A 268510-nucleotide genomic window follows, 5' to 3' on the forward strand; every position below is an offset into this window, starting at 1 on the left:
AGCTATTTAAATTTAATCAAATTATTGCAATACCATATACATTTTAAGATATTTTTTTTTTAAATGAGGATCCTATGACACATCTAAGCATATTATTGCAGTACCAAATTAATATATTTTTTTCTTTTCTATTAATTTAACTAAAATCTACGGTTGCCAAAAAAAAATTAAAATGAAAATTAACGTTTTGTTAACAATCGTTGGAAAATTAGGAGTTGGAACATTAAATTTAAACGGAAACATCAAAAAGAATAAAACTTGTGTGCAACAAATAAGTTGCACAAAGATGCATACTTTTTAATGTGCTATATATAGTAATTTACGAAACAAGGCGTGAGTAAAACAGGTGATATATTACCTTCAAGATGTTAGATATCTATGTGCAGAACAGAGCTTTAGCACTTAAAAATAATTATCTAAATGGGAATCGCACATCTTATAAATTAAACCTGGTTTAATGGCTAATCTATCTTTATGATGCATGAACAATCCAGTCTACTAGTAAAGGCTCATTCACACTATCTTCACCTCTTTTGAAAATTTTTCTTACTCCATCTGTTTTAAATATAAGTCGTTTTACAATTTTTTTTTATTTTAGAATAATATTATTCGTTTTTGTTTTCAGTTTCCAATGCAAAAGTTGATAATTTTCCAGTTTTATTTCTACTCTTTTATTAATTAGTACGTATGATCATAGTATATTAATGTAAGATAAAATAAAAATAAAATTATTTTCTTAATGTGTGAAAAAATTTGAATAAAACGATGAAGTAATATTTTGAAAATTATTTTGGGAATGCCAAAATACTCATTCATAACGTGGTTTGCTATTTAAAATGTCTCTTTACACATGTCAGAACCTACAGCTAAAGACACATTCAATCATGTTTGTTGTACAGTGAAACTGGTTAAGTCGAAAGATCACTTATTTTTCGATTGTCTTTATACTTACACAATATGGCTTAATAGTAGCCAACCCGACACCTTGCATCGCCTGGCCTTGCTATGACAATGTCTTTTTCATTTTCCTTCGGTTGGCTTTTCGAGCTATATATAATTAACTATGTTAGGGGATAGAGGCAGAGCATATCATTCGTACCATTGATAAGTTAGTTAGAAACAGTCTCTTTCTTGTTGTACCAGGACTCGCCTCAACTCGCGGGAATGCTCCGTGTGTGGTTTCAAGCCCGCATTAAGGGTTTAGTTCTTCGTCATTAGAATTTTTTTTTTTTGCGTTATTTCAATATTGAATTTATGCTATTATTGATTAAATTTATCTAAATTTATTATATATACACACATATAGAGTCGGTCTATGTTTGACCTAGTCATGTTGACTCATTCGTTTTGATTTTAAATTCATACCTCCGAGAAGAGGTGTATCCTACTCCTGGAGTCCTACCATACATCGATCGAAATAGCATATCACCGATTAAATAACTCGGTTAATATGGTTGACAAAACCAAAACCAATTTTGTTTCTCACTTATTAGTATTTTAGGCTGTGTTTGTATTTTGATGTAAAAACTAAGCTACTTGAAATCAAAGCCATATTCTATTCTATATATATATATATATATATTATATATATTAAGTGAACGAGATATGAGTTTCATTTGGTTCATATACGTACTTATATAAAAGGAATAACCTCAAAATACAATAAAAAATGAACGGAAGTTATATTGAACTCACATACATGTGATAATTCAACAAATTCTAACTACTTGTGTAGAGAAGATATTGTGAGAGTTTTGGTTTGGAAATTATTGTTACTGTTAAATTCCACAGTGAACCCTTTGACATCAAATCATAGCAATTGGTGAACTAGTCCTAACTTCTGGGTAAAGTTCTAGACAAACAACTCGGTTTGACTGACTTTTTTAAATTGTGATTGGCTGATTGTATAAGGAATGTGCGTAAAAAGATATTATTTTGCAATATTTATAAGGATTATCATTAGAAAATTGATAAGCTGTGTCATACATGATTCACTCCTGAGTTCTAAAAAACGAGTTATTGAAAGTGAGTAGGTCTAATGTAAAATTTAAATATACGATTCAATACGAAGTGGCATAAGACCATCCACAACTCTGAACTCCATGATGAGGTTCATCAGCATTTTTTAATAATTTTTGGAGGAGAGAGAATGTGAAAAAACCTTGGATGAACTTGGGTGAAAAATGGGCGTCCAACCCTGATATCCAATTAGGGGTTCAACAGAATAAAATAATAATATTTTTTGAAAGTTTTTTTTTAACTTGTTTAAACATTTGAATTATTTAAAATGAAAAGATTTATTAAGTACATATAATTTAAAACTAAACATAGAAATTGAAAAAACAAAAGTAAAATCGCCTTTGGAAGTTTTTTAAAACGAAGGTTAGGATTCGATCGAAGGGAAGACTTGTGTCGAAGTCGCGATATCGCAAATCGCTTTTGGGAGTTTTTTTTTTGATAAAAACAGAATGCAAAATAAACCCTAACCTTCGACCCCGACTCTAAAAAATTTCCCCCAAACTACACTTAATCACTGCTTGCCACGTAACCCGTTGAACTTCGACGATACGGGCTCGTCAGGCTCATCCCAATGAGACGGTATTAGCGAGTTTTTGGGCCTAATCGATTAAAAAAAAAAAATAATGGTATTGGGCCCCACAGATGAACCCCGCCCATCCCGCGTTGTGGATAGTCTAAGCACGTCCTTGACCATAAAATTTTGATGGGTCAACTCATTAGATAAGGACAAGAATCAACCAATTGTCGTCGTCCAATATTACGCAGATTTTTTTTCTTTTTTTAAATATTAACCTTAAATGGAAGTGAGGGGAGATGAATTTCAATGAAAGAGCAAAGACTATTAGCAAGTTTCCGAACATTTGCTGCGATTGAAGTTGTAGTGTTCGGGGGCGATTGTTAATAATATCGCGCTGGAAAAATGTAAAGCATCTTTCAAACTACTCTAAGATAACTTTGATGAGGTTCACATTATTTCTTGTTTTTTTTTTCTGTTTTGTTTTGTAAGCTTTTGGCTTGTATACATTCTTTAGTTTAATCGAAAATTGTTATTATGCGTTCATGAAAACTTTTTTTTTATGTATATTACCATTTTCAAGTTGAATCGAATTTAGCGTTCATGAAAACTTTTAGAAGCAATCGACTAAATTTATGCATACTCTTGAGCTCTTTAGAATGTATAAATATTTGAAGCACCTGATATTGTTGTTGGAGGTGAAAACCGTACCCCGGTTTTCTCCGGTACAAACCGAGATTGGCAAACAATAAGCCCGGTTTACGAAGGGACGTACCGAGAAAAGATGGGCCGAACAAAGATGGGCCGAATACGGCCCATCGGGCCGAGGTCGGTAAGAAACCTCTCGAAGAAATAGAGAGTTTCCATGAGCTCGGTCGAAACAGGAAAGTTTCCTAATGGAAAAAGGAAACTTGGGAGAGAAAAGGAAAGGAACCGAGAGAAAAGGAAACTCATCTCGGTCCCATATCGTCTAAGGCAGGCTTGAAGACCGACTTAGGAGATATATATAAAGGGAGACGAATCGACACCAGAGAACACAAGTTAGTTCCCGAGAAGACTTAAAGACTGAGAATTCATGACAATAGCTTTTTAATCGCATTAAGTCTTAGTTCGTTATTACCTATCAAAATAACTGAACTCAGTTGTATTTTGCTTGATTCGATCTAATAAAACCGAGCTTCCGATCTAAATTACTGTTTAGTCCCTTGTCGATATTTGCATATCAACAATTGGCACGCCAGGTAGGGGGACTTAGACAGATTTCTCAGATTTTAGATCGGACTTCGGAAAGATTGAATCAACGATGACGGATCAAACCAACATCCACGAAGAAGGAAATCCTCTCAGAGGAGAGAATGCCAACGCCCCAACCGGGCAAGGAGGAGGAACTTCTGGAGGAAATGCTGGAACTGCGGCCGGCCAGACTCCCCCAGGAGGTTATGGAACCGAACTGCTACTTCAAGTATTTAATGCCCAATTCGAGGCCATCAACAAAAGAAGCGAAGAACGTTTTAGTCAGATGGCGGCGCAAATCGCCGAACTCAGTCAAACACGAACTCCTCTCCGAGTTCGGAACATCATTGACGATCTCAATACCGACGGAGATCCAGCCGGAACTATGAGGTCAGCCGCAGCCGGGTCAGCGAACGCACCAGCATCAGATTTAAGCCGAGATGCCGAGTTCAAAGCAATGAAGGCGCAGCTTCGCGATATCACCTCAAAGATACATCAAGCCACAAGCGCGGCTCCGGAAATCGAGCGCGTCATACAGGAAACACAGAAGACTCCCTTCACATCGCGCGTAGCAGGAACGCCGGTCAAACACATGGAGAAACTAAAGATAAAAGTCTATGAAGGCAACTCTGACCCCGACACTTCTTGACATCGTTCGGCATCTGCATGAACCGATACCAATTCAGGTCCGCCGAGGAAAGAGACGCGGTTCAGTGCCAACTGTTTGTGGAAAGTCTGGGAGGAGTAGCCCTCGACTGGTTCTCACGGCTCGAAGCCAATTCGATCGACAACTACAAGGAGTTAACAACGGCTTTCGTCAAACACTTCTCCATGTTCTTTGGACAGAACACCAAGAACTCCGAACTCTGGCAAATAGCTCAAGGACCAAGCGAGAGCCTTCGCGACTTCATCCAGCGCTTCAAGACGATCGTCGCCAATTGTACGATTAGCGACGAAGCTGCTCTCTTATGTCTTCAGAAAGGAGCTCGGATAAAGACTAGCTTCCGAAGCGTGATCACGCATAACCCTCCGCAGACGTTAGAAGATGCGTTGCACCGAGCTAATACTTACATTGCTGAAGAAGAACAAGAAGCTGCATACGAGCAAAGTTATTCAACGAAGCAACCCGAACGTCCGAAAGCCGCGACTAATGAGCCGCAGTCAGGATACGGTCGAGGATACGAGAATCGCAAGAAGTTCTACACAAACGCAATCCAACAACCGAACAAACAATGGAACAATAAGTGGGTCCATGGCGAAGAAGACCAAGACGAATCATTGTTCTGCGAGTTCCATAACCGTAGAGACCACAGCACCGAAGAAGGCAGACATCTGTGAGAATACCTACTCGGCCTATATCGAAAGGAACCAATCTCGGTCGATGATCTCCGACGTTCGAACGTGTCTAAGAGCGGCGGACAACTTTCAATTGACGATCTCCGTCGTTCACATATGCCTCGACCAAACAATGAACAGCTTGAGAAAGCACCCACCAAAGATCTACCAACTCCACCGGCTTTACCGACACTACCACCGCCACCACCAAATCCACCTGTTTTGCCTGAGCAACAGAAACGAAATTGTGATGACCGAGCACCAGAGAACCACGCTCCTAAGGCGCGGAAACGCGTCAACATGATAATGGGGGCCATCGAAGCTTGCAGTTATTCGGTCCGAGCCATCAAAGAGTACAGCAGACAGGCCGCCAGCACGCCCCATGCCCCGCATGATCCGCCGAAGGGAACGCCCTTGGTATTTACCGAGGCCGATACAATCGGGCTGCATAAACCACATAACGACGCCCTCGTCGTCGAGCTGCTCCTCGACGATGTCGAAGTTAGCCGCATTCTGGTCGATACGGGCAGCTCGGTTAACGTTATCTTCAAGGAAGCACTTGACCAACTCGAGTTAGCATCAGATAGGATTGAACCGTTAATCGAACCACTTACCGGATTCGATGGGGAACGTTGTATGACGGTCGGCATGGTCAACATTCCGATCTACGTCGGCGGAGTCGCAAAGATTATCAAGTTCCTTAACCTCGATAAACCGGCGATCTACAACGCTATTCTCGGAACACCTTGGCTACACGCAATGAAAGCAGTCGCCTCAACGTACCATCAATGCCTAAAGTTCCCGACTCCCGACGGTGTTTACACTCTCCGAGGAAACCAAGCCGTTGCTCGATCGTGCTACATAAACGAATGCAGACTTCATTCGGCCAACCAAGCTTGTGTTATTAGCTCGTTAGGACCGACTGAGAAGCTCATCGTCCCGAATACAAAACCTAAACAGGAGTCGATCGTTCAAGTTTGCATCGACGAACTAAGGCCAGAGCGTCAAGTCAGAATCGGCGCCGAGCTCGACCCAGTCATCCGCGAGCCAGTCATTCACTTTCTGAAACAGCATTCATCGACCTTCGCTTGGTCGGAAGAAGATATGCCCGGGATTGATCCACAGATCGCGTGTCACGAGCTCAACAATGATCCAACGTATAAGCCAATCAAGCAGAAACGCTGAAAGCTCGGACCAGAGAAAGCACAAGCCGTGAACGATGAGGTCGAGCGTTTACTCAAAGCCGGATCCATCACCGAAGTCAAATACCCAGATTGGTTAGCAAACCCCGTGGTCGTAAAGAAGAAGAACGGTAAATGGAGGATCTGCGTCGACTTTACCGACCTCAATAAGGCGTGTCCGAAAGATAGCTTTTCGTTGCCTCATATCGATCGCCTCGTGGAAGCGACTGCCGGGAACGAGCTACTCTCGTTTATGGATGCGTTCTCCGGGTACAATCAGATTCTTATGCACCCGCAAGATCGGGAGAAGACATCGTTCATCACGGATCGTGGCATCTACTGCTACAAGGTCATGCCCTTTGGCCTGAAAAACGCTGGAGCAACGTATCAACGACTGGTAAACCGGATGTTCGCGAGCCAGCTCGGGCGAACTATGGAAGTTTACATCGATGATATGCTCGTAAAGTCACTCGTCGCCTCCGATCACGTCGGCCATGTTCGCACATGTTTTGATATCTTGGATCAGTATGGTATGAAGCTAAATCCAACTAAGTGTACGTTCGGCGTGACATCTGGAGAGTTCCTCGAATACATTGTTACACGGCGAGGCATTGAAGCTAATCCAAAGCAGATCGCCGCTATTCTCGGGCTCCCGTCACCAACAACCAAACGTGAAGTTCAGCGACTTACCGGACGGATCGCAGCACTTAATCGGTTCATATCCAGATCGACGGATAAGTGCTTACCTTTCTACCAACTTCTTCGCGGTAACAAGCATCTCGAATGGAATGAGAAGTGTGAGGAAGCCTTCGCCGAGCTAAAGAAATACTTGTCCACTCCTCCAGTTTTATCCAAACCAGAAACCGGCGAGACACTTTATCTTTACATCGCGATTTCAGAATGCACAGTCAGCAGTGTTCTCGTTCGAGAAGATCGCGGCGAACAGAAGCCAATTTTCTACACAAGCAAGTCCCTCGATGGATCGGAGTATCGCAATCCGACTTTGGAGAAATTCGCCTTTGCCATTGTCATTTCTTCACGGAAGCTACGCCCGTACTTCCAGTCTCACGCGATCGTGGTCCTAACCGATTACCCTCTTTGTACCTTCCTTCATAACCCAAGTCAGTCCGGACGACTCGCTAAGTGGGCTATCGAACTCAGTGAATATGACATCAAATACCGCGACAGAACAGCAACGAAGTCTCAAGTCCTAGCAGATTTCTTGGTCGAACTCCCACCGGAGCTCGTCAAAGATAAGCCGGTCGTACAACCCTGGATTCTTCACGCCGATGGTTCATCGTCCCATAAAGGATCCGGAGTCGGAATTCGTCTAAAATCACCCGAAGGAGAAGTTATCGAGCAGTCGTTTCGTCTCGGCTTCCCAGCATCCAACAACGAAGCCGAGTACGAAGCATTGATTGCCGGACTACGACTCGCCAAAGGCATCGGCGCCGAGCACGTACACGCCTACTGCGACTCTCAACTCGTGGCTAACCAGTTTCACGGCGAATACGAGGCCAAGAACGACCGCATGGACGCATATCTCAAAGTCCTTAAGGATGTCGCTTTGGAGTTCTCTACCCTCGAGCTTACAAAGATACCTCGAGATGAGAATGCAACCGCCGACGCCTTAGCTGCTCTCGCGACTAATTCCGATCCTGACCTTCGGCGAACCATCCCAATTGCGGCAATTGAGCGACCAAGTATCGAGCCCGCTCCGAACTGCAACATCATTACAAGACGACGTGACTACGAAAACCAACCCAATCTCGCCCCACCACTCACCCGGAAGACGAAACCCAAAGGGGTCATTCCCGATCACGACAACAATCCCGAAGACGAATCTGAAGGACAACACGTTCCAATCGATATCGAGGCCGAAGGCGAGGACGAACCCGAAGATTGGACCTTAGAAATCGTGGGATACATCGGAGACGGAACAGTCCCTGCGGATAAATGGGCAGCTCGGTGCCTTAAAGCTCGCGCAGCTCGATATGTGGTCATTAAAGGTACTCTTCTCAGATGAGATGCTTCCGGTGTACGTTTGACTTGTGTTCGCGGCAACGACATCATGGAAGTAATGCAGAAGGTTCACGAAGGCGAAGGAGGCAATCATTCCGGAGCTCGGTCTTTGGCATTCAAGATCAAAAAAGCTGGCTATTACTGGCCCACTATGCTTTCTGATTGCGAGAAGTATACGGCATGCTGCGAGAAGTGCCAACGTCATGGTCTGATGATCAATCTTCCTACCGAGCTCCTGATGACCTCGACCGCACCATATCCTTTCATGCGCTGGGCAATGGACATCATCGGTCCCTTTCGCCGATCTACAACCCAGAAGCAGTATGTTCTGGTCGCCACGGATTACTTCACCAAATGGGTCGAAGCTGAAGCATACCTTGAGATCCATGGAATTGATGTCAAGAAGTTCGTCTGGAAGTTCATCATCTGCCGACACGGAGTCCCGTACGAGATCGTTACGGACAACGGAACCCAGTTCACTTCGATCATTTTCCAAGATTTTTGCGCCAAGTGGAAAATCCGACTAAGTTTCTCTACCCCGCGGTACCCGCAAGGAAACGGACAAGCCGAAGCCACAAACAAGACCATCATTGACGGACTAAAGAAACGACTCGATACCGCTAAGGGAACCTGGGCGGACGAACTTGACGGCGTCTTATGGTCTCACCGAACTACACCACGACGTTCAACCGGTCAATCACCATTCTTCCTTGCATATGGCGCAGAAGCTATGTGTCCAGCCAAACTCAACGTCCCAAGTATTCGCCGAACTATGCTTACCAAGCAACCCGACGCGAATAACAACATGATGATCGACGCACTCGACTTAGTCGAAGAACATCGCGAACTACCAAACAGCTTGCAGCTCGTTACTACAACAAAAAAGTTAAGGGCCGTCACTTTGAAGATGGCGATCTCGTACTTCGCAAAGTCTATCAAAACACAGAAGAAAAGAACGCAGGAAAACTTGGCGCGAACTGGGAAGGACCATATCAGATTATGAAGGTTGTTAAGCCCAGTGTTTATCAACTCATGAAGTAAGATGGAACTCCGATCCCGCGATCTTGGAACTCAATGCATCTCAAACGATACTACTACTAGTTCGTTTCGAGCATTGGAAAAAAAAAAAAAAAAAAAGCCTCCGAACTACTTAGTCGGAGCAAAAACCCCTTTTGTACTTAGAACTACGAATGGCTTGATCCCTTTAAAGGGTACGTAGGAAACTCGTTACCGAGTCCAGCTATAACATCAATAAAATTTTATTAAGTCAAATATGACTAAGTTTTAGTTCGGAACTCACAAGGGACCGAACTCCTTGTCTTTACATCGACTTCATGGCCAGTTGTTCGATAGCATTCCACATGAATACAAACTTAAAAGCCGAGATCCGTCTCGCGAGCACCCACATGGTGTCGTGGTTAAGCCACATATCAAAAGCCGGGCCCAGTCCCGCAGTTGAATTTCTAAGTCACCAAGAACAATAAGCCGAGCACATCTCGCATACTTAGGTTCGACTTAGAAAAACCTTGAACTCGTTTCGTGCGTTTACAGGAGTTCAAACTAGTTCACTCTTCCAGTACGAAACGATTCACTTGGGTTCCCCAGGCCGAGCTTAAACGCTCGCACAATAAGCCGAACTCCTCAGATTCGCAGCATAAGCCGAGTTCACAACACTCGCAAAACGTAAGCCGAATTATCGCAATTCGCTATCGAAAAATAAAAGTTGATTCAAATAGCATCTACGATATGCTGCTCTAGTACTTTAGCATTAATCACAAATCGTTACCGACGTAAGAGGGTCGAAAGCTAAGTTAGATACCGATCTACTACTTTAAGAAAACAAGAAAAAAGACGGAAGATCATATAATTAAAAACCTCCCGAGAGGCAAATAAAGTCAAAACCCACCAAGGGCTCGGAATAAGAGTTACAAAAGGAAAACCCATGCAAGGGCAGTTAAGTTCGAGAATAAAATAAGAACAGGAAAAGATTAAACGGTCTTCGAAGCAGCAGCGTTAAGTATGTCCTCGTTTGAGCCGAACTGCTCACCCCTCGCAGGATCCTGCACGCTCTGGGTCACGTTCGCAACCGGAATATCATCTTCCTCCACGAACGGAGACATCCTCTTGTCCTCCTCGGTGAGAACGCAAGCATCGATTGCATGGAAGTCCTCCAGCGCCTTGGCGTGTTTTGCTTCAATATCGGCAACCATTTCTGGCGGGACCTCGTACAAGCCCTTCTTCCGCAACTGCTTGATGAAACCGAGAACTCCCGTAAGTTGGTTGACCACCAAATACGGCTTGCGAGCACGGTCCGTGTCGTCCAAACTATGGATAACTTTTTCCAGGCGTTCGCAAGCCGTGTCATGGACTTTTCTCGCTCGGCCCTTCCAACGTGCAACCAATTCTCGTAGCCTCTCTCGGTCTTTCTCGAACTCCCTCGCCAGCATATTTTGAGCCTCAGTCATTTCGGCTCTCACCGCCTTTAGCTCCGCACTCTCCTGTTTTAATAACTCCATCGAAGAGTGCAAGGTTTCATTGATTTGGGGCTCGGTCGCAAGACGTTCCTCCGCTCTCGTAACCCTTTCCTCGAGCTCGGTGACCCTCACTTGCTCGTCAAACAGTGCCACCTCGTAAGCGGCAACTAGATTGTTGGTTTGGCTAGCAAGCTGCGGAAAAGAAATCTCGAATCAGAATTCACACTTAAGATAATTAAATAAAGAGAGTAGAATCAGAAGGTTACCACAGCAGTTGTACGTGCGATTCCCTTGTACATGTTAGGGAACCGGAGCTCGGGGACCGATGGGAGACTCGGGACCTCGGTCGAGATTTTATGGTATAGTTCGGCACAAGCATCAACGTTCTCCTCGAAGGGGGTTTCTTCGTCGTAGTCAAAGAAAACCTTGGCCCTTTTAGCTGGCTCTGAGCCTGGAGATCCTTCGGTCTGGTCCCTTTCCTGTCTTTTTCTGGACCGAGAGGCTTCACCTCGATCCTGAGGTAGTGCAAGATCCGACGTTACGGCTGTGGGTGGCTCGGCTTCAGCAGGAGCATCTTGTGCTCGGGAGGAATCTTCAGTCCTCTTAGTCTTCTTCGAAGACTTCTTCTTTTTCAGCTTTCTCTGACCAGCATGGTCAGGGGAGTTCGCGGCGAGCTGCGGATCCTCAGGTTGCACCTGGACCACGTCGGTGGCAGCGATAGGGTTCAGAACCGTTTCAGTCGGTTCTTCCTCGTCAAAAAGAGTGGGAATTTCATCCAAGGAAAGCATTCTGGCAGCTCGGGATCGTTTAGCTTGCGGCTTCGGTGTCCTACGTCTAGAAGGGGCTCGGGGCCTATTAGCTCGCGCCTTTGGTTTTCGTGGCTTTGGTTCTCGGGCGGAACCTGAAAGGAAAATATATTAAGGAGGAGTTCGGAGTAAATTCAAAATCAGAGAAGTAAAAAGAAAGAACTCAAGAGACAAACCTGCTTTCTTAGCTCGACGATCGAGAATTTCCTCCCAAACTTCAGGCCAGCGATGCTTGCCGGCTTCGCTGAAGGTTGCTTCGAACTCGGAGGTGAGTCCGGAATTGAGGATGAGACTTGGGAGATGACGACCTGCGAAGACCCGAGAAAGAATTAGTCAGATACAGAAATGAAAAATTAACAAAGTACAAGTTCGTCTAGAGCTACCAATCGGAATCTTCCACTCCGATTGAACTGGGATGTCAGAGTTGCTGACAGTGAGATCGTTCATCTCTAGGAAAAAGTATAAGGACTCCCAGTCGTTGAATTTACTGGGTTTGGGACCGGTCACTATGTTCTTCTTCGGCTTAGCATTAGCAGCGAAGAACCATTCCTTGGACTTATGGATGTTCACCGAGAAGAGATCTTCGAACAATCGGCTGGAAGGAAGTTGGCCGAGTTCGTCGCACAAAGTAACAAACCCCACATAGTTCGTCACTGAGGCTGGCATCACTTGTGAGAGAGCTACACCATGCCAATTACAATACCCGAGAAGATGAGAGGGGATTGGAAGTGTGAGTCTGCACTGCGTGAAATAATTTAGATAGACGCAGAGAAAGCCTTCGGGCACGTCCCACCGCTGATCCCCGGCTTCGGGGATTATGAAGGCGACCTGACCTAAGAGCCCATTTTCCTCGAGCACGGCCTGGATAGCGCCCGAAGAAACCGAGGAGGACAGTACGTTGTTGGGGCGAACGACCCTTCGTCTCGGAAGAGGCGGTGAAGCATGGTTCACCGCTTCAAGGTTGTCCTCGGCGATTTCTGCTTCATTGGCGTCAGCTTCCTGACCCTCTCCTTCAGGTTCTTCGACCTCCTCGATCTCGTGGTCGATACTGCCAGCGTTCGGTCAAACGCGAGCTCCTGTCTCGCGAGTTTCTGCTGTCAACCGTTCGGTAGCCTCGACTCTAGGTCTAGCACGGCTACTGCTCGCCTCCACTGACTTGGAATTCTTACGAACTAACTGTGGAAGGTTGCTTTCTTCCTGAGACGAGTTCGATTGATGAGGATTCGAAGAGGAGGAGCTCGGTTCAGAAGATTCGCGTCGATCTTCTGGAAGGATTTGATTGGAAGATGAGTTAATGGAAGAACTGGAAGACATTTTGAGTTCGGAAGAACAGATTTAAAGGAGACCTAAGAAGAATGAAGAACAGCTTGAAAATCAACCGGAAAAGATTGAAGATCGAACGGAAAGTTTGAAGATAGCTCGGAAAAATCAAGGGTTCGCGGCGGCGAGCGTTGAAGAGACGAGAGGAAACAAAGAACAAAAGCTAGAGAGAGAAATGAAATCTAGAGAGAAGGGAGAGCAGCGTACCTTATACATGCTTGAGGCGAGAATAATGAATGCGAGAAGAAGTTTGCCTTTATACACAGTGGGAATCGTGGGTTCCTCGATTTTCGCAAAGATCCCGTAATTCACGCGCCTCATTGAAGACAGGGGCGAAACGTCCGGGAATGCGAATCGATGGCAGTTGCCGAGCTCGGTTCGTGATCCATTAACTAAGAAATGAGTTCGACTGAAAGTCATCCCCTTTCACCGAACTGAAGGGGGGGGGGCTAACTGTTGGAGGTGAAAACCGCACCCCGGTTTTCTCCGGTACAAACCGAGATCGGCAAACCATAAGCCTGGTTTACGAAGGGACGTACCGAGAAAAGATGGGCCGAACAAAGATGGGCCGAATACGGCCCATCGGGCCGAGGTCGGTAAGAAACCTCTCGAAGAAATAGAGAGTTTCCATGAGCTCGGTCGAAACAGGAAAGTTTACTAATGGAAAAAAGAAACTTGGGAGAGAAAAAGAAAGGAACCGAGAGAAAAGGAAACTCCTCTCGGTCCCATATCGTCTAAGGCAGGCTTGAAGACCGACTTAGGAGATATATATAAAGGGAGACGAATCGACACCAGAGAACACAAGTTATTTCCCGAGAAGACTTAAAGACTGAGAACTCATTACAATAGCTTCTTAATCGCATTAAGTCTTAGTTCGTTATTACCTATCAAAATAACCGAACTCAGTTGTATTTTGCTTGATTCGATCTAATAAAACCGAGCTTCCGATCTAAATTACTGTTTAGTCCCTTGTCGATATTTGCATATCAACAATTGTTATTAATTATGTGCATCTAGTAATATTAATATTAATACTTAAACATGCTAGTATATATTTATTTGTGATATTATGAGTTTACACTCAATGACGATATATAAAATATATATACAGATTTTTCTCAACTTACATGATATAATAGATGTACAAACCACTAAGCCAGTTTGGAGTATACATAAGAAAAATTACTTTCATATAATCTAGCAGTCCGAGCCAAACAGCGACATAACTATTAAAAATAGGAGAACTGAATGAAATATGAAGTTCAAACTTGAATTTAGAAGGGGAAAGAATGTCGACCATTAATTTGATTGGTGCATACGTCATATTCATCAGATTCATATAGTTAGTCTTGAAATGAGAAACGTTGAGTTGATGAACTGGTTAAGTCCGTCTGAGAGCTTCAAACTCCGAGTATATGTTGGAGGTGAAAACCGCACCCCGGTTTTCTCCGGTACAAACCGAGATCGGCAAACCATAAGCCCGGTTTACGAAGGGACGTACCAAGAAAAGATGGGCCGAACAAAGATGGGCCGAATACGACCCATCGGGCCGAGGTCGGTGAGAAACCTCTCGAAGAAATAGAGAGTTTCCATGAGCTCGGTCGAAACAGGAAAGTTTCCTAATGGAAAAAGGAAATTTGGGAGAGAAAAGGAAAGGAACCGAGAGAAAAGGAAATTCCTCTCGGTCCCATATCGTCTAAGGCAGGCTTGAAGACCGACTTAGGAGATATATATAAAGGGAGACGAATCGACACCAGAGAACACAAGTTATTTCCCGAGAAGACTTAAAGACTGAGAACTCATTACAATAGCTTCTTAATCGCATTAAGTCTTAGTTCGTTATTACCTATCAAAATAACCGAACTCAATTGTATTTTGCTTGATTCGATCTAATAAAACCGAGCTTCCGATCTAAATTACTGTTTAGTTCATTGTTGATATTTGCATATCAACAATATAGGGCTCAAAACCGCTGGTATCGCAGACTTGGAAGAATTTTCTTGCGATCTTGATCTCACCATGTAAATTAAAATAAACATGTATTTATGTAAATTAAAATGATAAATTACACTGAATCCAATAAAAAAAATTGATAATTAGATGATAAACGCGGCCGAGAATCGTCAATGGCGCTTAGAACCGCGTAAATAACTAAACATCTAAATTCAATGCACAAAAGATTTTTTTTTTTCTTTTCATAGCAAAAAAAAAGATTTACTATGGTAGATTGCCGTCTGATGTCTATTCAAACTAGTGGGTTTATTCAAATTTAATGAGACTGCAATTATTTCACCATTATGACTCGAATAATTAGTACGTACGATGACATTTAACTTAGTCATCATGCGACCCATTATCTATACCGTAACATGGGTCCGGCCGCCCATGCTCCATGCTCTATACTCCATGCCATGTACGTTTGACCGATATGAAGTTCTCTGAACCAACATACCATGACAAGATTGGAGTTATGTCGCCAGCTACAAAAGTCGTGTAATGCGCTAGTTAATATGATGTAGCCCTTATGCGTCACGTGTCTAATTGTCTATGGATATATATGGGGTCTAATTTTGTCCATATTAAAAAAAATTGTAGCTCTATGTAATTTTGTTTTTCAAAAAAAAAAAAAAAAAAAAGAGAACTGTTTTCTAAGTAGAAGATATAATTTTATAGAGGAAAGAAGAACAACTATAAGAAGACTAACAAGGATTGGAATACATAGAATTATTGTTGGAAACGGAATTATGTTACTAGTATTAATTTTCTTTAAGAATTATATAATTTATTAGGATATATTTAAGATATTTTAAATCATTAAAATATTATATTTAAAATTTATTATTATGATTGAAAAAATAAATTTATCATCATATTTTGTTTGAGACCTCGAAAGTATTAAGACTGATATATGTAGTTGGTTGTTTTTTTTTTCTCATTTCAGCTATTGATGAGTTACTAAGATTTCCAACCAATCACCACTTTCATATGCTTATAACGGTTTCAGTTAGATAATAAATCACGGTTAGATGTTTGTTAGTTACCATGGTTGAATAAAATTTTGGCTCTCGTTCAATTTGAAGGAGAACACTATTTGTCTTTCTTTTGTTTGAAAGTCTTAGTGGAATATACAGAGAATCTTTGTAAGTCTACGGTAGATGAAATAAGAACCAACTATTAGAAGAGTAACAAGGATTGGATTACATTATATTATTTTTTCTTAATTCCTAAATTATTGTTGGAAACAAAATTATTGTTACCTTTTATAAGATGTATTCTCCAGTTTTCCAATTTTCTCTTCAAATCTGCCCAATGTTGCGATTAAAATTTTACCTGGTTACTTGATTATTCCCAACAAGAGTACCAACATATGTAAATATGTAAAAAATACACACACGGATAATCGGCTGGTAGCACAAAATTATTGCTTGAAATATTGTGTAATGCGCTCATTAATATGATGTCGTCTAAAAAAAACATTATTTATATATCTTTTGTTCAAAGTTTTAATGGATATGCAGAGAATCTGTAAAGTCTGCTGTCCCTAATAACTATAAATATACCAAAGAGTTCAATCAAGTTTATTGTCTCTCTATCTTTGGTAATTTCCAAGAAAAAACAAACCTTTTCTAACTAATGGCTTACATAGGCTTACTTGAAGTCTTTATAGCTATCCTTATCTACATTTTTTTCCATTTCTTGATCCACAAGAAACCCCACAAAATCTTACCTAGAAACTGGCCTCTTCTTGGGATGCTTCCTGGTGTGGTCGTCATGCTTCACAGGATTAATGGCTATCTCGCAGAGATTCTCGAAGTCTCCAACTTGACTTTTGTATTCAAAGGCCCATGGTTCTCTGGAATGAACATGTTGATCACTGCAGATCCTGCAAACGTTCAACACGTTTTCAGTTCCAACTTCTCTAATTATGACAAAGGATCGGAGTTCAAAGAGATGTTTGATTTTCTAGGAGAAGGCATCTTCACTGCTGACTCGAAACTCTGGGAGGAAATGAGGAGATCCTCTCTGGTCATGCTAAGCCATCAAGGGTTTCAAAGCTTCTCACTGAAGACCATTGCGAGTAAAATCAAGAACGGGCTTGCGCCAGTTCTTGATCATTTTGCTGAGGCGAATACAGTTTTCGATTTACAAGACGTGTTCCAGAGGTTAGCATTCGATGTAACCCTTACGCTGGTAACGGGTTACGATTCTAATTCTCTTTCCATTGAAATGCCGAAGAACGACTATGCGAAAGCTATGGATGATGCTGAAGAAGTGGTTGTAGTTAGGCATGTTAAGCCTATGATATTGTGGAAGATGCAAAACTGGATTGGACTGGGAGGAGAGAAGAAGATGACAAAAGCTAATGCTACTTTTGACAGATCTTGTGCGGAGTATATATCTGCAAAGAGAGAGGAGATAATAAGTCAGAGGATTCATCAACACTCCACAATTGAAGAGAAAGCTCATGATGTGGATTTATTAAGCTTCTATATGAATCTAGATACTTCCAAGTACGAACTTTTGAACCCTAAAGACGATAACTTCCTCAAAGACATCATCAAGAGTTTCATGCTTGCCGGAAGAGACGCCATTGCCACAACTCTCACTTGGTTCTTCTGGCTTCTCTCCAAGAACCCTGAAGCTGTGACAAAGATCCGTGAAGAGATAAAAAATAATCAACCAAGATCCGGCAAGAGTTTCGATCCAGACAAGATAAGCAAGATGGTGTATTTACATGGTGCATTGTGTGAAGCATTAAGGCTCTACGCTCCAATCCCGTTCGAGCGAAAGTCTCCCATAAAGCAAGATGTGCTTCCGAGTGGACACAAAGTAGATGCAAACTGGAAGATTTTATTTTCTGTCTATGCGTTGGGGAGAATGAAAGCCGTGTGGGGAGAGGACGCGTCTGAATTCAAACCAGAGAGATGGGTCTCTGAGAGAAATGGAGGCTTAAAACATGAACCTTCTTTCAAGTTCTTCGTGTTTAATTCTGGCCCAAGAAACTGCTTGGGGAAAAAATTGTCTTTCTTGCAGATGAAGATAGTAGCTGCTGAGATCATACAAAACTATGATATCAAGGTCGCTGAAGGGCACACAATCGAGCCAGCTTCTTCCATAGTTCTTCACATGAAACATGGCCTCAAAGTCACAGTTGCTAAGAGATGCTTGGTTTAATAAACTCAAAGGACCATATTATCATAGTCCTACTTGTAATAAATCATCCCCTATATATTTTATAATTTGAAAATTAATTATGTATCAATCTCAGGTCCTTTTATAAAGATCTTCGCATATTAGGTTGTGTAATTCTCACTTATGAAATAAACGATATTTCTATATACTAAAACCATGTCTTAGTTCATATCGAAATGTAATGGAGAGTCTAACGCTAGGATTGTATCGCTTTTAAACAACATCTTTAGATATGGCTAATTAGAGTTCAAAGGCTCTGACAACAGCCTTAGAGGGTTTTGAAGACTCTGATATGATGGAGTATCTTAATGAAACATATGAAGACAGAGTTCAACAAACGAGCCATCACTCCGGTGGTTCGAACTTGTAAAATCTTTGTCTTTTTTCAATTCTTGCTCAACTGATATTGTGTGTGTAATTCAAGAGTGAATATAAGTTCAATTTGGTATCAGAGTAGGTTATAAGATCTAAAGGCTCTTTCATCAACAAGATAGCATGGGGAAGGATAGATATGGAGAAGTTTGATGGGAAAGTGTATGGATAAAGAACTCATACATAATGAAACTATTAGCTTTTGGTCCGTCTTTATTTTCATGTGCCAAAGCTATTGTAAAATTTTATTCGTTCATCTTGAGCCCAAAATGAAATGAATGAGTAGTTGATCAATAAAAAAAATAATAATAATGAAATTAGAGATCTCCTTAAACGTCGTCACAATTAGGATCAAAAAAATTTTACTAAAAGAAAGGAGATTACATCATTCAGTAATCACTGATTAAGCCATTCGCAAAATTAAGAACAATGAATTTGTAATTTAAGTAATCCCAATATAGTTTGATAACTTTACCTGCTTTGAGGTCTAAATGTTGCCTAATAGCACTCCATCTAGATTCGAGAAAATAATTTTCTGTGTCAGTGTATCTTAGGGCAAAAAAGTATGTAATGTTCTTAACAATGTCTAAGACTTCGACTTCAATACCATTTCGTAAACTCTCTTTTGTAACATTTATCATCTTTCTTAAGACAGAGAGCATTTGGTTTTTCGGTATTAACATACGACAATGTTTGTTAATATCACTATTTGTCTATTGGGCGGACCAATGTTCAATGTGTCCAATCCATTTTGTTCATAGGAAAAATTGGACAAAGCCTATATCAATTCGTTTCAAAAATAGATTTGTCCATGACCGATCCAAAATGTGTTGGACACAGAAAGACTATAGATCGTCCACCCATTTTGATAGCTCTAGAATTACTTAGCGAGGAAGTCTTAAGGAAGCTCACAACACTATCATGACAAACATACATATTTATTAAAAAAAAAGTATAATCTTAAAACAAGCCAAAACCACATAGATAATACAACTATCCAACACACTATCCATAGAACACATAGTTCCTTATATTCAACTGCCAAACACCCGAGATGACCAGCGGTCACACAGACAGGCTGCAGTCACTCAGACGGATATATCCAACGGGCACACAGACAGCTACTCCACGAGCTACAACTCGACCATACTTGAAGGTAGTCTATGTCCCGAAGACACTTTATATTCTATACCCGAAGATAATTTATATCCCGAAGACACTTTACATTCCATACCCAAAGTAATCTATGTCCCGAAGACACTTCACATTCCATATCTGAAGATAATTTATGTCCCGAAGACACTTCACGAGGGCTCGCCGAAACCCTCCTAGCGGTGAGACAGTTGGCCCCTATAGGCACCACCCTGCCCCAACAATCAAATCTGACCCACAAGGGTCTTTTGTGGCGGATACCTAACAATTCTATTATATTAAACATCCTTTTACAAGTACAACCAACACTAGTTTTAATATACTCTTTTCGTTTCTTAAGTGCACATTCGATGATGAGTTATGATATGTTTCCAGAGAAAACAAGTTAACAAACAAGGTTCATATTTAGGGTCTATAGATTAAAGTCTAATTCAGATTACTTCTATATCATTCCGCCAGCAACCATCAATCATCAATAATCAATTAACATAGATTAGGTCATATCAGTTCTATCAACCCTAAAAAACAGATCTAAGTTTTGGTTTAAGAAAAGACTAACTACAGATAAATATGAATGAAAGAGAGGGTGAAGCAGGAAATCCTCACAGATGCCTTTATAGAAGAAGATACACTTTTTACTCCTCTTTGGACAGATCCGGACATCCGGTACGAAAACGGTAATATCTCCTAGCTCAGATCTCCGATCGGGACGAACTCGGTCTTCTTAGAAAGCTGGCACTCGGGGCTTCATTTTGATGGGTATATCGTCACTTGGCTACTTACGGTTCGCCGGGAAATCGTCCTGTAAGGAGGCAGCGGCAGCTAAAGTTTTAGAGAGAAGAAAAGAGAAGCAGGTGAAATAGGAGAGAGAAGTGGCCAAACGAGAGATGAAGAGAAAGAGAGCCACGGTGAGATAGAGAGAAGGATTATGGTGTGGCTGAGAGAATGAGGAAAGAATAGAGAATCTGGCTAGGGTTTCTAAAAGTGAGACTGAGAGATTAGAGAGGTAGTTATAGTTAGAGTTAATTTAGATGGACTGGACTTAAATGAGCTTTTGAAAGAGATTAGAAAATTTTTTAATAAAAAGAAATAAGAAAGGAATGGTGTATTCAAATTAAACCGAATTTTAGAAACTGGTAACAACCGGCATTTGGCGTATTGAAAGTCTGATTGTTACAATTTAATAGCTTTTTTTATATGATCATATCAGGGTTTAGTCGGAAGTCATCCATCTTAAACTTTTAACTAATAATAATATATGAGAAAGACTGAGAGAGAGAGAGGCAAAGAGATTGGAAACCTGATTTGCAAAATAAATATGTTTTATATACAGTTCTTGCCTAAAGTAATGTTATTTTTCTTTTTATAACTTTTATTAATTTTACTTTTATATATAACTTTGATCATATCAGGCTCTGCATTTTTATAGTTCTTATTTTCTTAAAATTTAACTATAAGGACAAATAGCTCCTTAAAGAGCTTTTGTAAATTTAGTATTATAACTAATCTGTATATCAAACTAGTTAATTTTTTTATTACTCTTTTTCGTAATCTTAATAGGTGAGAAATATTTAAATTACTTCATATATTATATATAATTAAACTTTGAATTTCTAGACACCACAAATGCAAGATAAATACAAGTGTAAAAACCAAAATAGCACCAAGGCATGACATAGACTGAAAAAAGTTTTATTAATAGCACTATTTACAAAATTAATTAACTACATAACAAAAAAAAAATGAGTGAAAATTTTCAAAATAACAATGATCATGTGACATATTGACTAAGTTACTATTTATGTCATTAGCAACTTTTCTGTTTAAATCTTTTAGAGTAATTGCATATTGGTAAGATCCCTTATCAAATTTTTGTTTGCATTCATTAGTGAGATATCTCATAAATATAATTTTTTTTGTAAATTTTAGTAGTTAATTTTAAAAAACTTATGATAAAATTTATCATTAGTTCACTAATCATCCTTATATTAAATCTGTTGTGAATCAAGAACGAAAAAAGCAATAAACTATAGAAAGAAATCGCAATTGAGGTAAACATCCTTTTAGGTTTTCTTTATTGATTGTGCGAATGATCAATTACAAATCCCTAAGTCTGTATTTATAACCTCAAAAAACCGACTACCAAATCCACCAGAAAAAAGAAATCCTAAGTCTAGCCTTCGGCTCGTTACATTTCTTAGCTCACTTTAGCAGGACCCCTTAAAAATATTTTTGTCACCAAGAAACAACAAAATCTTAAGTATATTTATTTATATTAATCATTTTTATTTATTTATAACATCTATAATAGTAAATAGTTTCATATTCATAACAATATTTTCATATATATGTCAATACTTTCGTATTCATGTTAAATATTTTCATATTCATTTAATATTATTACATTAACCTTAAATAATATTAGTTAAACATCATTTTAATATATTAGCATATATAAAATAATGTGATAGTTAGATAATTTTAATTTATGATTCATAAAAAGAAAATTTAACCTATTTAATTGATATCTTAAACTATTGGGTATATATATATAGTTGACTAAAAACCTTATTTGGTATATGATTTGCAACAAAAAAAAAAATCTAAAAACTAGTAAAGAGACATGTGTCTCTATGTGAGAAATTCTCAAGAGGTTCTCAAAACATCTTATTCGGTTTTAAGGTTTTTGCATTAGTTTTTTTTTAAATTTTTATTAGATTAAGTTAAAACATTCATTAAAACCCTTAATGGAGATGCTCTTAATTTAATTTAGTATACGTTGACAAAATTATGAGATTCATTTTTAATGATTCTAGATACGTATAAATATTATACTTACAAGCTATATTGAAAATACATATCTATACATATAGATACGAGTATACTAAACATGTAAAATGGCTTTGACATTGGGAAAGCGGACTAAAATATTATAAATGAATTAAAAGATCTATTATGTAAGAAATATTTACTAAGATTTAGGAAAGGTTCCCAAAAAAAATTACATTTTTTGAAGAATTTTTTTGAAAAAAGAAACATTTTTTTATAAAGAATGTCTTCCTTATTTTATTTTAATATATGTAGGTTTATTAAATTATAATATTTTGTCGTAAGTCAGTGTTTTAATCATTTATTTTGAGTTAATATGAGAAAAAAAAACTAATGGTGCGATTTTTAGAAGAAAACAAAAATGTGTTATTTTAGACTACGAAGTTTTTATATCAACTATCAATCTGATCCAAACACATGCATGCCTACTGTCTTTGATGTGTTTCAAAAGTAATTCAAACAAAAACCACTAACTTAATGTGAAGGTCAAGCTTTTAGTTTTAAGCCTAAAAGGCAGATGAGAAATGTAACAACCCGACCTTTGGTACGCCAAATGTCGGTTGTTACTTGTTACCAGTTTCTAATTTCAGTTTACTTTGATTAAACTATTTTTTTTTTTAATTAATCTTTTTCTAATTTTTTTATTTCTTGCCAAACCCATTAGTCCAGCCCAGTCCAACTAAACTAAAGTCTAACTATATATACTTTTTTAATTTCTCATTCTCATTTTTGGAAATCCTAGCCACATTCTTCTCCTCTCTTCTCCTTCTCTAAGCCACGCTATCCTCCCTCTCTCTATCTCACCATGGCTCTCTTCCTCTCTTTCTCCTTCGCCTGCCTCTCTCTTTTCCCTCACTTGCTTCTCTCTTCCAATTTCTAAAACCCTAGCCGCCGCCGTCTCTTTCCATGACGATTTTTCGGCGAACTGTGATGAGCCACGTGATAAATTACCTATCAAATTGAAATTAACCCCGAGTGTTAGCTTTCTAAGACGACCAAGTTCACCCCGATCGGAGATCTGTGTCAGGAGTTATCTCCATTTTCGTGCCGGGTATCCATATCTGCCCAAAGAGAAGGAAAAGTGTATCTTCTTCCAGAAAGATATCGGGGAGGACTTCTTGTTTCACCCTCTCTTTCACACTCATGTTTATGGTAGTTAGTCTCTTCTTAAACCAAGTACTAGATCTGCTTGCTAGGGTTTTAGATTATTAGGACATGGATCTCTATTGACTGTGTGTTTATGATTGCTGGTTGCTAGTAGAATGTTAAATAATGAATCTGAATATGGATCTGAATCTATGGAACCCTAAAATATGAATTGATTGTGTTTGATATGGATCTACTCTGTTTGAGATAAACTAGGTTGTGTGATATAAAACTGTTAGATCCCCGACTTATATGTTGTGATCTGTCGGTGTTGTTTGCTGAGTTAGTGCTGTCTGTGTGACCGTGGCACTAGCCCAACGGTGGGAGAAGGTACGCCGATCCTTCCAAACCAGTCTGTGTGACCTGAGGCCTGTCAGTTGTGACTGCCTGTGCCATGTCTGTGGTGACATGAGATCCTTTTCTGTGGTGACATGAGATCCTTTTCTGTGGTGACATGAGATCCTTTTATGTGGTGATTGAGGGGTGGAGTGTCTTGGCTTAGTGAGATCCCTTTTTGTGGTGATTGAGTGACCTTTTCTGTGGTGATTAGGGGGTGGAGGGACCTTGTTGATGAAACATTGATGCTCCCCTTAATGGGTCAAGGCTCTTCTGCTATTGTGGTAGTTGTTTGTAGGGTTACCCTTGTTTGCTAGCTTGTTTTTAGGATTAGTTTCACTGCTATATTCATGTTTTTAGATGGTGTTGTGGATCTTCTTAAGGCCCATTCTCGCTGAGTAATCCCAAATTACTCACCCCTCTTCCCTTCCTGTTTTATTTTCAGATAGATTAGCTATGTCTATGTTGTTGATTGTTACCTGGGCGTTGTCAATCTTGGCAGACCTGAGGCTCACCAACTGGACCAAACCATGCATCTTACCAAATGCGGTTAGATGGCCAACCTAACATGTCTGATTCCTGATTTTCTAGGAAGCCAAGATAGGGATGTTACAACTTGGTATCAGAGCCCATGCAGATCTCTTAGCTCTGTTAACATTCCTATCCTGACTTTCTAGAAAACCGGGAATCGGACATGTTAGGTTGTCTATCTAACCGCATTCGGTAAAACGCCTGGTTTGGTCCAGTTGGCGAGCTTCAGGTCTACCAAGATCGAAAACGCCCAAGTAACAATCAACAACATAAACATAGCTGATCTACCTGAAAACAAAACAAGAAGGAATGAGGGGTGAGTAATTTGGGATTACTCAGCGAGAATGGGCCTTAAGGAGACCCACAACACTATCTAAAAAATATGAATATAGCAGTGAGCCTAATCCTAAAAACAAGCTAGCAAACAAGGGTAATCCTACAAACAACTACCACAATAGCGGAAGAAGCCGAATGGGGTGAGGGAACATCAATGTTTCATCATCAAGGTCACTCCACCCACTAATCACCACAGAAAGGGATCTCACTAAGCCAAGACACTCCGGCTCCAATCACCACAGAAAATGATCTCATGTCACCACATACATGGCACAGGCGGTCACAACTGACAGGCCTCAGATCACACAGACTGGTTAGTAAGGATCAGCGTACTTTCCCCCACCTTTGGGCTAGTGCCACGGTCACATAGACGGCATTAACTCAGCAAACAACACCGACAGATCACAACAGATAAGTCGGGGACCTAACAGTTCTATATCACATAACCTAGTTTATCTCAAACAGATTAGATCCAGATCAAACACAATCAATCCATATTTTAGGGTTCCATAGATTTACATCCATATTCAGATTCATTATTTAACATTGCACCAGCAACCAGTAATCATCAACACACAGTCAACAGAGATCCAGGTCCTAATAATCTAAAACCCTAGCAAGCAGATCTAGTACTTGGTTTAAGAAGATACTAACTACCATAAACATGAGTGAAAGAGAGGGTGAAGCAAGAAGTCCTCACTGATGCCTTTTTGGAAGAAAATACATTTTTCCTTCTCTTTGGGTAGATCTGGATATCTGCCACGAAAACAGCGATAACTCCTGACAAAGATTTCCGATCGGGACGAACTTGGTCTTCTTAGAAAACTGACACTCAGGGCTTGAATCTGATAGGTAAATCGTTGCGTGGCTCATCACGGTTCGTCGGAAAATCTTCATGGATGGAGGCGGCGACGGCTAGGGTTTTAGAAAGTGGAAGAGAGAAGCAAGTGAGGGAGAAAAGAGAGGCATCCGAAGGCGAAAGTGAGGAAGAGAGCCACGGTGAGATAGAGAGAAGGAGGATGGTGTGGCTTAGAGAAGGAGAATAGAGAAGAAGAATGTGGATAGAGTTTCTAAAAGTGAGAATGAGAGATTAAAGAGATATTTATAGCTAGGTTTTAGTTTTGTTGGGTTAGACTGGTCTAATGGGCTTCGCAGGAATTAAAAAGAGATTAGAGAAAGATTAATTAGAAAGAAATAAGAAAAGAATGGCTTAATCAAATTAAATTGGGATTAGAAACTGGTAACAACAGATATCTGGTGTACCGAAGGTTGTTACATGAAATCTAATAGATTACAAAGTAAGAAAGCAAAGTTAAAGTATCAACCATAGATAACCGTACGTAGATTAATATTAACAGAAACAAAATGTTGCCAATAAAGACAAGGATCACGAAACCGTTTAAGTAACTACAACTGAAGAACAACAAAAAACGGTTTTAGGTTACATTTCATGAAAGATGAGCTTCAAGGCGGAAATATCTAACTGACATTGAAGATGACGACGAGAGTATCATCTTGTTGTCTACTGATTCTTCAAAGAAACATGAGACTCTCAAACTGACTAAAGTATAGAGAATATAATATGGTGGAGGAATTAATATACCAAAGATAGTTATAGTGTTCCAATACCTTATGCTTGATGTCGGTGGCACCTTCTATCTCAACTTTTCTCACACTATTTGTTTTCTGATTGTTTGACCATCTGGTTGTCCTTCTGTCTAGTTTTCTGGCTTTAGAATATTATCCTTTCATTTTGTTTGTTCTTTTCAAATAACGTGATACGAGAACGAATTCAATAATGCAGCCTCGCCATGGTTGTTACAAGTTTGTTTGCCCATTCATTCCCTGATTTGATTCGCATATGACAGTGTACGTGGCCATATTGCCATGTAACGAGAGATGAAGGTCATGTAGCTTTACTATCAAGTCATTCATGCCATTATAGCGCATACCTAAATATTGTTAGGATCAGTCATTACTGTCATTAGTAAGAAAATAATGCTTAAAGATTCGTCTAAACTAATTACACATGGTGCTAAATTTTTGCTTAAATTAAGACATAATATTTATCCTCAACAACAGATATGATAGTTTTTTTTATAGTTTTACTAAATTCATCTTCCAAAATTATTTCGAAAGAGTAGAACCAACACATTTGGACCAAAGTCAAAGAAACCTCTGTTTGCGGCAGATCATTTCAAATATATTTTCTGATCTTCAATTTCCCAAAGTGGTCACTGGTGGTAAAGTTACAATTGGCCAGTTTTATTCCTCATGTTCTTGCACTAGATAACCTCGTTATTGTTCAAACTTTGCAGGAAAAGAAAAAATCACTTTTTTAAACCTCTACATATTTCAATGGCACTTTTACCCCTACTACTCTATTGCCCCTAGACGATTATGCACGTTATTGAGAATATCTAGCAAAATTATCTCTTTTTTCTTTACCTTCTCATCTTTAAAAATCTTAGAGCCACTCTGCTAAATATTAAGAAAATCATAGATTAACAACTAAAAGCTATCTAACTATTAATATGCGCATAAATATGATTAAAGTCAAATGAAATCTATTCCATATTTTAGTGACATACTCAAATATAGAATCTAGTACATCTATATCCATAGAGAAAGGCAAAACCACGTGAGAGACCGAGAATGCCATACGTACAACCTACAATGAAGATGGTAACATCAACCACCAACTTCCATAGTGCTTATAAGTTTGATGGGGTAGATAGCCACCAACCTCTTCTAATTCTTTTCTATGAGTAATAAATAAATTCATATAAATCCGCATCACCATATATATTTTTGATTACAAAAACTTATATAAAACTGGTATTAGTTAGAAGCTAAATTCCATATTAATCCCAAATCCATAAAAGTTTAGTTGCTTTTATCATTTAACGTGTTTACGAATGATCTAATGAAACATTCAAATAATATCACTTTTGAGGAGATTCGTAGTAAATCTTTAATTTGAAAAAACTGCTAGCTCATTCACTAACACGTGATTATAAATTTCTGATTTGCGATTCCTAGCACGTTATTTCGATGTGTGAAATTTTATCGATTATTTTTTAATTGAATCACATTTTTGAATCGGCATAACCATATCATACAATATATATTTACAATGAGTCAGCTATATTTTGATAAGTGAGTTGATTTATATTTTTATTTATTTATTAATTTCTGTAGCAATCTTATTTCAAATATCTGATTTTTAATTAAATTTAGTTAAATATATGTAATTAAATGGTTAAAATTATATAAAAGTATATATATGATGAAGACATCAAATCATGTAAACATTTCTCTTCTAAGATCTTGTATATTCACAATTCATAATCTACAAATTCACAATTCATAATCTTCAAGGCCATTAAGGTTTCAGCCTCACCAACCACACTTTATTTGTTCTCTTTTAAGTATTAGACCAGCCAAATGAATTAGTCACTTGTTTAATAATTAAAAAAAAAATCTTAAATCTGAGAGATTACGGATATAGAGAAGTTGAGACCCAAAAAAACAAAAAATAGGTTTGTCCTCTCTGCCGGCGGGAGAAAACTTCAGGTGAAACCCTTTTGATTCTCTGTAGAATTTGTTCTTTCTTCTCAGTTCTCCAGGTCGTAATTTCGTTTCTTATCGGAGTTTCTTACCGCTGATTTAGTTGTGATTTTTTTGTTTTTATATGTTGTTTTTCAGGAAAGTGTCATTCTTTTTATAACAAAAATTACTCCCCTTTTGCGATTCAATTTGATTTGGATAATCATTGTTTTTTTCCCGGAAAGTTCGAATTTTCTGTTTTTTTCCCACTGGGTAATCATTTTTTTTTTGTTTCTCCATTGATTTCGCCACAGCTTTATCAACCCTTTATTTATTTATTTATTTTGCTATATACCTGCTTTTCAAAAAAAAAGTATCATCATTTGATCGAAGCTGAGATTCCTTGTTGAAAGTGGGTCAATTTTGATTTTTGTGTGAACTTTGATGAAAAAAAAAATCGATTTTTGAATTCCGTTGTTCTATGGTTTGATGTGGTTCATAAGGTTTATTCGTCGATGTTGACTACTATCTAACGAGGGTTTTGTGAGATTGATGTCTATGGAGCAATAGTTTTCCCTTAATTATTGTCAAATTCTCCTCTGTTAGACAAGTTTGTATTGATTATATGGAAGTACTTGTCACAATGGTTTTGGCAGTTGCTAAGTAAGCTGAATCTAGTTGAAATTTGCTTTTGCAGGGACTTTGAATTTTGTGTACTGAAGATTGTCTAATTGGTTTTCATATGGAAGCAGCTATTGTTCAGAGGTTTCAGTTACCATCATGGTTTGATTGTAGAAATTTTGAGGGGAAGCCGCATGGTTCGTTGCGGTATACTCAGCGAGCTAAGGATGAGAAAAGGTTCAAAGGTCTTGCTTTGGCTCATTTGCAACCTGAGAGAACAAATTATCGACGTGGATCAGTTTCTTCAGAGGTTTCATGTTCTGATAACAAAACTTCAGGTTAATGTAAATTCATTTGGATGCTTTGATGTTTCAGGAGTATTAAATTGATGAAGGACATGAACATCTGATTCAATCTTTGATTTTTTTTGTAGCATTGCTGCAGGCGGGAAGTGTTCATCCATTTGATGATGAAGATCTAATTCTGAAGGCAAGAAATGATCCCCTTTTATAACATCTTAATCGTATGGATTTGTTTTAGATTTTACTGTTTCGTCTGTAAAATCTTACCGGAAAATGGATACATGAGATTTGCAGAGAAAAGCAGAAGAGGTTAAACCGTATTTGAATGGACGATCTATGTACCTTGTTGGTCAGTTTCTTTGTTTGCTCCTTTGTTTGCATATGGTTAGTTCTAAATACTTCCTTGTAATTTGATGATCCCGTTGTGACCATACAGGAATGATGGGTTCCGGTAAAACAACCGTGGGAAAGTTAATGTCTAAGGTGCTCGGATATTCGTTCTTTGACTGGTATGTATGTGCTACTTTTAAGCTCTGTTAATAAGTGATTGGTTCTGATATAGGATTAGGATAAACAAGTCTAATAATATTAAGAACAGACACTGATAGTAAAGCCTTATTGGTTTTATCTTCCAAAACTCAATGGAAGTCTCCTGCACGAGTTGTTACCTTGATTTGGAGTGAGTTATGAATGTGGTTTGATATTCTGGATGTGTAACCTTCTATATGTTTTGTGAATGTGTCAGCGACACTTTGATTGAGCAGTCAATGAATGGAACTTCTGTTGCAGAGATATTTGTGAATCACGGAGAGAGTTTCTTTAGAGGAAAGGAGGTTAATTTGTGATCCTTGTGATTTAGTTTCTGGTTCTTGTTTCAAGCCTACTCGTTGTGAACTAAATTTCTTTCTTCCTTTTAGACCGATGCACTAAAGAAGCTCTCTTCAATGTATCAAGTTGTTGTTTCCACTGGTGGAGGTGCAGTGATAAGACCCATCAACTGGTGAGTTCTTTTCATCCTGTCCAAAGTAAAATGTATGAAACTTTGTGTCTCTGTTAAATTCATTTGGTAATCTGACGATATTATCAGGAAGTATATGCATAACGGCATCAGCATTTGGCTAGATGTGCCTCTAGAAGCCTTAGCCCATAGAATTGCTGCTGTTGGAACTAATTCACGGCCACTGCTACACGATGAATCAGGAGATGCATACACAGTGGTACTCATCTGACTATTGTACAATCAAAAGCCTTGGATGCTTATAAAAGAAAATAACCTTTTTATTTCGGGTTTGTCATCATGAATGAATTACACGCAGGCTTTTAAGCGTCTTTCTACTATTTGGGATGAGCGTGGTGAAGCATACGCAAACGCAAATGCCAGAGTCTCCTTAGAAAGTATGTCTTCTTCATTCATATGCTATAAGCCTTTGTTAAATCTCTGTGAGTTTTCTTGAATATATGCAACACTCGAGAGACTTTTTCTCTCGCAACTTCTGGTAGTAACATAGCTTTTCTTCCTTGTACTCCAATTGTCAGATATTGCAGTCAAGCGTGGCTATAAAGCTGTCTCAGATCTCACACCAGCTGAAATCGCCATCGAGGTATGTCAGGCCCTTTCTCTGTCGCTCCGTACATTAATCTGTTCAATTAACTCAACTAATCAAATCACTCATCACCAGGCGTTTGAGCAAGTTCAGAGCTTTCTAGAAAAAGAAGAAACTATGGACAACATCCCGGACGGCGACCTCTAGTTCTCTGTCTCTTCATTTATCTGTTCGATCAACTTAACAAAGCAATCATTCATCACCAGGCAGTGAGCATGTCTAGAGCTCTCTAAAGCAATTACAAGAGTCCAATTTTGACTGTGGAAAAACCACAAACACTGCTTTATTTGAAGAAGATGCAATACATGCATATAACTTAATAATACACTTTTTTTGTTTTATCATCATTCTTCTTCTCTTTGTCCCTTTGAACAAGAGAAAGTATCCATATTGGTTTTGTTAAGATGATCATGGAGCAAGACAAGTACAGAAATTTATTAATGGTATTATTAAAATCTGAAAGTAGCTTTCACATGGAATGCAACAAAAGCAATGAACAACAACATACAAAAGACAGTTGATTTATCCCCAAAGTACAGAAGCAAAAATCTATAAATTTCACTACACTGGCCAGTTATTTCATCTTGTCTCACAGCCTCGTGCTATACTCTTTGTCAATCCACCATTCCTGACAAAGCAGTCTAAATCACGACGCTCATCACAATGATAGCTACTCACAGCCGAACATAACAGAATCAATCACAGTGAATCAAAAGCAGACCTGTGTGGGTGGCATGGATGATGATTCAGATTCAGAGATGGTGAACATGTTTTGTTAAAATCTAAAAGATGATCATGTATATAAACAAGTATCCATATTGGTTTTGTTAAGATGATCATGGAGCAAGACAAGTACAGAAATTTATTAATGGTATTGTTAAAATCTGAAAGTAGCTTTCACATGGAATGCAACAAAAGCAATGAACAACAACATGCTAAAGAGTAAAGACAGTTGATTTATCCCCAAAGTACAGAAGCAAAAATCTATAAACTTCATTACACTGGCCAGTTATTTCATCTTGTCTCAGCGCCTCGTGCAATACTCTTTTTCAATCCACCATTCCTGACAAAGCAGCCTAAATCACGACGCTCCTCACAATGATAGCTACTCACAGCCACACATAACAGAACCAATCACAGTGAATCAGAAGCAGACCTGTGTGGGAGGCATGGATGATAATGATAATGATGATGATGATTCAGATTCAGAGACAGTGAACATGTATGTAGTAGTATCATCATCAAACTGTAGCTGCCAAGCAATTCACTATGGCGGATTCATTAGGAACCGTAAGCACGGTATCGGTCCATTCAATCTTGCCCCAAATGTCTCCTTCCCCGGACCTTTCAATATCAATCTCTGCACACCAAATCTCCATTCTCCTAGAACCGCCACTACCCGCTTTTCCTTCCCACAAAACCGCAAGCTTTCCACCACGATTCGCCATCGTAGCACCACAGAGAAACTTTGGAAGTGTTTCCACACCTCTGAGCTCTCTCCAAATCCTATCTTTCGGATCATACCCTCTAATCTTCCCCAAGTAATCATAGCAATACAGTATGTTCTCAATCACACATGCTCTTCCTCTCCATCCCAAATCAAGCCTCTTCTCTGGCATATCCCATTTCCTTTCCTTGGGCTCGTAAACGACACCGTTCCGATCAGCCATTGCGTAGACTTTCCCTTCCATCACCGCACTTGCGTGCATCCATTTCTCACGCACCTCCATCCCTGGGCTAGCCACTGGCTCCCAAGTTTGAGTCTTTATGTCGAACATCTCTGCCCAGTTAATCGAACGAGCCCAATTATCAACCACACATCCTCCGATCACATAAATCTTCCCGTCGATTACACCAGCTGCTGCGAATTCGCGACCGACCCTCATGTTAGAGACTCGTCGCCAAGTATGAAGCCGGCAATCGAGAACCCACACGCTCGAGGAAGGCACGTCTCTGATGGATCCACCGATTACGTAAATCTCCGAATCCACCACGGCGTAAGCAGACCCGACAAGAGACGGTGATGGACAAGACGCGATGGGAACGAGGAGACTCGAATTCGTTGAGCTCGATACGGTTCGATTTCGATTGGGTTTATGGAGGAGAGTGAACCAACACGCACCAGATTCAGGAGGTAAGCGGATTGCGACATAGAGGATGTTTTCGGTGGCGCCGACGAGAGATCGTGTGGCGTAGAGCAAAGGCGATTTGGGGAGTGACTGGAAAGCCTTGGAGACGAGGGAGAGGATCGGATGTTGACATCTAGAGATTCGGGCAAGACAATTCAGAGCAACGTCATCTGATAGTGACGGAATCAATTGCGCCGGCGTTTCCGTTCCCGGTGGCTCGTCGCCGGAGCTCGTTGTAGCCGCCATGGACCTGATCTGATTAGTAGTTACTCACTCCAACGACATTTCTTTCTTCTCAATTTAAACATTACTCTTTCTTCTCGGTTCGATTTGATCTGAGCCGAAAAAGTATATAATTTAGAAACTTAACCGGAGGTAAACCGATAAACCGCCGTTATCTATAACTGATGACGTGGCGGAAAGCATGGTCCGTGGTTTGAAAGACGCCACGAGCTTTTCTCGCCTTCCTTTCGTCCTCCGACGTTTCCTCAGAAGAAGAAGAAGACGACGATAAAGCGTTATTTAACTCAGGTTTCGTAAAAGTCAAACGCGAAGAATCCATTGAAGCGATTAATAAGAATCATGATTGCATTAGCTGTATCTTCGTCGGGTATTTCTCCGATGGCTTCGTTTCACCGGCATTGTAGATTCCGGGAAACTCCATGGAGCTTCCGATTGCATCCACGAAACCCTCCGACTCAGTTAGCAGTTTCACCTTCGTCTTCTTCGTCTACTACTGCTTCCCCTGGGTTTGATTTGAGTGCCCTCGAATCCGCAATCAACAAGGTCTTTTCTTTACTTCAAGCTTTCCTTTTTCGTCAGTGAACTCTACTTAAAGCGTAATTCTTAAAAATGGGTTTTATGTATTGACGCAGAAAGATAGCAATGGTGTTAAGGAAGCTCTTGATCGATTGAGCGAAGAAGGTTGGGCTAAGAAATGGAGTTCTCAGCCTTATCTTTCGCGCCGTACGGTGTATATCGATCTCTCTATCTAAGCTTAACCTTTAAAACTGTGAAAACAATCGTGTTCGTTCGATGGATGAGTGAATTTGTGATGTGTGTTTTTTGAATCAGACATCGCTTCGGGAGCTGACAACTCTTGGAATCAAGAATGCAGAGGCTCTCGCGATCCCTAGTGTCAGGAACGATGTAAGTTATGTTTTCTTGTAAGATTTGGACTCAAATAGAGTTCTTGAGGCTACAGTGTATATGTTAATGGAGGTTCTTTTGATTGAGTATGAGTAATGCTGCAGGCGGCTTTTCTTTTCACGGTGGTTGGAACAACTGGGTTCATAGCTGTAATTGCCGGCCAACTTCCCGGGGTAAACCTTCAAAACTCTTCTTCTCTGATGTTACAAGACACGAAAAATCTCTAGTATAGGTAGAAGACGCCTAGCAGTCTTGTGGAATGTTGTTAATATACCAACATCTATGTCCTGCAGATCGTGTATCCATGTCGAAAACCATATGAAAATGTCTCGGTTTCTGTTGATTTTGTTTAGGTTCTATGTGTGTAAGAGAGATGAATAACTGTTGAAATCTGGACAGGACTGGGGATTCTTTGTGCCTTACTTAGTTGGGAGCATTTCATTGGTAGTTTTGGCCGTGGGAAGCGTTTCACCAGGGTAAGAAAAGAACTAAAACCACTGCGTGTTTGTTAACATTATGTTCTCTGGGTTACAGATTGATATCTTCTCCTCTTTTGTTCTCCTCTTAGGCTTCTTCAAGCTGCGATTTCAGGGTTTTCGACATTCTTCCCTGATTATCAAGAACGTATTGCTCGACATGAAGCAGCCCACTTCTTAGGTACTCTTTTATAAGTTTAAACCCTTTGTTGTAGAAGTGCGATTTTCTGATTGTGTTTAAACTTGCAACTTCCAGTGGCTTACTTAATCGGACTCCCAATCCTCGGGTACTCGTTAGACATCGGTAAAGAACACGTCAATCTCATCGACGAGAGACTAGCTAAACTAATATACAGCGGCCAACTTGACTCAAAGGAGCTCGATAGGTAAGAGTTTTTATCGATCTCGGAAAAGAGAAACAAAGGATCAAATCTCAACCCATTGAATCTTCTTTGGTTTCTCAGGTTAGCCGCTGTGGCAATGGCTGGACTTGCCGCCGAGGGTCTGAAGTATGACAAAGTGATTGGCCAATCTGCGGATCTGTTCTCTCTTCAGGTCCTCTAATTCTTCTTTACATCATCACTCACTTTCAACTCACACATTCACAAACATCGAGTTATAACAGCTTTTTTAACTTCGTACAGAGGTTCATAAACAGAAGCCAACCCAAAATCAGAAATGAACAGCAGCAAAATCTAACAAGATGGGCTGTAAGTTTCTCTTACATAACAGACTTTAATCTCTCATACACATGTTTCTTCCTAAAGTATTCAATGAATCTTTTGTTTTTGTTATGCAGGTTCTCTACTCTGCTTCTCTTCTGAAGAACAACAAAACCATCCATGAAGCTCTAATGGCTGCAATGTCCAACAATGCATCTGTTCTTGAGTGCATTAAAACCATTGAGACAGCTTCCTAGACTCCACATCTCCCGAATTCTTCAAATACAATCTGAACAATGTATATTGTCTCTTCTGATCGATCCAATTTCAACAACACTAAATTGATTCACAGAAAATTCCATACCTTTTATATATATAGATGCAAAAGTTACAGACTTTCAATATCATCTTCAAGCACCATGAAGAAACGATGGTTGAAGATCAAAACTATATAATAACTATTATAGACCGTGTACAGTGGTTATTATACAAACATTTATATAATTTATGAAATCTAAAGATCATCGGACCAATCACTAGGCTCAGTGTCGTAGAACAAACCATCGACGATCTGATCAACCAACGAGTCAATGAACGAGTTGCAACTCACTGTGAAGATCCGTCCGACTCGGTTCCGAGAAATCGTTAACCAGGCGAATATGGCTGCGAATCCCATCGCTCCAAGACCCGCTCCAATGGCTTCACTCAATCCCTCCACGTCCAGCTTCTTGAACAACGAGTTCCCAGTAACAACCTCCTCCGCCACAGTCGCCGCAAACACAATCTGCAGAATTTACGAAATCACCTCCGAATTAAGAAGGAAATCGAGATCGGAGTTTCGAATTTCAAGGGTCTTTTTTACCATGGCGAGTCGGCCGGAGATTGTTTCAAAGTCCTGACTCTTCTTCGAGCTCTCTATGTAATCATTGAGCGTTTCGAAAAACGGCGTCGCTAACTCCGCCTCAGATCCTCCTCCTCCTCCTCCGCCGCCATCTCCGCCGTCTTTTCTGGCGACGACCATCGCACCTGGCTCAGATCCATAAGATCTCAGCGTGCAGAGCCTCGGCTGAAGCACGATCTTCCCGTTCTCGGCCAAATCGCCTCCTCTCGGTCGCTGCTGGATCTGGATCTGCTTAATCGGTTCCGATGACTGGCATCTAGTAACAAGTGACGGTAACTGGAATCGAATCGTACGCGTCGCCATAGCCATTTCCGATGAATGATCCGAGGAATCTTTGAGAGAGAATTTGAGTGAATTAGAAAAGGAGGAGGAATCTACATGGTGACTAAAGAGTACACGTCGTGTCGTTTTTTGTGAGGTGGCAAAATATAGTTCGACGTGGTTTACTTTTGGCTCAGTAACGTGCTTTTCAATCCAAAGTAGATTCAACATTTGAAACTACTTGTCGTTTTGCTTTTATCCACTCGAAGCTGAGTGAACCAGATTCAACTCGACCCACTCTTTGGTCTATTGACTCTATTTGAAGTTCTCTAAATATCTTTTTTCATCGATGTTTAGGTTTAGGTCGGCCCATTTGGAATTATAGACATGATACTGTAATTTGAGTATTTGAAATTGATAACTGAATTCCCATTAGATCAGATAAAGACAATCTTTGAGCTTTGAAACCTCAAAAAAGACAAGTCACACTTGGTCACTTCCTCGAGCTAGAGCCTCTAAACAATATAATGTACCTTGTTAGATTATTATGCAACTTCCGAAGATATTAGTTACTTTTGACTCAGTTCAACAAGATTTCAATTTTATATTTGACACTTTAATTGTTAGTAAATTCTATTAGAAAAGTTTGATAGGATCTATAAGCCAATTATTCACTCATTGTTTAATTCTCTATGAGACTTAACTTAAAATCATTACATTGTTGCAGAACGACTTGTGTTTGTTCTTTTTTATATTATCTGATTCATAGATTGACTATCAGTTTAAGAAAGATTATACATCTAAAATCTAGTTAAGAAAAAATCATAATCATGAAGCTTTAGCATATTTGATCTTGCAACCACAAAGACAGTTACACAAAAAAAAAAAAGAGATGAAAAAAACATGCAGATTCGTTTTTAGTAAACATTGTGTTATAGTAAACATTGTCAAATTTCAAATTATGGGATTTATAACGAAGAAAATTCCCTATTGCACTAGATTAACTTATTCGTTTTTGGTCATTTTTCCATAGATTATTAGTCGTCGTTCCCCAATAATATCAATCATAAGCTAAATCTAAAACACTTGTTAATGTATAAAAGAAAGAAAAGAAAAACTAAACCTGAATAAATCTTCATGTATTAACCTCAAATACTTTCTTATAAATCATCCTAATCAAACAATACATCACCTCCAAATCCATCCTCACATTCCTCACTGCTCATCACCAAAACGACGTCCCATATGCACACATCACATATATCATCATGATACTATATTCACACATATCAATCCACAATCCCATTTCGATCTCCATTCCGGCCACCGTCTGATCATATACAATCAAGAACGTTCCCATATCTGTCTCCGACCATTACATCAAATATTAAATATCATACTCTTACAAAGAAGATACTAAGCTCTGGTCCATTATTCCCTTCAGGGCTCAACATATAGAAAGTCTCTGAATCTTTAGACCCAACGACTCGTTCGAAGTAAGCCCTCATGTAAGCCATCTCCGAGTCAGGTCCTTCGACCTCCGAGTTCCCCGGCAAAACTCCGGCACCCATCGAAACCGGTCTTAACAACTCCATAACGTTAAGATCTTCCTCACTCGCGTCACGTTTCACACCATAACCCGTTTTCTTACCGTTGCAATACATTGTCCACAACGGCTCGTCCATTATCCTGATCTTTTCTTTATCAGCTCGTTTCTCCGTTTCTAAAGCGATCCTAACCATTCCTCCGCTTAGTTCCTTTTGTAACACCATCGTTTGCATTGCGAGCTCGACCACGAGAGATGGTAAACATCTAGGGTTTTCTTGAATTGAGAGGCTTACACGGCCTTTTCTGTATCCGAATAACGTTCCGGTAACTCTTGACCCGCTTGACCCGCCTCTATGCGGGTCGGGTAAGCTACCTCCGGGAAGGACCGGGATTTTGCAAGCCGCCGGTGTGATGATAGGAAATGAACGAAAAACGGAGCGGAAGACTCGAAAGACTTTCTTGCTTTTTTTCTTGTGTTGATGAGATGGTTCGAGTAACGTCACGTGATGACGTGGCGCCGGAGACGGTGAAGGACACGGTGACGGAGAAGGGGTTGAATATGAGTCCGTGGAGGAAGAAGCACCGCTTACCCTTGCCCGTGGCTCCCCCATTAACGACGGAGACGTCGACGAAGATACGACGACGTTTGTTAATCGAATATTTCCTCTTTCTATTTTAGATCAAAGATTAATAATTTACACTGTTTTCTTTGGCTTTTTCCCTTCCACCACACCTTTGAGTTTTAGGATTTTGGCTTTCTAATTTTGTTTTTGTTTAGAAATTAGAATGGTTTACATAAAAGTTCTAAATTTTTGTGTTCGCATTGGTTATAGTTTATATATAGTTGTTGTTTTTATTTTGAAGTGTGACCAGCCAGCTCTATGCTCTATTTTAAGAGTAGGAGCCAAAGCTGTTAATTTCAAACATGTGAAAACAAATAAACCGATAATTACTGAAAATAGAGATATGTAAATCAAGTCTTCGTTGTTTGTCTGTATAGGTCAACGTTTAAGTGTAATCGGCTGTAAACAGTCCAAGTCCAACTTGGTGTATAGTGGATGTTGTAAAGTTTGTAAGTTGTAACCATAATTTAACCCAAACATGGTTAATTGATTTATTATAGTAAAAAAAAATAAGCAATCAAATTTTGAGCTGACAAGTATGAATTAATGGATAAAACTTTTCTGCTGCTGATTTAATCAAATGCAATAGAAGATAATACCAAACATTCTGAACTTTTTCTATTAATAAAAGAGAGAAGGTTAATTACTGTCTGGTCTTGTCCAATTTAAAATAATATGGTGTTAGACTATGGGAGATGCGTATATAGATGATAAATATTTTGAACATTATATTAGTCTCGTTTTCATGTATTATCAATGGTAAATAAAAACTTACTAAACTATTGATCCGGAGTATAATGAAAATAATAGCTTAGCCTATAAATAGAGTATGATGATGATTTCTGGTCTTGCATGTAAAATATTTTTTTCATATATTAATACTAATTAATATTACGCACGTATATGTCTGACTGGACATGTTTGCGTGTGAATGTGAACAAGTTCCAAGATGAAATTCGAAATTTTGATTTATAAATCTCGCGACAACAAAGATAATAAAATGAACGAAAAATAAAAGAAAATTACATACAAACATTCACCAAACGGTCCATACCATTATCGTTTAAAACCCCCGAAATTCCACGGGTCCATACTCCATACCATATGTTTACAAATTTCTTTTTGCTAAATCATGGACGTCCCAAGCCAAAATTAGATTAAATTCTACGAGCTGTCCATAGAATTACAGTATGTTTTTTTGTCACTAAAAATGTTAACGAATTATTTGGCAACAAAAAAAATGTTAACTAATGGCCAATTATGATTAAAATAACTCTGACCAAAACTCATAAGACGAATCCTAATAACCACTAAATCATCAGATGGTTATTTGTTTACAACCATCGCAACTACTCCTCACCGTACTTCAATAGTTAAATGATAAAAGTATCGATTAATTTAGCATTTATTTTAGAATGCGGTAGAATTTGTCAACAATCTAACCTTGCATCATCCTTTGAACTAAACTAATTAATATCAATGTATTTGGTTCCGGAGAGAATAAAAGACAAGTGAATAAAGACAGATCGAGAATAGTATTTTTTTAAAACCCAATTACCAATAATTTAATAGTTGTAACGTTAGATAAAAAAGAATATAACAAGACTTAGATGAGTAATTCAATATATTGAAAATAGAATATAACAAAAAAAGTTATTATTTTAGGTTAGGCTGTAACAAAAGAAGACAAAATAAAAGGCTGAGAGAATAATAAATACGAACATTTATTTATGTTTTCGTAAGAGTGGACTCTCTATTGCAAAAGGAACTTGGTCCAAAGAGGTAAAGAGGACGCCAAAAATAAAGAGCCATAAGCAAAATTGTGAACAGTAAGAAACAAAGCTCTCTGAGTTGGCCAACACATCTATTTCAGATCAAATCAACTATATGTATTTAATCTAATTAATCCATACTTTTATTGTTATCTTTAGAATGCACTATAATCCAGTTTTCTGTTTGATTTTTGGGTACCGATATTCTTCCTTTTCAATATAAGAACTGAATTGTTTTTGGTTTGATATGATAAGATTTCAATTTATAAGCCAAATGTCATAAATGTAAATACTCTTTTAGTAAAATACGTTTTACTTGCTTTTCTATTCCATATGGTTGAAATGATGTTACGATTATTCCTAGTATAGAAAAATGACCTTAGTTTTCTATCCGTTTGACTGAATGTATAAATTATGAATACGAAGTTAAATAAGAATGAAAATATTTTTTTTTTCTTAAATAATTTTATTCCATAAAAATGAAAAGATGTATAAATAATGAATAAATAGTTAAAAAATAAAAGGTATTAAATGCAAGGTAGGGTGTGTAAGAACACAGAGAAGCAGGTAAGGTCAAATGAGACACAATAGTTATTGCACTGAGCAGAAGAAGAAGAGTTAGGAAGAGAAAAGAAAATGGAAGTTAATGGAGAAGAAGAGAGAAGTAGAAGAGAAGATGAAGAAAAGGAAGTTTATTATCACTCTCTTCTCAACTCTCCATGTTCTGCCTTTCACAAAACTGTTCAAGCCATATTGAAGTGTCTTGGTCTTGAGTCATCATCAACTTCTTCATCTTCATCATCATCATCACCATCAGAAGAAGAAGACCCGGGAACTGAAATCGTAAGCTCTTCTTGTTTTAACTCTGGTCAGCTCTTATTATTTTTCTTCTTAATAACAACATTAAGAGGGATTAGCGAGACAATCCTGAGCAGAAGTATCTCGAAAGGAAAAAAAAACAAATAATTAGGAATTAAACGTGGAGAAAAAAATAAGTTAATTTAAGAATCTAGGAACTAAACCCTAATAATAATTTGATGTCATGTCAGAAAAGTCATAATATTTGTAGTAAAAGCTATATTTATGTTTGATAATATAGGTTCAAGAAACAGGATTTATGGCGATGGTTACAAGATTGGCAAGAAGGAGACCAAGACCACCTTATAGCTCAGGAAGTCCTGGTCAAATCAACTGATTCTGATTAACACTCTTAAAGATTTGTGTCTGTGTTTATGTGCGTCTTTCTTCATGTTTACTTATGGTCTTAAATTCCTTACTTACATTTTTTGTGTGTGTGTGTGAGTGGTTTGCTTTTATTTTATATTTACATGCTTATTAAATTAAACAAAATTTTGTAAACTTCATATATTTCATGTTTACTCTCTAAAATACGGGATTTACTGATCGTTATATCGTAAGTAGATTCATGATCATCATATATACATATATATATATATATATCTTATGTTGTTATGACCTGATTGTCGTTTTTATATAAATCGGATCTAGTTTTATTACAGTGAGGTTGATAATGAATTTGAATTAAACAGTAATTATCTATAAAAAAAAACAGTATCGTTAAACGGATTGGCAGCATGAACCGCAAATTCTTTCGGATCACTAGATCGTTTTGATAATTTTTTTACAACAAATAAATTTAACTAACAGCATTCCAATCAAAATAAACCTAAGCGAACTGAATGAAAACATATTTTCAAACTCGAGTATATAAGAGACCTCCATTTCGAAGTCCTAGAAAAGATAGAAATGAATTGAAAGAATATTTTTTTTTGAATTTCATTGGTTTCATTAAATAAAAAACCCGACCAGATCACAGGTTTGCCGGTCCAAGCCACCGGGTAAGCTGCTCAACAAGTAAGAAACCAGTCGAACATTGCGCCTTTAAATATTTTATTCATTCTCATATATACAAGAAGAAGAAAAAAAGAAAGAAGCCTAGAGACCATCAATACCAGGTCCTAACAAAATTATCAGACCTTTGTTTTATCTTTTCTTATTTATCCTAAATATACTATAATCTTTCTTCCTTTGTTCCCCAACTAAGATCCTTCCTTGTGTATCTCCTACATCAACTTGCTGCTACAACTAACCTGAGCTTCAAGTGCTTCTCCTGAGATCATCATCCTCGTCTTCTTCTTTATCTCTTACAATGTCAATAACCGTAGCGTTGCAGAAGAAACATCTCTGACAATTGAGAAGATGTCTAGTTATGCAGCCATAACATGATCGATGTGAACACGGAACAATCATCGCATTAGCGTCACCCGCGTAGCAGATACAGCATGTGTTGTCTTCTAACTCCGTCGTGTATTCTTCTTTTCTTTCAAGTTCGTGCGATGAAGCCCGGTTTATGAGATGGTTCAAGAAACTCTCAAGTTGTCCAAGTTTCTTCACATAAGCATCATCCCCGCTTACACAACCGTCCTGTAAAATGTTCAGAAGGCTGTGTCGGTAACAGAAGCAAACGAGCTTAAAACTAGATTTAAGAGCTTACGTACCCAATTATATTCCAAGAGATATTGAAACCCGTAATAGACTGTATCGGGACAGTCCATGCTTGCAAAAAGACCAATAACATCATGTTGTTGCTTCTGTTTTGAGTCTTCGCTAGCCTCCAAGAGATTCAAGATTATGCCAACCAAAGGAGCTAATAAGATCCCTCGACTAATTTTCTCTGATGGCTGTCCTTGCCGTCTAAGTGACCTGCCAGAGCTCAAAACCGGAAGAAGGAAAAAATCTATTAATCTGAGCGATTTTTCAACCGTTTTAGAGCTGTTTGGAACATGTTAAAGAACTTACAGTTCAAAGAACTCGTCATCTACTGGTGAGGTCATGTGATTCAAGATGAAAAGGATCAACTCAGTGAGCCTACGAAGATTTGTGTCGGTCCCAGCAAGAAATGCTTGCGGTATTGCGTATGTGCAGAACTCTAAGACTCTTGCGAGATTGCTTGAAAGCTCAAATATCACACAACATTTCCTTTGCTGAAACTCCATTACCTGCATAAAGACAAGCCGAATCACAAACCGGTCAAAGAAAAGAACGAAGCAGACCACAAATACTTGCAAGGGTGTTGCAGATTATACAACACAAGCATTCTGAGAGAACTAATCAATTACAACGGAAAGGATCCAAGCTTATAATCTAACCTGATCCTTTTCTTGCATTTCTCGCACCGAGACAGAAAATTCAGTGATGGTCCAGCTCAGCGTGTTGAATAGTCGGTTAAGAAAAGTAGAGAGTAATTCACCATCAGTGATACAAGCATCTCGTATAAGAGCCTAAACAAAAACAAAAAAAAACAAAAAAGAAAATCAAAATCCAATATGTAGGCTGAGGATCAAATATGCAAACAGTTAAATCAATCAAACCAACCTGGAAAACTGGAGATGAAAACGAAGACTCCCCATTCTTTAAGGAACTAAACCCGGAACCTTTGCAAAGACGAAGAAATATATTTGTGACAGGGATCCAAGATCTGTTGTCAAACGCTGACAAGAGTGCTGCAGGCATGTGCCGAGTAGCTGCCTCGTTGTTCTCAAAAGCTTCCAAATACTCTTTGTATTGTACCAAGACAGATATTGACTGCAGAAGGAGATCTCTAAGATCTATGTTCGATATCCTTGAATCGTTGAAGTGCGTAACTACGAAAGTGATCTGAAAACCCAAGAATTTGCGATGACCATGTTAGAGCCATTGCAACCTACCTAAAGCTAATTAACTGAACTCAGCCATGATAGAAAAAAAAAAAAGTGTGATAAGAGATTAAGGCATACGAATGACGACAATCCTTGTTTGATGAATGTCGTTGATGGGACAAACGGAGGATCACTCTTGCGAAGCACATGAAAACAGTCTACCTGAGGAAAATATCATAGAGATTGTTAACTTAAAAATCTAAAAAACAGAGATAACATGTTCATATTAAGTAGAGACCTTGAACATAATAAGTTCTTGGAAATCATATTAATTGGAGACTTTAAACAAAGAGCAATTGAAACATATTCCACTACTATCAAGAAGTACCTAAACGGGAAAAAGCTATTTACCAAAGATTCAAGGTAGAACTCTGGAATATAAACAAACACAGAATCCATTTTGCTGAGAACCAGAAGTAACTGTACAACCCACATGCACAATGCATACATTCCCCTTTGCTTCCAACGAGAGAACAATGAGATGCGGAACCTGTAAAAATGATTCAGAGTGAGGAAAGGCGGAAACATAGAGATATAAGCACTGTAACATTGCCTCACATGAATCATGATTAGAATCTTCACTACACCCTCCTTAAACGTTACCGCAATCCAAGAGTTAAAAGTGAAACTTACCATGCGGAATGTCTAACACACTCCATCACTTCTTCCTTGTAGTTTTTGCGAGCTTCCTTCAAGCGCTTTAATTGGTCAATAGAAGTCCGTTCTCTTATCTGTTTATCCGTTTCCTCGAGAAGTGTTATTGATTGCGATTGGTGGGACATGTAATATGATGCCTAAGCAAAAGGACAACCTATCAGCCTTTCAAGCTTATTTGGGTTGCGGCATGTATCATACAAACAGTACATCATCATCTAAACAAAAAAGAAAAACTAAACTTACCTGCTTAAAATTTGGAGCGACAGCAATATGGTATAACAGCAATAGAGCATCCAATAGTTCTTCTTCGCTTAGTATAGCCGATGATATTCTACTCTCTTGTAATGCAGTCCTCATAAATCTTACCGGACGATAACCAAAGTCGGGGTCAGACTGATTACTTGTGCTAGGCTTATCCTCGATTTCTTCACTGAAACTTCCAGTACTACAATCTGCAGCAACATGAGAGGATCTCTCAGGGATGGAGCTGCATTGACCACGAGAACTTTTAGCAGTATTTTTTCCTCGATCCTTCAAGGATTTAGTAAGATCAGTATCATAGGCTAAGCAACAGCATGGCTTCCGCTCAGTTGCGTGAGTTACTCTATTCTGTTCATCATCCATACAACCTTCTTCCCACCGCATTATTTCTTCTTCTTGATCATCTGTGGGGTAGGACTTCGATATATGGCTAAACAGCCCCCCAAGCCTAGTGATATCAGCTCGATGAGGATCATTTTTAAGAAACAAACTCAATGGAAACTTCTGCTGACCACCTCTGTGAAGAAAACCAACATTGTGATTGACGGCTTCACTACTCTTCAGCATTGCGAAACCTTCTGACAAAAAATGGAGTATAACCGAGAACAGAGAGACAAGAACTGAATTGCGTGTAACTCCAGGAGGGGCCAGATTCCTGTCTGCGCCTCTGTTCTTCAGTAAAAGGTTCTGTAGGAATCCCCTGAACGCTGAACCGGGAAGCTGGGGCGGCGATACGGGTGGTATGAATTGTATGACCAAGAGACAGAGATTCCTCTGCTTCTCCTCAATCTAAATTCCAATAAAAAAGACTTAATTAATCATGTTCCAGACAGCTATATCTAGAGCAGATTTATGCCTGTAATGTTTATAGCAAAAGAAAATCAGTCAGAAAGATTCTAACATACCTTGTTAATGGCTTCGGAGAGAGCAGAGATCGTAAATCCCATGCTACTCTCGTAGGATATATCTTCACAGGATCCAGGCCACCAAACAACAGGCATTAACTGATGTAGGTCATGCTTGTTCGAACTCCTGCATGACAAGAAACCTTCGAACAAAAACTCGAAATGCAAAGATCTCCACCACTGTATCATCAATTCTTCCCGTCTTAACAAATGACAAGCCAGTGCAAGATACGGATAAGGTCCTGAGTATGGACATTCGGTTAAATTCAGTGTCGCTGTTTTGCAGCCACAAGCAAGAGCGTTCACTATATGCTCAAAGATCAAATGAGATTGTGGAAACTCAAGAAGCACATCAAGAACTTTGTCTAAACTTGAACAATCATGTGGTGCTTGAGTTCTGAAGATCTCCAAGAGAAATGACAGAAATGCACCGCGTCCTACGTACTCAGGCAACATAGGGTCTTGCTCGAGTATGTAGAAGAACTCATCACATATGGCATGGGAAACAGGGGAGAAGAGTTCTTCAACAGAGGCAAACCTCCTCAGTCTACTTAACGTATCAGCCAACGAGCGGTCCGGTCTATCCAGCAACCTTGAGAAGCATCTTAGTAGCTCTGTAGCAAAAGCACTTCGAGATGGAGCTTCTTGAAGAGGTTGGAAACCCTCTACAGGGTACTTAAACGGGTAAGCACCAAAATTTAACTCACATCTCTCACCTTGGGAGAGAGAAACAGCAGGGTAATAACCGAATCCAGGTCCAAGTTTTCTGATACCAGAAAATGCAGTCCCGAGGGAAACGCCATTTCTGTAGAAAGATATCTCATCACCGTTCAAATCTATGCAGCAGCCGATAACATCACCAGCTACCCATGATTGCCCATAAGGTTCAGCTTCCTTGTTCCATTTGCTTACTCTTCGACCATCAAAAGCATATGAATCATCAGCATCACCAACACCTTTCTGGTCTGTGAATGGACAAGCAATGGTTGCCCATCCTAGTTGTTGAATTCCAGAGGTCTCTAAAGCTACTTCGTACATCCATTTTCCTTTCCAGATACAAGCATTAGCCCTGGCGCTGCTGAAGAGCGCCAAGCTCTCCAAAACAAGAGGCGGCTTTACAAACCTGATATCACCACATATGCTATACTCTTCAAGGCCAACAACAGGAGGTCCAACACCGTGATGAACTACAGAGATTCCTTCTCTCTGACTAACTGAAGCATCTGATTCACAATGAAGCTTGGAAAATTGATTCTTGATTATTGATCGAATCAAGCTACAGTCTACTTTTCCATCCAATGGACCAATAGACTTTTCTGCTAGACCAAATATGAATTCGATAGTCCTTTCTAGAGGCCGGTGTCCAGAATAATCAAAATGAGGAACAATACGAGCTTTTGATGAATTTTCCTTGGCCTCTTCACCATTCAGTAAAACAGCCAAACCTGAAGACATCATACCAACCCGTAGGCTGTCTTCAGCCATATGGCAGTGACAGGTTTCAAAACTCTGTCACAATACCGCGCAAAGATTCCCAAATGATTCCCAGGAGCCGTAACTCAAATGCTCTTTAACAAAACCACAGTATGAAAAATCAGAATCTTCGACAAAAGCTCATCAGATACAATTGGAAATGATTCAGGAAAGCTGTGTATAGAAGAACAAAAGCAGCATAAGTTTCCAAATCTAACAAAAGTGTAGAAGAAGTGAATCAATACTCGAAACCAAGCTTTCAATTTATTTATTTTTTACCATAAATGGTGAACGAACAGCGATTAACACAAACTAAAACCAAACATAAAGCTATTCAATTTCAACAAATTCGAAAAACACCGACGCTTCCCATTACCAAAAAAAAAAAATTCAAGCTCTCCAAAACCAATAAAACAACAAAATCAGAACCGAATCCCGAACTCACCGGAGAAACTGATATCAAACGATTAACCCAGAAAATGAAACACACCAAATCTGCCGCGAAACCAAACCCAAAACTCTGAACCTCGTCCTCAATAAGATGCAAACCAAAGACGGCGGACTCGTGCTAGGGTTTTTTAATTGCTATTCATGAAAAAGGAGGAGACTTTTCCCTTTTTTCTTCTGGAAGAGAGAGATTCTCCGCCCAATTTTTTTGGGAAAGAGAGAGAAGGTGGAAGAAGAAAAGAGAGAGAGAGAGAGAGGAAAGCGAAACAGCGCGAAGGAATCAGAGACCGGAGGCTAACACCGAACGAGCCAATGGATCGTGTGGCGTGTGGGCCTTTGACTGACACGTGTCGGTGTAGATGACGTACCCAACGGTCCGTCTCCTCGGGCGTTTTCTCTTTTTTTTTTTTATGTGCCTGTGATCGCTGTAACTTTTCAAACGACAGGAGGAAAGTTAATTTGGACACGTGTCTATATAACTCCAAGCTCAACTTTACCCAAAAAAATAAAAACATGGTGACATTTTTGAGTAAGTATGAGTCAGGTTTTTATAACTTAATCTAAACCATCTTAATCTATATTAATTAAGCCAATTTTTTTTCCTTTTTAACACTCAAAAAAGCTTTTTGGTAATTAATAATATGTGGAATTATGGACTTGTATTTTTAAAACATGATTTCGCAAAAATCTTGTCAATCAACAAAAATTAACGCGGTGTGTTGCGACATGCCAGATTCTCACTTACCGTTATATGGGTTCCGACAAACGTTGTCCCCGCTGTGGGGATCCTGAGGAAACCATAAATCATCTACTGTTTTTATGTCCTCCGGCCTTACAAGTTTGGGGGTTATCGGATTTTTCGTCCCTTCCGGGTCTCTTCCCGAGTACTTCTATTTATCAAAATATGAGCTTTCTTTTTTGGAAAACAAAAGAGATAGGCATGTCATATCCCCAAAATGATGTGTATCCTTGGATCCTATGGTTTATTTGGAAGGCAAGGAACGAGAAAATCTTCAACAGGAAAGAAATTTCCCCGCAAGATACCTTGATCCACGCAAAAGTGGAAGCAGAATGTTGGAGATTAGCAAACCAACCTGATGTTGACGATGTCGCTCAGGTTGAGGTGTTGGCTCCCCCTCTACCCCTGTTAGCGCCTCCCGTTGATCTGCATATCCCTATATGCCGGATTGATGCATCTTGGACCAACCACGGACATATTAGTGGCCTGGGCTGGAGTTTGGAGGATGGCAGAGGGAATGAAATGTTCGGACTACAGGGATGCCGTAGAAGCCTTTTGGCTCTTCACGCCGAGATGGATTGTCTCTTATGGGCTATGTCATACTTGAGAGATAAACAGATGTCATTTGTGCATTTCCAGACCGATTGTTCGGACCTCGTGAGCATGTCTGGATCTCCGGAGGATTGGCCGTCTTTTAAGACAGAGCTGGATTCCTTCCGTTCCCTTCGCAATAGCTTCTCAGAGTTCACTTTATCCCATATTCCGAGAAGTTTAAATGTCCGGGCGGATAGTCTTGCAAAAGGAGCTCGAGCTAAAGGAGTTATCTTTTCCCAAATCGATCATAACGAGCCAGTCTTAGATGGTTCTCGGACCACTCTGCGGATTGGCCAAATGTGATTGAAGTAATTGGGTAGATGAAAAAAAAAAAAAATTAACGGAATAAAAAATACAAAATGTATTCTGTGTTTTTGCTTAAAAGAATACAAAGAAAAATTCATTAAACAGAAAAATTTTTTTTTCTACCCAACTATTACATCACATATGACTAGTTGGAAAAAATGATGTGAGAATCATCTTCGACCAATTCACTATGATTGATTTGGGAAAAAAAATAATCATCTTGTTCGAGCTCATTTTGCAAGACTATCCGCCAGACATTTAGACTTCTGGGGATATGAGATAAAGTGAATTTTGAATAGCTCTCTCAAAGGATATGGAAGAATTCCAGCTCGGTCAAAAAGGACGGCCAATCTCCTAAAGATTTAGACATGTTCACAAAGTCCAAATAATCGGTTTGAAATGAACCGAAATCATTTGTCTTTCTCTCAAGCATGACATAGCTCATGAGAGGCAATCCATCTTGACGTGAAGAGCCGAGAAGCTTCTGCGACATTCCTGTAGTCCAAAATCTCATTTCCCTTGTCACCCTTCAAGTTTCACTGAGGCTGCTAACTGGTCTGTGATTGATCCAAGAAGTATCAATCGGCATATCGGGACTGTAGGTCATCGCTTAGGGATATCGTTAGGTGGAGGGGAGACCACCATCCCAACGTCGTCTTCGGTTTGGTTCGCGATTCTCCAACTTTCTGCTTCCATCTTTGCATGGAGTAAGGTATCTTTCCAAGGAGATGTTTTTCATGTCGAAGATTTTGTCGTTCTTTGCTTTCCAAATAAAACATAAGATCCAAGGATGTATATATCTTTTTTAGGATCTGTCATGCCTAACTCTTTCGTTTTCCAAAAGATGAAGTTCACTGATAAGTTTTAAATTTTAAGTCTATTTCATATTAACAAATTAAACTATTGATGGATTCTAAGTAGGTTATATAATGATAAGTTTTAAATCGCTTATTTTATTATGTAAGATATTTTGATCATTCTGCGGTTATGCATTCTACAAAATTGTTACCAATCCCTTCATTTATGAGTTATTCTATTGCAACTCTATTTCATATTAACAAATTAAACTATTGATGGATTATATTACATAATTAAGTTGACTACGCAAAATTATAAATGAAAAACATTTGTCAAAGCCGATATATTCTTAATAGTTAATACATCATTAGAAGAGTGTTTATTATGTATATTCACGATAACTATTCAACTTGATGTAAAGACGATAGAAGTCGGCGGAACGGGACGGGGCCACCGTTGACGAGTCATCGGAGCTTTTGCAAACTTCCGATAGACACACGACCATGTCCACCTGAGAGTATATATATACATTAAACTGTCTACTCGCTCTTGATTGTCACCACGTGGCAACCGGTGAGGCCACTGTCGGCTAGTGTCTAATGAAAAAAGTTTCGTCCACGAGTTCCACGTTGATTCTGGCTGCTGTCTCTGTTGTTCAGAAAATGACCTGAAAAAACTATTTTTGTGATGATTTAAACGGTGCGTTTTTGTGTTTAATATTTCCGGCATACATTTTTTTTTAATTATTTCCTTTAGTATAGAATTTGGACTAGGGCTCGTGAAGTTTCTCCACCAAGCCAAAGATAGAAACTAAACCCTAAAATTTCAAGATGATGTCTACCACCGTCGCTTTAAAGGAATTTATTTTAATTCAACCTACCATTGGTTCACTCTCACAGTCTCACTGATGAGAATCGTTTAATTTGGTATCGGTCTCCGCCTGATCTATGCTCTGCTGCTCTCATGGTTGGTCCGGAGATCTACCTCTTCAGCTCCGGTTATTACAACCATTATACAAGCAGGATGTGGATCCTAGATTCCAGGTTCCTAGCCGTGGGACTTGTTGATGGGAAGATCTACACGTTTGGATATTCCAAAGACAAAGAAGAAGATATCCAAGCGGATGTGTTTGACACAAAGATGCAAACTTAGGTTGTTGCTCCAAATCCCAATTTGAAAAGGGAATTGATACTCGGTGGCAAGTCCATCATCAGACAGAAAAATTTATGCGAGTAATATTGCTGGACAAGTCATAGTTTATGATCCTAGAGATGGTATATGAGAGAAAACTGATACACCAAATTATTTTCCTAATCACAGTGAAGATGTGTGTGTGATTGATAATGTGCTCTACATTTACAAGTCTAGATTTGGGTTAATGTAGTATGACTCTAAGGAGAAGGAATGGAGAGTGGTTAATGGCTTGCACAAAGTAGCTTTTGCCAACAAAGTTGTAATGTCTGAATACTATGGAAAGTTGGCGATTATGCTGGAAAGTTGGTGAGAAAAGAAGAACAAGGAGATTAGGTATGCAATGATCGTGTTTTATGAGAAGTGGAGTATAGATTACAGATGGTTGAGTTTTTTTGATGACATACTTCTATCCTTTATGAAAATGTGATTATGTTGATAAGAAAACAAATCACTAGGAGAAAAATCGCAATTTGAAACGAACATCCATTTAGGGTTTTTTTGTTAATCGTGTAATTTATTATTATAAATCTTAAGTCTTGTATTTATACCAAAAAAACTCGACACCTAATCTCATTTTGGTAAAAAATTCATTTACCAAGCCCAATAAGAAACCTTTAACAATCTTTGTCACCTAGAAACAACATATTAAACATTGTTTAGGTCGTATAGATTAGTCTTAGATAAAGGTATGTACTGAGTTGTAGTAATGATAATGATAACGATAATGATGATGGTGCAACACATGTTCTAGAAGTTTTAATAGTATGTCATAATCAAAATTTAGATTACAAGCATTGGTTGCATACGGAACCAATGAGACCACTTAATTTCCCTATCTAGAAATAAGAAAATAATGTTCACTACAAGAAAGATCGGGTTTTACGTCGGCAGATATCGATGTAAAATCGACGTAAAAGAGCATTTACGTCGAATTAACGACGAAAAAAAAATCGTCGTAAACCAATCGTCGTAAAACAGAAATCGTCGTAAAATCGTCGTAAAATTACCAACCCACGAAAATCGTCGTAATATCGTCGGAAACTATTCGTCGTAAACGCGACGTAAATTTTCCAACGAAAGTACAATGAAATAAGTCCATCATAAGAACGACTTAAAATCGATGTAAAATTACATCGATTCAACAACGATTAGGAGACGAATAATTTCAATTAAGGGAAACTAATTTTTTAATTGTCGATGTTAATTCGTCGTAAAGTTTCGACGTAAATCCGACGTAAACATATTCGACGTAAATCCGTCGTTAAATATTCGACGTTAGATCGACGTAAATTTACGACGAATTTACGTTGATATATAAATTAATTATTTAATTCGATTTTAATTTAATTAATGAATTTTTAAAATAATCAAAAAATTAAAAATAGAAAAAAACAATTTAAATTGAAATTTAAATTCGAAAATAATTTATAAAAAAAAGAAAAAATTTAATACAAATTGTTTTTTACAAAAAATCTAATCTACAATGTGATTTCGTAATCGTCGAGATTGAGATCGACGTCACGAGGAGGCTCTCCGTCTTGGCCGCCCGTCGCTGCTGGACCGTCGTTTCCCGTCTGCACTACCGGAGCCGAAGACTGACCCTGCGTCTGCTGGTCCGATGGTCCAGTACCGGAAGTACCACCGGTCTCAAAGACCCCTCGTGCTCGCTGTTGCCTCGCTCGGATTGCAGTGGCCAACTGCGGAACCGCTTCCGCAATGATGTCGAAGAGACCGTGCATCTCGGTGAGCTCCTGCTTCTGGGCTACTTGCTCATGCCTGAGAGTGGTGATCTCAGCATTGGCCGTAGCAAGCTCCTGGCGAAGATGACTCGGATCCTCCTGCGTGCGAAATCCGGAAGCCGAGGCGGCAGGACAGTCTCTAATAGAGCCTATCCCTAAGGTTCGGCCCTTCTTCTTCGGAGCAACCTACAAATGGAAAATAAAAACGTTAATTATTTATTAAGTAATAAATATAATAAATTTTAAAAAAATTGAAATAGATCATACCTCCTCGAAAATCTGGCCTTGCTCAGCGACGGTCAACGGTACTTAGATAGTACCGTCAGGTGTGGCATGGGTCTCCCGTTCGGTGATCCGCTGCATAGCGGCATTGTAGATCTCCTCTGACCGAGCGTCGACAAAGCTCCCGTCCCTCTTCCGGTGAGTGGTCTCGAAGAGCTTCGTCATTGGAGGTAGTTCTCCTCGGCCTACCAATTAATAAACATTAGTCAAAAATATTTAATAAATTATAACAATAATTAAAAATGAAATAATAATGAAATAATTTATATTTAATTACTTACCATCATGAGACGTCTTCCCGCAAAAGATATTTGGCCAGAAGTGTGCGGGGTCACTAACTTCTGACCGTTAGGACCGACCCGGTTTCTGACGGCCGAACACTTAGCCGCAGTGGTTTGGGCATGCGGGTCCAGCCAATACGCCTTCAACCCGTTCCAACAGAAAGTGGACATGGAGCTCGGCTTTGCGTCGTCTCCATCGGTCTCCCACTTCCGCTTCCAATCGGAAACGGTGTTGACTAGGCGTTTCTGCGCCTTCAGCCGGAAAGCTTCGCGGACCGTCTCGTTGATCCCGATGTCCCAGTTCCACCGTTGCTGCAAAAGAAAACAAAAAATTATATAAACAATATAAAAGTAAGATTAATTAAATTTAAAATAATTTAAAATGATATAAATAAGCTTTAAAAAACATTACCGCGAAGCACTTGTACCAGGTGTCGAACGTCTCTTGCGACACCTTGCTCCAGTTGTAGTGCGGCTCAACGAAATGACTCTTAATTGTGTCGGAAACGCTCCGACCGACACAATTATCCAAGTAAAACCTATGAAACAAAAAAAAAACATTACATTAATATTTAAGAAAATTAAAGCATTAATTTAAAACAATATAAAAAACAAAAAAATTTACTTACCAATAAGAGCCTGGTTCCGCTTTTCCGGGAACCAGACGTCGTAAAGCCCCCCGTCCCTGTAGGGCTAGTAAGTCTTCAACCGTAAATTGGGCATACGGATGAGGAGGGTGGGCCACCGGTTCGGGAGCCGGCGGTGGAGGTGGTGGTGGAGGTGGTGGTGGAGGCGGTGGTGGTGACTGCTCCGCTACGGTATTCGGAACCTGAGAGGCTCCGGAAGATGAAGGGACATCGGTCCCGGTGTTTCCCGAGGCAGACGCCTGGGAAGAGTGTCCGTCCGCCATAAAGTTGATGTAGTGCGTCCTCCATCGAGTCATCGTCTGCAAAACCGGAAAATTTTTATTTTTGAAATTACAAATTAATTTTAAATTATGATCCTAAATCTAACAAACACCCTAAATTCTTAATCTAACAAATTCTGATCCTAAATCTAACAAATTCTGAGCCTAAACTAATTTCCGACCTAAACCGTTTGTATTTCTAAACTAATTAAAAATAAAAATTAGATTTTAAGTAAAAAAAAAAAATTACCTGATTTTTTGGGTTTGCAGGGAAGCAACGAAGTGAGGAGGAAGCAGGGAGAGGAAGAAGTTGAATGAGCGACGAAATGAGGAAGGGGTGCTTCCATATATATAGAATTTTTATTCGTCGTAAATCCGACGTAAACATTACGACGAATTTACGACGAAATCGTCGTAAATCCGTCGTAAAGCTGCAACCGTACAACAAAGCGAATAAGACACACACACGTGGCTGTATCTGGACTTTGCGACAAATTTACGACGATCGGAGTTATTCGTCGTAAAATCATCGTAAAATTACGACGAATTTACGACAAATCCTTATAAATCATAAAAATTATAACGGCTATGTATTTACATATCGTCGTAAAATCGTCGTAATATTACGACGATTTTACGATGGTATGTACAAAAATGATGAATTACAAAAATTGAAACACCCATAAGCACATACAAGCATGCCTATACATGCTAAATGTGGTCTGTATAAGTTTCTAGCATGTTTACATAACATAATGAAGAAATTTGGTTTGATCTAAGATAAATTCTTACATCTTCTCTAAATGTATATAACACCTTAAGATTACTTGATAAACACATATATGTCAAATATTGAAATTTTTTTTTTGTTTAGAAAGTTGTTTTACCTTATGAGATAGTAAGCCATATCATTATCTTCATCTAAATCCCCCCGAACCCCAGAAAAGATTGATTATAAGATTTAGGGGTTACATTTCGTCGTAAACTCGATGGTATTTTACGACGAATTTACGACGAATTGGTGTGATTCGTCGTAAATTCGTCGTAACATAAACCACATATCTACAAGTTCTTTAATCTTATACTACAAAACCTTATATAATACATTAGTTTACTCAGGAAAATGCACCCAAAAACCATTCTGTGAGTTGGGAAAGCTAAACCCTATAGGGTTTAGCGTTTACATTTTACGACGAATTTACGACGATTTATAAATAATCGTTGTAAATTCGTCGTAATAGTCAACATATGTCCAAGTCAACACTTAAGCAAATTTTGAAATTTGTGTCTTTATATGTTTTTTTGGGTTGATGGAATAATGAGAGAAAAAAGGGTATATATAGAATTTTTTGTTTGGTTACCAATATATTACCATTGCATATTTACATTAAATTTACGTCAAAATAAAATTTACATCACATTTACATTGATTTTACGTCAATTACAAGATAGAGGACAATTAGTCGTATTATCGATGTAAATATTACGACAATATTACGACGAAATAAAATTCGTTCTTCATTCGTCGTAATATCGTCGTAACATTACGACGATTTTACGAGGGTCATTTTTTACGTCGAATTTACGACGAAATTTTTGATCGTCGTAAACTTACGACGACTAAAAATCGTCGTAAATAATTCGACGGAAAAGCCCCTCATTCTTGTAGTGGTTATTACTAGTTAATTTGCCTACGGCTCCCGTGGACTATATATATATTTATCATGTGTAATTTTATAAATAAATAGTTTTAAAAATATTAATTTTTTTTATCTCTATTATAAGTTAGATGAATCCAAAATTTATAAATAAACTTTTGATTTTAACAAAAAGGTAAAAAATCTTTCTCAAGTATGTAGATAAAAAATCAAAAATCATAATCTAAATATCATAATTAACGACATTTTTCATTAGACATATAGATTTCATTTTTTTAAACATTTTTTTAGATTTTTACTAAATTTTGGTTTTATAAAATTATAGAAATCGAAAACCCTATAAACATAAAAAATCGTAAACATTATAATAATTAGCGATATTCTAGCATAAATTTTATTTTTTTTTGTTTTGAAACGACATTCTAAATTTTATTCCAATTTTTGTTTCTTTTAAATTTTAGTTAGATGTTTTTCTAAATTTCAGAAACATAAGAAATGGTAAATTTCTATTTTTTGTGTTTTTTTTTAAAAAACATTTTTGTCTAATTTTACTTATGAACATTTTGGTTTGATATAAATTTAAAAACGGTTTGATTGACTACAAAATTAAGCATTAAACCATAATAATTTAGACCGGTTTATTTTAATTTTTTTCTTACACATCATGAGATAAGAACCAATTAAAAAATGACATGTAATTGTAAAATGGGGCTAAACGGTTTTTTTGCAGCCGAAACTCATTTTATAACTGACACGTAAGCGAAAAACCTTTGAAACTTGCTGTGAGTGCGACACCTAAACAAATCACTAAATAAATAAGTATATAGATGTTTGATGTGACAGCTAACCATGTTGGTAGATATCTACCGATTGATTTAGCAACAGCAAAATGAGGTTCCATATGTTCAGAGCTTACTTGTGTTTCAAGGTTCTTAGAAACTGCTAGTTTCTTCTTTGCAATGGAGTAGGTTTAAGAAACTGAATTTGCTCACACGAGCTTACATGAGCCTCTCATATGTTTCTTGACAGCTTACATATGCTTTTTGTCGTTTAATTGCAGAGAGAAATGTTTAATCACGATGAGATCAGACCCGTAATAAGAACGGTTCCGGTTGAAATGTACAAGAGTTTTCTAAAACACAAACAACAGTTACAACACAATCATGATTTGCTCATAGTTTCAATCTGCTTGATTATTAATCAGGATTTAATTAAAAATCACGGAGTGCACAACACACAGTGGCTTTGTGATGACCTTGGAACACTCTCACGTCTTTTCCCGTTTTCATGGACCACAATCTAGCTGTCATGTCCGATGATGCTGTCCATAGTACGCAGAATCAAAACTAATGACTCTAAGTCTCGGACAAATTTTAAAGTGTATAGATAGATTAGTACCGGTTACAAGAAATTCTGCATCCGCTGAGAAGGCGCAGTCCCAGACCCATCTTTGATGTCCTATTTTATTAGATTTGATGATAGAGTATAAGTAAAGTCCAACGAATATTTATACACTGTACTTTCAAAAACATATGGAAACCATACCTGTTAAGACTTTCTCTAGCTTGAAATTATCGACGTTCCATATTTTGACAGTTTTGTCTGATGATGCGGTCGCTAGATATTTAATTAACAAATATATAAAAGAGCTTTGAAGGGCCGGAGAAAAAGAAGAAAACGGATTAAGAGAAAGAGTAAGAAACACATTAACTATACTTTTTTTCAGGAGCTAGAAGACATTTTAGGATGGGCTCATCATGAGCTTGTAGCTTATGAAGGGGCTCAAACTCGGTCATCATCTGAAAAATATTGAAAGTTTAAATGGCATAGACAGTTACATCATCATTTCAAAAATAATAATAATAAGAATAACTAATTCTGGGCACTGGTGGTACTATTGTTCATTATATCTCTCATCAAAAGAGGTTATACGATAATGTTTATCTAGCAGACTTTCCGCTAAAGTGAAAGGAACAAGGCGTAAACTCGCTCTTTCCCGGTTCGGTCACGGCTAGAAACAAAATACATGGGCTAAATGGCAAACCCTAAAGGGTGGAACATGGTAATCGTGGCCGTGGTAAACAAGGTGGCCACGGTTGTGTGTTTTAAGAGATGGTATGTAACTTATCTGAAGCAGAAGAGTCAGGTAATATCTTTATCAAGCTTTAGTATTCTAAATTTCTAATCCTTACATCTTATGTATAATCTCTAAAAAGAACTGTATGGCCTCGAGCCACGGTTTGTAATCGGTTTCAATTAATAAAAGATGTATAGATAAAAAAAAAAACCCACTTGTTCGACTAGCTAGTTGGCTTTGTGTTTCGTCCCGGATAAGTCATGTGTCTTTGTATTTAACGAGTTTGTTTGTATACCCTAGGTTTGGTAGGGTTCGGGCTCGGATTCCATATAAAGAAAATATTTTACGACAAGATCAAAAGAGAAAGATTTGCATATGAGTAGAGTACCTGATTTCCACGCAACATGCTCCATACGTAACATGTGCCACGGTCATTAGCAGCAACCAACATTGTTCCATCCGACATAACGCTTAAAGACCGTACAGGTATAGCACCTTCTGGTATCTATATATATATATATATATATATAGTTACGTACACACCCGAGTGATTGTCATTGCATTCTCATAAATGTAAGTATAAGATAAGGATATGTACCAGTTCAAGCCTCCACGAATCTGCTCTGAGATCCCATACACTTATAGCTCCGTTTTGGTCTCCAGTTATCAATTCATTCTGTTAAAAAAAAAAAAAAGAACAAGGACGACCAATTAGCAAATAGTGATATCAAGTGATGCAAGTGTAACAAATAAACGAAAGAAACACTAATAGATGAAGTGGCTATATAGTATATACCTGATTTGGGTGTAAAACAATTGAGTTAACTGCGCAATCATTTTCATAATCATTTATGCAACAATTCGCTTCATACTCCCTTACGAAATTGGGAGCCCTGCATTTCGGCTTTTAAGAGTCAACAAAGTGTTGCTAAAGATCATGCAAATCAACTTATTGAATGAATCTATTAAATAACATTGGTTACACATCAGCTAAAAGAATTATTGTATTTGTACCTCATGTCCCACGTCTTAACTGTGCCATCTTCTGATCCTGAATACATCACTCTGCCATCACGTTGAAATTCAAGTGCCATAACATTGCTGGTGTGTGAAGCAAAAGTCCTCACCTAATGCGTAGGCACGTAAATAAGAAGACTCCATATATATATACCAAGATCATTTTACAAGAAAACGGAGACCACAACAACATGCATTGAAAACAAATAAAAAGGATATATATATATTTACATGTAGATTACTGAAATTGAGATCAAAGAGTCGAATGTAAGGATTGCAAGCTGCTGCTAGGTAACGCTTATCTGGGCTTATCTCGAGCCTATTTACATGCCGAGGCTTTCCTCGGCCTTCCGCGAGCTCGTTTTTAGGCTAAGGGAACAAAAACAAGTTTCAGATAAAATATTGAAATGTTATAAATTTCATTACCGATCAAGAGAGAGAGAGAGAGAGAGAGAGAGAGAGAGAGAGAGAGAGAGAGAGAGAGAGAGAGAGAGAGAGAGAGAGAGAGAGAGAGAGAGAGAGAGAGAGAGACCAAAGCAGCATAGAGAATGGTCCGGTAACAGCGACCGGTTTGGGCTTCCCAGAATCGGATGGTACGATCGTAGCTAGCCGTTGCGAGAATCACGGAAGGATGACACATTCTTGAATTGATGGGAATTAGTTTGATAATTTGATCCGAGAAGATCTACAGAAGATTACAGATCCCAACAAGAATCTACGAGCTAGGGTTTTCGCTAGTGAAGAGGAAACAGGAAAACCAAAAGACTAAAGAGTTTTATCTGTGTTGTCCGAAGAATTGACCTAATCCCTTCTAATCAGATAAGATATTACAAAGCTTTGTTAATCACTCATGACTTATCTGCTGAATTTCAGGCAGAAACATCTTATCCTATATTAAGTGAAAAAGTATTTAAAAAATGACATTTACAGTGTTAAATATTATTACAAAATCTAAAAAAAAAAACTAAAAAAGCTTTGAGGGGGAGATAGCATATATATCAAAAAAAAATCTGTAAGTTTTAAAAATGAACTAGGAGAGAACTCCGCGCATATGCGCGGTTTTATTTTAATTTATATTTTAAATTATACATTTTCAAAACTTCTATTAAATTTTATTTTTATTATCAATTTTTTGCCTTGAAAATATTTATATTTTCTTTGATTTTTTTTATAACATATTATTTGTAACTATTCTACACCAGTTGTACGAAATAGTCCAAAATTTCTCCCATTATAATAAAGAATTAAAAACCTACTATTTAATTTCTGTATAAAAATGTAATAGTTCACATAAAAATATAAGTTGAATACCAAAGAGAAATATTTATTTGTTCTTCCATCTTCATATTCTTTTTATTGTTGTAAATCTTACTAATATAATATTTGTCAACTTTCTCAATATACAATTTTGAGTTTTTTTGTTATATATATTTGATTGATTCCTGGTTTTTTTTACAAAAAAACAATTTATGACATTTTTATATATCCACTCTTCTTTTTACTATTATTTTTTATAATTTTTTTTATCTCTTTAATCATTATTTTTATGTTTTATAAATTTATTAGTTAGAGTTTTATATAAGATTATTTGAAACTTTTTAATATATTCAGTTTCATAATTTTTTTCACTTGCATTAAAATTTAATTATTTTCTTAGTTTAAAAATGAAATTTAAATTTGAAAAAAGAAAATAGAATGGTGCATTTAAAAGGTTTTGTATTATATAATATTTATAAGTTGTAGTATATTTAAATTAAATTTTAATTCGTTTGTTATATAAATTTATTTATATACATATTATTTATTTATATTATTTAATGTGTTTCTTTAAATTTCATTAATTATTTTTTAATTAAGATTGTAAATGGACATGTGTCACTCACTCCAATTCTGATGTGGCATTCAGCTGGAGAAAGTTGATTGTCTTTTATATATAAAATGCCATAAAATCTGTAAGTTTTAAAAATCTGTAACACTTTCCTAAATAATATATTTTTTCATATTTTGCAAAGATATTAAGGAAAATTTTAGTGAGCATTTTAAGCACACAACCTTTCTTATCCAGCAATTCATCCGAAGAATTCTTACACATGCATATGCAAATTTTTACAAATGTGGTTATTTACCTCGATTCCTATTGGTGATTTTTCCTGGTTCTAATACAGCTTTTGATTTTTGATTTTCTTCATAAGCTATTATTCAGCTTTAAAAAAAATACAAATTTTCATTTTTTTTTGTCATGTGACAAGTGAACAAGAATAAACTCTGAAAAGATTCACGTAACGTTGCTAGCTCGTTTGTTGTGAATAAGAATTATGGCAATGTCTCTGGACTTAGCACCATATAAGTCAGTTGCGTAGGATTTGTTACAAAAAATGAACAAAAACACGGTTCTTCAGTTTTCAACTGGCCATGCATGGTCCATATCAGACCACGAAATTGCATGTGGAGAGGAGATATGCCTGGATACTATCCCGCGGCCGCATCCCTAAAAGATCCATTGTACATTTGTAGCATCATGTAATTCCAAAACTCAGCCTCTCCACCATTAATTAGTTTGTTCTTCAACTTCTCAAGAACCGTCCATAAAACATGTTGAAGTTGCTGTCTTCAAATATAGGGGGTTCTCAATCATTGGCTCACTTAAGGATTTGTCTTGCAAGTTATTACCCAAGATACAAGAGTGCAATAACCGCCAACGAAATAGATCTCGATCGGGATCATTGACCAACCATGATAGCAGCAGAGTATATATCGCTCAAGCTGAGAAGGGAATGAGATTAAGTCCTATGATTTAGCAGAAATTAAAAGAATTAATTAACAAGAAATTGTATCTCACTACTGTCTTCAAATATAGGGGGTTCTCATTCATTGGTTCACGTAAGGATTTTTTCTTGCAAGTATGAAGTATTACCAAGGATACTTGAGTGCAATAACGGGATCTCGGGACCAACCATGAGAGCAGCAGAGTATCGCTCTGGCTGAGAAGGAATGGGATCGAGACCAAACGATTCTCAGTGAGAGTGAACCAATAAAATTAAAGGTTGTGTAAGGAACATAATCATCATATTCTCTAAAGCAGACGTAAAATGAATTTTTGCGGAGGCGTGAAAGAGTCTCGTGAAACGCAGAGGAACGCACGAGAGAGATCAGAAGTTCAAAACGAGATCGTTTGGCAACAAGGGAGAATAATGACGGCGGTGGAAATGGCAGACATCGTCTTCAAATTTTAGGGTTATTCTATTTTAATTGGCTTTGGCATTATGGCATGGCAGAGAAAATTCATGCATGGAGCCCTAATCCGAATATTTATACATAATTTTTTTATAAGAAATTACCATTATTGTGCTACAATATAGTAGATGTACGCTCAAGTCTAATTTTGTTTTTTTTGGTTAACTGAAGTCTATTAGAACGAAAAACCAAGAAAACAAACCAAGTCACGTTTGGAAAAAGCGTCAAGAACCTTCTCGGATATTTTAGAAAATTACATTTTACAAGCCTTTAGCTGTAATGTATGTATAGACGAATTAAACTGACCAAAGCAGAGATTTTTTTTTAAAAAGGTTTATTTAGCTGCTCTCAAAACAGAGTGCTTAGAACAGAATGATATTATCGATGGAGAACTGACAACGTAATTTCCCTTTGTCACAGTGATCCATAATCGATGGCTTAGATCAACAAAAAACTTAACCAATTTTTGTGCGGTTCTGCATAAATAGTCAAACCATTGCCAAATGCAGAAGCTAGCATTATATTTTTAGAAACTCGTAACACAAGTTATCTCTGAACATCCTAAACCATCTATCGCATGTTTCTCTTTTTAGATACGTACATGCGCTGATATGGAATTAACTTCACGCCTACGTTTTGTTGTGTTAACTTTCTTTGTTAAACATCAAAACAATCATCATCATGAATAAACTTATCTTTCTAATTCCAACAAGGAACATGTTGGTGCATGGTAACCAAGCCATAGTAAAATGAAATGGTCCTTAATTAAATATAAGCTAAATGTTGCATCAAGTTTCAGAATTTTTCAAATTGTTTGATTTTTTAAATTCAAAACGCTGAAGCATTCTTTGTAAATGAGGTTTTTTTTGATGAATAAAATTTTACATTCATTCAAAAAAAAAAAACAAAAAATATAAGCTAAATGTGCAATAATGACCAAATATAAGCTAAACGCTTGCTTCCTCTTCACTAAGAAAGTGGAAAAAGCGTCAACAAGCTTCTCGGAAATTTTAAACAGTTACATTTTACAAGCTTAACAACCCTTTAGCTGTAATGTCTGTATCGACGAATTAAACTGACCAAAGCAGAGTTTTTTTTTTTTTTTAAAGGGTTTATTTAGCTGCTCTGAAAACAGAGAGATTAGAACAGAATGAATTTGTCGATGGAGAACTAACAACGTAATTTCCCTTTGTCACAGAGTGATCGATAAATCGTTGGCTTATGTTCAAACCACTGCCAAAGCCCAAAATGCAGAAGCTAGCATTATATTTTTCAAACGTGTAACACAAGTTAGCTCTGAACATACTATACCATCTATCGCATGTTTCTCTTTTTAGATACATGCGCTGATAAGGAATTAACTTCACGCCTACATTTCGTTGTGTTGATTATCCTGTGTTAAACATCAAACATGAATACAGCTTATCTTTCTAATTCCAACAAGGAATATGTTGGTGGTAACCGAGCCATAGTAAAATGAAATGGTCCTTACACTACAAGAAAACATTACATATTCATACCATATATTTTATCAGAAAATCGTAGGAAACCGGCTTTTCCTACCAAATATTTTTGTAGGTTCTATGCCGTCGGAAATTTTAAAAGGTAGAAAAATCGTAGGAAATTTTCTACGAAAATTTTGGTAGGAAAATTTTCGCGGTAGGATATTCGTAGGAAAGTACCTACCAAATTACTTCCATCTTCCTTCAGTTTCATTCTTTCTAATTTCAAATATTCCTACCATTTTCCTACCATTTGCCAGATTTTGTAAAAAAAAAAATTATTTTTTAAAATTAAAAATTAAATTAAATTTAAACTAAAAGATGAATTAATTATTAATTCAATTATTACTATATATAGAGATACTATATATAAAGATATTATATATTAAAAAAAACAAAGTAATTAAAAGGAAGATGAAGCTCTTATTTATAGAGCAGCTTCCTCATGTAAATTATCTCAGATCATCGATGTGGGACAAATCAAAAGTTGAAATTTTCCTATCAAATTCCTACGATATTCTTACACATAATTTTTTGTCAAAAATTGGTAGGAAATTTCCTACGAAATATTTACCAGCCATTGGCCCTACCACTTTCCTTTCAAATTTTGATCGCGTGATAGGTTATTGGTAGGAAATATCTTTTGAAATTTTAACAAAATATTTGGTAGGAAATTTCCTACCAATTTCCCATCACTTTTACTTTTCGTCAAAATTGCATAGAAAATTGGTCATAAAAATTTCCTACCAAATATTTTGTCAAAATTCTTGTAGGAATACAAGATGTTTTCTTGTAGTGTTAGATTAAATCTTTATGAACAGAACAACGGTAGATTGAATTGAATCACAAACAAAATATCCAATCGAGACAGAGGAATTAAAGAGAAAATACAGCAACCCTTATGGAAAGACACAGAAGAAAAAAAACAGACCATAATCCAATTCAAGTCTTTGCAAAAATCACTGAGTGAGGGAATCTACCAATATATATATATATATATATATATATATATATATATATATATATATATATATATATATATAGTGAATAAATCGAGGGTTCAAGAATCAAAGGCAGAACTTTCCCTTGTAAACAAATTGTATTGATGACTCAAAAAGTATTAAACATCACCAAAAGCAAACATCATTGATTAGCCTCAATAAATTTATGCTCTTTAATCTGAGAGAGATAGACAATGCTCATGAAATTTATAGCCACGAGGGACACTCCCCATAAGTTTAGACGCTTCTGCAGTCCCATGAATCCCTACTTCACTCCTATTCAAAGCAATCATTCTACACCAAATCTCCTTGGTTTCACTCCTAATATCTCTAGATTCTTCCCATAAAAACGCCATCTTTCCATAGTATTCCGCCATTGCAACAGATCGAACCTTCTTGAGATCATTCAAACCATAAACCACTCTCCATAGCATCAGCTTAGTGTCGTACCACATCAACCCAAATCTAGCGTAATAAACGTAGAGCACATTGTCTTTCACACACACTCCTGTATCCCACCATTTATCCTTAGGCAACTCAAAACTCTCACAAGAACCATCTCTAGTATCGTAGCAAACAGCGATGCCTTTAAGAACATCCAACACACAAACCTTCCTGTCTATTGAAACAGAGGCAGCCCAAAACCACGATCCTTGTTCCTCAGGGACCGGTGCTTGTTCCCAAGTTCGCATCTTTAAGTCAAAAGATTCCACTTGAATCACACCGTCTATGTATCCTCCGATCGCATATATCTTATTGCCGATGAATCCGACGGTATTGGAAGATCGATGCAGTTTCAAACTAGGTCCTTGTCGTAACTTTCCAGATCGGGAATCAAAGATGTACAACCTCGATGAGGGAATGAATGATCCGCAGATAAAGAAGATCTCTGGACCAGCTGCGATTATGGAAGGGTTGGGCTCGTAATCATAAGGAAACACGAGATCGACGGAGACGACGAGCTGATTCTCTGTTGGATGATTCTCAACCCTGCGGAGAGTAAACCAGTTACGGGTCTGTGCTCGATTTGTTTCGTCGATAAAGCAGATAAAGATAGAATCTTTGCCGAGTAGAGACCGAATCCTGTGAATCTCCGGCGAATTTACAAGATAACGAAAGTTCTTGGAGACGCAAGAGAGTGTTGGGTAATAGCGTTTCGGTACGTGGGCTAAGATTTTCCAGACGATTTCTATCGGCAGCGAGGAAAACCATGACGGCGAACGTAGCGGCGGTGGAATGATTTTTCGCGGTGGCTCGTTGGCGTCAGAGGCCGCGACTGAATCCGCCATTAGAATCGAATTAGGAGAATGAAATTAGGCTTTTTTTTAGTAAGTGAAGTTCCCTTTTATATGGATTTAGGCTTTAAATAGGTGAGTTCGTTAAAATTTCCCTCTTTGTCAATTATAAAAATAAAAAATTATAAAAGCAGTATATTGTCCCACATCGACAACAAATGTGAAAGAAGAATCTGAGATCTCATTATAAATACGGTATTTTGCTCGTTCTATCAATTCTTATGTGGGCCTCTATAACAAGCCCAGTTAGGAGCTGTCAATATAATTTATAAGAGCCAATAAGTAAAATTTACGGGTCAACCGGTTCTATCAATACGTCGGGCGATTAGTCGGGTCCGATTCGGCTTTAATGGCAGTTTGCTTTAAAGAACACATCATTTGAAATTGGAAGCTATAAAGAACACATCTTTTAGCCTACAGCTCCCAATGGATGCTCCTATTCCACATTCGTCACATACTCTGTTGGAACTCTGCACCAATCTCTTGCAAAAATCTCTTAACTCCAATGGTCGTTTTACAGCGCAATTGGTTCATTGTCGTGTTATCAAATCGGGTCTTATGTTAAGCGTTTACCTGATGAATAATCTAATGAACGTCTACTCAAAGACTGGTTACGCTTTTCATGCACGTAAGTTGTTCGACGAAATGCCTCTAAGAACGACTTTCTCATGGAACACGGTTCTCTCGGCCTATGCAAAACGAGGAGACATGAATTCCACATGTGAGTTCTTTGATCAGCTGCCTCAAAAGGATTCAGTTTCTTGGACCACGATGATTGTTGGGTTTAAGAACATTGGTCAGTATCAAAAGGCTATAAGAACTATGCGGGAAATGATGAGCGAAGGGATTGAGCCGACACAGTTCACGCTTACAAATGTGCTTGCCTCGGTTGCTGCAACTCGCTGTTTGGATACAGGTAAAAAGGTTCATTCTTTCATCGTTAAGCTTGGCCTTCGCAGTAACGTTTCCGTGTCAAACTCCCTTCTTAGTATGTACGCAAAATGTGGTGATCCGATGATGGCAAAAGTTGTTTTTGATACAATGGTGGTTAGAGACATCTCAAGCTCGAATGCTATGATTGCGTTACACATGCAGGTTGGTCGGATCGATCTTGCTATGGCACAATTCGAGCAAATGGCTGAGCGAGATATCATCACTTGGAATTCTATGGTTTCAGGCTATAATCAGTGCGGGTATGATCTCAGAGCTCTAGATATGTTTTCTAAGATGCTGATGGAGTCTCTGTTATCACCAGATAGATTCACTTGGGCGAGTGTGTTATCTGCTTGCGCTAATCTCGAGAAGCTTAGTGTTGGGAAACAGATTCATTCGCATATCATTACAACAGGATTTGATATCTCTGGAATTGTGTTAAACACCCTGATATCGATGTATTCCAGGTGTGGAGGGGTCGAGACTGCCCGGAGACTCATTCAACAGAGAGGAACCACTAATCTCAAGATTGAAGGTTTCACAGCTTTACTTGATGGGTATATTAAGCTTGGAGATATGAACCAAGCTAAAAATTTATTTGGTTCATTGAAAGATCGTGATGTAGTTGTATGGACCGCCATGATTGTTGGATACGAGCAACACGGTTTATATGGGGAAGCTATGGACCTTTTCAGATCAATGGTTGCAGAAGGGCAGAGACCAAACAGTTACACACTTGCAGCAATGTTAAGTGTAGCTTCAAACTTAGCATCATTAGGTCATGGCAAGCAAATCCATGGGAGTGCTGTAAAGTCAGGGGAAATTTATTCAGTTTCTGTCAGCAATGCATTGATAACAATGTATGCAAAGGCGGGTAATATTACATCGGCAAAGCGGGCATTTGATTTAATACGCTGCGAAAGGGATACAATATCTTGGACGTCCATGATTATGGCGTTGGGACAGCACGGTCACGCAGAAGAAGCACTTGAGCTGTTTGAGAGTATGCTGATGGAAAAACTAAGACCTGATCACATAACATATGTTGGTGTTTTCTCTGCTTGTACTCATGCGGGTTTGGTCAATCAAGGCCGTCAATACTTCGACAGGATGAAGAACGTGGATAAGATTGAACCTACTCTTAGCCACTACGCTTGTATGGTGGACCTGTTTGGACGTGCTGGTTTATTGCAAGAAGCACATGAGTTCACCGAAAATATGCCGATTGAGCCAGATGTAGTGACATGGGGTTCACTGCTCTCTGCTTGCAGGGTTCACAAGAACGTCGAGCTTGGAAAAATTGCAGCAGAGAAATTGCTTCTTATCGAGCCAGAGAACAGCGGAGCGTACTCAGCCTTGGCTAACCTATACTCAGCTTGTGGGAAATGGGGAGAAGCAGCTAAGGTCAGAAAATCCATGAAAGATGGGAGAGTGAAGAAGGAACAAGGTATTAGCTGGATTGAAGTGAAGCACAAAGTCCATGTCTTTGGAGTCGAGGATGGGACTCATTTACAGAAAGACGAAATCTACGTAACCATGAAGAAGATTTGGGACGAGATTAAGAAAATGGGTTATGTTCCAGACACTGCGTCTGTACTACACGACCTCGAAGAAGAGGTTAAGGAGCAGATTCTAAGGCACCACAGCGAGAAACTAGCAATCGCTTTTGGGTTAATTAGCACTCCGGATAAAACCACATTGAGGATCATGAAGAATCTCAGAGTGTGCAATGATTGCCATACAGCCATAAAGTTCATCTCCAAGCTTGTTGGAAGGGAGATAATAGTGAGGGACACTACAAGGTTTCACCATTTTAAAGATGGATTTTGTTCTTGCCGGGATTATTGGTGAGAAAATCAAGTCGTAATTGAAATGGAAGAACTAATAATTCTCAATTGGCCTAATTCTCATAGATTCATATATGGCTTCTTTTGGGGAAAACCATCATTATTGAGCATTGGAATATGAGGACATGGCATTTGAACTTTTAGTACGAGAGATCATGGTGTTTAAAGGAGACGGATATTATGAACAATGGAAATATTTTTGGAAATTCATAAAGAGAGAGGGTTTAGGGAGGGAGGGACACAATAAAGATTGTGTTTACAGGAGGAACAGAGTTGAAGCGGATGGTTCTTGTCATATGAAGCTGGAAAGATTTAAAAGCTAACTGTGTGAAAGGTGAATCTGTTGGAGTTGTACGAGAAAATAATGCAAGTTGTGTTCTTAAGTATGCTCGAAGGTGAATCTAGATGCCAAATGAAATTGTTTATGGTTTTACTATTTCAGCTTTTGTAAATTCCAAAGACGAACTAGAATGAATCAATGTTTGGTAACAAATTGTAACAAAACACCTTATAGTGGAAACGTGTACCCTCTGGTCTGAAGTTAGCGGTTCACTACTTGCACATTGCCTAACACTGGACTGGACAGATACACTCTCAACCATTGCCGCTTTCTCAATGGATCCTCTGCAATTCATCGTTAAACTTTCTAATCGACAGTTTAGTTTGCTTGGAGAGAGAGAGGAATGATTGGATCCACGGCAAGCCTCAACGTCAAATAAATCAGCTCGCACGTCACATAAACAAAACGATCCTCCGTTACTTGGATCAGCCACGCCTCCAACCGTTGTGACAGCTCTGCTTTGCATTCACTCACCATTAGCTGAGTTCTGAGAGCAATCCAAAAAGCTCTGTTTTTCTGAAATTGTCCTCTGTACTTTAACTTTATCAGGCGCTCTGTTTCTTTTGCTCTTTCTTCTTTTCCTTTTATTTTTTCTTATTCTTTTGTAAAATAGCACTTTTGTTTGAAGCAGTAAATTAACTTTCCAACCAAAAAAATAAAACAAGTAGACTATAATTTCTAGCCAATTTAAACAAGGTCATTACGTCTAAGAAGAATGAGAGCAAGTTTGATTTAACGAAACAAAGAAACTGATACAGTAACTTACATTAGCTTAACATCTAGTAACCTTTGATATTTACACAGTATGTGATAACTAACAGTAGGTAAGTTAAACTATTGAACCTGTTGATACTGATTATCACACAAAGAGTTTTTATTAATGTTATAGCTGAATTCAAGATGAGCTGTCTACGTACTCTTGAGAAGGGATCAATGGATCAATCCATTTGTAGTTCTGTTATCAAAATCGTGAATCTTTCCTTGAATGAACAAAGAGCTCTATAAATATAGAGGTTGAAACCGGTCGATTTTCCTTTTCTTTCTTGACTTGATAATACAAATTTCCTTATTTTTCAGAGTAGATAAGAATAATTTTCTTTTTTCTCAGAGAATTATATTTTAGAAATATTTTCTTTTTTCAAATAAGATTAGGAAATATTCCGCAAAGTCCGGATATATAACCGACATTGTAAATCAGTTAATGGATCGAATGTCCTTCAAATATGAACCATCGTAAATCGAGATCAATTGGGCCGATCTCGGTTCGTACCGGACTAAACCAAAGGTGTGGAGTACACCACCAGCAGAACCCATATTTTTCATACACTAAATTGATTTCTAAAATCAAACAAAGCCTTCTAAAAAAGAAAAAAAAAGAAGAAAAAACCATATTAATTTGTCAACTTTCTCGTTACAGATATTTCCTAATTTGGAGTAATTTGACAGATTTCTTGAAAAAATAATGGATGATTTTTGGCAAAATTATTGACAAAGTAATTGTAGAGTTATGGAAGATCGGTTACTTCTGGCAGACGCATACTCGAGTAAGAATACAACGATAAAAATGTTTAGTTATATATTTTTTTCTGAATTATATTATTAATTTAAAAACAGGATCCCTTTGTACAATTTTACTAAAATTTTGCCTGTTCACGAATATACACAGAAGCGTAAACAAAATATCAAATGACTTTTGACCATCCCTAAAAGATCCATTATAAATTTGTTGCATCATGTAATTCCAAAACTCAGCCTCTCCACCATTAGTTTGTTCTTCACCTTCTCAAGAACCGTCCATAATACATGGGGTTCTCAATCATTGGTTCACTTAAGGATGGGATGTGTCTTGCAAGTATTACCCAAGATGCATGAGTGCAATAACCGGATCTTGGGAGCAACCATGAGAGCAGAAGAGTACCGCTCAGGCTGAGAAGGGAATGGGATCGTGACCAAACTTCTCAGTGAGAGTGAACCAATGCAATGATAGGTTATTAGGTTGTGTAAGGAACATAATCATCAATTCGTCATATTCTCTAAAGCAGACGTAAAAGGATTCTTTGCCGAGGCGTGGAACAGTCTCGTGAAACGCAGTGGAACGCGCGAGAGATGGGAAGTTCTTGGAGACGTAAGAGAGAATTGGGAGACAGTGAACTCGGACTAAGACGTTCAAAACGAGGTCGTGTGGTAACGAGGGAAACAAGGACGGTCGCTCTCGGTGTTGGAACCGGCGTTGGAAATGGTAGGCCGTAGGCATCGTCTTGAAATTTTAGGGTTATTCTATTTTAATTGGCTTTGGCTTGGCAGAGAAATTTTAGAGAATTAATTACCATTATTGTGCTACAATATAGTAGATGTACTCTCAAGTCTAATTTTTTTTTTTTTTTTGGGTCAATTGAGATTCATTAGAACGAAAAACCAAGAAAACAGACTAAGTCACGTAAAAAATATGGGGAAGCTCCAAAAAACGAGCAAATCAAATATATAAGCTAAACGCTTGCTTCCTCTTCATTAAGAAAGTGGAAAAAGCATCAAGAAGCTTCTCGGAAATTTTATACAGTTACATTTTACAAGCCTAACAACCCTTAAGCTGCAAGGTATGTATCTTATTGCCGATGAACCCGACGGTATTGGAAGATCGATGCAGTTTCATACTAGTCCTTGTCGTAACTTTCCAGATCGGGAATCAAAGATGTACAACCTTGATAAGGGAATGAATGATCATTCAGACGATTTCTGTCGGGGCGAGGAAAACCATGACGGCGGTGGAATGATTTTTCCCGGTGGCTCGTTGGCGACTGAATCCGCCATCAGAATCAGATTTAGGCTTTAAATAGGCGAGTTCGTTAAATTTCCCTTTTTGTCGATGTTGATGTTTGTCCTTAATTCGAGTGGTTAATGATGATTTAAAAAAAAAAACTCTTAAAATATTAATGGGCTTATTTAGAGTCCATAATGGATTGAGATTTTGCTGTAATCATACTTAGATTTATGTAACCAACGGTTATAAATAACACTTGTGTTAATTAGGGTTCTTACATTTTTTTTTTTTTATCTTTTCTCCTCCTAAAAAACAAAAATCTGATATGTCTACCCCAGCCGCCACCAACGCCGACAACCCACCGCAAGAAAGTAATCATCGAGCGTCGTGGTTGTTGTCGTTACTAAAAAGAATTTTTAATGTTTTACATAGTTTTTATCTCCTCCAATGTCAACTCATACGACGTGTTGTAAACTTACACTATGGAAACCCTAATCCATACTTGTCTTCCACCACAGCCTTATCCGCCGACCAATCTTCTTTGATGTTGTCGTCATTACCAAAGGATGTCCTTTTGAACTGCTTAGCCCGTGTCCCTAAACGCTACGACCCAATCCTCGCTCGTGTTTCCATAAGCTTCCGGTCCCTTGTGCTTTCACCTGAGCTTGCAAAGATGCGGTCTTTGATGGGCACAAAAGATTACCCTCTCTTGAATGTATGGTTTAAGACTGAAACCATTCCCGAGGAGTTTCATTGGTTCACTTTTAACCTAAACGTGATGAAAACAGGTGATGAGAGCTCAATCCCGTTTCTTTCTCAACGGACGCTGTATTTTTCCTCCGTCTCTATAGGTTCCAAGATCTATTTCATTGGTGGATCCATGTATCATTCTTCCCCGGAGCTATTGGAGTTCGACTCCTTGTCCAGCGAGTTGTGCATGTGTCCTAGTATGAGGGTGGCCCGCATGTTACCTGGCGTGGCAGTTTTGGATGGGAAAATATACGTAATGGGAGGGTGTCCCAAAGACCAGATTCAGGTTGAAGTTTTTGAACCAAAGACTCAAACTTGGGAAGTTGGGCCATTAAGCTCTCAAGGAGGAATCCAATACAGAGAAAGATTTATGGAACATGGAGCAATTGTGGCTGAAGCTGTGGCTGCGGATGGGAAGGTTTATGGTATGACTTACAGAGAAGGGTGTCACATAATCTACAATGCAAAAGATGGTACATGTGAGACTTTTGAGATGGCAAATGAAGATACATGGAGGAGAGGTGGGGTGTGTGTGATAGCCAATGTGATCTATGCTTATTACTCGAATTTTGGGTTAATGTGGTATGACTCTAAGGAGAAGGTATGGAGAGTGGTTCAAGGTTTGAAGCTTGATGAGTCAATTGACATACCGGTTGGAATGGTGGATTGCAATGGACAACTTGCGTTTCTGTGGGAAGATTGTAGCAATATTAGTGATACAACTAAAAAGAAGATTTGGTGTACGATGGTCGTGTTGGAGAGGAGTGTATTAGCGATTCATGGAAAGGTCGAGTGGTCTGATACAGTTGGATGTGTCCCTCGTGACTACAGCATTTGTCGTTGTCTAGGTGTTTATGATTAAATCCTAATTAGATTTATGATGTAATAATAATACAGTGTGATGATGTTATGATATGTTTTTAAACTTTGTGAATCATAATATATATATATATATATATATGTCCCATTCGCTGAACAGTTAGCATCACCAATGCACCATGAATTGCATCTTTGTTTGCTTTTCATTTGCATATATAGCACGATGAATATGTTTTCTTAGATGTAGTATTTCCTCTCTCACGAGTTCGATCAGAAAAAAAGGAATTATAATCAAAGGAGAATAATGTTTACTTGTTAAATTCAGAATTTTCTAAATTATGATCCTATATGAAACAATTTCAAAACTTTATTATAGGGAAATTATATTTTACCAAATGGTGGATCAGAACTCTGAAGCAATTACCAAGTTTGTTGTCCGTAACTAAACCATGAATCAAAAGGTTGAAAATATATGAATGATAAGCAACTTGATCAGCGATTATTTTGTTACATTATCTTCGCTAAAGTTCTATTTTGAATCCTTTGAAATCCATGGCAAAAGTTGACCAAAAAAAAAAAATCCATGGCAAACCTGAAGATGTCTTGTTGATATAGGGTGGGCGGCCACACTTTTAAAGCTTAACAGACCTGGTATAACATCTTTAGCATCACACATAAAGATAACCTTTCGGTATCTCGGATTTCAAATGCAGAAGAAGGAGATGAGGTGTACATATATACTTTTTGAAGATTACGTTTATCTTTTTCTTTCTAGTCTACAGTTTCCAATGGATGCTCCGGTTTCATCTTCTTTGTATATTCTGTTGGAACTTTGCACCAATCCCTTGCGAAAATCTCTCAAGTCTAATTGGTCTGTAATGGACACGTACGCTCATACTGTATATATGTTCAAGTTTCTCGTAGCCATACTTATGGGCATACTCCAATGTGTATTTCTATGTTTCTTTGAATTTCTTATGTTCTTGCTCTCTCTCTCATTATGCATGCACCTGAAGAACGAACCGCTGGTTTTTTATAAGCCAAAGCTTGGAGCCAAACTAATTAATCCATGTAGTATTGGTGTTATTATATTGAAGATCGTCTTTGCCAAATTAAACATCAAAATGATATTGTAGGGAAACAAAAACAAATTTACTTGCACCAAATTAAACATCAAAAATGATTTCCTTTCTAACCTAAAGAAGCTCTGTTTAATACATTTTCTGGCGTTTAAGTTTTTTAAAATTTGTATAGACGGAAGATAATTTCTCGTCACGTATAAATTATAAAAGTTGACAGTTTAAAAATATACGAAGTAATCTTAGTATATATTTTATTATGAACTAGGTCAAAGTTAAGGGAATTAATTATTCATTAAATTTCCCTAAAACATGCTGCTGCTATATAAGACAGTGGTACTAGGTTAATTACGGTCATTCGCTTTGGTTTCTTCTTCTCCACGATACAATGTCTACACCTAGCGCCTCCAACGCCGACGAGCAACAAGATAATAAACATCATGAGCCGTCATCGATTTCTTCATTGCCTGAGGAAATCGTTTTAAGCTGCTTAGCCCGTGTCCCAAGAAACCATTACCTAAACATCTCTTGCGTCTCTAAAACCCTAAGGTCTCTTGTCCGCTCGCCTGAGCTCCACCGATTGCGATCCCTCCTCCACAAGAGTTTCCTTTATTTATATTTCTGCGAAGAGTACGATACAACCTACCAATGGCTAGCTCTCCGTCCGATTAATGAGAAAACAGCTAATGAGTATCGATTGGTTCCTATCGATTGGATTATTGTGGTTTGACACAAAGCTCAACGTTTGGAGAAGACTGGTTAGTCGTGATGGGAAGCAACTGTCTCTCTTACGTGTGCAGGCTATGGGGGAATACGAGGGAAAGCTAGCGGTTTTTAAACCCCTCGATAATCTTGACCAAATTAATGAAACAAAGAGTGTTAATGTTAGTATGTTCTTGGTCACGTTGGATATGGTTGGAGAAAAGATTTGTGGGACGATCGAATGGTCTGGTGTTGTAGCGACAATACCGTATTCATCATATTGGTGTCTGCATTGTTTAGCTGTTTCCGATTGATCTCACAGCTCATATGATTAATATGTTTCAAAGAAACATAAGGAAGATATAGTTTGTTTAAGGAAGCATATGTTTGAAAATTTCCGAGCTGTATTTATGTTTCTTTGAATTTCATATGTTCTTGCTTGCTCTTTATTAAAACTATATCTTCCTTTTTTTGAACATTTGTAAACTACATTCCTTAGTTTTTAGCCTCTTTTATTTTTATGACGACAAAACCTTAAAACACACGGAAAAAAAACCGTTCACTTTTACCTGAAAGTCAACATTTCAACGCTCTCCTTTTTCCTTTATCCCGCAAATTTGTCATCTTTAGAGATTTTTCACTGAAATTGCAAACTTGCTTTAAAGAACACACCTTTTGAATTTGTACGTTTATCTCTGTTAGCCTACAGTTCCCAATGGATGCTCTTGTTCCACATTGTCACATACTCTGTTGGAACTCTGCACCAATCTCCTGCAAAAATCTATCAACTCCAATGGTCGTTTCACAGCGTAATTGGTCCATTGTTGCGGGTCTTGTGTTCAGCGTTTACCTGATGAATAATCTAATGAACGTCTGCTCAAAGACTGGTTACGCTCTTCACGCACGCAAATACAAAATTGTTGTAATACTCTCTTTTGACAGGTTTGTTTTGCTCTCTCTCTCTCTCTCTTTTAGAAGTTGTTTTTCTTAACTCTCTTTTTCATTTATTTCTCTTCATCCATCTTTCTTACAACCTTACATTCTTCTTCTCTCATACATATAGAGTTGTCGCCAACTACTACTTTCTTTTCCTTACTGTTCTAACACCTTAACTCTAAGACTTAGACTCTCTTACACAAGCCACACTGCATTTCATTAAACTCTAACTACTAACTTTACCAACTCTTTTAGACTTAATCATCACTTGGTTACTCACACACATTTCCACTTGTTGTTCGCTTGGGCTGGACAGATTCGCAGGCCCATTTACTCTTTTACACAAAAGGGTTATTAAGCCCATACTCCTTCCTTTGACTCTTCTTTCCTTTGGTTGACTTTCTTCTTCTTCTTTCTTTCCAAAGACACGATCTTCTTCTTCTTCAGTTCTTCTTCTGATTCTTGATTACCAATTTATGCTTCTTGTCTTCTTCTCCTTTTGTAGGGTTGCTCAAAGGATCAACTCTCAACAAAAATGCCTCTAAGAACGGTTTTCTCATGGAACACGGTTCTCTCGGCCAATGCGAAACGAGGAGACATGGATTCCACATGTGAGTTCTTTGATCAGCTGCCTCAAAGGGATTTGGTTTCTTGGACCACGATAAATGTTGGGTCTAAGAACATTGGTCAGTATCAAAAGGCTATAAGAACTATGGGAAATAGTGAGGGAAGGGATTGAGCCGACACAGTTCATGCTGACAACTGTTCTTGCCTCGGTTGCTGCAACTCGCTGTTTGGATACAGGTAAAAAGATTTATTCTTTCATCATTAAGCTTGGCCTTCGCGGCAACGTAGGTTTCAAACTCACTTCTTAGTATGTACGCAAAATGTAGTGATCTGATGATGGAAAATTTTGTTTTTGATTAATGGTGGTTAGAGACATCTCAAGCTCGAATGCTATGATTGCGTTACACATGCAGGTTGGTCGGATCGATCTTGCTATGGTTTAATTTGAGCAAATGGCGGAGCGAGATATCATCACTTGCAATTCTATGATTTCTGGTTATAATCAGTACGGGTATGATCTCAGAGCTCTAAATATGTTTTCCAAGATGCTGATGGATTCTCTGTTGTCGCCAGATAGATTCACTTGGGCGAGTGTGTTATCTGCTTGCGCCAATCTCGAAAAGCTTAGTGTCGGGAAGCAGATTCATTTGCATATCATTACGAGAGGATTTGATATCTCTGGAATTGTGTTAAACACCTTAATATTGATGTATTCTAGGTGTGGAGGGGTCGAGACTGCCCGAAGACTCATTGAACAAAGAGGAACCACTGATCTTAAGACCGAAGGTTTACAGCTTTACTTGATGGGTATATCAAGCTTGGAGATATGAACCAAGCTAAAACTATATTTGATTTGTTGAAAGATCGGGATGTAGTCGTATGGACCGCCATTATTGTTGGATACGAGCAACACGGTTTGTATGGCGAAGCTATGAACCTTTTCAGATCAATGGTTGCAGAAGGGCAGATACCAAACATGTACACACTTGCAGCAATGTTAAGTGTAGCTTCAAGCTTAGCATCATTGGAATCCATGGGTATGCTGTAAAGTCAGGGGAAGTTTATTCGGTTTCTGCAGCAATGCGCTGATAACAATGTATGCAAAGGCGGGTAATATTATTTTAATACGCTGCAAAAGTGTTGTGAATCACTCAGGTTTGTTTTCTCTCTTTGAGTTTTTGTTTTCTTCATTTCTCATTCTCATAAATCTTCTTTTTCATACATGATTTTCTCTTACTTCTTGCATTCTTCTTTTCTAATGGATATATAGCATTGTCGCCAACTACTACTCTCTTCTTCTTACTATTATAACACCTTAACTCTAGGACTTAGACTCTCTTACACAAGCCACACTACACTTGATTAGACTCTAACTACTTACTTTACCAACTATCTTAGACTTCATCATCACTTGGTTTCTTACACACATTTCCACTTGTTGTTCGCATGGGCTGGACAGATTCGCAGGCCCATTTACTCTATTACACAAAAAGGTCATTAAGCCCATACTCATTCCTTTGACTCTTCTTTTCTTTGGTTGACTTTCTTCTTCTTCTTTCTTTCCAAAGACACGATCTTCTTCTTCTTCAGTTCTTCTTCTGATTCTTCTATCACCAATTGATGCTTCTTGTCTTCCTTTTATCTTGCATGCATCCTCAAAGGATCAACTCTCAACAGAAAGGGATACAATATCTTGGACATCCATGATGATTATCGCGTTGGGACAGCACGGTAACGCAGAAGAAACACTTTAGCTCTTTGAAAGAATGGTAATGAAAAGACTAAGACCAGATCACATAACATATGTTGGTGTCTTCTCTGCTTGTACTCATGCAGGTTTGGTCAATCAAGGCCGATAGGATGAAGAACATGGATAATATTGAACCTACTCTTAGCCACTACGCCTGTATGGTGAACATGTTTGGGCATGCTGGTTTATTGCAGGAAGCACATGAGTTCATCGAAAAGATGCTGATTATGCCTGATGTAGTGACATGGGGTTCACTGCTCTCTGCTTATAGGGTTCACAAGAATGTAGAGTTTGGAAAAGTTGCAGCAGAGAGATTGCTTCTTATCGAGCCAGGGAACAGCGTAGCGTACTCAGCCTTGGCTACTCAGCTTGTGGAAAATGGGGAGAATCAGCTAAGATCAGAAAATCCATGAAAGATGGGAGAGTGAAGAAGGTACAAGGGTTTAGCTGGATTGAAGTGAAGCACAAAGTCCATATCTTTGGAGTCGAAGACGGGACTCATCTACATAACCATGAAGAAGATTTGGGACGAGATCAAGAAAATGAGTTATGTTTTTGACGCTGCGTCTGTACTACACGACCTCGAAGAAGAGGTTAAGGAGCAAATTCTAAGGCACCACAGCGAAAAACTAGCTATCGCTTACGGTTAATTAGCACTCTGGATCAAACCACACTGAGAATCATGGAGAATCTCAGAGTGTGCAATGATTGCCATACAGCAATAAAGTTCATCTTCAAGCTTGTTAGAAAGGGAGATAATAGTGAGAGACACTACAAGGTTTCATCATTTCAAAGATAGGTTCGATTCTTGCCGGAATTACTAGTACGAAAATCAAGACCAAGAGGTAATCGAAATGGAAGATCCAACAATTCTCAAATGGTCTGACTCAAGCCATTATACAATAGATTCAAATATGGCTGCTTCTTTTCATGGAAACCAACAAATAAATTCCTCTTTATTGCTTTATTTGTTATATTGCTGTGTAAGTTGTATCATCATTATTGAGTATTAGAATATGACGACATGGTATTTGACTCTTTAGTACTAGAGATCATTGTGCTTTTATGAACGATGGATATAAATCTTGGGAAAGCAGAGAGAGAGAGAGTTAATGGAATTGGAACAATTAAAAAGAAAAAAAGTATATGAAGAAGAAGAAGAAGAGAATATGTTCCCTTTGTTACCAAAGGTTTTCTTTTCTTAACCATTTTCTACATAATACATAGATAGATACATACATACATACATATATAAAGAAATGGGAAGATCTTGGTCGGCATAATATGTATGACTTAGCAGAGAGAGCCCACACTTGTTTGGCTTACGTGGCAGGTCCGGGCAGGTCAATTTGAGATGATCACATATAAGAGTCACTGCCCGTTCTGCCCGGAGGATTCGTAGTAACAACTACGGGCAGCTTCACACACTCTCTCTGTCTCTCTCATCTCTCTTCTCTCTATATCTCAGTTTCTAAACAACTCTTCTTTGATCACAAATCTCAGAACGGTTCCATTCATGAACAGAGCTCATAGCTTGTAGTTTCTTTCTTCTTCTTTTTTTTTCCCAACAATTTCAGAGCTCTTTCTCTTGTACGTTCTTCTTCTTTTCTTTTGAGCAAAAACGTTCTTCTTTGTATTCTCTCTGTTTCTTGTTTTAATTAAATTAATGTTTCTTTTTCTGCCTACATAATCATATGTTGTAAAAATTTCAGACCTTGTTTTTCCTCTGTTTTCTACTTGTTTTCTAGTTTATAGATTTTTCCATATCTGTTATTGTTATTGCAGATCTAACGGTTTCCACAACTATTAACTACAGAGTTAACAGAGAAGTGAAACAATGGAGTGGGAAAAAGAAGGTTTGAGGTTGTCCCTGGCGCTTGGAAACGCCTCACTGCTAAAGTGTGCCGCTTCAGCTTTAACGGCTACTGTGCTTTCCTCTTTGCTAGAGCTCTTCGCTCAGGCAAGTCTCTCTACTTCTCTCTGTTTTCCGAACTTTAAATCTTGCTTTTTGTCTCCTATTAACACGTTTTTAAGCATTCACGGTCGCAATGAACAACCTTTTTCCGATAAATCATACATTAGAAAATGATTTACTGAAAACGATGAATACATGTATTTATGGTCTTTGTACAAAGGAAATTTGTACAAAACTATCTTGACCGACTTGAAGCGTTACTTCTTTAAAATGGGTGGTTGGACAAAATAAATAAATTTTAAGTTTTGGTGAAAAATATCGTGTGTGTGTACAATAATATTAGTTGAGGAGGGTTGCTTTAATGAGAGAATATGAAGATAAAATATTATAAATGGTGGGGTCTAAGAAATATCAAAAAGGTATATTCCATATATTATGCTTCTCTCTTTAGTGCTAGATAGAAGAAGAAGCCCATGACCCAGTTCAGCATTTTCTGGCCCAGTTCAGAATTGTAGGATCGTTAAACATAATATTTCGTGGGTAGTTAGTTGATCGAATGAAATATGAAATTGCAGGTGGCTATCTTGGAGGGTGATGTTAAAGAGAATGGAAACGAGGTGGTTGATGCAGAGGAAGGCAATGGAAACAATGAAAACGGTGATGATGATGATGATGATGACGATGATGGAGGGGAAGATGAAGAAGGTGGTGCGGATGATGCAGAAGGAAAGGAGACCAAGAAAGGACCGGTAAGTGGTCCTGATGGGAATGATGGACTTGGAGATGATGATGAACCTGAGGGGGATGACAACAACAATGATGATGATGATGATGATGATGATGATGATGATGATGACCATGAGAATGGTGATGATGAGGATGATGGAGACGAAGAGGAAGATGGTGGTGAAGAAGATGAAGACGAGGAGGCAGAGGCAGAGGAGGAAGAAGAGGAAGAAGAAGATGAGGAGGAGGCACTACAGCCGCCAAAGAAGAGGAAGAAGTGAAAACAACCGCTTTGATCTTCTAACATTTTAGATTCAAAAAATCAAAACTTGATGTGGGTTTATATCTGAGGAGAATCTTAAGCCATCATCAGCTTTACTGTGTCTTTGTTGTTCCATAAACCAAAACGACTTTGTTTACTGTGTACCATTCTGAGATCCCAAGGTAACAGCAATTGCAACTTCTTGTTTCAGTCGATCATAGATAAATGATGAGGTCATCAAATGTGATCAAATATACATAACAACTTAAAGGGTCAAATCTAGACATCATAAAGAAAATTAAATCTATGGAGTCATCTCACTTTGATTGAACAACGGAGACAAAGCAAAAAAGCTTGGTCATCTGAGAATCCATATGATATGACCCAAAATAAACTCCATGAACTCCTCAGGAAGACAAAGGCATACACATCAGTTTCAAACAAGACAATAAACCTCTTAAATAAAAACTTTTTCATAGATTGCACAGAGGTCGTCAACCAATAATCACAATGATCTTACTAGACTAAGACTGGGAATTATATGAGCAATAGACACGTCTCTGTCTGAAGTGTTTCGGACAAAAGTGAAACTAATGGGGAGAAAACCGAAAAAGAAAACATCCGAAAAAAACCTAAAAACACTGACTTGATATGAATATCAGAAATACAAAGTGAAACAGAAGAGAACGGAGATGGGGAAGAAATGTTAAAAAAGAAATCCCAGAAACTGCATGTGTTTATCTTTCTGATGCTCAGCTCACACCATCTGCAAAGTTGGAGTTCAAGAAAACAAACCAAACATAACTTTATCAAAAGCTTAAGACAAATAAAAACATATCAAAACAAGACCAATATCCAATCCTCCTGGTCATATAACCCCGAAAAAGTGAAAACAAAAGAAATCAAATGGACATATAGCAAAACGATAATAAGACTTAAATTCGACAGACTAAAACCATAAATGAAACAGCAAAAACAGCTGAATGAAAACTGTAACTGTCCATTTTAAGAAGTAAGCACCAAAACCAGATGAGAGGGAGATGGTGAACGATCAGATTATAAAACTCAGTGCAGTACTAAAACCAAATAAGCAAAGAAATGAATCAAAATGTTCATCCAAAAACTAAGCTCAATAACATTCGCCCCACCATTACCAACATTACAAACAAACAAGAGAAAATAACTATGATAAAACAAATGACACTAAGAAAACTGTAAAACCAAGAGACTGCAAGGAAATAAATGTAAACAAAACCAAGGAAAACAAAACAAAACAAAACAAAAAGAGACTAAGTGAAGGAAACTAAAGAAAACAAAAGCTTGGTTTGACACTTCATGTCTTCATCCGTCATCTAATCTTGTAAAGACTCCAAGCAAGATTCATGAATGATTAAGGCCGTAGATGACATGCTAACCTCCCTCATGAACCTAATTTAGATAATTAAAGCCTGTAGCTTTCAACCTAGAATATCTTTATTTCGGCATTACAGCCAACACATTAAGTAGTAAACATACTGAGAGTCATCACGCCAGCTCATATTCCGATTACTACCACAAAGCCTTAACCTATTTTATCTACATTAAGCCAAAGATCCACGCAATACTATGAATCATGCAACACGTGCTTATCCAAAGACATATAAACCACAATATGGGCACAAGCATTGCTATAAAACACAAGAGATTACAGCGAGAGCGTACCAGGAATAGTTTGAGTAGCCATGAAACGAGCCGCCAGCATCCGAATCTTTACCATTCCCTCTTTTCCCGGTATCCGAATCAGGGTAAGCATTAGGCAGATTCTGACCTCTAAAGTAAGATCCCAGAGCTGATAGACCAGCACCAACGCCTGGCTCACCAATACCACCCATTTGGCTCGATTGCAACAAATCATGGCTCAGCCCACCATGAGTCAGAGCACTCGCCAACATCGGATACATGTAACTTCCTCCGGCGGCTGCTGCCAAAGCTGGATTCCCCAACATTCCGTTTCCATAAACCGGATGGTATTGGTTCCCTAGCATAAACGGCGATGCAGCCATTCCACCACCGTTAAATACATGTTGCCCTTGTTGCTGCGTCTGACCCTGATTAGCCATCGAACCTAAACTGATCTTCACCGGACCCGTCTGGTCATGCCCCTTTCCCGACCCCGCAGGCCCCATCGAAGCAAGCTGGCATGTCGCTGTTCGATTAAGAATCCTCTTCTTCGGCTCCTTAAGCGCCTCTCTTGCTCCTTTCCTCGTCTTGAACATAACAAATCCAAAACCTTTAGCCTTGCCCGTGACCTTATCTATAACGACGGTGCACTCTTCGATCTCGCCATAGCCTTGGAAGACTCCGAAAAGAGTCTCGCGCGTGGTCTCCCATGGAAGACCATAAACGAAGATTTTCCTGTGGGTGACGTCACGGTCGGCGGCTTCTACGACGGCTGAATAGATCGAGGAACCGATCTGCGCGGCGGAACAAACGAGGTCGACGAGCTGCTCCTTGGAGTAGGGTTGCAGAAGCTCCCGGAGCTCTTCCGGGTCGAATTCTTTCTCCGGTTCAGAACCGCTAGAATCCGAGTCTGAGCTGGAACTCGAATACGGCGTCGAGGATTCAGGTTGTTGCTGTTGATGATGAGCAGATTTATTGATAATCTTCTGCTTCTTATCGATTTTCTTGGAATTGGATTTCACTAGTTTGCGCTTCTTAGATTTGTCTAGGGTTTTCGCCATTGCAGAAGAGGATAAACGAGTCAAGTTTCCGGATTTTGATTTTTGATTTTTGATTTTAGGTTTCTTTATCGGGGTCATCCCATTTATCCTCTATATAGTATATATATATATATGACGTCGTTAGAAACCTCTGTCGCGCGTTTGAGTTCAATTTCGCGTTTCAATATTGAATCCTTACCATCTAATCGCGATTTGTGACCGCTAAATTATGTCTTCACTTATTTTCAGAACCTCACAATCTATCGAAACGCATTTGTAAAAGAAAAAAACTCAATTTCCAGGGCGTGGCGGCAACCACACAAAACCATGTCAAGATCAGTGACGAGCTTAAAAAGACATGTCTGTATAAAAAACAAATCTTTTTGGACCCGAAAGTTTAAGGAAGGTTTTTTGTTCTGTTCTTAGATCCTCACAGCACCAACAGAAAGAAAAACAAAGCCGTCTCACAAAGAAAGATAACAAATGATCAAAACCAAACCAAAGCTGATTCAGCTGAAGCATACCATAGACCAGTATGAATGGATTCATATGGATAGCTGCAGAGAAACATTGGAGAGGAAGAAAAAAAATCAAAAACCGAATAACTGATAACAAGAATGATCCTATAAGAAAACAATGATTGGCAACGGTAATTAATGTCCAGTTTTAAAGAAAAAACGCAAAGTCTAGGTATCGATGCTCGGCCAGAGCTATACTCTCTACTGTTCATGGAGAATGAACAGAGAGCGTGTAAACCAAAGGGCAATCCAAAACATATATAAACAGGTGAAAACAAACTGGGTAGAAGAGCCAAGGAACCAAAAACATTATGAATCTTAAGCAAGGAAACTTGGCAACTGGGATCAAAACACAGATACATTAGAAAAAGTGTCAGACAAAGGAAAAAATGAATGTGATCAAGAAAGTGAGAAGTGTATAAAACCTTTGCTAGCTAGGAAAAAAAAAAAAAAAATCAGTGTTTGATAGATAGAAAACTACACCTCATTCCAAGGAAAGCAAGAAGCTATCGAAAGGGTCTTAAAAAAGAAACATTTGGCAGTAAAGGAAGAAACGATTTTAAAACAAGAACGTTATACCATTACGCCTGATCCTACAACTGCAGCTGAAGATACATACTTTTAGCAGTTATGACATATAGTGGACAAAACTATAAATGTCTTGACCTTCTTTCGCAGCTATAGAGACCAGACGTTTGATGGTATAACGGGAAAAAACAGAAGAGAAAACTCCCATACGCAAAGCCACAGAAGAAAACTTGATAGTAGAAAGGATACAGAAGAACCATAATGTGGAAAACCTCTCTCTCTCTCTCTCTAAATTTAGTAAAACAGCACAAGACAAAGAAAACTAACTTCACAGTAGTCTTATTTTGCAAGAAGAACAAAGAGTTAAACTTCCAGAGAGAAAGAGAAATAGGAAGTTAAGCACACAACTCCCTTAGAAGGAGTCATTTGGGGCAAAACACCTTGTTAAAAGACAGAACATACTGAAACTAAAATAATAGGCTTGAAACAGTAATGTAGAAGATAAAAGAACGCAAAGAACTCCGGCAATTCCCAAGATATCAATTTCCAGCTACCAGATTAGTCATTACCCTAACCTAGAATTGAAAGTCTAATCAAAGAAGACAGCATAAATATCAGAGAACAGAGTCATACTCATACCAATTGGTCTATCCTTATCTCAGATACCAAGCACGTTCACCATCAAAACCAGGACCAACACCATTAACTTCACCACTATATTGACCCGCCATGCCCATATGGTTCGGTGGCCCCTGGTTCATCATACCCGGGCCAAACATACGATAGTTCGGTAAACCAGCAACCATCTGATTACCCATTAGTGCACTTTGATTACCCATTAAACCACCATACATCGGGTTATAACCAGGAGGCTGTCCGTGTCCGTAAAAGGGCATGTTTTGTCCAGCATACATTGGCATGTTCTGCGGCTGGTGTCCCTTATCGAAACCATGTGCATGTCCATGAGCCAAATCGAGCCCAGGCAAGGCTACTTCACTCTGATTAGCCGTATGAGTTAGATCAATCTTCACAGATTCAACCGGTTCCCGCGGCTTTCCAGCCCCAGACGGCTTAGCCTGAGATAGATTACAGCTCACGGTGCGATTGTACATCCTCTTCTCTGGATTTCTCAGAGCTTCTCTTGCTCCTTTACGCGTCTTGAAGAGCACAAACCCGTACCCTTTGGCTCTTCCCGTGTCCTTATCCATAACCACCGAGCACTCCTCTATCTCCCCGTAGACCTCAAAAGCCGTCTTGAGATTCTCGTGCGTCGTGTCCCATCCAAGTCCACGCACGAATATGTTGCGCTGAGCGGTGTCTCGATCCGCCGATTCAAGCACGGTGGAGATCAAACGGGAACCTTTCTCGGCGGTTTTGTAAATGAGGTTCACAAGCTCTTCCTTGGAGTAAGATTCAAGCAGATTCTTTATGTCTTCCTTGTCGAACTCGAAATCCGAATCGGAAACGTTGGTGGTGGTGGTGGTGGTGGTAGCAATCGGGACCGTGAAGGGATGCGAATTACCGGAAAGGACGGGTTTTTGGGTCTCTGGCTCATCTTCGTATTTGTCTGGCTTCTCGCGTTTCTTCTTGCTTTCCTTTGACTTGTTATGTGGATTCTCATCGACTTCGGATTTCTTCGATTTCTTCTTTGATTTCTCAGATTTCTCGGGCTTTTCGGATTCGGATTTACGCTTCTTAGAGATTTTCTTCTCCCTCACCTCCAGTGCTTCCGCCTCGCGTCGCTTCTTCTCCTTTTTCTCCTTTTTCTCTTTCTTCTCCTTCTTCCGATCTTCTCTATCTTTCGCCATTGTTGACGGCAGTCTCGACAAAAACCCAGAAACGAGAGAGACAGAAACTCCGACTAAATAGGTTACCAAGATAACACTAGAATTTTAAGTATATATAAAACAAAATATCAATTCTAACAAAAACGTCTGGGTGGTGTAGTCGGTTATCACGCTAGTCTCACACACTAGAGGTCCCCGGTTCGAACCCGGGCTCAGACACTTTTTATTTTATTTAATTTACGTGATTTTCAATGATCTATAAGGGTAAAAAGGTCATTGTGTATTTTTTCTCGGCCGGCGAAGAACCGGTGCCGAGTCGTTTCACAATGACTTGTTTAACGGCAACAAACACCTAACCAAAACAAAACTCGAAAAAGAGATTTAACTAAATCGGATCGAAGCTCGACGAACTATCTCTTTTCTCTCTCTCTGGGTATTCGTGGGTTTTACCCAGATTTAGGAATTCGATGGCGGACGAACTGGAATTGTCGCCGATGTTGGAACCTTCCGAGATCGATCTCGAAGCGGGTCATGGTGAACAGATTCAGTGCCGAATCTGCCTTGAGACTGATGGTAATTTCTTGAAAAAGGACCCTATATTCGCATCTCTTTTGCGTTGCTTTTTGCTAGTGACCATTGGTTGGTCAAGATCGAGTTCAGTGATCGGAATGATGAAAATTCTTACAGTTGGTAGATCATAAATGGTTCTGATGTGATTTAGATTAGTCTTACCGATAAACTCTCGTCAAAGACTACTGATTTATAACTGTGACATAGAGAAAGAGTGTGTTTTTGTTCGAAGGTCTAGCTCATTTATTGATCCATGGTCCTGAATTGTTTGTATGTCAGGTAGGGATTTCATTGCCCCATGCAAATGCAAAGGAACATCAAAGTATGTACATCGTGATTGCTTGGATCATTGGAGAGCTATAAAGGTACATAAATTTTATGCATTTTAATCCCAACTTTGGTCCATGCTTGGAAAGCCATTAGTGTTACTGGAAAGCTGCTCCTTTTCACTCTCCGAAGAGATATTTGCTTCTTCTTCTTTTCTTCATCCATTGCATTCCAAGTATTAGTGGTAGATGGTCAAGCTAACTCAAAAAGGATTTTCCTGTAGATGTAAATTTTCTGTTTCTGTTGAATAAAACCATTTAAAGGCTTAAGAAGTATGGTTTTGGAAAAAAAAAAAACTCAGACTTGACATATCTTGTATGAATGATGATTAGAGAGAGTGGTGTTGTTTAGTCAGTATCAGGGTAAACTAATGAATAGCAGATGACAGATGTTAACGCATAGTAACCTCATTTGATTTCAGGAAGGTTTTGCGTTTGCACACTGCACAACTTGCAAGGCTCCATATTATCTTAGAGTTCATGGTGCTGGAGATAGGAAATGGAGGACACTGAAGTTTCGCTTCTTTGTTACACGAGACATTTTATCCATATTTCTTGCTGTTCAGCTTGTAAGCATTCGATTTTCATCTGTGCTTCCTCTTCTTAAAGTAATTTTTCTTTCATTTGGTAATATATGTAACTCAGGTTATCTAAATGACTTCATCTTCTGACAGGTAATTGCTGCATTAGCCTACATGGTTTATTTCATAGATAGCTACCAGCAATCATGGCTTCGTCATATTTGGGGTTTTGACAGTGAGATCACGTTTTATTACATGTGTGGTATGATACCAAACAATGATATCTAAATGCTCCTCTATATGATATAGTATTTCAGTAAAGTGTCTGCTAGATGCCAGTGGTCGGTGCATCCGTCTTCAGCTATTAACACGCCTAGAAATGCTAAGCCTGCTGTTGTATTTAAGTCCTAAATAACGCTTCCCATCAATCAGAATATGAGATTCCAATATAATGAGTTCTGTACTGGATGAGTTCATCGTTCATATTCCTCTCTTATGGAGTCTCTACGTAGTCGGAAGTGAAGCAAGGTTTTGTCGTACTTAATACTTAGATCTAGTTTAAGGGGTTGCCAAGGTTAGACATGTACTGTTAGATCTCTGGACTTCGTAGAGTTTTGAACTAAATGACAATTGTCAAAGTAATTTTGTTTGGTCCTCCTGGAATCTTTTATATAGAAATTTGTGCCAAAGTCATTGTTGAATTTACGCATATTAAAGTACATGAGGATGTTTACTTTGCTCAGGAGCTTTACTATTCTTCGCTCTTCTGGGTCTATCTGGATGCTTCATAACTTGCTACGATCGAAGAGTTCGCAATGACTTAGCTCAGCCTTGTCGTGAACTTTGTCTCTGTTGCTGTCAACCTGGGTACAACCTTTAATCATATACTGTCTTTATTTTTTCAGTTATATCTTGTTTAAAAGCAAAATTATCGGCGTTTTCATGTTTAGAAGTTAGAAGTCTCCTCCTTTAGTCACGTGACTGAAGTAGTGTAAGAAATTACCTACCTGTAGTTGTGGTACTTTGCCTTCTTGATTATGGACAAGCCATATCAGAAGATATATTTTGTAGGCAAACTAGAGGAACCTAGTTACACAGACGTTAGATGAATTATAAAAATAGGAAATAGACTACTCAGTTTCTCCTCTTCTTTTGTTTGCTAAGATGCAAGTTTCGAGATCTTACGTAGAAACTAGATATCCATATAGAGGGTTTACTATCTTGCAGCTACTTACACTTTCATTCCACTCTTTTGTAATTCTTACATCCAAACTAGAAAACCACAAGTAGAATCATCCCGCCTTCTCTTTCTTTGTCAGATAAGACCTCTTAATACAGTGTTTCACGCAATGAGAAGATATATAAATTTGTCTCTAATTCAGTTGGCAGAGACATATATTATAGATAATCTTTTGGCTCGAGTTGACTTTATCCGTTTGGTGAAACATTTATATGAATATGCAGGATATGCACAGACTGCCATCTACCGGGAACTATATGTATGTGGGCAGATTGCACGGCATGTACTGAAGGCTGTGCAAGTGCAGTTAGTGAATGTGGTGGTTGCCTTGGAGGTGCAGGGGAAGCCGGATTGCCATTGCTCTTCATAATGGCATTAGTAGTTCTCGGTTTATTTACGGTTATAGGTATTTTCTACAGCGTATTGGTTGCAACCATGGTTGGACAACGCATTTGGCAGCGCCATTACCACATTCTCGCTAAAAGAATGCTAACAAAGGTGAGATTTTTATTACCTTTCTTTTGCGGTTTCTGTTAGTGTGTTTTGTATCATTCGCTGTTATTATCTTTCTCTCTTTTTATTAGGAGTACGTGGTTGAAGATGTAGATGGGGAAATGATGGGATCTGAGTGGTCGCCACCGGCTTTACCGTCTGAGCATGTCCAGCAGCTCAAGACGCTTGGCCTTCTATGATTGGAACTATGGAAGATTTTTCAGCTGCTCACAGGGAAATTCATCTGACCAAGTGGTAAGAGAGAGAGAGAGAACTCAAGAGTTTAAAGATTATGAATGTTAAAAATCTTAGAGATGCTTCGTATTTGTAAAGAAAGACTCGAACTTTTGAGTCAGAGACCTCTCCCATTGACGAATTGAGAGCTTTTGTGTTGTCTGTTCTTAACGTTTTTTATATTGGTAAATATCCACAAGTGTTGGTTCAAAAAGGTCGCGTCTTCTAGCAGTTATACCGCCATCGGCCCAACTTGTTTGCTCAGTGCTGCACATTTATGATTCGAACTCCAGAAAAAAATGAATTAAGTAACGATAAGTTTACGCTTTTTCTTCAGCCTAACGATCAATAAATCACAACGTACTAGCCTAAGTAATGGTGTTTCTTGTTTTACTTGTATTACGCTACGCGTGGATATTTTGTTAATAAAAATTATATATAATTAATTATATTTATTATGATATAAATTTTATATATTAGTATTTTGATAATATATTAAAAATATTATGATGTTAATATAATAATTTTAATGTAAATTATGATATTTTAACGATTTTGTTTTGAATCTATATATGTCATATTTCAAAAATGTGTTATTTTATCAAACACTTATAAGTTAATATACTCAAACTAACTAAAATTTTTACAAATTAATCAAATGCTACTTTTTAAACATAGTTTTGACATGATGATAAAATATTATACATTCACTTTTTTAAATTAAGAAGAAAAAATGGTTTTTTATCATTTTTACTTTTATTTTAATTATATATGTGTTATTTAAAAAAAAATTTACTTTTTTTTTGCTCTTGTTTAACCAATACAAAAATTTTATTTTGATTTATTAATTTAAAAATAAACTAATAAATAAAATATTTACTTTGAGATTAATAACAACTTTAGTTTTGAAACCAAAATAATAGTTGAATATGATATGAATAAAATCACACAAAATATGTGAATTAATTATATTTTTGTCAATTGGTTGTGTTAAATTTTAAATAATTTTTTAATAATTATACATCATCTCTTCTAATAAAAATGAAATTTTTTTTATCATGTTCATTTTTATTCTTGTTATATATGTTTTTTCAATCTTATTTATATATTTTAATGATTTTTGTATGATTATATTCAGTTTCATTATATTCATTCTCACTTTTTCTAATTATAATTACGTAGGAAAACTGGTACAATTTAATACATAAAAATATGGAAAAATTAATAACAACGTGAAAAACTAAAAACTAAGAATTTCTATTAATCTATTGCAATTCCAAATCGAATATACATAATGTATTTTTCAATTATTTTTGCATAATATATTACATGAGGTTATGTGAAAATATGTTTTGCATATGTAACAAAAATTTAGATGAATATAAATCATAGTTATTAGTTATTTAAAATTTTACGAGAAAATTTTTAAAATCAAATAACTTAATCTTGTATAAGTAGGATATATTTTTATTATAGAAAACAAATTAAATTTGTAACTTAAACAGTGATATTGAAGATTTTAATATCAGGTTGTTTTCTGTTAATAGAAATTTTTTTAGTTTTTAATTTATATTCTTAACAATAATATTAGAATTTAAAAACTTTTTTTTAATTTACAATTTTGATATATACGAATAAAATTGAATTTTTAAATGCTGATGCGGATGCCTTGAAAATAATATAACTTTAACTGTTATTAATAGTAGAAAAATTTGTTAACAATATTATTTTAAATTTTTTTCTATAAATATATTTTTGTTAACAATATAATTTTAAAATGTGGAATTTTTTAAATTTTAAATATTGATGTGGACCAATGAAATTGAACTTTTAAATCCTATGTGGACATTTTTATAGACATATAACTTTAACTTTTATTAGTAATAGATTTAGAAATCAAAGCTGGAAGATCCCACACGAAGCCCGTTGCGGTAAGTGATATTCGTCTACCCTCTTGTTTTGAAACTTACCTAATGTATTCGGATATTGCTTGGTCAGCAAATTGTTACCTTTGTGGTTCAGGTTGGGTTGTTAAAACCCGGTTAGATGCAATGTTATTCCAAAAATCTTTTTCGGATACCTCAGTCTCCTTCGCCTTAATGATGGAACCTCTTACTCTTTTTCAGTGCTTCATTTTTTAAAAGTGTCAAGTATCAATCACTTTATACGTTTCTCAGATTGCTTGGAATTTATCATTCTTCTCAAATTCGATGGTTAAACTTTAGAGATTTTATGGTTTCTTTTGGAATATTAAAGCAGCTTGTAGTGGCTTTGTTTATATCTCATTTCATCATATTCTTTGTAATTTAGCTAATATTTAAACAGATAGTTTAGTCAAATTTGTTATTTTACGTTGTAATAACTCATTCTTTAGTGCAACCTAACTCTATATTTTTGTTTTTTTTAAATTGAAATGGTTGCACACAAAGGAAAAAAAAACTTAAATTTTACTATAGTATGTGACAAAAATTTGATTGCTAATGTAAGAGCCCCTAAATATGTGTGCATACATCTAATTTCAATTCAAGATTTTTCTATTTTCCTACTTTAATATTGAAAATAATATACCGTTAAATGTTATTAAGAATTTTGATAAACAATTTTTCTTAATTGTTTTGTATTAACAATGTAATTTTATAATTTAGAATTTTTTTTTTAATTTTAGTTATTGATGTAAACTAATAAAATTGACCTTTTAAATCTTATATGGATGTCATTAGATGCATATAGCTTCAATTTTTATTTTTCTATAAATAGAATTTTTTGTTAACAATAGAATTTTTTTAAAAAATTTAATTTTAAATATTGATGTGGACCAATAGAATTGAACTTTTAAATCATATGTGGATATTCTTAGAGGCATATAGCTTTAACTTTTCTTAGTAATAGGATTTAGAAGCCTCCTTGTTTTGAGGCTTACCGAATGTATTCGGATGCTGTTTGGTCAGCTAATTGTTACCTTTGTGGTTTAAAGTTAGGTTGTTAAAACTCCATCAGATGTTATGTTATTTCAAAAATTGGATACCACAATCTCATTCGTCTTAATAATGGAACTTCTTTCTCTATTTTATGTGCTTTGTTTTTCAAAAGTGTCGAGTATCAATCACTTGACATGTTTCTCGGATTGCTTAAAATTTATCATTCTTCTCAAATTTGGTGGCCAAGCTTTGGAGATTTTACGGTCTCTTTTTCAATATTAAAGCGTTTTGTAGTGGCTTTGTTTATATCTCCTTTCAATATATTTTTTGTAATCTACCTAATAGTTAAACATATAGTTTAGTCAAGTTGGTTCTTTTATGCTGTAATGACTCATTTTTTAGTGAAACTTAACTCTATTTTTTTTTTTGATACAGTTGCACACACAGAAATTTTTTTTTTCAAAATTGTTATATGTGACAAAAAAATTGGATGTTAATGCAAGAGTCTCTAAATATGTGTATACATCTAATTTAAATTTAAAAATTTTATTTTAATATTATTTATTTTAGTTTTTCATTATTAATATAAATTATCTATAATTTATTTATCTTTAATAATTTTTTAAAAACAATAATAGAATTTGTAATCTTTTTAATTTTCAAAGTAGAAGTGGACCAATAAAAAATTTATACAGAATTTCTTTATTTAGCAATAATATTACAATTTGTAAACTTTCTTAATTTCCTTATTCAACAATAATATTAAAAATTGCAAATTTTCCTTATTTTTGAATGTTGATGTGAACCAATAGAATTGAAATTTTAAATCATATGTGGACGCTATTAAAAATTGTAAATTTTCCTTATTTTTGAATGTTGATGTGGACCAATAGAATTGAAATTTTAAATCCTATGTGGACGCCAGTTTAGTCAAGTTGGTTCTTTTATGCTGTAATGACTCATTTTTAGTGAAACTTAACTCTTTTTTTTTTTATACGGTTGCACACATAGAAGTTTTTTTTTTCAAAATTGTTATATGTGACAAAAAAAATTGGATGTTAATGCAAGAGTCTCTAAATATGTGTGTACATCTAATTTAAATTTAAAAATTTCTTATTTTAATATTATTTATTTTAGTTTTTCATTATTAATATAAATTGTATATAATTTATTTATCTTTAATAATTTTTTAAATAACAATAATAAAATTTGTAAACTTTTTAATTTTCAATGTTGAAGTGGACCAATAATATTACCATTTGTAAACTTTCTTAATTTCCTTATTCAACAATAATATTAAAAATTGTAAATTTTCCTTATTTTTGAATGTTGATGTGGAACAATAGAATTGAAATTTTAAATCCTATGTGGACACTATTAAAAATTGTAAATTTTTTTTAATTTTAAATGCTGATGTGGACCAATAGAATTAAACTTTTAAATCCTATGTGGACACTCTTAGAAGCATTTAGCTTCAACTTTTATTAGTATATATATATATATATATATAAGATTTATATTACGATTCATAGCATAATCATTTAAAAATGTGAAGTTTAATAAATATTTCAAATAATGAATTCACATTTTAAAACGTGACCAAAATGGCATGACCAAATCACATTGGCAAGAATATTTGTTTAGTTGCTTGGTAGATAGAGTTCTAAAATTATTTATGATTTTTGTCTTTTCTACTCTTTTTTTTCACTTCACTTTTCATTCTTCTTTTCTTTCAATATTCTAACAATTTTTTTTGTCAACTATCCAATTGATTAAATAAAGTTTTAGCCGATAAAATAGTGATTTTTTAGAACGATAAAATAGTGATTTTTTAGAACGATCCTTACTGACTCTATCTTACTTATATGGGAAATTATGAGAGCTCATCTAGCGATTTTCTTAATACAATAATTTAGAGACTAAGACAGTAGAATAAAAAATATTTTTTAAAAAAGAGACTAAGACAGTAGAAGTGTCTGGTTGTTTCGTTTTGTGTGGCCTCTAGGGTCAACAAGAGACAAATTGTCCCCTGTCCTCTCTTTTTATTGGATCCAAACTCTTTGTTCGTAAGCTACTCTTCAAGGAACAAACTTTTAAAATTTAACCATATATTAATTAAACTAGGATTTTGTTTCATATAATATTTTTATAAATATGTTTGTATTAATATATACATGTAGTTAATTATAAAAATATGGTAATTTGTTTAACTGTTTAGTATTAGATTTAAAAAAAAAACAAAATCTTTATCAAAAAAATTTCTTCTAGGTTTAGAAGTAGGGTAAATAGGAAAATTATTCTACCATTATAAAAATCATAAACATGATATGAGTAAAAAAAATATAGATAAAAGCCTTATTTTTTAGATTGCATTGCTTGAAATCAATCTTTACATTCTTTGCATTATTATGTACATCTTAACATTCTTTTATAGAACAATATTTGAAAAAAGTGTTCATGATAAAGATAAGCTAAAAGAAAAAATAGCAAGTTAGTATAAAAAACTATTAAAAGATCTTATATGAATACCAAAAGTTTAGAATATTATTTATTTATTTTTATTATGAATGTTAAAAATCTTAATTTTAATGTAACTTAATAGTTAAAAACATAAATACATATGAAAAAATATTAAAAATAAAAATTATATTACAATTAGTGGTATTAATTAATTTTGACTTTTTATTTTAAAATTTATGATTTAATAAATATGTGAAAGGACATATTTAAAAGTCAAGTCACCATGCATCTTTATTTTCAAAGTGAGATTTTTTAGTCACACATATTTCTTCACATTTTGAGTAATTTATATTTGTTTTGAAATAATTATTGGTTTCAATATCATATACTTTATATTGTGTATGATATCATTATAATTTTTTTAATTATTATTTCTAAATTATTTGTATACTTCATATTAAAATTAAATTTTGGCATGTCCATGATATGAAAAGTCATTTTACTGTATTTGAGTGAAGAACTGGAAAAACTCATTTTATCTATCAACTTTGTTTTTTTATAGTAAATGCAATTCCTCTTTGTATGATTTTTTTCTACCTATAGAGTTACTTAGACTCATTTGAATGTTTTTTTAACTTTTATTAAATTTTTTTTGACGTTAACTTATATTAAATCTTAAGTTTGGTGTTCAATATATGTATTTATGTATGATATGTCATGAAGAATTCTGAAACCAAGTCATACCCAATTTCATTCAAACCAATTCTGAAACACTGTTTGAAGGACTCGTATTTGAGCAAAGCCAAATGTCATTTCAACACAAACCTTCACATAAAGACAACGAAGTCAAACGTTACTCAAGCCAACTTCATTACAAAACAAACATCGAAAGTTTCAGATACAAAATGTTTATCATCATAGTCGTCTTCCCGAGAGGAGCTGACTTTCCGAGGAGTGGCAACCACAAGTGGAGCTTCCAGAGATTCTCCAACAGCCGGATTGTTTTGTTTTTTTGGTAATGAGAGAACTGCAAAAATCATGGAATGTCAGTCAGCGTACCTCCTTCACTTTGATATGGTATTTTTAAGCGTATAATACTGGTACTGACCGTGCTATAAGCTCATCTGAACTGTGCATATGTATAACAAATGGTTTATAAGAATATGTTCATTAAGCTCCAGTTCAATAAAAATGAGCAGAGAACAAACCGCAAAGATATGGGACTGCCAATGGTTTTAGTGAGTCAAGCCGTTCCTTGAACTCTGTGGCATTTGCATCCTGGTCGTCCATGTAAAGCTAAGCGTGCACCTAAAGCACCCAGACACTCCTCACTGTAATACGCTTACACTCATCATTGGAACTCAATGGTATATATAGATCAAAAGTAAAATAATACATGCCTCATCGAGCTTCTCAACAAACGCCTTTGGCTTTTGTTGGGTGGATATCTTTTCAAACTCAGGTGTCTCTAGCTGTACAATGACCAAAAGAAAACCAAAGCTTTGAGTTTTGAGAAGAATGCCAACTGAGACGATATATAGGTATAGGGAAAAAAAAGTCTATATAGCAACAACAAAACCATGAAGTAGCCGGGATAAGAGATTTATATAAAAGCACACACCTTCTCTTTTGTAGCATAAATATAAGATTCAAGATTGTTTTTATCTCAGCCATTCTTCTTTCCCTATCTTTCTTGTTCAAGGCTCTAATTTTTTCTTAGCTTCAGCAAGAGACTCTTTCGTAAAAGGTGCTACAGGTCCAACCTTTTTTCTAGACTACCTACAAGCCATATATTTCAACAGAATTGGTTAGTATTTATTGATAACAAATCGAGAAAATCTTGAAAACGATAAGCCAGAATACACACCTGACTGTCTGCTTATTCCGTTTTTTGTTTTTTTTTGTGCAGAGGTCAACCACAGCTGGCTCTTCTGTTGTTATATTCGAAGCAGTCCTGTTTCCAGCATGGGCTTGTAGCTCCTCTTGATTTTCTTGTGAATACTCGTCAAAGGCATTGCCTGTTGCTGTGGTTGTGTAACTATCACGTTGTTCTTCATAACACGACATTTCCCCCATGTAGACTGGGAATCGCAATTCCACTTAGTGAGAAATGCAAATAGCCTTGATAGGTGATGACAGATTCCAAGAAGAATATCTGTCCAGATCAAAATCAGATAGCGAGTCCTTGATCTCCTCCTGCCATTTCTCAACATGTTCCTTGTGTATCCTGATCATGTTTGAAATGATATATTCATGGGAATGTAATAACATCTCAATATATCGTACATACAAAAACAGTAAAGGATCTCTTTAAACTCACATGATCATGTGTTCTGAGAAATTAGTTATTGAGTTCCTTGAGCATTGTTTTCCCTGATTTACAGAAGAAGAAAACTTGATGAATAGCATAAACTTGATAGGCATATTGAATTCTTCCTGAACTTAAGAAAATGCCTTTACAAAGGGAAATTATCATCACAGCTTACAGTATGCGTGAAGCTATCAATCTTGTCGAGAATTGGAGCAATGTTAAGTTCCATCTCACCAGAAGCAGCAAGTTTTGTATCAGTTTCTTCATCCTATCAAAATGTCAGGCCAAAACTAAAGAAATGAATTCACTGCAGATCATCAAGATATTAATGAGAAAATTCATAACCAAAAGAAACGTACATATGGTTTATGCGTTCGGCGATCCTCAATTTCTACTTCCATTTTCAGTGATTATGATGAAGATTTTCAATGGGCAAAATATGAGGAAGTATTGTTGTAGTTTTCCGAGAGATGAACAACCCAATTTGCCACCAAGTCTCTGGCCGGCTTTAAAGTATGAGTCATCTCGTGCTTAACCCACCGCTACCGTGAGTCGTCAGTTTCTGTGAAGCCCCGCTGAAATTAAGTTTGTGGAAATAAAATCGAGAGAACCTAGATCAAAAATCGAAAAACCAGTTCAACCCAGAACTCAGGAAAACATGGAACCAAATACCTTATACTTTGCCGGAAATCAGAAAGTAGATATCAGCAAAAGAAGCATGATGATGGAGAGAGACTGACTTAGCGTAAAAATTGAGAGTTGGGGAGGATGAAGCAAGCCAGAGGACCGCAATAGCTAGGAGAAGTTGTGGAAGAAGAAACTAGGACAGGATTTTCGATGGGTTTAAGCTGAGATGAGAGGTAACGGCAGAAGGCGAGAAGTTTAGAGGGATAGGAGGAGACGAGATGTGAAAATTGTTTTGTTTTTTTTTTGGAAGACACGTGTAGCTTTCTCCAGTACTGACGTGTCAAGCAACTGGAGAAAGTTAATTGTCTTTTATATATTAGATTCAAATATTAAACAGAACAAGCATAAGCATATAACCGCTGTAACTTAAAAGCATAGATTCAGACACGATCCCAAATTCCCCCAATACGTTAAGAGTTTTAGCGCAGAGAATTATTTTGGGTTTAAAAAAAAAAGAACTAAAAAGCTAAGTTGTTTATAAACACTATAATTAGAAACTGTGTCTTAGTTTCTCCCAATTGTTTTCAAGATGTTTAAACCTTTGTAACTTTTTATGTCGTCCTTACTATCCATTTCAGTAGGCCGATATCTAATATTGATCTACTCATACCCAAATTTGTGACGGTGCCTATATTTTATAGAACTGTGAAGCTGGTCTTATATATTATCAACAAAAAGGATTCCAAATTAGAGATCTATCCTTTTCCGGCGTATAAAATACCACGATCTTGTATAAGAACATAACATGTCCTTATTGATATATATTCATCACTTAAGATGCATTTTCATTTTTTATTATAAAATAAGATATTAAAGATAAGATTGATATACAAAAATTGAATTGCGCAAACGACTATGTTGTTTGAAATAACAAGATCGAATAATTAATTATGTTTGATTGGTGGTACAACGTGAGAAGAGCTTTTTAGTGGAGAGAGAAAGCGGTAAACAATATCTGGAATTTGGAAATAATTAAAAGATATCAGAGGTATTGGTATCGTTATATGTGTAGTATGTACACCATTATCTTGTTCTCTATGCATGAGAATTACTTTCATCTGCATTTCTAATATAATCTCTACATCTTAACCCCTCATAGCATGACTCGTACGTGGCATGCAATCGAAACTCTCTCCATGCGAAAATCATAAATAACATTCGTCGAAAATCCATTTGTAATTTCATTTTGTCATTAGTAATCACTAAACTGGTATATCCATTACCGCAATTTTAAGGAATTGCCGATCAAACTCATTATGTTTTTAAGGACAAGCATTAATCTAACAAAACTAAAATGAAAGGCACCAAGTTAATAAATTCAGAGTGCTCGCCTTTTTTTATCAATTCAACATAAAGAAAGATAATAAACAACATACACCAAAATAACATTTTTACAGTAAAAATTCTATAAATTAATATTTGATAAATTAATAAATTTCTCTGATCCCAAAGTTATGTTTTGGTTCAATTAATCTCTTTATAAATTAACAACTCTCTGAATTAATTAAATATAAAAATCTTAATATTATTAATTTATAGAGTTTTTACGTTATTAGAAATATACACTAACATATTTAGAAATATACACCAAGATAGAAACAACATATACACCAACGTATATACACTAATACCAACATCAATTTGAAACCACACAAACACCAATCTATAATTAAAGTCGATCCATCATAACTTTTTTCTGCAGAATATGTATAACAGCACCATTTGGCACTAACACAGACTTAAATAGATTATCATCGTGATCATCATATGTTATATATGTGTGTGTGCGCTTATAAGATAGCTAAATTAGAATTACACAAAAACATGCATGCATGCGATTTAATTATTTTTTGTTTTTACATAAATCTACCCACTTTTTTTTGGTGGGGGGGGGGGGAGAGGAGGTGTGGGGTTTAAAATACCTACTTGTTTTATTACCATTATTCCGTCACATCCATTTTTATTTATATAGATTTTAATAAACAAAGAAGTCAAAATATATGATATTGTATTATATGGTGGGAGATTAGTGGCCAATAAGTTCTCATCTGACTTCTCATTCATTTCTCAAATTTTTAATATAGTTCAAACTTTTTTGTGTCATTTTTTGTTAAAAAAACTAGAGATTTCCTTTTTTAAGTCATTTGTGCTTTGATTAAATTAACAATGCATTGCTAATATAATGATCACAAATTAAATAATACAATTAAAGCAAGCACATTCCTAGTGGTTCAGCCACACCAGTTACGATGGGTTAAGGTGAAGACGAATGTGGATAATATTGTATAAATATATAGTAATATCATATATATACGTATTATATAATTTCAGTGTTCGTGAACATTAAAATAGTATCCATATGGGATATTTTAATCGGATCTGTAAAACTTTGACTATAAGTCTATAACTGTAATATATATATATATATATACTAGTTAGAAAAATAAAATATGTGTAATTAGGACTGTTCTTGAGTATTTAGTGACTTTAAGCCTCTAGCCGAGAAAAATGTGTGGCCCATAAATTGATAAACTTAAAAGAAAGAATGTATGAGAAGATGTGTGAATTTTCTATCTTTGTTTTTATAAATAAAGTTGAACATTGATCTGGGACCCTTCAATCCCACTCTTGGTCCATTCCAAGTCCTTTCAATCGATAACTTGTGGTTCGTTCCATCAACAACGCAACATAACTTTCACTGTGAGTTTTGTCTATGGAAAGGATCCGCTTATTTCTGATTTGGGATAACACAGAAGAAGAGGTAGATTCTTGATGAAGTAAAGTCTTTGCCGTTAGGATTCAAACCCTAGGCAATACATCTCTATCTTCGTAACTTGTTGTATCTGAGAACTTTCATCCTCTTGCGCTGAGCTTGATTTCTGTTGGATAGCTCAAGTTTGTAATTGATCCGACTCCATACCTAGGTTAGAAAATTATTGTGTACTTTTAGTTTATGCTTTGTGATCTCAAACAAACAAATCCGTGAGAGAAATTGTTGAGGTATCAGAGTTATATTCTGTGATCATTGTTGGTTAGAGATATTGGTTCATAATCGTTTCACTAAAAAGACATGTAAATTTCCGATCGAGTTATTTTTTCTGTATTTCCAGTGAATTTCCAACAAACTGCTTTTTTTTAAATCGGAGTATGAACTTCAAAAAACATAATTAGTCAGAATTTTGTCAAAAAAAAATCTGATAAAGGAGTTTATCAGTAAATCGTATGAAAGGAGAAAATCACGAGTAGATTAGAGTTAATTCTATATACATTAGTAGCTAGAATTATGATTCTTTATATATATAAAAAAAGAAGAAGCTAGTAGTATGATTCCAAATCATAATTATATATCCAAATCATATTTCGGGTTCTTCTGACTCGGAGTCTCGGACATTCAATGGTCGGTGACTTTTAAACCAAAGTTAATGAAAAATTTAATAAGCATACTAGTTATTAAAAACCCATGCAAGATTAAGTAGTATGACTAATATTATTATATGGTTTCAACAATCCTTACAGGGCCGACCATAAAAGGAAGGCCACAAATGTGATTTTTATACTCGATGCATTGTCTGTCTCACTCACGAATAAATGCATTATCATAATCACGAATAAATACATTATCATAAACGAGTAAACATATTTGGTTTTTATTAAAAGGTAAACAAACTTGTAGTATACTAGTTTTGATTAATGTCGCTACCGTGTGTTCTTCATTTTATTTTATTTTTGTAATCGAGGTCTAAACGCATAAAAATGTGTTTTGGCTCCTAACATATAAAATACTTTATTAAGAAGCCAGTTTTGTTAACATGCAAATTCATTCCTTTTTTTGACAGCTCCTTCATTAAAAAAAAATTATACCTGTATATTAATATAGGTCTAAGTCAGAGACTTAATCAATTAAAGAATGGAAGATAAAGAAAGGGAAAAAGAGAATTGAGCATGAAGAAGCATAATGATGATAATGGAATCATAACAAAACGGTCATAAAGCATGAGTCTTTTCTCTATAAATTTCGACACTTCTCTTCATCATTACCAAACTCATCCTTCACTTACCACATTTCCTCTTTGGTCTTCATAATTATCAAATTAATTATCATAACTGAAATAGCAAAAAAAAATGTCTTCGATTGGAGCAAACTACGCACAACTCCAAGTCATGCAGAAGAAGCAGAAGGAGAAGATGATGATGAAGAAGAGGTTGGAGAAGGAGAGAGATGGCGGCTTATACGGTGGAGAAGGCCACGGAGTTTCTTCCGCTGCCACTGGAAAGAGTGGTAACAGAATATTTCCGGTCAAGGCTTCTCCATCGTCGACTTATGAAGTAGTAGAACGACAAGAGTGAAGTGTGAGCTTTGTCTTCTGTTTTAAGTTAGACTTTTGTGTGTCTATGTGTGTGATGCGATGTTATATAAGTGGTCGTCTTCTGTATCTAGGCTTGAAGTTACGTCATTTGTGTTGCTTTGTTGAATGCTATTGCTGGCAAATTGTATTAAAAACGTTGTAATTTTCTTAGATTTCGATGATGTAATATATTTCTCTATTGTGAATTCAGTTTGGGACGTTTTAGCACATTATTTTACCAAATTGTGAGCTTGCTTAAAACACAAATGGTCTATTAGTCCAAGTGTTCTAAAGTTTCTTAGGTGCCGCCTAAGAACTAGGCTTAACTGCATAAGGGATTCGAGGCGATTTTGCTTATATATAGGCCTACTAGCGGTAGACAAAAGATTGAGATTTAGCGAATTTGGCGGCCCTTCATCGATATTGAGATTCGACTCGCAATATGTTCTAAAAAAATTGGTCGTTTAACAAAATCCTAATAACAAAGGAGGGAAAATTAATCGTGCACATGAGTAACTTAAGTTTTTGAATTTGTCTAAATTTTTTTTTTGGCTGGTTTAGTAGTGTTTCTTGTCTGTTATAGCTGTTTTTTAGACTTCTGACTTGATTTTGTAAATACATATAAACTACTACTTTTGTATTCTCCTTTAAAATGAAACTATTATCTCTTATAAATATACACAAGAGTACAACACAACAATTCTCTCCTCTTTTTTTTTTTAAATCATTCACAACACATTACTTAATTTTTTTCCACTGATTTTCAAGTTTCCTTTTTTTTTTATTTAGTGGTATAACAACTAGCCGTTGAAAGCTCACTTCCATAGAAGACAGAATTCCTAAGATTTTTAAGAATGCATAACAATGCTGAAAGAGAACAAACATGATTCACTGTAAATTTTTTAAAGCTCTATAGAAACACGAGAATCTAATTATAACATTGTAAAAAAAACTCTGGCCCAACACTTTTTTGCTACATATAGAAGAAGTGAGTCGCGGCCCAAAAGATATGGCCGAACATTTAAGTAGCTCGAGATGTTATTTTCTATGCAAAGTTATTTTCGAAACACTTATCAATTTAACTGTTAGAACTTAGAAGTGCCATCTTGAAATTGTTTTGTTAGCAAAAACAAAATCATTGTAAGAAACAGCTACCATTCTTCAAATACGTTTGGGCATGCCTGTGAGATCTTCAAGATTTATGCTTCCTGGGTAGTCTTTAGAGTTCAAGAAAGTGAGGCATTGTCGCATTGAATTGTGTTATTAGAATGACTAAATAAGATTATTTTAATCAGTCTTTGTTTATGCTTAACCTTGATCATGATTGTTGTGAAAAATGTGGCATGAAGAAAAATTGGCATTTGCACAAAAAAGAAGAAGAAGAATAATAATAATTGGCGATGACTAAAGAGCACATGTGCATCATATGGTTAATCATAATTGTGCATATCATATGCTTTCATGGGCATAGTTGTCGATAGAAACAAAACATGCGTCGAGGAGAAAACTAATTAAAACTTCGGATCTTTGATTCCCATTAGGCATGAGGCCATGTGCTCTTTTGCTTTCCCACGTTATTTATTTTACCATCTTCTTAATTTGTTTCCCTGACTTCTCTCACTTTCGGACAAAATAAATTGCTGTCATTTTTTGGACAAGATAGAAAATATCATGTCAATGAAATAATTTAGATTTGAAGGAAGCCATAAAGTGTTCAAACTTTATCCATGGGAAGATAAATCGAGATGAATATGATTGTGGTGTTGACAATTTTTTTTAAAAAATTTCCTCATTCGATTTGGTGGTGTATCTTAAACATCCCCATCGCAATGGACTATATTAATCGAGTTTGGTAGCAAATCAACATATAGGACCATTAACAACATACTGCAAATCTTACTTATTAATTTATCGATTTAAGCGAATACATTATTTCTATGATTTGCTATAAAAAATATTTTTCACATGATCTTATACGAAATAGTAGAAAACAAATTCTATAAAACACTAGAATTGTAAAACACGTTTTCTAGAATACATTTATAAATAAATTTTAAATATATGTATTTCCTAAAACAATATTAGAATAATATTCTTTTTTTTTGGAATTTTCTGAATTTAAATGTATATATAAATATTTGGTTCGTAAAAAAAATTAAAAAAGTTATTTTTATATAAAATTGTCAAAACTTAAAAAAATATTAAAGAAACAAATACTTCTATTTTTTGTCCTATATTTTTAATTTTCTCTTTTTTTTTCTACTGCAAATACTCCCGTAGATACTTTCTTTAGAAGAGAGCCATTCAGACACCAAATTATTGTTTACATGGAAAAACAAAAGTTCTCGTATTCTTGTTGCTTTAGTAAAAATAATTTTTTATAACATGCTCTTGTATACTGATTCATCATTGATCTAATCATTTTTACTAATTTCTCGTCGTGTCATGATTTAGATAAACATTCAATAATGTGCGTAGAATTAAAATTTAAATAAGTACTACACCATGTCTGCTACTTGACAAGTTTTTTTTTTTTTTTCAAAAAGGGTTACTACTTGACAAATTGACATATCCTAATATACTCCTTTTTTGTAAAAAAATATACTCCTTTTATTGACATAATAGTGATGATTTACTTCGATAATCTAAATTTACAGAGTATAGTTAAGTAAATTAAATTTATAAAAGGTAGAAAATTACCTGAACTGAATTTACTAGTCACTAGAACAAAGTGAACCAAAGGTTTTCTATATTTTGCTAACGATCCAGAATTTTGTTTACGTCAGCAAAAAGTTTCTAATTAATTCACTGAAGTAAGTTTTCTAATTTACACTCGCGGTTAACGAGTCGTTTAGTTCTCTGGACTGAGTAGCTTAGCTGAGCCGAACCGAGCCGAGTTGAGCCGATGATTTATTCCACTCTTTGTCGGTGGACAAGCCGGCTCCGATCTGAGAGCACAGTCTCAACAGCCCACACACAGCTCACTCTCTCTCTCCTCCGCTTTATACTTTTTTAGTCAAAGAGAAACCTCTCTCTCTATCTCTGTACCTCTCTATCTCCTCTTCTTCGCTTCTCTTCTACGAAACAGACAAATGCAGAGCTGATTGTGCTTGCTCCTCCTTCATCTCGCATTTTCCTTTTAGGTTAGTTCGATTTCTCCATCTGTGGATCTATCTGCATGCTTTGGTATCGGATATCTTGTGTTTGATTTCAGTGAGAGATCCGAGTCTTCTTTCCGATTATAGATTAGATTTTCCATCCCGATCTGAGTCTTCAAATTCCTGTTGATTAAACTTTCCTGATTTAGCTTAGTTCGAATCTGGAAAGTAAAGGGTTTCACTATAACGACTTTGGATCGAGATTTTTTTACACTTGCTGCACAGTTTAATCTCAGTTAGATAGAGTCATCCATTGATCGGTTGTAATTGCATTTGGCTTTTCGTACTTCTGGCGATTCAGATTTTAGGATCCTTATGCTTTATTTTCATCTGATCTCTGCTTGCATGATGATTGATTCTTTTTTTTTTTTTTTTCTGCAGGGGCGTTGATGCTCTGACGATCTTGTGTGTAGATCTGGGTAGGGGCAAGGTCTCTCGGTCTACGTTTGATTTGAGAATCTTGAAGTGAAACAAAAAATATGACAAGTGCACTTGGATGGAGATTTTCTTCTCCTAATGGAAATGGCCTTGCCCCAAACGAAATGGTAACTAGTTGTTGTATTATTTACTTTAGTTTTCTCTAAATTGGTTTTTGAGTGGGTTAATATGATGACCAATCATTACAAGATCTTATCGTAAAGCTCGGTTTTTTATGTGAGTTGAAAGATCACAGTGTGATCTTTCTGAGTTTCGGAATCGTTTATGATTTTCTTCTACAAAGCAATTTCCTTTTCATGTATTCCTTGAGTTTCAATCAGATTTAGAAATGTACTTGAGCTTGAGCTGAGCCCATTGTTAATTAATTCAGTGGTTCCTTTTCCTTTAAATGTTATCTTCTGTCATCTTATGTTTTGTTTTCTCATTTGTTTGATAATCTCTTCCCTGCTTCCTTCTTGTTTCTTTTTTTTTTTTTTTTTTTTTTCTATTTACTTCTACGTTTGCGTCCTGCAATAAAAACTCGAAATTTCCCTTATTTACAAGCGAAGCCTAAACCAATGGACAATAATACACATGCGACATAAACAATTGGCGTTGTTTCAGTCTGTTATATCTGATAGAGTGTCATGATCTAGATGGTAGTCTTTCACAGAACGCTTTCCATTGCATTTGAGCAAACGTCTTACAAGTTATACTCTTTTAACTTATTTTCTGTTGTCTGGTCATGTTTACAGGAGAGAAATGGGGATATGAAGATTCCAGATTCGGAGCCCCCAACTCCACATTCAAGCACAAAGATGAGTTTGAGGTAACGTAAATTTGTATTAAGTATTGCATGACTTCAATCAGTGTTTAAAAAAAAGTTAGGTCTTATCAGTATTTGTTGCACCGCAATCTTGGTTTCTTCGTGAGTTTGAAAATCAATATATCTGGATTAGTTTCTTACGATATCCTTTCAAATGAAACCATTGAAGTAAAAAGGCACACGTATTAGCGACTAGTATCTAACATTTCCCCATCACCTGCAGAGAGCGTACAACCAGCATGGAAGATCCGGATGGGACATTAGCAAGTGTTGCCCAATGTATTGAGCAGTTGCGCCAAGGTTCATCATCTGCACAAGAAAGAGAATACTGCCTGAAGCAGTTACTGGACCTTATAGAAATGCGTGAAAATGCATTCAGTGCTGTCGGTTCACACTCCCAAGCTGTGCCAGTACTTGTCTCTCTGCTCCGATCAGGATCACTTGGAGTGAAGATACAAGCTGCAACCGTCTTGGGATCACTCTGCAAGGAGAATGAACTTAGAGTTAAGGTGTTACTTGGGGGATGCATTCCCCCATTGCTTGGTCTTCTCAAGTCTAGTTCAGTTGAAGGGCAGATAGCAGCAGCAAAGACAATCTATGCTGTTTCTGAAGGTGGGGTGAAAGATCATGTTGGTTCAAAAATATTTTCCACTGAGGGAGTTGTACCGGTTCTATGGGACCAATTGCGCAGTGGAAATAAGAAAGGGGAGGTTGATGGTTTGTTAACTGGTGCACTTAAGAACCTTTCTAGCACCACAGAAGGATTCTGGTCTGAGACAATTCGAGCTGGTGGAGTGGATGTACTTGTGAAGCTGCTTACAAGCGGGCAGTCAAGTACAGTATCTAATGTATGCTTCCTTCTTGCTTGTATGATGATGGAGGATGCCTCTGTATGCTCCAGTGTATTGACTGCGGACATTACAAAACAGCTTCTCAAGTTGTTAGGATCAGGTAACGAAGCCTCAGTGAGGGCAGAGGCTGCTGCTGCTCTCAAGTCGCTTTCTGCTCAATCTAAGGAAGCAAAGCGAGAAATAGCTAATTCTAATGGTATTCCTGTTTTAATAAATGCAACAATAGCTCCATCGAAAGAATTCATGCAAGGTGAATATGCGCAAGCATTACAAGAAAATGCAATGTGCGCCCTTGCCAATATTTCCGGAGGTTTGTCATATGTCATATCGAGCCTTGGTCAGAGTCTTGAATCTTGCTCCTCGCCTGCGCAGACTGCTGACACTCTTGGGGCGTTAGCTTCAGCATTGATGATATATGATGGCAAAGCAGAAAGTACAAGAGCATCAGATCCATTGGTCATTGAGCAGACTCTGCTGAAACAGTTCAAGCCTCGTTTGCCATTTCTCGTGCAAGAACGCACCATTGAAGCACTCGCAAGTTTGTATGGGAATTCCATACTCTCTGTTAAACTTTCCAACTCGGATGCAAAACGTTTGCTTGTTGGTCTAATAACAATGGCGGCTAATGAGGTTCAAGATGAGCTTGTAAAGGCTCTTCTGATGCTGTGTAACCATGAAGGTAGCCTGTGGCATGCACTACAGGGGCGTGAAGGGATCCAATTGTTGATATCTCTTTTGGGTCTTTCATCTGAACAGCAGCAAGAATGCGCTGTTGCACTTCTTTGCCTTTTGTCTAACGAAAATGATGAAAGCAAGTGGGCCATCACTGCTGCTGGAGGTATACCTCCACTTGTTCAAATTTTAGAGACAGGGTCTGCCAAAGCCAGGGAAGACTCTGCAACCATCCTTCGGAACTTGTGCAATCACAGCGAAGATATTCGAGCTTGTGTTGAAAGTGCTGATGCTGTCCCTGCTCTGTTATGGCTACTAAAGAATGGTAGTGCCAATGGTAAGGAAATTGCTGCCAAGACATTGAATCATTTGATTCATAAATCAGATACTGCAACAATCAGTCAGCTTACTGCTTTGCTGACCAGCGATCTACCTGAGTCTAAAATGTATGTTTTGGATGCCTTAAAAAGCATGCTTTCTGTGGTCCCGTTCAGTGACATGTTACGTGAAGGCAGTGCTTCAAATGATGCTATTGAGACCATGATCAAGTTGATGAGCTCTGCAAAAGAAGAAACTCAAGCAAATTCAGCCTCAGCTCTTGCAGCTATCTTCCAGAGCAGAAAAGATTTGCGTGAGAGCGCTCTAGCCCTCAAAACTCTCTTGTCGGCTATAAAACTTTTACAGGTGGATTCTGAGAAGATCCTTGTTGAGTCTTCCCGCTGTCTAGCTGCAATTTTACTTTCAATCAAGGAGAATCGCGATGTGGCCATTGCTGCCAGAGAAGTTTTGCCTACGCTGGTTTCGCTTGCCAACTCATCCGTTCTAGAAGTTGCTGAGCAAGGAATGTGTGCATTGGCTAATCTTATATTGGACAGTGAAGTGTCAGAGAAGGTCATTGTTGAAGAAATTATTTTGTCAGCCACTAGAATCTTACGTGAAGGTACAGTGTCGGGGAAGACGCTTGCAGCTGCAGCAATTGCTCGCCTACTTAGTCGTCGCCGAATTGATTCTGTATTGACAGATTCTGTGAACCGTGCTGGAACAGTGCTTGCCTTAGTATCTCTTCTAGAATCTGCCGACGGAAGGTCTGATGCAATATCAGAGGCCCTAGATGCGCTTGCTATATTCTCAAGGTCAGGAGCTAATGGAAATGTAAAGCCAGCATGGGTTGTTTTGGCTGAATCTCCCAACAGCATGGCCCCGATAGTCTCATCTTTAGTGAGTGTTGCTAATCCCTCACTACAGGATAAAGCTATTGAAGTACTGTCAAGACTTTGCCGAGATCAGCCTATAATTTTGGGAAACATGGTCAACAATGCTAGAGATTGCGTTGCATCTATAGCTAAAAGGGTGATAAATAGCAGAGACCCGAAAATAAAAATTGGTGGAGCTGCTATTATTATCTGTGCTGCTAAAGTTAACGACCAGAAAATGATAGAAAGTTTGAATGAGACGCAGTTGTGTGCCAAATTCGTTCAAGCACTTGTGCGGATTCTAGATTCATCGCAGATTTCTGTGCAAGATCAGGAAAAGGATGACAAAGATACTATCTGCATATGCATTCATCCCAAAGAAAGGGAGGAAGAGGAAGAGGAAGAGGCAACAGAAAGTAGGGAGGGTTCCACGGGGGAAACAGTTATTTCTGGTGACAATTTAGCCATCTGGTTGCTCTCGGTTCTTTCTTGTCATGATGAAAAGAGCAGAGCAGTAATACTGGAGTCAGAAGGCATCGACTTGATTACTGATAGAATAGGCAACCGTTTTCTGCAGGTATTTAACTCTCTTACAATCTTTTGAGATCACAGTTAATAGCATATAAATTCTATATTAAGAATCTGTGTTAGCAGTTAACTAACATTCTGACTCATTTTGGGACGTTAGGTTTTATTTATATTGCTTTAATTGCTAATACTTTATTACATTTCAGGCCGATCATGGAGAAGACGCCAACATTTGGGTTTGTGCTTTACTGCTAGCCATACTTTTCCAGGACAGAGAAATCACTCGCGCACATGCAACAATGAAAGCTGTTCCAGTGCTCTCAAATCTTGTGAAGTCAGAGGAATATGCTGACAGGTATTTTGCAGCACAAGCGCTAGCCAGTCTTGTCTGTAACGGTAGTCGGGGAACTCTTCTGTCTGTTGCAAACTCTGGTGCTGCGGCTGGGTTCATATCGTTGCTTGGTTGTTCTGATGATGACATAAAAGAACTTCTGCAATTGTCACAGGAGTTCATGTTAGTGCGTTACCCAGACCAAGTCGCTCTTGAGAGGCTTTTCCGAGTTGAAGATATTAGAGTTGGGGCTACTTCACGAAAGGCGATTCCCTTACTAGTTGACCTTCTTAAACCAATTCCAGACCGCCCCGGTGCTCCACTACTTGCACTTAATCTTCTAACTCAGCTTGCCGGAGACTGTCCACAAAATATGATTGTCATGGTAGAGTCAGGTGCTCTTGAGGGCCTCTCAAAATATCTTTCTCTTGGACCTCAGGACGAGCAAGAGGAAGCTGCAACGGTTCTTTTAGGCATCTTATTTAGCAGTGCCGAAATTCGAAGGCATGAGTCAGCATTTGGCGCTGTCAGCCAACTTGTAGCAGTTCTGCGTCTAGGTGGAAGAGGAGCAAGGTACAGTGCCGCCAAGGCATTGGATAGTCTCTTTTCTGCTGACCATATAAGAAATGCAGAGTCTTCTAGACAAGCTGTTCAGCCATTGGTAGAGATTCTCAATAATGGTTCAGAGAGGGAGCAACATGCTGCTATTGCTGCACTTGTTAGGCTGTTGAGTGATAATCCATCACGGGCACTGGCAGTTGCAGATGTGGAGATGAATGCTGTGGATGTTCTATGCAGGATCCTTTCTTCAAACTGTTCTATGGAACTGAAGGGGGATGCCGCAGAATTGTGCTATGTTCTATTTGCAAACACAAGGATTAGGTCTACGGTTGCCGCAGCTCGTTGTGTTGAGCCTCTCGTCTCTCTCCTTGTGAGTGAATTCAGCCCTGCCCAGCATTCGGTTGTACGGGCATTGGACAAGCTTGTCGATGATGAACAACTGGCTGAATTAGTTGCGGCCCATGGTGCTGTGGTTCCTCTTGTTGGGCTTCTCTATGGTAAAAACTATGTGCTTCACGAGGCTATATCAAGGGCTCTAGTAAAGCTAGGTAAGGACAGGCCTGCTTGTAAACTGGAAATGGTGAAAGCTGGAGTTATCGATTGCGTGCTTGATATTCTACACGAAGCTCCGGACTTTTTATGCGCTGCATTTTCAGAACTGCTTCGCATCCTTACAAATAACGCTACTATTGCCAAGGGCCAATCTGCTGCGAAAGTGGTGGAGCCACTGTTCAATTTGCTGACGAGGTTGGAGTTTGGAGCCGATGGGCAGCACAGTGCTCTGCAAGTTCTGGTAAATATCTTAGAACATCCACAATGCCGAGCTGATTATACACTTACACCGCACCAAGTGATTGAGCCGCTAATTCCACTGCTGGAGTCTCCATCCCCAGCAGTACAGCAATTGGCAGCCGAGCTTCTGTCTCATTTGCTCTTCGAGGAACATCTACAGAAGGATCCATTAACACAACTTGCGATTGGACCGTTAATTCACGTTCTTGGATCTGGCATACACCTATTGCAGCAGAGAGCTGTGAAAGCTCTCGTTAGCATTGCTCTAACATGGCCAAATGAAATAGCTAAAGAAGGTGGTGTGAGTGAGCTGTCTAAGGTGATACTACAAGCCGATCCATCGCTTTCCAATGTGTTATGGGAGTCTGCAGCATCAATTTTGGTTATCATCTTGCAATTTAGCTCGGAATTTTACCTGGAAGTCCCTGTTGCTGTTCTCGTAAGACTTCTTCGCTCTGCATCCGAAAACACAGTGGTTGGTGCTCTTAACACTCTTCTAGTGTTGGAAAGTGATGATGGAACCAGTGCGGAATCCATGGCTGAAAGTGGTGCTATAGAAGCTCTTCTTGATCTTCTAAGGTCTCATCAGTGTGAGGACACAGCAGCGCGACTGCTCGAGGTACTTCTTAACAACGTCAAGATTAGAGATTCAAAAGCCACCAAGACTGCAATCTTGCCCTTGTCCCAGTACCTCTTGGATCCACAGACTCAAGCTCAGCAGGCGCGATTACTGGCAACTTTGGCCCTCGGTGATCTTTTCCAGAACGAAGCACTCGCTAGAAGCACCGACGCAGCTTCTGCTTGCCGTGCTTTAGTCAATGTCCTTGAGGAACAACCCACAGAAGAAATGAAAGTAGTGGCTATATGTGCTCTGCAAAACCTTGTTATGTATAGCCGGTCCAACAAAAGAGCGGTTGCGGAGGCAGGTGGTGTGCAGGTCGTCTTGGATCTGATCAGTTCCAGTGACCCGGATACATCTGTTCAGGCTGCAATGTTCGTAAAACTTCTTTTCTCAAATCACACTGTGCAAGAATACGCATCTAGCGAGACCGTGAGAGCAATAACTGGTGAGAAAAATCTTGTACCTTCTTTATCGTTTCGAACTGCTTATTGTTCTTTATAACACTGATTCTTCCTTCTAATTTGCAGCTGCTATTGAGAAGGACTTATGGGCCACTGGAACCGTGAATGACGAGTATCTAAAAGCCTTGAACTCTTTGTTTAACAACTTCCCGCGTCTAAGAGCCACCGAGCCTGCAACACTAAGCATACCTCATCTGGTTACATCCCTCAAGACAGGCTCAGAGGCAACTCAAGAAGCTGCCTTGGATGCGTTGTTTCTTCTCAGACAAGCTTGGTCAGCCTGTCCTGCTGAAGTTTCCAGGGCCCAATCAGTTGCTGCTGCAGACGCAATCCCTTTACTTCAGTACCTAATCCAATCAGGTCCACCACGGTTCCAGGAGAAAGCCGAATTCCTCTTGCAGTGTTTGCCAGGTACTCTTGTGGTCACAATCAAACGCGGTAACAACATGAAGCAATCCGTTGGCAATCCGAGCGTGTTTTGTAAGATCACACTCGGTAACACTCCTCCTAGACAAACCAAGGTAAGAAAAGACTCATCACCCCTTGTTCAATTCACTGTGACTATTAATTCCCCCAAGGAATCAACCTTATCTTTCGATTTTTTTCAGGTGATTTCGACAGGTCCTAATCCAGAGTGGGACGAGAGCTTCTCATGGTCATTTGAGAGCCCTCCCAAAGGTCAAAAACTCCATATTTCATGCAAGAACAAGAGCAAAATGGGAAAGGTATATCATCAAAAACTAAACTTGACTCATATTTGACAGTTCCAAATTTTTGCGGTCTATTGGGTTTTTATCTGAATCAGAGTCCTTTCGCTTTTGTTTTTCTGCAGAGTTCCTTCGGGAAAGTAACGATCCAAATCGATCGGGTGGTAATGCTGGGAGCCGTTGCAGGTGAATACAGTTTGTTACCAGAAAGTAAAAGTGGCCCCAGAAATCTTGAGATCGAATTCCAGTGGTCTAACAAGTAAAAACACCACTTCATTTTTCTTTTTTTGAGGGTGAGAGTTCTTCAGTCAAAACTTTGTTTTCTTGGCCAATTTTTCTTATATTCATTTTGTTTATTGTGTAATGCTACTGTATATAGTTTGTATTGTAATGCCATGGTTTGGTGATTTATACCTTCGGTCTTTTAATTCTTTTTAACTGTGTATTCAATTCATTTGTAACATTTATTGCCATTTTGTGTTTTCCGTAGCTTCATTTATTCATCTTCTGGTGTGCCTCTAAAATTTAAACTTGAAATAATTCGAGAACCTTTTTTTACTTTTGCTTTTAGTTTTGATGAAAGATAATGCATGAGCAAAATGAGAACTGTTCTGCACTTGTATGTTTATGGAAGGAGAAATATATTGAACTAACCTAATAGGAAACAAATTACAAACACAATTTAACAAATGAAGTGTAAACACGATAAGAGAAAATGAGAGGGTTCAACGGCATATAACATAACGAAAGAAGTTACAATACGATTTAGTTTTAGAGAATGGGAGACAGTTTTTAAGTTGCAGTAACATTTAGTTTCACGAAAAAGAACCTCACCAAGACTAACTGGAAGGGTCGACGAAATCACCAATATATAATCTATCTTTAAGTAATTCCACTTCTGCTGCAGCTTCTGTATGATAAGGCAAGAAAAGAGGAAATGGTTTTAGTTCTACAAGATGATTAATTAAATCTGCACTGCCAGTAATAGCAAACATAATTCAACCAAATGGATAGCAAGCCACTTAGCCACAAAAAAAAGTATATAAGAGAGCTTTGATGCATTACCACAAACATGGAGGCACAACCTAACTAAAGAGAAAAATGAGAGGAGTTTAAGGCATACCCTCGGATAGAAGAAGTTGCGGAGCGTAGTTTCAGAGAGGGAACCTTAGTAAGAAGAATCCTTGTCTTCTTCACCATTTTCTTTTTTACCACTGTCTTCTTCACCACTGTCTGTGTCGTCCAACAAGTCCACTTCTGTTGCAAATACGGTAAGAAGAAAATGGGAAGATTTTCAGGCATGACCCATAAATTTCATGTAGTTACATTATTAATTCATAGATGCGTGGGAGGTAGAAACAAACATAGACTTACTTTTTTTGTTAAGGTCATGGCGATAACCGCGCTTGTCATTTTTTCCAAGCATTTTTAAAAGATCACGCTCAATGTACATAAGATAGATGTCTCGAAGCTGTTCCTCTTCTGTTGCTGCCTCATGGTCACCCTGATTTGACACGAAAAAAAAATTTGTCTAAATTGAAAAACAAAAGAAGTACCTCTACAAGATGATCGATCGATGCAAATCATTACCGTGGACATTAAACATTTCATATGAAACACGTCCTCGCAGTGATGGCAGAAGTAAACCCTTTTATAGCAATGTGTTCCACATAGAGAACAACTTTCCAGTCCTTGGAGTTCAGAAGAAAATGATTGCTCGACAGTGTGCTGGTGCAGTTGGTTTTCACTATGGCTGGAAACCTAAGGCACTCTACATGGGCATTGAAATTACAATCAATACATCCATAGAATGACTTACCACACAGTCTTGAACAAACATTGCAGGTTCGAGCCAACTGCCAATCATCAACCCAATAGTTATAGAAAGTGTGACGGTGAGACCACCTGATACTGAGACATCCACTGCTTTGCTGCATTTAATATGAAATCTGACTTTGCAAATGAAGCAACAGAGGCCATACTTTGTAATATTTAGATTGCAGGAACTGCACTTGGATCCACTTATCAGTTTTACTTTTAGTGGGTGATCAGAATGAAGAGGATGACTGAGTCGCTCTTGTCCCCCAAGTTCGATACACCGAGAATGATAGATATCATGACATGTCATACATGACATAACTTTTCCAGACAACCTCTCAACACAAATAGTGCAACCTATCGGATATGACCTCGATACCATAACTTCAACTACGGAATGTCTGTGTTGCAAGCACTTACTTAATTCCTCAGTAGTTGCAATGAATTTCTTCCCACGATGTATTTCTCCAAGAAATTGTGTAGCCTTTACCATGCATTTGGTGCATATGATAAAATTGCATATGCGACAGAAGAGATTGAAAAAAGACACTTGGGAGAAGTGTCAAAAGATGGTCCAAATGAAATCGATACTTCGATGGTTTCCCTAGCTTTAGACATATATCATGTGCCTCGAATTCACATGCCTTGCATTCCCATGATTTACCAATTAGTATATCCTCAAAGCATATACTACACTCCACAATCAATTCCCGAGTGGGGGCCAATATCAGCACATGAGTATGGTCAGTATCAATAACCTGCACGATGTACGAAGAAAAACAATTGAAGGAAGGTGGCCCTAGCTGGCTAAACGAAGAAAAACTTTCTAATCTCTTTCAATACTACTGTGTGGAACCTTACCATAAGTTTGTTATCTAATTTGTTGGTTTCACTGTCTTCTTGATCTCCTGGCCTCGTGACGTCTTCTCCATCAGAATACAGGTCTTTGAAGTATAATGGAGAAGGCACTTCCTGTTGTTTGTGTGTAAGAAATAATAGTCTCTTAGTTTCTTAATAAATTACCATCAATCCTTAAGAAAGAAAAACAAACATAAAAATTGGATATTACCTCACGTAGAATGCATTCAATGTGACCCAGAAAATCGCATTCTTTGCAACAATAAGCAGGATGTCCCGCATGTACCATTGTCTCACATACTTCACAATACTCCATAGAGTTGTCTTCGGCTAGGAATATCTTACGGAATAGAGGATGAATGTGATAAGATTTCCTGACCACGGACTCGGGTATCCCAAGACAATCAAAATGAAACAGAAAACCACATTCCACACAGTGATAATAGTAATCGAGAGAGTTATCAGTTCCTTCCATGCATATTTGACACGGCCTTACCTCATTAAAAAAAAACATTCCTAGCACCAGTAGCAGCATAAAACAACCTGTGCTGATGAGACTTGTGCATCAGACCTCGCAACAAGGAGTCTGCACACCTCAGGTGAATAAAAAATTGCATTCTAGGCAACCAAACGGGGCATTATCGAGATCAAGTCTGCATGCATCGCAAGTTCTTACATCACCACAATTATATGTGAAATCAAGGCGTATGAGAGGGTGTGCCGGATGCATAGGATGTTGAATCTCTCTGGGAAGATCAAGACAATGCTGGTGAACAAACGAGGAACATGGAACACAACCATAACATATCGCAGAGGGAGAGAGTGGAAGCTCACAGAGTATGCAAGAGCCATTGGCGTCAGATCCTGGTTTACACCTCCTAAGCAAGTGGACATGGCTATAATGGAGCAATTCCTCGGCTTCCCAGCCAGTGATTATGTTCTGGATCCCACAATCGAGATCCAGATAGATCTCGCACTCTTTACACTTGAAGTAAAAAGAACCAGAAAACAGATTCCCACACCCAGAGCAGAGCATGCATCTAGTCTTCTCATCATTTTTCCCCATACAAAACTCTAAGGGGTGTTGTGGGTGGAAACCATGTGACACCATCTGTGGTATCATGGAGCATGGTTTACAGAGATCGAAATTACATGTGTTACAAGCGAACTCCACAGGTTCATCTTTGTAACACATGTTGCAGATGCCATCGGCAACGATCTCCGGCGAGGTCAACACACATTCATGGGCGCCGTGTTTGAGCTCTGCCATAGCTATGCGAGCAAAGGAAGTCAACGAGGAAGAACTCAAGATTAAGAAAGAGAGCAGAGGTAGTGATCGATCGCTTAGCTTGGTGGCTAGGTTAAGCTCTGTGGAACAAATAAGAGATTTACATAAAATAGATTTGTATCTTATTGAACATTGAGCTCCAATCTGAGTTATTAGTTTTTAAAGACTGGGACGTGAGACCCGCGAACCTGAAAGGCCAGTTTTTTATAAGTCAACGAATTAATATTAAATAAAGACTCAAGATTGAGATCCAATCTTCTTATTACTGTATTTTTAAAATACTAGGACGTGAGACCCGCGAGGCAGATTTTTTTATTTTCTTAAATATAGAACGACTCGTACAATAGCAATATAGTCCACAGAGATAACAAATCTTACTTTAACCTTGAGTCATTATTGGGCATCCAAATGTGGAGAACGAGTGAAAAAAGCAGCACCATTTTCTACGTCATCGGTCTTAATGGCTCCATTGTGAGACATGAGAACTCTGTATATTCGCTTTGAACAAACCTCACCTAACCTTATGTCTCCTCCTACTAAACCTTCCACCTTCAAGTCTTTCAGTAGAAACTCCTTGTCATGAATCTGTTTCCGATATTTGCCTCAGAAAAACCGTTGAAAATAAATAAACTGAGTCCGCACGTTTTACTTACCGATTTGTTAGGATCCATATAAACACTAAGAAGAGACTTCATGGATGGATATTTCTTCCACACTGCTATGGCGTATCTTGGCTGCACCTTTGGTATTGCCACTAACGCTTTTAACCTATAGACAACAAGTAAATATAGTTACTTAATTAAACAGATACAGAGAGACTAAAACACAACCTAAAGTGATATATATATAGGTTTTATTTACTTTACCATGGACTCTTTTTAATCAAATGTTTGTCAACTGCATCCTTGGAGACTAATGCACCATTAGCGTTTACTGATAACATAGTTAATTTCTTCCTGTGCACCATACAGTAGAGCCATGATTAGTCTACTTCAAAAATAATGCAGATATATACATTATTAACCACACGTTTTATATATCAACTCAAGAAGACCAAGACATGAAGATGTGTTATATAAGTTTATCTCACGACGTGCCTACAGCCCAGTTTTTCATGATAAGCTTTAGAGCTTTATTGCATTGAGTCAGTGATCAGTGATGTGATTTGGAATTTATTGGTTTCCATCAAGAGGTGATTAGTCTAAAGGGATCCTCCAAACCAACTTAGTAATTTGGGGAAAGAAATTGAAACTATTATCCATCATGATATTAGTACCTGAACTGGCAAGAGGCTAGACTGCTTGTTAAACCGACAACATGTTCAGCGACCTCAGCCTCGTCTATACAGTGTCTGGAATGTACTCTAACATAATGAGTAGTTAATTTTGCAAGTACCTGTGTAATAAACATCAAATACCACAAAAGTAAGTACGTTTAAGAAGTCAAACAAAAGAGCAACAAAGATGTTTTGTTTCAAAACACTGCTCATTAGGTACTACAGTACCTCATCGATATGAGGCCGTCTCCAATTTCCCGGGTTCTTGTACTCTTCCTTTTCCCTAAAATTGATTTTTTCAGTTTCAGGATGGAAACACTGAATCAATACAAATTCGCTTTATCAAACTTACCTTTTCTTTACGTAGGACATTAACTTATTGGTGAGGCAGCACACCGTATAAGATGGGTATTGGTCCTGAATTCTTGAGATGTTTTCTAGAAGCCTTTCATTAGCAACAAGATTACAAAACTCTTCAGCCTCATACACAAGTAAGACATAAGGAATCTTAGGCCCTTGGGGAAAAGCCTGCAGCACAGTAAAGAAGATGCAAATTAAAGTAAAAAATAAGACACTAGTGTACAGATGATTCGTATAGTTTTCGTCTAGTAATGATCTCCCCAAGGCCCTTCAACTCATAGCAAAAGGGATTCATTTCTAATATTTCATAATATGTAACTCAGTTCAATGCCAGGTGTTATAAAGTAACACTTGATCGATATCTTTCTAATAAACAATTATCTCATTCTGAAAGATGGAAGTTGAAGAAAACTTTAGAAGGAAACGTATCCTTCTAATGAAACATAAACAAAGCGACTGAGATTTTATCGTACCGGAGCAATATCCTCTGGAATTGTCATCGTCCACACGATGGATCTCTCAATAGGATTAGGGGCTACACGGAATGTAATGCCTTTCTCAGAGAACCTTGAAAGCAGAAGTCCTATGCCATCAATATACAAGAGGAACTCAGTGTCTATACATATGTCACAAACCAGCCATTCATATGAAACAAAAAAGAGAGTCAAAGAACAAACATCCTACGCATATGTTGAAGGATAATATAATACAGAGAATAGAGAAATTTTTTTACCTCCAATGGATCCTTCAACCACTTTAGTATCAATCTCAGCAACAATGGATTTAAGAGCTAACTTTCCCTTTTCCCATTTCTGCTTTTCCTTCTCTAACTTTTTACGCTCAGCTTCTTCTGCTTTCAATGCTGCTTTCTGTAACTTCTCTTGCTGGATGATGGAAGCCAATTAACTATTGATCAGGATGCAAAATAGCAAAGTCAAGTAAAGAACATTTACCTCTTTTCTTAGTTTTTTTTCCTCCATTTCATGGATTTTGTCTTCCTTCGACGGCCGCTTTTTAGGAATTCCGACACCCGAAAGAGTTGTAGTTTTAGAACTTCTGATCCGCTTTTTATTACCCATTTTCTCGATGCTTATATTTTCTTTTTCTTGGTCAGAATCTACCTGATATTTTTGAGTAAATCAAAATAATAGCAGAAGCAAGCAAATTCAATATGTATACAGCTATTACCATTTAGAAATGAAAGTAACACAAAATTACGAAACAAAATGAAAGAAACAACAGCAGCACACCCTGAACTCTGAAGACATAAACTAATGACACGTTACGGGAATCGAGAATTGCCATATCCTCAAAAAGGCAGCTTTGCAAAAAAAATACACAACAAATAGAGTCAAAGTTCCTAAATCATGTACCAATGACGAACAATATGGAAATAGTTCCTTGCAAATCAGTACCTCGATAGTATCATTGGTCGGCGAAGAGCGTAGACTGAATTCATGCATCCAATTAGTATTATCATCTGAAAGAAATCAGCAACCCCCATTTATAAGTGGACAAGAAAAACGAAGTTCATCAACCATAAGAGTTTGGTTTTAGGGTAAGCAAACCACTGTTTGGCTCACTTATTCTAGTATTAGCCTCAATAGAATCTGCATCACTTGATCTAGAATCCAATACACGATGCGGTTTCGTAAAATCAGCAAGCATAGGCTCATACTTCCTCGAAGTTTCAGGTCGAGGAATATCCTCAAACTCCGAGTCCAGAGATATTACCCTTTTGCCTAAGTGAAATTCCAAAAGAAACATAGAAAAGTAAACATATTATCGTTCACCACACATACTTTGGTATAGACATTTAAGTTTGGTTTTTGGGGTAAGTATACCAATGCTTCTCTCATGCATTCTAGCATTCTCATAGTTCATCTCAACAGAATCTGCATCACCGAATCCAGATTCCACTACTCGACGTGAGTCCCTAAAATCAATAAGCACGGGTTCATACTTCCTCAAAGTTTCAGGTCGAGGAATATCTTCAAACTCCGAATCCAAAGATATTATCCGTTTTCCTAAGTGAAATTCCAAAAGACACATAAACAAGTAAAGAAGTTATAGTTCATTATGGATACTTTTGATAGAAACATTTGACTGTAAAGCATACCTATGCTTCCCTCAGTTATTTTAGCATTCTCATAGTTCGCCTCAGTAAAATCTGCAACACTGAATCCAGATTCAAATCCTCGACTTGGCTCCCTAAAATCAGCAAGCATAGGTCCATACTTCTTCGAAGTTTCAGGTCGAGGACTATCTTCAAACTCAGAATCCAGAGATATTACTCGTTTGCCTAGTGAGAATCCAAAAGAAACATATAGTAAAACAAGCTTCCCGGAATCAATTCCATGTTAGCCAAATCATTCCATAAAACCCAAAAACCCTACCTAATGAGGATTGAAAGTTAAACTTACCGGAGAACTTGTCTTCGCGGTTCGAAGCTACAGCACCGGGACCAAAGGAACACTTGACGACAGAGAAATCATCAGAGAGAGGTGTATCAGGGACGAACAAAGGAGTAGAAGAAGATTCCGGCGGCGGCTTCTGCGGCGTCGGGTCGGAATCCGATATCAGTATCGCAGAGATGGGATCTTTCCGAGCCCGTTTCGAAAGCGATGGGAGTGGAGTAACCGGATCTTCCCCGTCGGAGATCAGAATGTGATCCTTCATGGAAGAGAGAATTTGGATTTCGCAAGGAGCACAGATTCAAATGAGCGCGGGATTATCGAGGAAGATGAGGATGGTTCGAATTCGAAATCGCCGGGTAACAAATTGGGAATGTAAACAGTGTTTGACTACACGGTCTATCAGTTACAGAGTTACTCTACTCGGGGATTTGAAGAGTGTTTGGCTGCAAGTTCATCTTCATTCTTTGCCATGTGGCCGGTGGCCCATATAAACTCACTATTGGGCTGGTGGCCCATATAAACTCATTATTGGGCTGGTGGCCCATATAAAATTACTATGGGCTCTTGTAAATATTTTTTTGCCAACTGATGTTAATAAAATGTAAATATGTAAATGGGTAAAATTCAAAGAGTGAATAAGCCTATTTGGCAGTACAACAAATAAAGGTACAGATTATCAATTTTTTAAAAAGTATAAAGATTATATTACCATTTTTTTTATAGAAATTACAAAAATTACAAACAACAAATTAACCAAAAAAAAAATATTAACAACTCCACAAAAATAGCAGAGAACAAAGTTAAAGAAACAGCGAGATAATAAATAAAAGCCAAAACAAAACTTGATGGAAAAGCAACAGTCATACATTAAAACGCGTACCACCCTATTTTGCCGTATCTCCAAAGAACTAGAGTTCTCATCATTGTTGACACAATTATCATCTTGAAGCTAGCCTTCAAACCTCAAGAATGAGATACCTACAACTTCTCCAAAAACAAATAGCATTTCCAGATCTGTAATAGACTAACTAGCAACCATCCTTTGATAAAACATCCGTCCTTTCATTTCGCTCCCTATAAACATGACCCAAAGAGCAAGAGGGTGCTTGGTCACCCAGTAACGAATATTATATAATATATTATCAATATCGAGATTTTCTTCTCTTCGATTAACCACTATAACTAACTCCTTATTGTCACTTTCAAACCATACGTGTCTGCACCCTTGAGCCCAAACAAATTTTAGTACATCAAGAAATCCACATGCTTCTGCTTGTATTGGTGAGAACTGACTTCAATTTTTCATTTTAACTAATGTTATTGTTGGGACTTTCACAAAAAGATGTTTTACTTGTCTTAAAAACTGGATTTTCTGCCATTCAAGAGTATTTTCATTTATTCTATTTTACCTTTATCATTTTAATTATTTCAAAGAGAAAATATAAGTAGAAAAATTAATAAAAATAAGGATCCGGTTGTAATTCCAATTAGAATATCATAAGGAGTAAAATTTTTTGGATCGGATAGTTTACATTACTGTCATCACACACATTCACGGTTCACAAAAACATAGAACAATTCTCCAAGAGACCCACATTCAATTATTGATTCATAGGATCTAAGATTTCATTTTCTTGTCCGTTGTGAACTTGTGATGAGTGAAGAGTAAAATGTTCAATCATGTCATGTGAAAAAATTTGGTTGAGGATGAGAAATGGTCGATGATTTTCAACCCCAAAAGAAATTCACGCCGAGACTAGGCTGCCACTTATACAATATGGATTGTTTCTTTTAGTGCCCAAATAAAGAGCGCTCCTACTTGTTATGGGCTTTTTTAATTTAATTTTAATCTTAAAAGGTTCTAAGAAACCAATAAGAAACCAGCAATAAAGATGGTCTAACATGCTCAATCATGTTATGTAGGTTACATGATGTAACTATAGTTTAATTTTTTAACTCCGTGATGTAACTATATATCATATATGTTACATGAAGTAACTATATTTATCAACTCCATGATGTATATCATGTAGTTGGAGAAGCGTATGAAGTGAACGTGGCAACTCCTGGTTCGTTGTGAATTGTGCTGAGTGAAGACTAGTAACATGCTTAATCAAATCACGTAAATATTTGTTTTTACCTCGACGCATTTCGTTCATATTCTATAAAACTAATCAGTCCAATTAAGTATATATATATATATATATATATATATGATGTCGACAAAAGTAGAATGATATAAAAGAACTGTTTTTTCTATCCTCTTTTGTTTAAAGTATATGAAACAAATGTAGTTTGGTATTGTTTTGTTTGATTCTCTTTAATCTGAAATAAAACGTGGTCTTTTCCACTGAAAATGTCACCTTTCGTTGTAGTTGTAATCTGGCCCCATTTTTTTGTTTCGTTGTAATGAGTGAAGAATATTTTCAAGGATCCAATGAGAACGTGATTAACTCGGTGGACTGATTACAAAACAAATATGGTTTGTTTCTATATATTTTATAGGCATGGGGTGTCAGTTTACGCTCCAACATATGGAATTCTTTTTCTTTTTTTTTGTTACTCACAAATTTTATTCGATCGAATCATTATTGCTATCATGTTCACTATACTAAAAAGTGAAAGAATAATTCGCTATCATGATCACTATAATTTAAAGTCGTCAAAAATAATTTTCGAAGAAAAACACAAACGCATTCATTACCTTCGCAGATGAATTTTCGTCCTCTTATAGCTGTAAGAAACCATGATTTTTACGATATAATAAAACTGAATACTAAAAAATATTGATATATAGAAAACAGAATTAATAATGACTATATCGATGATAATAATAATAATAATATTTTAAAAATAAAAATGGATAATTATTTTTTTTCTACAGCCTAAACACCTAAAACAGTTTAATAATCCAAACCAGAAATACCAAATTTACATACATGACATTAGACGCAAGCATTTCGTGAAAGGTTGTCGACTTTTATATTTTTCGTATGTGAAACAAATGAAAGAGAGAAAAAAGAAAATTTTTCCTTATTCTTCATGTATTCCTTTAAGTGCAAAGCAAAAACCTACCATCCATTTGGTTTAGATATTATTTTCACCAACTTGGAACAGTCGGTTGCAAATGTTACCATCATCTGATTGTTATCAAACATACAATGCATGGCCTAGATTAGAATCTCGAATTCTGCATTTAAGGGGGTTAGACTGCGTCGTAAATTCCTTACTCCCATTACCGTGTAGAGACGCTCGAGATCTTGTCACCCTAAGCCCGAAAATGGACTAACAGTTTGTTTAGAGACGCTCGAGATCTTGTCTCTTAATTCTTTGATTGCATTTGTTGTGTTTGATACAATCAAAATTCAGAATTTTAGAAATCCATGAGCCACACAATTATTATTATTATTTTTTGGTATGCAACATTTAACAACAAAACTAAAGAATCCAACAAAGTATTGTACTCACAGACTAAAAGTACAGAAAGAAAAAAAAAAAGAATGATGATCAAATAGAATTATGATCAAATAGATATGAGAGAATCCATAATCAAATTCCATAAATAAATAAGAAGATTCATAAATATTCTCCAAATTTGTTAAAAGTGATGAAGAGATCTTCTCCAAGAATACAATTGAAAGTTATAAAGTTATTTACACAAACTAAAATTGAAAGATTTATAGGTCTTAAATTGTTTTTGGTAGAAACAGAAAAAAAAACCTAGAAAAAATTATGGAACATCTATATATATTTCAAACCGGTCTAAAGAATGTGTTTTAGACCTGGCTCCTTGTGTGTGAATGGCAGCTAGGGCACATGTAAGTGATCTAGACCCAACTTCATGACCGATCCAGTGTTCTTCAAAGTTCATGCTAAATTCTTCATCTGTTTATGCTCTAGTTTCTATATATTATTATTGATTTTTTTTTATAATAAGAGATAATCTGAACTTTATTATCCGATTAATGTTTTAAGATGAGTGATATCTTCGACTAATTCATTTTTCAGATTTTCAAACAGGCCTAAAATGTGGTACCATCTTCGACTGATCAAATGGAAGTGGTACTATTTATTTGTTTATGCTCTAGCTAAGTGTCTATCATTTTTCTCCTATTTTACAAAAAAAAATGGAAGAGACTCTCAAAAATTTAAAAGAGTCAAAACGAAATGAGAACACTTAAAACCAACTTATGCAATAGTTAAAATAAGTATAGACACAATCTACGTCGGCGCCGTGCATCGATCATGTCTGGATGAAGAATATGTAGACGCAATTTATTTCACGATCCTGCGAAATCAAGAAGTTTATAGCCTAATCGCTTAAACGAACCACTAGTTTTTTTTTTTTTGTAACAAGCATAAACTAGTGTCGCTGTGCAAAAGAATCATAACCTAGGGATGAGGGACTAGTATTTTTTTTTTCTTTACTAACTAGCATAAACTAGTATCGCTGAGCAAAAGAATCATAACCAAGGGATAATGATAATATTTGGGGAACTTACAGCGAAAGCAACGACAGAGACGGTGGCGATGAGGAGGAGAGAGAGGAGGAGAGCATCACAGCGAGCACCATAGTTGGTGATATGAATGTGTAAGACATGGAGATTTGATCTGTCCTGTTGGGAATCAATCCAAAGTCTCACATCGGAAGTTTGAACCAATATGGTCTAATATATAAGTAATGTCTAACTCTAATTAGTATAAGGCCTTTTGGAAAGGAGCCCAAAACCAAATCCGTGCGGGCTTTATCAGTTGGGCCCAAAGCAGACAATATCATACTAATTAGGGAGTTGGACATGGGCTTAGAAAAAACCCAATAAATAATATCAGAGCCTAGGTCAAAGAAAAGTGGACTTGGAGAAATTGGATTGGACTGAATGTTTGGTGTGGGAGAGAAACCCTCAAGATGACCTTGCGATTAAGATGTACAAGATGGGTAGTAGATATTGCTGGAGGTTGGAGACCAAGAGTTAATGTGGACTTTGGCTTGAGGGGGAGATTGTTGAGAATCAATCCAAAGTCCCACATCAGAAGTTTGGACCAATATGATCTAATATATAAATAATGTCCAACTCTAATTAATATGAGACATTTTGGGAAGGAACCCAAAACCAAATTAAATCCGTGCAGGTTTTATCAGTTAAGTCTAAAGTAGACAATATATATTAATTGGGGAATTGGATATGGGTTTAGAAAAAGCCTAATATGTCCATGGATCATGGTAACTATTAATAGCGTTCATACGCTACCACTACTCTATAAGTTGACGTGGAATTTTATGGTCCGTTATGAACTTATTATGAGTGAAGAGTAACATATAATCATGTTATGTAGGTTACATGATGTAACTATAGTTTAAATTTTTAACTCCATCATGTAACTATATCATTTATGTTACATGATGTAACTATATTTTTCAACTCCATGATGAAACTATATCATGTACGCAGTACGTACTACGTAGTATCCTGTCAAAAAAAAGAAAAAAAAAGAAACTATATCATGTAGCTGGAGAAGCGTATGAAGTTAACGTGGCAATTTTGGAGCCGTTGTGAATTGTGCTGAGTGAAAAGTAACATGCTCAATCAAATCACGTAATTTTTTTTCTTTTAACTTCTACGCATTTCATACATATTATGATACTAGTGCAATAATGGAAAACTAAGAGTCCAATTAAGTAAATGATGTTAACAAAAATAGAATAATAAAAGAACTGTTTTTCTATTTTCTTTTGTTTTAAGTACTATGAAACAAATGTAGTTTGGTATTGTTTTGTTTGATTCTCTATAATATTAAAAGAAAACGTGGTGTTTTTCGACTGAAAATGTCACCTTTCGTTGTAGTTGTAACCTGGCCCCATTTTTTGGTTCGTTGTGATGAGTACCGACTACCGAAGATATTTTTTTGAGGATCCTATAAGCATGTGATGATTAACTCGGCGGATTGATTACAAAACAAATATGGTTTGTTTGTACTTTGTGGGCATGAGGCGTCAGATTACGAAACTACTCCTCCAACACACATAGAATTCTTTTTTTTTTTTCTTTTTTTTTTTACTCACAAATTTTATTCGATGGAATCATTTTTTTCTATTGCCATCTCATGTTCAAAATACTACAAAGAACAAGTCTCCAAGACCAGACAAAACAAAATTCCCTTAGCAATGAATTTTCGAAGGTTCAAAAATCTAGTCCAAATTTATTTAAAATGGTGAAGAGATCTTCTCCCCAAGTATACAATTGAAGGTGATCAAGTTATCTACAAAAAAACTAAAGCATACTCTAAAACATAACTAAACTTAAGTATTTATATTTCTTTATTATTTTTCGTCAAAACAAGGTAAAACTCTGGCGAAAAAAAAAAACCTGGATCATATGTGTTTTAGACCGGCCAAAAAGTGTTCTGGATGGAGATCCCTTGTGTGCGAATGGAAGCCTGAGTGCAGTAAAGTCTAGACCCGACTTCATGACCGATCCAATGTCCTTCAAACTCCAAGCTTGATTTATCATCTGTTTTAGCCCTAGCTAGTTTCTATCATTTTTGCCTATTTTGCTAAAAAAAGACTTGAGAGACTCTCAAGACATTAAAAATACCAAAAAGATTAAAAAAAAATTAAGAATAAGATTTGAAACAATTTTTTTCAACAATTTTTACAAAAAAAAAAAGATTTGAAACAATAGTTAAAATCCTTGAAAATACTATTCATCAGTAGAATGTGTAGACACAATCTAATTCATCGTCTTGCAACAAGAAAATAAATTATTTGTTTCAACGGGAGAGAAGTGGACTTTGTACCCTAATGATTTGAATTAGTGGCCTATCGTATCATGATCTAGAATTAAACTAGTAATATGTGTGTCTGAGTTGTAGACCATAAAAAATAGGAGGAAAAAAGAATCATAATCTAAGGATGATGATGTGATTTGGGGACAAATGTGACGATGGTAATAGAGAGAGGAGAAAGAGAGGACGAAAACGTCACGACAAACCATCATTGGTGATATGAATGCCAGAATTGGAGAAATGATCTATCCAAATTCCAAACTATCGATACATTACAATGATTTAATAAACACTCATTGGAATAATCGAAACAGAGTAACCGTATCTATTTTTATTTTTATGATATCCGACATATAGCAATGTGAATATATGATCATGCAGAACAAACTTAAGCATTCATCACACTAATTAATATTAAAATAGGATTGAACCCGCGCTAGCTATAGCACGGAATAATTTTTTTAATTAAAATATTTTAAATCTAAAAGAGAAATTGTTTTTACTTTAATTTTATTATATGTTTAACTATTCAATCTGTTTACTTAATCCACTTTGAATTGTATTAAATTTTTGTTCTGACTAACCCAGAAAAATATCTTGAATACATAAATTTAATATGCACCCTTCAATGATTCTAGTTTTTGTGGTTAGTCAACAAACTCTTACAAAATTTAATTTTCTTCTGTTTAATTATTTTATAAATTATAAAAATATTTTTCAACTTTTGTTTTATATATATTCAAATGAAATATAATAAATTATTATGAAAATATGATAAATCTTGAATATATATATATATATTTTAATATGTATATAGATTACTATTATTTATATATATATATATACATAATAATTAAGAAACTAAATAAGAAATAACCTCTTTAATGAAAAATATATACTTTTCAAATTTTCTTACATAATCTCAAAAAACAGTTATATCATTTCCTTTTTAATTATATTTTGTTATCTGTAATGGCATTTCATGTAATAACTTATATATTTAACTATTTAAGTTTCTTTTTAAAAATATATACTTTAATAATAATATAGAGATGTTAATGACTAATATGTGGGAAAAATAACATTTTAAAATATGGGAGAGTTTCAGATTTAACCCATATTTCAAAGTCAAACACCAAACTAACCTCTTTTTTTTCTCTCTCCAACTTTTGCCATTTTCTCACAATTTTATCCTTCTCATTTAAACTATTAACGAAAATGTCATTATACATCTATTATTTCGATTTTTCTTTAATTTGGCTAAAGTCTCCTTGGACCATCTAAAGACCTTTTCATTACGAGAATGCTATCTTCTTCAATTTCTTCAACCACCATGAACAACCATGAAAATGGAATAAATGATTCTCAACCAATTTTAAAGCTGTAATAAGTAAATATTTGAGCTCATTCACTCATAACATTCCTCATTCTTTCATAATTTCTTCTCCAAAACATCTGGGCTAAGTTACATTGCCAAAAGTCATGCATTTTTGGTGATTTCTGGTTACTTAACATCTGGGTTGCTTATTTTTGGTGAAATCATGAGTTCTGGGTGCTTAAAAGAACTGTAGCCGAGCTCAATTTTGTTAAAGGTAATCGTCGCACTTCAATTTCTCCATATTTCAGTTTTCATATCGCGAAAGTAGACTTCTCGTGAAGTATACTGAAGTCTACTAGTCAACATAAGGTTATTTTTGCAATTGACTTTTTAAAAGTAGACTTCATTAAACCTCACGAGAAGTCTACTCAATATCCTTTGAAAACAAAAAAAAAGCATTGTAGACTTCATTTGAAGGCTTAAGAAGTCTACGAAAGAAAAGAGGTTATTTTTGTAGTTGACCGTATTTTGACTTTTTAATGTAGACTTCTTTCGAAAGTCTACTGTTTACGTCTGCACAAGAAGTCTACTTTTAAGTTACTTTTGTAGTTTGACCAAAAACGTATAGGTCATTTTAGTGTTTGACTAAAGTTTTTTAAAAAATAAAAAATTCAGAAAACTCTGGAAAGCTGCAGTAGACTTCAGAAAGAAGTCTACTTATATTTTTCGGTCAAACTTAGAAGGAATCTTTTTTTGAGTAGACTTCACAGTGAAGTCTACTCAAAAAATTCAATTGCAAAAATAACCTTTTTTTTTCCGTAGACTTCTATTGAAAAAGTAGACTTCAAAAGTAGACTGTCAGAGAAGTCTACTCGTACATGAAGTCTACAATAGAAGTCTACTTTGTTAGTCAATGCATCAGTCAAATGCTAAAGTAACATTTTTGGCCGGAAGTCTACTTCTGAAGTCTACTGAAGGAAAAGTCAACGGATGGTAAATTGCAAAAATAACCTGTTTTTTAGTAGACTTCTTTAGTAGACTTCACTATGAAAAAGTAGACTTCTCCTCCAGTCTACGTTTGAAGTCTGCTGTAGAAGTCTACTTATTGCAGTTTTTTTTAAAAACGCGTTTTAGGCAAATTTTTATAAAGTATTTTTTTATTTTTTGGATTAGAAATGCTTTTTAGTAAGTGATTGAACTACCTAGTGAATTTTATTTCATTTCATTCGATATTTATTGTTGAATCAGAAGTTTTGATTTTTAAGCTACTTAGCTTATCAAAGTAGACTTCAGTAGACTTCTCCTGAAGTCTACTAAGGAAGTCTAATTAGGAAGTCTACTTTTTGTATTTATTTTAAAAACGCATATCTTAAATATTTATAACGTTTTTTCTAATTTTTAGGTTTTGACATGCGTGTTAGCAATTGATTGAATTACTCAATGGCTTTCATTTGATTTAAATCGATATTTATTGTGGAAGTAGACTTCATTTGTAATCTACGAAGTCTTCGAATGAAGTCTTCTATGTAAAAAAAATGATACTTATGTATTTGCTATAATGTTATTTGTAATTATGTTTGCTAATGTCATTTTTTATGTTTTCTTACAAAACTACCAACTTATGCTTCAATTTTTCTTGTGTTATTAGACTTACAAAAATAGTTTTCTTTGCATTATAAAGATTTCTGCTTAATGATTTAGATTGTGGAACTTTTCTTTGCATTATCACTCTTAACTATATGACGTTTGTGTCTATATAGAATAACTTGATTATATTAACAAGGCATTCTGCATAAAATAGCATCACATTTAATAAATACACATACAAAATTACAATTAACAATCCAGCAGAAGCTGTGGCGTAGGCATCAGCACTAAATCCAAAAAACTAAGGGAGAAAGGGAATACGAGGGAGAAAGGGAATAAGGGAGGTTGTTCTCGTTGTTGTAAGTGACGTGGAACCATGTGCAAGGATTCACAAGCGTAGGATCCCAGCTCGAACCTGTTCTTCCAAAGGGAATAAGGGAGGCCACTTCCGGCAATGTCAAATTCCAAATGGGTGCACGAACAGTCCGACTCTGGCGTGTGAAGCTCCCTTCTCACAGCAACATTTCCCCTTTAAAGTACCAAAACAAAGGACGGATGAGATCAGCTGATAAGACAAAGTAATAACACAATCCAAACATTCAATTATGATCAAACGATCAAACAACATTTTAATCACAGATTTTGACTATGCACTTCTCGATAATTAAAAGAGAAAGTGCTCAAACCATTTTAAACCAAGCTAAACCAAGCCTTGGTATGAAAAATCCAAATCGATTAAATAATATTTTAATCAGATAATGCACTTCTCGATAATTAAGATGAGAACGTGCCCAAGCCAATCAAAACCAAGCTAAACCAAGCTAAACCAAGCCTTGGTCTGCGAAATCCAAACCAAAATATTGCAGGTTTCGGATGGAAGAAAAGGAATTGCAGGTTTTGTTGCAGCATTTAAAATCAATAGCGAGTAAATCAAAATGAAATCTGCAAGTCATGATAAAATAGAATCTCAATTCAAGTCTGTATCGAATTCAAGTTTCGCAAAATCAAAAATCAAAACCTTTTAACAAGTTTATTTTATAATCGATCACTCTTTCTTATTAGAATAGAAAATAACCATTGCATATAAAATGCAGCTCTTGTTCACGGTTTCAAGTCTGTGAGAACGAACCACAAAGCGCCGATTATAATGAGTTCAACTAACAACATTCCAAGACATAAAACATAGATCCAGCGTAAAACAAGCTCAAACCAACAAAATAGAAAAAAAAATCAACAATGGATTTTACAAAGATGCTACAAAGAATCAAGAACAACAAATTATGTGGATGTAATCAGGAAGCACTTATCTCCTCACTAGAAACCAGAATCGGTGCGTAGATCCGCCGTCGAAGTGTGTGGTTTCCTCACCGGCGAGCTTTTCTCCATCGCAATTTCACGATTCCACACTAAAAATCAACAAAAAATCAGTAAAATCCAAAGAAATTGTGATAAAAGAGAGAGAGACAGAGAGAGTACGTTATTGTAGGGTAATAGCTTCGAAGCAACAACAATGGCGGATTTGGTATAAACGAATTCAAGAGACAAAGGAAGAGTAGAAGCTAAAGGTTGCGAGGGAGGACACCAGATCTATGAGCTTCTTAAAAGAAAAGACTCTTGGAAAGGGCTTGGCCGTAATCATGGCCGGAGAAAGCTACCGAAAACAGATAAACAGTATAAGAGCAGCCACAGGAGCAAATTTTCTACACAGCTTCACAAAGAGAATGACACACAACAAAAAAATGGTGAGAGAGACGAAGGAAGCTGGAGAAAGCGCCGTTTTATAGAATGTCTCTTTTAGATAAAATTAGGGTTTTGTTATGGTTCATTTGTTTATATAATAGGATAAAAATTTTGGTTAAAATAAAGATTTTTTGGTTCAATTTCGGTTTAAATTTTAATTAAGATAATTTATTCGGTTTAGCAGACTTCAATATAGAAGTCTACAACTTTTAAAACTTAAATAATAGATTTTCTTCTACTTAATTTAAAAACATAAATTTCCATTTATCAATATGAAAAAATAATTTATGTACATTTGGGTTACAATTACGGAATTTATGAATGTAATTTTGATACCAAAATAAATTTTTTTCTAAATTTTAAAATTAAATTTCCAGATTTAATTACTTAGTAAACTTCATTTCGATAAACGAAGTCTACTATTAGACTTCTTTTGCTCTTTAGTAGACTTCATCAGGGTGTAAAAGGTAATTAGGACATCCGTTTTTTATTTACGCATACAAGATTCAATGGTCTTTTCACTACCCTTTTAAGTTATTTCTGCCAAATGTTTTTTCAGGGGTCTATTTTTGTATTTAAAGTCAAGTTTTAGGTTATTTTTAGCAAAAACCCCTTAAAATATTAATGATTCAGTTGACAAGCACATTAGTAAATTGAAAGAATAACTCATCAATATAATCTTATTATTTTGAATCAAATTTAGTTATATATATAAAAAAGAGTCGTTCAAGTGAAGACAAACAATGTTAATGATGCTGCGCATGTTCACATCAATCACGACTTAAAGACTTTCATCGTATTAGTTTATATCTTGCTTGGGTTTTATGTCTGTTGTGTTTTTTAGGTGTTTTTACGTTAGCTTAATATGTTTAGTTTAGGGTTATTGTGATTGCTTTACTTATTTAAGAGCTGTGAGATTTATTTGTAAAGTAGCTTTTGATTAATTGAATAAATCTGGAACTTTTCAATTTATCTCTTTATTGTTATCGTATATCAAAAACCCTCGTTTGAATTTAGGTTCATTAAGTCCTTGTCGAATGGCCATTTCTAATGAATCAATGATTTTCAAGTTTATCCAGCTTAACGCTGTACTAACTGATATAGCGAAAGCTTTATCCAAGTTTAATCTAGAGATTCGATAGAATTTCTAGAGACCTGTCAACTCAATCAAGAGATTCGATAAATGATCTATTTCTCAATCAAAGAATTCGAAGAATCGCTTGAGACCGGCTTTTTGTTCTGATGAATTTAATCAAATCAAATACAAGAAATAAAAGAATCTTTCTATTTTATTTATCAATCTAAAACTGAATACAATAAGATGTTTAAACGACTTATTTATAATAAATTTTAAAACATTCAAAAAAATTAAAACAACAAAACAAAATTATCTAAATAAAATAAATAATAAAGATATTTAGAATACTTCTAAGGCCATGATGTTAATCAGTTAATCTCTGCATCAGTTAATCAGTGACATTATTATTATTTTTTATTTTTTTTTAACTGAGAGCTTACATTATTGCCGACATAAGTTCACAGTAGGAGTAATAACAAGTCTCCAAAACACACATTCATTTTTTTTCATTCATTAAGAGAGAGTTTTCTGGACCTCAGGCACGACCCGACCAACACTCTCCCTCAGCGAAACGGGACAGTTATTGCGTACGGCAGTTAGCGACGTATCGGACTCAAGCCATTGCTCAAAATCAAAGTATTGACGCTTGCTGTCAGTGTGAAGTCCGACCGTCGTGAGCTCCACGTAGTTTACAAACCAGGCTGGGTATTGTCCGGTGCCGTCAGAGGTCAGATTCAATGAACATATTGGGCTCGGAAGACACTTCTCCTTCGCACTGAAAATGTCCACATTGCTGTTCTCGAAGTAGTCGTAACCTGGTCCCATTAACCCACCCCATGTCACTAGGTTTTTTATCACGATCTCTTGTTCGGATTTGTCGGTGAGTATAGCGCTTATGATCGAATCTGTGCCAGCGCTTTTCACCGATCCTGTTTGGATGTAGAATGTGTAGACGCATTGTGGTTCACGATCCTGCGAAATTGAGAAAACAAATAATTAATAGAAGTTTACAGCCTAATTTATAACGTAAATTATTGTCGCTGGCCAAAAGAATTAATCGTAATCGAGGAATGATGATGAAAATGGGGAAAACTTACGGCGAATGCAACGACAGAGACGGTGGCGATAAGGAGGATACAGAGGAGGAGAACGTCACAGCGAGCCATAGTTGGTGATATGAATGTAAGAAATTTAGATTTGATCTTTTAGTATAAACTGCATCTACTTCAACATTTTAGGAGCTAAAGGCTACTATTTATAGAGTTCGAGACTTTTAGATTTCAATTATGACAGTAGTACAATTAAAGAAAACTAATGAATCCAATATAAATAATTTTTATAGTAGTATTTTTACGAAATGAAGAAAATATTATATAATGCATGAAACCGCATAATAATTAATAGGAAATTTAAGAAAATTATATATGTTATGACAAACATATAATGATGTGATTATTATATAAGTTTGCTATATTTTTTTATTGAATAGAAAGTTGCTATGTAAATTAAGTAGATGTTTAGCAAAATATAATGATAAAAGAACTGTCTTTTCACTCTCTTTTTTATAAATAATATGAAACAAGTATAGTATGGTATTGTTTGTTTTATTCTACATGATATAAAAACGTGCAAAATGCTACCTTTCGTAGTAGTTAACTAGTTATAACCTGGCCCAATTTTTGGTTCGTTGTGATGATTGAAGGGTATGTTAAAGGATCCTACAACAAGTACGTGATTAACTTGGCGGACTGATTACGAAACAAATCCAAATTTATCCGTTTAAATAATTTGCTATCACACGTTCACAATACGACAAAGAACACGTTCAATGATTCAATTTCAATCCCAATTCCCCATCGCATATATATAAGAATCAACATCACATGCCACACACGTAAATTAATATCTAGCTAATATGAGCCTTAAAAATATTGCTTTATTAAACTATTGCTTTACTAGATTTAGCCAAAGATCGGATCTGATAGCAATATTAAACTGGAAAAATCTTTTAGTGCGTTGATCTTCTTTTTTGTTCGTAATCAATGGACCGAATTGATCACGTGGTAGTAGGATCCTTTAACATACTACTCATCACAACGAACCAAAAAATGGGGTCAGGTTAAAACTACAACGAAAGGTAGCATTTTCCACGTTTTTATATGATAGAGAATAAAACAAAAGAATACCAAACTATATTTGTTTCGTAGTATGGAAAAACAGTTCTTTTATCTTTCTATTTTTTTAAGATAATTAACTTAATTATATAGTAAATTTATATATTTACATAAACAAAACAAAACATATATATTTCCTATTATTTTCCCATTAATTATTATGTGATCTAAAAAATTAATTAATGCATTATTCATTGTAAAAATAGTAATATATCAAAATTTATTTTTTTCGGCTATTCATCTGATTAAGTTATGTTTTATTTGGTGAAAAGATGATTTTGAGGAACCACTCTTACCGATACTGTCTGACTTATATGAGAGAATAAGATTTATTGCATTTTGAACCTTTTTTCTAAGATAATCGGCTCAGATATTTAACACCCGAAATATATGAACAATGCTGAAAAACTCAAAAGTTTTTTTTAAATCTGGCAAATGTCTAAATCCAAAACGAAAGCAAGCCAATCCATCGGATTCTCGATCATTTCGATTAAGTTATATCAAAATTTATCTATATTGGACTGGATAGTATTTTTTTTTTTAACTGCACTAGCATCATAACATGTTGAGATACATGGAGGAAAAAAATATAGTTACATCATGTAGCATACATGATATAATCCACAACGGACCAGAAAATGCCATCACACATTACAATTGAAATCTCAAGTCTCAACTCTGTTACTAGTGTCGCTGGGCAAAAGAATCAGAATCCAAGGATAATGATGACATTTAGGGAACCTACAAGGCGAATGCAACGACAGAGACGGTGGCAATCAGGAGGAGAGAGTGGAGGAGAACGTCACAACGAGCAATATATAGTTTGGTGATATGAGTGTAAGAAATGAGATTTGATCTGTCCAACTATATATAAAGTTTGAGACTTGGGATTAACATGCTCAATCATATCATTTCCTTCGCATATATTTTCGTCCTCTTATCTTACAGCTACACCTATGTTTTTAAATAAAGACAAGTACATTAAAATACATTTTTTTTCAAACTCATATAACACTATGAGGCATTTTTAGCTATTAGATAACTTTTTTACTATTTATTCCGAAATTGTCTCTAGTGATCACGATAAGATAAAAGTGGATGCAAACTCGTGGATACTGGATTAAACCCATATTTTAAAAACAATAATTATTTTTCCCTTTCTGTCTTATTTTGTATTTTTCTGTATTATGCAAGATATAAGACAATTTTTTTTGTTAGAATGAATTCTAATTTTATTTTGTCATTATTTTAAAATCCATTATGCTATATTTTATTTATCAAACAAAAAACTTTTCAAATAACATTTATAAAAAATTCAAAAAATCAGAAATTTCTTTAGATATTCATTCACAAAACAAGATGTAGATGATGCATGATGGACATATAACATGGACACGATTGCGTGGATATGTCTTCATTTATATATTCGATGTGGATATACATTTTACATTGTCCATAACATGGACATGATCATGTGGATATGTTATAGACAATGTAAAATGTATATTTATATCGAATATATCAATAAAAACATATCCACACAATCATGCTCATGTTGTGGACAATGTAAAATGTATATCCACATCGAATATATCAATTAAAACTAATTCATGTAATCGTGTCAATGTTATATGTCCTTCATACATCATCCACATCTTATTTTGTGAATGAATATCTAAAGAGACTTCTGATTTTTTTTTAAAAAAATTTATAAAGATTATTTGAAAAGTTTTTTGTTTGATAAATAAACTATAGCATAAAGGATCTTAAAACAATGACAAAATTAAATTATAATTCATTCTAATCAAAAATATAGTTTTATATCTTCTATAATATAAAAAATACAAAAAAAGAGATGGGGAAAATAATTAATGCTTTTAAATTTGGGTTTAATCCGTTATCCACTAGTTCACATCCACTTTTATTGTGAACATCAGGGATAATTTCGGATTAAAATGGTGTGAACAGTAAAAAAAATAAAAAAATCACCTAAAAGCTTAAAGTGCCTATCTTGTAAGAAAAAGTCAAGAAAATGCCTTTCAGTGTAATAAACTCTTTTAAATATTTCTAAAATTTATCGTATATATTGTGTAATTTTTTGTACACTTTATAAAAAGTATTGTTTCTGATTTTTTTAAAAAAAAAAGAAAAACAAGTTTATTGTTGCTGTAAGTTTATTCTTAGCAAACAAGTATTGTTTCTTTTTACAAGTTTGTTCTCGGCAAAAAAGGTTTTTTGTTGATGAGTTAATAACAGTCAACCATGATTTTTAGGAAATAATAAAACTGAATAATTAATAAATGTATTGATGTTTAACAATATATATATATATATATTTTATTTTATATATAAAACTTGGCCAACTTTCTCCAGCTGCTTACCACATCAGCATTGGAGAAAGCGCCACCTGTCCATCTAAAATCTTAATAAAATAAATAATTAATTACATTTAAAGAAAAACATTTAATTAATCACATTTAAAGAAAAACATTAAAGCACATTAATAAATATTAATATGTATATGAACAAAAATATTTAAATAAATAAAATTTAAATTTATTTTAAATATATCAATAAAATATATATAACAAAAAAAACTCAAAATGGTAAATTTTTCTATGAAATATTACGTTTTTATACTTAAATTAAAATAGTAGATCTTTAGTCTCTCATTACCGTAGGAGAAAAATCGGATTATTTGGCATAACTTATGTCGAAGAGATTACAAATAGGGTATCATCTAGAAGAAATCGAAGAAAATATAAATATTTTAAACGAAAAAATGATGGTAAAAATGTAATTCAAAAAAAATTCTAAAAATGTATAATTTAAAATATAAATTAAAACAATATCCGCGCATATGTGCGGGTTCTCTCCTAGTATTAATAAAAATTGAAGCTAGATGCTTCTAAAGGTGTCCATATAAGATTTAAGAAATCAATTTAATGGTCTACAACAACATTCAAAAATAAAGAAATTTTACAAATTGTAATATTATTGCTGAAAAAAAAATTATGAAGATATCCACATAGGATTTAAAAAAATCAATTTTATTGGTCATCATCAATATTCAAAATTAAAAAAAAATTACAAATTGTAATATTATTGCTGAAAAAAGAAATTAAGAAAGTTTATTGGTCCAATAATTTTTTTTTATTGTTCTACCTCAACATTGAAAATTGAAAAATATTTGTATACATTTTTTATTAGTCCACCTCAACATTGTAAATTGAAAAATTTCCAAATTCTATTATTGTTTTTAAAATTATTAAAAGTAAAGAAATTATATATAAAATTGATATTAATAATAAATTAAAATAAATAATATTAAAATAGAAATTTTTAATTTAAATTAGTTATATACACACATATTTAGAGACTCTTACATTAGCATCCAATTTTTTTGTCACATAATTATAATAATTTTTAAGTTTTTTTTTTTATCTGTGTGTGCAACCATGTAAAATAAACAAAAACAAAATATAGAGTAAGGTTTCACTAAAATATGAGTCATTACAACGTAAAAGAACTAACTTGACTAAACTATATGTTTAACTATTAACTAAATTAAAAAGAATACAATGAAAGTAGATATAAACGAAACCACTACTAGAAAAAACTTGACTAAACTATATGTTTAGTTATTAGCTAAATTATAAAAAATATAATGAAAGGAGATATAAACAAAAGCACTACAAACCACTTTAATATTGAAAAAGAAACCGTAAAATCTCCAAAGCTTGGCCACTAAATTTGAAAAGAATAATAAATTTCAAGCAATCCGAGAAACATGTTAAATGATTGATACTCGACACTTTTGAAAAACCAAGCACTGAAAATAGAGAAAAGAACATAGCAGAGAAGACTAAGGTATCTGAGGAAATTTTTTGAAATAACATAGCATCTGAATGGGTTTTAACAACCCAACCTGCACCACAAAAGTAACAATTAGCTGATCAAGCGGCATCTGAAAACATTCGATAAGCCTTAAAACAAAGAGGAGAGGCTAAAATCACTTGCCGCAATGGGTCTCGTGTGAGATTTTCCAGTTTTAATTTCTAAATCTATTACTAATAATAGTTAAAGCTATATGCCTCTAAAAATATCCATATATAATTTAAAAGTTCAATTCTATTGGTCCACATCAATATTTAAAATTAAGAAAATTTGTAAATTTTTAAATTATATTGTTAACAAACAAATATATTTAAAGAAAAATAAAAGTTGAAGCTATATGCCTCTAACAATTAGCTGACCAAGCAGCATCTGAAAACATTCAATAAGCCTTAAAACAAAGAGGAGAGGCTAAAATCACGTGCCGTAATGGGCTTCGTATGAGATTTTCTAGTTTTAATTTGTAAATCTATTACTAATAAAAGTTAAAGCTATATGCCTCTATAAATGTCCATATATGATTTAAAAATTTAATTCTATTGGTCCACATCAATATTTAAAATTAAGAAAATTTGTAAATTTTTTAATTATATTGTTAACAAACAAATATATTTAAACAAAAATAAAAGTTGAAGCTATATGCCTCTAAGGACATCCACATAAGATTTAAAAGGTCAATTTTATTATTTCACATCAATAACTAAAATTATTTTTTTTTTCTAATAATGAAATTACATTATTAATACAAAATAATATAAGAAAAATTATTAATTAAAATTATTCTATTATTAATGACAGTTAAAACTATATTATTTTCAAGGCATCCACATCAGCATTTAAAAATTTATTTTTATTCTTATATATTAAAATTATAAATTAAAAAAGTTTCATAATTCTAATATTATGGTTAAAAAAATATATTAATAAATAAAACAATCTCTATTAACCAAAAAAACCAACATGATGTTAAAATCTTCATTATCACTGTTTAAATCACAAATTTAATTTATTATCTATAAAAAAATATATGCTACTTATACAAGTTTAAGTTACTTGATTTTAAAGCTTTTCATGTAGAATTTTAAATAACTAATATTTATGATTTATATTCATCTAATTGTTTTTATGCAAAACATATCATCGAAATGAGAAAAATGAAAAATGATAAATTTGAGAAAAATGATAAACGAGAAACATGTCATGTGATTGATACTTGACACTATTGAAAAACGAAGCACTGAAAATAGAGAAAGAGGTTATGTCATTAAGACGAAGAAGACTACGATATCCAATGAAGATTTTGGAAATAACATGACATCTGATGGAGTTTTAATAACATGATTTTAACCACAAATGTAACAATTAGCTGACCAAACAGCATCCGAATACATTTGATAAACCTCAAAACAAGGAAGAAAGACCAATATCACGACATTTTTGACAAATCACTAAAAATAGAGAAAGAGATTACTTAGATGGTGTCCACATATGATTTTAAAAGACAATTTTATTGGTCCACATCAACATTCAAAATCAAGAAAGTTTACAAATTCTAATATTATTGCTGAATAAAGAAATTCTATAATTTTTTTTATTGGTTCACCTCAACATTGAAAATTAAAAAATTAAAAAATATTATTATTGTTTTTAAAAATTATTTAAGATAAATAAATTATATATAAAAAATTATTAATAATAAAAAACTAAAATAAAAAATTTTAAAATAGAAAATTTTAAATTTAAATTAGATGTGTACACACATATTTAGAGACTCTTACATTAGCATCCAAATTTTGTCATATAACTATTATAAATTTTAAGTTTTTTTTTTCTGTGTGTGCAACCATTTCAAATTAAAAAAAAAATAGAGTTAAGTTTCACTAAAAATGAGTCATTACTACGTAAAATAACCAACTTGACTAAACTATAAGTTTAGTTATTAGCTAATTTAAAAAGAATATAATAAAAAGAGATATAATCAAAGCCAATACAAGCTGATTTAATATTAAAAAAGAAACCATAAAATCTTCAAAGCTTGGCCACTAAATTTGAGAAATGATAAATTCCAAGCAATCCAAGAAACATGTCAAGTAATTGATACTCGACATTTTTGAAAAACGAAGCACTGAAAATAGAGAAAAATATTCTATCATTAAGATGAAGGAGATTGGTGTATCTGAGGAAATTTTTGAAATAATATGGCATATGATGGGTTTTAAAAACGCAACTTGAACCACAAAGGTAACAGTTAGCTGATCAAGCAGCATCGGAATACATTTCGTAAGCCTCAAAACAAGGAGGAGATATCAAAATCACTTGCCGCAATGTCTCTTGTGTGAGATCTTCCAGCTTTGATTTCTAAATATATTACTAATAAAAGTTAAACCTATATGCCTCTAAGAATGTCCACATATGATTTAAAAATTCAATTCTATTGGTCCACATCAATATCTAAAATTAAGTAAATCTCCAAAATTAAAATTATATTGTTAACAAAAAATATATTTATTAAAAAATAAAAGTTGAAGCTATATGCCTTTAAGGACATCCACATATGATTTAAAGGGTCAATTTTATTAGTCTACATCAATAACTAAAATTAAAAATGTCTAAATTATAAAATTACATTGTTAATACAAAACTATAAATGAAAAATTATTAATTAATATTATTCTATTATTAATAACAATTAAAGCTATATTATTTTCACGGCATCCAGATCAGCATTTAAAAATTTAATTTTATTTGTATATATCAAAACAGTAAATTAAAAAAAGTTTCTTAATTCTAATATTATGGTTAAGAAAATAAATTAAAAATAAAGAAATCTCTATTAACAAAAAAAAAACAACATGATATTAAAATCTTCATTATAATTGTTTAAATTAGAAATTTAATTTATTATCTATAAAAAATATATGCTTCTTATACAAGTTTAAATTACTTGATTTCAAAGCTTTTCACAAAGAATTTTAAATAACTAATTATTATGATTTATATTCATCTAAATTTTTCACCTATGAAAAACATATTTCTACATAATCTCATGTAATATATTATGTAAAAATGATCGAAAAAATTATATTTTGTATATTCGATTTGGAATTACTACAGATTAATGTAGAAGTTCTTAGTTTTGAGTTGTTCAATTTGTTATTTTATTTTTTAAAATTTGTATGTATTAAAATTATACTGGTTTTTGCCTACTTAATTATAATTAGAAGAAGTAAGAATGCATGTGATGAAACTGATTATAATCATACAAAAATTAATAAAATAAATAAATAAGATATATCCATTTAAAAAATATATATAACAAGAAGAAAAGTGAACATGATGAAAAAATATTTCATTCTTATTAGAAGAGATAATGTATAATCATTGAAAAATTATTTAAAATTTAAAAAAACCAATTAACAAAAATATATTTACTTCACAAATTTTGTGTGATTTTATTTATTTTATACTCAAATATTGTTTTAGCTTCAAATTTAAAGTTGTTGTTAATCTCAAAGCAAATTTTTTATTTATTAGTTATATTTTAAATAAATATATTAAAATAAAAATTTGTATTGGTTAAACAAGAGAAGAAAAAGATTAAATTTTAAAATGTTAAATTATATAGATTCAAAACAAAACCGTTAAAACCTCATTTACATAAAAAATATTAGATGAACACTATTATATTTTTAATATATTATTAAAACACTAAAATATAAAATTTATATCTCTATAAATATAATTGATTGCATATAATTTTTATCTCTAGAGCTTTATTGCATTAAGTCAGTGATAAGCTTTAGAGCTTTATTGCATTAAGTCAGTGATCAGTGATGTGATTTGGAATTCATGGGTTTCCATCAAGAGGTGATTAGTTTAAAGGGATCCTCCAAACCAACTTAGTAATTTGGGGAAAGAAATTGAAACTATTATCCGTCATGATATTGGTACCTGAACTGGCAAGAGGCTAGACTGCTTGTTAAACCGACAACATGTTCAGCGACCTCAGCCTCGTCTACACAGTGTCTGGAATGTACTCTAACATATTGAGTAGTTAATTTTGCAAGTAACTGTATAATAAACATCAAAATACCACAAGAGTAAGTACGTTTAAGAAGTCAAACAAAAGAGCAACAAAGATGTTTTTTTTTTTCAAATAACATGCTCATAAGGTACTACAGTATCTCATCGATATGAGGCCGTCTCCAGTTTCCCGGTTTCTTGTACTCTTCCTTTTCCCTAAAATCGGTTTTTCAGTTTCAGGATGGAACACTGAATCAATACAAATTTGCTTTATCAAACTTCCCTTTTCTTTACGTAGGACATTAACTTATTGGTGAGGCCGCACACCGTATAAGATGGGTATTGGTCCTGAACTCTTGAGATGTTTTCTAGAAGCCTTTCATTAGCAACAAGATTACAAAACTCTTCAGCCTCATACACAAGTAAGACATAAGGAATCTTAGGCCCTTGGGGAAAAGCCTGCATCAAAGTAAAGAAGATGCAAATTACAGTAAAATAAGACACTAGTGATGATTCGTATAGTTTTAATCTAGTAATGATCTTCCCAAGGCCCTTCAACTCATAGCAAAAGGGATTCATTTCTAATATTTCATAATATTTAACTCAGTTCAATGCCAGGTGTTATGAAGTAATACTTTATCGATCTCTATCTAATAAACAATTATCTCATTCTGAAAGATGGAAGTTGAAAAAAACTTTTGAAGGAAACGTATCAGTTGAAAATCCAAAGCGACTGAAAAAAACTTTTTGAAGGAAACGTATTACTTATTGTCACTTTCAACTTCAACTTCATCTTCATTCTTTGCCATGTGGCCGGTGGCCCATAAAAAAACACTAAGCTCTTGTTCTTTTTTTTTTTGGTGAAGTCCTTATTGTCACTTTCAAACCATACGTGTCTGCACTCTTGAGCCCAAACAAATTTTAGTACATCAAGAAATCCACATGCTTCTGCTTGTATTGGTGAGAACTGAGAACTGAGAACTGATTTCAATTTTTCATTTTAACTAATGTTATTGTTGGGACTTTCACAAACGGATGTTCTATTGGTCTTAAAAACTAGCTTTTAGTATTTGTCAATTTTCCTTTTTAATCGTTTGGAAAAATTATCCATTACAAACTATGAGAATGATTTTTACGAACGACAATTCTACCTGTTTATAAAGATCTACGATTAACGGTTTTGCCTGACACCATTGTGATAGAGCCTTTAACCTTGATATGATAGATCATGATGAAAGCCCTCCTTGTACCAAAAATTTCAGAGTAGACTCATTTTTCTATTTTACCTTTATCATTTTAATTATTTTAAAGAGAAAAAATAAGTAGAAAAATTAATAAAAATAAGGATCGAGTTGTAATTCTAAATAATTAGACCATTATTATCGCAGGATTTAGGATGGTTTTTTAGTCCAAAAAAAAAAAAAATTATTGATTAAAGCTCAAATTTATTAGGAAACGATTCTTATTTGGGACCATCAAGGATCGATTCTTATAGAACGCCTGTCAGTTACAGATTGGCTTGACAATCTCTTGGACAAAAAATTTTAGTCTCGACCATTTTTGGTCGACCAAATTTCTGCTGTCTCGACCATTTTTCTCTAATTTCTCGTTCTCTCCGCCGACCAAATCATCACCGCCACGATTCATCCTTATCTCCCACGCTATCTCCTGCACGATGCCCGCCTCCTCCGGGTCGATTCTTCTCCTTTCGAAATCATCGTATCTCCGTGACCAAATCATCATTCTTCTCCTTTTGATAATCAAGCATTGAATTTGTCGAAATTTTGATTTATTGATTATATCGAAGTATACGCAGCTTTCTAAATGTGTTGGCGTTCTCGAAGATTTTGAAGAAGTATGATAAGGTAGGATTTGGTTTGAACAGAAACTTTTTGATTTTAGAGTTTTGAAAGAGTATGTTCTCACGACTGAAAGGTGTTCAACAAAATTACATTCACAGATAACTTGGAGAAAATCTTCCAAGCCTTACATAAAAATGGTTGATAGTTCGTACCTCGGAAGCTCTGATGATGTGAGCTTGACTAGTTCTTTCTTAAATTCGATCTAAATTAGATAATTACCTTCATTGATTATTACTCTGTTTTGATCCTTGCATTGATCTTCTCTTGCTTCTTTTATGTCACAGCTTATGAAACTGATACAGCGTGTTTAAGCTACATTCATAAAGCATTTCGCAAATGGTAACAGAAGAAAAGGAATGAACATCTTGAGATTACATCTTGGAATCTTTCAAAAGGAAAGCTACAAAGATTACATGATCACTATGTTCCCTCTTTATAGGTAAAACTTACTTTGCTAATTTGAGGATTTTAATGTGAAACGTGATTCTTAGACTTTTTTATTCTTTGTCGTTGTTCTTGCAGCTTATTTGGGTTCAAGCAAGGAACTGAACTCGGTTACAGACAAGTTCTTTTTATGGGATTCAGTATTGGAGCGTTTGCGTTGCTTTGTGTTCTTGGAAACCTTGATATGCAAGTAGACCCCAAAACTAAAAATTACCAAGCTTTAACCGAACTTCTTCCTCTTTTCATCATGTCGTAAGTGCATAAATCCAAAATTGGTTTCCTTTTTAACTACCAATGGACCATTAAAAGCATGAGGTTTCTAAATAAGAGTTCTTAACCCATAATTAATAATAAAAAATTGTTAAGAAACCCATTAAGGGTTACAGGGATAATGATGCTCTTAGAATCATAGGGAAGTAAAATTTTATTCAGTCGGATAGTTTACATTATTGCCATCACACGTTCACGGTTCACAAGAACATGGAACAATTCTCCAAGAGACCCACATTCAATTATTGATTCATAGGATCTAAGAGAGACTCATACTGATCTGATCAGACCCGACCGGACCGACACCCTCACTAAGTGAAACCGGACAATTGTTCCGTACGGCAGTGAGGTTATATGGCGGAAAATCGGTCGAAAGCCATTGCGATACATTGAAGTATTGATACATGGAATCAGCGTGAACTATGGAAGTCGTGAACTCCACGTACTCAACATACCAGATAGGCTTGTGGCCGGAGTTATCAGAAGTCAGAGATAAAAAATAAAAGCCAAAACAAAACTGGATGGGAAAGCAGCAGTCGCACATTGAAAAGAGGACCACCCCATTTTACCGTATCTCCAAAGAACTAGAGTTCTCATCATTGTTGACACAATCATCATCTCGAAGCTAGCCTTAAAACCTCAAGAATGAGATACCTACAACTTCTCCAAAAACAATCAGCATTTCCAAATCTGTAATGGACTAACTAGCAACCATCCTTTGATAAAATATCTGTCCTTTCATTTCGCTCTCTATAAACATGACCCAAAGAGCAAGAGGGTGCTTGGTCACCCAGTGACGAATATTATATAAAATATTATCAATATCGAGATTTTCTTCTCTTCGATTAACCATCATAACTAACTCCTTACTGTCACTTTCAAACCATCCGTATCTGCACCCTTGAGCCCAAACAAATTTTAGTACATCAAGAAATTCACATGCTTATGCTTGTATTGGTGAGAACTGACTTCAATTTTTCATTTTAACTAATGTTATTGTTGGGACTTTTACAAAAGGATGTTTTACTTGTCTTAAAAACTGGATTTTCTGCCATTTAAGAGTATTGTCATTTATTCTATTTTACCTTTATCATTTTAATTATTTCAAAGAGAAAATGTAAGTAGAAAAATTAATAAAAATAAGGATCGAGTTGTAATTCCAATTAGAATATCATAGGGAGTAAAATTTTATTCGATTGGATAGTTTACATTATTGCCATCACACACGTTCACAGTTCACAAAAACATAGAACAATTCTCCAAGAGACCCACCTTCAATTATTGATTCATACGATCTAAGAGAGATTCATACTGATCTGATCAGATCCGACCGGACCGACACCCTCACTAAGTGAAACCGGACAATTTTTCCGTACGGCAGTGAGGTTATACGGCGGAAAATCGGTCGAAAGCCATTGCGACACATTGAAGTATTGATACGTGGAATCAGCGCGAACTTTGGAAGTCGTGAACTCCACGTACTCAACATACCAGGCGGGCTTGTGGCCGGAGTTATCAGAGGTCAGAGACAACGAACATACTGGGCTTGGAAGACACCTCTCCTTACCACTGAAAATGTCCACGTTACCGTTCTCGAAGTAGTCGTAACCTTGTCCCATTAACCCACCCCATGTCACTAGGTTTTTTATCACGATCTCTTGTCCGGCTTTGTCGGAGATATTAGCGCTTATGATCGAATCTGTGCCGGCACCATCCAAGGAACCGGTTTTGAGGTAGAATGTGTAGACGCAATCTACTTCACGATCCTGCAAAATGATCAAGAAGTTTATAGCCTAATCTCTTAAACGTACGACTAGTGTTTTTTCTTTTTTCCCTAACAAGCATAAACTAGTGTCGCTGTGTAAAACAATCATAACCTAAGGGAACTTACGGCAAATGCAACGACAGAGACAGCGGCGATGAGGAGGAGAGAGAGGAGGAGAACGTCACAGCGAGCCATAGTTGGTGATATGAATGTGTAAGACATGGAGATATTTGATCTGTCCAGGGTAACTATTAATAGAGTTTAAGACTTAAGATTTCATTATATGAGTAGCGGTAGCGTATGAAGTTGACGTGGAATTTTCTTGTCCGTTGTGAACTTGTGATGAGTGAAGAGTAACATGCTCAATCATGTCATGTAGGTTACATGATGTAACTATAGTTTAATTTTTTAACTCCATGATGTAACTACATATCATGTATGTTACACTTACATGAGGTAACTATATTTTTCAACTCCATGATGTATATCATGTAGTTGGAGAACCGTATGAAGTTAACGTGGCAACTTCTTGTTCGTTGTGAATTGTGCTGAGTGAAGAGTAACATGCTTAATCAAATCACGTAAATATTTGTTTTTACCTCGACGCATTTCGTATACTAGTGCAATAATGAAAACTAATCAGTCCAATTAAGTATATGATGTCGACAAAAGTAGAATGATATAAAAGAGCTGTTTTTTCTATCCTCTTTTGTTTAAAGTACTATATACTAGTGCAATAGTGAAGTTTGGTATTGCTTTGTTTTATTCTCTATAATATGAAATAAAACGTGGTGTATTTCTACTGAAAATGTCACCTTTCGTTGTAGTTGTAACCTGGCCCCATTTTTTGTTTCGTTGTAATGAGTGAAGAATATTTTCAAGGATCCAATGAGAACGTGATTAACTCGGCGGACTGATTACAAAACAAATATGGTTTGTTTCTATATATTTTATAGGCATGAGGTGTCAGTTTACGCTCCAACATATGGAATTTTTTTTTTGTTACTCACAAATTTTATTCGATCGAATCATTTTTCCTTATTGCTATCATGTTTACTATACTACAAAGTGAAAGAATAATTCGCTTTCATGATCACTATAATTTAAAGTCGTCAAAGAATAATTTTCGAAGACAAACACAAACGCATTCATTACCTTCGCATATGAATTTTCGTCCTCTTATCTTGGAGCTGTAAGAAACCATGATTTTTACGATATAATAAAACTGAATACTAAAAAAAATATTGATATATAGAAAACAGAATTAATAATGATTATTTCGATAATAATAATAATAATTTTCAAAAAATATAAATGGACAACTGCTTTTTTTTACAGCCTAAACACCTAAAACGGTTCAGTAATCCAAACCAGAAATACCAAATTTACATACATAACATCTTGACGTTGGACGCAAGTACTTCGTACAAGGTTGTCCGCTTTCATATTTTTCGTATGTGAAACAAAATGAAAGAGTGTAAAAAGTAAACTTTTCCTTATTCTTCATGTATTCCTTTAAATGTAAAGCAAAAACTTACCATTCATTTGGTTTAGATATTACTTTCACCAACTTAGAACAGTCGGTTGCAAATATTACTATCATCTAATTGTTATCAAACATACAATGCATGACCTAGATTAGAATCTCGAGTTCTGCATTTAAAGGGGTTAGATTGCGTTGTAAATTTCTTACTCCCATTATCATTATCGTGTAGAGACGCTTGAGATCTTGTCACCCTAAGCCCAAAAATGGACTAACAATTTGTTTAGAGACGCTCGAGATCTTGTCTCTTAATTCTTTAATTGCTTTTGTGTTTGATACAATCAAAATTCAGAATTTTAGGAATCCATGAGCCACACGATTTTTTTTTTTGGTATGCAACATTTAACAACAGAACTAAAGAATCCAACAAAGTATTGTACTCACAGACTAAAACTACAGAAAAAAAAAGAATGATGATCAAATAGAATTATGATCAAATAGATATAAGAGAATCCATAATCAAATTTCATAAAAATAAGAAGATTCATAAATATTCTCCAAATTTGTTAAAAGTGATGAAGAGATCTTCTCCCAAGAATACAATTGAAAGTTATAAAGTTATTTACACAAACTAAAATTGAAAGATTTATAGGTCTTAGATTGTTCTTGGTCGAAACAGAAAAAAAAAACCTAGAAAAAATTATGGAACATCTATATATATTTCAAACCGGTCTAAAGAATGTGTTTTAGACCTGGCTCCTTGTGTGCGAATGGCAGCTAGGGCACATGTAAGTGATCTAGACCCAACTTCATGACCGATCCAGTGTTCTTCAAAGTTCATGCTAAATTCTTCATCTGTTTATGCTCTAGTTTCTATATATTATTATTGATTTTTTTATAATAAGAGATATTCTGAACTTTATTATCCGATTAATGTTTTAAGATGAGTAATATCTTCGACTAATTCATTTTTCAGATTTTCAAACAGGCCTAAAATGTTTAGAGACGCTCGAGATCTTGTCTCTTAATTCTTTAATTGCATTTGTTGTGTTTGATACAATCAAAATTCAGAATTTTAGGAATCCATGAGCCACACGATTTTTTTTTTTGGTATGCAACATTTAACAACAAAACTAAAGAATCCAACAAAGTATTGTACTCACAGACTAAAAGTACAGAAAGAGAAAAAAAAGAATCATGATCAAATAGATATGAGAGAATCCATAATCAAATTCCATAAATAAATAAGATGGTTCATAAATATTCTCCAAATTTGTTAAAAGTGATGAAGAGATCTTCTCCCAAGAATACAATTGAAAGTGATAGAGTTATTTATACAAACTAAAATTGAAAGTGATAGAGTTATTAATACAAACTAAAAAATAATTAAAAATAGGTATTTATAGGTCTTAAATTGTTTTTGGTCGAAACAGAAAAAAAAAACCTAGAAAAAATTATGGAACATATGTATATATTTCAAACCGGTCTAAAGAATGTGTTTTAGACCTGGCTCCTTGTGTGCGAATGGCAGCTAGGGCACATATAAGTGATCTAGACCCGACTTCATGACCGATCCAGTGTTCTTCAGTGTTCATGCTAAATTCTTCATCTGTTTTTTAATTTCTATATATTATTATCGATTTTTTTATAATAAGATATAGTCTGAACTTTATTATCCGATTAATCTTTTAAGATGAGTGATATCTTCGACTAATTCATTTTTCAGATTTTCAACAGGCCTAAAATGTGGTACCATCTTCGACTGATCTAATGGAAGTGGTATCATTTATTTGTTTATGCTCTAGCTAAGTGTATCATTTTTTTCTTATTTTACCAAAAAAATGGGAGAGACTCTCAAAACTTCAAAAGAGTCAAAACGAAATGAAAACACTTGAAACCAACTTATGCAATAGTTAAAGTAAGCATAGACACCATCTACGTCATTGTCTTGCACCAAGAAAATAAATTATTTGTTTGAACGGGAGAGAATTAGTGGACTTCGAACCCTAATGGTTTGAATTAGTGGTCGTATCCTGTCATTAATTACATAGATTCAAACCTAGTAAAATGTATGTCGAGTTGTAGACCAAAACAAATAGGGACACTATTTGTCCTCCTATATATTTAGTTTAGCATAGAATTAGAGAATCGAAAAAGTACCTCATTGATATAATAATAATAGTATATTTTAGTATAGTTTAACTATATACTTAAGTTTTAAGCTAAAAAAAATTGAGTCATTCATAAGACAACAATTTTATTTCGATCGGATCGTTTACATTATTTTCAAGAGGCCAAGACAAGACACACACATTCTTTCATTGATTCATTCGATCTTATAGGGAGTTTTACGGACCTAAGACCCGGCCCGACCGACACTCTCCCTCAGCGAAACCGGGCAGTTATTGCGTACTGCTTCTAGAGACGTATCGGACTCAAGCCACTGCTCCACATTGAAGTATTGACGTGCGCTGTTAGCGTGAAATCCGACGGTCGTGAGCTGCACATAGTTTACATACCAGGCATGGAATAGGCCGCTGCCGTCAGATCTCAGAGTCAATGAACATATTGGGCTCGGAAGACACTTCTCAGTAGCACTAAAAATGTCCACATTGCCCCTCTCGTAGTAGTCGTAACCTGGTCCCATTAACCCTCCCCATGCTTCTAGGTTTCTTATTACGATCTTCTGTCCGGTTTTGTCGGAGATTATAGCGGTTATGATCGAATCTGTGCCGGCGCCGTTTATCGATCCTGTTTCGATGAAGAATGTGTAGACGCAGTCTGGTTCTTGATCCTGCGATATTAATTAAGAAGTTTATAACCTAATTGCTTCGACGACAAGTGTTTTTATTTTCCTAACAAGTATAAACTAGTGTCGAGGTAGAATGTGTAGACGCAATCTACTTCACGATCCTGCGAAATGATCAAAAAGTTTATAGCCTAATCTTTTAAACGTACGACTAGTGTTTTTTTTCTATTTCCCTAACAAGCATAAACTAGTGTCGCTGTGCAAAACAATCATAACCTACCTAAGGGTGATGCGGAACTTACGGCAAATGCAACGACAGAGACAGCGGCGATGAGGAAGAGAGAGAGGAGGAGAACGTCACAGCGAGCCATAGTTGGTGATATGAATGTGTAAGAAATGGAGATATTTGATCTGTCCAGGGTAACTATTAATAGATTTTAAGATTTGAGATTTCATTATATGAGTAGCGGTAGCGTATGAAGTTGACGTGGAATTTTCTTGTCCGTTGTGAACTTGTGATGAGTGAAGAGTAACATGCTCAATCATGTCATGTAGGTTACCTGATGTAACTATAGTTTAATTTTTTAACTCCATGATGTGACTACATATCATGTATGTTACACTTACATGAGGTAACTATATTTTTCAACTCCATGATGTATATCATGTAGTTGGAGAACCGTATGAAGTTAACGTGGCAACTTCTGGTTAGTTGTGAATTGTGCTGAGTGAAGACTAACATGCTTAATCAAATCACGTAAATATTTGTTTTTACCTCGACGCATTTCGTACATATTATGATACTAGTGCAATAATGAAAACTAATCAGTCCAATTAAGTATATGATGTCGACAAAAGTAGAATGATATAAAAGAACTGTTTTTTCTATCCTTTTTTCTTTAAAGTACTATATACTAGTGCAATAGTGAAGTTTGGTATTGCTTTGTTTTATTCTCTATAATATGAAATAAAACGTGGTGTATTTCCACTGAAAATGTCACCTTTCGTTGTAACCTGGCCCCATTTTTTGTTTCGTTGTGATGAGTAAAGAATATTTTGAAGGATCCTTAAGAGCACGTGATTAACTCGGCGGACTGATTACAACACAAATATGGTTTGTTTGTATATATTTTATAGGCATGAGGTGTCAGTTTACGCTCTATGGAATTCTTTTTTAATTTTTTTTTTTTGTAACTTCGATCGAATCATTTTTACTTATTGCTATCATGTTCACTGTACTACAGAGTCAAAGAATAATTCTCCAAGACAAACACAAACGCATTAATTCATTACCTTCGCATATGAATTTTCGTCATCTTATCACATGCTTTTTACGATATAATAAAACTGAATACTAAAAAAAAGTGTTGATATATAGAAAACATAATTAATAATAACCATCAATAATAATCTAATATATAATAGTTAAAGAGAATTTTCCAGGAGTTGACACACCATTAGTGAAGGTAAGTAGAATAACTTCCTCAGCAGATACTATTCTATACTATTTGATATAGCAGATAAAAGAATTTTGATGACTGCGTAAACCTGAACATATTGTACTCAGGCTACAGATGAGTATGGACGTATTTTATCATTTTACTCAATGCCCGAGTACAAGAAATGGAAAGAACAAGACCGCAATGATAATCTAACCGGATGGACTATAAAATACGACAAGGTTTGATTTCTGTTGTAACCACTTTTTGATAGTGCCCATGTTTTCTACATTACTAATTTGTCCTTGTATCTTTTTCCAGGGTTTGGGTACAAATACTTGGGAGGACGGAAGATCTTATTTTCTTAATATTAATGAACATCTTCAGTTTTTTGTTTGCGACGAGGAACTTGATGAAAATAAAGCTTTTGAAACTGCATTCGGTACAAAAATCAGACCTCGACAATCTTGGATGAAAATTTATGTGGTATGAAGGATTTGATTTATTTTTAAATATATGTTCTCTTTACTATTTTATTTATGCTGGTTTTGACTTTTGATATTCCTTATTTTGGTCAACTGCTTATCTTGATCCATTGCAACCGCAAATCACGTGCACCGAATTCATCAACAAGGGGCTGATCTTGTATTCCGTGGCGAGTCTTCAAATGTCAATTCCGTCATTGGTTGATGGGTTCTAACCAAGTTCAAGAATGATAATTTTTTGCGCGTTCAAGAGAAATCTAGTCACCGAGACCAACGTTGTAGCAAAGCACTCACCATATTTTTACAGTGAACATAATCTAGCAAATACAATCATTGGCATGGCGTATGATTACGTTGGTAGTAACAACATCAATCTACTTGAACCAATTAGTCAATTTGGTATCCGTGCTATGGAAAGTATCAGTGGCAGACCCATAAATTATTTTTGTCGGAGTCATAAAAACGATTGATGAAACCAAAACTAGCCCAGCTTGGAAAATCAAAAAGAAAAAAAAGAATATTCTCTCTGGAGGGTGATTTGAATAGCGATCTAGGGTTTTAGATTCCGCCGCACGATAGTATCCCTGCCGCCGGCAACGTCATGTCGGAAGAGAAGGAGGCCGCTCCTCTATCGACTACTCAGTCATCTGAAGTTTCTCTCTCGCAAGTTTCACAGCCAACCGAGGTTCAAAAGAAGGGACATGGGCAAGTGTGGTGTCGAATAAAAAGAGTCTGTCACAACATGATTTTCAAGTCTTAGAAGTCGAAGGTTCAGTAAAGGTCATTGTCCCAGCGGAGGTGCAAGAAGGAACACCACTATGGGACGATCTGCTTGTCGGAAGTTTTTTATCAGTAGCACAGCACGTTGCAAAGATTCACGTAATTGTAAACAAAATCTGGCCACTGGGGGATAAAACAATCAAGATCGACGTGTATGAGATGTCACCAAAGTCGGTAAAATTCAGGATAAGGGATGCAGCAGTTAGAGCAAGAGTTTTAAGGAGAGGCATGTGGAATATTGCAGACATACCGATGATGGTATCTAAGTGGTATCCGATCATTGAAGATACACAACCAGAGTTGAAACTATTCCTATGTGGGTTACCATAAAAAATGTCTCTCATTCTATGTTTTTCGTGGGAGGGACTGGGTTTTCTAGCGAGTGCAGTTGGAGCTCCCAAAAGACTGCACCCAGACACAGAGTTATGCAAGAGTTTTGAGGAAGCTGACATGTCTAAGGAATTGCCTAAGCAACACCAATTTCAGCTAAAGGAAAACGTGGACGCTGTAGTGGACTTCTCTTATCCTTGGCTTCCACCATGATGTTCAGCTTGTGAAAAATGGGGTCACTTAGTGGAATTATGTAAAACAAACATCAGTCCAAAGAAAATCATGCAGCGTAAAGAGGCAGAGGTGAATCAGGACAATGTGAAAACTGCAGAGGGGTCTGCAATAAGAGTAGAGAAATCAGTAACTAATGCAGAAGTGATACGGCAAACTGCAGAGGATGGAAAACGTACCAAGGAAGCAGAGAAAACCGTAGCAAAGAATTCAGATACATAAAATCTACAAAAACCAGTGCAGACTGATAAAACTGTCGCTAGTGGAATCAAAGAAAGGGTAAAGGACGTTGGAAAAGACAAAAATAACTGGCAAGAGGTCTCTCCACACAAGATGGGCAGATCATCGGAGCCAAAAACTGGGTCAGAAACAGAGATTTTTTCTTCTCCATCTCGCTATGCAATTCTAAGTCTAGCGAATGAGGGAGCCCAAGAGTCAGAAAAGCAGACTGAGGAGAATGCTGTGATTGACGAGATAGAGGAGATAGAGGAGGGAGAATGTCAGAAAGAACCATTCACTGAATCTGATCCAGTGGCATCTCAAAACATTGGAACAAGGATGAGGACCTCTCTCCCTCGAGCCTCTAAAACCTCTCACAGGTACTTAAGGGAACAAACCATCTCAATCCCAAAGAAAAACCCCAAAAAGAATTAGATGCCGGGTTTCTTTTGGAATGTGCACGGATTAAACAAACCTTCTAAACATTCCATTATCAGACAGTGGATAGATTCAGCTTCGATGCAATTTGGTTGTCTGCTGCTTGAGACGAGAGTCAAGGAAAGTAAGTCCATACAGATTGCATTTTTGGTTTTTCGAGACTGGTCTCTTATGACAAATTACGAGCATCATCGGCTTGGCCGGATTTGGGTGGTATGGAAAGACAGGGTGAGGTTAACCCCTATTTTTAAAAATTCTCAGATGATTACCTGTTCTATTCTACTGGATGGGAAAGACCATGAATTCTTCTGTAATTTTGTTTATGCTTCAAATTTTGTGGAGGAAAGGAAGCTTCTTTGGGATGATCTGCAAAATCATTATAACTCACCAATGTTTAGAAATACATCTTGGCTGATTTGTGGTGATTTTAATGAGATCATAGATGGAGAAGAACATTCAAATTACTCAGTTTCCCCGACGATTCCAGTGGAAATGAAGGATTTTCAAGACACAGTGAGAGACTGCTCTGTTTTTGATTTGGGTTACCATGACCCTCTCTTTACGTGGGCAAATAAGAGAAGCAAAGGACTTGTATGCAAGAAGCTTGATAGAGATTTGGTAAATAATGCCTGGAACATCGAATTTCCGGAATCTTACTGCACGTTCGAAGCCGGAGGTTGCTCAGACCATCTCAGGGAAAAGATTTTGCTTGATCCAGAAACTAAAAAGGCAGAAAACCATTCAAATTCGCGAATGTTTTATCTACTCTCCCACAGTTCTTAACGGTGGTTGGTGGATTCTGGGAAACTACTACTCCATTATATGTCTCCACATCGGCAATGCATCGGTTTTCTAAGAAGTTAAAAGCTCTAAAACCCCTTCTGCGAGCTCTAGGTAAGGAAAAATTGGGAGATTTACCGAAACGGACTCGCGAGGCATATGATGATCTGTGTATCAAGCAGACTCAAACTCTGCAAAATCCAGATCCAGAAACTATGGAAGAGGAGAATCAGGCGTATGAAAAGTGGGATTTTCTAGCTGGGTTAGAGGAAAGTTTTCGGAAACAGCAATCTAAGTTGCACTGGTTGAATGTGGGAGATGGAAACACTAAAGCTTTTCCCCGAGCTGCCCAAGTTCGGAAAATGCAGAATACCATTCGTGAAATCAGAAAGCCAGATGGAGAAACAGTCACAGACGGAGATGAGATCAAACAGGAAGCAGAAAGGTTTTTTAAGGACTTTCTCTCACATGAGCCCGATGATTTTCATGGAATGGAGACAGAGGAGATTGGGAATTTGCTGGATTTCCGGTGTGATGAAGAGGATACCAGTTTGCTTGAAAGGGAAGTAACAGCTGAGGAGATTAAAAAGACGTTGTTTTCAATGCCGACTGAAAAATCCCCTGGTCCCGACGGTTTCACCAGTGAGTTTTTCAAAGCGGCCTGGTCAATTGTAGGAGATGGTTTTATTGCTGCGATCAGTTCCTTCTTCGTAAAAGGTTTCCTCCCTAAAGGGCTCAATGCAACGATATTAGCTCTTATCCCCAAGAAAGAGGCGGCTCTTGAGATGCGAGACTATAGGCCGATTTCGTATTGTAATGTACTTTACAAGGTTATTTCAAAGATTGTGGCAAATTGCCTGAAGATCGTTTTGCCGAAATTCATCTCGCAAAACCAGTCTGCATATGTAAAAAATCGGCTTCTTATGGAAAATGTCTTATTAGCAGCAGAGCTAGTAAAACATTACCATAAGACTTCTCTATCATCCAGATATGCAATGAAGATTGATATCTCTAAAGCATTTGACTCAGTTCAATGGCCTTTTCTTATCAATGTTTTAACCGCCCTGGACTTTCCAGAAAAGTTTATTCATTGGATCCGACTATGTGTAACCACTGCGTCCTTTTCGGTTCAGGTCAATGGGGAATTGGCTGGGTTTTTTCAGAGTAAACGAGGCCTCCGGCAAGGCTGCTCGCTTTCACCATATCTTTTCGTCATCTGCATGGACGTACTCTCAAAAATGATAGATAAAGCTGCGATTGATAAACAAATTGGATATCATCCAGGATGCAAAAATCTAGGGCTGACTCACCTTTGTTTTGCAGATGATCTGATGATATTTGTGGATGGAAAAAAGCGATCTATCGAGAATACTATCAGACTTTTTGATGATTTTGAAAAACGATCTGGGCTTCAAATCAGCCTGGAAAAGTCTACCTTGTACCTTGCCGGTGTGTCTGATCAGAGCAGGGACTCTATTCTCGAAACTTTCCCGTTTGGTATGGGCCAACTCCCAATCCGGTACTTGGGGTTACCTCTCCTAACGAAGAAGATGGCAAAGATCGATTACGAGCCATTGTCGAAGAAAATTAGAGGAAAGATTAGCTCATGGATAGCTCGCTCTCTCTCATTCGCGGGGCGTCTACAGTTGATACGATCTGTTCTTATGAGTATATCTAACTTTGGATGGCAGCATATCGTCTGCCTGGAGAATGTATACAAGCGGTGGAGAAGCTTTAATGCTGCTTTTTTTATGGTCCAGAGCTAAATCCGCGAAGAGCTAAGGTTGCCTGGAAGGATGTCTGTAAGTCTAAACAAGAGGGAGGACTAGGTCTTAAGTTACTCTCGGATACAAATAAGGTATGCTGCCTGAAACTTGTATGGCGAATTCTCTCAGAAGATTCTTCTCTGTGGGTTCAGTGGATTCAAAGAACTCGCTATCGGCATGGATCTTTCTGGTTGGTAAAGGAGAATACTCAGTCGGGATCTTGGATGTGGTGAAGGCTTCTCAAATACAGAGAAATCGCAAAGTCATTCCACAGAGTCGAGGTGCATCGCGGAGATTCCACCTCCTTCTGGTGCGATGATTCGTGTGCTCCCGGGCGTCTGATTGAGTTAACTGGACCACAAGGATATATTGATCTTGGTATTCCAGCCCAAGCGACAGTTCGACAAGCCCTGGTCCGTAGGAGGAGACGCCATCGACTTGCCATCCTCAACCAGACAGAAGCTGAACTAGATGCTCTGAGATCGCGAAGGCGAGATGATACAGCTGATGTAGCACTCTGGCTCAACTCGGGTAATGTCTATAAAACAAGTTTTGTGACAAAATGGACTTGGCAACTTATCCGAGAGGTTAATCCTATTCAAGAATGGCATAGAGGTGTATGGTTCCCAAACGCTACACCTAAGTACTCTTTTTTCACCTGGCTTGCCCTGTTAAACCGGCTATCTATGGGGCATAGGATGCAGAAGTGGAATGTCAGAGCAAGAAGCGAATGTTTCCTCTGCGACAATCAGACTGAAACTCGGGATCACCTCTTTTTTTCCTGTAGTTACTCATCGGCTATTTGGAGGACTCTCACTTCTAAGCTTCTCGGTGCAAACTATACCAGCTCTTGGAATAATGTTGTTTCTCTTCTCAAAGACGCAGGACAGGGACGAGTGCAAACTTTTCTCATATGGTACGTGTGCCAATCTACTATTCACCATCTCTGGAGAGAACGAAACAGACGCAAACATGGTGAACCTGATCTTCCTCAAGAGAAGATAGTCAGAATCATTGATAAAAATGTCCGGAATCAAATCAGCTCTATACGGCTAAAAGGAGATCAAAGATACAACGAGGGGCTTACCATTTAGTTTGCCTCTAGACCAACTTAAGGATATAATAGCATACTTTTCTTTTGCTCTCAAACAGAAGTAATATTTATTGTAAAAACGTTTGTTTGGTGAATACAATTTTACATTCACTCAAAACAAACGAAAAAAAACCAGCCCATAGATTAAAATGAAAGAATTAAGAGAAAAAAAAATTGTTTGTACACTATTTTTGAATATGATTTTTGTTTTTCGTTGAGAAACGATAGTCTACATGATCATCGAACATATTTTCATGAAACATATTTTTTTATAAAAAGAAATATCTATTTTTTCTTATACATTAAACAAAAATAATCAGAACAACAACAAAACTATAAAAAGTGATGTATTCTTTTTCAAAATCCATGCTAAATTCTTCATCTATTTAAAAAAAAAAAAAAACATTCTAATTCTTCATCTATTTATGTTCTAGTTTCCATCATTTGACTATTTATGCTCTGGTTTCTAACTTTCACCTATTTTATAAAAAAAAAAATTCCAGAGATTCCCAAAACTTTAAAAGAATTTAAACGGAGTGAAAACGCGAGAAAAGACTTCATATAACTTTTTAAACAACAGTTAAAATAAGTGTAGACACAATCTGCATCATCATCTTGAAACAAGAAAATAAATTATTTTTTTAACGGGAGAGAAGCGGAATTCGCACCCTAATGGTTTATATGAGTGGTCCTAAATGATCTATCGTGTCATGATCTAGATTTAAACCTAGTAATATGTGTGTTGAGTTGTAGACCAAAACAACTAGGGCTACTACTTGTCTTCCTATTGAGTTTAGAATAGCATTATAAGATAATTGAGAAAAATATATCATTGACATAATAATGGTTTTCGAGGCAGGAGCGCAATTCTATCAGCAGTTTTCAACAGCTCTCCGCTTTGTTCCTTAAACAATACTCGATGTTTATGGACAGAGGAACATCTGATGCCGACCTGTGGACACTATCCCAAGGACCGAACGAGCCGCTTCGGGATTACATGGCAAGGTTCAAGGCAGTCGTATCCAAAATAGAAGGGATAAGCGACAAGGCTGCACTCGAGGCTCTGAAACGATCTTTGTGGTACAAGTTTGAGTTCCGACGGGAGATGGCTCTCAACACGCCGCAAACGATTCAAGACGCTTTGCACCGATCATCGGACTTCGTCGTGAACGAAGAGGAGATGAAAAACTTAGACGAGCAGTATGAACCAACGAAAGCAGCATTCCGAAGCTCAATTTTACCGCGCCCCACGAAGAAGGGCAACCCATCGAACAATACAACAACATCAAGCTCGGATGAACCTAGAAGCGGAGGAGCCCATAACTACCAGGTAGGCGTTGGACGCGGAAGAGGAGAGCCACGCAACAACACTTGGGTGAGAAAATCTGCCAACTACGACGAGAAGGCTTTTTGCGAGTATCACCAGACTTACGGGCACTCGACGGCTCAATGCCGAACTTTAGGAGCAAAGCTCGCAGCTAAGATGGCAGCAGGAGAGTTCCAAAACGCGGTCAACCTCAAAGACCTCGTCCCTAACGAACAACAAGAAAGAGCCGAGCCGAACAGCACGGCGGAACCCGCAAATCCTCCCAGACGAGGTGATAACTCCAAACGTGACAGGAGAGGCGAACCTGAAGAGCGACCCGAGCCGAGGCAAAGGATCAATATGATCATGGGCGGATCCCAGTACTACCAAGATACCGTATCCTCCATCAAAGCCTATCAGCGTCGAGCCGAGGCAAAGGAGAATTGGACGGAACCAACCGACGTCCCAAACACAGTGATCTCCTTCGCCGAGGAGGAAACAGCAGGAATTGATCGACCCCACAACGATCCGTTGGTGATCGAGTTAACAATCAGGGATCATGACGTAGCAAGGGTGCTCATCGACACTGGAAGCTCGGTAAACGTCATATTCAGAGAAACGCTCCGAAGAATGGGAATCGACCTCTCTGAGGTGGAAGCAATCCCCAAACCTCTAACCAGATTTTCAGGAGAAACGACGATGACTATGGGAACGCTCAGACTTCCCGTGGTAGCTGGCGGAGTCACTAAGATCGTCGAATTCTGCATCACAGACCACCCAGCAATCTACAATGTGATCATGGGAACTCCCTGGATCAACGGGATGCGGGCAGTACCCTCCACTTACCATCTCTGCCTCAAATTCCCAACTCCATCAGGCGTCAAAACGATCTGGGGGAATCAGAAGGAGTCACGAATGTGCTGCCTAGCCGAGCACAAACTGAGGAAACCCGTCACCGACGCACGAGCAGATATAGACCGCAAAAAGATGAAGACAGACAGAGAGTCTGCGAACGAGCTCTCCAAACTCTTATAGCAATTACAGATCACGGAGAGCCGTGAAACACGTACTGAGCAGGTGTGTGACGCAGTGGACTCGGTGTGCATAGACGAGGCGCATCCGGAGCGATGCGTCGAAATGGGAACACAACTAGGAGAGCCCCTGAGAAGCAAGCTCCTTTCCCTCCTCAAGGAGAACATCGATGCCTTTGCCTAGAGGGCGGAAGATATGCCAGGCATCAGCATTGATGTAACCTTTCACGAGCTGAATGTGGATCCGACCTTTAAGCCAGTCAAGCAGAAAAGAAGAAAACTCGGCCCCGAACGAGCTAATGCAGTCGAGAGATTACTCAAGGTAGGATCAATCGTTGAGGCCAAATATCCGGACTAGCTCGCAAATCCGGTGGTTGTAAAGAAGAAGAACGGCAAGTGGCGGGTCTGTGTGGATTTCACCGACCTCAACAAAGCGTGCCCAAAAGACAGCTTTCCCTTACCACACATCGACCGGCTCGTCGAAGCCACTGCAGGAAATAAACTGTTAACATTTATGGATGCATTCTCTGGCTACAACCAGATTCTGATGCACCCTGACGATCGGGAAAAAACAGCATTCATAACTGACAGCGGGATATACTGCTACAAAGTCATGCCGTTCGGACTCAAAAACGCAGGAGCAACATATCAACGGCTCGTCAACAAAATGTTTGCGGCTCAGCTCGGAAAAACCATGGAGGTATACATCGACGACATGTTAGTCAAGTCACTCGGGAGGAAGACCACGTCGCGCACCTACAAGAATGTTTCGAACAGCCGAACAAGCACAACATGAAACTAAATCCGACGAAGTGCAGGTTCGCGGTCACCTCGGGAGAATTCCTCGGCTATCTGGTAACCCACCGGGGCATAGAAGCAAACCCCAAGCAGATTAAGGCGCTAATTGAGATGCCCTCTCCAAGTACGAAGCGCGAAGTGCAAAGGCTAACAGGAAGAGTCGCCGCGCTAAACAGGTTTATTTCCCGTTCCACAGACAAATGCCTGCGGCTTTCCAGGAATTGAAGACTTCTCTGGCAAGCCCACCAATCTTAGCAAAACCGGTCGAAGGAGAGCCGCTCTTCCTCTACATCGCGGTGTCTGCTACAGCTGTAAGTGGGGTACTAATCAGAGAAGAACAATCCAAGCAAAAACCCATTTTCTACATCAGCCAGACGCTGACCGACGCCGAGACCCGCTACCCCCAGATCGAGAAGGTCGCCCCAGCCGTCGTAGTCTCGGCTCGCAAGCTGCGCCCATACTTTCAATCGCATTCGATTGTTGTGCTCGCCACACTTCCGCTGCGCTCAATCCTGCACAGCCCAAGCCAATCCGGTCGGCTGATTTTCTGAGCAAATACGACATCGAGTATCGAAATAGGTCGTCTGCAAAATCACAAGTGATCGCTGATTTTCTCATTGAACTCCCGGCCGAAGCAACAAACGAGCCAACTCTAGACGAAGTATGGACGCTGCACGTCGACGGCTCGTCATCTAGTCACGGCTCGGGGATAGGAATCCGCCTCACCTCTCCCACCGGAGAAATATTAGAGCAGTCTTTTCGCCTGAACTTCCACGCCTCGAATAACGAAGCAGAATACGAAGTACTGATCGCCGGCATACGACTAGCGCAGGGAATCGGGGTTCGAAAGATAAGAACTTTTTGTGATTCACAGCTCGTAGCATGCCAGTTTAACGGAGAATATGAGGCAAAGGATGGACGAATGGGAGCTTACCTCAAGGTGGTTCGAGAGTTGGTGCAAAAATTCGACGAGTTCGAACTCACGCGAATTCCCCGAGGAGAAAACACCTCGGCTGACGCTTTGGCAGCACTCGCTTCGACCTTAGACCCAGATCTCCGACGGACGATCCCAGTCGAATTCATCGAACATCCTAGCATCGAAGAAGTGGAAAGAGTTCGGCTGATAAATCCTGAACAAGAACCAGAGGACAAAGAAGCCATTCCAATGGATGAAGACGCCTCACCGGCCGAGCCGGAGTACGGCTGCGACAAAGAATGTACATCGCCGATGGAGAGGTGCCAACTAACAAATGGGAAGCCCGCAAACTAAAAGCTCAGGCAGCACGGTATGTCCTCGTCGATGGCGAGGTGTTTAAATGGAGATTTTCAGGGCCTCTCATGACGTGCGTCGAAGGACCGGAGGCAAGAAAGATCATGCACGAGGTGCACAGCGGCGCGTGCGGGAACCACTCCAGCAGAAGGTCTCTCGCTATCAAGATAAAACGGCACGGCTATTTCTGGCCCACGTTGGTCAAGGACTGTGAGAAATTTACGGCAAAGTGCGAGAAATGTCAGCGGCACGCTCCAACAATTCATCAACCTACCGAGTTGCTCTCGTCAATTTCGTCACCTTATCCGTTCATGAGATGGTCGATGGACATCGTCGGACCTCTACATCGCTCGAAGCAGAAGCGTTTTCTGCTCGTCCTCACGGATTACTTCTCCAAGTGGGTCGAGGCCGACTTTTACGCAAGCATAAAGGATGTTCAAGTCGAACACTTCGTCTGGAAAAATATCATCTGTCGCCACGGGGTCCCTTACGAGATAGTCACCGACACGCTTCGAAACCTTCTGCAAAAAGTGGAAAATCCGCCTCAGCAAATCTACGCCAAGATACCCTCAAGGGAACGGACAAGCCAAAGCAGCCAATAAGACGATCCTCGACGGTCTGAAAAAGAGGCTCGACGCCAAGAAGGGACGGTGCGCAGACGAACTCGAAGGAGTCCTTTGGTCTTATCGGACAACTCCGCGCCAAGCCACCGGGGAAACTCCATTCGCTTTGGTCTACAGATCGGAGTGCGTAATTCCCCCCGAAGTGGATTTCCCAGGTATCCGACGAAGACTTCTACCAGGACAGGAGGGCTTGAACCACTTAATGATGCTAGATGAGCTCGACCTAATCAACGAGAAGCGCGATCAAGCCTTAATTCGAATCTAGAACTATCAACAAGCGACGGCGAGATACTATAACAAAAACGTTCGAAGTGGAAGATTCAAAACAGGGGAGCTCGTCCTCCGAAAGGTCTTCCAAAACACTGCCGAGAAGAACGCAGGAAAGCTCGGAGCAAATTGGGAAGGTCCTTACAAGGTCACAAAAGTGGTTCGTCCAGGAGTCTACGAACTCGCGACACTAGCTGACGAGGCGATTCCAAGATCGTGGAACGCAATGCATCTGACGAAATACTATCACTAAGGATGCAACACGATCAGCATGAACTACAGGACGGCTTGATCCCTGCAAAGGGTACGTAGGCAGCCCGTCCTCTGACGGTTTCAGCTGTCCCCCCTCTTAAAAAGGGGGGGGGAGTGGATACGTATACACATACCTCTTTTAACCCTACAATTTTTAGCTGTTTTAGCTCGCTACTTAGGAACATCGCCACTTCGGCACATTCTCAGCTCATTTCGATTCTCAGCACATTCTCAGACATGATTACCTCGGACCTTTGTTGGTCCTCAGTTCAGTTCGGCAAACTAAGCCTCCGAACGCATCGTCTCGTTGCTGGCCACAACGGGGCAACAAATACAAAGTTCTCTAAACGTACTTTCACCACCTTTCCTAGGACGAGGGTGCAAGTTACATCCTCTATGGATAACAATGAAGCGCGCTATACAAATATCAGACCGAAAACGTATCAGGTCGCCACGGTTTACTATCGCACACGAGAATATAAGTCGAGACTACATCGCTTTCTCTAAAACTGAAGTAAACTCTTAAAACCCGGATAAACATACTCATCCTCTCGGAAATACCGGTCCATTAGTCAGGATCGATAACACTTCATCCTTGGCTAACCTATACGAAAACGCCTCGTCGTTTACACGGCTCGGGACCACGCAAAGAGAAAACGCCTCGTCGTTTACACGGCTCGGCACCACGCACGGCGAAAACGCCTCATCGTTAAAAATGGCTCGGCGTTGCTACGAAAATTTGCTGCAACATTATCACTTAAAATCTTTCCAGCATCACCTAAAGGATGTTCCACAAAACTAACTCCCAGCTCGGGATTAAGAATACAAACGAGACCCTTAAACAACTCAACCCTTAAACAACTCAACCCTTAGCCCGTCTTTCTATCGATTTCGAAGAATTCGGTTAAGGAAGCAATCAAAATCATTCTCGACAATCTTCTCTAAGCCATTGGTTTTCACAGATATTTGCACAAGTCATTAAAAAAAAGTGCATCCAAACGAAAAACAGCTAAAGGAGAAAATATATCCATAAGCAAAAATGAATGTCGGGTGGATAAAGCCGTCCAGGCATTGGTTGCAAAAAGAGTTCAAAAACGTACAAAAAACCTAAGTTCAAAAGCATGAAAGACGAAACAGGGAAAAGCAGAGGGTATCAGGCCGCGGACTGCGTCTCACGTACGGCGAGGAGGTTCGAGAGGACTGGCGTGCCTGCGTTTGATCCGTTCGGATCTACCACTCCTAAGTTGGCCGCTGTCTCTTCGAGCGGCTCGTTGCCGAGGGTGGTGTCGACCGAGTCCGGCGATACGGGAGAGTAATACAGCTCGCCCCGAATCTCGGAAGCAATACGCTCGTACGCCTCGTCGTCGGCATACTCACTCTCCCAGCTTTTCAGCTTCGCCTCCTCGTCGTCAAGCGTCGGGGCGTCCGGCTTCTTCAGGTCGGCAATCATCGCAAGATTGCCCTTGATCTGTCCCAGATCGTTCTCATCATTTTTGGCCTTCTCGAGCTTGACCAAACCCTCCTCCACCTTGGCGAGGCGTTCCTGAAACTTCGCCGTCAGCTCGCGCCTCGCCTCCTTCTTCGCGCATTCGACCTTGGCTTCGAACAGCGCCACCTCGGCGCTTTTGGCTCTCCTTGCTTCCTCCAGGCGAATCACCGAGGCGGAAACTTTGTTGACGTCTGCTCGAAGAACTATCTTCTCCTCTTCCAACCTCGACACTCGGGTCATCGCCTCGGTGAGTTTCCCCTTCGCTGCCGCGGCTTTCGTTTTGCGCCTCTTCCAGCTTCACCTTTGATGCCACGGTCTCATTTCGGGCCTCGTCCAAGCGACGTTCGACCTTAGACAGGTCTCCCTCATACTCGGCCATCAGGTCGTTAATGGCCGCGACAAACTGCAAAGAACAAACTCGCGTTAAACACTTAGCAAAAGTTTACGAAAATAAAGGACAGCGAATAAAAACGTACCTTGGTACCACGCTGCGCCATCGCGCCATATGACCTCGGCCTCCTCAGCTTCTCCGGAGGAGGAAGACGCGTGTTCGCGTTATTTATACGCGAAAACATGACGGCAGAAGCGTCGGGGTCGTCAACAACCAATTTACGCGCGGCGGGGTCCCTGGGCGTCGGTTTTTGCCTCTTCTTGGACGGCTCGTCCTTTTGGACGGCGACGCCTTTCCCCTTGTCAGTAGCCGAACGTTTTCGGCTAGAGTCATGCTTCTGGACGACCGAAGTCGGTGGCCTCGTCGACTTCGGGAGGGCCAGGATGGTGGATTGCGAAGGAGTCTTACTCCGCGCCGCCGAGCCGTCCCCGGACACCTCGGGGATAATTTCGCCCGGTTCCACCTCGGGCACTACGTCTTTCTCAGCCGCCTCGGCAGTGTCGCCTTCTGCGGCTCGGATCATCACATCCCCTTCCCGGCTCGAAGGGTCGGGTTGAAGGACGGCCTCGGTTTGCGCTGAGACCGCCTCGGCTTGCGCCGGAACCGCCTCGGTTTGCGCGCGAGCTGCCTCGGCAGCTCGTCTAGCGGCTTCCTCTTCCTCGCGCCGCTTCCTTTCTCTAAGGGCGATCACCACCATCTTCTCCCGGGTATCTCTCGAAGAACTTGAGGACGAAGAACTGAAGGGGACCGGCAAGGATGGCTCGCGCTTTTTCTACTCTTTCGAGGGTGAAGTTTTTTCTCCAATTAACCTTCCGCGCCGAAAGAGAGTCTCGAACAGTAAAGAGGTCGTCGGGATCGAGGGAAGATAGCACCGAACTGCAAAACAAAGCAAAAAAGCAAAAGTTTCAGAAAAGGAAGAGAATATCAACTGAATCTCCGAGCCGAGGCAAACCTTCGGGTCGGCTACCAAGTGGTCCCCAAGTAGTCTTGGTTCGGTGAACGTAATCTTCGCCGACCGACGCCTCGTTCACCAAGACGTAGAAGAAGCGTTCAGTCCAAAACTGATCCTTGCTGGGAAAACAGCCAATAATCCGTCGCTTCGCCTTGTTGGAAATATATAACCTATTTCCTTTCGGAGCTTTCCTGATTTCCAGCAAGTTCAGCAGGTGATTCAGCTCGATGTCGAGACCGCATTCAAAGCTTCGGACTAAAATGCTGATCATATGCCGTAATCCCCTCGGCATAATCTGCCCAATCGAGATCCCGTGTTTCCAAAGGTATTCGAGGATCACTCCGGGGATCGGGAACCAGAGAAAGCAAAGCTCGAAGAACGCCTCATACAGAGTGAAGTGATTCTCAGGAGGCTTGTCGGCTCGGTCGCTCTTCTAGGGAACGACAAACTCCACCGCCTCGGATATCCCGAAGCGATGCCTCAACGCCTCAAGCGACTCAAGGGAAGAAAGCGTAGAGCCAGGCGGATCAGGCTTTTGTCTTTTAACTCGTGGCCCTCGCCCAGATGTGGAAGCGCCTCGGGACGCCATGAGACGTTCCAACTCGTACTTCGCCTCGAGTAGGTCAAAGGGAAATGCTTCCTCGTCGGCTTTTTGGCGCGATTAACACCTTCATCAGGAACCGAGTCCTGGGGACGGCTCGTCGAAGCCAACGGCTCGTCATCTGCAGAACCCTCGTTTGATGGATTCGCGTCATTCGACGCCTCGTCAGATTAACGATTGGAAGGGTTCGGCGAAACAGATGCCTCGGAGGATTCTGTTGAACTTCTCGCCTCGGCATCTACGCGGCTCGGCTCGTAATGAAAAAGCGAGTCCAACGAATCGTCGGAGCGGCTCGACATGATTTACAAGTTATACAAGAATTACAGAAGGACTCGGCGAACCTCTGCCGGAAAAAGATCTGGGACGGCGGAGACCTCGGAAACCCTAGCCGGAAAATAAATAAACTAGAGAGAGAAAGAAGAGAGAAGGGAGAGCTACCTTTAGTGAAAACGAGTGAGTCTGGAGATAATGAGGAAGAGTGAAGGAGCTCACCTATTTATAGAAAAAACAAAGCGCGTGAATTCCGCGTAAACCTCGGGAAGCCGTCCAACAGCGCGTGGGATCCGCGGTGAACTGGCTATACCGGACTGCGTCGTTGGCACGCGCCGAAAGATCAGGAATTTCCTCTCGAAAGACCAACAGTCAGGGTACCCAGGTTAACGAAACGGCTTGGTATTGACTCTTTCCCTCTTGAAACGCCTCGTCGTTAACGAAACGGCTCGGCATTGAATCTGTTCTCCTGAAACGCCTCGTCGTTAACGAAACGGCTCGGTATTGACTCTTTCTCTCTTGAATCGCCTCGTCATTAACGAAACGGCTCGGTATTGAATCTGTTCTCCTGAAACGCCTCGTTGTTAACGAAACGGCTCGGTATTGACTCTTTCTCTCTTGAATCGCTTCGTCGTTAACGAAACAGCTCGGTATTGAATCTGTTCTCTTGAAACGCCTCGTCGTTAACGAAACGGCTCGGCGTTGAATCTGTTTCTTGAAACGCCTCGTTGTTAACGAAACGGCTCGGCATTGACATTCTTTCTTGAGACGTCTTGCCGCTAACAAAACAGCTCGGCACGAGCTTTCTCTCGAAACGCCTTGCCATTTGTTCGGCTCGGCATAACCTCCTCAAATCACCTCGTCATGGGCTATCACTATTAAAAAAAAATTGCCTCGTCCTTAATCTTGCCTCGGCATCTTCGGTACCATCTCGAACACCTCGGCATCCTCGACGCCTCGGCGCCTTCATTCCCAGAACGCCTCGGCGTCTTCATTCCCAAAACGCCTCGACGTCTAACTCAGTGGTTTATCCTACGGTCGGAAATAATGGACCTCGTCACTCTCGCCTCCGAAACTGACGAGCTGGGGGGCTAACTGTTGGGGTCGGTTTTCACCCCAAGTAGATAAACCACCTCAGAATGGCTAAGTATGGAAGAAAGATAAGTGGGAGAGCCGTGGTCGCCAAGTGGGAGAGCCGTTCTCACCATGACAAGTGGAGATCCGTTCTCACCAAGACAAATGGGAGAGCCGTGCAGATAGGCCAGTAGGGAGAGCCGTGAAAGAAGACAGGTGGACCGAGCCGCATCGGAAGAAATGGGCCGAGCCCCACTTCAACACGTTTGGGCCGAGCCGTGTATCGGTGCGGTGGGCTAGATCATGTCTCCATGGCAAGTGGGCCGAGCCGTGAAGAAGGCTAGATGGGCCGAGCCGTAAAGAAGCTTGGACGGGCCGAACCAAAGCCTTGAGAGATGAAGCCCATGGAAAACCCTAGGCGAGATGCAAAGGCGGTCAGCCGCACGAGGCGATATGGAAATATTCCGAAAATCTCGCCCGAGATTTTCGGCTAGGCGGTTTAGAAAGTTAGTATAAATATATGATGTATGCAATTCCTTCCGCCAACTTTGGCAACCCTAAGCAATAAAGACTAAACACTTTACAGCAAAAAAAACTTTTTTTCGATCTTACTGTTTTGGCGATAAACCCTAGAAGTTTCCGATCCCTTAATTTTTCCTTAGACAAATTTCTGGTTGTGCGAGTTTTGGCTCCCACAATGAGTGCAAAGTTGAATACTGAAGAGTAACATGCTCAATCATATATATCACCCCAGAAAAAAAATAGTCAGTCCAATATAGATATATAACCTTTGATATAGTAGTATTTAATGTTATGAAATGAATAACTGCAAAATATAAAATAATGCATTGATTAATTTGGTAGATCTTATAATAATTATAATGAGAAAATTAAGAACTGATATATGTTTTGTTCATGTAAATATATAAAATTTCTATATAAATTAAGTTGACAAAAATAGAATGATAAACAACTGTTTTTTTTTCTTCTGTTTTCTTCTCGTTTGAAACACTATGAAACAAATATAGTTTGGTATTGTTTTCTTTTATTCTCTATAATAATATAAAAACGTGGAAAATGCTACCTTTCGTTGTTAGGTGTAATCAACCTGGCCCCATATTTTGGTTCGTTGTGATGAGTGAAGAATATTTTTCACGGATCCGACAAGCACGTTAATAACGCGGCAGACTGATTACGGAACTCCTCGAAAATTTATTCTTCTGAATCATTTACCTTTACAAGTTCACAATACGACAAAGAACAATTCATTCGCATCACATATGAGTTTTTTCTCCTCAGTATTGTTTTAAAATCTTTTGTATATTATTATATTGCGTAATTTCTCGTGCAAATGAATTATGAGATCCGATAGACAGCCATGTGAAGATCTGAGCTTGCAGACCAAACTTAAGGATTCATCACTCTAAGTCTCTAATGCTAATGCTTTACTTCATAATAAAAAACCTAACACAAGGTACATAATGCTTAAAGTTCTACAAGAACATTTTTTCTGGTTTATTAGAAATAACTTTAAGTTGTTCTTATAACTTGCTTAATAAGAATTACAATATCACATGATACCACAACGTGATTCGCTACTGAAAAATTCATAACCTAACCAAACTTACTTATTTAACAAGAGTTGTACTGCACTCATTTAATTTGTTGACTCACTAAGAACCTTATAAGAGAACTCTATAACAATTTGTTTTCACAATGTTTACTCAAAATAGCTAACCCTAATGCTTAGGTCTTGCAAGTCTTATATACTATCAAATTCCTCAAGTTGAGAATCTTCGATTTCATCTAAACAACATCTTCAAGTGCTAGGTTTTGTCTGCAGCTCCAATCGAATCTCACCACATCAGCTTCCTTGCTTAATTCTTTCCGCCTCAAGTTCACTTTGTGGTGCACAACCACTCCATGTTCAGCTATCAACCATCTTCTGCATTGAACATTACATTTCTTCTGATATTCAGTCTCTAAACTTTGGACACATAATTTTATATTTTGATAAAGATTTTACTTTCATCTTCTAGATGAGTTTTCTAGGAACCAAAATTTATTTTTTGATTTTTATTTGATCCTAGACAACTTATACAAGACTTATGCCTATAAACACTTGTTTTAAGCTTATTTTTGGATACAAACAACTATCACCAACGACACAACAGCCACCATACGGTCCATACATATATTTTCGTAACAGCTTTATTGTTTTGGTTTGAAAAACTTAAGGAGAAAACCCTGCCTCTGATTCGATATACAGAAGATTTCTAAACTATTTTATTCTCTTACTATTTTTCATATCTTTGCTTGATTTTGTGCATGGTGTCTGAGTAATCTCCTTGTTTGGTTAGAATATTTTCAAAGAAGATTCATAGATTGCTTGTTAGAATGTTGTTAAATTATTGGGATTATCTTTAGAATTTTTTCATCTGAATTTGTGTTTATAGTTTATTTCTTGATTGACCATCTAGATAATGTTTACTCGTTAGAAGTTCTGTTAAATTACATGAACTAACTTGGATGAACAAAGCATCATAATCTGAGAAAGATTAGTTATAGATCTTTTATGAACGTACTAAACTTAAACTGTTTCGGCATTGCTTAAACGCCTAATTTCCGATGGAGTTAGAGTAATTTTGGGTTTTTAGACCATCTCCAACGCGGATTTACATGAGTATCACAAGTGGGCTCGTATTTTTTTTTAGATTTTAAAAATTAAAATAAACCCCCAACTTCAGTCATCCATATCAGTAGAGTGAGTCTCATGAATCCATATGACTCGAATATAACTGGATAGATGGCATTTTTTTATTGGCTGATGGGTGAAGGAGAAAAAATTAGTTGAGTATTATTTTATTCTGATGATACTCAAAAACAGATTTAGGGTTGGAGGTTAAAACAGGGTTGGGGTTGACTACTGTTCAAAAAAAAATAATAAAAAATGTCAATTGGCAATATGGAAGTAGGTCAATTGCCTATTTGTAATTCGAGTTCTAGAATATTTATTGTTTTTTTCAGACTAATCTATCTAAGAGTACAAAAATTTATTGGATTCGTTGTGTTATTGAATGTTGCTTAACTAAAAATCGTGTGACTGAATCCTAAAATTCTGTTTGTCTCAAACACACTACAATATATGCAATTAAAGAGTTAAAGAAAAAAAAATGTTTCGTCTCTACAGAAACTTTTGTTCGTTATTCTTATTTTAGTATCGATTGTTATTCTTAATTATATCTTATATCAATATATTTTCCAATTATTCAGTTTTATTATATCCTTAAAACAGATTATTTCAATGAGTGTTATAAATCATCAGCAAGAATTTATCTTAATTTCTACGAAAAATTACACAATTTATGTGAAAGTTTGTGGTTTTGTTATTTTGGTTGTTTGTATACGATAGTGTATCCGTAAGATAAGAGAAGTTATCATATGCGAAGGGAATGAATGCGTTTGTCTTTGTCTTGGAGAATTGTTTTTTGTAGTATTGTGAACATGCGATGTGATGGCAATAGAGAAAAATGATCCGATCGAATAAAATTTGAGAGAAAACAAAACAAAATAAGAATTCAATATGCATGTGGAGGAGTAGCTTCGTAAACTGATACCTCATACCTACAAACAAACCATATTTGTTTTGTAATCAGTCCGCCGAGTTAATCACGTGCTCTTAAGGATCCTTCAAAATATTCTTTACTCATCACAACGAAACAAAAAATGGGGCCAGGTTACAACTACAACTAAAGGTGACATTTTCAGTGGAAATACACCACGTTTTATTTCATATTATAGAGAATAAAACAAAGCAATACCAAAATACATTTGTTTCATAGTACTTTAAACAAAAGTTATTTTATATCATTCTATTTTTGTCGACATCATTTACTTAATTGGACATATTAGTTTTCTCTAATTGCACTAGTATCATATATGTATAAAATGCGTGGACGTAAAAAAAAATTTACATGATTTGAGTGAGCATGTTACTCGTCACTCATCACAATTCACAACGGACCAGAAAATCCCACGTTAACTTCTCGTATTTTGTTTGTTTAGGTTCCTGGTTTTCTATTCTTTTTGGCAAGATTGTACCTATTTTTTGTAATATTTTACAAACCTTCTCATTTCTTAATAAATACAAATTCTTAGCAAAAAAAAAACATCATACGCTTCTCCAACTACGTGATATAGTTACATCATGGAGTCGAAAAATTATAGTTACATCATGTAACTTACATGATATAGACGATACATCATGCATGGTATGGAGTTATTAAAAAATAATAGTTACATCATGTAACCGATATGATTGAGCATGTTACTCTTCACTCATCACAACGGACCAGAAATTTCCACGTCAACTTTATACGCCACCGCTACTCCTATTGAAATCTCAAATCTCAAACTCTATTAATAGTTACGCTGGATAGATCAAATCTCCATGTCTAACACAGTTACACTCATATCACGTAAGTTACTATCACTCATAATTGGTGCACGAACTATGGCTCGCTGTGACGTTCTCGTCCTCTCTCTCCTGATCTTCATCGCCACCGTCTCTGTCGTTGCATTCGCCGTAAGCGCTTCCCAAACCTCATCTTCATATATCCCTAGGTTATGATTCTTTAATTTGCACAACGACACTAGTTTAAGCTATTAGGCTATGAACTTCAGTTCCTTTCAGTTAATATTCATTTGAGCTTCGCAGGACCGTGAACCAGGCTGTGTCTACACATTCTACGTCCAAACCGGATTCGTGGAAAGTGCCGGCACAGATTCGATCATAAGCGCTACAATCTCCGACAAATCCGGACAAGAGATCGTAATCAACAACCTAGAGTCATGGGGTGGGTTAATGGGATCAGGTTACGACTACTTCGAGAACGGTAACGTGGACATTTTCAGTGGTAAGGAGAAGTGTCTTCCGAGCCCAGTATGCGCATTGAATCTGACCTCTGACGGCAGTCACGGCACCGGCACATACGCAGCTTGGTTTGTAAACTATGTGGAGGTTACAACGGTCGGATTGCATGCTAACAGTGCGCGTCAATACTTTGATTTTGAGAAATGGCTTGGGCTGCCTGCGTCGCTAACTGCCGTACGGAACAAATGCCCGGTTTCGCTAAAGGAGAGTGTCAGTCAGGTCGGGTCTGAGATCCCGAAAACTCTCTCGTAGTCGTAGACAATCAAATCAATGAATGTATGTGTCTTGGAGACTTGTCGTTTTTCGTATTGTGAATGTACGTCTAGTAAAACTTGTGAACCTGTAAAGGAAATAACGTAAACGATTCGATCGAATAACCATTATATATAGCTACTTGTATCTCTTCTCTTAGAAGAGAAACTATTATCATACATTTCCGAAAAAATCATCGATAAAAGAGTTTCAAAGAGGAAGAAGAATTTGACTTATTGTCCATCAAAAGAAATCATAGTGTTTTGGATGTCAAAAGGGTTGGAAGAAATCAATCGGTGAACGGAATCCATACTAAATCTCAAGCATGGATAAAAGTTAGTTTTTCTTCATCTACAAAAAATTGTTGTGGTTAAATTAAATAAAAATCTAGATGATCTTGAGAAGTAGATTTCATTATTGAAATCATAAAAATAATTTACAACATAATGCCAATTTATTTTAAAAGATATATAAAACTAGATAAGTACTTACATATATGCAGGTTTATAATTTCATATCTTATAACCTATGAAACGTTAAAAAAAACAGAAAACAAAATGACATCGCCCATAAAAATATATTATATCAGTTTAAAAATAAAATTATCAACAATTATATAATATATATATACACAAAATAATAGGAATACAATAATTAAAGCAAAACTATTCTAACAAGACTACACTAACATAACAATAACTATTTTATGAATTAACATAATTTCTCGGGTCTAAATAAGTATCCACATATATGCAGGTTTATAATTTAATATATTTTATAACCCCTGAAAATAAAAATAAAAACAAAAATATACAAAATGAGATCCAATTATAAAGTTTTTTTTAATAACTTTGAATCATTCTCGTTTATATAAATAGGAACCAATTATAAAGTTTTTTTAATAAGATTTGTTAAAAATATAATTAAAAATTTATTAAACATGTGTCAAAATCTTATCGATTTACTTGACATGTGTCACGATCTGGCGAGTTACTAATTTTAAATCATTCTCTTTTATATAATAAGATAATGATAGTGTTATAAAGGTTGAGATAATAAGGGTGATTATAAGGATTATTATTTTGATTTGCGAATATCCTTAAATGCGGATCCATACCTGGACCAATGAAGAGACTAACCAAATTTGGAAATACATCATTTGTAATTTCATCAATTATTCAATTTATTTATAAAATTAACATTTTTGTAAGGTTTTATAACCACAAGTGTTTGGATATGGATTTTTTGATGTTTGAGAAACTTAAAAGATACAAGAAACTTTGATCACCAAATTTCTATTTAAAACTAGGGAGCAAGAAGATGAAAAAGTAAACTAATAAGTAATGAACAGAAATGAGTATGTTTAATTTACATTAATGAGCTTATTTTTATCTTCGTGTGATGAGATTTATTGGGTTAACATTTTCTAGTGTTTGGTTTATTTATTAGATTACATTTGATTTTAACTTAGACATAATTTTTTAAAATTTCTTTTGTAGTGTTTATATTCCACAAGAATCTCCTCCTGGTCCACCAAACGTGAACAAAATTTTTTCCCCCGTTTTAGTCCATAACATTTTTCACTATTTAATAACTTCTTCAACTTAGATGATTTATCAACTTTTTTCATTTCTTTTGCAATGGGATGATCTAGATAGAGAATTGTATAAAATCGCGCAAACTCCATGTCGTTTTGAGTTGGTAGATGACCATTACCCATTGGTGGACTTCTGCCAGACGGAGAAGACTCGACTGCTGCTCCGACTATCATTATATCCACTCTATTATTGATGAGTGGAGATTTTGACTCTTCTAACCTGTGTTTACTAATTGTTTTAGGAGTTTTTGGAGTCTTTTCAGGAGGTTTCAGGTGACTTAGAGACCTTATTAGAGGATTGGAGTGTTTAGGAGGCATTGGAGCAAAAGGAGATGAATTTGAGCAATAAGGAGCTATTTCACACGTTTTTGGAGAAATCATCCGCGGAGCACCTGCTCCCGGTTTGGACCCTTCGTGGAGCACCTGCTCCGGACGGGAGAAAAATAAGGAAAACGATTTTACCTAATCCTAAGTCGCGTGAGATGGAATAAAAAGCCCAGAGCCGCCTGTGTTTTGATTATCACGTTTTTCTACAGACTTTCTACGCTTTCTTTTTACAAGTTCCTGAACCATAGAGTTTTTACTTGTAAGCTTTTGGGAGAAGAAATCTGCTACACTTGAGAAGAATTCTGAACCCTATTATCTCTTCTGCGAATTTTTTAATCCATGAATTCCTTTTCATCTGTTGCTGTGTTTCTTTTCCCCATGTCTGAGTAGATCTCTTAGCTAGATTAAAGCGTTCAAAGGATTTCATGAGTTAGAGGATTAGATGCAAATAGGGCTTGATATCTATTGTCTTCACCATTGTTAGACTTAATGCTTAGGTTGAATTGATCACTCAATCTGCGATTTTAGGTTAATCTGTTCATCAAAAGTGTAATAGGTTGCTAGAATAAACATTGGTGAGCGATTTGTCCTTAGCCAACGACAGTTGAAGTTAAGGCAAATCGTGAACAGATCAAACCTGCTAGCTAATGCTTGTCTGCAATTTTCTAGGTTCAAACGACAGTTTAGGATTTAGGTTGTTAGACAAAGTTATCGAGATCACGACAGTGGATCGATAAGCTTTTCTGTTTGAGTTCGAGACTTGCGTTACACTTGTGCCCTGAATAGTCATCTGGTTCTTATCTCTGAAATTCCTGCGAATTGCTTTGGTCTAGTGCTTGTTTTAATTCGAATTTAAATCGTTGTTTGCCATTCTGTTTACTTTTTAGTTTTCGTAACAAACCATCTTTCGTCTTAGCTTTAATTCAATCCTCGCAAAGTCATAGAGTAACACTGGTCCTCTGGATTTCGAATCCTTTATATTACAACTACATCACTGTTCTATTGCAGTAGGAACTAGGAGTATATCCAGTCTGAATCAAATTTTGGCGCCGTTGCGACGGGGACCAATTCGTTACCTTTGATTTTTGGTTTGAAATTCAGACTAAGGCTTTACTAATTTTTCTCTCTTGTTCTCTTGTTTGCGTGTGTTTCAGGTGTATGTCAAACATATCCACAAGGAGCAACTGCACCGATCTTGTTTCTTTGTCGTACACCGAGCTAGCAAGAGTCGAGCGAGAAAACAGACGTCAAAGGCCTATTCAAGCCAACATGGGCGATCAAGGCAACAATGACAACATGGCTGTCGAGCTACAACAGCTTCGACAACAATTAGAGCAGCTGCAAAAGGTGCAGCAAGACAGGGAGCAGCCACAACCTGCTATTGGAGACAAGGACAGTCCGCATGCTTACTATCACAACAGGGCTGCGATTGCTCCTCCAACCATTCAGAGGCAAGACTTTGAGATCAAACCTCAGCTGATCTCATTGGTGAAGCAGCACCTCTTTCATGGGCTTCCTGCTGAGATTCCGATGGACCACATCGAGAATTTTGAGGAGATTTGCAGCACGACTGGATCAAATGGGATACCAGCTGATTTCTTGAAGTGCAAGCTTTTTCCATTCTCACTTGCGGACAAAGCTTTGCGCTGGCTGAAGTCATTACCACCTGGGTCATTGACTACATGGGAAGAGTGCAGATCAGCATTTTTGGACCATTTCTACACTAAGGCCAAAACTGCAGCTCTGAAGAACAAGATCTCGTCGTTTAAACAGCAACCTGGTGAAGCTTTCTGCGAAGCTTGGGAGAGGTACAAGGAGTACCGAAGAGAGTACCCTCACCATGGGTTCTCTGATGAGCAGATTCTGTCAACCTTTTATGATGGTGTCAACTGGGATTACAGGAATGCTTTGAATGCAGCTAGCAATGGCGATTTCATGACTAAGTCCAAAGAAGCTGCTTATGAGTTGATTGAGAACTTAGCTACAAGCTCCAGCAACAAATCCCAAGAGTATGATAGGTCTAGCAAATCAGTTCTTAGTGTGGAGTTGAGCAAAATCGATGAGCTTACAGCAAAGGTGAATCTGCTGTTGAGAGAGAACCAGAGATCTGTGCATTTTGCTGATGAGGTTGGTGATGCACCTCTTGCTCAAGAGTTTGTAGATGCAGAGAATAATGATCAGATGGAGGTAAATTTCGTGAATGGACAAGGGTATGTGCAGAATCGCAGTTTCAACAACTTCAGAAGCCACCCGAATTTATCCTATAGAAGCAACAATGTTGAAAACCCTCAGGATCAGGTCTATCCGCAGCAAGGAGTGCAGAATCAGTCAGGATTTCAGAAGAACTTCTCCAGCAACTTCCAAGGAAAGCAGTTCATCACCAATCAGAATCGATTTCAAGGTGGAAATCAGCAGAAGTTGCCTTTCACAAGTCTACAGCCTTCTTCGAGTTCCTCAAATAACTCGCAGGATGAGCTGAAAAACTTGATGCAACAGCTGCTGGTTAATCAACAAAAGTCTTCCATGGAGATTAATGCCAAAGTGGACACCATGTACAATGATTTGAATGGCAAGTATGAGGCTGTGTGGACTCATGTGAAGAAGCTGGATGTTCAGGTAGCTCAGACTGCAGAAGCTGTGAAGAGATCACCTGGAACTCTCCCTGGAAAAGGTGAAAACCCCAGGAATGAGTTTGTGAATGCTATTGAGCTTAGAAGTGGGAAGACTCTACATGCTGCACCAACAAGCTCTGTCTCAGAAAAGAGGAAGGAAAAGGACGTGGAGCACCTGCTCCAAGAAGAGGAACCAGCTCATGACGTAAAAAAGACGAAGGAGCACTCTTCCTCCATCGGAGCACCTGCTCCAAAATCTGGAGCACCTGCTCCAGACGTAGATTTGACGATGGAGCACCCTGAGCCAACGAGGGAGCACCTGCTCCAGCCACCTGCTCCAGCAAACATTCCTGCAAGAGTTTACACGCCTAAGGTACCTTACCCAGTTCCACCAAAGAAGTCTCGCAAGGACTTAGAGGATGCAAAGTGCAGGGAGATGCTGAAGGATTTGACTGTAAAACTCCCTCTAGCTGATGCTGTTCAGATGATGCCAGCCCTTAAAAGATACATGAAGGGGTTAGTGTCTGGGAAAGCTGTTGAGGAAGAGAGTGTCATGATGGTTTCGAAGGAGTGTAGTGCTGTGCTTCAGAACAAAGTGCTGAAGAAGAGAAGTGATCCAGGAAGGTTTGTTCTCTCAGTCAGGATTGGAAATGTACTGTTTGCAAGGTCTCTCTGCGATCTAGGTTCAAGTGTGAATCTGATGCCTTACTCTGTAGCCAAGCGATTGGGTTACACCAGATTCAAACCGACGAAAATCTCGCTGGTATTCGCTGATAGATCAACCAAATTCCCTGTTGGTATACTTGAGGATCTGCATGTTCAGATAGGTGATACACTCATTCCAGCAGATTTTGTGGTTCTGGAGCTTGATGAAGAACCCAAGGATCCTTTGATTTTGGGTCGATCCTTCTTATGCACAGCTGGTGCAATCATAGATGTGAAAGAAGGAGTGACAGATCTCCAGCTGGGAGATATGGTGGTGCGATTTGAGATGAATAAACTCTTCAAGAAACCAATGCTGGACGGACAGACATTTGTCATAGATGATGGTTCAGGCATTGCTGAAGAGGTTGCTGAAGAGGTTTTGGCCATCGATCCTCTGGAAGTTGCACTCACCAAAGCTGAAGGAGAACATGGGTATTTGAGTGAAGAAGCCGATGGGTTTGCAAAAATGCTGAATGCAAGCACGAGGATGCAAAGGCTGGTGGCGTACATGAGCTTAGAAGGCAAGGAGAGCTCACCTGCAGAAAAAGCCGACGGAGCACCTTCTCTGACTCCTGGAGCACCTGCTCCCGACGGTTTGATTGATGGACCTTGGAGCGAATTGAGAGCTCCGAAGCTTGAGCTCAAACCCCTTCCTGTGGGGCTCAGGTACGCGTTTCTAGGACCCAATTCGACATTCCCTGTGATAGTGAACTCTGAATTGAACAATGTAGAGATTGCCTTGCTTCTTTGTGAAATTAGAAAGTATAGGAAAGCTATAGGATATTCACTAGATGACATTCCAGGGATTTCTCCTGATCTTTGCATGCATAGAATACATTTAGAAGATGAATCAATGACTTCTGTAGAACATCAGAGGAGGTTAAATCCGAATCTACAAGATGTTGTAAAGAAAGAGATAATGAAACTTCTAGAAGCTGGTGTGATCTATGCGATTTCAGATAGTAATTGGGTTAGTCCAGTTCATGTGGTTCCTAAGAAAGGTGGCATCACTGTGATAAAAAATGAAAGGAATGAATTGATACCAACTAGAACTGTTACTGGGCATCGAATGTGCATAGATTACAGGAAATTGAATGCTGCAACTCGCAAAGATCATTTTCCTTTACCATTTATCGATCAGATGCTTGAACGCTTGGCTAACCATCCTTATTACTGTTTCTTAGATGGTTATTCAGGTTTCTTTCAGATCCCAATCCACCCGGACGACCAGGAGAAGACGACGTTCACATGTCCTTATGGCACCTTTGCATATCGCAGAATGCCATTTGGCTTGTGTAATGCTCCAGCAACATTCCAACGCTGCATGATGTCGATTTTCACTGACCTGATTGAAGACATAATGGAAGTTTTCATGGACGATTTTTCTGTCTATTTGTCTAATCTGTGCAGGGTCTTGCAGCGGTGTGAGGAAAAGCATCTGGTGCTTAACTGGGAGAAATGCCATTTCATGGTGAGAGATGGGATCGTGCTGGGACACAAAATCTCAGAGAAAAGGATCGAGGTGGACAGGGCAAAGATCGAGGTGATGATGAGTCTGCAGCCACCAACATCAGTCAAGGGGGTTCGCAGTTTTCTGGGCCATGCAGGTTTTTACAGACGCTTCATCAAAGATTTCTCGAAGATTGCCAGACCCCTGACGCAGCTGTTATGCAAGGATGTGAAATTTGAGTTTGATGATGCATGTTTGGAGGCATTTCACACTATCAAAGGAGCTCTAGTCAGCGCTCCTATTGTCCAGCCACCAGATTGGGAACTACCTTTTGAGGTCATGACCGATGCTAGTGATTATGCAGTGGGAGCAGTGCTGGGACAGAGGAAAGAAAAGAGGCTCCACGTCATCTATTATGCTAGCCGAACACTCGACGAGGCTCAGTGCAGATATGCCACAATTGAAAAGGAGCTTCTTGCAGTGGTTTATGCTTTTGAGAAGTTCAGGTCTTACCTTGTTGGGTCGAAAGTTGTTGTTCACACAGACCATGCAGCTCTGAAATACCTGTTGACGAAGAAGGATGCCAAGCCAAGGCTCCTTCGATGGATCCTTTTGCTGCAGGAGTTTGATTTGGAGATTAAAGACAAAAAAGGGATTGATAATGGTGTTGCAGACCACTTGTCGAGGCTGAAGATAGATGATGACATTCCACTAAATGACAGCCTTCCTGATGAACAAGTTTACGCCATAGATGTTTCTGGGTTCGACGAGCACCTGCTCCCCACCGGAGCACCTGCTCTGACGACTTTTTGCAACCAAGTTGACATAGATCGGCATTCTGGTTTCCCATGGTTTGGAGAGATTGCAAATTACCTTGCTGCAGAGCAGGAACCTGCAGGTTTTGTGGGAAACAAAAAGAAGAAGTTTTTGAAGGATGTGAGGCACTACTTTTGGGATGAGCCTTATTTATACAGGCATTGCTCTGATGGAATCTTCAGAAGATGTGTAGCTGATGAGGAGATACCAGGAGTGTTGTTTCATTGCCATGGATCCTCTTATGCAGGCCACTTCGCCACTTTCAAGACTGTGTCGAAAATTCTCCAGGCTGGGTATTGGTGGCCCACTATGTTCCGAGATGCGCAGAGATTCATATCCAGGTGTGACACATGTCAGAGACAAGGGAACATCAGCAGGAGGAATGAGATGCCTCAGAATTTCATCTTGGAAGTAGAGATTTTCGATGTGTGGGGTATAGACTTCATGGGACCTTTTCCATCATCTTATGGGAATGAGTATATTCTGGTGGCAGTTGACTATGTGTCAAAATGGGTGGAAGCTCTGGCTAGTCCCACAAATGACGCAAAGGTGGTTTTAAAGATGTTCAAATCTGTCATTTTTCCCAGGTTTGGTGTGCCGCGAGTGGTGATTAGCGATGAAGGCTCTCACTTCATCAACAAAGTCTTTGAAAACTTGTTGAAGAAGAATGGTGTAAGGCATAAGGTGGCGACCCCATACCATCCTCAGACGAGTGGGCAAGTTGAGGTTTCCAACAGGGAAATCAAGAACATTCTGCAGAAGACTGTGAGCACCACAAGGAAGGATTGGGCAGTGAAGCTTGATGATGCTCTTTGGGCATACAGAACAGCTTACAAAACACCTTTGGGGACTACACCATTCCACTTGGTGTATGGAAAAGCATGTCATCTTCCAGTGGAACTTGAGTACAAAGCTGCTTGGGCAGTGAAGCTGCTGAATTTCGATGCAAAGAGTGCTCAGGAGAGGAGAGTAATGCAGTTGCATGAGCTGGAGGAAATTAGGCACCTGGCATATGAAAACTCGAAGATTTACAAAGAGAGGACAAAAACTTTCCATGACAAGAGGATCCTCAACAGAAGCTTTGCACCAAACGATCAGGTATTGCTCTTTAACTCTAGATTGAAATTATTTCCAGGGAAGCTGAGATCGAGATGGTCTGGACCATTCACCATCAAGGAGGTTCGACCATATGGAGCTGTAGTGTTGCTGGACACTAAAGGAGGCGAGTTTGTTGTCAATGGACAGAGGTTGAAACCATACCTTGCTGGTCCAAATATCGCAGAAGGTGAATCAGTCACCTTAAGTGATCCTCCTCAAGCCTAAATGGCTTTCCAAGTCAAGCTAATGACTTAAAACAAGCGCTTGGTGGGAGGCAACCCACCGGTAAAAGTCTCTAACTTTGTGTCTTTTATTCTTAGCTACTAACTTTGTTTTTAGGTTCTTTGTTTTTGAAAAAAAAAAAAAAAAAAAAACAGGTAAGAAGTTGTTCAACGTGGAAGAGAAGATGTGAGGAAGAAGAAGGAAGAGCACCCAACCGGAGCACCTGCTCCATCTGCTGGGTTGGTTGCTCAAAGCGTAAAAACTGACGAAAGAGCACCCCCTCCCAAGTCGGAGCACCTGCTCCAGACGAACAAAAGACGAGGGAGCACCCAGCTCTGTTCCGGAGCACCTGCTCCACCAGGGTGCTCTACATGCGCAAACCAGGTAAGTTTTCTGGGTACTTCTCTAGCTTATTTTCACACCGAGGACGGTGTGAAGTAAGTCCGGGGGAGGATCATGTCTCTTTTACTTCTTTCTTTTGTTTTCTTTCTTTTAGTTCTTTCTTTGAGTCAGTTTTTAGTTTGTTTGTTTGAGTCATTTAGTTTCTTTGAGTCAGTTGGTTATATGAGTCAAGTCAAATCTTGTGGGAATGAGGACCAATTCTATGATGATTTCAGACCATCTCTTCTAGTGATTATTGCTGCAGAATCATCTAGATCGACTAATGGAAAATCCAAAGACAAAGCAGTAGACTAGAGGAGCCCAAAATTCTTGACTAATCCATTGAACCTGAGCTAATTTCTCAGCTCTTCATTTTCCTCATCGATCAGGTTAGTGCTCATAGGGCTTGACTCCTCATTCTTACCTGACAAATAAAGACCTGTGTGATAGATTTGGTATTCCTCTCTCATGTTCTAAGCATTGTTTTAGGCTGTTTTTTAAAAAAAACAAAAAAAAACAAAGAACAAAAGGCAGAAAAAATTAAAATGATTTTCTTTTAGAAGTAAAGGGTTAGGAAAATTTCCAAGGATCCCATTATTTTACTTCTAAAGTGGAATGATCACACAAGGGATGGAAGCGAGGGGTAGGAAAATTTCCTGTGACCCCATTATTCGCCTACACCTTTGATATATGATGAGGGGAAAAACCGGGGATTCGGTGGCAATCACCATCAATACTCGCGTCTTTGAACCTTGTTATATGTGCCAAAAAAAAAAAAAAAAAAACGAAACAGCTTGAAAAGTGAATAAGTTCGGGGGAGAGGAAAGGTACTTTTGTGTAGTATGGTCGATTTGTTGAGGTATAAGTATGGGAACGAGTCTAGAAGGTCCTTAGCACTGGTTTTATCGATGAGATTCAGCGATGATGGGACATGGATGATGTTATGAAATTGAGGGACTAATCTGGAAAGCTGCAGCGTCTACGGAGAAGTACATGGAGGTTAGATTTTTGATTGATTTTGCAGCAGATTGTCACATGTCTTGGTCAGGTTTACGGTCTTTTGAGTTTTGCAAATTCCCAGTTTTATTCAGTCATTCTTTTGGAATTGAATTTGAGTTTGTTTGAGGACAAACAAGGATCCAAGTTCGGGGGAGTTGATGAGTGGAGATTTTGACTCTTATAACCTGTGTTTACTAATTGTTTTAGGAGTTTTTGGAGTCTTTTCAGGAGGTTTCAGGTAACTTAGAGACCTTATCAGAGGATTGGAGTGTTTAGGAGGCATTGGAGCAAAAGGAGATGAATTTGAGCAATAAGGAGCTATTTCACACGTTTTTGGAGAAATCATCCGCGGAGCACCTGCTCCCGGTTTGGACCCTTCGTGGAGCACCTGCTCCGGACGGGAGAAAAATAAGGAAAACGATTTTACCTAATCCTAAGTCGCGTGAGATGGAATAAAAAGCCCAGAGCCGCCTGTGTTTTGATTATCACGTTTTTCTACAGACTTTCTACGCTTTCTTTTTACAATTTCCTGAACCATAGAGTTTTTACTTGTAAGCTTTTGGGAGAAGAAATCTGCTACACTTGAGAAGAATTCTGAACCCTATTATCTCTTCTGCGATTTTTAATCCATGAATTCCTTTTCATCTGTTGCTGTGTTTCTTTTTCCCATGTCTGAGTAGATCTCTTAGCTAGATTAAAGCGTTCAAAGGATTTCATGAGTTAGAGGATTAGATGCAAATAGGGCTTGATATCTATTGTCTTCACCATTGTTAGACTTAATGCTTAGGTTGAATTGATCACTCAATCTGCGATTTTAGGTTAATCTGTTCATCAAAAGTGTAATAGGTTGCTAGAATAAACATTGGTGAGCGATTTGTCCTTAGCCAACGACAGTTGAAGTTAAGGCAAATCGTGAACAGATCAAACCTGCTAGCTAATGCTTGTCTGCAATTTTCTAGGTTCAAACGACAGTTTAGGATTTAGGTTGTTAGACAAAGTTATCGAGATCACGACAGTGGATCGATAAGCTTTTCTGTTTGAGTTCGAGACTTGCGTTACACTTGTGCCCTGAATAGTCATCTGGTTCTTATCTCTGAAATTCCTGCGAATTGCTTTGGTTTAGTGCTTGTTTTAATTCGAATTTAAATCGTTGTTTGCCATTCTGTTTACTTTTTAGTTTTCGTAACAAACCATCTTTCGTCTTAGCTTTAATTCAATCCTCGCAAAGTCATAGAGTAACACTGGTCCTCTGGATTTCGAATCCTTTATATTACAACTACATCACTGTTCTATTGCAGTAGGAACTAGGAGTATATCCAGTCTGAATCAATTATCTATCAGATCAAATAGTTTTCCTGGCCAATAACCGATATGGACAGCTGGTTTTTTGTATTTTACATATAATACTCACCAGTTTTTTTATTTTTGATCCTTCAATGAATAATAATATAAAAAATTACACATGTCAGATTTGATATAAGTATTAAAAAAAAAGACATCTAAGACAATCAAAAATCTTGTTAGAATTGATATATCCAAAAACAAAACAAAAAACAAACAAAAATGTATCTAGTATCTAGAAAAGTGTATTTGATCCATCATAATCTTTCCCTAAATCTTTATCTTGATTATATTTTAACATGATCAACTTGTTACACAATATATGTTAGACTTGATTTCTTGAAATAACAATTAAGCTTTATAAAAAATGAAATAACAATTAATATCTATTATATAGGAAATCATATATATGAACTTATAATTTAAAATTTAACATTTTCATATACTAACATACAAAAAAACAAAAGTTCTCAAACATTTTTTTTTCAATTAACGATCATATGTAAATCTAAAATTATAAAACTTATAATTCAGAATCGAATAGAATGTGGGTTACCTTCTGAATAGTAAGAGCAATGTTTCTTTCTTCTACATGAGCTTGACCTAAAGGTTCAGTTAAAGGATCCGCTTTAGACACTTGAATAAAACCAAGACATATTGTATTATAACAACTTTCTCCATTTGCACCCTGCCATTAATTAATCATATCCATGTATTAGTGTAATCCATTATCCATGTGATAAAAATAGTTTAAAAGTATATATACGTTTTAGATAAAAAAGAGTACAAGTACAATATAAAGTATATGTACATTAGTAGGGATATTTAGTTTATAATTACTTAGATTCAAAACATATTATATATAACATGCTCATTAAGGGGGTGTTTCGTAGGAACTGTGACTTGTTACTGTTATTTTATAAGAAACAATTTAAAAACTTTTGTAACTATGACTTTGAAAAAAAAAAGCTTCAATTTGTTGGCTTTAAAAAAAACTCACGCATGAAGAAAAAATGGAAGTTGGGTTTTGAGAAATTTTAGGAATTTTATGACTTTAAAACAGTAAAAGTTTGCTTCGAGAATTTAAAACTTTAAAGAATTTTAAAATAAATTAAAGTCTTAAAAGTCTCTTTCCAGCTGTAGCAATAGTTGTACCTTCCAAAATCCATAACTCCATGTCCATCCATCACCAAATATACTTGGATTTACCTGTGAGTCAAATTAAAACATTTCATTTTTTAAAGCTGCTGAATATAATAAAAACTTCTTTTTAAAATTTTTTCATAAACATTAAATTTACCATCCAACCGATTTGGTTAACATTATCTTTGCTGTTAACTCTTCTGCCAACATATATGTGAGCATATGAAGCTTGGTCACCACTAATATTCAAGTCATGTACACTTATCCAAGATGTTATACCATAGTAAGGACCATGATGCAATCTAACTCCTGCAAACTGAAAACTTTAAATCATTTTAATATATATAATCAAAACACAAGTAACTGAAAGTAGAATAATTGAGAATACAATTGCGTATTTACATGTGTCCCACGACTTTCAACTGTGAACGGATTGAAATGTTTTTTGCAAAATATTGACTCTTTGCTACATACTCTTTTGTGTTCCTGAGTATAGGAACTGTACCATTCAGACAGTCGATTATCTTTTTATAAATTTTGCTTTTAACTTGTTCTTTTGATTTATGAATTGAAAAAGATGGTTCCATCTACATAAATCATATTGTCACACCATATATAGATGAAGTTAGGGATTAAATCATATTAGACTTACCAAAAGTTACAACTAAGTTTTTTATGAACATGATGCTGACAAATATAATTTGTATGTGAGAAAGTTTGATGAATAAAAATACCTGAATTTTGTGGTTTTGGAGTAATGGATGATTTAGTGAAGGTTGTTTGTATAGATCAACACAATCGTATATCATCTTCTCATTTAACTATATGGAAAACATATATAGGAGATATATATCATAAGTTAATTACAAAATTATCAGAATAAATTAAAAAATTTGATACATGTCATCCCCATATTAACTCTCAAATGATGAATTGACATTTATATAGAGAAAGTTGGCCCTTTTTTATATATAAGACTAGGCTGTACCTACGCATACGCGCGAGTTTTGTTACACATAATATTTTTAAATAAATAAGTTTGTGTTGATATATATACGTAGTTGATTATAAAAATATGGTAATTTGCTTGATTTTTTGGTATTAGTTTTTTTTAAAACAAAATTTTTATCAAACAAATAACTTTTTTTTAGGATTGGAAGTAGAGTAAGTAAGAAAATTATTCAATTATCCTAGAAATCATAAACATGATATGAGTAAAAAAGACGTAGATAAATGCCATATTTTTTGGGTTGAATTGCTTGGAAACATATAACTACCTCCGATTTTTAATGTTCACATATTTATGACATGCACAATTACCATGATTTTGCAAGAACCACCCCATATTTTATGTTTCACAATGAAATGCAGCTATAATAATATCATAGTTAACCTATAAAAACCGGAAAAATTTTAAATGAAGAGAATGCTACATCTTTACATTCTTTCATAGAACAAGCTTCGAAAAAAGTGTTCATGATGAGGATAAGCCGGAAAAAAAAGTAAAGTTAGTACAAAAAAATATTAACAAGTCGTAGAAAAATATGAAAAGGTTAAAAATGTTGTTTATTTATTTTTATTAGGAATGTAGAAAGCCTTAATTTTAATGTAAGTTAATAGTTATGAACATAAATACATATGAAATAAACATTAAAAAGAAAAGTTATGTTAAAATTAGTGGTATTAATTAGTTTTTGACTTTTCATTTTAAAATTTATGATTTAATAATTATGTGAAAAGACGGGTGTCAACTTCTCAACTGCTGATGTGGCAAGTTATGGAGAGAGTTCACATACTTGCATATATACTAGAAGAGAATCCGCGCATATGTGCAGATCTTGTTTTAATATATATTTTAAATAATATATTTTTAGAATTTGTGTTGAATTTTATGTTTACTATGAATGTTTTTGCATTTAAAATATTTATATTTTTTATTTCTTCTTGATGATATATTATTTGTAATCTCTTCTACACAGTTATGTCAAATAGTCTAATTTTTCTCTCAAGATAATAAGAGACTAAAACTCTACTATTTTAATTTTTGTATGAAAACGTAATAGTTCACTTAAATATATACATTGAAAATTAGAGAGGAATATTTATTTATTCTTCGATCTTCATATTCTTTTTATTCTTGTAAATCTTACTAATATAATACTTGTTAACTTTCTCAATTTACCATTTTGAATTTTTTGGTTATATATATTTTATTGATTCCATTTTTTTTAAGATAAAACCATATATGACATTTTTACGTGGACATCCTTCTTATTATTATTATTTTTAATAACTTTTATCTCGTTTATTAAATATTATTTGTGTTTTATAATTTTATTAATTAAAGTTTTATATAAGATTATTTGAAACTTTTTAACTTATTTAGTCTCATAATTATTTGAAACTTTTTAACTTATTCTTTTGCAAACAGATGTTAGCCAACAAAATGAGGGCCATTTTGGACTTGGGCCACAATGATATTGAGGCTCAGCTGTGTTACAATTTAGTTTGTCAGCTATTCCACATCACATGATAGTATTTTGGTCAATTCTTGCGATTGTTCTAGATACTCTTTTTAGTTTCTAAATAAAATTTCTTAGTTTAAGATTCCTACAAGTTTTAGAAAATTAGTTCAAATTGTCCATATAAAAAAAGTTATAGGAGTTACAAAGTAAACGTGGAATTCATATCCTCTTTTTCGTCGACAAAATTTATTGATTTCGTTCTTTTATCTTACATTTTAATTTGTTACTACACTTTCTTTTATCATTTTTTGAAATCTTTCGTATATAGTGTAGTTTCTCATATAAAATATGATTTAATAACACTCATTGGAACAATCGAACCCCTTGAACCAATATATCTATTATCTTTTTTGTTTTGTTTATGAGACCCGACACAGACACAGCCATGTGATGATCTGATCCTGCAGACCAAGTCACCAAACTTAAAGATCCATTTCTCTAGTATTCAATGTTACTAATGCGGAGAAACGATAGTCACTTCTTGATGTGTTTTATCTTTAAACATTTCTCTGATCCTGTAAACCAAACTTAAAGATCCATTTCTCTAGCTAGTATTAAAGGTCCATGATTTAAGTTGTTAAAGATCCAACTTAAAGTTGTTTTATTTTTTGAGGGATAAACGTTCAAACGTTTAATTCTGAAACGATGTCCCGTTTGGGAAGTGGCAAAGAGAAATAAAAAAGTCAAGGTTAAAAAAAAAAATGTTACTATGCGGAGGAAAAAAAAGAGAAGAAAAAAACTTGAAAATGTTAACTCTTTATTTTATGGAAAAGGTCTCGTGTCATTTTTAGTTTGTATTCGGTAAAGATTTTTAACTTTCATATTTTAAGTTGCTAGGGATTTGAAATCATCAAAATACTTTTAACCATTGAACGTTTATCCCTCAAAAAAAAAAAAAAAAAAAAACACATCAAGAAGTGACTATCTCTCTTAAATCCCTCAAAGTACACTCTATGACAATTAATTAAAATCTCACATGCAAACAAAAACTGAAATTTTATTCGACCGAATCATTTTCGTGATCACACGTTCACAAGACGACATAGAACAAGTCTCCAAGAAATTAACACACACACATTCACTCATTCACACGATCCAAGAGAGAGTCTTCCGGATCTCAGACCCGACCCGACCAACACTCTCCCTGAGCGAAACGGGGCAGTTGTTCCGTACGGCAGTGAGTTCATACGGCGACGTATCGGTCGCAAGCCATTGCTCAACATCAAAGTTTTGGTGCGAGCACTTAGCGTGAACACCGGCCGTCGTGACTTCCACGTAGTTAACATACCAACCGTGGTGGTCGCCGGAGCCGTCGGAGGTCAGATTCAATGAACAAACTGGGCTCGGAAGACACGGTGCTTTCCCACTGAAAATGTCGAGATTACCCCTCTCGTAGTAGTTGTAACCTGGTCCCATTAAACCACCCCATGCCTCTAGGTCTCGGATCCCGATGTAGTCTCCGTATTTGTCGTAGATTCTTGCGCTTATGATCGAATCTGTACCGGCTTTGAATATTGATCCGGTTCTTAGGTAGAATGTGTAGACGCAATCTGCTTCATCGTCCTGCAAGAAAATCAAGAATTAAAAACCGGAGAGAACTAGAGTTTGTAATGGCTTGAACTAGTGGTGCTCTTTGTCATGATCTTAGATTCAAATCTGATAAAATGCTTTTCGAGTTGGACCGAAACGTACATAAAAGAGGGAAAATAGTCATAATATAACGATGATGATGAGATTTGAGTAACTTACGGCGAATGTGACGGCGGAGACGGTGGCGAGGAGGAGGGAGAGGAGGAGAACGTCACGGCGAGCCATCGTTGGTGATATGAATGTAAAGAAATGGAGATCTGATCTGTCTCCAACTATTAATAGATTTGCTGCAAATATTATACAGTAGTTTGAGATTTGAATGGGAAGTGATCATTATTGGCTGCTTTTCGGAGTAGCGTATGAAGTTGACGTGTCCATATCAGGTCCGTTGCAAAGAAAATATGTAAATCTTATAGGATCCTTTTTAAGTTTTGAGCACGTCGTTTAGTCAGCGGGCAGGTCGGCATGTAGATTTCAGACTATGAAACAACTCGAGTTGTTTATGTCTGGACAAGAAAAATACCGAGGATTGCATAATTTTTCCGTCAAATTTGATTTTCATTTTTTATATTACATAACATGTTTAACGTGGATTGGGGAAGAAATAAAGAAACGTATAAAATTGTAGGCCATATATATGATATGAAGATAATTCCTTGATATTTTTCAGGTACAGCTGTTTCTTTGTTTATATATAATATATATTACTGAAAAAAAAAATGAAAAAAATGTTGGATAGTAGCAACAAGGCAAATAGACAGCTCAGAACCGTTTATTGTTTCCATTTTAAGTTTAATCGATAGTATGTAAATGGAAACAAAATTCTTTTAGTATAATTTTTTAAATTTATTTTACTCATGCACGTTGTATATGATCTGTTTTTTTTATTATTATCTTACTCAATTTGGTTTGAAAAAATCGATCTCGTTAACAAAGATAGTAACGTCTTTTATTATCATCAATCACCATCAAACTAAATGTATGGGTTTTGACGTTTTGTAATACATGCAGATTAATAACAGAATGAAATTTGAAGCTTAGTTGGCCAACTCTAATTAAATAGCAAAATTTTCTCCAAACCAACCAAAAGTTTGAGTAATGCAACAACAACCACTTGCTTTTCCCATGCAAGCCCTAATTTTCGCATCTTCCCTCAATTCTCTCTCTTTCGTCTTCCCTCTAAACAAATCTCCACCACACATTCTATAACTCCCACCTTTCTCCGATGGAGGGGCCACGGCTTCCTCCTTCCGCCACCGCCCATGAATCCGACGATGACAAACCTGATGACCCTCCTTCAGTCTGGCACCGTCCAACCTCCAGCCTCCCCGCATTGCCCTCTCAAGATCCTCCACCACACCATTGGCGTAATCATTCTCTTAATCTCTCTCCGTTACTAGCCACGCCTCCTCCGTCTCTTCCTCCCCCGGATTCAATCCCTGAGCTAGAGACTTACGTTGTCCAGGTCCCGAGAGATCAAGTATATTGGACTCCTCCTCCGGAACACGCAAAGTATGTGGAAAAACGCCGCAATATCCCAAAGAAAAACAAGAAAAACGGGTGTTCTAAGCGTCTTATGTGGTTCTTTATCATCTTGGTCGTTTTTGGATGTCTCCTCGGCGCAATCACTCTCATCCTTCATTTCGCTTTCAGCCCCACTCTTCCTGTTTTCGCGGTCGAGAGATTAACCATAAAACCTAGCAATTTCGAGGTTACCTTGAGAGCCGAGAATCCGACGTCCAACATGGGGGTAAGCTATTTGATGAAGAAAAATGGTGTGGTTTCATTAACGTACAAGAACAAGAGCCTAGGACGGGGGAAATTCCCAAAGATGTCCCAGGCCGCGTCAGAATCGAACAAGGTCAATGTGAAGCTCGATGGGTCAACCAAGAACGCCGTTTTGCCACCTCGGGGATCAAAACAACCGGTGAGTTTGGTGCTGATGATGGAGCTAAAGGCGGAATATGAAGCAGGGCCGGTTAAAAAGAACAAGGAAGTGTTGGTGACTTGTGATGTTAAGGTTAAGGGCTTATTAGATGCCAAGAAGGTCGAGATTGTATCAGAGAATTGTGAGAGTGAGTTCAAGAACTGACACTCTATCTATATCTTTTCTATATTACGTGATTGTGTCGTTAGAGTTACAATGTGCTTAAATAATTTATACTTTCGATGTAATGTTCAATTGTTCATTTTTTCTTCTTCCCAAAATGTCTTTGTTTTTACGCGATATTGTTCAGCGAAAAAAGAAACGAGAAGTACACAATAGACAGTGTCTTTTTTTTGTGTTAATAAATGTATCTTTATTTTAGAGATTAGATATAATCAAAATTTAGACTATTTAATTCAGGTGGTCAATCAACCTTATTATTCAGAAGAAACAAAGTTGGATTTCTTTTCCTTGACTTAGGTCCATCCCAATATAATTGGCCCTGAATTTAAAAGTTAAAGCCCAACTCGTAAGACTTTTCTCATACCAAATTTTTACAAATTACAAGTATCAGTATTCCAAAAACTTTGATGGGATCGTTTTTAGTGCTATTAGTTATGGTATGGTTGAGATAAGCCTAAACTCAAGCGGTACACAGAATGATAGAAACAAAGTGTTTAGAGTTTTGAAAACGATTGTTTTTTTAAAACATAAAGAACTACCATTCCTTCTAAGTAGCACTCGAACCTAGCGGAGCACGACCCCTTTAGAGGAGCCATGCGTACGCCACTGGACCAAGACCTACTTTTGGTTTGCTGTATCAGTCTAAGCGCAATATGTGTTTTGAATTTAGTCAAATGTTATCTGCGATATTGAAGGGGGGTTGTTGTCCAGTCAGTAAATAGTGAAATGGTATGAGGAAAACAAAACTAAAAATATATTCATATAGCTGCAAATCATTTCTATCGTTGAACCAAAAAAAATGAAGAACACTAAAAGTCCAGCGTTTTTCCTTATTATTAGGCCACAATAAACTAATACCAGCCCTAAACAAAGCTACGAGTCTAAGATCATTGGATTCTTGAATTATACCACATATTTCAAAATCTAATCTTTGATTTGTAAATTAATGTTATTTTAACTATATAAATCTTTTGTTTTATAATCAAAATACAAAAACATTCGATTAATTAAGCCACTACATACCAAGAAAAGGTTAGTAGTCATTTTCACGAAACCAAAGTGGAGAAACAATAATTGTGTATAAAGATATTCCACTATAAAGTGAAACAAATAGGTCCAATTATTTATTTAGGGCAACTTTGGACCATTTTCACATTCTCAATTATGATAACATCATTGTCCCATATTAGAAAGAAAATAATAATCGAATAGTATATGTGCTTATGATTAATTTTGATTATGACCTCCACAAAAAGGAATGGGCTATATATTGCAATCCCTGTGAGGAGATGGATTCGGCTTTAAACTCTTCAATTAACAATAACAAGTATAAATTATCATCAAAATTATTAATTTAAGAGATTTGGACCGAATCGCATATATCTTTTCATCGGAATGACAATAGCCCCTTTCAAATTAGAATCAAACCAAATTCTAGTATACATTATTTTTAATGATATAAGTAACACTACTAACCCAAAATCTACTTAGTATGACTTTGAATATTGGTATTGATCCTATATATTGGCATAAAATGCTATACCGTGGTCGAGAAAACAGAAATAATGCCAGTTCATCAGTGTTTGTTGTTAATTAGAACAGACTGATGTTACAGTTTACAAACTATTATAAGAAACCCAATTTGAATAATTAAGTTGTTCTAATGCAAAATAATTATAAAATTTCGAGATACCTTTGGTTAGTATAGATTGTTTTTCTTTCTCAAAATTGGAGCGAAAAAGGAATTGTTAAATATGTATAAGTACATTTTTCTATTTGTTTTGCTTAAAAAAAGATGTTTCTAGCAATATACTTTCTAAAAGATAATATAAGTCACCATAGTTATGTTAAGAGTTAAATGCATTATGAACATCTATATGGTGTCAAATAAATATGGTGATCTTCTAAAATGAATGAATGAATATATATATATATATATATATAATGAATTATTAATTTAGGAAACCTTCAAACCCATATTGATGTAAGAATTGAAAGAAGTAAAACAAAAACAATTATCTTAACTTTTTGACAAAACACAAACCTTTATTTTTCTCATATAATTCCACGCGGTTTGTTGGTTGAAACGCACGCTTATGTCTTTCTATTAGTATTTCTCTGATTTCCTTCGCACTTTGCAGCACTAAAAAAAAGGTGTACATATAAAAATAGAAGTTTAGTTTTGGTTACTTTAAATTTTGTTATTTTGGCGTTTAATTAATTATATTCACCATCCACTCAAAAGACATTTAGGGGGGGTTATTGGGAGTTAGATTTATGAAGATTTTAGTTGATTTTAAAAATCATGAGATTTGTCAAAATTTTAAGAGTTTTATTGGATTTATAAAATTTAGAGAGAGTTCTATGGATTTAAACAATCTATTAAGAATTTTTTAATATGACAGATTTTGAGAATCCAAGGGATATAGGTAGTATTTTGAGAATCATGATTTATAAATTAAATTATAAAGAATTATTATGCCAATAACACTAGATTATAACAGAATCATAAAATCATTAAAATGCAGACTTTTTGAATAACAATGGATTTTAATTAGATTATAAAAATCATCATATCAATAACAACTGATTTTTATAATCTCTAAATGAATAACAGAGGAATCTATTAAGAATGTAAAAATCCACAAACCAATAACTATAGAATCTTAAACTCTAAAAATCTTTATAAATCAACTCTCCAATAACACCCCCTTAGATTTAGCAATTTTGTTTTTCAAAAAATCCATCTTTTAGACGTTTCTGTGAAGATAGTTATTCAGGTACAGGATTGGTGATCAAATTTTTGCGCTCAATAGTCTATAATTTGGGCCACATGCCTCCACATATCACCAAGCATTGAATGTCTTTTAGTAAAACATTGATTTGGTGGATTAAAGAAAATTTAATGTGTCAAAATCATTAAATATATTTATTACACTAATAAAAAATTATGTACATTCTTACAAAACCGAGAGTATAATATGGTCCTTTGGATGTGGGCAGCTATTTATATGTTTGATGTATATTGCGTCCTTATTAAGTCATTCTTTGGTGATCTTTGTAATGTATTGTAAACATTGCTGATCCGATATATATATTCAGATCAAAGAAAATAAGTTAATGGATGGTATTTCAACAATATGAAATTTTTTCAACAAAAGGTATTCTCAGTAATATGAAAAATTTCTCTCTTTCCCTTACATATTAAATTGGTTTGCAGCCAATTGGCTCTTGTTAAAATTTTGTACTTCAAATCCTAATATAGTGTCAATTATTGTTCGGACGTTGGAAAAGAGGTGTATTATATAATTTAATCTCCCCATGAAATAATATATTTACAATTTCACAATTTGCATTGGTAGCAAGAAGGGACTAGACACAAAAACCAGTTGAAAAAAAGAACAAGAACCTCTGTTTGTCGTCTTATTTTACTTTCTTAATCAGTTTCGTTCCCTGATACGTTAGAATCTTTATAAATAACAAACAATTATAATTAAAAAAAAAAAAAAAAAAAAACAAAAGAAAATATGATTCTATTGTACTTGTAAACTCTTCATGCCCCACACGTTAACTGTTTCCATTCCACCAAACGTTCTAAGAAATCCATAACCTAAAAAAACAAAAAAAAAACATATTAAATTAATAAAAATCCAAATTAAACCAAACAAAATACAGAATAATTATGTGTAGTGTATATAGAGTGTGAGAGCTTGCCTCATCTGGCTCTTGCAAAGAATAAGAAGCATTAGTCTCCTTTGCGTATTTGGATACAAGAATCCCAAGACCTTGTCTTTTATCTCTCAAAATCTGTTACAATTAATGTCACTTCAATCAATATTTGTATAACGATTAATATTTTTAAACAATTTATTTCTACATCTTTAAATAAATAAATTTGTCAAGACACTGAAAATATATATGTATATACCTTAAAGGCATCTTCGTCGGTACGATCATCTCCAATGTATATAGGAAAAACATCGGTACAATTAGTATATCCTACAAAGGTAAAATGCTTATCTTAATTTGTGAAATGTAATTAAGGGTTAAAACCACAAGTACGTATACTCCACCATTTTATGATAGTTATTAACAATGAATAGGGATGAAATAAAGTTTTACCGAGTGATTCTAACAAGAACTCGAGTGCTTTGCCTTTATCCCATTCAATGACTGGACGAATCTCCAACACCTGAAATTAAATAGGACTAAAAAGTGAACAATCATGATTAAAACAAAAATTCTTAGTTGAGATTTTAACTACTTATAAAATTTATAATTTTTTTCTCCAAATTTTTGATTAGTTAACTTACTTTTCTTCCTTGGGAAAGCATGAGCTTGGGGTAGTTCTTCAAAACTGATCGAACTAGATGGGCCAAGTAACTCCATTTCTGTTAATATATATATATATATATATATATATATATATATATATTAGTTGGTGGATTTTTATTTTTAATCATGTAGATACAAATGTAACGTAACAACTCACCCCAAAATAAAATAGAAGACAATCAACTTGAGTATATCGAAATATAACTAATAAGATATTAACATATATATATATATATCTTGTAACCATATGATTAAACTGATTTAAGAAAATCATCCATACATTTTCGTCTACGCATCGAAAGTGAACACAGGCACAAAATTTGTTGTTCTCAACTTTGGCTCCTGGAATCGATTTTGTTTTCTCGACTAGATTTTTATAAACCTAAAAAAAGAGAATAAAAAATACTTTAGAAATACGGATATAATTTAAAAAAAATCATTAAGTATTGGGGTAGAATGTGACCTCAGTGATCACCGGGAGAAACTCCGTCGCAGGTTGACAAAGAAGAGATCGATTTTTCTAGATTTTGTTTAAGAAATGGGAAAAATGAAGTTAAAATATATTACAACTCATGTTCAAAAAAAAAAAATTAAAATTCGTTTTACAATAGATTATGAATTCATACTTTCTGGTATTTAGATCCTTTCTCTGGTCCTTTGATGTCCATGCCATGACTTCCAGCATAGTACAACTCAGTTAATTTCACAAAACCATAAACCTGAAACATATATTAGTAAAGTAACATCGAAGTGAATATTTAGAAAGAAATCAATAATTACCACCGAAAGTCAAAATATAAACTTATGCGACACCTTCTCTCTGGATCTCCCACTAACTATGGCTGTTGGAAAACACATTGCAAGTTTCTTCACAGTGTTTCGCATCTGAAACAAATAATTGAAACACAACATTTTATTTAATAAATTATCATTTAAGATTTATCATTTTATCATTTTATAGAATGAGATACCGAGAGTATGCACTAGATAGCCCGCCAAATTCTATCTTATTATTTAAAAACGATGAATGGTAAAATCAATAGTTAATAAGTTGGTTTCTTCAAGGTTTATTTTTTTAAATAAATGACATTTTCTTTTTTTAATTATTTCATAATTAATATCATAGTATTGAAGCCTGATATTTACAAATATTTTGTTATTTTACTCGATAGTACGTTACTATTTATTTAAATACACGCAAACAAAACATCTCTTTCTAAAAAAATTTCCAACAATTTTGGCAAAAAGAATGGTTCGAAAAAAATTTTTAAAAGTTCAAAACATACCTTCTTAGACATGAAAGCTCTATCAGGATCATCAACAATAGGAGAGAGAGTACCATCGTAATCAAGAAACATAACGATTTGTTTTCCTTCAGATTCATGAACTATTTCTTCGAACATGTTCAAAGCTGACGGATGTTCTTCCTGCAAAGCCACAATTCTCTCGTTGAATAATAATAAAAAAAGGAATTGAGATAACAGAAAAAAAAAAAAAAGCAGGGGAAACAAGAAAACATTACGATCCAACAAGATTGGTTGTTGAAAGAGTTGAGATGAGTAGGAGAACAAGCTCTCATGGAATCAACCCATGATCGTATTAATCCTCCTCCGACGACGTTTTCGTCGTTGATCTGAAAATCGTGAAGAACTTTCGTAGCCGCCGACGTATCTCCATCGTTCCCTCTGGAACATAAAACCTCCGACTTTGAAATAAACATTTTAGTAATATTCTCTTCAATGAATCTCACTGCATTAGAATGGAGAGAAGGAAACATATAATCAGTAACACGTAAGACTTATATAGTTATTTCTATCCATAATTTAAATGTATATTTTTGTATATATATATATATATTGATCTATTAGTGCATTGCGGAAACAGAAAAAAATTACCCATATCAGGATATAAATCAAAACTTGAATTTAAAGTTATAAAGTGAGCCTGAATGTGTGTTTGGGAGAGACAGAGAGTTAGGGGTAGACTCATTTTATAGTTGAAGAAAATGTTTAAGAAAAAAAAAAGAAATATATAAATTATAAAACAAAGGGAAATTCAGATACTGTGTGTGTCCGAGTCGAAACCATCGAGTGCAACTCCCACTATACTGTCCACGTGTACCTATAGGTCCCATAACTTCCTCGATGGCTTGCTTTCGTTATTTGGCGTTGCAGCGTTCCCATCAAGTGCCACGTGGTCCCCTCCAATTTGATCACGCTGACACACGAATAAATAGATATTTTTATTTTGACATCGAATAAAATAGATATTTATTTTTGGAATTTAACCAAATACGTTTTGTTTTCGACCATCACATATAGATAGGGCTGGAAAAAAATATCCATGAATCGACATCCAATCCAATATCCGGTTCGATTCGATATGCAAAATAAGATTTCCAAATTTTCGTATTTTGGATAGTAAAATTTTAAAATCGAATTCATGCATTTGATCCATCTGTTTATGTATATAATTTTTAAGAATATATGTAAAATATTTATAGAATATGTAAAAATATATGAAATTCATGAAAATTGAATAAAATTTGCATTTTTCATTTAAAATCCATGTTATTCAAAAAATGCAAATTTCATTCAATGTTATTAAGATTATAAGAATCTATGAACTAATAATAGTGAATTTTATTAAGATTGTCATTTTTTATAAACCGATAACAATAGAATCTAATTACTCTGCCAACTGTTAAAAAAATGTTGAGTGTATTTGATATCTTGGGGCTAATTAAGATTTTTTTGTTGCAACAGAAACTAATATTATACTGAAAATTTTGAGAGTGTTTATTAGAAATTTTACATCAAAATTTTAAATGATACCTGAATAGTCATAGATTAATGCACTCCTTTTAATTGGTTTTGAGCTATTAACCGATAAATTTAACAATCTTTGATGGAAATAAAAAATGGTAAAAGTTGTGTTAACAACAGAGGTGTAATCTCCGAGAGCAGTTACATCCGCTAACTTACGACATTTGGAATAAAGTTGATGAGGTAGTAAGCATCTAGATTCCTTATGCCTTATGACCACATCTATTACATTTAGTATGAAGTCAAGAGTACTACACATCCACCATGGAGACATTGCCCTGTTTTTCCTCATCTGATTTTCTAAATGATTTATCTAATTCAAAATAAACCATGATCTTAGTCTCATCATTAGTGCGGGATCAAGTTTTGGTTTGTTGATGAGCATATAAAGATTCACTTGATTAAAAAAAAAAACTTAACTAATCCCCTTCTGATTAGATAGCTTTGGGATGTTTTGAGAATAACTCAAACCGAAATAGTGAAAATCTCAGGTAATGATAAAAAAGAGGCAGGAAACTCCAAATGGGCAATTGTAGCTAATTACCTGGTCAAATTCTAAAGATCATGTAGTTAGAATCGATCTGATTTCAATGTAAGTTCAAAATATATTAACCAAATATACATAAACAGACAACATACACATAATTCAAAGAAAAGTTAAAATACATCAAATTTTCCAGATTAGGTTCGATTGAGTTGTATGTAAATCTAATTTTTTTTTTGTTTAAAAATCTAAATTTATACGTAGGTCTCCGTTCAAGAAACTCGGAGATAAAAAAAAAATTCGAAAGTGTACCCACCAATTAGCTTATTTTAGGGTGCTTAATTTTAAGACGTGGAATACTCACACATATAAACCAATCACCATAACATGCAATTCTATTTTTTTTTAATGTTTTTCGCATGCAATTTTATAATGAGACAAAAGAATCACCAGGGTAAAATCGACAGGATTTTGTTCTTATTCGGTCTCAATGAGTTAACAGCTGTTGTAGTTTATTAAATGCCACATGGTTAAGTAGTTTAACAGTTATGTATCCAGTCAACGTCAGGCACATAGTCCAGAAAAAAACAATTAAGCAAATTCCTTATTAATAGTTTCAGTGTTCTCATTGGAGATCTATCGAAAAAAACAAAGTTGCTTCGCTGAGATTAAAAGTAAACGGATCGTTTCGTAGTCTTGAGTTCGTGATGATGTCCCGACTCTTCAGATATTTTTTATCTACATCAGATGGGTGATGTTGACACTTCGTAGTTACTACGTTTGTTTATTTTTCTGTTTAATTTTTACCAATTCTTCTTTACTCAATCAGACATTCACAATTAATATTACATAATTTTGACTATTGGCAACGAAGAGCGTACTAATCTGCTTGCTAACTAGACATATTTTAATTCATCATTTGAAAAAAATTGTTCGCAGTGATGCAGATAAATAAAAGAAATTGTTTCGTTTGAAATCTGATCCAAAACAAATGGTTTCAGCTTGATTTCTCATATAGTATCACTGATCAAGTATTTTATTTGTTTTACAAAGAATGTCGATCATTCCAATAATTTTTTACATTTATTATCTAATTTTTTTGTGTCACTAAATAAGTTTTTCGCTTTAATTAAAAACTAAAATAGTAAAGATAAAAATGAAATCCAATTTACAATATGTTTTGAAAATACAAAAAAAACACTTTTTGAGAAATAAAAATATAACCTTTAAATAACATTTTTATGAAATGGATGTAATATATTGGACTATACAAGATTTCTCCATTTTCTTGATCGAAATATCCTCCATTTCTCCCAAATTTTTTAATAGATTAATGTTAAACGCAAAAAATAAAGTAGTAGTAAATGCATGTAAATTTCCACGTTTAAACTAGAACATGCAAATTCACAAACAGAGTCTGCTCTATCCGTTGCAACCATTTAAACTTTTTAAAAAATGATGTAACAGTCATTGCGTTTATTCGCAGTGAAAAAAAAAATATATATATATATATTAATTTTCACATAATTATTTACTGTGGATATGAGAGCAACAATTTTCATGAAAAAAAACAATGTTTTCTATTGTATAAAATACAAGAAAAATAGCCATTCCACATGTTCACATGTGTGGATATGCCATTTGTTCTGATGCATATATTTACACCTTGAATCGCTCCAGTGTTTTGTTAGCTATTAAGATATATAATCGTTTATACTTTGTTTTTTTTGGTCAATATACTTGGTTTTTCAAGCTTATTGAATCAAAGCTCAAATTATACCACAATATGCACATTAAATTTATGTTGCAATAATATAGGAGAATTCATATCTTCTATACCTGTCCCTTCTCCAATTCATGGTTTAGTCTGACATTGGAAGCCATCTCATATCACACAAGATAAGTCGGAGACTATGGACCACCTTCCACCTTATGAAAAGCAATTTTGATCGAGTTACAGTCGTACTATTTCGACTAGCTTTTCAAGCTACTTACTCTTTATCACACACACATATATATATATATAATATATATATAATATATATATATATATATATATATTACCTCTTTGCGTTATTTCGACTAGCTTTTAAGCTTCGTGGTTTTAAGATCGACACTACTAGAAATCGGAAAGAGTTGTATCAACATATGTCGGTTCTTTTGGAGCTCTTTTAAGTTTTCCTTCTAATGTAAATAATAATTATTTTTTGTTAAGTAATAAATTTCACATTCCAATAAAAAAATATAAGAAAATTGTGCAAGTCATATATCTTAGTACTGTCTCCAACATTAAATTCGATCAGTAGACTGACAAACAACCATTAGGAAGAGTATTAATAAACTATCATATGCACTACAAAGAACTTAGAACTGGTTACATGGGGGTGCTGTATTTTACTCCACATAAAACGTACGTACAATCTGTGCAGCAAGAAAAACAAAAGTATCATTATATATAATTATATCGTACATGATCTTGTAGGTTTAGTTCTCAGCCAGGTTTTGGGACCGACAGTTCACGTGAACCGAATCAAAATAGTCTCCACCAACCACGTGACCGATCTCTACACAGCAAAAGAGTACAATATATACTCAAGAGAAATACAATGTTCAAGTCTTTTTGTAAGATGAAAGGTTTACCATTCTTATCGTGGCATTATAATAAACTAGGGTTTGCAAAAAAAAAAACAATTTCAATATATAGAAGCAATAATTTTGTCGAATGTTAAAAAAAAGTTATCGCTCAATTTTTATTATTTTTCTTTTAAATTTCATAGATTTTTAACTTAAAACCAATTAACTATAAATAGATTGATTCATATATTTTATACTTTAGTGTTGATCTTTTAAATTGAGTGGATATGAATCATTCTTTGAAGATCGGTAATAAACCCCCTCTTGGGCTATTCTATTTAAGTTAACAAATAAAGCTCTTATATTATGGTAAATTATATAAGGTCTCAACCAAAAATCAATTTACTATAAAAATGGATTGACACATATCTTAAACTTCTGAAGTAGTCTTAACTTTTAAATAAATTTAAGAAAAATAAAATTTGCCAAAATGTCATACATATGTAACCTAAATCCTTTTATTTTACCATCACTCGTTGTCTGGACCCTCGTTGACTGAAGACTCAAAGTCTCAAACAGGAAACACCAATCAGCAATAAATTGAAGGACAGTGCAATTTCTTATAAAACAATTAGTGAATTTTAAACCAATTTCTGACATTTTTTAAAATTTGCTAAATCAGGAAAATTATTTATTCTGGATCTCTTGTTCCTTGAGAACATGAAGTTAATACTTTAACATGAAAGGATGAACATAATAATTATAGAAGACTGCTAACGGGAATCCTATCTCCAAACTCTCAGCATATGATGGGACCGAGACAAACACTCATCATGCCACGTGAGTTATTTCAACGTACGGCCACTATTGGTTCTTACATGTTCTCATCTCTTGGTTTTGTTCTATTCTATCTACATTGTTGTCAATTTGTCACACAGCAAATTTTTATTTTCTGTAATTTTTATTCCACGGGGTTCAATGATGATCGCGAAATGGGTGATGCAGAGAGCAAACAAATGATATAATGGAAAAAAATATGGTTAGTGCAGAATGAACTAGACAAGTGATGCAAAACGAAAATTTTATTTTATTTTATTTTAATCGAGAAATAATTTAATGATAGTTATGATAAATGTGGAGTGCTTATTCCTTGCCGGCTTATGCACTGTTTGTAATTTGAGTCACTAATATAAACATCAGATGAAAAAAATGTGGAGTGGTTATTATTTTCTATTTTAATCTTTTTTTTTAAAGATCTACAATGAGTTATCAAATGTTGACTTGATTTTTTCTAAGATTAGGATTACTGAAAGTATATACATAACTTTAATCAAAATTGTGTCAGCCAAAAAACGTAACTCGTATAATTTTCAAAAATATCTGAAAAAACAGCACTTGTACGAAGGATAAGTCCTGTGTAATAAAAGTTAGATACGAAATATCAGTTTCTTCTTCAATATATTTCGCATAAGGTCAAATTACTATTCAGATATATATTTTTTTTCATCTTTCACTGTACACCACATATAGTAAAAGAAATTTCAAATTCAATGAGAAATTATAAATTGACAGCTCAATTTTTCCATTCTGAACCTCAACAGTGTTCTGTGTTCATTTGAATCTTTGATATACACCAAATTCCAATATGTATCTATTTTGAGACGAATCTCATTTGTTTTGTAGAAATCTGTTCTTAATTATAGTGGAAATTCTGTGCTTCGAAATTTTATATATTTGTATTAAATATTTACAATAACTTTTTGGCAGACACTTGATGAGACACCAAGCTCCTTTCTATGGTGGGAATCTTTGTCCCCCAAAAACCAAATGTCGCACAAAATTAACCTTGCCCTTGATAGTTAATACTTAATACCATATATTAGTGCAAACACAAGTGGATATTTATTTAATTCGAAACTACAACAATATTTTTAGTATTAAATATTTATATGAAAATTGTAGTTTTTTAAGATGAACTCAAACTTTTAAGTTATTGTTATTATATTATGCATCATTATTGTTGATACAACTTCGAAGTGTTTGAGACTCTTAAAAATGAAGTACAGGTAGACCATACCATGTTTTTGCATGTTTTATATTTTCACAATCGAGAAACGAAAATATATACGGGCCGGGACAAAAGTAAAAAAAGTTTCATTTCGATATTTTCGCTTCGCCATTAAAAAAATGCAAGAGGAAGAATGAAGAAACAGAAAAGCTAGATGCCTTTAATTTTGGGAATATGATTTTAAAAGCAACAATAAAGTAGCGATATTATAATTTCAATATATCTCTCGTTAGATCAAGTTGTTATAAGTTTGAAATATTGGCATATTTTAGCAAATTAATTTTTATAAGTTTCTAATATTTATAAAGTTTAGAAAAAAAATTGGTACTTTTTACCGTAATGTTGTTTCACATATGTCATGAGACACAATAATTATATCTAAACATTTATTACGACTCATTTTGTTTTCATACTAAATGTTTTTTTTAGCACTTAATTTTGTTTCATGAAAATTTTATTTATTTATTTTCAATACAAATTTCAAATAAAATTCAAAATTAGATATACTCTTTTTACTTTTTTTTATACTCTTTTTACTTAATAATTAGATATATAGATTTGATAAAAATTTAGAAAGTTACTATTATGCAGTATATTAATAAAGAGTATAATAGACAGGTTCCAAAACGGCATTTAATCTGAAAAAACTAAATTATGGACATACAGTACTAATAAAATCTCTATTCACACTAGTTAATCAGAAGGTACAACATTACGCTTATAACTTAAATAATAAATATAGTGATCTTGGCTGACACATATGAGTTTTCATATTAATTAGCCCAAACTAGTAAATTCGTATGTTCTTCGGAATTTATGTTTATATATATATATATATATATAATTTTTTGTCTTCTGATTATTTTCCATATTCAAGTTGCTAGAGAGATATTCATGTTCTTAGGACGAAAGTCTACTTCATTAATTGATTCTATGAATTCGTCTCGTCAATTGGGCTAAATATGCCAAAATAAATAAATAAATAAATTTTCTTTTATATAACACAAGAAGCCCACTATACATATATTTTCTTACACTGGAAGTGGCATTATCACTGAATGGATAATGTGGATTAAAAGGAGAGTGTCTTAGGTAACTCTTGAGATTCTCCAAAAGCCGTCATCTTTAAATAATGAATTGTTTTCCTTACAAGATATAATGAATGACTGTAATCACTTTTCTACACGATATATCAAACAAAAACAAAAGAACGCACTAGATCATGTGGAAGCAAACGGTCCACCACCTAGCTTTCGAAAATAGAATGAAAACGATTTACTGTAATATGGTAAGCAAAATGGTGATTTGTCTGAGTAGAAATTTACTACAGAATACTGAATATAATAGTCTTTTTTTTGTCAAACTGTAAATCTCATAAATCAATTAATGTGATATAATAGAACTCTAAGAGTGTATTTGCCAAGTGTCAGCCTCGATATTATCTGAACGAGGGACAAAATGAAAAAAATCAATGAGAAAGATAACACCAGAAAGCGTATATTGTTAATAATGGCATGAATCTCTGTATATGTTTTCTACGAATTGATGAGATTCATTAAGATTTGAGAGTCTGATAGGACCTGCAAACTCTCGTAACCTGCATCAATAGCGGATATCAAAGCTTCCCTAAGCGCCCATGCTTCTGCAGCGAGTGCAGATGATATGAAATGGTGCGATGTGGAGTGTTGCACAGGGCTCTTCTCCATTGGCAATCGAAAGGTAAAACCCATACCACAGCTTCCTGAGTCTGTGTGCCAAGCTGCGTCTATATTGCATAGGACGCTGAGTGAGTGAGGAGGAGGGGCGTCGTCAATCGTGACGCCTGTAGTTTTTGAAGGGAGGTTTGCGCCTCTTGCCACGCATTTGCCTCTTCTAGAGCTTTGGTGATCACCTCTCCTGCTGAATATGTCGTGTTCGAGAAGATTTGATGGTTTCGGGTTGTCCATAAATTCCAGCAGATCCAAACGGGTAGAGAGGTAGCTGAGATCCCGGTCAGTGGGAAACTTAGAAGTGACAGGATGAAAGCGAGGAAGTCGAGGCACAAAACCATATTCAAGTGAGGTCGAGCTTTGAGCGGAGCTAGGTCCCAAACTTTCCTGGCGAACTGGCAATTTTTCAGAACGTGGGTGATCGTTTTAGGATTACCACAAATTTTACATCCAAAGTCCACTTGAATACGTCGGCGAACTAGCTCAACTCTAACGGGGAGGGCATCCACCGCCGCTCTCCACAGAAGTTGTTTAACCTTTGGCATAGTTCGAAGGTTCCAGATGTTTTTTTGCCTATTAATGTTCCGTTGCCGATCTGGGATGGATTCAGTGACTGAAAGGCCATACCCGGAGCGAACAGAGTATTTTCTATTTTTTTTAGGGAGCTATACCATTCTGTCCGATGGGCGTGAGGAGCTCACCGGTAGCAGGCGGATGTGGTGCTCATAATCCGGGAGTACCTCACGAATCCTTTGCCAATTCCAAATCTGTTGATCATGGTCGAGGAGGTCAGACACTCGGAGGTCGAGGAGTGCAAGAGGCGGGGGGGGGGGGGGGGGCAAATGGTCTGAGAGGAGCCTCTGTGTTGAGCCAATGATCGTTCCAGACGCTGATGGATTCGCCGTTGCCAATTAACTAACCCATGCCTTTTCGAAGGATATCTCTTCCTGCCATGATGCTCCTCCAGCCACGAGACGGATTCGAGAGCAGGGAACATTCTATAAAGGAACTCGAGGAGCAGTATTTACCTAGTAACACTCGAGAAGCCAACATGTGGGGGTGTGAAATGAGGCGTGCTCCTAATTTTGCAAGCAAGGAGTCCTTGAACATTTCGATATCTCAAAATCCTAACACTCCTGCATTTTTTGGGGGCAGTAAGCTTAGTCCATGATACCCATGACATCTTCGAATGTCTGCTTTATCATCCGACCAAAATCTTGTGAGCACCCACTGGATCTGTTTGCATAGGGATCTTGGGAGTTTGAAGCAAGACATAGTATATGCTGACATTGCGGCAAGAACAGATTTGAGGAGTATTTGTTTTCCTGCAGCAGAGAGGAAGCGTGAAGCCCAGCTATGGGATCTTTGTCGGATACGGTCCTCAATTCTGCAAAGATATATTTTGTTCGTTGACCGAAGTTTTCCCCAAAATTCCAGATATTTTTCAGTACCGCCCTGGATATTAAAGAGAATACAATAGTCATAACATACTTTTTATATTTCACTTTAGGTGATATTTACAAATATTATAGAGATTAAGAAATCACAAAGATTCATAGCATATATTTTCTAGTGAAAAATAATTCAACCAAGGTAAAAAAAATTAAAAAAAAAATTGTATTGAAAATGTAAACCATTATTAAAATGAAACAATTTTTTTTTTTGCTTACATCACTTATATTGAAACATATGAAGTATTAAATATGCATAAAATTTGCATAAGATTGAAAAAAATGAAGAAAAACTTCTAAAATATCTTTTTATAAAAAATGGAGGAAACTTTTTTTTTTAAAATAATGTCTTCATCTAAAAGCAATAAACCGATTCCAAGAGAAAAAGTTGGAGATTGATATTCTGTAATTTAATGAATATGACATGAATCCTAGTTAGCTGTATGTTGGAGTTATGCTATCTCTTTTTTCTATGTGTCTTGCATCAACCCTAAACCTAATATCTTTTTAATAATAACATAACACGATTCATTAATTACTAAATTGTATATTTATTATTTTTATTTAAATTAAAAAATTAAAATTATTTATACAAATTAAAAAAATATTTATTTTTCTAAATAAAAATATTTTTAATTTTTCTAAATAAAAATATTATTTTTATATATCTAAACACAATTTAGCGAAGAATAAATAAGCTGCATAAAAATAGTCATAAAAAAATCAGATAACTTTGCATAAAATATGAAAACATCATTTAATTTAAAAAAAAAAAAACAAAATTGTATCAAATCTGAAAGGATAAGTTATTATATGTGGAAGGCTAAAACTTTATTAATTTTCCTAAGTTTAAGATTAAGGATTTGATGTTTCTATAAGAAGTTTAAGAATCGATTATCATAGGGTGCATTTTCTTGCAAATTATGGATATAATAAGCATAGGAAAACCCAGAAGCTATTTTTATTTGAGGCAGAATTATAAAAACTATTTGATATCTTTATATAACTGAATTATCAAAAGGGTCTTTATTAAAAACTTACATATAATAACATTCAAAAATCCTTCCGAGAAACTGCACTTCCTCTTTGTAACATAGATCCGACCATAAGACCAAGTAGAGTCGGCTGGTATTGTGTGTCAAAGGTAAGACTATCAATTATGGTAAAATTGACAATCCTAGTGTAATACATGTAGAACTGTTCATCGTGAATCTGACTGTTATGGGAATGAATTTTTGTCATGAAATCGTGGGTAAAATCGTTCATCATGATCACATGTGCTTGCTGGTAGTTTAATTTGATTGATTAATTTTAAAGTAGGTAATATCAAATATATCTGATGGGGAAAAATGATAAAAAAAAATCATGAACTTACCACATTCAGCCAAATAAACTTCCAATTATCAGTTGGACAATTTAATTCTCTAATTTTCATTGACTTCCATATTTAATCATATATTTTCGTTGACGAAACCATTTTAGACTCGTTGTTAAAGAGGTTAACAGATTAATTTGACGAGATTAAATCCCAATTAGAGTCGTCGTTAATCAAAACGACACAGTTTTGATTTAAGTCAAAAATCCCCAAACCCATCGATAAAAAACCCTAAATCGTTTTCTTCCCCAAATCAATTACACGAAATCGAGTTCTTCTTCGTCTCTCCATCTCATCCTGAAATCGAGAGTTTTTTTCTAGAGTGGAGTGATTCTTAAATCGATTTTCTCTCACATTCATCTCAAAACCCCTGAAATCATGAGTTATAAATTGGAACGCTCATGCTTAAAAACCCCTGAAATCAGTGGCTTCGTCAACGAAAATATAAGATTAAATGTGGAAGTCAATGAAAGTTAGAGAGTTAAATTGTCCATTTGATAATTGGAGGTTTATTTGGCTGAATGTGGTAAGTTTGGGGTTTTTTTTTGTTATTTTTCCCATATCTGATGCTAATATAATAGATGAAAAAATTTTTACAATTGATATCTTTTGATTTAAATATTTCTCCTTATCACCAGGTACAAATCATCTATTCATATACATGCTCTTAACTTTTTTTTTTTATTTGTGGCAAATTTTCACATATACATTAACTCCTTATTATATATGCTCACTTTTTACTAACATTCAAGTTTATTCAATATTCATGTCTTTTTAAAATTTACAAATTTCTTTCTATTTTTGTTAATTTATGAATGTAAGACTTCTCTCTGTGATAAGATTAGTAGGAAATGTTATAAGCATGTGCTTGTTCAAATTCGTCTTATTTAATTCGTCTTATTTATTTTCTTATGGTTTTATTATGTGTATTTTGTATCAATTATCTAATAATTCAGGTCTTGAATTGATCAATTTTTGGAATCTGATCACGACCATGAGCTCTGATGAGCTTTATTTGATTCGTTTTGTTTGTTTTCCCATGAGTTTAATTTAGACGTTTTGGGTCATTGGTATACAACATAAACTCATCAAAGAGGCACGATGGTGGCACAAACATCAAAGTTTGCTCTTGGTATGTTATGTTCTGTTTTTTCTATTTTTTTAGTTCAATTTTCCTTCTTTATTTGTCGTAGGGGTGATTGAATTCTTCAACTATTTAACTTTTTATCCTTTTAGTAAGAGAGAGATGGATTTATTTTTTCGATTAGGAATTTATTGCCGACAAGGATGATTTCACACTTTTCTTCTCTTGATTCGTTCAAAGGGATGAAAGTTTCCTAATTGATCTATCTCGCAAGCATAAAGGTCTTTATGGCAGAGCTTCGCCAAAAGATAATGTTCCCAAATATCTATGTAAGACGATTACTAGGTTGCTTCCTCTTCCCTTAGACATCTATCTCACACCGAAATATCTTTTTGTGATAGTCCCATAAGTGGCAATCATCAAGTCCACTCATCATAGAACGTCTTCCAACATTTTAGTTGCACAGGTTTGTGCTTCTCAATACTATGTGTTTTCCTTTTTATCTTTTGTAGCAAACATGAACTTTAAAAGCTTTGCAGACTTTGAGTTCCAGTTGTTGTTCATGTTTAGTTGAGTTCCAATTGTTGTTCATGTTGTTCCGCCACACTGGATATGACCAAACCAGAACCAGTTACTATAATGGTGCCTACAAGCCCCTTAACCGATTTAAATATATATCACTGATGATGTATTTGGTAACATAAATATGTATTTTAAACAGATTGATGCATTGTACTTTTTTATAAGTTAGTGCATCCTTTTAAAACAATTATTTATTCATTTTATTCTGAGTAGAGTTATATGTGGATCAGCTTCTTATACAGTCAAATGAGAACATCGTGTTATTAGTCTTGGAAGTTTTTTTTTCAAAAGAAAAAAAAAACGAAGATGGAACTTATAAAGAAAAAGTTGAGAATACAAGGACAAAGACATTAAAGATAAGAAAGCAGAAGATGAAGATTATAAAGTATAAGAATGTGAAGATGTTTAATGTTATATATAATAAAGTTATGTCAATTAAACTTAACATCAGCAATTTATAGCAAATGTTTGTAGAGACTTTTAAAAAATTTTAATTTCAAAAGAATCAATTACAAATCTAAAGAGTAATGAAATTAAAAAATGAATAATTAAATTTAATTTTGTATGTAATTCTAGAGTATTATGCCTGCGCGCCGCAGACAATTCTGGTGGAGATACTGTTCAGAAAATAACTTTCACCATTATAGATCTCGAGTAAGCAATATTTTCTTTCATGATCACTATGACTTGGTAATAAAGTTTATAACTTTTATTGTTAAATCGAAGAGATTTGAAATTGAAATGTATCTCACACGGAGAATTTGCTGCTGACATCAAAGAAAGAAGCAAATAATTCACTGGTCCTCTTGTAGTTTGTGTTTTAACCAATTGGAGCGTAAAGAATATAAAAGGTATGGGTCATGAAGCATATGCCATTATTATCTTCATTAATTTCATAAATGTTTTATTTTGCATGTATAGTTCTTACTGATCGTTTTATGTATATAGATGAAATAACTATCCATGCTCATGATGCAATTGGTTTTTCCCGTCTCCTCTTTGCTCCTACTACTGATGATGTCCTGATTTTCAAGAGAAAATAAGTAATCCGACAATGATATTGAGAATATTTTATATATACAATAACCTTTAAATACATATGTGTCTCTTAAGCTTTCAGGATTCGAAACAAGTTTAACATGACGGAGACGCAAGTTGGAACAAGCACAAAAAAGGACCCCTGAACAAGATCGTTTGATTATGATAGAGTTTTAATTTTTATCTCTTTAAATTCCATGCAACAAGACTTAATATCATTGTATAAGCTACATTTCTTTTTTTTTCTCATGATAACGCTTTCTATCTTATGTTATGTTGAATCTTTCTATTTTATTGATATTTCTTTTATTATATTTTCCTTTGCATTTGGTTATCATTTAGTATAGTACTTCTTATATTACGTTATATATATCCACTAAAGTTATACAGTAGAGACATTTAATATAATAATTCTTATATTACGTTATATATATATATCTATTTATAAATGTAGATGATTGTTAAATAACGTTAATACGTGGGCTATATGAATCAATATAGAATAATAAATAATTTGTATTTGGTTATCGTTTAATATAGTATTTCTTATATTACATTATATATATCCACTAAAGTTATACAGTACAGACATTTAATATAGTACTTCTTATATTATGTTATATATATCTATTTATAAGTGTAGACGATTGGTAAATAACGTTAATACATGAGTTATATGAATCAATTTAGAATAATAAATAACTCAATAAATTTTCATAATTTATGGATATATAATATTTTAGTTCCAACTATTGAAAATGGAGATGTCACATATATATTAGAAAAACTTTTTAAATCTGGTAAAAAAATTACAAAATATGTTAAATAAAGAATTTGATATAATTAAATTATAACAAAATTTGTATAATAACTATGCCCGCACGCCGCGGACAGGTACCTAGTAATTAGTATATTAATTTAAAATATGAACAAAATTTAGATGATGAAATATATTTCAATTTGTACTCTTATTTTATTATCTTCTTAACAAAAAAAATAATATGCATACCAAATTGATCACTTTCGTATCAAAAAACAATATGCATACAAATATTAAAGAGATTACATTGGGTCATTCAAATTATTACTTTATGATCATATTTAATTTATTTTTTAATAGTTGTTTTATTATTAAACAAATATATATATATATATCTAAATTAGCTAATTAAATATTTGGATCGGATCAAAAAGATCCCCGTGTTTTACTTTGATCGGGTCAAAAATCCACATTTTATCCGTTTTATTATGTCGGATCAAAAAGATCCGCATGTTTTTAAATTGGACCGGATTAAAAGATCCACGAATTTATCCAATTTTAAATAGTAGAAGATAAATATAATTAATCTGGTTATTTTTCAAATTTTTCACTCTCATTAAACAAAAACCAATTTGAAGCAGTTTTGTCATGTCATATTTGACGTGAAATAAATATCATCATTAACATTACAGAGAAAGAAATTCTATCCAATTATGTCCAATCAACTTAAAACAAATCAGATTTATTCATCAATCTACATTCTCATTCAATTGTATATAGGATTTCTCAAAGTTTTGACTTTACAGAATATTCTAACTAAAAATATCCATCTTGTTGTTATTTCAAAAATAAAAATAAAAATAATCAACTCTTCTCAAATATATCCACCATACCAAATATATATATATATATATATATATATATACTGTTTGTTGTATTAATAACTTTGTTACAAATTTGTCCAGGAAATAGAATAACATGGCTGGTATTCTGAGAAAAGAAATGGAATCAGAATGGACTCAACTACTAGCTGTCAAAAACAAAAACAAAGCAGACTAAACTACTAATCGGGGATGAGTATTATTCAATTAACAGTTGATGCGAGACCAACGTCGGTTAACAGTTTAATCGCCTTTACGATTCCAAAATCCGAATTCTTTGGTGATATCTCACCAAATCTTATATTGGGCATTAATATGCCCATAATGGCCCAAATACATTTCGTTGATGATTCGAAAGGCACAATCAGTCACTACTGCTTGTACTTTGTCCTTACTACTTACTAATGCTGGAAACAGATAAGTCCATAATTGATGCCTAAATGAACCATCACTTAGAAGTTGAAAAAAACTAACATACATTTCAGAAAAGAAAAAAAAAAAGTTGGCATGTTCTGACTAGGAACATGACATATTTCATAGTAATGCTAATGATTTCTGAGACACCCTAATCTCGCAAAAATAACCTAACTTGAATTACATTCATTTAACAGCTTTTTAAAAGAATAACGAACACATTAAACAATCATTTATTATCAAAAATCTTTTATTAAAAATATATAAAACGAAAACTCAAAAAATCTTAAATATTTGAAGAAACTAAAATAATTTAATTTAAATTCTTCTTAAAAATAATTACAAAATGCACCCCTGACTCCCGGACATAACACTGCAACGACTGTCACAAGTACTACTCTTTGGTCTCACCTGAAAAAGAAGAGAGGAGTGAGTATTCGAGGATAAATACTCAGTGAGAATGTGCTTTTGGAACACACAAGATTCTTTGACATATTATTTGAAATAGCAATAATGTATATACAGTAAAACCTCTATAAATTAATAATGTCGGGACCATGATATTTTATTAATTTATCGTAATATTAATTTATCTATAAATTAATAATTAATAGAGAAAATTTGCTTTTCGCCTATAATTTTCTAAAAATTTCTTTGGAATAATGTTATATTTTTAAATTTTAACAAATTTTGTAATGTAAATTATGATTAACAATCATAACTATCACAATGAAATATTTTTTAATACCATATTAGATTGTCCATGTAAAAATATACATGTAAAAATATACATGTTTATAAGTTTAAAATTTATAAGAAGACCATGGCTACTATCCGTATTATTGATGATAAAATTGAAAATAATATTATAATACATTTAAAAATATTTACAGATAAGAAAATCAATTATCACATCAAAAAGTGATCATAAATTTTGACATGTATATTGTAAAACACCAAGAAAAGCTACTGATATAATAATTAGAGAGATAAGATCCTATGAAATTTTAATCTTAAGTAAAAGCAAACACATTAATCATATTTTAGAATATTATATTTACATGTATGAGCAAAAAGATATATAATTATTAATTTATGTTTTTGTTGGGACCATATATTTACATAAAGGTTTCAAAAAAAATATTATCTTATTATCTTATCGAATTTGATAGATTTTTACATTGGCCCGACATGAGACCAGTAAAATTTATTAATTTATAGTGATTATTAATTTATCGAGTATTAATTTATAGATGTTCTACTGTACATAATATAAACATCAAACTCAAGCAACAATCAACCTAAAATAACTAATATTATTATATAATATATATATATATATATATATGATTCTAATATTAATAAATAAATACAATCATTCAATCATTCAAATCAATCAACCTAGAAATTCTCTAACACATTCCCAAAGAACTTCCGTCAATGGTATTCATTCTCTGCCACTATCGTTCTCGGCTTGACAAGTTACCGGTGCCACCACCTCAACAGGGCTTGACTATGGCTCGTCAGCTTTTTCTCGATCACTACAGCTTCACAATATTCAGTCTTTCACTGTAGGCCGTCAAACAATTTATCGATCAGTACAACTTCACAATCTCAGTTCTTCGTTGTAGGCCGTCAAACAATATTGTAACTAAATAAATATTATTTCAATTAACAATTAAATAACTTAAAAGCTTATTATCATATTTCTGTATTTTTTATTATTATAATTAATAACCAATCAATAACACATATCAATCAGCATGATCAAATACCAATCATAGATCATGTTTAATACCTATACTAAGCATACACATATTACTAAATCAATTAATATATCTTAGAAATCTACAAACTTGTCCTCACCTTTGCCATTTGAAGAAGATTAGCAAACTCAGTTCACATTCGGATAGATTTGATATATGACAGAAAAATGGTCATAACTTTCTGTTCACAGCTCGGAATTGATATCTGAAGATTGATCTGGAAAGCTGGGTCGAAAATCTTCACGCCGGTATATAGATCGTCTTCTGGATATTCCTAGATCGCCGGAAAAACGCATCACAAGTTAGCTGCTCGCGGATTGGATTCTGCACAGATATGCCTCGGAAAAACACATATAACTTTCAAACCATAACTCCAAATAATGAAAAGCTTCCGGCTATATCTAGATCTAAGGGTCAGGAACATTCTCACCAATTTTCAGGTCGATCGGACTTCAAATAAGTCGTCCTCAGTCCTTTGAAGTTGCTGCGTCGAAGCAGATTTCTGAGTTACAAGATGATGCAGATGATACTTGCGCAGAAAGAAAGCTTCGTTGTGGCCTGACCTTAACTCCGATGACGATGCCGTTTTCTCCTATGGCTTCATTGCATTGAGATCTTTCCAGAAACACCTTGATCACGGTTTAACTCTCTCTGAAACAGCGGGAATCACACTCACAAAACCCATCTTGAATCTGTGTCTTCTCCCTCAACTCTCTTCTCTTTTTCTTCTCTTCTCTTTCTCTTCTCTTAAGGCGCAGCTGTTTCTCTTCTCCATTTTTTTTGTTTCATTAGGTTTCGTTTAGGTATTTTTGGTTTAGAGAAAGAAAATTAAAATATGGATTTGGGCTTAATGAGTGTTAAAGGAATTTGATTAGAGTTTAGGGTTTTAAAAAGAAGAAAAAAATTGGGCTAAATCTAAAGTTTGGGATGTCACAATTTCACTGTATCACGACCTGGGTCAAGCTCGCATATTGAGTGTTAACAAGAAATGGCATGGTTTCAAAATAGATGTAATTATATTTGTACGCCATTTATTTGATCAACGTAACATACTGAAATACTTACAGCGAATTCCTAGACAATTTGAATTAAAAAATAAAAAATAAAGTTAATATGGAAGACTCAGTTTGTTGGGACGACTCTGAAAAGTTCGACTTTTATCTAGCTAGCAATAATGTGATTGGACAAATATTGAAGGTAATTTTGAGGGAAAAAAAATTATTATAATATTCTGATGAACTTCTAAGAAGAGTTCATCTACTGGAGGTGCTCTTACATACCGTGAATAGTGAAAAAGAAGAGCGAATATATATATCAAAAGTCGTAGTTTCTGAGAAGAATCAAAGGTACCAGACACGATGAAATTTTTTTATATACTGAAAGTAAAGATATGCAAAATATATCGGAGAGTTTTCTCTTTTTTTTTTCTTCTAAATGTAGAAACGGGGAGTTTTGTTGCTATGGAAAACTCTTCTTGTTTTGTTAGTTTTTTATTTCCCAAAAGCATCAAATAGTCTGTCCTATCTCTTTCCTATTTGCCAACAAGAGACACCATACAATTACCTTCAAATTCAGATAGAGACAGTCACTACTCACTAGTATATTTTGCCATAGATAAAATTGAATATTTTTTTCGTAATAGGAGCCATTGAATAGAAGTTAAATACCTTTAACAAGTATTGTTGGGGAGAATAGGAATAATGACATATTATTCATTAGTCATTTTTTTTAACCTTATCCATTTGTAACTTCATGGACCTTAATTTAAGAGCATGTCCATCAGGGATTTATCAAGAGTTCATGGCACAGGTTTTAAGACGAAATTCAATAAAATAATAATTTTAAAGGTAGAAGTTTATGGTCAAAGTTCTTCCCGACGAACCTGAAGAACCCAAGTTCATCCAGGTTCATCACACGTGGAGCATCCTGATTGGTCTAAAAAAATAATTTTCGAATTTAAAAAAATAAAAAAACAAAATCCAAAAAAAAAATATTATTATATTGGGATGAATCCCTTTCTCAGAAGTTCACTGATAGACATGGTCTAATAGGAGTCCAGATTTGTATATGTAAGAGAATTAATGTCAACCATTTCTCACTCTCATTATAGAATGTAAAGATGATAGTACATATAATAATGGTAGTTTGAAAAAAAAAAAGTACATTATGGTAGTTTTTGAGTACATAAAGTTTCTCCGATCGGTGAAAGGCAAGGACAATAAAACTTACCAAGCCAAACCAACACATGTAGATTAGTTAGACAGAACAACCCTACACGACCAACAAAAGAAAAATATGACAGATTCAAAACCTAGAAATTTGCTGCAACTGTTAAAAAATTTCAGTTGCAGAGATAACTACGCAACCATTATAGATGAGATAGTCACACGAAAGATTCAAGAATCGGACAGTTTGCTAATTGCATCCCATTCGATCTCCACCGAAGGAAACTTCGCAAGCCAAAAACTCCCAATCTCGTCAAACTCATAATCCGAGAAATCCAGAAATGCCAATTGAGACTCATCCGACAACGAGTTCTCATCGGTTCTCGGTGGCTTGTCGAATGATTTCATTGTCTCCGGATGCTCTGTTTTCGGCAAGGGAAGCTCTGTTCTATCTAAAACAGAGCATATGTCCTCTGTTTTATCCGAAACAGAGCAAGCTTCCTCTGTTTTTCTCAAACTCTCACAAATAGCTTGGAGCTTGGCATCGACAGAGGAAGGGAGAGGGTTAATGTCTTCGTGTCTGATGTTTGGGAAGTTAAGCTTCGTTATATCTCCACGGAGCTGAAAAGCGGCTTGGTCGTAAGCCAAGGCAGCTTTCTCGGCGGTTTCGAATGTTCCAAGCCAGAGACGTGTCCGGTTCTTGGGTAAACGGATCTCAGCAACCCATTTTCCCCAGTGTCTTTGCCTTACGCCTTTGTAGAGCTTCTGAGATTTGGAGGAAGAAGGTGATAGTTTCTTCATTTGGATTCGGTTCGGAGACATTGTGCTGCGTCTATGGTTAAGCTGGTTCTGAATCTGGTAAATTTGGTATGGTGTGAGCTGGTTTAGACCGAGAGGCTTGGGTTGGTTAAAACCGAAGCTCGTGTTTGATTTGGGGATATTAGGAAGAGAAGTAGTTTCCATGAGAGGATCGAGATAGAGATATGTGGCCACCATTGATATAGCTATGTTACAAAATGTGAGATTTTTATAATATACAGAGGAAAAAGCAACGGAGAGAATTTAAAAACACATCCTCTTAGCTGTTGGAATCGTAATTAAGGTACGGGTACCCATTTGAAAGACAGGAATGGAGAGGAAGAAGATGGAGTGAAAATGATTAAAACGAAAACTTTTAGGTCGAAAAAGGAGAAACTCAATTTTGAAGGTGAACTCGCTCTTTTTTTTTTTTTTTGCCGCTCGTGGTTTCGCCTTGTTCTGAAGCTCTCGGCCTTTTTATAACGTCTGCCTCCATTGAATTCGTCTTGATATTATTTTAAGAAATATTTCTCACAAATTTCAAATTTTATTAATTGTTTTTGTAATCGTCACCTGCAATATTTCTATTTTATTACATCAATGGAGGTAAGCTATAGGAAAGTGCCATGTCTACTACATATGCTTTGGATCTAGTCATCTAGCCGTTCCAAGAAATAAACATTTTTTTTTTCTGTTGTATTTAAGACATGTTTTAGTTTCAAGTTTTAACACGCACTATATGACTCAATTAGGGAGGATAATTCAAATGTTTTTAAACCATCTTTTTGTATGATGGAAGTAAGAGAAGCCAGTGATAGTTTAGGTGTTTAGTGAGCTTTAATTAATTCTAAAATTTCAGTTATAAACTTCAAAAAAAAAAAAAAAATTCGATGATAAGGTTGTAGATAAAGTGTTGAAGTTTACACACATGGTTGGTTGGGGAGTTATTATAGCTACGTGCTTTTCACATTTACCAGTTTTTTCTTTTCAAAATAAATTTCACGTCTACTTTTTTCATAATACCATATTTGGGATGTTTTACACTCTGATAATTGATAAATGACTAATAAATTATTTAGTATAAGTTATAAATTAAAGGTTGTAACTTGTAAGGGCCATAACAACAAAACACATAACTAAATTATTGATTCTAAAATTCTTTGAAAGGCCAATTTGCCTTCAAACCATTTAAACATTAATTGGAAGGAGTAAGATCATCCACAACCCTGAACCTCATAATGGGGTTTATCAATATTTTTTAATAAATTTTGGAGGATAGAGAATGTAGAAGAACCTTGGATGAACCTGGGTGAAAAATGGGCGTCCAACCTTGATACCCAATTAGAAGTTCAACAGAATAAAATAATAATATTTTTTTGAAAGTTTTTTTTTTTTAATTTGTTTAAACATTTGAATTATTTAAAATGAAAAAATTTATTAAGTACATATAATTTAAAACTAAACATAGAAATTGAAAAAACAAAAGTAAAAGTAAAACTAATAATCTTCGATAGCTTCGTCCTCAGACGACGAGGGCTCGCTCCAGCTGATAGGCATTGCTAACCTCGCAACAACAACATAAGCATTTCGATGGTTAACTACTTAAGCAAAACAATCAATGAAACCTACAAAGCAATATCCAATCACATAATTTTATCATCAAGAACCCTAATTTTATCATCAATTTTTAAACCCCTAATATGAGTAATCCGGAACCGATTGAATATAAGAACAATGAATCGCACCCAAATCTTACTAAACACCAAAAGCCCCAAAACAAAAGTGCCCGCAAAACCCTAATTTTCCCCTAATTTAGTTAACCCTAGTCTCGATTCAAACTCCCGAATAAAACGAAATTAAAATACATCAAAAGAAACAGACGACGTACCTTACTGATCCACCGGAGGAGAAGCGACGATTCACCGTTGATTCGATCGAAGAGGAAGACTTGTGTCGAAGTCGCGATATCGCAAATCGTCTTTGGGAGTTTTTTTTTTGATAAAAACAGAATGCGAAATAAACCCTAACCTTCGACCCCGACTCTAAAAAATTTCCCCCAAACTACACCCAATCACTGCTGCCACGTAGCTCGTTAAACCTCGACGATACGGACTCATCAGGCTCATCCCAATGAGACAGTATCAACGAGTTTTTGGGCCTAATCGATTAAAAAAAATTAAAATAATAGTATTGGGCCCCACGGATGAATCCCACTCATCCCGCGTTGTGAATGGTAAGGACCAATAAATATGTGAGATTCTAGTACCAATTCACATCGACATTTGGAATATGGCATTTTATTATGTTATTGTAATTTTATGTGGACACATATACATTCAAGGTACGGGCTAAGTCCAAAAGGAATGGGTTATAATACTAATAATATCATCCATGTGAATACTGGTGTGACAGATGAGTGAGGTATTTAATTAAAAAAAAAAAATTAAAGAAGATTTTACTATGTGGTCCGTCATAATCCGGTTGAACAGACAATATCTAGTAGAATTTCTTCTTAGGAATTTGGTGTTATAATGTTAAAAAAAAATAAGATATTTGATGTTATATAAAAGAATAACAATAGAGGATTGCAAAAATTAAGTTAACCGAGTAGGATGAATTTGTGGTAATCAGAAGTGAAGTTAAAGACAGTCAAACAAAGGCATAGGGATTTAGGAATTTGAGATGCCAGTTACGATTAGTGAACCTTTAAATATTCGATTTAGAAGCTAAATGTTCAGATATTACTAAGTATATGCGAGTTTAAAGTAGTTATTTCAGAGTATTGTTAGACAAATATTTAAGATGAACACGCCTAAATATTGATACCACCAAAGCAAATATTGAGGTCTATAGAAGTAAGAGTATTTAGCGAGGTTTACATTGGTGCATTTTTCAAAATATTGTTACTTATTAGAAAAGAAAGAGTAGTTTAAATCATCAAGTTTGTCAAATTAGAGGAAAAAAGCATGAATATGTTCATTACCGGTTCATTAACCGAATAAATACTCCTTTTTATAACATAAATAGTCCTTGTTTATATGGCCAAAAAACTCGGATTACGTCAATGTTGATGGTCGAAAAATATTGTAAAAATTATGTTATTTAGTCACAAAATGTAAAAGATCAAAACCCAATTGTAAGTTACAAAATCCTCAATTCCACTTAGTAGGAGGATTTAAACATTTAAATTCTTCAAATCACGAATCATCTTATTCATTTTTTAAATTTTTTTTGCAAAAGATTTTAGAGAATATTATTTTACTATTCAAGATTTTGATATATGAATGTAAAGAGACCTAAAGACGAAATTGTATATACTAATATAAAACAATTTAATATTTTTGTCAACTAAGATAAGCATCCTACTTAATTGACAATTAGAATCATCACAACCAAAAACTATATATAATCACCTATATTATATTTTATTTGCTATGTTATTAAGAATTATATCTATGCCACCACAACTCATGCTCGAGATAATCTAAAAATAATGCTAAATACATGAATCCTGATCTTTTTTTTTTTTTGATCCAGCTAATGTTTAATTATTTTTGAAGTTAGTCAAAAGAGAGAAGAATATTCATATACCTTTTAAACCTAGCTATAGGTGCTTGTTCATTATACTGGATGTAAATGATGACATGCAGAATTTGGCAGAAAAGTGGTGCAGATGACAAATAACATAAAATTAATGGTAATCTTTATCAAAATCTGGTTGATTGATCAAGGAAAACTAGCAATTGAATATTAGATGGAACATATTATACTTGCACGGAACTAGAAATACAGCGTCTCACATGTTCCATATATGATTGCTCGATTTGATCAATTTTGGTAGTACAAATGTAGATTAAAAGTGATTGGAACAATTTAACTAAGATAATTTTATCAAAAAAAAAAATAATTACAAAGAGAATGAAGGTGAGTGAATATAAAGATATACGAAGAAGATAAGATATATATATAAGAAATATATATGAGCATTATCTATTAACTAATTGTGTAGACAATAGCTACAAATATGTTTTTTTTTTTGGTAAGGCTGATGTGACAAAAAAATAGGTATTGATATGTCATACTCTTGTGAAGACAACTCACTATACAATAGACCAGTACTACATGATTACAGGCTCGACGCTTAGATTCTATATTATAATTTTCATTCATTGTTCACTCTGTATTTACATTTTTGGCTAGCTTATGTACATTCGTTTAAAGGTCTTGAGCATGACGTTTAGTAACATATTTCTCTTCCAAAATCATTTTCAACAAGCTTATCTCCAACTGTCCTCATATCCAAGAGCTCTTCAAACACATTGAAAAGTCTCCAACTGATATAGCATTGTTGAGATTGAGAATGTAGGCAAGACTTATAAGTATATACATCTAGGAAAAACTCACAATCTTGAATAAGCTAAATAAGATCAATGTCTGCATGTTTCATGTCAAACCAAATGCGTTAGATGAACATGTTTGAGATAGTACACAAGCTTCGTTACTACAAACACCGAGGATCACCTTCATGAAACCTCAGTGTGATAAGTAACTTTTGTTCTATCTTAAAAATAAGTAGAGTAATATTAAGTAATATCCATTCTAAATAAGTTAATTGCACTTTGTCTTTAGCATGATTTGGACGAGAATATGAACATAAATAAAATTAAAGAGCCAAATCTTCAACTAATTTTTTCATGTTTTACATGATTGTCAAACCCAACTTCTCTCATCCGTATTTTGCATAGACACAGTGGTCACCGATATATTTGTAGTCATATGATATCTGCGATAATAGCTAACATCAAATAATAATATTTAAATGTAGAGGAATATATAGTCAATTAAGAATTAAACCAACTACGATTTGTAGAGATTTTAATTTGTTTATGGAAAAAATAGTGTTATATATGTCTTATAACTTTTTTTTCCTTCAAAAGTTGATGGATTATTTTAAATAGAGGCAAGGTTTACTGATGTTTTGGACAAATAGAAAAGAAAGAGTTTACAGATGTTACATATACAATAACAACACCCATCTAAAAAACCCACACACGTGAAAAGAAACTAATTGAACCAAGTAGTGACTGACCCATGGTCATGGCTAGCCCTGGGCATAAAAAACCGGAACCAAAAAACCGAACCGGAACCGACCCGAAATCACCGGTTCGGTTCGGTTTCAGTTCTTGCATAAATACCCATTGGATCTTAAATCTAGGATTCATGGATATCGGTTCGGTTCCGGATATTACCCGAGAACCGAAATACCAAACCGGATATCCGAAATAATGTGTTTCTTTGGATAACTGGAGATGAACTCTTCGCCATTGCTACAAAATAGACTGTGAGAGAAAGGAGGAAGGGGACGGTGATGGAGAGAGAGAGGCTTTGAAATTGTTTTAATGGGCTCTTCAATTGAGGTCCTTTAATTAATCGCTGTTACATTTTTCCAAGACTAAAATAACATGTTTTTTTTGTTTTTTTAATAAGTAGATCTTGGGTTTTTATATTTTTTTGACGTTTGGGCTTATACATATAATAAGGAACTCACTAATTTTTTTTCCAATTCTCATTGTGGTCCAATTATCCACCATATACACAAAATTAAAAAAAAAAAGGAATAACTCTCACTTGTTTTCGCAGGCTTCTTCTCCATCTCCTTTTCATAGAAATATAGTTTATGGTTTTCAAATCTGAAATTTGGGGTTTTCTGTTTCTCTCTGTTTATATTTGAAATTGACTTCATTTTTTCTCTCTCTCTTTTTTCGTTTTTCACTACAAATTAGTCTTGACTGATAGAGAGTCTTACTTTGAAAATCAATTTAGGGTTTTTATATATAAAATCGATTGGGGTTTTCTGTTTCCACTTCTACTTTGTTAATGAGTCCATGTCTGGGTGCTAACTTTTGCATTGTTAATGAGTCTGTTTCCGTTTCTTCTTTGTTAATGAATCGATTTAGGGATTTCTTATTCGGATTTCATTTTTTTGGTCAGTTGAAAAAAAAGTTTTGATTTTGGTTTATTTCTTTTTAGATTTCGGTTTTTTTTTAAGATTTCGGTTATTTTTTGTGATTTCGGGTTTGGAATACCCGAACAATTTTTTGAGAACCGAAATTTTTCGGTTTTTTTCGGTTCTTATCTTTCAATACCCGAACCATTCCGGAACCGATAGGTACCGAACCGTTCCGGAACCGATAGGTACCGAACCGGAACCGAACCGAATTTAATTCAGTTCTTATTTGGATCTCAAACCTTAAGAACCGAAATATCCGGAACCGTTCGGTTCCTACCCGAAACCGAACCGGATACCCGAAAGCCCAGGCTGAGTCGTGGCCTATTAAAAGCATTAGTGGCCTATTCATTGAAGCACAGTAAGAAAGGAAATTCATAAGTCATGTCGAGTATCTTCCGTGAAACGGAGAGAGATCACCGAGAGAACCAGAGTTGCATGTATTTGCTTGCCGTGGCCGGAAGATATTCGACTCCTGTAAAAAAAGTACATATATGTTCTTTTACTTTTTCTTTTCACAGCATTCTTCAATCAGGTACATACATTCTATGTTTTTTTTTAAAGGTTTATTTAAATTAATGGTGATGGATTACATTGCAATTTACAAAAAAAAATAGTCGATAATCTTTTGACAAAGAAAAACCCAGCTATATGGATTTTGAGGTTTTCTATAAAAATTTGTTAAACACTCCAAAACTAGTTTTCTTATTTTGTAGAAAAACCTTTTTTCTAAAATCTTAAATTGCTATAACATATATATATATATATATATATATATATATTGGACAAACTAAAATCAAAAACTACTTAAAAACTTAATTTGAGGTAAAATTTTGTGCTTTTAAAAGTGAGAGTAGTGGTGGATATAGAAAAAAAATTTAGTTGGATTTATAATTTTATAAACAAATAAAAAATAAGTTTTGTTGAGGGCAATTTTTTCTTTTTTGTTATTGAATTAAAAATTTTAATTTTTACTTAAATTTATTTTAAAAAAAAATAAAAATAGTATGGAGCAGGTGATTCCAATCCGCTTAAGCTAGATCCGCCCCTGGGTGAGAGAAGTGATGATAGTAAATTTGTTTTTGTTTAAACATGATTTGGTGGTTTATACATCGTGCACGGTGTACGCAAGGAGGTGGAGATCGTGGGAGTTGAAAACGGGGTGAAACGATTTGCGTCAGTTAACTCTAAGAAAATAAAATACTTTTTTTTTTTGATAACTATTGAAAATAAAATATGTTAAAAACTAAACAATGTAAAATTGTGTGTTTGACACGTTAGGGAAATATACATGTGTCAAGTTTGATTTGACTAGCGTAGTACTGTCATCTATATAAACCAATTAAAGACTGTAAAATTTATTTACAATATCAAAATATCAAAATGCAGGATCAAGATAAAAATCAGTCGATGGCTCAGGTCAGAAAAAGAAAAAGAATGGCTATGGAGTTTCCGATTGATTTGGTGGAGGAGATACTTTTGAGGGTTCCAGCACAATCTGTGGTTCGGTTGAGATCAACTTGCAAGCCGTGGAAAACCCTAATTGTGGACCATAGATTCGTCAACAAACACTTCTGGCGCTGGCGTGGCAAAGAACAGCAATTTATGCTGGTTAACGACACTCTTCCTTCATCATCAGGTTCAAAAATTTCTTGTGTGGATATAGTTTTCAGTGAACTCAAAAACCCTTGTTTGAATGCTGAGGTTGTTAAACCCATATCTTTATGGTATTTATTGGTGTACAATGTTTACCATTGTGATGGTCTTTTGTTATGGGTCATGGGAGCTGGACTTTTGGTTTTAAATCCCTTATTGAAAAAGGAAGATGGATCAAACGTGTCAAACGTGTCACTAGCTTTGAAGATACTGATCATGCCTATGGTCTTGGGTACATTAGTAACCAAGCATCAAACTGTAATGATTACAAAATGATTAGGTTTAGTTGCGCTACTCATAGCAGCCTTCATTTATGGGTATACGATTTCAAGTCTGATTGTTAGAAGGCTGCTGTTGATGAAAACTTTGATGGGTTCTTCAGTTTACCATTGTCAAATGTGTGTTTGAAAGGAACCCCTTATTGGCTAGGTTTTATTAAACGCGGTAGTACAATCTTTTCAATACAGAGTTTCAATTTCTTGAAAGAGAGATTTGAGCCCGTGTTTCTTCCTTCTTCGTTCATTGAGTCAATTAGGTGGGGAGATTTTCTGTCTTTGGGGATTTTCAGAGGAGATCACCTTTCTCTGTTACATCAATCCAAGCTAACACGTAAAATACACTTTTGGGTGAAGGAGAAGCAGCATTGGAACATGTTGATGACAGTTGTTATACCTGAACTTACCATGTTTCGTATATATTCAAGTTACTTCGATGAAAACAATGGTAAGCTTGTGATATGTGGTCGTCACTATGAAACCGGGTCTGTTAGCATCTTCACTGCAGGGGAGTCTGAAGAGTTCCAAAAATTTGAATATCGCCCTTGGATGAGTCGTACAATCGGTGGTTGCTACTATGTTCCGAGCTTGCTTCAGGTTCCGGGCACTTCTAGGTGAGAAGAAGAATCAGGTTCCATTGTTGATAATTTAGTGTTTATGTTTTTTGATGTGTTATATTGTCTCACTTTGGAACTCCATAAACAGAGTGGGATAGTGTTGTTTATTAGTTTGAATCCTTTTTGTAAGAAGAAAGTCGTTATATATATTATTTATTTAGTTTGAATCCTTCAACTTGTTGCTTTTTTCTTTAAACTGATGAAATTGTATTCTTTTGTCTCTATACAATTATTAAAAGTATAAACTTTATGTATATTGGGTTCAAGAGTAAAACTCCATGCATGGTTGAGGTGACTTAATAATGATGGGTGCCAAGGAGTTAAACATAATACTGAACACTTAGTGGTGGGTTGCCACTTCGATCCTAGCTTGATTCAGATTCCATTATTAAGTTGAGACATCAAGTTAGTTTATAACTTATTAGAGCATAACCGTTTAGGCCGAACAGAACAGTACATAAATAGAACATATATAAGCCAAAACAGCGCATAACCGTGAAAACAAACCATATTGTTATTAATTAAAACAGAACGACTCGCAAAGTATTCAACATCATCATCACTACTAGGCCATCAAATATATATATATATATATATATATATATATATCTTCTTTCAATATTTTGTCAGTTTTATTCTATATTATTTACATCTTGATTAACTAATCCGTACGACCTAAACAATGCACGATGTTGTAGTCACGAGGAACGGATAGTATGTGGTCAGACCACTCAACCTTCCCCACAATATCTAATCCATTCAAACTCCATTCCAACGCAACCATTGCACAGCAAATCTGATCCATCTTCTGTATGGTGCTACTTTTCCGTATTAACACCAACTTTCCATTGTATTCAGCCATTGCGTCGACATTGTGGTAAGAAAATTCATTGAGCTCCAAACCTTTAACTGTTCTCCATTGCTTCTTCTTAGAGTCATACCACACTAACCCAAAATAAAAGCAGTAAAGGTAGAGCACATTGTCTATCACACACACGTCTTTACTGCAGCTGATATTATATGGTGTACCAATCTTCTCACATTTACCGTCTCTCGGATCATAAACTATAACTTGTCCATAATCAGTCTTGGCATAAATCTTTCTGTCCAGTGTCGGGCTTACAACACCCGAAATCTGTATGTATGAAATGTGCACATCGGGATTTGGAGCTACCTCCCAAGTTTGCGTCTTTGTGTCAAAAACTTCCACTTGGATCTCTTCTTTGTGTTCTTCGTCTTGGCGCCTTCCAAACATGTAAAGCTTCTCGTCAACTTGTCCCACAGCAACTGAAAAAGGCCAGGCAACACGCATACTTGGACCCTGACGCAACTTTCCAGACCGAGAATCAAGGATCCACATGCTCTTGCTGGGATTGATATAACCGCAGAGTAAGTAGATATCGGAACCCACCATGAGAGCTGAAGAGTACGACTCAGGCGGTGAAGGAAACGGGACTGAGGTTAAACTATATTTACCCGTCGTCGTTTTGTGACTGAGAGTGAACCAATGAGTGGTTAGGGAAGAATCATTTCTGAACCAGACGTAAAAGGCATCATCCTTGCCCATGAGAGACCGCGTCTTGCGAAGCTCCGAGGAACTTACGAGGGATCGTAAGCTCTTGGAGACGCGAGGGAGAATTGGATGATACCGCCTCGGGACTCGACTTAAGATGTTTATAACGATGTCGTTTGGTAACGAGGCAAACGACGACGATGGCTGTGGAGGATCATTGTTTGGTAGTGGTGGCTTCTTGGTTTTGGAAGCGGCGGTTGTAGACATCGTCTTGTAATTTTTTAGGGTTTGATATATCTTTTTTAGGTTTTCGCTTGGTGGAATAATATATTCACTGAGCCTAATCTTTAATATTTCTACTTAATGTATTTTTAACACTTTTTTTTTTTACCTTCAAAAATATCAAAATACCTTAAAGAAATCACACATACTTAACTACATATATAAAGTAGTGTACTTTTAAATCAAATTGTAATATCTTTGGATAATTATCATAATTATAAAAACATGCAATTATAAAAAATATCATCAAATAAAAGAAGTTAACAAATATGGACCTCAAAGTAAAATCAAAATCATAGAAGATCTTAGTAAACTACAGAGAACTTATGATATGTGTTCACATCATATTTTGCTTGGTTCATTCGATTCAATCAAATCAAGAGAAAATTAAGCTAGAATGGTTTTGTGAAACACTTGATTTTAATTTCCAAATGCAAATTGTTGTTACAAAACGATTTTGGTTCTTACAATAACTTAACAACATCTTCATCAAGATCAAAGCATAGGATGACACTCGAACGATGTTAAGCGAAACTGATGCTGACCTAATCCTTTTCGAGGAGAAACCGCGTCGTGTATCTCACGCAATTTTATCAAAACTGTTGCTTGCATGATAAAGTCAATTACATTATACAAGTATTTTAATTAATCCATTGGGTGTAATGCCCTGACAAATTAAACGGAAAAAGAAGAGTTTCAAAGTAATTAAGTATTAAGCTTGATCTCAAGCGTCAAGCGCCTACTAAAACAGAGCGACTAGCATAAAGCCTATGTAAAAGGCAATGGTCCTTAGATCCAAGCAGTGACTTTGTTGGTTCTTTTTCGAACATTACTTATAAATAAATTAATCTCACGTTACTTGATTCAGAACCATCTTCAACGCCCTTTAATTGGCTTCCTTGACAACTTTTAGACTGAATTGGATCATTCTTCAACAATCTTCAACAAAATCATGAATGCGTATGATACGGGCACGTTACAACAAGTGAATTTATTGAAAAGTGTTGGAAGACTGAACACACAAAACAATGGAAAAACAGAAGCTAATCACTTATAAGAATGACCCAAAAAAAAAAGAAAGAGTAAATGGCAAATTCAGGTTTCGTTACCTTCGCATTATTAGATTAAATGGCTAAATTGCAGTTTTTTTTTTATGTAGTGAGGGATTACTAAATTTCATCACTGTACAGGGGTTTGGCAGGACTTCCAAAGTTTGGAAACTAGCAATTTTACGAAACATGATCCTCAAGTAAGCTCAGAACTATTGTAACTCTTTTGAAGTTGATTAATTATTCTAGAAAACTACTAATGTCAATTAAGCCTAATTAATCTAGGAATATGTTATAGTCACGATGTGACAGCTTTGCTATAAAAGAAAGACATTTAATTTTACGGGAAAAAGGATGAAAGAAATATTCAAAACAAAACAGAACATGATCAAAGGTATGATCGGAGCAAGCAGTACTTAAACAGAGAATAACAGTAGTTGTAGCTACATATTACTAGATTTCACTGAATTTCAAAAGACCTTCCAAAGTTGGATGGATGCTAGCTTATTAAAGATAAATGATCCTGTATATAGTAAACTCAGAACTATTTTTTAGAGATGATAAATGAATATAGAAAAACTACAAATGTTAGCCTAATTAATCTAAGAATATGTTATAGTGGCAACGTGACGAGTTTGCTATATAAAACAACGACATATAAATGTTACCGAAAAAGATGAAAATATTCAAAACAAAACAGAACATGACTAAGGTATGATCAGAGAAATACTTAAACATAGAATATAGGAGCCAAAACACAGCATAAAAATCACCTTTAAACCATTCTGGACATACCTCTAATCCATACGGCGTAAACAATGCATAATCGTATTGCTACTAGGGATGGAAAGTACATGATCAATCCACTCAACCTTCCCTGTAATCTCTACTCCACTTTTATCCAACGAGATCATTGAGCACCAAATCTCCTTGTTCATCTTTTCTCCCCAACGTTCCCACAAAAGCGCCAACATTCCATAGTATTCAGCCATTGCGACTTTGCTCACATAACCATCGCTGAGTTTCAAACCATTAACCACTCTCCATTCCTTATATTTAGAGTCAAACCACATTAACCCAAATCTGGACTTGTAAGTGTAGAGCACATTTTCAATCATACACACATTTTCTCCATAGAATGCACCCGCTGGTGAGTCAATCGTCTCACATTTACCACCTCTAGAATCATAAACTATGATGTATCCATTATTGTATGTAGCATAAATTTCTCTCCCAAGTGACGGGCGCACCACCGACATACGTATAGTTGGAACTTCCACGTCGGGATTTGGAGCTACTACCCAAGTTTGTGTCTTTTGATCAAACACTTCCACTTGGATCTCTTCGTCCTCCTTTTTGTACTTTCCAAAAGAGTAAATATTCTTATCCAAAAGTCCCACAGCTGCAAAACGGCGGGCCACTAGTGTACATGGACCCTGACGCATCTTTCCAGACCGAGAATCGAGGATCCACTTGCTTTTGTGGAAAGAAAAATTGGGATTGTAATAACCCCGGACGAAGTAGATCTCGGAACCAACCATGAAAGTCGAAAAGCATGGGTAAGGCAAAGAAGGAAAAGGGATCGAGACTAAACGATATTGATCAGTCGTAGTATTCTGGTTAAGAATAAACCACTGATAAGTTCGGAAAGGAGAATCAATGTCTCCAAAGCAGACGTAAAAGGAGTCATCCTTGCCCAAGAGAGATCGCGTCTTCCGAAGCTCAGAGGAGTTTACCAGAGATCGTAAGCTCTTCGAGACACAAGAGAGAGAGAGGGGTGACACCGTCTCGGGACTCGAGCTAAGACGTTCAAAACGAGGTCGTTTGGCAATGAATAGAACAAAGATGGTGGCTCGTTCGTGTTGGAAGCGGCGGTGGTAGTCATCGTCTTTTGGAATTTTAGGGTTTGATTTCTGTCTTACGATTGGTTTTGGCTTGGTGGAGAAATTTCACGAAACCCTAACCCTAGTATTTGTACTGATTTTTTTTTTCTTAACATATTTTAAGAAAATACTTCTATTAAAAAGCAAATAAATATTACAACGGTATAACTGTTTTCAGTTTGAAATAGCAGTTTAAGAGAGGAAAATAAGCATGTATACAGTAAGATAGTTTTTAAGAGTCAACATAAGCTAAAGAAAGAAAGGAAAGAGCAGAGCTAGCTTATTATTTATTTTTTTTTTAATAAAATGTTAAAATATATTCAAAAAAAAAAACAATGTTTTACAATCTTATTCTTTACATTTTTGAAGAAAAACAAGATTTTAAATCTTAAGTCTTATCTTGAAGAAAACCAAACTTCCAATCCATCTGCATACTTCATTACTCCATTACTGCGGATAGAACAAATCTGATTGCGGACGTGTTTGTCAATCATCTTGACCAGTCGGGGAGCTGTTGAAGGTGCCTCGCCATGTCTCCTGTTATTTCTCTCTCTCCAAATCGAATGAACTGTAGTCTGGAAGGTGTATCTGATCAGAAAAGTTTTTGTAGTGTTAGGAGATTGTGCAAGTAAGTTCAAACACAGCCCCCAATCACTCACAAACACAGAGCTAGCTCATTAGAGATCACTAGTTGATGTGTTGACGACCACCTCGGTCTCTACGACCACGGCTTCCATGAAATCAACCATAGTCCATTGCATTTTTTAGATCTTTTTAGTTGGGCTGATTAGCCATCCTCTTCGGATCTTCTGAATTAAGTATACATTCAAGTCCATATTTCGTAAGGAGAGCTGATTCCTTTAACTCCAATAATGCAAACCACTTATTACCGTGAACTCGCACATCCATTTCTTCATTTCCCTCTTCATACGCAATAGTTTCACTGACATATGCATATATTTAGTTTCTTTGCTTTTCATTGACAGTGGGGACAAAAAAGTGCGGATGAGAAATGTGATGGAGTAGAGTCATCCTTTAGAACTGATTCACAGTATATGGAGTAAGAGCTAGTAGCAATTTCAATAGTCAGTGGAGAGATGGTAATTATAGACACTTGCAAGAACATGGACATTCTCAGAGCTAGAAGGTTCACTAGCCAGCTTTGAAAAGCACGTGGAGCAACCACGACTAGTAAAGGATTGCTTGAGTTCATGGTTGATGCAGTTTTAGTATTTGTTCATGTATCTGAATCAGAAAATGGATCTTGTTGTAACTCAAGTGATAATCTTAGACAACGGAAAGTTTTATGATCCAGTTGGCCACAACTAACGCATATAAGAGCCAACCAAGAATACACTACATCAACCATTAAGATGGAGCACTCACTCTTGTCCTCAACAACCACCTTTTGAAGAAACCGTTTATTTAACTTAACTTCAACAACAACCTTTTAAAGAAAAGGTTCGTCTAACTTAACCTCTAACTTACAAATTAGTTGTTTACATTATAAGTTAACTCAAGTTTTTGATATAAACAAAAAAAGGAAAAAACGTTCATATTTTTTTGTTGTAATTTTGATATATTTTATTGATGAAATCCTTATTTCTCCAATATAAAGACATTTCACAAAACCTCTATAAGTGACTAATTCAATAACTTGAATAATATCATGAATGCTAGATTCAGTATTAGGAGATTTGGAAGAAAAACACTAAATTAATCATTCCAAATTAATCACTGATCCACTCTTAATTGTAATCGAGTATATATGGCTTTGCATATAAAGTATGCCAGAGTAAAAAAAAAAAACAAACTAAAAACAAAAATCAATAACAAAAGATATACTTCAAGTGAATTTGTAAGATTCTTTAAAAACAAAAACAAAAGTTCATCAGTTAAAAACTCTGGTATACAGTATACTACAAGTGAGTTTCTTGAAAAGTGTTGAAGACCGAGCTAGCTTTTTAAAATGACCAAAAGGGGAACACAAAATAAATGGCCTATACAGGGATCGAACCTGTGACCTTCGCGTTATTAGCACGACGCTCTAACCAACTGAGCTAATAGGCCTTTTTGAAGGTCTATCTACATTTTTTAATCAAATTCTACATTTTTGTTGACGTCTCCCACTGCACAATCCAACACCTTTGGACTCTCCGCTTCTTCGACTTGCAAAACGTCTCACATTCTCTCAAACTCACTCGACCACTTTGATAATGGTTACCACTTCCAACTCGGTACTCTTAAGGGCTCTGACTCACTGAGTCATCCTCATTAACTGTCTCGCAGTGACACACATGACCTCAACTCAATTTGAAATTTTTGGTTACTAATGATTACTGAAAAACATGTTCTATTGGTGAAATCAATTAAAAAAAACATATTCATTTTTCTTTATAAAATTTATTATAATTTCTTTTCCTGTTAGGCAATTAGTTGTTTCTGCAACAATTTTGTGGGTTGGCTTTTTGCATGAGTGTTCTTCTCTATTTTTTTCTTTTAAAGGGTTTGAGAGTTCTTTTCTATGTCCAAATACATACTGATTTTTTTATTATTATTCATCTCGATTGCTTTTGTTTGACATGCATGCATAAATTAATTATGGGAAAATCCACTATATTTGACATAAAATTTTGTGGGATTTCTTAGTAAAGATTTATCCGACACGATTAAACTACTGATATAATTTTCCATCAAAAGATTATAGTCAGGGCCGACCCTGACCTAAAACCCATGAAGCAAGGGTTTTAGGCGCCAAATTATATATCAAATTTAAAGGCATCATTTTTAACAAATTTTCCTTTAGTGTAGTGGTTTGAACAATATTTCTACTTCTCTAATGTCTAGAGTTCGAATTCCTATGTCTGCATTTTTTTTTATCATTTTTTTATCAGTTTTTTAATTTGTCTTCTTTTTTATTTGATGGACATCATTTTGAAGTTGGGCTTTAGGCGCACAGGGAGTTTGGGCCGGCCCTGGTTATAGTTTCCACCTTAAACATGATCATTTTATCTCTTTCTTCTATCAAGTCACGCTTTTGTGCTACATAAGCTATATCTTACTGTCTAACTAATCGATTTTGGTTGAGCATACTCACCTTAACTAAGTTCTCTTACGTGTTTTAAAATCATGTAAAGTAGGACTTAAGACGCACTATGATAATTTTTTTATAGAAAACTGTCTTAAAATTTAAGAATTTTTTTACATAGATATTTTATATACTAAATTAATGACTATAGATAGAGTTGTCAAACCTAACTAATTTGTCTATCTAACTCGTTTTACAGTATATTATTCGCACAAACTTGTAATAGAGACAATTTACAATTGAGATTTGTTACTTACTATTCGTTTCTACTGCATCAATAACGTCGATTTCCATTCTCAAATTCTTAGGCACATAATCATTCAAATAGCCCACAACTGCAGTGAATTTAGCAGGCTTAGAGAATCCTTCACTTCTTAACTTCTCCATGAGAAGGTTATGAACTTAACTGTCTGGTAGCAGAAGAGGTCAATATATTATTATAAGTTATTTTGTCTTTATATATTTTCTTAGATATATACCATGGGATATATATATATATATATATATATAGTTTTATATTCTCATCATTATACATTTTAAAATTATGCTAAAATTGCTTATAAATAGTAGACTAACAAGCATGCACTATTAGTTCATTACAGTGCTTTCAACTTCGTTAAATTTTGAAGTAATAATATTTTGATACCATTTTGAATTTTAATAGAATTGAATTTCATAACAAATGAACAAAAATAACTAAAAACACATAAAAGATATAAACTTAGCTTCAATCAGACCTCTTTCACGTCAAATCAATTATAAAAATTTATCAAAAAATCAATTGTAAGAATTTATCAAAGACGAACAACATAAAACTTTAATTAGTATATTCAAATCTTTAACTCATTTATTATATATATATATATATATATATTTTCCCCTCTAGACTAACTTGTTTGTTATTTTTTGGTAATGGTGATGGCAAAACTACAGTTTTGTTGTAGCTACAGATTACTAGATTTCAAAAGACATTCCAAAGTTGGATGGATACTAGCTTATTAAAGATATATGATCCTCAAGTAAACTCAGAACTATTGTTTAGAGATTATAAATGAATATAGAAAAATTACAAATGTTAGTCTAATCAATCTTTTTTTTTGTCGTCCATTTATCATTAGTAAAAGAAGCTCATAAAAGGTGGAGTGCAAAGAGTTTGACAAAGCCCATCAACAGCCCATACAAATCAAGATAAACACGAGTTAAAAGACATACACATCATAGACACGCGTTTTATGAAGAATAACAAGGGCAAACGTGGCAATTCGAAAACAAATCGCTGCATTGCCGTCAAGACTCCGCCGACGACGGTTTTATCTCCGGGAATCATCAGCAAATCTCCAGTGCCATCAGAAAGCTTCGCCTAAACATCTTCTTTTCTTCACATCCTTTTTTTCTCCTCCAGGTTAGATCTCGTGGGTAACACAGGCTAAAAATTGACTTCTTCAGTAGAATTGCCGCCGTTCATCGAAAACTCAAGACATCATCCTTTGCCTTGACAAGGCTCAATAGGAATTTGGGGAGTTTCATTCTCCGAGCCAAGAGCAGATGAAACCAAAAATCAAAGAAGAAAAGTTCCAACTCTTACCACCAGATCCACTCATCCCCGCCTCAATTGAAAGAGGAAACCATAGGTAGAGGAGAAAGGGGAAGAACAACCAAACAACCAGAAATCCAATGCTCTAACTTGAAAAATGATGATTCCTGTAAACAAATCTGACACACCACTAAGGATTAGTGTAAGATTGAATTAAGAAATCAACAACAAATGAAAGCAAAGGACTCTGATTGAAGGAAGTGACAATCCAAATAAATCAGAAATTATTCTCCGTTAAACGGAAAGAAAGATCCGACCTAAGCCGGAAAACATCCGATATTAATCGGAATTTACACAACAAAAACTGAGAACAATTCGCCCTCTGTGAAAGATAGTGATGAGAGAACAGAGGGAACCGAATCAATCTTTTTTTTTTTGTCGACAACCGAATCAATCTAAAAATATATTATAGCCACAACGTGTCTAATTTGCTATATAAAACAATGACATTTAAAATTTAAACGAAAATATGAAATATTTGAAAAGATGAAATAATTCAAAAGATGAAATAATTCAAAAGATGAAATAATTCAAAAGAAAACAGAACATGACTAAGTAAAGTATGCTAGAGTAAAAAAAACTAACTAAAAACAAAAATCAATAACAAAAGATATACTTAAAGTGAATTTGTAAGATTCTTTAAAAACAAAAGTTCATCAATTAAAAACTGTTGAATACCGAGCTAGCTTTTTAAAATGACTAAAAGGGGAACACAAAATAAATGGCCTATACAGGGATCGAACCTGTGACCTTCGCGTTATTAGCACGACGCTCTAACCAACTGAGCTAATAGGCCTTTTTGATGATCTATCAACATTGTATTATATATCCTTTAAATCAACTTCTACATTTTTGTTGACGTCTCCCACTGCATAATCCAACACCTTTGGACTCTCCGCTTCTTCGACTTGCAAAACGTCTCACATTCTCTCAAACTCACTCTACCATTTTGATAATGGCTACTACTTCCAACTCGGTACTCTTCTTGGGCTCTGACTCACTGAGTCATCCTCATTATCAGCCAAGAACACCTCTCAATCTCTCATTCTCCAGATCTCACTCTGTTTCTCTCCTACCCAACAAGCGATCCAATTCCCTCGCGCTTCGTTGTTCCAACAATGGCGATAACATCTCATCTGAAAAAGATACCCCAATCGAACTCAGTAAGAAATTTCTCGATCTCTCAGATGTTCTTGTGAACATTTCAATTCTCCCACTAAATTCGTCTCTTCTTTCTCTCTCTCTAATCTCCAGAATTCCCTGAATTTCCAACGGTAATGGACATTAACAAGATCAGAGAGATATTGCCTCACAGGTACAATTTTCGAAGATTTTCGTCAAAACCTATGTTTGAAAGTTTGATCCTAAACAATTCGAAAAAAAGAAAGTTTGATCCTTTCTTATTGACATTGTGGGACAGATGATGATGATGATTATGATTCTGCAATTTTTAGGTTCCCGTTTCTGCTGGTGGATAGAGTGATCGAGTATACGCCTGGTGTTTCAGCTGTAGCTATTAAGAATGTCACAATCAATGACAATTTCTTCCCTGGACATTTCCCTGATCGACCCATCATGCCTGGTGTTCTTATGATTGAGGTAATAAAGCTTAAAGTTGCAATCTTTCAACAATGCTCAAAGATCTTTTGATTCTCTATGTGCTTTTGATTGTGTACTTGTAGAAAATGCTGTAATGTAACAATGACAACAAGTTAATGACCTGCTAGTTTTGATGTTGGTTTTGGATTCTGAAGCCTGATAAATTAGTGTGAGAACTTTATCCGATTGGTAAAATCAATGGTCTTTTTGTGATATTAATATATAGAGTTTAGAGAGATTTCAAGATCGCTAAAAACTAGTTTTAAAACGTGTGAAACTATCTGTGAAAATCTGAGTTTAAAATTGAAAGAGGTTAATGATCTTGCTAATTTGATATAGGTTTGGGATTTTAAATCCCGGTTAGATGAGCCATGATCTGTGAGATGGAAGGATTGTTTCTTTGGTCTTCAAGATCACTTCACTGAAAAGTTGAATTTGTTTGTTGCAGGCAATGGCGCAAGTTGGAGGTATAGTAATGCTGCAGCCAGAAGTAGGAGGCTCTCGGGATAACTTCTTCTTTGCCGGTATTGATAAAGTGAGATTCCGCAAACCAGTGATTGCAGGAGACACACTGGTCATGAGGATGACTCTTCTCAAGTTCCAGAAACGGTTCGGGCTTGCTAAGATGGAAGGTAAAGCTTATGTGGGTGGCGTTTTGGTGTGCGAAGGCGAGTTCATGATGGTTTCTGCAGGTAGTTCTTGATCACACGCATTAGTGGTGGAGCCACTCGCTGTGTGTTTGTTGATCCTTCTGTTGTTCACAAGACTAGACAAGACCAAACTTAGGTTATCTGACATTTTATATGAGTTTCTTCAAGGTTCTTATGCCCTTTTGTGTCTCTCTTGCTCTCTGATTGATGAAGATTCATGCTATATAAATATAGAACAGCGTGATTATATGAAAACTTATATTCATAGATCATAAATTTGGTATACTACAAGGAGAAACAAGCATAGTCACTTTGAAAATTTTTTACACATTTGATCCAAAAGCTTAGCTAATCTTCTCGCAAATACGCTTACCCCAATCCTTATTACACAAATTAACCCTAAAGCTTCTTCATGTCATCTCTCTCACACACATTCATATAATGTACACAATATGATATAGATAAAGGTAACAATTGAGCATTTTAGGTCCCTCTTCTGATTCTGCTGCATATCCTAAGCTCTTAGGTCCCTATGCTGCTTCTTCATCATATCCTTCACTTGTACTCCATGATCATGTTATTCTCTGGCGCAAGCCCAACGCAAGCCCTAAGAATGTTCTCCAGCATTGCCCTCTGCTTCGATAGAGCGTTCACAACCGGCGTTCCCGGCGGTACAAGAGGTGCCTTCGTGAGGTAACTGAGTATGGTAGCTACTGGGTGGAAAGAATGAAACTTTCCCTGAAATATGCAAAGATCCGAACATGAAAAACTCGGTTTTAATACGACTAAGGGTTTCTCAGGTACTAAATAACGGAATACAAACCTCTCCTTCAGCTTTGAATTGGATTCTGGTGCTCAGTTCAGCGAGCAGAACAAGATCCAAGATGATTGGAGCAGCCAGGAGAGAATCCTCACAAGTGTTATGCATAACAATTGTGTTCTTCCCTCCCATGAATATCTCGGACGTGTACTCATCCATAGCTCTTTTACTATCGGCAACATACGGCACATACTGCAAAACATTCAGAACAATAGCAAAGATTTGAGACTTTGAGATACGCATAAGAAGAGAAAATTGATGACTCTGATTCAATATCGAACCTTGATGACAACCACATGATCAGGGTGTTCACCAGGCTCAAAGAGGATGCCATTACTAGCCACCATGTCGTCTACCACATTGCTCTTTGAGATCTCCTTAGAGCGGAAAGTCTGTGGAGCTGAGAGGTTCATGCCATCGTTGTTTCCCAAATGATTATAGCTCACAATCGAAGTAGGCTGCCAGAAAAAAAAACAAACAGATCAATCACAAGAATTTTAACAAGTTAAGTTTACTTGACGAACAAGGTATCTTTCTTTTACCTTGATACCAGCTCCAACAAGGAAATCAACCAAAACGGATTTCATTTTAGTCTGACCACTCTTGAAATCATCCCCACCGATCAAACAATTCCTCGAAATAGCCAATTCAATAAGTCCGGGAACAAACGTATTCTGAGGACTCCCATTAATGAAAGGGATGCCTTCAAGAACACAAGCGATAGCGTAAAGCGTAGAAGGCGAGATCTCAGACTCGTCCTTCTCGACAGAAGCCATTAGATTCTCCATGGTATCGTTAAGCCCTACAATCACATCGCTGTAACGCTCTGTATTGGCTGTCCAAAGAACAACTAGCTTATCCACTTTGTTCTTTTCCTTAAACTCCCTAAACAGATTCCATCACATCAAAACACAAAAACAATCAATTTCACAGACTAACTAACAATTCTGCATAGATATATGACAGCCTATTATATAAAAAATTATTACCTCATGTCCTTGATGATGTGATCAACTTGTTCTTTCTTGGTACCTTTGATCACGTTATTGGCACGTGACCCTTGATTCGCAGCGATGAAATCTGGATTGTAGATTCCAGGGAGTGGGATCATGTGCTCCATGTAAGGTCTAAGCTGTTTCTGCAGATCAATGTCAAGGACTCTGGCTCTAGCCATGGCGTCTGCTAAGTTCATGTCACTTATGTCCCAACCACCAAACACAACATCGTCTGGATTCACCATTGGAAGGAGACTCTTGAAAGGAGCGTAGATCTCTTCGCCATTGTAAGATCCGACACGAATCGACGAAGCTTGAGTGAGTGAACCAAAGTAATTCGCTTGTTGCACTTTGTCTTTCGTCGCCCACGAGATTCCTCTACACATATTCTCCAAATTTTTAAATCTCAACCAAAATCTAATCGGAACAGAGAAATTGAATCAAAGTTTTAACTCACTCTTTGTTAGCAATCACACCAGCGGTTAAAGTTGATCCATTGTTTCCTCCCCAACCAACAAGCATAACCCTAATCACCACAAAAAAATGTCAAAATCGAAAATGTGCGTCAAATTTCGGGATTTTAACACCGACCCAGATGAATTCGAGTAGGGAAATCAAAGAAAACAAGCTAAAAATTCAAACTTTTACCCTAATTTGGGGACACGAGTGTCGGTTTTGAAATCGTATTTGACAGTTTTGGGCTTCACAATCCATTGATAAGTACCGTTACGATTCTCATGGACTACCTCTGTCGTTTCGTAATCGTACACCGAATGGATCTCATTCTCTGTGTACTTCACGTTTGGGCTCTCTACCTTGAAGCTCTCGATGAACATTTTCTCACTCTCTCTTCTTTTCTCTCTTGGTTAAGCTCTGTGTTTGGTTTTGTGATCTCGAATCGACGAGCAAGAGCGACGATTTATAGAGAAGACGAAGAGGGGGATTGGACACGTGGCGACTTGTCAGTGTATCGCTGGTCCCTTCCCACAAGCGAATGGAGATGGTTGGTGCAGCTAGCGACCGAGCCCACACTACTCATAAGCCCAGAGAGCCTGTGAGCCACTAAACCACACGTGTTTGGCTCACACGTGTGAGGAAAAGCTAGAATGTGAGAGACACGTCGGAAGCTGGGTCCATACACGTGGCGTGAACTACGTGAATACAAGTCTTGTTTGTTGTTTGCTTTCTCATTCTTTGGGTCCCATACTTTTTTTCTTTTTTTCTCGTCTTCCTTTCTGTGAAGGCACTCGAAGTCTCGAAGGTCCCCGAGGGATGAGGAAGCGAGAAGAGAAGTGAGAAGCGGCTAAAACGACGGAGTTTTTGCCACCAAGAAACGCATGGGCGCCACGCGCGATCTGTTGTGTGGATCTAGTCTTGTTGGATGGACACGTGTCGAAGAAATAATGTCACGTCTAGTGATGGCGCGTGAGGGAGTTAACGTCTCCGTGAATGGTAAAGTAGCGACCGTTTTTAAACGTAGGGTCTAGGGGGTCCCACTGAAATTGGACTCGTGGAGATGGTTTCATTTGTTTGGGAAAAATCTAGAAGTTTACAAATGTAAATACAAAATTATAGTATCAGATTGAAGGTTTGATATGCTGAGAATAGAATTTGTTGTACATTATAAACGAAAGTGTTGAATCCTATACTATAGAATAGTGTATTGCAGAAGAATTTTCTGTTCATATTATTTTTGGAGCCGTTTATCATAAGTATACGTGTTGCCAATAGTTAGATATGTTCATTGTTAGACTCACATTTCCAATGACAATGTATACATAAACTTTACAGAGTTTATTTATCTTTTAACATTATTTTCAACTTTCATGGTGACTATTATATTGTATTACCAAGATCATTAGATCTCGAGAGTTAAACGTTAATGTCAGATAGTCGTGAATTATTGTGGACCTGACGAGTGAATATAAATGACAAAAATATTGCAGTAGACGAAGCAGTGACCACAAATCAAAAGCATGGTTTGTGGTTAAAGCAGAAAAGTGGGTTTATTACTTAATTTGAGTAAACATGCATGAGTGGTCCTATTATCATATAGAAAAGACGAAACAATTTTTGAAGGTCCTATTAAAAACATGAATGTTTTTTTAGGGTGGTTCATGCTTGCATTCAAATGGTAAGATATTGTAAAACTACAATTATTCGTAGAAAATCCACCGGTGGTCACTGCAATTCAAATAATGGTTTTAACAACAACAATAAAAAGCTCAAATAATGGCACCAACTAATAACTGTCACTTAAGTACTTCACTCGGTTAATAGGCTGCTCGGTTAGTTAGGAACTATTAGTAACTAATGATTCAATTACATTGTTTAGTACTCCGTATATAGAAATGGGAGAATGTAAATACTTTGGTTTAGTTATTGTCTATATTATTGTTTACAATCAAGATTTATGCAGTTAATTTTTGAAACACAGTTCCAACCTTATCCATTTCAAGCCACACATTTTTTCCTACTTTCATTTATATTTTGTTTTTTCTGTTTACTTTTTTTCTCACAGTTTTTTCTTTTCTGTTTACTTTATGAAAATGATCATCTCTAATTGAATATGTGAGAAGTTTCTAGGTCATTTAGTATGTTTGTCGTGATGTAACATCAATTATCACTGGACATACATTCATGTTTATCACTGTATAAATGTATATAATTCCCATAACGATTATTTTAAAATATTAATTAATTTATATATTCACATTTTTTTGCCATAACATAAATATATAGCATATACTAATTAAATTCCAAAATCTGAAGATACTTGCACAATCCATAAACCGATTCCTAATTTTGATTAAGAAAACGAAGTCTTGGACTACAAGTCTACAACATCTTATTAATATATACAATAAATGAATTTGATCATCTAAGCAAAGAATGCGAGTGTTTGATAAAGGTCTGGAGAGATTGGCTGTTTTGAGCTTTACATAACAAATTCTTCACATTCCGAGTCACAATCTGTTATAAATTACATAAACAGCCATTTTATTATTATATATGTAGAGAAAATTCAATATAATCGAATGTAAAGATTATGTAATTTGCATAGTTTACCTTTCCAAGACCACCTTTCTTGTAAGGCATTGCCCTTTGGCTTCGGTAACTATGTAGACCATTTGTAATTGGATTTGGAGTAGGAGATATTTTAGAATTATATTGACTTCTACTTCTTGTCATGATCGTTGAAGGGCTTTGCCATTTTCTTTCCAATTGATTTGGAAGAGTAGATTCCTGTATGTATTTCTAGTGTTAATATGATAATTTTTAATTTTAAAAATTATGCATGTTGTTTCAAGCGACGATGTACCAAGAAAAGCACTGTTGCGCAATGCTTGAGCACCTCTAAGTTCATCCTCACATCATCCAGGCTTCTGCAAAGTATTTATATGCGCATTTTTATTTTTATAAGTCTCTATAATTGTAGTTATACTAAATATTGTAACTTAGCTAGCGTTTGTGATAAAAAAAAATATATATATCATACGTATAATATGTATGTACGTGCGTACCTGTGTTTTTGCACTCCAAGACCAAAATACGAAGCCAAACTTGCCATCTATAACATAACACAAAGAAATTTGTTATATTACGCAACATTTTGTTTTGATAACCGAGAATCTTGTACCAAAATGAAGACTTATCCTCTCGAGAGATGTAAATAATAGAATATATATATAAAGGTGTTACGTTTTTTATATGAACATACCTTCATGTTACCAGCTCGTTTGCCAAACTTTGCGCTTAAAATCCCAAGAGAATCAATGATCGCAGTCGGCTCAGGCGCAGGCTTTCCAATCTCAGAGAAAGCCTCTTTGATTCTAACACAATCGAATCTCCTAATGTTATGTCCCGCCCATATCCGACCGTTCAACACACCATAGATCTTATCAGCCACGTCCTCGAAACATGGTGCGTCCATGACTGCACCTCTCGTGATCCCATCTGACCTAGAAGACCTCAATGAGACAACGGCCAAGTCCTTGGGACGTATAAGCGTGGTGAAGCTCTCCAGTTCCACGAGTTTCCTCGGACATACAAGTATTGATCCAAACTCTAGGATGTGAAAACGTTGTCCTGGTTGTCCTGGTTTGTTCGGTACTGTTGTTTCCAGATCGAAGAAGACAATTTCGCTCGTGTATCCTTGGATTTCCATTGTTTTGATGAGTTTTAACTTTTAAGAGTTGTTCCTTCTCTTTGTGTATATAATGAGAAATGGGGAAAGAGATGGGTTTTGTTTGTGGTACAAGTCATTGTCTAGGTTTGTGTTGGAGGTTAACTTGAGTCTAAAGTTAACTTACTGGAGAAAAATTGGTTTCAAGGGTAAAGCAAGAATCTTGTATTTTTGCCAACCCACAAAGGTTCTTATGAACAGTTCTTAGGTATAATGTATGTCAGATATTTGGGCTATCAAAGAGAATTGATTCCATTGATTCTCAGTCAAGCGTAAATAATATCATTATGCTATTTATAATACTTTTTCAGAATATTAAATACTGTACGAGATTCAACTTGATAAAGATTTTTACATAAGCCAGATCCAATTCTATAATCATTATTAAATAACACAAGCAATCTTTATTTCTTTCAAATGATTTACAGTGAAGACAGCGGTTTATTAGAAGAAAACAAAAATGTTCCTCAAGGAAAGAATAAAGCTCAGAGAAAGAGTTGTTATTGGATTGGAGACAAAGTCGATATATGTTTACAACATCATAATGATCAATAACACATTTGTGTGTCCGAACCATTACACAGAGACAGTGGCACGGAGTGGCTCAAGGGCTTTCCTGATCTTCTCAACTGCAACTTGTAGAACGTCAAGAGATGTAGCGTAAGATATCCGAATACAACTATCGTCCCCAAAAGCATCACCAGGAACCATTGCAACCTATAAAAATAAACACAGACCCAAAAACGCATGAACGCTTGTTTAAATGTGGAAATGCCTTTGAAATAGGTTTTGACGGAGTTTACCTGAAACTTGTCAAGAAAGTATAATGCAAGAGACGATGAGTCATTGATCAAACCAAAACCTTCAACTTCTAAACCATAGTATGCACTGAAGTCAATGAAGAGATAAAAAGCTCCCTGCAAGTAAACAATTTCAACAATCAAGAACAACAAGAAGAAACTAGCAAGTAATAGCTTCGAAGATAAGAGAAGTAAGCACCTGAGGTTCAGAGATCTTGACTCCTTCGATTTCACTGAGGCTTTTAACCAAGAAATCTCGTCTTTCTCTGTATGCTTTCACCATCTGAGCTACAGTTTCTCCTCCAGCTTTTCCTAAACCAAGTGCAGCAACACCTGCTTTCTGAGCAATGCTACTAGCTCCTGAAGTAACCTTTAAAAGAAACCAAAACCGATTTCATCTCACTATCACAGCTTTTCCTAAACCTATGTTTGTGTATATATATACCTGGCCTTGTAATTTACTGCAAGCTGCCACTATATGTTTAGGACCAGCAAGATATCCAAGCCTCCAACCCGTCATTGCGAAAGCCTTTACAAGTCATACGATGTCGATCAGCAAATAATTTAGTCCCTTAACATCACAAGTCAATAATAAAATATCTACCTTTGAGAAACCGTTTACTGTCAAGGTTCTTTCATACATGTCTGGCAAAGAAGCAAAGCTTGTGTGTGTTGCAGGCGCATAAATGATGTGTTCATAAATTTCATCTGATAGAACCTATAAAAGAAATGAAAGAAACAGAGTTTTCTTTTCAGCTAAAAAATAAAACATAAGTTACAAAGATTGAGTTGAGTTTTACGCTATATACCAGAAGCCTTGGATGCTTAGCAACGATCCGTGCAATCTCTTCAAGCAAACTCTTGGGATAAACAGATCCAGTAGGGTTGGATGGAGAGCAGAGGATAAGAAGTCTAGATTTTTCAGTCAATTTCGACTCGAGATCCTTTGGATCCAATAAGAAATTATCAGAGATCTTGGTGGGAATAATCACAGGTGTTGCATCCGCCAATCTCGCCTGTTCTGTGTAACTAACCCAATACGGTGCAGGAATTATTACCTAGCAAAGGAAAACATCTTTACTGTTAATTACAAACAAAATCATAACGAAAGGAAACATAAAGAAAGATTTGTTATAATTACTTCATCTCCAGGAGAACAAACTGCAAGAACTGCTTGTAAGATACTTTGTTTAGCTCCATTGCTAACCAAGATCTGATCCGGTGCATAAGACAGTCCATTTTCCTCTAAGAAAACAGAATACAAACATTTTGACTCCATTTCGATTGACATAAACGGATTACAAAGCAAAAGTGTTTTTTTTGTTCACCTTTTAACTTCCGGCATATTGCCTCTCTGAGTTCTGTGATACCTGCATTTAGTGTATACCTAGTGAAACCTTCTCGAATCGCATTGATCCCAGCCTATATGAAACATTTGATTCAGAACAAACCAGACAAAACAGAACATAAAGAAACCACTTGGAGAAATGTAAGAACCTCGGATACGGTTTTAGGTGTATCGAAATCGGGTTCTCCTGCAGCTAGTCTTATAACCGGAACGCCGGATTGAACAAGAGTGGCAGCAAGATCGGTTATAACCATAGTCTTGGAAGGTTTTAAGGATTTTACTCGCGGGCTAAGTGAAGTATCTACTGATGATGATGATGATGGTGATGATGGCAAGGTCTCTGCATCATTTGGTTTGGCCATGGCACAGATTCTAGATGAAATCTTCCCTGACTTACAGTACCTAAGCGTTTCATACCAAAGTTAAGTAGCAACTACATCGAGCGATTCCCAATCTAAGAAGCATTAATCGAATTCAAAGGTTCCAACTTTAGAGGAATGATTCAGATTTCTAAGAGAGAGAGTAATGAGTGATGGATAAGACCAGCCAAATCAAATATATCGAAACAGTTGATCAAAAGTCACGAAATTGAAAATTAGAATAGAGGCTAAACTCACGAGAGGGAGAGAGGCAGGGGTTGGAAACGAATCGACCCGATTGGCTTCCTTGAATCTGGGAATGATTCACTTCTAGAGGCGGCGGCGGCAATGGCGGAGGAAATGACGGCGGCGGAGCTCTGAGACGACATTGGAGAAGGTGGGTTGGTGAGTGGAGAGATATAAAGACTCGAGCTTTAGGGGGGATTTGTAAACGAAAGAAGAGGAGTTGGTGAGGGCAAAGTTGCAAAAAAAAAAAGGATTAAAAATTATTTTCAAATTAGCCACCAACCCTTTGTCAATCGCCGGCGGCTGATAATGTCGCCGGGAAATATAAACATTCTTTTTCGTCTTAACGGACGGTTAGTCTGGCTTCGGTTTTTCTGTCTTCTCTTAACGGACGGTTATTATTCGGTTAAGTAATTAAACCACTCGGGTGTATAAATAAATTTGAGTTTACCGGTTTTGGTTTTATACATTTCGGTTTTTCACCAAGCGCTCTTCACATCCCAAGTATGGAGGAGAGAAACGTGCCGATGATGAATCCGCATGATTCCACCGCCGATCTTTTTACGGACTCTTCCTCCGCTGCTAATTGCTCTCACCGGGTACGTTTTCCGGCGAGTAATTATCGTTCCTGTGATTCGTTTTATTTATTTATTAAGTTTTGAGGAGTGACGATTCCTTTCTGAAAAATCCATTCTCAGCCGTTTGATGGAATCAGCAAGGTACATGGTGGCTGTCAAATCACCAACAATGAGGAAGATGAATCGCTTAATAAGAAGTAATGATTTCATCTCTTTCATGCCAATTGATTTCAATACTATCATCTTGATTATACTCATTACTGGTGAAAGGTTTCTACTTTTCTACTGAATTTCTCTTCTGTTCATCTTACACTCGATTTTTAGGTGTCAGATGTTGTTTAATTAATTGATATCTACAGCCAAAAAGAATAAGAAATTAGGTTCAATCTGCTTCTGAATGATTCCAAGTTTCTCTTCATAAACAAGGTTTTTTTTTTTACAGGGCTGCTTGTGACATATTCTCTGACGATGATGAAGATGATTCAAATTACAAGACAGAGCTCCATTGTCATCAGGATCAGGTACTTGTCTCATCCAATAGAGAAACCTAGTTTATAGGGAATGGTCACACACAACTTATGCATATACAATAAAGAAGCTCAGTAAGATTCAGCTAGTTGGTAGTATCTACACTCTCTTTCTCCTTTACGTTTCTATCTTTCTTCTCAACAAGTTACTTTCAAACACCAAAGCAATTATATTGTATGTTTTGATGTGTAGCGGAGGATGAGTTTGACATCGATTGTAGCGGTGGATAATACTGTACCTTACAACCCTCCCGTTAGGAGAACCATCGATCTCGGCCATGGAAGCGACCTCATCTACATTCAGAGGTTTCTTCCATTTCAACAATCTTGGACTTTCTTCGATTATCTCGACAAGCATATTCCTTGGACCAGGCCCACCATTCGCGTCTTTGGTCGATCTTGCCTCCAGGTTTACCTTCCCCTCTCTCTCTCTCTCGGTCATTTTTTGGAGTTCATATGATCCATTGAAGCTTAACCGTATCTCCTTGTGGGTTCAGTTGTATATTGTGGAAACTAAGGAACAAAGATTGCCATGGCTAGATTCAGCTTTTGTCTGAGAGAAAAAAAGTCCTTTAAAAATTTGTGTTTTTGTGGCTCTCTAATCATATGCATTTGCCACCTGTAGCCGAGAGATACTTGTTATGTTGCGAGTAGCGGATTGACTTCGCTCGTGTACAGTGGATATCGACCTCATGCTTATTCGTGGGATGATTTTCCACCTCTCAAGGAGATTCTGGATGCTGTATATATTAAAACCCCTGTGCTCTGTGTGTCCCCTTGTGCGCTCTAGTGGTTGTTGAAACTAACGTTTCTCACTTTTGTCTTGCCAGATTTACAAGGCTCTTCCTGGAAGCAGATTCAACAGCTTGCTGTTAAATAGGTACAAAGGCGCAAATGACTATGTTGGTTGGCATGCAGATGATGAAAAGCTTTATGGTCCAACTCCTGAAATTGCTTCGGTCTCGTTTGGATGCGAACGTGATTTTGTGTTGAAGAAAAAGAAACTTGAAGAATCTTCTCATGGTATGTGGGACCTTCGATTAATGCCATTAACTGAGTAAGTTTTCTGCAAAGCCATGAACAAACGTTTATGTTTTGTGTGTGAACCTGCAGAGAAAACAGGAGATGGTGGACCGGCGAGTAAGAGGTTAAAGAAAAGCAGCAAAGAAAATCAACAAACTTTCACACTGAAGCATGGATCGTTGCTGGTGATGAGGGGATACACGCAAAGGGACTGGATTCATTCTGTGCCAAAACGTGCAAAGGCAGAGGGCACTCGTATCAACCTCACCTTCAGGCTTGTTTTGTAAACCGAGCAAAGCATCATAGACAAGGTGTGCTTGATCATCATCTCCAGTCACATTGACTAGGCTTCTCATCTTAGTTCTTTGACACTAGATATAAACACTGATTCATTTGAAGAAGCTAATACTAAACTTGACGAGAAGATCGATAAAGAAGAGTGGCAGAGTTTTGTGTTGCGCCAGCCCTCTCTGTTGAACAACGGGACGCTTAGACATCTAATGTAAGCCATGTCTCTGTCTTCTCTGTTTGTTATCTTCTTCGTGTCGGTGCTAACATATTTGTGTGTCTGTGTTTCTGTTTGTGCAGGGACATACAAAATGATCAAAGATGTGATATTTGGATTTTGATGCCAGGAATGACCAAAAAAAGCTTCAAGCTTTAGAAAAACTTTTATCTTCTCTATTAGTCCAAATCATAACTGTTTTACATACGGTTTTATTTTTAGATTCAGTTTTTATAAAAAGTCGAAAATTTAAAATCGAGATCAATCATTAGGTTGTCAATTCTTTACTTAAAGAGTAAAAATGTAAAGCATCCATCATCCACTAAAATTAGAAAAAGAAAGAGCTGTTGACAGAAAAAAACAAAATACTTAAATAGAAGTTTGAAATAAGCTTTCTCGCTTCAAAGCGCTATTTACAGCGACAATTTAGAATTTAGCAATCATTTTCGATCAAAGAGTGAGAAAAAAGAAAGTGCGAAAGCGAAAATCAAAAGAGAGTTATGGAGAGAAGAAACGTACCGTTGAACAATCCGCATCATTCCACCGCCGATCTTCTCTCTTGGTCTGAGATCCGTCTTCCCGACTCTTCCTCCGCCGCGAATCGCTCTAACCAGGTTCGTTTTCCGGCGAGAAATCCTCGTTTATGTGATCCCGTGCTTCGATTATGTGACGACGAGTGGAAACTTTCGTTTCTGATTATTTTCCGTTTCTCAGGCGTCCGATGATATCAGCGAGGTCCTTGGTGGCTGTCAAATCACCAACAAGGAAGCCGAATCTCTGAATAAGAAGTAACAATTTTCATCTCTTTCATTTCATGCGAACCGATTTCAATGTTTCATCGTGATTTACTGATTGAGAAGAAGCACTTATACCTGGTAATGCTGAATTTGTTCATTTTAGACTCGATTTATGCCTGATTTAGGGTTTTCGTCTGATTAGTTGATATCTACAACGAGAAAGGAAAGAAATTAGGTTTTAATCTGCTTCTGATTGTGATTTTCTTCACGAAAAATGGTTTCATCTTCCAAGTCTCTTTTCAGTGTTTCTTATAGGAAGAACTGTTCTGGGCACAAGCTTAAAGAAATGACTGGTAGTGACTTATTCTCTGATAATGGTAAAGATGAACCAATTCACAAGACAATAAACCACTACCATCATGAACAGGTACTTATCTCAATCCATTTCTACTCTTTGTTACGTTTCAGTGGATGATAAATGGTAAATGATGTTTCTATGAAAATGGTTACTGGTTTCTGCAGGATAGCCAGATATCTTTTAGCGGTGAAGAGAATGTGACCCCTAAGAAACCAGCCACTTTAACCGAGGCTGCGAAGCAAAAGGAGTTGAGCAGGTCCGTACAAACCGAAGCAGATTCGAAGAGCAAGAAGAAGCAGATATCGAACTCCAAGACCAAGTCAATCACTGGTCATGACATCTTTGCGTCTTCTCTTCCTCCTCCTGAAAGCCAACCTCGCCGCTTATCATCTGCGACAAAACATGAAGTTAAAGGAAGTAAGAACACGGAGGAATCTGCGCCAAGGAGCTTGTGTGCATCTACTAAAGCCTCTAATGTAAGAAGTAGTGTCTTTACAGTTGTGATGATACTTGGGATGGCTAGAAACTAACAATTGTATATGTTTTCAACAGGGGCAAAGCGGTGGTAACAGACTGGTTACTGAAGAACATGCTTTGAAGTCATCAAGGAAGATACACAACCCAAAGTCTCAGGAACTCACAAGCAATGGTATCTTCAAATCGGATAAAATCCCTCCTGGTTATTCGGAGAAGATGCATAGCTCAGCTAAATTGCGGGAAATGAGCGGACACAACATATTTGCTGATGGGAAGTCGGAATATCGAGATTACTATGGTGGTGCGAGGAGACCTCCCGGTGGTGAGAGCAGCATTTCATTGGTCTAAAATGAGTCTTTTTGACTCTGCGTAAATCTCAGGCACTTAAGATCTGTTCAAGTTTTTAGGTTTTTTAGGATCTAGTTTTTTAAGTTCGTGTGGTCTTTTGTCTGATCGTTGTCACTCCTAATATAAAACTTCAACATGTGTTCTCTTCTCTCTCTGTTTCTTTATCTTTTTTTTTTGGCTCCACAACTTTTTATTCATCCTCAAAACGTTTACAACCCATTCAAATCATCCTCTACAATAGAGTTTAATCAATTTGGCACCATAGAATACAACTTAGGGACAATTATTCTATTAGAGAAAGTCTCCTTAGCTATTCTATCCACCACTCTATTTCCATCCCGAGGGTAGAACACAATCCTATGGTTACCAAGCCCGGCCAATAGATGTTTAATATCATGTGAATCACAGGCCAGGCTGTCTCATCCTTTAAAGCATCAAGCAGAGACTTAGAATCAGTTTCAAATATCACGTTCTCAAAATTTTGCCTCACCAAACTAAGAAAGGCCCATCTTAACGCCTCTGCTTACGTTTCTAAAACCGAATGTAACCTTGGGACTGTCCTTGCTCCTAACCATAAAACTCTTCCATGGTGATCTCGTAGCACCCAACCCACACCACTCTTATTATTTTGTTGCGACCAGGCTCCATCTACGTTGCATTTTAATCAATTCTCTGGAGATGGGAGCCATTTACCTCTGTGGGATGCAGCCAAGATCACCACATTTTCCTCATCTGTCACCTCTTTTCTATTAGCCCATCCATCTGCATCATCCTCTTTCGCCTTGCTAACGGTCTCATGAATCTCATGATCTATACCATTGAAGATCAGATCATTACAGTTTTTCCATAGTCTCCACATAATCCAAGGGGCTAACCTTGTTGCTTCAGATGCCATACTATGATCTTTGGATACATTGAGAACCCTATAAAAATTGGTGAAGAAAGAATGTGCCACCTCACCATTCCGAGTAATTGGGATCCCAGTCAAAGCCCAAACCAACCAAGCATAAGTGCATTGGAAAAGGAGATGATTCACAGATTTTTCCTCCATATGACATTGATCACAGATTGGGTTCTTGCTCTCCCTTTCTTTATCTTCATTCTTCTTTTATTGAGAGAAAACTCGAGACCAAATAAAAATAAAAATAAATTAACGACTCCCCTAGGGATCGAATCCAGAGTCTCTCCTTCTCTTCTTCTTCTTTGAAGAGGTTCCAATTTCCTCAGCAATCTCCACCGTGTTATAAATCTCAGCTTGGGTGTCACCACCACGTCCTTTCTAATGAAATTCAAATCTGAGTGACTGAGTAGGATGTGTTACTAAATCTCATTAGGCCTAAGCCATGTAGTCAATTCTTGATTTCTTGACTAAGCCATTAGGCCTAAGCTATGGAGTCAATTTTGACTAATTTTAGTAATCTTAAATAAGTTATGCGAAAATTGAATATTTTTAAGAGAAAAAAGTAAATATTATTGTGTACAATATACACCAACTAAAATTAATGTCACTTTTGGTTAGAAATGTTATTTGTTCATCTGAAAATTTAATAGAAAATTCTAATTTACTTTAATATCATATTACAAATGATGATATCAATCAAGTCGAACCAATTTAATTCCACTTAATAGTTAGAAACACGACAAATATTTTTTATATGAATGATTCCACAATAGATATTTCTAACCATATTACAAGGACTCATGATAGACAATTTATCTTTACCATTACCATGTTCAAGTTTCGATAATGACCATATAAGCCCTCTACTCATTACATTTTGGAATTTTGATATAACACATAAGTGCACCGTTTGTGCAAATCAAACTTAACCCAATATGGAGGTGAAATACATCCTCGACCTTGGAGATATCATTGGAGATAAGAAATCCATCATGTTTTGTAAGTTTTTGATTTTTTTTTCCTCTCACTTATGATTTTCATTATTTTTTATATCTCGAATGCCAATTCCCAGGCCCGATTTACAATGGCCTTAGATTTACATAGACTTCGGAATGAAAAAAAATATATAGCATGACAGGTATCTCTCCACAATTATTCAACCTCATTTACGATCCAGCTGAGAAGTATTGAATCTTGTGAGTGGGATTAACTCTTTATCCATTTTATACAAAATATATGTCAAAACCTCTAGAGCGTCTTCTTGCATGCCCAATGTTACACAGATAAAATAAGGACAAATAGGAGAAAAATATCTAAAAAAATTGAAGACTTTGGTTAAAGAGTCACAAACGTTTGTGTGTCGTAGATGTTTGAAGAACCCCATCAAACGTTTCCACCATTTTACACTATCAAACACTTAATCGACAAGATGCTTCTGAAACGTGTTCCTAGTGGTTATGAAACGCTTGCCGTAAAGATGATGTAGGATCTGTACAATGTCGGTTTTCCCAAAACAAAATGTGCTTTCGAGATAGCTTGAAAGATCCAAGACAGACTTGTGCGACTTGGATAAGTAGGTTACTCTATGAAATTCACACCATTTTTTCTGATATTATATATCTTTAAATCCCACACCTTTTTTTAAAAAATATATTTTCACAAATGTAAATATTTAGTGTACATAAACTAAATTTTGTTTGTTTGATGCAGCATATTGACATTGCCATGTCTATGATGAGAAAAAAATTAGCAAAAGCCCCATGTCCTTTTCGTAGTGAAAGATTGGCATTTTTGGATGTGCCATTCACAAAGCTGATATCAAAGCTCTACCCAAAGTTCTCAGAAAACCAGAGAAACTTTGACTGGAGCAGTGAGTTCATTGATTACTATAAAGGTGTTTTACCAAGGTGTGAAAGTACAAATAAGAGACTTGGCGTTGATGTCAATGATGTGTACCTTGTGCTAAACATTAAAAGTGTTCATTGGATTGTTTTGGCTATCTCAATTCCTCACCAGCACATTGAAGTGTATGACAGTATTATTTCGCTATCTAGCGATGATGAGATAACAGAGTTGGTGAGGCCATATGCACGTATGCTTCCATATCTTCTCAAATCATTGGCTTCACCAGCTGACCAATACGGTTTAAGTACTGATGAGTACACAGTATCAAGATGTAGAAGAATTCCACAGAACACTCAAACGGGTGATTGTGGAGTATATGCTATGAAGTATATCGAGTGTCTTGCGTTAGACATAGATATGAATGTTGGACTGTCTGATGAAAACATCAGTGATATCCAGCAAAAGTTTGCAACGGATATGTTTGGAGAAGCCAACCATTTTTTTTTTTTTTTTTTTTTTGAATGAATGTTAGATTTTATTCAAACCCAAAAAAAGGCGTTTTTACATCAAAGATGCGGTCTGTTTGTTAAATACAAAAAAACAAGAGTAGTAAAAGAGCTTGAATGAGACCAAAGCTTTTACTTCCAAGAGCAGCCTTCAAACAGTTTGTCGAGCCGCAACACATTCTTGGGTACCCGTTTCGTATCTTGAGTCCCCAAGAAGCCTGATTGAACTGAATCGATTTCGAATTCCTTTGTCAATTTCTCTGATCATTCTAGTCCCTGAAATAGGTGGTGACCCATGTCGTCGAGCATTCCGCTCTCGCCAGATTGTATAAACAGTAGATTGGAACAAATACCGAGCAGTCTGCTGTCGATGATTTTGACGATGTATTTCGGTAAAAATAACATTGAATTCTGCTGTCGTACAGGCCGTCTTTACCAATCGAGCAATCTTTTTTCCTCCAGATTGACCAGTGACATTCTTTAGTAGATGATAAGTGCAAATTCCACAATGAGCCAATGGATACACGTTCTCAATTGCATTAGAAATAGAACGATGTCTGTCAGATATTATTACTAATCTAGGAACATCTGATACAACAGACCTCAACTTGGTGAAAAACCACTCCCAAGATGCATCATTCTCAGAATCTACTATTCCAAATGCAAGAGGATAAATTCTAGAGTCACCATCCTGAGCCGTTGCAACTAATAAAACACCCTTATATTTCCCTTTCAAAAAAGTCCCATCCATTACAACAACTTTTCTCATGAACTCATAACCCTTGGCAGAAGCAGCAAACGAAATAAACAGGTACTTAAACCGTTGAAGATCATCAACCTCCAGACATGCTATTGCGTCGGGATTAGCCTTCTTAATCTTGTGGATGTCTACAGGGAGTTGAGCATAGCTACTTTCAAGAGTACCCAATACCTCTTCCCGAGCATTGTCTCTAGCTTTCCATATCTTCCAATATGTTGAATCAAGACCATATCTTCTTCTCATAGTTGTAGAGATCTCCCCTGGTTTCATATTTATACCAGCATTTCCAAAAGTTTCCAAAACAAGCTTACTTATTACTTTCGATGGAGCTTTTGGTCTACCAAATCTTCTAGAAAGGCATGTATGCTTGTCGATGTACTTTGTTACCCAAAAATACTCACATGACGGATTACTCTTTGTAGCTCGAACCATCCAGTTGCAGCTTGCCTCAACACACTTGACAACTAACAATTTAGTGTCTGACTTTTTAACACTGATTCTGAATTTGCGTTCAATCGAAAGCATTCGTATACTCCAAGACAACTCTGCCTTATTCTTGAACCATTGGCCCTTTTTAATGATTTTTCCATCGTTAAAATTCAAAGCTTCTACTTCTGTCTCATCATTACTATTCTGCCTCTCATATGAATTTTCAATCATATTTGCACTACTTTTTCCATAAACCACATATAATTCGCGAGAGCAGACATCAACATTTTGGTACTCTGGATGAACATTTTTTTTTTAACTGAGATGCAAAGACAAACATGCATCGATCTGCACATTTCAAAAAATGTCTCTAGTTGCCTATCATTAGTTACGAAGATAGGTGGAGTATCCTTGGGCATGTCTTTCATCATTGACTCAGGCAAGGCATAGCTAAGTTCTACCTCATCAACCAACTTATTCAAACCAAAATCTTCATGAACCATCTGAACCATATTAGCAAACTTCAAACCATCATTAATCGTGAATAATTTACCTCATTTTTCAGTATTCACGATGAATTTCCATGATTCCTTTTTTCACTTGCCATTCACCAAAAACTCCAGTTATATGCACCATTTTCCTTCGTAATAAAAACAAAACAAACCATTTTGAAAATAAAAAGAGAAGAATCATAATACCACAACAATATCATAAGAACGAAAAATATATATATATATATATTTTTTATTTGAGAATCGTGATTTTGACGTAGTGAGTTTGGAAAATGAGTTTGATCTCTGTTTCAGAGAATCTGAAGTTTCGACTTGTTAGACAAATTCAATTAAAAAGAATTTTTTTATTAAAATATTATTTAGTAATTAAAATAAAATAAATAAAAACTAACTAGATATTTTTGTGCGGAAAATCTAAGTATATATATTTTCAAAATATATTACAATTTAAATAATAAATTACTTCAAATTTAAATCATGATTAATTTTGTTATTTTACTTCCCAATAAGTGTAGAAAAAAAATTAAAATTGGTGTATTTTTCAAAATTACAAACTCATGATAAAGTATTTTCTCAAATTTTCTTTATTAAACAGGGATATAAACCTCGTCGACAAAACTTGTCTGCTCTGAAATGTTTATTAATTAATACTATTTGATTGATAAACTGAGCTGTTCAAAAAAAAAAGATTGATAAACTGCAACTTCATTCATGTGGAATTAGCTCAAGTTGATTGCAGTCATATTTTCTGAATCCTTAAAATTTAAATTTAACAAAGTAAAAAAAAAACTTCGATACTAAGAATTATTGCATATCATTTTTATTATTTATATTTTACCATCCAATCCCAAAACATCAGGGATTCATAACTGATTAATTTATAACTTTCAATCTAATGTATAAATTAGAACAATATTTTATAAATTATTTTCAATTCTACACAACTTTCATTCTAATATACAAGATTACTCTATGAAACATATAAACATATTAATCTAAGACTTTAATATTCATCAACCGGTTTATCTTATTTTATTAAATACAGACCACCCATGGTATGTAATTACGAACAATACAAAGTCTTTTATTCCATTTACTGATTACAATGATAATATGAAAGAACATGAATCTCAGGGCTAGAACATTACACCATAATCCAGATTTACTCATTGTCATCAAATCTGCAAGCACATGAACATACCCAACAAGTTAAGCAATCATGATCGGTTTTTTAGGTGTTTGTAAGTGAAAACTTATTGAGGAACAATCAACGTTTATTGGCCATGAATTCAGATTTTGTACAGATGTTTGGAACCATTATTTTATAAACTAGGTGAGTATCCGCGCGTATGCGCGGATTTTGTTTTGAATAATTTTTATTTGAATAAGTTTACATTTATAGTTGCAATGATATTATTATATAGCTCATAATAAGAACATAATAATTTGCTGGATTCATTTTGCTATTATGTAGAAAATAAGTTTTTCCATATTTTTTATACTAATATAAATATACTTTTTTATGCATGTGTTATTTTTCCATTCTATTTGCTAAGCTATGTTCAATATGAAATTAGAGAAAGATTTTGATAGTCAAAAATATCGAGCAAAACATGTTATATTTAAGAAAATATCATCAAAACAGGAAAAAAGCATAAAGAGACTATGATTTGGGAGTTTGTTAATTAGACAATTGACAAACTCCTATAAAAAAACTCTAAATTGAATTCTAGTAACTTTGTTTGTTGCATCTTATTATAACTATGTAACTGAAAAGCCAGAAATAAACTTACAACGAAAAATAGTGATATATTACAATATCTTTTTCTTGAACTTATACTATTCTACACCGTTAGCAATCGTAATGAAACAGATAGAACCAAAAAAGTATATAGCATCTGCCTGATTTATTTGACAACAATGAAAACAACATTATCATGGTCACGAACTCAGGGTCGCCGAAATTATTCATTGCATACTGTCGGAAGCTTCTCTTGGAGCATTGAAAACATTAACATTCATAGTGTAGGATTAGCCATTAGATATATAAAATATGAATATACCGTGATGCATGTGATACACTAATCAAATATTGCGAATTTGATGTCATTTTGGATCTGTCAAAAAATCTTTCTTTGTGTACTGTCGGAGAATCTTCATATTGACAAGAAATATAAATAAAATCAGGAAATAGAGATAGAAATATCTCATGCTTATGTCAAGTCTATTCGTACATTTTAAATAGAAACTAGATTTTACCCCGTGCATCTGCACGTGAATTTATCAAATTTTGTAATGTTGTTTATGTTTTCTTTATAAATATAATTTTTAATAAGTGACAAAATTCATTTTTTATTTATATATTATTTGTTTTTATTTTTTTAGTATTATTATGACCATGATCATAAAAAAATAATTATAAACCGATTATTCTATTAATAAAAAATACAGTTATTATAAAAATATAATTCTAACTCGTTCATTCTATTAATCCGTAAAAATTGTAGTTACAAAAACATAATTCTAACTCATCCGTTCATATTACTATATCATATAAATATTTACTAATTTTGATATAACTTTTAGCTTAATATCTTGCATGTTTTGATAATTTAACCTGCATCAGACCATATTTATAAAAAAAAACTTACCATCAAATTACCATATAATATAAATATTTTTCAATTTTCAATATGTAAATTTTTAGATTGATTGATTATGATTAAAAAAATACAATAACATATTCTTTAATCATATTTAGAATGAAAATATTATTTAAATATCAAATGTTAAATTAAATCTAAACTATATTTAAAAAAAGTCTGAAGTAATTTAACTTAATATCTAACTTTTAGACTTAAATATTGCAATTTTTTAAAAAATATTTTAAATTTTAAATTAAATATAACATATATTAAGAAAATCTTTAATTATTTAAATTAATATCTAATTTTTAGAATTAGTATTATATAGAAAAGAAAATGTATTTTTAAAAATATTATCGCAACAAAATAGGATAATTTTAAAACAGTTTTCAAATAATTTATTTTAAAAAAAATTGGGAATGTTTGGATGCAAGCACTAAAAGTGCTTTTCTTTTAATACAATAGATCGATGGCATAAGAATATGATTGCAAAATTTGATTGCCTCGAAAGAGAAGATAAAGAAGGGAAGCTTAATATGATCCAGTCTCTACAAGACTCAGAAGATGCCAATATGACAATTAAAAACCATAAGAATAAACCAAATTATTTCACTTAAGTAACTAAATTCTTCGGCTGTCTTGCTCACTCACGTGTTTTGGAACCCAAACGCCCAATTTTTTTAAAGAACCTTTTTTGCATTAAATTATTTTTTTTTGGTTATTTTTTATTACAATAATAGTAAACCGGATCAATAAACCGAACCTTAAACCCAATTAGGTCTGGTTTGGGAAACTAAACCAGTAAAATAAGAAATCAAAATCTAGACTAAACTGAAAGTAAGACCAGATCTAAACCAGAGACTGAAAACCCTAATTGCTGCAATGAAACTGCTGCTGATAGCTTACCACCAGTTCGATCTGCCACCATCATGTCCAGACTAACCCACCCATTTTCAAGCTTGATTCCTCCGCGGCTCCGCCTATGGGTTTGGTTGTCCACTTCCCTTGAAGGTTTTGATTGATTTGGGGGTTCCACGAGCCATTGTTTTTGGCCAACTCTGCACTGCACGATGAAAGTTTCAGCGGCAAAAAAAATGGAGCAACCCAAATTTATTGCCAAATCAAAATCTCATAGAGACCAAAATTGACAAATTGAAGAGAAAATTAATGACCTTTTTAAAATTTTTGAAAGCCTTTCATGATTGGTAAACTAAACGAAGACGTGAATTTAACAACGGATCAATGTATAGGACTTAGAAAAAGATTGAAGATGAAGAGAGATGGAGGGTAAGATGAAACGGCGAGTAATTGATGGAGGCATGACACCTTTGTTTGTTGATGTAGCTAAGATCTGCTTACCCAGGAATCTAAGCGGCGAGTAGTTGTCATTCGACACAGCAGAGGAGGCGGCATTAAATTTGGCCGACGGGTTTTGGAGGCTCAATTCGACAATATCTATCCCGCAAAGGAGGCTATTCATGGAGCTGAGTTTTTTCCCTTCAATCCTCTGTTGACGCGAAGCTTGAAGCTATTTCCCAGAACTTGGCCTAAACACAAATGGAAAAGAAGAAGAATTTTTTTCTTATTGGAAATGTTCTTTTAACCGATGTGAAACTGAAATCCTCGCCTCAAATGATGGAAATATGAAAAAAATTGAGATTCTTGCCTCAATGATGCACAAACCATAAACCCTTTTAAAGTTTTTTTTTTGACTATTGGAGTTCTCCATTTTCGTTATGATTACAAAGCGAATAGACATACATTGAACTTGTAAATTTTGATTTTTACGAATAAAAATTGTAGGACATATGTCATCTTATGAAGTGCTGACATGTCAATAGGAGGAAGAGAGTTCAGCGTCTTTTATATAGTAGATTTTTGGAAGACCAATTTTTGTGCATTTATTGGTTTAGATGATTAAGAAAAGTGTAACGATTGATTTTTGGTTATTTATGTGGCTACCTTATTTTTTTTAATAAAGAACACATCTAATCATTTCATTGAAACTACAAGACTTGAGAAAGTATATATATGACTGAAATTTCAAACTTCATTACCAGATAAACCATCCATATAATTATTTAGGTACAAGTACTTAGGAGGACATAATATCTTATTTTCTTAATATTAATGAACATCTTCAGTTTTTTGTTTGCGACGAGGAACTTGATGAAAATAAAGCTTTTGAAAATGCATTTGGTAAAAAAATCGGACTCTGACAATCCTGGATGGAAATAAAGCTTTTGAAAATGGATTTGTTAAAAAAGTCGGACTCCGACAATCCTGGATGGAAACTTATATTGTATGAAAAAATTGATTTATCTTTTAAATATATGTTCTCTTTTTACAAAAGTCAATTATAAACAACGAGAGAAAGTCGTAAAAAGAAACATATCAAACATGATAAATTATTGTGGAGCCCATCGTCACTATTTACGCATAGTAACTTAAACTTTTTATCTTCAATATAAACGAACGATTCGTTCGATTGTAAATCATCTCATCATCAATTAAAAACATCTTCTTCCTCTCTCTCTCTCATCCTCCCGCTCTCTCTCTCTTTTACGAGTATACTGTTCTTTTGCGGATATAAAATTTTGTCTTTATTTATATTTATCTATATAATAAATTATACCTATTATTATAACACTCTTTACTATTTTATATATGCTTGTTTTGACTTTTATGTTCCTTATTTTGGTCAGCCTAATGCTTATCTTGATCCATTGCAACCTCAAATCAGTCACAACAAAAGATGCATCAAACATACAAGAATGCAAAACTATTAGGGAGGATTACTACACTAACCTTAGAAAGTATCTATATTACTGGTTCGACGCACTTTTATTTTTTTTACAAAACTAACCTAGCATACCCAAAACACCATTTTCGCATTTGTTGAAAAAAACCTTATTACGAAAATGCCAATACTTTTTTAATGCCACGTAGGCAGATTTATGCACTCAAAATTTAATAAGTCTACCAAGCAATGGCGGTAGACTTATGAAACTTTGGTCAACGCAGAAATTTTGTTGGTAGAGTTATTAGGGCGATGGTAGATTTATTCAAGAGTTGGTAGAGTTTTTAAATGTTGGTAGACTTTTCTTGGTAGAGTTTTGACGATGAGATGTAGATTTATTATGTTTCGGTAGATTTGTTGTTATGAATGGCAGACTTGTCAAAAGTTTTGGTAGACTTGTTAACAAAAGCGTTGACTTTCTCGCATAGTTGACTTTTTCGGTAGATTTATTGACAATGAAGTAGATTTATTTTCTGATTTGATAGACTTATTTCCTTTAGCGGTAGATTTATGTGGAAAAAGTTGTCAATACGTGCGGTAGATATATCTGTTTAATGGTAGAGTTATATATAGTTGGTAGAGTTTTCGCTATTGTAGTAGATTTGTTTGACTTGTGGTAGACTTATTTCACTTAAAATTCATTCTGGTGAGTGGTAGATTATATGTTACATGAGGTAGACTTACAAACTGTTGGTAGATTTATTTGTTTTGTGGTAGATTTGTTTGTTTTGTGGTAGACTTATATTTTAAATAAATTTCATTCTGATTTGTGGTAGATTAATAATGACATGAAGTAGACTTACAAGATGTTGGTAGATTTGTTTGTATGTTTGGTAGAGTTTATGTAATCTGGTAGACTTATCGGCCGTATGGTAGACTTTGTGAAATAGCAATGTGGTAGATTAATTAAGTTTGGTATTTACAGAGTTAACCTTGATCTGGTAGACATATGACATGCTTATGGTAGACTTGTTTATATGGTAGAGTTATTTGTCATGCTTGAGGTAGACTTAGTAGTTAATGTTTGGCAGACATTTGACTTTATGGAGTAAAATTACTTTTTTGTCCTAAAAGAATTGTTCTATCTACAAAAAAACCTATTGTTTGGTAGACTTATGGTTGCAGTGTTGTACGTCTTGCAATTTTCGTCCATATGGTAGACTTATGGTAACGGTAACCATAAACCGTTACCAACGAACCGTCGCATCAATTTAGAGAACTTCTCTTGATTCATTTCCCAACGAACAGTCGCATTGATTTCGAGAGCTTCTCTTGACTCGAGTTCTCTTGTGAGTTCTCTAAATCGAGACGATTCGAGTTCTTGTGAGTTCTCTATAAATACCACAACCGAGACGATTCATTTCCCATCCCGATTTTCCTATGGCGAATCTCGAGTCGCTTCCTTCTGATCTTTTGTACGAGATATTGTTAAAAATATCTTCAAACTCGTATGCGGATCTTTGTCTTGCAAAAGTTTCGTCGAAAACACTTAACAACATCTCTAACGAAGCGGGTTTTCTTAGGAATGTTGATTTAATCAACATTATCTTGCCATGGAAGTGGGATGTTCATGGAAGGGTCGGTGCATTCTTCAGTCGGTGCTTGGCGGCAGGAAATCCATCCGCCCAATTGCGAAGAGGTTTATCGCTGATTTTCTTCGAACATAGCCTCCAAGCAGGGTGTGATTTCATTAAAATGGCATCAGACAATGGATTTCTCATGGGTAAGTACTGCCACACTATGTTACATCTAACCATGGATGGCACATCAGAGGTATTCAACTCTGTTAAAGCTCTCTCCCGGGAAGATTCAAAGAAAATGAGATTGACAATGGAAAAGATCTTCATGCCTGCGTTCAATTTCCAGAAGCCCGAGGAACTGGTGGAAATGGTTTTCCAGGCTTATAAAAAGTCTTTAAGTACAAGGATTTGTGGTTCTCTCAAAGTACCAGACATGCAATGGATGGGAGATGAATACCTACTAGAGACGTATGGGGATCAACTTTGTGAATCCTGCTTCTGGAAATTGGAATGTGCCAATTTCTGGTAGGTAGTACCGTCGTTTGCTATGGATTGGCCACGTTGATTGCATCAGTAGTTGTACTTTCATGTTTGTTGAAAGACTTCTGTTAAGTAGATTTGTTTTTATTATGTAGTAGATTTATATGAAAGTTATGTTGTGTTATTTATGTTGTGTTAAGTAGATTTATGTGCTATTCATTTCGAAAGCTATTAATTATAACAAATCTACCAACAATATAATATAAGTCTACCATTCGTTCGACAGTAATTGGGAACATGACAAGTCTTTTACAACAAATCTACCAACAATATAATATAAGTCTACCATTCTACTTAATATAAATCTACTAAACATAAGGAAACGGACTTGTACTTAACATATACGCAATGGCTGCAAACACGAACAGCAACGCCAGCATCAAGTAGTGATCACCTCTGGCGTTTGCTCCATCATCCAAACAAAGTCG

At 36.0% G+C, this 268510-nt stretch overlaps 41 protein-coding genes, 5 long non-coding RNA genes, 4 other non-coding genes and 4 pseudogenes across 58 annotated transcripts; 22 read left to right on the forward strand and 32 right to left on the reverse strand.

The window, feature by feature from the left end:
* Positions 1-10292: 10292 nt before the first annotated feature.
* On the reverse strand, positions 10293-12898 carry LOC112088179 (meiosis-specific protein ASY2-like). Its single transcript, XM_024158460.1, has 5 exons — positions 12687-12898; positions 11950-12632; positions 11761-11892; positions 11045-11679; positions 10293-10970 (listed from the first exon to the last, which is right to left on the reverse strand). Exons 1-5 carry the CDS (start codon positions 12896-12898, stop codon positions 10293-10295), a joined length of 2340 nt encoding a protein of 779 aa, XP_024014228.1.
* Positions 12899-16525: 3627 nt separating this feature from the next.
* LOC18022293 (alkane hydroxylase MAH1) lies at positions 16526-18079 on the forward strand. Its single transcript, XM_006404581.2, has one exon. The coding sequence runs from the start codon at positions 16538-16540 to the stop codon at positions 18077-18079; it is 1542 nt and encodes a 513-aa protein (XP_006404644.1). The 5' UTR covers positions 16526-16537.
* Positions 18080-28268: 10189 nt separating this feature from the next.
* On the forward strand, positions 28269-31216 carry LOC18022295 (shikimate kinase 1, chloroplastic). Its single transcript, XM_006404583.2, has 11 exons — positions 28269-28375; positions 29046-29307; positions 29403-29458; positions 29566-29620; positions 29708-29780; positions 30017-30104; positions 30189-30271; positions 30359-30488; positions 30588-30666; positions 30808-30872; positions 30951-31216. The coding sequence occupies exons 2-11, from the start codon at positions 29091-29093 to the stop codon at positions 31020-31022; spliced, it is 918 nt and encodes a 305-aa protein (XP_006404646.1). The 5' UTR covers positions 28269-28375; positions 29046-29090; the 3' UTR covers positions 31023-31216.
* A 500-nt stretch (positions 31217-31716) lies between these two features.
* Positions 31717-33296, reverse strand: LOC18022296 (F-box/kelch-repeat protein SKIP6). Its single transcript, XM_024158485.1, has one exon. It carries the CDS (start codon positions 33248-33250, stop codon positions 32117-32119), a length of 1134 nt encoding a protein of 377 aa, XP_024014253.1. The 5' UTR covers positions 33251-33296; the 3' UTR covers positions 31717-32116.
* A 156-nt stretch (positions 33297-33452) lies between these two features.
* On the forward strand, positions 33453-35693 carry LOC18022297. The gene is made up of 10 exons (XM_006404587.2): positions 33453-33790; positions 33880-33975; positions 34079-34153; positions 34258-34326; positions 34553-34629; positions 34722-34810; positions 34886-35015; positions 35094-35184; positions 35274-35339; positions 35429-35693. The coding sequence occupies exons 1-10, from the start codon at positions 33587-33589 to the stop codon at positions 35546-35548; spliced, it is 1017 nt and encodes a 338-aa protein (XP_006404650.1). The 5' UTR covers positions 33453-33586; the 3' UTR covers positions 35549-35693.
* Positions 35644-36612, reverse strand: LOC18022299 (stress enhanced protein 2, chloroplastic). The gene is made up of 2 exons (XM_006404586.2): positions 36154-36612; positions 35644-36075 (listed from the first exon to the last, which is right to left on the reverse strand). Exons 1-2 carry the CDS (start codon positions 36499-36501, stop codon positions 35806-35808), a joined length of 618 nt encoding a protein of 205 aa, XP_006404649.1. The 5' UTR covers positions 36502-36612; the 3' UTR covers positions 35644-35805.
* Positions 36613-37740: 1128 nt separating this feature from the next.
* LOC18022298 (protein MIZU-KUSSEI 1) lies at positions 37741-38612 on the reverse strand. The gene has a single exon (XM_006404588.2). The coding sequence runs from the start codon at positions 38610-38612 to the stop codon at positions 37848-37850; it is 765 nt and encodes a 254-aa protein (XP_006404651.1). The 3' UTR covers positions 37741-37847.
* Positions 38613-40953: 2341 nt separating this feature from the next.
* LOC112088228 (elicitor peptide 6) lies at positions 40954-41746 on the forward strand. Its single transcript, XM_024158519.1, has 2 exons — positions 40954-41239; positions 41496-41746. Exons 1-2 carry the CDS (start codon positions 41033-41035, stop codon positions 41589-41591), a joined length of 303 nt encoding a protein of 100 aa, XP_024014287.1. The 5' UTR covers positions 40954-41032; the 3' UTR covers positions 41592-41746.
* A 526-nt stretch (positions 41747-42272) lies between these two features.
* LOC18022300 (E3 ubiquitin-protein ligase RKP) lies at positions 42273-48108 on the reverse strand. 3 transcript variants are annotated; one of them, XM_024158119.1, is made up of 11 exons: positions 47857-48108; positions 45939-47585; positions 45016-45822; positions 44749-44909; positions 44467-44605; positions 44194-44277; positions 43793-44074; positions 43567-43698; positions 43217-43416; positions 42916-43120; positions 42273-42841 (listed from the first exon to the last, which is right to left on the reverse strand). In XM_024158119.1, the coding sequence occupies exons 2-11, from the start codon at positions 47421-47423 to the stop codon at positions 42515-42517; spliced, it is 3822 nt and encodes a 1273-aa protein (XP_024013887.1). In that variant the 5' UTR covers positions 47424-47585; positions 47857-48108; the 3' UTR covers positions 42273-42514. The 3 variants fall into 3 exon arrangements, with proteins under 3 accessions (XP_024013887.1, XP_024013885.1, XP_024013886.1); XM_024158117.1 differs by having other exon boundaries at positions 42916-43129; XM_024158118.1 differs by having other exon boundaries at positions 42916-43129; positions 45939-47506; positions 47857-48085.
* Positions 48109-57436: 9328 nt separating this feature from the next.
* On the reverse strand, positions 57437-60189 carry LOC18022301 (protein LST8 homolog). The gene is made up of 10 exons (XM_024158561.1): positions 59983-60189; positions 59682-59819; positions 59448-59560; positions 59230-59326; positions 59032-59109; positions 58822-58938; positions 58073-58155; positions 57902-57981; positions 57755-57814; positions 57437-57677 (listed from the first exon to the last, which is right to left on the reverse strand). Exons 1-10 carry the CDS (start codon positions 60088-60090, stop codon positions 57568-57570), a joined length of 984 nt encoding a protein of 327 aa, XP_024014329.1. The 5' UTR covers positions 60091-60189; the 3' UTR covers positions 57437-57567.
* Positions 60190-65360: 5171 nt separating this feature from the next.
* Positions 65361-66476, reverse strand: LOC18022302 (F-box/kelch-repeat protein At2g44700). The gene has a single exon (XM_024158461.1). It carries the CDS (start codon positions 66474-66476, stop codon positions 65361-65363), a length of 1116 nt encoding a protein of 371 aa, XP_024014229.1.
* Positions 66477-66752: 276 nt separating this feature from the next.
* Positions 66753-69447, forward strand: LOC18022303 (pentatricopeptide repeat-containing protein At2g22070). Its single transcript, XM_006404592.2, has one exon. It carries the CDS (start codon positions 66909-66911, stop codon positions 69264-69266), a length of 2358 nt encoding a protein of 785 aa, XP_006404655.1. The 5' UTR covers positions 66753-66908; the 3' UTR covers positions 69267-69447.
* Positions 69448-71708: 2261 nt separating this feature from the next.
* On the forward strand, positions 71709-76024 carry LOC18022304 (F-box/kelch-repeat protein At2g22030). The gene is made up of 3 exons (XM_024158462.1): positions 71709-71841; positions 72879-73960; positions 75692-76024. The coding sequence occupies exons 1-3, from the start codon at positions 71709-71711 to the stop codon at positions 76022-76024; spliced, it is 1548 nt and encodes a 515-aa protein (XP_024014230.1).
* Positions 76025-77181: 1157 nt separating this feature from the next.
* LOC18022306 lies at positions 77182-78439 on the forward strand (annotated as a pseudogene).
* Positions 78317-79965, forward strand: LOC112088155 (annotated as a pseudogene).
* Positions 79966-80371: 406 nt separating this feature from the next.
* Positions 80372-82023, forward strand: LOC18022307 (phosphopantothenoylcysteine decarboxylase subunit VHS3). The gene is made up of 3 exons (XM_006404596.2): positions 80372-80553; positions 80780-80923; positions 81454-82023. Exons 2-3 carry the CDS (start codon positions 80801-80803, stop codon positions 81883-81885), a joined length of 555 nt encoding a protein of 184 aa, XP_006404659.2. The 5' UTR covers positions 80372-80553; positions 80780-80800; the 3' UTR covers positions 81886-82023.
* Positions 82024-82323: 300 nt separating this feature from the next.
* LOC18022308 (UBP1-associated proteins 1A) lies at positions 82324-84654 on the reverse strand. The gene is made up of 2 exons (XM_006404597.2): positions 83568-84654; positions 82324-82632 (listed from the first exon to the last, which is right to left on the reverse strand). Coding segments are annotated over exons 1-2 (1020 nt in total). The 5' UTR covers positions 84587-84654; the 3' UTR covers positions 82324-82631.
* A 1437-nt stretch (positions 84655-86091) lies between these two features.
* Positions 86092-87425, reverse strand: LOC18022309 (UBP1-associated proteins 1B). Its single transcript, XM_006404598.2, has one exon. It carries the CDS (start codon positions 87417-87419, stop codon positions 86265-86267), a length of 1155 nt encoding a protein of 384 aa, XP_006404661.1. The 5' UTR covers positions 87420-87425; the 3' UTR covers positions 86092-86264.
* A 118-nt stretch (positions 87426-87543) lies between these two features.
* TRNAV-CAC lies at positions 87544-87617 on the forward strand. The gene has a single exon. It is a non-coding gene; the product is annotated as a tRNA-Val (tRNA).
* An 87-nt stretch (positions 87618-87704) lies between these two features.
* Positions 87705-90995, forward strand: LOC18022310. The gene is made up of 7 exons (XM_006404599.2): positions 87705-87971; positions 88248-88333; positions 88717-88863; positions 88969-89077; positions 89559-89682; positions 90280-90553; positions 90640-90995. Exons 1-7 carry the CDS (start codon positions 87866-87868, stop codon positions 90745-90747), a joined length of 954 nt encoding a protein of 317 aa, XP_006404662.1. The 5' UTR covers positions 87705-87865; the 3' UTR covers positions 90748-90995.
* Positions 90996-96988: 5993 nt separating this feature from the next.
* On the reverse strand, positions 96989-97492 carry LOC112088204. Its single transcript, XR_002900385.1, has 2 exons — positions 97368-97492; positions 96989-97186 (listed from the first exon to the last, which is right to left on the reverse strand). It is a non-coding gene; the product is annotated as an uncharacterized LOC112088204 (long non-coding RNA).
* A 65-nt stretch (positions 97493-97557) lies between these two features.
* On the reverse strand, positions 97558-99298 carry LOC112088203. Its single transcript, XR_002900384.1, has 6 exons — positions 98830-99298; positions 98646-98738; positions 98480-98532; positions 98027-98386; positions 97781-97938; positions 97558-97631 (listed from the first exon to the last, which is right to left on the reverse strand). It is a non-coding gene; the product is annotated as an uncharacterized LOC112088203 (long non-coding RNA).
* Positions 99299-103199: 3901 nt separating this feature from the next.
* Positions 103200-103716, forward strand: LOC112088231. The gene has a single exon (XM_024158523.1). It carries the CDS (start codon positions 103280-103282, stop codon positions 103502-103504), a length of 225 nt encoding a protein of 74 aa, XP_024014291.1. The 5' UTR covers positions 103200-103279; the 3' UTR covers positions 103505-103716.
* A 2781-nt stretch (positions 103717-106497) lies between these two features.
* Positions 106498-115111, forward strand: LOC18022311 (protein CELLULOSE SYNTHASE INTERACTIVE 1). Its single transcript, XM_006404600.2, has 8 exons — positions 106498-106646; positions 107043-107206; positions 107834-107907; positions 108128-111197; positions 111355-113899; positions 113982-114436; positions 114524-114640; positions 114748-115111. Exons 2-8 carry the CDS (start codon positions 107141-107143, stop codon positions 114883-114885), a joined length of 6465 nt encoding a protein of 2154 aa, XP_006404663.1. The 5' UTR covers positions 106498-106646; positions 107043-107140; the 3' UTR covers positions 114886-115111.
* A 180-nt stretch (positions 115112-115291) lies between these two features.
* LOC18022312 lies at positions 115292-118608 on the reverse strand (annotated as a pseudogene).
* Positions 118364-123003, reverse strand: LOC18022313 (crossover junction endonuclease EME1B). 4 transcript variants are annotated; one of them, XM_024158438.1, is made up of 15 exons: positions 122646-123003; positions 122342-122524; positions 122067-122249; positions 121806-121964; positions 121638-121702; positions 121176-121343; positions 120956-121106; positions 120696-120805; positions 120215-120390; positions 120091-120145; positions 119863-119981; positions 119453-119542; positions 119240-119354; positions 118965-119135; positions 118364-118666 (listed from the first exon to the last, which is right to left on the reverse strand). In XM_024158438.1, the coding sequence occupies exons 1-14, from the start codon at positions 122899-122901 to the stop codon at positions 118980-118982; spliced, it is 1986 nt and encodes a 661-aa protein (XP_024014206.1). In that variant the 5' UTR covers positions 122902-123003; the 3' UTR covers positions 118364-118666; positions 118965-118979. The 4 variants fall into 4 exon arrangements, with proteins under 4 accessions (XP_024014206.1, XP_024014204.1, XP_024014205.1 ...); XM_024158436.1 differs by having other exon boundaries at positions 118965-119171; XM_024158437.1 differs by lacking the exon at positions 118364-118666 and having other exon boundaries at positions 118947-119171.
* Positions 123004-132515: 9512 nt separating this feature from the next.
* LOC112088149 lies at positions 132516-134102 on the reverse strand. The gene is made up of 2 exons (XR_002900365.1): positions 133804-134102; positions 132516-133733 (listed from the first exon to the last, which is right to left on the reverse strand). It is a non-coding gene; the product is annotated as an uncharacterized LOC112088149 (long non-coding RNA).
* Positions 134103-135527: 1425 nt separating this feature from the next.
* LOC18021729 (PLAT domain-containing protein 2) lies at positions 135528-136593 on the reverse strand. Its single transcript, XM_006404603.2, has 2 exons — positions 136243-136593; positions 135528-136117 (listed from the first exon to the last, which is right to left on the reverse strand). Exons 1-2 carry the CDS (start codon positions 136309-136311, stop codon positions 135659-135661), a joined length of 528 nt encoding a protein of 175 aa, XP_006404666.1. The 5' UTR covers positions 136312-136593; the 3' UTR covers positions 135528-135658.
* A 10264-nt stretch (positions 136594-146857) lies between these two features.
* LOC112088248 lies at positions 146858-147772 on the forward strand. Its single transcript, XR_002900420.1, has 4 exons — positions 146858-147101; positions 147197-147268; positions 147383-147537; positions 147621-147772. It is a non-coding gene; the product is annotated as an uncharacterized LOC112088248 (long non-coding RNA).
* A 1209-nt stretch (positions 147773-148981) lies between these two features.
* LOC18021730 (PLAT domain-containing protein 2) lies at positions 148982-149827 on the reverse strand. The gene is made up of 2 exons (XM_006404604.2): positions 149704-149827; positions 148982-149578 (listed from the first exon to the last, which is right to left on the reverse strand). The coding sequence occupies exons 1-2, from the start codon at positions 149797-149799 to the stop codon at positions 149108-149110; spliced, it is 567 nt and encodes a 188-aa protein (XP_006404667.1). The 5' UTR covers positions 149800-149827; the 3' UTR covers positions 148982-149107.
* Positions 149828-153297: 3470 nt separating this feature from the next.
* Positions 153298-154232, reverse strand: LOC18021731 (PLAT domain-containing protein 2). The gene is made up of 2 exons (XM_006404606.2): positions 154112-154232; positions 153298-153854 (listed from the first exon to the last, which is right to left on the reverse strand). Exons 1-2 carry the CDS (start codon positions 154178-154180, stop codon positions 153417-153419), a joined length of 507 nt encoding a protein of 168 aa, XP_006404669.1. The 5' UTR covers positions 154181-154232; the 3' UTR covers positions 153298-153416.
* A 3175-nt stretch (positions 154233-157407) lies between these two features.
* On the forward strand, positions 157408-161371 carry LOC112088180. Its single transcript, XM_024158463.1, has 6 exons — positions 157408-157673; positions 157791-157855; positions 158174-158349; positions 158508-160223; positions 160407-160471; positions 160513-161371. Exons 1-6 carry the CDS (start codon positions 157408-157410, stop codon positions 161369-161371), a joined length of 3147 nt encoding a protein of 1048 aa, XP_024014231.1.
* A 1104-nt stretch (positions 161372-162475) lies between these two features.
* On the forward strand, positions 162476-163711 carry LOC112088181. The gene has a single exon (XM_024158464.1). It carries the CDS (start codon positions 162476-162478, stop codon positions 163709-163711), a length of 1236 nt encoding a protein of 411 aa, XP_024014232.1.
* Positions 163712-168070: 4359 nt separating this feature from the next.
* On the reverse strand, positions 168071-169494 carry LOC112088182. Its single transcript, XM_024158465.1, has 3 exons — positions 168883-169494; positions 168630-168809; positions 168071-168559 (listed from the first exon to the last, which is right to left on the reverse strand). The coding sequence occupies exons 1-3, from the start codon at positions 169492-169494 to the stop codon at positions 168071-168073; spliced, it is 1281 nt and encodes a 426-aa protein (XP_024014233.1).
* Positions 169495-176128: 6634 nt separating this feature from the next.
* Positions 176129-177056, forward strand: LOC18021732 (PLAT domain-containing protein 2). The gene is made up of 2 exons (XM_006404607.2): positions 176129-176279; positions 176412-177056. Exons 1-2 carry the CDS (start codon positions 176145-176147, stop codon positions 176877-176879), a joined length of 603 nt encoding a protein of 200 aa, XP_006404670.1. The 5' UTR covers positions 176129-176144; the 3' UTR covers positions 176880-177056.
* Positions 177057-178381: 1325 nt separating this feature from the next.
* On the reverse strand, positions 178382-190157 carry LOC18021733 (annotated as a pseudogene).
* LOC112088312 lies at positions 180544-180650 on the reverse strand. Its single transcript, XR_002900474.1, has one exon. It is a non-coding gene; the product is annotated as a small nucleolar RNA R71 (small nucleolar RNA).
* A 2902-nt stretch (positions 190158-193059) lies between the features above and the next one.
* LOC18021734 (PLAT domain-containing protein 2) lies at positions 193060-194027 on the reverse strand. Its single transcript, XM_006404609.2, has 2 exons — positions 193845-194027; positions 193060-193658 (listed from the first exon to the last, which is right to left on the reverse strand). Exons 1-2 carry the CDS (start codon positions 193908-193910, stop codon positions 193182-193184), a joined length of 543 nt encoding a protein of 180 aa, XP_006404672.1. The 5' UTR covers positions 193911-194027; the 3' UTR covers positions 193060-193181.
* An 878-nt stretch (positions 194028-194905) lies between these two features.
* On the forward strand, positions 194906-195937 carry LOC18021735 (NDR1/HIN1-like protein 13). Its single transcript, XM_006404610.2, has one exon. The coding sequence runs from the start codon at positions 194911-194913 to the stop codon at positions 195775-195777; it is 867 nt and encodes a 288-aa protein (XP_006404673.1). The 5' UTR covers positions 194906-194910; the 3' UTR covers positions 195778-195937.
* A 3180-nt stretch (positions 195938-199117) lies between these two features.
* Positions 199118-202119, reverse strand: LOC18021736 (probable trehalose-phosphate phosphatase E). Its single transcript, XM_006404611.2, has 12 exons — positions 202026-202119; positions 201653-201879; positions 201417-201557; positions 200944-201015; positions 200757-200849; positions 200594-200650; positions 200411-200512; positions 200109-200186; positions 199918-199987; positions 199724-199794; positions 199510-199602; positions 199118-199405 (listed from the first exon to the last, which is right to left on the reverse strand). Exons 1-12 carry the CDS (start codon positions 202117-202119, stop codon positions 199349-199351), a joined length of 1155 nt encoding a protein of 384 aa, XP_006404674.2. The 3' UTR covers positions 199118-199348.
* A 15607-nt stretch (positions 202120-217726) lies between these two features.
* On the reverse strand, positions 217727-219950 carry LOC112088234. Of its 2 annotated transcripts, none has more exons than XR_002900403.1 (3): positions 219572-219950; positions 219242-219465; positions 217727-217786 (listed from the first exon to the last, which is right to left on the reverse strand). It is a non-coding gene; the product is annotated as an uncharacterized LOC112088234 (long non-coding RNA). The 2 variants fall into 2 exon arrangements; XR_002900402.1 differs by lacking the exon at positions 217727-217786 and adding an exon at positions 218811-218944.
* Positions 219951-221359: 1409 nt separating this feature from the next.
* LOC18021738 (ethylene-responsive transcription factor ERF056) lies at positions 221360-222528 on the reverse strand. The gene has a single exon (XM_006404613.2). It carries the CDS (start codon positions 222300-222302, stop codon positions 221538-221540), a length of 765 nt encoding a protein of 254 aa, XP_006404676.2. The 5' UTR covers positions 222303-222528; the 3' UTR covers positions 221360-221537.
* Positions 222529-229521: 6993 nt separating this feature from the next.
* LOC18021739 (putative F-box/LRR-repeat/kelch-repeat protein At1g11620) lies at positions 229522-230660 on the forward strand. The gene is given in 2 exon segments (XM_024158466.1): positions 229522-229930; positions 229933-230660. Coding segments are annotated over 2 exon segments (1137 nt in total).
* A 660-nt stretch (positions 230661-231320) lies between these two features.
* On the reverse strand, positions 231321-232439 carry LOC18021740 (putative F-box/kelch-repeat protein At4g02310). Its single transcript, XM_006404615.1, has one exon. It carries the CDS (start codon positions 232437-232439, stop codon positions 231321-231323), a length of 1119 nt encoding a protein of 372 aa, XP_006404678.1.
* A 1861-nt stretch (positions 232440-234300) lies between these two features.
* LOC18021741 (putative F-box/kelch-repeat protein At4g02310) lies at positions 234301-235044 on the reverse strand. Its single transcript, XM_024158467.1, has one exon. It carries the CDS (start codon positions 235042-235044, stop codon positions 234301-234303), a length of 744 nt encoding a protein of 247 aa, XP_024014235.1.
* A 2338-nt stretch (positions 235045-237382) lies between these two features.
* Positions 237383-237456, reverse strand: TRNAI-AAU. The gene has a single exon. It is a non-coding gene; the product is annotated as a tRNA-Ile (tRNA).
* Positions 237457-240790: 3334 nt separating this feature from the next.
* Positions 240791-240864, reverse strand: TRNAI-AAU. Its single transcript has one exon. It is a non-coding gene; the product is annotated as a tRNA-Ile (tRNA).
* A 92-nt stretch (positions 240865-240956) lies between these two features.
* On the forward strand, positions 240957-242497 carry LOC18021742 (3-hydroxyacyl-[acyl-carrier-protein] dehydratase FabZ). Its single transcript, XM_006404618.2, has 4 exons — positions 240957-241231; positions 241323-241383; positions 241523-241667; positions 242116-242497. The coding sequence occupies exons 1-4, from the start codon at positions 241024-241026 to the stop codon at positions 242368-242370; spliced, it is 669 nt and encodes a 222-aa protein (XP_006404681.1). The 5' UTR covers positions 240957-241023; the 3' UTR covers positions 242371-242497.
* A 64-nt stretch (positions 242498-242561) lies between these two features.
* Positions 242562-245119, reverse strand: LOC18021744 (inositol-3-phosphate synthase). Its single transcript, XM_006404617.2, has 7 exons — positions 244781-245119; positions 244590-244658; positions 244127-244510; positions 243680-244022; positions 243419-243595; positions 243141-243329; positions 242562-243055 (listed from the first exon to the last, which is right to left on the reverse strand). The coding sequence occupies exons 1-7, from the start codon at positions 244966-244968 to the stop codon at positions 242873-242875; spliced, it is 1533 nt and encodes a 510-aa protein (XP_006404680.1). The 5' UTR covers positions 244969-245119; the 3' UTR covers positions 242562-242872.
* A 1860-nt stretch (positions 245120-246979) lies between these two features.
* Positions 246980-248399, reverse strand: LOC18021743 (protein NEN4). The gene is made up of 5 exons (XM_006404619.2): positions 247854-248399; positions 247657-247703; positions 247455-247518; positions 247202-247378; positions 246980-247105 (listed from the first exon to the last, which is right to left on the reverse strand). The coding sequence occupies exons 1-5, from the start codon at positions 248298-248300 to the stop codon at positions 247010-247012; spliced, it is 831 nt and encodes a 276-aa protein (XP_006404682.1). The 5' UTR covers positions 248301-248399; the 3' UTR covers positions 246980-247009.
* A 311-nt stretch (positions 248400-248710) lies between these two features.
* On the reverse strand, positions 248711-251273 carry LOC18021745 (bifunctional aspartate aminotransferase and glutamate/aspartate-prephenate aminotransferase). The gene is made up of 10 exons (XM_024158374.1): positions 251084-251273; positions 250616-250868; positions 250447-250540; positions 250260-250363; positions 249928-250176; positions 249723-249836; positions 249564-249647; positions 249318-249488; positions 249122-249235; positions 248711-249035 (listed from the first exon to the last, which is right to left on the reverse strand). The coding sequence occupies exons 1-10, from the start codon at positions 251212-251214 to the stop codon at positions 248895-248897; spliced, it is 1455 nt and encodes a 484-aa protein (XP_024014142.1). The 5' UTR covers positions 251215-251273; the 3' UTR covers positions 248711-248894.
* Positions 251274-251560: 287 nt separating this feature from the next.
* LOC112088161 (DNA oxidative demethylase ALKBH2) lies at positions 251561-253925 on the forward strand. Of its 3 annotated transcripts, none has more exons than XM_024158425.1 (9): positions 251561-251670; positions 251770-251846; positions 252092-252170; positions 252370-252585; positions 252802-252918; positions 253007-253199; positions 253290-253510; positions 253575-253701; positions 253788-253925. In XM_024158425.1, the coding sequence occupies exons 1-7, from the start codon at positions 251578-251580 to the stop codon at positions 253484-253486; spliced, it is 972 nt and encodes a 323-aa protein (XP_024014193.1). In that variant the 5' UTR covers positions 251561-251577; the 3' UTR covers positions 253487-253510; positions 253575-253701; positions 253788-253925. The 3 variants fall into 3 exon arrangements, with proteins under 3 accessions (XP_024014193.1, XP_024014195.1, XP_024014192.1); XM_024158427.1 differs by having other exon boundaries at positions 253599-253701; XM_024158424.1 differs by having other exon boundaries at positions 253290-253701.
* A 209-nt stretch (positions 253926-254134) lies between these two features.
* LOC18021746 lies at positions 254135-255771 on the forward strand. The gene is made up of 5 exons (XM_006404621.2): positions 254135-254318; positions 254419-254492; positions 254745-254868; positions 254964-255275; positions 255352-255771. Exons 1-5 carry the CDS (start codon positions 254205-254207, stop codon positions 255622-255624), a joined length of 897 nt encoding a protein of 298 aa, XP_006404684.1. The 5' UTR covers positions 254135-254204; the 3' UTR covers positions 255625-255771.
* A 517-nt stretch (positions 255772-256288) lies between these two features.
* Positions 256289-260296, reverse strand: LOC112088183. Its single transcript, XM_024158468.1, has 2 exons — positions 259300-260296; positions 256289-256434 (listed from the first exon to the last, which is right to left on the reverse strand). The coding sequence occupies exons 1-2, from the start codon at positions 260294-260296 to the stop codon at positions 256289-256291; spliced, it is 1143 nt and encodes a 380-aa protein (XP_024014236.1).
* Positions 260297-268510: the final 8214 nt, after the last annotated feature.

Source organism: Eutrema salsugineum, unplaced genomic scaffold (assembly GCF_000478725.1).
Source record: "Eutrema salsugineum unplaced genomic scaffold, Eutsalg1_0 scaffold_15, whole genome shotgun sequence".
Classification (NCBI taxonomy): domain Eukaryota; kingdom Viridiplantae; phylum Streptophyta; class Magnoliopsida; order Brassicales; family Brassicaceae; genus Eutrema; species Eutrema salsugineum.

Excerpts from the sequence above, each read along its gene's own strand:
- LOC18022295 (XM_006404583.2), top strand. The coding sequence starts at position 29,091 with ATGGAAGCAGCTATTGTTCAGAGGTTTCAGTTACCATCATGGTTTGAT. Across the intron at positions 29,781-30,016 it reads GGATATTCGTTCTTTGACTG|CGACACTTTGATTGAGCAGT; the intron begins GTATGTATGTGC and ends TGAATGTGTCAG. Across the intron at positions 30,667-30,807 it reads TGCCAGAGTCTCCTTAGAAA|ATATTGCAGTCAAGCGTGGC; the intron begins GTATGTCTTCTT and ends TCCAATTGTCAG.
- LOC18021745 (XM_024158374.1), bottom strand. The coding sequence starts at position 251,214 with ATGTCGTCTCAGAGCTCCGCCGCCGTCATTTCCTCCGCCATTGCCGCC. Across the intron at positions 250,541-250,615 it reads CACCTAAAACCGTATCCGAG|GCTGGGATCAATGCGATTCG; the intron begins GTTCTTACATTT and ends TGTTTCATATAG. Across the intron at positions 249,036-249,121 it reads ACTTTCTTGACAAGTTTCAG|GTTGCAATGGTTCCTGGTGA; the intron begins GTAAACTCCGTC and ends TTATTTTTATAG.
- LOC18021730 (XM_006404604.2), bottom strand. The coding sequence starts at position 149,799 with ATGTCTTACACATTCATATCACCAACTATGGCTCGCTGTGACGTTCTC. Across the intron at positions 149,579-149,703 it reads TCTCTGTCGTTGCATTTGCC|GATCGTGAAGTAGATTGCGT; the intron begins GTAAGTTCCCTT and ends ATCATTTTGCAG.
- LOC18022313 (XM_024158436.1), bottom strand. The coding sequence starts at position 122,901 with ATGAAGGATCACATTCTGATCTCCGACGGGGAAGATCCGGTTACTCCA. Across the intron at positions 122,525-122,645 it reads CCGCGAAGACAAGTTCTCCG|GCAAACGAGTAATATCTCTG; the intron begins GTAAGTTTAACT and ends GATTCTCACTAG. Across the intron at positions 121,703-121,805 it reads TGAGGCTAATACTAGAATAA|ATGATAATACTAATTGGATG; the intron begins GTGAGCCAAACA and ends GATTTCTTTCAG.
- LOC112088161 (XM_024158424.1), top strand. The coding sequence starts at position 251,578 with ATGGAGGAGAGAAACGTGCCGATGATGAATCCGCATGATTCCACCGCC. Across the intron at positions 252,586-252,801 it reads TTGGTCGATCTTGCCTCCAG|CCGAGAGATACTTGTTATGT; the intron begins GTTTACCTTCCC and ends TGCCACCTGTAG. Across the intron at positions 252,919-253,006 it reads TCAAGGAGATTCTGGATGCT|ATTTACAAGGCTCTTCCTGG; the intron begins GTATATATTAAA and ends TTGTCTTGCCAG.
- LOC18021744 (XM_006404617.2), bottom strand. The coding sequence starts at position 244,968 with ATGTTCATCGAGAGCTTCAAGGTAGAGAGCCCAAACGTGAAGTACACA. Across the intron at positions 244,659-244,780 it reads ACTCGTGTCCCCAAATTAGG|GGTTATGCTTGTTGGTTGGG; the intron begins GTAAAAGTTTGA and ends TGTGGTGATTAG. Across the intron at positions 243,596-243,679 it reads TTGTTGGAGCTGGTATCAAG|CCTACTTCGATTGTGAGCTA; the intron begins GTAAAAGAAAGA and ends TTTTTCTGGCAG.
- LOC18022309 (XM_006404598.2), bottom strand. The coding sequence starts at position 87,419 with ATGGCGAAAGATAGAGAAGATCGGAAGAAGGAGAAGAAAGAGAAAAAG.
- LOC18022303 (XM_006404592.2), top strand. The coding sequence starts at position 66,909 with ATGGATGCTCCTATTCCACATTCGTCACATACTCTGTTGGAACTCTGC.
- LOC18022311 (XM_006404600.2), top strand. The coding sequence starts at position 107,141 with ATGACAAGTGCACTTGGATGGAGATTTTCTTCTCCTAATGGAAATGGC. Across the intron at positions 107,207-107,833 it reads GCCTTGCCCCAAACGAAATG|GAGAGAAATGGGGATATGAA; the intron begins GTAACTAGTTGT and ends TCATGTTTACAG. Across the intron at positions 114,437-114,523 it reads CTCCTCCTAGACAAACCAAG|GTGATTTCGACAGGTCCTAA; the intron begins GTAAGAAAAGAC and ends GATTTTTTTCAG.
- LOC18021734 (XM_006404609.2), bottom strand. The coding sequence starts at position 193,910 with ATGGCTCGCCGTGACGTTCTCCTCCTCTCCCTCCTCCTCGCCACCGTC. Across the intron at positions 193,659-193,844 it reads TCTCCGCCGTCACATTCGCC|GACGATGAAGCAGATTGCGT; the intron begins GTAAGTTACTCA and ends ATTTTCTTGCAG.
- LOC18022310 (XM_006404599.2), top strand. The coding sequence starts at position 87,866 with ATGGCGGACGAACTGGAATTGTCGCCGATGTTGGAACCTTCCGAGATC. Across the intron at positions 87,972-88,247 it reads AATCTGCCTTGAGACTGATG|GTAGGGATTTCATTGCCCCA; the intron begins GTAATTTCTTGA and ends TTTGTATGTCAG. Across the intron at positions 89,683-90,279 it reads CTCTGTTGCTGTCAACCTGG|GATATGCACAGACTGCCATC; the intron begins GTACAACCTTTA and ends ATGAATATGCAG.
- LOC18021731 (XM_006404606.2), bottom strand. The coding sequence starts at position 154,180 with ATGGCTCGCTGTGACGTTCTCCTCCTCTCTCTCTTCCTCATCGCCGCT. Across the intron at positions 153,855-154,111 it reads TCTCTGTCGTTGCATTTGCC|GATCAAGAACCAGACTGCGT; the intron begins GTAAGTTCCGCA and ends TTAATATCGCAG.
- LOC112088231 (XM_024158523.1), top strand. The coding sequence starts at position 103,280 with ATGTCTTCGATTGGAGCAAACTACGCACAACTCCAAGTCATGCAGAAG.
- LOC18022300 (XM_024158117.1), bottom strand. The coding sequence starts at position 47,423 with ATGGCTGAAGACAGCCTACGGGTTGGTATGATGTCTTCAGGTTTGGCT. Across the intron at positions 44,606-44,748 it reads TGTGTTAGACATTCCGCATG|GTTCCGCATCTCATTGTTCT; the intron begins GTAAGTTTCACT and ends TCATTTTTACAG. Across the intron at positions 43,699-43,792 it reads TTTCATCTCCAGTTTTCCAG|GCTCTTATACGAGATGCTTG; the intron begins GTTGGTTTGATT and ends GTTTTTGTTTAG.
- LOC18022301 (XM_024158561.1), bottom strand. The coding sequence starts at position 60,090 with ATGTGTCATCCTTCCGTGATTCTCGCAACGGCTAGCTACGATCGTACC. Across the intron at positions 59,561-59,681 it reads TCAATTTCAGTAATCTACAT|GTGAGGACTTTTGCTTCACA; the intron begins GTAAATATATAT and ends CCTACGCATTAG. Across the intron at positions 57,982-58,072 it reads CTTCTAGCTCCTGAAAAAAA|ATATCTAGCGACCGCATCAT; the intron begins GTATAGTTAATG and ends TTTGTTAATTAA.
- LOC18021741 (XM_024158467.1), bottom strand. The coding sequence starts at position 235,044 with ATGGTTGGTTCCGAGATCTACTTCGTCCGGGGTTATTACAATCCCAAT.
- LOC18022296 (XM_024158485.1), bottom strand. The coding sequence starts at position 33,250 with ATGGCGGCTACAACGAGCTCCGGCGACGAGCCACCGGGAACGGAAACG.
- LOC18022308 (XM_006404597.2), bottom strand. The coding sequence starts at position 84,586 with ATGGCGAAAACCCTAGACAAATCTAAGAAGCGCAAACTAGTGAAATCC.
- LOC112088179 (XM_024158460.1), bottom strand. The coding sequence starts at position 12,898 with ATGTCTTCCAGTTCTTCCATTAACTCATCTTCCAATCAAATCCTTCCA. Across the intron at positions 11,893-11,949 it reads TGGTAGCTCTAGACGAACTT|GTCGTCATCTCCCAAGTCTC; the intron begins GTACTTTGTTAA and ends GGGTCTTCGCAG. Across the intron at positions 10,971-11,044 it reads TCGCACGTACAACTGCTGTG|CTTGCTAGCCAAACCAACAA; the intron begins GTAACCTTCTGA and ends TCTTTTCCGCAG.
- LOC18022307 (XM_006404596.2), top strand. The coding sequence starts at position 80,801 with ATGGAGTGGGAAAAAGAAGGTTTGAGGTTGTCCCTGGCGCTTGGAAAC. Across the intron at positions 80,924-81,453 it reads TGCTAGAGCTCTTCGCTCAG|GTGGCTATCTTGGAGGGTGA; the intron begins GCAAGTCTCTCT and ends ATGAAATTGCAG.
- LOC18022293 (XM_006404581.2), top strand. The coding sequence starts at position 16,538 with ATGGCTTACATAGGCTTACTTGAAGTCTTTATAGCTATCCTTATCTAC.
- LOC18022299 (XM_006404586.2), bottom strand. The coding sequence starts at position 36,501 with ATGGCTATGGCGACGCGTACGATTCGATTCCAGTTACCGTCACTTGTT. Across the intron at positions 36,076-36,153 it reads TCTCCGGCCGACTCGCCATG|ATTGTGTTTGCGGCGACTGT; the intron begins GTAAAAAAGACC and ends TAAATTCTGCAG.
- LOC18021735 (XM_006404610.2), top strand. The coding sequence starts at position 194,911 with ATGGAGGGGCCACGGCTTCCTCCTTCCGCCACCGCCCATGAATCCGAC.
- LOC18021729 (XM_006404603.2), bottom strand. The coding sequence starts at position 136,311 with ATGGCTCGCTGTGACGTTCTCCTCCTCTGTATCCTCCTTATCGCCACC. Across the intron at positions 136,118-136,242 it reads TCTCTGTCGTTGCATTCGCC|GATCGTGAACCACAATGCGT; the intron begins GTAAGTTTTCCC and ends TCAATTTCGCAG.
- LOC18022298 (XM_006404588.2), bottom strand. The coding sequence starts at position 38,612 with ATGGGGGAGCCACGGGCAAGGGTAAGCGGTGCTTCTTCCTCCACGGAC.
- LOC18022302 (XM_024158461.1), bottom strand. The coding sequence starts at position 66,476 with ATGGCGGATTCAGTCGCGGCCTCTGACGCCAACGAGCCACCGCGAAAA.
- LOC18021732 (XM_006404607.2), top strand. The coding sequence starts at position 176,145 with ATGTCTAACACAGTTACACTCATATCACGTAAGTTACTATCACTCATA. Across the intron at positions 176,280-176,411 it reads TCTCTGTCGTTGCATTCGCC|GACCGTGAACCAGGCTGTGT; the intron begins GTAAGCGCTTCC and ends TGAGCTTCGCAG.
- LOC112088181 (XM_024158464.1), top strand. The coding sequence starts at position 162,476 with ATGGCTCTCAACACGCCGCAAACGATTCAAGACGCTTTGCACCGATCA.
- LOC112088228 (XM_024158519.1), top strand. The coding sequence starts at position 41,033 with ATGGAAGTTAATGGAGAAGAAGAGAGAAGTAGAAGAGAAGATGAAGAA. Across the intron at positions 41,240-41,495 it reads AAGACCCGGGAACTGAAATC|GTTCAAGAAACAGGATTTAT; the intron begins GTAAGCTCTTCT and ends TTGATAATATAG.
- LOC18022304 (XM_024158462.1), top strand. The coding sequence starts at position 71,709 with ATGGGAAGTTCTTGGAGACGTAAGAGAGAATTGGGAGACAGTGAACTC. Across the intron at positions 71,842-72,878 it reads TGGAACCGGCGTTGGAAATG|CCTTATCCGCCGACCAATCT; the intron begins GTAGGCCGTAGG and ends CTTCCACCACAG. Across the intron at positions 73,961-75,691 it reads GCATTTGTCGTTGTCTAGGT|CTAATGAGTATCGATTGGTT; the intron begins GTTTATGATTAA and ends ATGAGAAAACAG.
- LOC112088180 (XM_024158463.1), top strand. The coding sequence starts at position 157,408 with ATGGGCAGATCATCGGAGCCAAAAACTGGGTCAGAAACAGAGATTTTT. Across the intron at positions 157,674-157,790 it reads GCCTCTAAAACCTCTCACAG|ACAGTGGATAGATTCAGCTT; the intron begins GTACTTAAGGGA and ends TTCCATTATCAG. Across the intron at positions 158,350-158,507 it reads AGAAGCTTGATAGAGATTTG|TTCTTAACGGTGGTTGGTGG; the intron begins GTAAATAATGCC and ends ACTCTCCCACAG.
- LOC112088182 (XM_024158465.1), bottom strand. The coding sequence starts at position 169,494 with ATGGTGGTGATCGCCCTTAGAGAAAGGAAGCGGCGCGAGGAAGAGGAA. Across the intron at positions 168,810-168,882 it reads TGGCGCAGCGTGGTACCAAG|TTTGTCGCGGCCATTAACGA; the intron begins GTACGTTTTTAT and ends TGTTCTTTGCAG. Across the intron at positions 168,560-168,629 it reads GCGATGACCCGAGTGTCGAG|GAAGCAAGGAGAGCCAAAAG; the intron begins GTTGGAAGAGGA and ends ATTCGCCTGGAG.
- LOC18022297 (XM_006404587.2), top strand. The coding sequence starts at position 33,587 with ATGATTGCATTAGCTGTATCTTCGTCGGGTATTTCTCCGATGGCTTCG. Across the intron at positions 34,327-34,552 it reads TTGCCGGCCAACTTCCCGGG|GACTGGGGATTCTTTGTGCC; the intron begins GTAAACCTTCAA and ends AAATCTGGACAG. Across the intron at positions 34,811-34,885 it reads TGAAGCAGCCCACTTCTTAG|TGGCTTACTTAATCGGACTC; the intron begins GTACTCTTTTAT and ends TGCAACTTCCAG.
- LOC18021738 (XM_006404613.2), bottom strand. The coding sequence starts at position 222,302 with ATGGTGGCCACATATCTCTATCTCGATCCTCTCATGGAAACTACTTCT.
- LOC18021736 (XM_006404611.2), bottom strand. The coding sequence starts at position 202,119 with ATGAGTCTACCCCTAACTCTCTGTCTCTCCCAAACACACATTCAGGCT. Across the intron at positions 199,988-200,108 it reads TGCTTTCCCAAGGAAGAAAA|GTGTTGGAGATTCGTCCAGT; the intron begins GTAAGTTAACTA and ends ATTTAATTTCAG. Across the intron at positions 199,406-199,509 it reads CTTTGCAAGAGCCAGATGAG|GTTATGGATTTCTTAGAACG; the intron begins GCAAGCTCTCAC and ends TTGTTTTTTTAG.
- LOC18021746 (XM_006404621.2), top strand. The coding sequence starts at position 254,205 with ATGGAGAGAAGAAACGTACCGTTGAACAATCCGCATCATTCCACCGCC. Across the intron at positions 254,493-254,744 it reads GCCGAATCTCTGAATAAGAA|TGTTTCTTATAGGAAGAACT; the intron begins GTAACAATTTTC and ends GTCTCTTTTCAG. Across the intron at positions 255,276-255,351 it reads CATCTACTAAAGCCTCTAAT|GGGCAAAGCGGTGGTAACAG; the intron begins GTAAGAAGTAGT and ends TGTTTTCAACAG.
- LOC18021743 (XM_006404619.2), bottom strand. The coding sequence starts at position 248,300 with ATGGAAATCCAAGGATACACGAGCGAAATTGTCTTCTTCGATCTGGAA. Across the intron at positions 247,704-247,853 it reads AACGAGCTGGTAACATGAAG|ATGGCAAGTTTGGCTTCGTA; the intron begins GTATGTTCATAT and ends GTTATGTTATAG. Across the intron at positions 247,106-247,201 it reads AGAAAGGTGGTCTTGGAAAG|ATTGTGACTCGGAATGTGAA; the intron begins GTAAACTATGCA and ends AATTTATAACAG.
- LOC112088183 (XM_024158468.1), bottom strand. The coding sequence starts at position 260,296 with ATGATTGAAAATTCATATGAGAGGCAGAATAGTAATGATGAGACAGAA. Across the intron at positions 256,435-259,299 it reads TCGATTGGTAAAGACGGCCT|ATCATGAGATTCATGAGACC; the intron begins GTACGACAGCAG and ends TCAATGGTATAG.
- LOC18021740 (XM_006404615.1), bottom strand. The coding sequence starts at position 232,439 with ATGTCTACAACCGCCGCTTCCAAAACCAAGAAGCCACCACTACCAAAC.
- LOC18021742 (XM_006404618.2), top strand. The coding sequence starts at position 241,024 with ATGGCTACTACTTCCAACTCGGTACTCTTCTTGGGCTCTGACTCACTG. Across the intron at positions 241,384-241,522 it reads AGAGAGATATTGCCTCACAG|GTTCCCGTTTCTGCTGGTGG; the intron begins GTACAATTTTCG and ends TGCAATTTTTAG. Across the intron at positions 241,668-242,115 it reads CTGGTGTTCTTATGATTGAG|GCAATGGCGCAAGTTGGAGG; the intron begins GTAATAAAGCTT and ends TGTTTGTTGCAG.